We start from the raw sequence: 243,793 nt of genomic DNA, 5'->3' as shown, positions 1-243,793 counted from the left end.
CAGACTCCAGGTCTGCAGTTCTCCCAGGAGCCTGGCTCCCTTCCCAGCACTGGGACTGTGGCCTCCAGCCACAGGAGCCCCTGGGGGCCTGGCTCTCGGCCCGACTTTATGCTCTGGTGAAATGCGTTACACAAATTTTTATTAATAGCTCCAATAGTCTGCACTTACTGTGTGCCCTGCACAAAACTAAGCCCTACTTGTGTGGAGAATGGAAAAATGACCCTGCGAGGTGGCCCCGTGACCCCTACCCTAGATCAGGAGACACCCAATGCCTGGCTTGGCCTCACACTGAGTCTCAAGGCAGGCGGCCTAGCATCAGGCATCCTTGCTCAGTGCCTTGATTCTGCAGAAAGAGCACTGACCTGGGAGACTAAGCCTGGCTTCCGGCTCCTTGGTGACCTTGGGCCACCTTCCATCAGCAGAGATGAGACCGGCCCTGCCACCCCTAGGTCCTGGATAGGGAATATTAGATAGATGATGGAGAGATAGAGAGAGAGAGAGATGGATAGAGAGATGGACATTCATTATTTTGTGGGGGCTGACAAATCTAAAATTTATAGGGCGGGCCAGGAAGCTGAAATTTGATGCAGTTTGGGGGCAGAATGTCTTCTCTGACCTGGTTTTTGCTCTTAAGTCCTTCAACTGATTGGATGAGACCCACTCACCCACACACCTTGGGTAATCGTAAGTCAACAGTAAAACATGTTGATTTAACCATGGGTACAAAATACCTTTACAGCCACACTGGATTAGTGTTTGATCAAATGAGTGGGTACGATCGTCTGGTTAAATTGACACATGAGACTAATCATCACCCCACCCCAACACACATTCCAGAGCTAGGGAAACTAAATTTTGGGAATCTGAACAAGGACCCCAGATCCCAGCGATACAACTGGGAAGGTGGAAAATGTCCTCTTTGTCCCTAGACAGGTCTGAATGTGTACCCCATAATGTCTACCTCTTTACTGAGCAGGGATTTGAAGTCACTTTTACTTTTTCTTTCTACCTTTCTTACTGTCTAGTGTTTATTAACTTATACATGTGTAACTTTTTATAATTACAAAAACATTAAATGATTTTCACTTTGGAAAAAAATGACTTTTTTTCTGAGAATATGTCAGAGTAGGGGATAAAACATTTAAGAAAAACAAACCCAGCTGAGGTGCAGCTAAGGAGCAGAGTGCTCGCCTAGTGGGCGTGAGGCCCTGGGCAATCCCAGCACCACAAAAAAAAAAAAAAAAAAAAAAAAACAGAGCAAGAGCCTAGAACTCACCATCAGAAAGTTTAGAGTAAAAGCATAAATTGAGTCGGGTATGGTGGCACATGTCTATATCCCAGCAATTTGGGAGGCTGAGGCAGGAAGGAGTTCAAGTTCAAGGTTGACCTGGACAACTGAGAGAGACTGCTCTCCAAATAAATTAAAAATAGTGGTAGAGTGCTGGGTTCAATCTCTGATAACACACACATACACACACACACACGAGGAGAAGAAGATAGATTTAAATACTAATCCTGAAGTGTCCCTGGACTATATGATCCAATTAAGAGGTACATCTATAACCAAATGATCAGAAAGATTAAAAAGAAAAGGGTGGAAAAAGATATAGGATGCAAAAAACAACCAAAAGAAAATCGCTATAACTTTATCAATAGCAAACAAAATACTCCTGCCCTACCTTACTGGGCATTGAACCCTAGGCCTCACCCATGCCAGGGGAGTGTGCTACTGCTGAGTGATAGCCTCGGCCTTTTTAAAGTTTTTATTTTGAGCAGGTGTTGTTGTACGTGCGTGTATTCCCTTCAGAGGTTGAGGTAAGAGGATCAAAAGTTCAAGGCCAACCTCAGCAATTTAGTGAGGCCCTAAGCAATTTAGCAAGATAAAAAATAAAAAGGACTGGGATCTAGCCAGTGGTAAAGCATCCCTGGGTTCAATCCCCACCACCAAAAAAAAAAAAAAAAAAAAAAAAAATAATAATAATAATAATAATAAAAGTTAATAAAAAAATTTATTTTGATGATCAAATCTCACTACATTGCCCAGTTGGCCTTGAACTTGTGATCCTCCTGCCTCAGCCTCCTGAGTAGCTGGGATTACAGGGGTGTGCCACTGCACCTGACATGAAATAGATTTTAAGGTTAAAATGATTACTAGAAATAAAAATACGTTTCAGTGACAAGAGGTTTGATGTCAGGAAAATGAACAATTTCTAAATTATATGTACCTAAGTAACTTCAAAATATAAAATACGGGTTGAAATCCAGACCAAGTTCACAATAGTAATGGGAGATCATCACACATATTCCTCAGTAAGTAACGGAAAGACCAGGGAAAAGTTAGCAAGAATCTAGACCATGAAACAAGGGCCGGAAAACTGACCTCACGTGTCCACCAGGAACCCAGTAGCTCACACCTCCACAGCCTTCGTGAGGACAGCGCCACATTTAAAAAAGGTGATCTCACACCGAACCGCAGAGCAATGAACTGAAGTCAGAGTGTGGCGTGACCAGATTCACTCAATCTAGAAATAAATTTAAAAACCGAAAAGGCAACTAGGAAATTCCCACACATTTGGAAATTAAGAAACTTCAAGGACAAAATCATGACTCAAAAAGAAGCCAGTGTGGGGCTGGAGAGGCCTAGCATGTGTGAGGTCCTGGGCTTGATCCCTGGCAAGGCTAAAGGAAAGGAGGGAGAGAGGGAGGGAGAGAGGGAGGGAGGGAGGGAGGGAGGGAAGGAAAGGGAGGAAAGGAGGGAGGGAAGGAGGGAGGGAAGGAAGCAGCAGACGTGCAGGGCTCACTTGGGTCGGGGCCAGCAGCTGCTGGGCCCACCCCTCCTGGTCTGGGGGGACAAGGGAAGTGTGGCCCTCTCACCCCATTGTTCCTGAGTTGTTTTTTAAGCCAGAGCTTATGGAACACCAGTTGTGTGCCAGGCCTGTGCCCTGTCTTGTGACTCCTGACAAGGGACATCATGGGTCCCTAGCCACAGAGGAGACTTAGGAGCTCAAGTGACTCGCCCAAAGTCACCCAGCTGCAGAGTTGCCCCGGGCTGTTGGGTCCCTTGTTTTCATCACCTCTGAAGCTGGCATGACCGGTACCCCCATTTTTCAGATAAGGAAATCGAGGCTCATGGCACAAGGTCAACAAGTGGTGGGATTTGATCTGGGGACTTGAACCCAGATCCAGATGGCCTTAGACCATAACAGAGAGAACTCAGACCCAGGGCTGCTGCGGCTTGGACGGGACACACAGGAGGGGGGTGGGAAGTTGAGACTCTGCCTGAGCGTCTGGAACGGGAAGGATGTTCTAGAACGGGAAGACATGACCACAAAGGCCTTCTACGTCGCTGGACAGGACGGAAGGACAGTGCCTCAGACAGAATGAAGGACAGCCCCCCACTCCCTCCTCCCAGACACAGGCCCCAGGGCTGACAAGAGCCCGTTATCATGAGGTCTCAGGGGAGGGGCAGTGAGCGAGCCTCAGTTCCCCAGCGCCTGACGAAATGGCCACTGAAACCCTTGGGACCTGGGGGCAGGGGTGTGGCCAGAGTCAAGGGGGAGGGGAGGCTGCAGGGGAACCAGCAGCCAGCCTCTCAATTTCTCCACAAGGAAGCTGAGCCCAGACAAGGTCAGACACCAGCCCGGGGTCACACAGCCTGTCAGGTCCCTTCACTCCGGCAGCAAGGTGGAAGACGAGGTGGCACCTAGTGGGGCCAGTGCCAAGTTCCAGGCATGAGTTGGTGAACCCCAGAACCCACAAGTTGTCTGTAGTTAACCCTGCAGCTCCAAGTTCCAGGCAGCTCAGAACAGCCCTAGCCCAGAGGCCCAGCAAGGACTTAGTCACACAGCAAGCGGAGGCTGCAGTTGGTCCCCACGCTGCCAGGGCTGCTTTCATCTTCTGTCTTGAGCTGTTTTCTACCCCAGCCTTGCTCTCCCAACCCCCACCCACCAGTTGTCCCCTTGGAGAGCAATGCAGGGCCGCTCAGATTTCCATAGCGCAAGTGGGTGCCAGGTGTGGCCGGGACAGTTGGGCAGACAGGTGGACAGAGAGGTCTGGTGGCCTCAAGAGGCTCCAGCCAGGGATTGGACACTACAGCAGCTGCTTGGCACCTGCTCCAGGCTTTCGGAGGGGACCTGGCACCTGTGGAGGCCAGAGGTCCACATCTTGGCTCTGCCACAGAACTGGCTGGTGACCCTGGCTTCGAGCTGCTTCCTCCCCTGGCCCTCGACTCCCTGTCTGCAGGGACCAGCCTGATGTGTGACACAGGTGAAGAGCACAGCATGGTGCCTGGTGGCTCTGCCTTAGTGGGTGGGTGGCTGCTGCTTTACTACTACCACCTCAGCGGGGCCAGAGGAGGTCAGGAGGCCAGAGAACCTGAGCCAGGGGGCCTGGCAGCCAGCTGACCGTGCCGTCCACTTGCTCTTCTCTGCCAGCCAGAGCTGGTTCACGAAGCATCTGGCCTGTCCTCTGCCCCTGCCAGCTCCCTTCAGTGCTCGAGCCTCTTCCGGCATGTGGCAGTCATGAATGTGGTGACATTACAGTCACTCTGCCTGAAGCAGAGCCAGAGGCACCGCATTCCATCCCTGGGTGTCCTCCTCCCACCCTCACCCCCTCCCGGGACTCCAAGCCCCTTCTTGCACCCCCAGGGCTCCACGACAGCTACTTTGAGAACCACTGTCTGGGACGCAATCTAGGCCTCCCAGAGGCCGCCCCAGGCCTATGCTTCCTTGAATCTCCCCAGCCTGTAATTCTTGCTTTCCACAGGTGTCCCCTGGAGGTGGCTCAGTGCCCACCACACCCCATTCCTGGCTGCTCTAGAAACAGGCTCTGCAACTGTACCTCTGGGACCTTTATAAAGAGGTGCCTTCCAGAATCTTCTTTTCCCTGTTTTGCATCTGGCAAATACTTCTCAACTCAGAGGCCCAGAGCCCATTGACGCCTCCCAGAAGACCCCCAGAATGCCCAGAGAGGGTCTTCCCCTCCTTGGGCTCTCTCAGGCTGTCTCACCTATGGAGTTCAGGTGGCAGGTGAAACTCAGACAGGTCAAAGGGCAAGATTCAGCAAGTATGGGAGGGAGGGAAGCAGGGAGGGTAGAGGAGGGAGGGCTCAAGGAGGAGAAGGCACTGAGGGAGGACAGAAACTAAGAAGGAAGGCAAGGAGGAGCCTGGGATCTGGTAGCACCCCCTCCTCTCCTCCAGCTTACACGCCCTCCCCTCCCCTGCCCTGCCCTCCCTACCTGTCCTGAAGCCGAGCCCACCTCCCCAGGCTTTGGTGGGGAAGGGGATTCCAGGACCCCCCACCCTTCTCTCCCTCCTCCCTTTCCCTTTTTTTCAATGCTGGGCATTGAACCCAGGGGTGCTTTACCACTGAGCTACACCTCCAGCCCCTTTTTTATTTTTTATTTTGAGATAGAATCTGACTAAGTTGCCCGGACTGGCCTCAAACTTGTGATCCTCCTGCCTCAGCCTCCTGAGAACTGGGATTATAGGTAAATGACTCTGCACCAGGCCAGGAGCCCCATTTCAGAGCCCATGGAGGGTCACCAGCCCAAGGAGACGAGGGGACAAGGAGCAACAGTAATGAACCACCACGTATTATCCCAGAGCTCTTGTCTGGCAGTCCTCTGGGTAAAATGTCCAGTCTGAGCTACCCCAGATAGGATGGCAAGCAGAGCTGTGGCCAGGGCCCCCAGGTGCATTGCTGAGGGCGCTGGATCAGCCAGCCTGGGTGCTGCGAGCTGCACATCTCAGCTCCTCTGATTGGCTACCTTCCAAAGGTACAGCATGGTGCCTGCCAAACCCCAGGAGGTAGGGGGACAGCCACCAAGATGCTGGCCTTGGTCTGCCGTCTTCAGGCACCCAAGCCTGGGCCAGTCCTCACCTGCTCCAGTGGCACCTTGGTCTCCTTGCCTGACGTCTTCCAGGGCAGGGGTAGACAGATGGGAAAGGGGTGTCCAACTTCATCTGGACATGGGCTCAGAGGAGGCTGAGCCCAGCTGGGGTAGGGGTGGGTGTCTGGGAGGATCTTGGGCAGGTGTCCGGGACCTCGCCCTTTGGTTCCCTGCCAAGCTCGGGAGGAGCCCAGAGCTGGCCTGGCCTGGTGGGTACCAGTGGCACTCACACAGGCTCTGACTGGAGAGAGCCGCACGTGAGCTCGGCTCTGCTTCCTTCTCATGGCAAGGGTACGGCTCCCCATGGGGGAGTGAACTTCGCTTTCCTGGTCTGTGAAATGCAGGCAAACCTTCCTCAAGCGCATCATGGTGAAAGCCGAAGGAATGTGAAAGAGAAACCAAGGCAGTACCTAAGGATCCAGATAGGAGGATACGGATCAGCAGCCACCTCCTCCTCCTTCCATTTATGTGTTCATTCAAAAGCCTTCTCAAGACCTCTGGGCCTGGGCCGAGCACAGGGTAATCACAACCTGCAGTGAACGAGGTACGGCCTGAAGAACCCCAGCTTCGGACTCAGGCCTGGCACCCTTCCTGGCTCCACTGCCCGCTGATCACTGGTCCTGGGTAGATTGCTTCCCTCTCCAACCATCATCTTCCAGTCTGTGAAAAATGGGAATTGCAATTGCGCTCCCATTTTGAAGGCTGTGATCAGTCATCCCAAGCAGGCTCTCCCTCCCCCGCTCCCATTTTTTGGAGGGAGGGGAGTTTGGTTAATTTCTTTTGGAGGTAGGAGAGAACAGTGGGTTTGCCCACAGGCTGCAGTTTGAGGGGGACAGACAACGTGACCAGTCTTGATTGGTTGCTTGGACGAGTTATTGGTCACCTCTGATGACAGGTAGCCATTTCCTGCACACAGATGGTGCCGAGGCCCGGGGCCAGGAATGCTGCTAACTTTGTCTTGTTTAACTGGGTCCCGCCTCTCTTCTCAGAACCCCAGGAACCCAGCGTCACTACTTCCACTTTGCAGAGGATGATGGGGCTTTCAAGGGAAAAATCGTTAGGAGGACACCCCCCCAAACCCCTCACTGGCTGCTCCTTGGAAGAGTGAAGCTGGCCAGGGGCAGAGCAGCAGGATGCCTGTCATGCCAGCGGTTCAGGGGCTGAAGCAGGAGGTGTTCCAGGCTAGCTGGGCAACTCAGTGAGACCCCGTCTCAAAATAAAAAATATAAAGGGCTGGGGATGTGGCTCAGTGACAGAGCACCCCTGGGTTCAATACCCCCTCCCCCAAGATTAATTGATTGAAGACATAGGCTTGTGTGCTAAGAATAGCGGTATAGAAATGGGCCAGGGGCCAGGAGAGGGACAGGGAGGTCAGCTGGACACTTGGTGCTATGAGACCTGGGCCACCCCACCCCTCTGGGACAGCCTTGGTGGGGCTGAGCTCCAAGGGGAAGCTGGGTGAACCAAGATGCGACACTAAAGTCCTTGTAGGTGGAACACAGAGCTCACCTGACAAATAACAGGGCGAGGCGCCAGGAGAGCAGGATAACGTGTGATTGTCTCTGGGTCCCCAGAGGACTCTGCCATTGTCATGTCCAGAAACATTTAAGAATAAAAAACATTAAGTAAGCGGAACACCTAAGCGACCTCTCTGTCTGGCCTGTGGCCCTGCTGGCTGCGTGGCTGCCACCATACCTGGCCCCTTCACTCCATCCAAATCTGGGTCAGGCACCTGGAGGGTGGTGGCTCAAGGCTTCCACTGTGACCATTCCAGGGCCTCAGAGCATTTCTTTGCTTCTGTAAGAGTCATGGGAATGTGGGTGAGGCCCAAGGAGGCCTGTGGGGACAACCTCTGAACTCTGGAGCCCGAAGGGCCAGGCATTGGAGACAGTGGGTGATGGTCAGACCCTCTGAGCTTCTTAGGTTCCCTCTGGCATCCAGGTCATGTTGCTAACCAAACAGGAGTTTTTTGGCTGGAGAAATTGTGCCTCAAGAGAGCCAGAGTGTTGCTTGATGGTGTTGCATGCCTATAACCCCAGTGACTTGGGAGGCTGAGGCAGGAGGATCACAAGTTGGAGACTAGCCTCAGCAACTTAGCGAGGCCCTGTCTCAAAAAAAAGACTGGGAATCTCCAGTACCAAAAAGAAGAAAAAGAAGAGCCTGCGTGGAAGGTGTGAATCTATACCATGCCAAATGGCTCAGAGGCTGGAAGCTGGCAGAAAGACAGTTTCTTTATAGAAATGGCAAGACTAGCAATCATCGCCCTGTTAGGCAGTTTGGATGGTCAAAATGTCCATTGATGGGACAGATTGTTTAGTAGGTGACCTAAGAGTGCTCACAGAAGGAAGCAGTAGCCAAAAAAGTCAATGAGTGTCACTGCAAATTAAACCAAGCCACTTGTCCTTCCTTAAAAAATAGTGTGACCTATTATTAAATCTGGACATGCGGGAGTTTTCCTGCTGTCTCTGCAGCTCCTAGCTGGGCTCACATCACAGGGGTGCTCCCCTGCTAACTGTGCAGAGCTGAGGACATGCTCCCTGGGGGCCAGATGCACTGGACAGGCACAAACTGAACCCTGAGGACAACTCTCTGGAGCAGTGTGGGTCACCACTCTCAAGTCAGAGTTGAGGAAGAGGCACGCAGCAGGTGGGTAACTGGCCCAAGTTCACAACTGGCGGGTGATGGAGCCAGATTTGAACAAAGCTGTCTGTCCCCAGAGCACCCTGGCAAAGGCACACAGCTGGCTTTAGATAGACTTAGAGATCCCTGATTGACGGACAGCAGGGAGGAAGTGGCACAGAAGCCCAGATGTCCCAGGGCTGCCAATCAAGGTACACTGACCTCCCTAGCCAAGGATGGCCACGTGACCCCCTGTTGGGTCAATCACATGCTCTCCCAGAACGAACGTCTCAGCTTCCCCTGGGAAAGACAGTTTGGCTTCCTGCCCTTCCTGGCTTGACGGTGTTGCTGTCTTCCCATTTGCGATCCCCGGCCAGTCTCATAGTGCCATCCGCGGTTCAGACTGTCTGCAGTCAGAGCCTTGCTCGGGCTGCATCACCCTCTCCTACCTGGAGTGCTCCCTCCCCTGGGCCCACTGGCTAGTCCTTGATTCCGTGGGTATGGACAGGAGCAAAAGGAGTGTCACTGGAGGTCTGTAGTGATGATTCACGGGGCTCTATCCCGCAGATCATTTCCCCAATTTGGATTTTAAAATACAGAAGCTTGCTCATAAATTCACAGCTGCCACAGTAGCAGGATCAGCGCTCTGTGCAAAGGAAGTGGGACTCCTACAGTCCTAGATGGGCGAATGAGAGCCAGGAAGAGTCCCAGGCAGGAGGGAGAGCTGGCTGGACGCACTTCATGGGAAGAAGCCTCGCTGCGTTTGTGGTGACTAGTGCAGCTGCTGAAACCACATGCTTCTGGTCTTGCAGGCCACCTGACTAGAGACTGAACATCTAGGAACTGGAGGGGACAGTGCCTTTCCACTGGGCAGTTGTCAGTCCACATGAGGAATCATTTTGGTTCCCAAACGTCAGGAGGGGCACTGACACACTGGTGTGTTCTAATAGAGGTGGCCCAGGTCATGAGGAAGACAGAGACTTGAGAGCATTGATTACAGTTCAGGGGACCCTCGGGGAACCAGGATCCGTGCATGCAAATGACTGCAGGGTGGCCCAGAGAAGAGGCCCCAGAGACAAAGCACTGTACTCCAGCTTCTGGAATTTACAGAGTTGTTTTAGTCAACTAAGGGGGACAGCCTTCTGGTCCCAACTCAGTGACCTGGGTCCTCTGGGAGTACAGATGGGGGTGGGGCTGCCTCAAAGCCACCATTGTCAGCCCCTCGCCCGCCTGACTGTCTGGGGCCTAAAATAGAGCAGGAGCAACCATGGCGTGAGAAGTTTCTGGCAAAGAGGCTTGTGGGGAGGGGCTGAGTCACTGCTGGGAATCCTTGAGTGTGAGACTCCCAAAGCCCAGCTACCCACCCCTGCCTCAAGGATCCTGGAATCCATGGGGTGTCTTTGTTTCACTCTGTCATCCCACTGTGGCTGGGGCTGGTTGGGGGACAGCCTGGGTTCTGACCTCAGCTATGCTAGGTGACTGTCAAGTTCAGTCCTCTTGGGGACAGATGTACCAGGAGTCAGTGACCACAACACCTGCTTCCAGACCCTGAAATTCACGGCAGATGGTCCCGATAGAGACCCTGAAGTCAGACAGATGTGGGACAAATCCCAATCTCATGTCTACTGTCTGAGTGGTCCTGGGCAAGTCTTCCATTTCTTGGATCCTGTTTCCTCATCTGTAAATTTCTCTTCTTTCCACGTTTCTGGCCAAGCCGTCTAAGGCAGATCCCGCCAGCTCCTGGGCCCTTCCTCCACTGCCTCCATATCTGCAGCTGACACATTTTAGTGCTGTCCTGAGTGGTAATGGTGATGGTGACTAACCCCTTTTTTGATATGGGGGCACAGTACTGGAAATTGAACCCAGGGCGCTCTGCAACTGAGCTACATCCCAGCTCTGTTTGAGACAGAGTCTGGCTAAGTTTCCAGGCTGGTTTTGAACTTGAGATCCTCCTGCCTCAACCTCACAAGAAGCTGGGATTTGACCTCACTTTTTAATGCTCTGAACTTTTAACTCACTCACTCTGGCTTCCCACACCCTAGAAGGTGGTGATGGCTACTGTCCCCAGCCCTCTCCTGGTCTTTCTCAGTCTTTGTACCAGTCACTCCTGGACAAAAGGTTCTTGGCTCCAGAACCTGTCCTCTTGGGCACCAACTGTGCTTGGTTCAGCCTTGGGGTCCTGCCAGAGGGGGCTGATCTTCCCCGGTATGTAGATGGGAAATAGGCTCATTGCTACCCCAAGTCCTGTTAAAGAGATCGCAGGGCGCTTTTCAAACTGCACAACATTGAACAACCGCTCCGAGCCTGCGGGAGGGCTGGGCCTGGCCAGTGTGCAGGTCTGGCGCGCCCTCTAGCGGCCTCTCTGAGCAGTCTTGTCTCGCGTTCAGAGCAGCCCAATGCACGGGAGGCAACGGCCTGCGCGGGAAGTACCTCCTCCCAGCCGCCAGCGGTTCTGCCAGCTGCAGCCGCACCTTCCCCGAGTTGAGAGCTCTTTCCCTGTTTGAGACTCCCTGTGGCTTCCCAAAGACCCTACCGCGGCTGCGCGCCCCGCCCTTATTACCATGGAGACCTCTTGTACACAGTTTCCCCTTTCCCTCCTGCCAGTCCTAAGCGCGGTCCTGCGGGCGGGACCTGCGCCGGCCTAGGAGGGAGTCCTCCAAGGTCCGACGGTCGGGGGCTCATGAACAGCAGGGCTCCACTTTTCGTGGGGAAAGTGAAATTCTTTGGCCGGCATCGCGGGGAGGTGAGGCCCAGCGGGCTTTGCCCAGGCTTTAGGATCCTGGCTTGGGAGTCAAGTCCCTTGGTTCTGTGTAATGGGGGTTCAGGGTGTTCCAAGGGCTTCAGCTCCAGAATGGGCCTAGGTTCTAGACTCTGGTTCCAGAGAGGGCTTGAAACTCCTGCTGGCTCCAGTGTTCTTGGGCTTTGACTCTAAAATGAACTCAGCGATTCTGAACTTGCGATTCTCAGCTCCTCCGCTGTAATGGGCTCTTGCCTCTGCGGTTCTAAGGAAGGCTCCAGCTCCGGCTTCGGGCTCAGGTTACACGGTTCTGAGCTCTGGTTGTAGAGTGAGGGCTGAAGTCCAAACCACCACTGCGGGTCCCTGGGCAGTGTTTAGGGCGGCCCAGGGGGATGGGATCAGAAGTTAACGAGCAGGTGTCTCCCGCCCCAGAAATGGGACCACGTCTGTGCTCTAATTTCAGGTCAACTGCTCTGCCTTCTCTCCTGATGGCCAGACGCTGCTCACAGCCTCTGATGACGGCTGTGTGTATGGTTGGGAGACTAAGAGTGGGCAGCTGCTGTGGAGGCTGGGTGGCCACACAGGTGGGGTTCTGCAGTCTGGCTGGGGGACAGAGGCCCATAGGTCTGTGCTGGCGTTCTGCAGGGTCTAACTTAGTGACCTCCAACCCTGGGCATTGGAGCAAGACAGCCTGGGCAGAGCTGGAGCAGCTGGGCCAGGAGATAGATTTCTTGATAGCTGGGGCTTCCCACTCATAGACCTGAACACAGATATTACTTTTTTTTTTTTTTTTTTTAACCCCCCAGTACTGGGAATTGTACCCAGGGCCACTTGACCACTTAGCTACATTCCCAGTCGTTTTTATTTTTTTGAAACAGGGTCTAGCTAAGTTATTGAGGCTGGCTTTGAACTTGCAATCCTCCCTTAGCCTCCCAAGTAGCTGGGATTACAGGTGTGTACCACCACGCCTGACACTTATTAATCATTTTAAAAGGTAGAGTTCAGAGGTCTTAAGTCATTCACATTATGAAACTAATTTCTAGAATTCTTTTCGTTTTGCAAAAGAAAATGTACAACTCATCTCCCCACCCACAACCACTGTTCTACTTTCTATATGAATTTGGCTTCTCTAGGTATCAGTGGCGTTTGTCTTTTTGACTGGCTTCACTTAGCGTGTCCTCTAGGGTCATCCAAAGTGTACCTAGCACTTTTGGACTGTGATCTGGGTTGTCATGTCACCTGACCCAGTTCCTCCCCCTATAGAATGGGTATAAGTTGCTACCCTATAAGATCAGATGATGCAAAAAGACTAGCACCCAGTAAGGACCCAGTAGATTTAACTATTACAGAGACAAGGAAAAAAAAAACCAGGCAATTACAGAGCAGACTGATTAACAAAATGACTGGGGGAGGCCCAGGCTGGGGAGCTGAAAGGCGGTCTGGGAGTTAGGAGGCTTCAGGAAGGAGGTGCCTGCAGAGTACTGATTTTCCAGATGAACAAACTGGGGTCAGGTGTTCCAGGCAGAGCCTTGGCCAGGCCCAGGTTGGAAGCCCAAGCATTTCCAAGTGACTGGACTTTGGGTGAGGGGTGAGAGGCCACAAGACTGGGGCAGTGAGCAGGGGGTAGAGGGCAGCGCCCTACGCTCCCTGCCCCAGGCCCTGTGAAGTTCTGCCGCTTCTCTCCGGATGGCTGCCTCTTTGCCAGCTCCTCCTGTGACCGCACCATCCGCCTGTGGGACCTATCAAGAGCCAAGTGTCTGCGGGTGCTCAAGGGTGAGCAGGAGTGGGCCTGGGTTCCATGTGGCCAGGCCCAGGTCCCCTTGCAGGTCTTACTGTGTCCTGCGTCACTTCCCCTCCTTCTCTGCCCCTGGGCTGGTGCCTGCAGGTCACCAGCGGAGTGTGGAGACACTCAGCTTCAGTCCTGACTCAAGACAGCTGGCATCAGGTGGCTGGGATAAGCAGGTGATGCTCTGGGAGGTGCAGGTACGTGGAGGGGCAGGGGGAATGGCCAGACGTGGGTCAGAAGGGACCTCTTGTTCTGCTGGTCGCAGCCCTCTCCTGGCCTCCCTTTACAGACCCCTCGAGCCTCAAGGCCTTTGCAGGCGGTCCCCATGTCCAGCCTGCTGTCTGGACCCAGGGCGGTTCCCCAGGGGGTACTGTTATTACATTACCCAAGCTGCCACGCAGGGAGGGCCTGGGTCTGCCCGCTGCCTCTCAGCTCTCTCCTCAGTCAGGCCACAAGCTGCGCCACTTGGAGGGGCACCATGACTCTATTCAGAGCAGCGACTTCTCCCCCAGCGAAAACAGCCTGGTGAGTCTCACCTCTGCTGTCCCCCTGCCTCAGTGGCCCCAAGAGGGGAGGTTGGGGCTACTGTAGTCATGGTCACTGCTTACAGGCCACAGGTTCCTGGGACTCCACTGTGCGCATCTGGGACCTGCGGGTAGGGACCCCAGTTGTATTCCATCAGGAACTGGAGGGCCACAGTGGCAACATCAGCTGCCTGTGCTACTCACCATCTGGCCTCCTGGTAAGCTGGGCTGCCCTGGGTGACAGATTAGCCCTTGGCTGGATGTTAGACCCTTATAAAGGGCCATCTGGCAGCCCAGTGAGCATGCTGGCCCCATGCCCACTGGCTCAGAGCTCTCTCTAGGCATCTGGCTCCTGGGACAAGAACATCCACATCTGGAATCCCAACATCAGCAGCCTGATCGTTCAGCTCAAGGGCCATGTCACCTGGGTGAACAGCATAGCTTTCTCCCCGGATGAGGGGCAGCTGGCCAGCGCTAGCTACTCGGGCACGGTAACCCACCCAGCCCAACCCAGCCGCTCCCGACTCCTAGCTCATATGCCCCACTTCCCAGAATCTTCAGTACCCCATTTCCAGAAATGTCCACATGTCCATTTGCCCTACCTAATCACCAGCACTAAGGTCTGAGCCAGACTAGACTGCAGTGGCGTCGACATTTCTGACCTTGACAGTTTCAAGCATGACATGATGTAGGCAGTACCCCGCAGATACTGAGCTTCAGATCAAGATGGTACCTGGGACTCACTGGGAAGCTACTTCAAAAAATGCCACAGTAACCTAGTGAGGCTCCTGCTTCCTGATTCTTCTATTTCCAGATCAAAGTCTGGGACTACAAAACAGGAAAGTGCCTTGAGACCTTGAAGGTAAGACCTGTAGCCACAGGCCCCAGTGAGGGGTCCAGGAAGGACTTCAGGACCTGGAGCCTGGTGCTGTGCTTCTGGCAGGGAGTTCTGGATGTGGCCCACACCTGTGCCTACACCCCACAAGGCAGACTCTTGGTGTCTGGAACTGCTGTTTAGGCAAGATGCCAAGTCCAGTGCTTGTTCAAGTCACCCAGGACCCCTTGAATGTCACATCACTGATGATGGCTCTCATATTCCAACCCTCCCTGCTGAAGGTAGACAGCATAGGCCCAAAGTAACTAAGAGTGCCGATCAAACCCTGCAGCCAGGACTGCCAGCATCGCCAAGGCCGCTGACTTCCACGGGTGGCAGGGTACCACCAGACACCTGGCACTGCAGTCAGGGCCAGGCCAGGCCAGCCCCAAGCCACCTATCCAGTCTGGTCTGTGGAAATAGCACCAAGCACAAAGCAACAAAAGCCAGTTTTCTTGTTTTATTGTGCCGTGACACTCAGGCTTTGACCGCGTACTTGCGCAGAGGGTACAGCCGCTCTTTCCGCTGCTGCTTCTTTGTCTTTAGGTTCTCCTCGTGCTTGTTGAGCCGGCGGCGCATAGCTCGTGTCTTCTTGGGCCGCAGGTCCAGGGGTTTGTACTTCTTGCCCTGGGACACAGACAGCAAGGTCAACCGGAGCACAGCATTTTAGGGGCAACAGCAGGATGAAGGAAGACCTGAGGCGTCAGATTGGGTCTTGGAGAGGCCACTGGGAAGATGCTGGAGGTGGGAGGGCACTATGGGGACAGACAGGAATGTTGGTTTCCACTGTGGGGTTGTAGGCTGTTCACTCAGTATGAGGCTGCTAATGAGGGACTGAAGGCCAGCAGCTCACATGCTCACTCACAGCCCAAACTGAAGGCTGGTGGGGCTGTCCTCATTTTACATAAGGCTGTCAGAGACAAGGTTCCCAAGTAATACAGCCTCAGAGGAAGGTTCGGCCAAGATCTACCAACATAAGAGGCAAGCGCTGCCCCACCACTGCCCAGAGCTAAAAATGGCCAGCATGCTCACCCTTGGCTCCCATTCCTCCCCAGCCAAGGGTCCCAGACTAAGATGGTTCACTGGTTTCTTCTTTGTTTAGCAACTGCCCTGAGGACAAGGCCCAGTGTGAGCATAGCAAGGACTCAGAACTGGTCTCTGCTCAAGCTCTTATCCCAGTAGCAAAGACTGAACAGACAATAAGGCCTGCAGAGGAGGAGGAGGCAGAAGTTTCAGGAATGCTTTTTTTTAAAAGCAGCAATAGCCTCAAAGGTTAGCACAATGGCCATCAGTTGAAAGGGCAGGAAGCAGAACACATACAAAAGCCCTCAATGTCCCTCCCTGAGGGACCAGCCAGCCCATGGCGGGACTGGGCAGAGAACCAGAGAGAAGCTCTGGAGGGGACTCGAAGGTAGGGAAATCTTGTCCACCACTTCCTGCTCATCTGCTGGTACTGGTGTGGCACTTGTTCATCTCACGCTTATTACCTCCCCCCAGCTCTGTTGTCCAACACAGCAGCCACTAGCTACGTATGGTTGTTTACATGACACAGTTTTTCAGTCACCATGGCCACGAGAGGCCAGGGGTTTACTGTGTGGCACGGAAACATCATCATCATCATCATAGCGTTCCACAGTGCAGCCCTCACCCTGCCTTCCTGGACGGAGTGGTGGAGCCGAGCATCCTCAATGGATGGAGAGTTACAAGAGCAATTCCTCCCGGCCCCTGATGAAAACTTCAGACTCACTCCTAAGAATAAAAATGTCCCCTCACACAAAAGTGCACACACCCTGTCAGGAGGGTGACTGCCCCTGCATACCAGTGTCTTCTGGGAAGCTGGCCCAGTCACACCATACTATGCTTGCTTTTTGGTGAGCCAAAGCCCAACACTAACCTTGGTATTCATGTGAAGCCACTAGGTACGTTAATTAACCCCCCCATCAGATGATTTCAATTAAGGGAGATTATCCAGTATAATCTGGGCAGCTGATCCAGTCAATCAAAAGTCTTTAAAAAAGCAGGACTGAGGTGCCTTCCAAGAAATCCCACCAGGGACAGCAGTTTCCAGTGGTCATGAGTCCCAGTCATGTGAACCAATTCCAGACAGTAAATCAAATGTGTGAATTTAAGAGCCCCATGGCTTCTGCTGGAACCCAGATAATGCTACCTTTAAAGATAAGGCCACAAAAATGGTTGTTAACTTTGAGGCCAAGGGGCTGGCCACCTCTGGAAATTTGAGGAGCACTCACAGTCCTCTCTAAGACATAGTTTAGAAGCTAGGCCTGCCATTTCGCTGTTGATGACCCTGGGCAACTTGACCTCTCTAAACCTTGGGGTTTGGCAAGTAAGAATGGCAGGTGCCCGAAAACAACTAATATAAGCCCTGGTACTCCCTGCCTGGAGGCAGAGTTCAGTGGCACAGCATTTGCCTAACATGTCCAAGGCCCTGGGCTCTATCCTCAGTACTGCAAAAATAAAACCCTGTCAGGCAAGGTGGCTCATGCCTGTAACTTGGGGAGACTCAGGAGGCTCTTAGGAGGTGGGAGAGGGGGAGACAAACAAAAAAACCTAACCTCTGCCCTGAAAACTGCTGAAGTTGTCTTCAGCAAGAACCCCTACCTCCCACACCACTCTTTTCTTGATATCTGCAGTCGTGCTGGTAAGAAGATGAACCCTAGCTGCGTGTACAGCTACTGGGGAGGCTAAGGCAGGAGAATCATGAGTTTAAGGCCAGCCTGGACAACATAGATCCCATTTCACACACACAAAAAAGGTGAACGCAGACATAAACTGGGAGGCTCTAGAAAGCCCAAATATTCTCAGCCCCATAAACCCTAAAAGAACCTCTTCACAAAGCCCCCTGGCCAGTGGAGGACTGGAACTTTGCTTTCTGCTGCCAAGTCCCGAGGTCCCCCTCACCTTGTAGAATTTCCTGAGGTTTTCTTTCTGAGTCTGGTTAATGACGGTAAGAACACGGGCGATGGATTTGCGGACAACTCGGCTACAAAAGAGAAACATCAATAAAGGTGGGTATGACAAATAATACCCCTCAAGCATCTTGTTCAGGGCTAACAGTGTCATTGAGGGCACAGATAAAAGGGATTCTGGATGTGAGAATGTATAGGGCTATGGAGTAAAAGGCTAGTAAGTTCAGTGCCTTTTATATTTTTTGGTGCTGGGGATTGAACCCAGGGCCTTGTGCATACAAGGCAGACACTCGACCAATTGAGCTATATCCCCAGCCCCAAGTTCAGTGCTTCTGAGCTGGGAAATGTCAGTTGAGGCAAGACCCAAGGCAGCTTAATGAAGAGGTGAGGAGGATCAGAAGACTTTCAATCCCAGGCCAAAAATTTATGAAGGTTATGAAAACCTAATCCCCAATATGAATTAGCTGAGGGGAGAGGGAATCATGCCGTAAGTCAGGTAACCAGCATGATTTAAGGTCACTGGGCATGTGACATTCGGGAAGTAAATGCAAAGGGGATGGGGGCAGATCTAGGAGCAGGCTGGGGTGAACATGGTCTTGTGGCCCAGTTGCTTGTAACCAAGCCCTGAAACTCAGGAAACTGAGGCAGGAGGATTACAAGTTCCAGGCAGGCCTCAAAATGAAAATTTAAAAACGGCTGGGAATATATCTTGGGGAATAGATAGCACCAGGGTTCAATACCCAGTATAGCAAAAAACAAACATGGTCTCCAGTACTCAGCACACAACTGTTTCTGTGTTCCTCAACTCAATCAACCCAATCCCACCTGCCCAAGCAGAACTTTAGGAATAGAGGGGGCGGTACATTTCAAAAAGGAAGAAACCTTTGCAAGGGGAGCCGAATTACCCACCAGATGCAAAAATGCAATCTGCACCCAGGAAAATGACTCTAAACCCTGGTTCCGTTCACAAGTCTCCCTAATCCTTACCAAGGTTAACCAAGTAAGTTACAATTCAAGTAAAAAGTCCGAGGCAAGGGTGAAAAAAAAATGAAGTGCTGATGAGAGGTGGAAGGAGAGGTTTCAGTTAGGCTTTGGAGGCAACATTAAGATAACAGACCTTCAGGGACACCAATTCTTTCCCTAGCTACAAAAGCTGACCAAGGGCGCTCCAGACAAAAGGTCCACAGGATCAAAAGTAGTTAAGAGTAAACGCACAGCGGATCTCCCCCGCGCCCCAAGGATGCACCTAAACCCGGCAGTTCCTGAAGCTAACTTCCAATTCACAAATACCCTCAACGCGCATGTGCACCACAACGCCGGGTACTTACATCTTAGAGAGCTTAGACGCCGCACCGCCTGTCACTTTGGCGACGCGTAGTTGGGACAGCTCTACTTTCAGGTCGTCCAGCTGTTTCAGCAGTTCCTCTTTCTTCTTGCCGCGAAGGTCCCGAGCCTTAATCTTGGCCTGCGTGTGGGAAAGATCTGGGTCAGACACCCCACGAGCAGTCTCGCCTCCGCCACGGGCAGCCAGGATTAGCACCCACCCCCCAGGCTGCGACTAGGGCAGGGTACCGAGGCCAGGAGAGCTACCAGGCTGGGCCGCCAGCACATCGTGCAGAAGGAAACACGCAGGGACCTGCCGCGCGCGCCATCTCCCGGGTCGAGCCCGGCAGAGAAGACCGGAGTCGGGCTGCGGCGGCGTGCCGTCCTGCGCGGGGGCCCCCTAACCCCCGCCGGTAGATGAGATGCCGGTGCTCAGCCCGCGCCCCCAATCCTAGCCCCGGTAGTCCACAGCGACCAGATGGCGCCGGATTCTCTCGCTCTCACCATAGCTGCACGGTCCGCCGTTACCGGAGCCGAGGGAAAGAGGAAGAGGTGGAGCTGACCCCTGCAACTACTGCCGGGTGGCGGTGGGCGCGGCCAATGGCGTGGGGGCCAGGACTCCCTGGCCCCGCCCCTTCCTACCGGTGCGCAAGGGTACGTCCGGTCCCGCCCCGTCCGCAGAGCCCGCGCCGCATCGCAGGTGCGTTTCTCTTATCCCGCGTCCGGGTTATGTAGGTTGGCACGTGACCCTGAGCGGCAAAGTTGGGGAAATTGAGGCCTGGGATGGGCTGCAACTGACCACAGATGGCATAGTAGTAAGGACTTGAACTCATCCACTCGTTTATTTGTTCATTCGTTCGGGAAACCTTGTAGATCTCCCACTCTGTGGTGCTCAGCTAGCTGCTGGGGTCTGAAAAGTCAGCGTTTTCGAAGGTGAATTAACTCAGCCACTGTCTTGGAGGAATTTATGGTACAGGTGGGTGGGAGGGGCGGAGTCAGACAGCTGTCATCCAACTCTATAAACGTTCTGGCGGAGGCAGTGTGCTGCAGTGGAAATAGCATCCACAGACTTTTTTTAGTGAACCCGACCGGGTTTCAAATTCTTGCTGTGTTGCCAGGTACTAGTTGAAACTCTTGGCAAATCCCTTCTCCCTCTCGAGTTTGTTTTCTCATCTGTGAAATGTAGTGTTTACGAGGATTAGAGAAGATACTTGTAAAGCTCTCAGCACAAGACCTTATGCATAATAATCACTGGTATTAATGTTCCCAGTGGAACGAACATTTTAGTTGGACCCTGAAAATTGAACAGGAATTCACAAAGCAGGGAAGGGTTTTAAGCTTTCTAACTGGGCAGTTCCATTGCTGCCCCAATCAGCAGTCATTAATCAGTACTCTGGTGTCACTCCATTGCCATTAATAAAGATAGGCCACCTCTTAGAGTTCTAGTAAAGCCCCTTGTTAGTCGAGCATGGTGGCACTTGTAATCCCAGTGGCTAGTGAGGCTGAGGCAAGAGGATTGCAAGTTCCAGGCCAGACTCAGCAACTTAGCAAGGTCCTAAACATTTTAGTGAGACCCTGTCTCAAAACAAAAAAGGGCTGGGGATGTAGCTCAGTGGTAAAGTGCTTATGGGTTCAATCCCCAGTACCCCTCCCCAACCCTCTAAAAGAAAACTCTTGTTGTTCTCAGGTGTCACTTAATCCTGGGAGCCTTCTTCTACCCTCTTATGGGTAGCAACCTCTCCTTTTATCTCAGGCTCTTTGTACAATCCTCCTTGGACCTAAATATAGTTAAATGATGTGCTTATGTATCTATGTTCAGAGCCAACCTGGAGGTTCCCTGGGGGCAGAACCACTTGATTCAGTTTTTATGGTCTTTAGACCCATCACAATGTTTTTCACATGAATGAATTAATGAGCCTTGCCCAAGACCACAGTGAGACAGGCTTCCAGGAGATGGAAGGATATGGGGAAAAGGATAGACTAAGGGCAATCTTTAGCATGGATTAGATTGAGATGGAAGTCTAAACATTTTAGTGAGACCCTAAAGGTGTACCAGGGCTTTGCTGTCATAGTTCTGTTACAGTTAATGCTTGTTTAATCTGTTGAATGTGAAGTCATATGTGACTCCCTTGTTTCTTACATGCCACCAGCAAGTCTTGTTTACTCAACCTTCCAAATATACCTGATTTGTTTCTATCACCCTTATTGGTGCCTGCCTAGCCTGAGCTATCACTGCCTATCACCTGGACCGTTGGTGCAACCTCCTAAATCACCTCTGCTTTGACTTTCTCTCAGATGTGTTCCTAATTCAGCTGCTACAAAATCCCTTGTCAACTAAATCAGAAGTCAGATCATGTCACAGATATGCTTAGAGTTCCCAGGATTGTCCCATCAGAGTTATGACTGCATCCTTTCCCTTTATCAAAGAAATGGTCAAGCACCAAGTAGTATTTCCCCCTCAGTACTCAGTTATTACTGGTATAATATTATGGTATAATATGGACTTGTAAATCCTACCTCCCTGACAAGTGGAAGTCTATGACCACGAGCTAGAACATTATTTCATTCACTACTTTTTTTGGGGGGGCTGTTTCCTTACTCATAAAATAAGCATTTCTGGTTTTAAGATTTTTCTGACTAGGATGTTCTGGGGATATGAATTTTTTTTTTTTTTTTTTTTTTTACTGATTTTTGGACTATTGGAGTCAGGTATGAAGCTGAAGTACTGATGGGTTTTGATAGTTTCCAGAACCTGAGGCTTTATTCAGACTTACCAAGGTGGGAGTCTGTACCTTTAGCCTCAAGGTTAGGTTGCATCACAGCCTGGCAGGGTTTTTTTAAAAATCTGTAGATGGTTCAGTGCAGTGCAATGAAAATGGACTGGGAATGTATATCAGTGATGGCGTGCTTGCTTATCCCTCAGTATAGGGGTGGGAGTGGGGGAGTAGTCAGCTTGGCTGACAGGATAGCACAGACTGGGTGGCTTAAACAAAGCAATGTAAACAAGTCAAGTTTCATCTACTTTTAATAAAAGGTACTATCAGAGGAAAATGTAATGAAAATAGTTTTCACACTTTTATATGAAAAGGCTCGTGTTAGCCTAAGGCTAAGGTCAATTAACAGAACCCTTCAGGAACCTAATCATGGCACCCCAGTTGCCCTAGACATTGCCCTAATCTCCCCACCTTCCATCAGATTCAGGGAAGTCAGCTTCTTCAGATGCACCTCTCTGGTCAGAACTTCTCCACACCGGGAACCTAGCCCTTCGGGCGCCAGTATGGTGCTACAGAGTCATCCAACTCTCCTGGTTCCCACCCGCAGGGCCATGATGAATGCTACGTATCCAGGTTGGCAACATTCACGAGGTAAAAGCTGTCAGAGTCTTGACAGCCCCCTGGATACACTTTAAAGTCTCCCACTCCTTTGACAGTAGGGTCACTTTTATGTACAAGGCACTGGCAACCTCTGGTTCAGTGTGGTGGTGTTCAAGGATCCAAGGCTTAGGGACTTCCCCTCCTGTCACTCCCCAGGGCATAAGAACTCTTATCCCTCAGGCCTCAGCTTCAAGGTGCCTTCTTAAAGAAGGCTGCCCCGCGCTTAGTCCTCGCCTGTGGCCCCGCCGGCCCCCGCCTCCCTGGGCCAGGGTCTTCTTAGAGGCAGGGAGGCAGAGTTACGGCGCACATGATGCCAGGCCCGCGAAGGCACGGGGCGCTCGCTCCCCACACGGGAAGACAGGAGTACGCGTTCCGGATATCGGCCGCGGAGCCCACCTCACCAGCTCTCAGGCTGCCCCATCACGCCGGCGCGGCCACCCGGAGCTTCCGGTTCCGGCGCAGGACGGAAGTGGGCGGGCGGCGGCGTCTGCGCGCGGGGGAGGTGCCGGGCGGTCGCTTCCCGCCCCCGAGCCCGAGCCGGTGGCTAGCTGAGCTGAGCCGCGGTCGGGCCCGGAGTGGAGCCGGCTGAGCCAGGCTCCGAGCTCCCGTCATGGCCCGGAACACGCTGTCCTCGCGCTTTCGTCGGGTGGACATCGACGAGTTTGACGAGAACAAATTCGTGGACGAGCATGAGGAGGCGGCGGCGGCGGCAGGAGAGCCAGGCCCGGACCCTAGCGAGGTGGACGGTCTGCTGCGGCAATATCCTTCCCCGGCGCGGCGGCGGGCCTAAGCGCTCCCTTCCGGCGGGGCTCCGCTCCGGCCCCGCCTTCCCCCCTTCCTTGTCCCCGGCTCGGGCCCCTCGGGCCCGGCCTCCTCGCTCCCGGTGCCCGGCCCCCTCAGGCCAGCCTCAACTCCCTTGCGAGCCGGCTGCTCTCGGCCCACGTTCCTCACCCCCAGCGTCGCCGCCTCAGCAGCGCAGCCCTACGCGGCCCCTGGACCTTGGTGGGCAGGCTCCCTCGGCGGGTCCCCTTCCCTTTGCCGCCTCATCCTCAAGCCGCCCCTGCCTTGGGTGCCCCTATCTCCAACCCTCCTTGCAGGAACTGGGCCCTTTGACGGTGGCGGGAGGGGCCGAGGCGAGCATCTCTGAGTGTTTGAGAGGCCGGGTGGCCGCGGGCACTGTCCTGGGTCTTCCTACTCCTCTCTTGGGCCCGATTGCAGCACAGCATGAAAATAGGTGGGTGGGTGTCTGCGGGGAAGAAGGGACTAAGGGGGAAATGAAGGCTGCAGCCTTAGCCCAGCACTGAGGTCTGAGGATGTGCGCCTCTTACCCAAGAGCCGGCTTAATGTCACCCCTTTTCACTTGTTCTCATTTTTCTCCGAACACCTTGGGCTTTGGACCTTCACGATCTCAGCCAGACTCAACAAGTGAGTTGTGACTCCCCCAGGAGTCTTGTGCAGGAAGCGGTGCAAAAAACTAGTAGTTTAAAGCTAAGAAAAACCGTACGGTGTAAAGTGTAGTGTAAAAGTAGAGCCCTAAGATTAGAAATGACGGTTCTTGTGGCTACAGAAAAGAAGCATTTAGAACAGAAGATTAAAAATAGAGGTGATTGTCACAACCTGCCTGGTCCCTTAGCACAGGAAACTGACTTATTCTCACAGGAAGAATTTTTCTTTATTCAAATGGTGTTACAGGAAGTGTGTTCCCCTCCCCCACACTTGCCAGGGCAGGGTTGGAGGCTCCTGCTGTATATAAATCAGGTTCTGGGTGTTTAATCAGTTGACTCAGCTTGGAAAGTCAGGCCCACTGCTTTGGGGAGGAATTCTGCAGTGCTTCTCCATTATGCCTTTAAAGCAAAAACCTTCAGACTTTCTTTGGACAGGAATGTGTTTTCAAAGGTGGACATTCAAACTTGTATTTCCTGCCCCCTCCAGATTGCTCATTTTCCCTACTGGTGAAATGGGGTCATGAGGAGGGCCCCTTGGAGGGAAGGTTGGTTCTCTAGTCCTATGCAGGGCTTCCCTCATGAGCAGTCAGTCAGTGCTGAAAAGGCTCCAGGGTCAGGCCTTTGGTCCAGAACCCTCATTCCATAGGTGGAGAGACCAAGGCCAGGTCTAGCTGCTATCTTGTTCTTGTCACCACAGGGACTTGTTGAAGGTCATGTCTCTCTAAGCCCAGGGCTAGTCATTGTTGGATTCCTTAAGGCAGCTTAGAGGTCTAGACTTGCCACATGTAGTGGTTAGTAGTTTTTCCACTAATGGTAGTGCCAGAAACCATACTGTGGGAGAGTATATACTATTTGGAATCAGGAAAAAGGAGGTTAGCAGATGAGGAAAACTGAAATCTTGGCAAATGTGGGCCAAAGTGAGGAGGAAGGAACTAATATTTGAGTCCCTATCATGTGCCAAGTATTGCACTTGTATAATGGTCATTGAATTTAAACTATAGAGCCTCTGAAGAGTCTTAGGGGAACAGGGAGAGGGGTTGAGGTGGAGGCATTCACAGGGGGCCTGTTTTAGGGTAGTACTGGGGAGTGTGTGGAAAACATGTCATGGTGGGAGATTGTGATGAAGAAGTAGAAAGAACATGGACTGTGCATCAATACAGATCAGCTCTTTTGTGCTCTGTGTGACCTTGCATAGGTCACATACTTTCTCTAAACCTCAGCATCCTCTTCCGTTATACAAGACAGCCATGCTGGCCTGATCAGTTCCATGGGAGCATCATTGGGCACATAGCAGGTGTCCCAGACATAGTTTAGGACAGTGATAGAGCAGCAGCAAGGGATCATAGAAAGAGCTTAGGTTTGAGCCAGGCATGGTGGTGTGCACTTGTAATCCCAGCAACTCAGGAGGCTGAGGCAGGAGGATTTTGAGATTGAGGCCAACCTCAGGAACTTAGCAAGACCCTGTCTCAACAAATAAAAAGCGCTGGAGATGCAGCTCAATGGTAAAGGGCCCCTGGGTTCAGTCCCCAATATCACAAATAGAAAAAAGCCTGCATTTAAAGGCCAGCTGAACTACCTAACTTGTGACCTTGGGCAGGTTATTTTCCTTCTCAGAGCCTGTTTCATTTCCTTTTAAATGGGAATAATGGTTTTTGTCACAAAGAGTTTTTGGAATGAAAATATGAAAAGTACCTGACCCAGGTCCAAGACTTGTAGCAGTAGTACCTTTTCTCACTAAAGCAGTTCTGGTCCTTGGAGCAAGGGCTAAAGCAGGGTTTAAGTGGTCTTGCACTCTTCCCCAGCCCCCCAAGAAATTTGGCAATGTTTGGAGACATTTCGATTGTCACAATTTAAGGGTGTTACTGGAATCTAGTGGGTAGAAACCAGGGATGCTGAAATGCATCCTGTAATGCTTAAGATAGATGCCACATCAAACAATCATGTGGTCTATAAAGTCTGTAGTGCTATGGTTGAAAATTGTTTAGAAGAGACTGGGGGCTGGGTAGGTTCCCCCAGCTGCCATAGCCTGTTCTCTTAGAGGGCCTAAAGCCAGCAGGGTATGGAGGCCAGCTTCATAAATGATAATGCTATTGCAAGGATGTTCTCCGTAGTGGCTTCAGGGCCTCATGTGTCCATGGCTGCTGTGCTTCCTTGGCAGACTAGTGCTGCAGGGACTTAACTCTAAAGCAGTGACTTTTTGCCCTCATACACTAGTTGTATCATCCTTGCCCTTCCCCATCCATCTTGTAAATGAATGATTGCTCACTGTGCTGGGCTGAAATGAAGAGTGAGCTAGCCCATATGTCCTGTAAGCCTCTGGGACCTTGCCTATTGCTTTGAGGACACCATAGTAGAAAAGAGTAGCCGAGTATGGTAGTGCACACGTGTAATCCCAGCTACTCAGGAGGCTGAGGCAGGAGTGTCAACCTGGACAACTTAAAAGTCCCAAAATAGATGTAGTGCAGTGACAAAGTGCCCCCCCATTCAATTCCTAGTGTGTGTGGGGGGTGGTGGGAGCTATGTGGTAGAGGTTATCAGTGACTAGTATCAGGATTGGAACTTGTAGGCAGGTGAAAAGGAATTCCAAAGCTGACAAGTAAGGGGAATGAGCTGCTCCTCCAGTGTAGAAGGTGGATCAGAGTCAAGCAGGGAGATCGGGAGCCAGGACTGGTAGTGACTTGCCTGTGACATAGACCCATCTCCATGAAGATGGAGCCCACATCAGGGAAGCTGGGAATTAAGCCTTGCACCAGAGGCTCTCTCTGTTCATGTGTGGGTATCACTGCATGAACAGGAGTAAAGACCTGATTGGGCAGAGCTATTCCTCGTTCTATTTTTGAAGCTTTTTGGCTGCAGCCAAAAGTGTTTCACATGAGAAAATGAAAGTCGGCTGATGTAATTCAGTTTAAAATAGGTGTCGCCTTTGGGGACCTAACCCAGATTGTAATTTTCTTTTGTGTGCTGGGTATGGAGAATTCAGAAAAGAATGTGGTGCCAGGATTGCAACTAAGGTTTGGGGAGCAGGGGAATGGAAATCAGCTCATTTTGTTGGCACAAGTTTCTTGTAGAAGTTGGGAATTCATTGACCTAGGAAATAGGAGTTTTAGCACATTTTGATTCTTCAGTAGTTTAGTAGTCGCATCGGGCATGAGTTAGGCCTGCCTTCATTCTTTGAGAATGGCTTCCAGTTCATGTGCACTGTTGCCATGAGGACCCAGTAGGGCAGATATGGTGCTCAGCACTAAGCAGGTACAAGTAAGCTACCAGTCCAGGACAGCTGCTTTTAGTGGGAGGTGGAAGGAAGGGCCGAGGTGCCCTCCATCCTCCTTGTGGTTCAGAAAAAATACAGGGTGTAAATAGGCTATGCCCACCTGGAGGAGGCCAGCAGTGGATGGTGTGTGGAGTGGATTAGATCCCTTTTCACTCTGCTCTTGAGCTGTTTTTGAGTTTATTAGTAAAAGCATAGACATGCTTGAGCCTAGCCATCCTTAACTGGTGATGCACAGGGGACATGCTTCGGGCGTTCCATGCAGCTTTGCGGAACTCTCCAGTCAACACCAAGAATCAAGCTGTGAAGGTAAAGGAGGTTGTGCTGCCCCTCTGCTGGGTGTTGGAACCAGAGCTGCAGTTGTCTCTCTTGCTGGAGCATGAGCTCCCTGGGGTCTGGAAAGTTTCTGCTTCATTTGTGCATCAGTGACACTGGGCAGTGCTTCCACGGAAGCCTCCTGGCACTCCTCAGATGTTGAGGCTCCTCTGACATCAAAGCTGTCGGTGATTTTTTTTTTTTTTTTTTTTTTTTTTGTGGTGCCCAGCGCTTGTGTTTGCTAGGCACTACTGAGCTACACTCCCAGCCCCAAAGCTGTGAGTGTTTATAATAAAAGCTCCCCAAAGAAACATTCACTTTTCCCTAGGGCCTTATGGGGCTAGAAGTTAGCCCAGCCCTTGATGATTAACAAAACAGATAAATTAGCTTGCCAAGTGGGGCTTATCAGTGGTTATGCTTTTATAGCTACTGAATAGGATTTATCTGCATAAGGATTTTAAGTGCTTTTGAACTTCCTTTTAAAAACAGGTGAAAAGATACAGTTATACTGCTGTATCATGGAGGCTATCTAAAACTTGGTCCAGGGAGAGGGGCCTCCCTGCAGCTGGGATTCTGAACGTATCTTGATGTAACCTAGCAGCTGTACCTTTGCAGAGGTAGAGGGGAATGGCCCCTCTGCTTCTGGGTACATTCAGGGTGAGCTGCAGCCAAGTAAGCTGTGTTTAAAAAAAAAAAAAAAAAAAAGCCCACTGCTTTTCTATCTTGTGGATCTGAGGCCTTGCTGGTATTGTCAAAAATCTCCAAAATAAGTAGGATAACTTGGTGGCATAAGTGAGGGGTACATTGAAACTTAAAGCAATAAAAGAATTTTAGCTTACTTAATTTTTTAACTATTCAAGGTGAATTCGAAATTGGGCATTATTTCTGGAGGATTCTGCCCAGTTGATTTGGTGCTGTGGCTGTGGCTATGGCTATGGCTGAGCTGTGGCTCTGGACCTCACCCACTTTCTCTTTCCTCTGTAGGAACGAGCCCAGGGTGTGGTGCTGAAAGTGCTCACAAACTTTAAGAGCAGCGAAATTGAACAGGCTGTGCAGTCACTGGACAGAAATGGCATTGACTTGTTAATGAAGTACATTTATAAAGGGTTTGAGAAGCCCACAGAAAATAGCAGCGCAGTGTTACTCCAGTGGCATGAAAAGGTACGTGAACACATCGCCCCCTTCAGGCAGCCTGCTGACATATCTCAGCATTCAAATGAGTAGACCAATTTTTCCAAAATCGACCTAGGCTAGTCTGAGGGCCAATGAGAATGACAGGCCTAAACCTGGACTTACGATCATCTACCTGGTAGGTGTCTATTGTCTCTGGTAATCATAGTTGCTTTTGCTTTTTAGCTACAGATTTATGCCAGGCAGTCAGGGTGCCCTTGGTGCAGGACATGGGGGCAGGTGCCATGGCATGGTAAGGTAGGAGGGAGGCTTGCTGGTTGGGTGGGGCTTTGTGATACCTTCTTTGCATTGCTGGAGACAGCTGCTGAGGGAGTTGGGTGGAGGGATCTTAGAAATGCTCTGTGGGCTTGGGCACCTGCCTTGGCTTCACCTTCTCCAGACCAAAAGGGAACATGGACAGAAATCTTGATAGTCATTTAATCCACCTAAAGCAGAAAAAGCTGTGTCTGCCCTTTGCTTGTGGGGTAGGAACAAGGCCTTGTGTCAAGCCTGTCTTGTGCACTACCGTAGCCCTCCCTACCCCCACCTCCTACAGTGGGCATGCCTGTCATTAAAGAGGACCAGGCTGATGCACTGTCCTTCCTGAGAGGTCAGCATTGAGTTTTGAAAATGCTTCCCTTACTGGTGGTCAATCCCTTGTGCAGCCAGGGTGCTGGGTTGTGGCTGTGGCCTCTAGTCCTACTGGTGGTGTGCTGTGCCTATTCAGCCTCCCCTCTGCTTTGGCTCAGTAGGTGCAGGTGGCCTTGATGCTCAAGAGAGCGAGCGAGCCCTCTGTGTGGCATGGAAGCCAGGCCCGTTCATCTCTTTGAAATGACTTGGTGCTGGCCCTGGGGGGGGGGCGGGGGGGATATGCATTTTTGCATATGTGGCAGTGATGACAGTCTGGAAGTCATGAGCTTGTCCTGAGGGAAACTTGGGTTTTGCCATGTGCCTGTTGACTGTGTTCTCAAGCCAGTTCTGCTGCCTCAAAGCTGGCAGCTCCTGGGACCTTTGCCTGCAGACAAGCCTCCTTCCCTAGAACTTGTTCTCCACTGCAGGAATCCTTTGTCAGAGGGTCTGTGACACAGTGGGATTAGGTCCAGGAGTGCATGGTCCCATCTCCCCCTTGGTCAGGCAGGTCTCATTTGACATGCTTCCTTTTCCTGCCCCCACAGGCCTTAGCTGTAGGAGGACTAGGCTCCATTATAAGAGTTCTTACAGCAAGAAAGACTGTTTAAAAAAAAAAAAAAAAAAAAAAAAAAAAGACTCATGTTACCTTGAGAAGAATTTTGGATGCCCAGGCTGGTGAAGAAGGGATTGACAATGGACCATCTTCCTAGGAACTCCCAACTAAGTATTTCAGGACACATATCTGCTGAAATCAACTGAAATGTATTTTATTTTTGAGGTGGAGGGAGAAATCATCTTACTCTTTCCTAAATCCTTTGCAGGATCTGAGAGTCTGCCTTTGTCTACAAAGTGATGCAGAACTGACATCACTACAAAGTGATGCAGAACTGTCTACAGAATGGCTGGCCAGTGTTGGTCAGTGTGCAACTGCCTGTTTAAAATGGGGGAGGGATGATTTGGGCAGGTGCATATCCAAGGGCCGCGTGAAAGGGAGAGCTTCTGTTTTTGAAGTGGAAAAACCTGAGAGTTTGTACAGACATCCTATCTTCCCAGAGAAGGCGGACTCTCTTGGGTTCATTGTAAAGTGCCTGCTGCATCAATAAAGCTCTTGGCTTATTAGTATATCATTGCAGTGTGTTTCATGTATGTAAAAAAGTGTAATGAGTGAGAGTTCGATTGCTCTAGAAACTCCATGTGAATGGGGTGGGTGTGTGACCCTGTCTAGCCATCCCTGGGGAGCGAGCATGGAAGTCTGCAGGCCTCTTGTCACACAGCACTCCAGCAAACCTTGGCTGCAGAGCTGTTGGATGCTTCAGAGAGGTGTTTTGCTGAATAACTATTTATTGTTTCTTACTCATTTGATTTGTATGTAATTTTGGAGCTTATTTAACTTAATAAAGTGCCAGACATTTATTAATTGATCAAGGCTTTAAAAGTCTTCGGTTTGTGTGATTACACTGAGTCTTCTGAGCGTAGGCCTTGGCTGTGCCTTGTCACATCTCCTGATGCTGGGTCTGCTGTGTTCCAGGAATCTTATCGAATATAGACAAGTTTTCTTTAAAGAACTACCAGAAACAGGTAGCAATCAGCCAACAGACATGAAAGGAACAAAAATTTGTTCCATATAGCCACCAATGGTGAGCCTCTTCGAAGAACAAAGATGCTTTTCTCTGCTTCTCAGCGTGTGTAACTACAACTTGCATTCTGTTAAAGGACCCTTACTCATATGCCTGAAGCACTCCCAGGTCAGGCGGTCCTTGGATATAGACTTTGACCAAAGTGACAAAAGCCCCTGCTTCCCTGCAGCTCCTCTGCGGAGCCACGTGATGCTTAGAGGGAAGACTAGGTTGTCGGCACCATTAAATTCCATGTAATTATTCGCCCAAGCCCAGTGTGGGGAAGTTCTTTCTGAGAGACACCCTGTAGCCGCCCTTGAAATATTAAATATGACACAAGTGTTAGATTTAACAAGTCAAAGAAATGCCCAGCTATATCAAGTAAAACCCATTGTAGTTGTCTCTGGATTGAAGAGCTTTAATCCAAAAGTGTATTGCACCACAAATGAATTTTCTACAGCAGTTTTTAGATAATACAGTTCCTATTTACAACACTGGGAGTGTGATCAAGGTCTAATGCTCATATAAAGGGCTATATATACTGTATCACATAAAGTTTTATACAAGTAAAAGTGCATTAAATCACTTGGAATATTTACTCCACTCTTCCTCTTAAAGCTGAAGGAAATTCAACATGCAGGAGGAAAGCCTAGTCAGAGGGAGCTGTCTTAAGCTACTGGATGGGCCCCACAGCCACCCCTCAAATGGCCAGGGGAGTGGCATGGGCTTCCACAGAAGTGTAGTGGCCTCTGGTAAGCCGTGAACTGTCAGTCCCCATGGATTCTTTCTTGGAACAGGTGAAAACAGGAAATTCCACTTTGTAAAGAAGCTACCTCTTATTCATCGAAGTTATCAAACAGAAGGGACTCCAGTTTCATGTCCCTACTAGGTGGGAAGTAGCATTCTAAAGGGACAGACATCTGCAGGAAGGGCCTCATGAGGAGGTAGGTAATTGGAGAATGGTTCTTTTGCATGGGAGAGCCTGAGTTGGGCTAAGGTCTTGCTGTCCTGGCTTGGTACTTCACGGAAAGGAAGCAAACTCTGCAAATGCTTGTTTTTCTGTGAGATATATTTTATGAATGTGTGTGCGTACATATACACACTGACCTTAAGCATAATTGAGGAACAGCTTTATGTAGATATATAACAATAAATTTAGGAGCTCCAGTTACTAGTAGTTTTTTATTTACCAATGAAACTTTTATCAAACTATAAATCAGTAAATGGTTTCCTTTTAGAATCCATGTTGTGGCTTATCCAGAACAAGCATAATAATGCATACAAGTTTTTATCAGCTCCTGTCAGAGGCATGTGTGTGCTATCAAGTACTGCAGCCGTCTGGGGGCTGTTCTGATGCTATATATGAATGTAGTGTCATCTTAAATATGGAGGGCAGGGCGATGGGAGAGTGGCGCCACATACAAGGCAGATGGCTGCCAATGTTTTGGTCAAGGCTGAGGAAGAAGGGACAGCTGCTGCTTCGGTTGAATACAGTGACTATCCCTAAGTAGAAAAAGTGTGATCAGCATCTGCTCAGTGGTAGTATGACAGGATTTAGAGCAAAGCTGATGACATACCACTGCTGCTTCAGAGCAGAATCACAGAGGGACAGGAATCCCATTTATAGAAACATTTCCTCTTGATGATTTGATTTTCCTTTAAGAACAGCAGTTAAATGGATTTTATAATACAGAAGATATAATAGTGAAGAACTATTTAGCTATAAAAAATAGTTTAAAATGGTTTACCAGCAACCTATCCAAGATAAGTACATTCATTAAAAAGGCAATTGAGTGTATTTGGTACTATACTTAGAATTTCTTGATCTGACTGCTAGTTCTCTTAAATAAAATGGAGACGCTGTCAGAAAGTTGCATATTCTTCATTAGTCCACACTGGCCCCCAGGGTACTTTAAAGATGCACACATCTCAAGTTATACGTGGTGTGGGAAACAAGGTGAAATGATGTTTTCTCAAGAGGAAGGGTCAAAAGCCTCTTCTAACTTAACTGACCCAAAATATGCGAATAGAAGGGGACTTTTAAAAGCCACCCTCATGGAGTTGGCTTTTTGCGGCAGCAGCAGGTGGGTCTGGCCTGCTGGGCACGATTTCAAAGGGCCGTAATCTCTACACATCACCTGTACACAATGAGTCAGTTGCAGCCTGACATGCTGACCACTGCTTCAGCTTTGTGTGCTAATGTCAGAGGACTCAGGTGCAGACAGGTGCTGGCCAGGGCTAGGATATTAGCAGCACTGGAAGTCTGGGTAGTGCTGGGGCCCTCCCCATTGGGTGACCAGAATGACATAGTATCAGCTCCCTCCTGAAGTTCATGTCAGCCTTCAGGAAGGTGGGCCTTAAGTCTTGTAAACAATATTTAGACACTTGTACAAAATACTGCATTTACAGTGATTAAAAACCCACCCAGACTGGTGTGTCAGTGTTCTTTTCACAGAAAAAGTGTCAACCCATGGAGCTCCATCCTTGGGTGTTCCCTCTAGGACCATGGTATCCGAGGGTTTGAGATAGATGGCCGGATGCTGCCCTTGGGAGCTGGTTTGGAACCAAACCACGACATCTGCATTTGAAACAGAAAAGGCCCCTGAGATGAGAAGCAGGACTGGGCACAGAGGAAGCAGAAACAGCCCCCTCTCCTTCCCTGAGTCCCTGCTCCCACCCTCCAGCCATCCTGACTCTGGCTGTGAGCAAAGCAGTGGAGATGGTTCCAGTTACCAGTCTGCCAGGCTAAGAGCCCATTCTAAGTGTGGGAAAGAAACTTCGAGGTGATGAGAACAAAGTAATAGAATTGTAAGCAAGTTTTTCTTTTTTCTTCTTCTGACTCTGGGGATTGAACCCAGTGTGCTCTTCCACTGAGTTACATCCCCAGCCCTTTTTTAAAAATTTGAAACAGGATCTTGCTAAGTTGCCTCAACCTTGTGCTTCTCCTGCCTTATAGCTGGGATTACAGGTGTGCACCACCACACCCAGCTGCAGGTAATTTTTTGTTTCAGCATTTATGCAGGTGCTTTTGAAAAAAATAAAATTGTTGTTGTGTTAGGGGTCAAACCCAGGGGCCTTGCACATGCTAGGTAAGTACTCTACCATTGAGCTACACCCCCAGCCCAAAAAAATTTTTTTAAAAGTCTCGATTCTATGCCAAATGTGGTGCTGTCAATGAAGTGATGTCAATGAAAATGCTTTCCAAAATAGTCTGTTGGTCAAATGCAACACATTTGGGCACAAAGGAAGTTCTCAGTATTACCAGATCAAGTTCATCATCCAAAAGCAACTCAGCTGGTGATGCAACTGTGAATGGTTACCTGCTTCCAGGGGCTGGTCTCATTTGCCAGTGCTGGGACGACTGACTATACTGTTTGGCAGTGAAACAGCAGAATGGAACCCTACCTTATATTCCAGAGTTTCTTTGAGCATGTTCTCTTCCTCTTGCGAAAAGTTCAGCAACACTGACACAGCTTTTATAAGATGAAAAGCCTGAAACAAAACAAGTTTTGCTTGGGGTGGAGGCAGACAGTAAGGGGGCTAAGTGGGACAGCATTTCCTGTTTGCCTTGATCAGGAAGGACAAGTGGGTGAAGTTTGTGCTTTCTGAAGTATGACAGCAATGATGTGCTGTTTCCCCTCCCATCTCTCGCTCTGGAGACTGGAAGGATCAAGAAGAGAACACCTGCACTATTCTGCCCTTGGCAGGACTCAGGAATGCTGGGTAGATGCTGTTCCCAAGACTCGCCTTGGCATTCAAGTTAAGATTTGAAAGTGGAACTCATATCTCCCCTTACGAGCCAGTTTCCTCCATGGTCTCCCCCTTCTTACTGCTCCATCAGCAGGCCACTGCTGGTGGGAGAAATAGCCAAATATCCACATGGAACATGGGGGTGGGGGAGAGAAGGAAGAGGACTGGGCAGGAAGCCGTGAGCAGAGCTGGTCTCTACCCAAAAGGCAGCTTGGAAGCTCTTTACCTCGGATTCTCGGCAGGACATGAATTTTAAAACAACATGTTTAAGGTATTCGAAGTTGATCTCCCGAGCATCAGTAAGGTCAGCATTATTCGTGACGGAAGGGGCCATGTTTGGCACCTCAGAGCCTGGCTTTTCCCGGACTTCAAAAAGCTCACTGTCAGGTCTGATTTTCTGAAAAACCAATGGGAAAGGTGTTATATCGAACCCTCCAAGACAGGTGTGAAATCACAGGGGAGGTTCCCTGGCCCCGGCTGTGATCACCTGCTGTTCCTCTGCCTAACCTGACCCTTATAGGACAAAAGGGCCCCACCTGGAACAGAGACGCTGCTCTCATCTCCTGTTGGTCCAAGCACTTACCATATACATACTGTACCAATACCACCACATGGACTCCTAGCGCAAGCCCCACTTGCAGATGAGGACACAGGCACAGAGAAGGCAGGCATGTGCCCGAGAATGCTGTCCCACAAGCCCACACCTGACCTCCTGAGATCCCTTGGCAATCAACTTGGGAAGCACCAGCAGGCAGGCAGGGACGGGAGAAGAGGAGCTGAGCACCTGGGTGGGTACATGGCATGGGCACTCACCAGCTCCTTCTGCAGAGTCTTCTTGAGTTCCAGCATCCTCTGCTGCATCTGCTTTATGGTCTGAGATAAGTCCCACCCCACCAAAACCCAATCGTTAGAGGCACATTTGACCATTTTCAAGGTGTGAATGAAAACAACAGAAATGCATCTGCTTCGATCCCCTGAACCCCTGCCACAAGTCTCTGGCTCAAGAGGCCCTCCCCAGAGGCTCATGCTCAGTTGTCACGTGCACATACCCATTACCCCAAGGTTCTTTCCCTCCCATGCTGCCATTCTTCAGTCCCCTGCTTTCTCAGGATCCACAGTGGTCACCACGATGCCCTGTTCCTCAGCGCCAGTGCTGCCCAACTGCCTCTTGTAAGCTCAGTCCTCAGGGCTGCTTCCAGTGCCTGAGCATGAGGGTAGCACAGCTGGGAGCAGCTCTGCACAACGTTTTTTGTCCTCAGAATTCTATTTATGGGGACTGAGAATGTAGCTCAGTGGTAAAGGGCTTGCCTAGCTTGTAGGAGGCCTGGGGTTCAATTCCCAGCGCTGTGCCCCAACCCAAAAAAAAAGTCTATTATGTGCCCTGATCCCCAAGTAGGCTACTTGGGCCAGAATTTGTGGTGCTCATCAGCATTGCTCTCCTGAAATACTATAATAATTTGCAATGCTATTTTGAACAGTGTATAAGACCAGTTTTTCTACACCATCCACCACCACTGGGTTTTCTATCATTTATTTTAAATTAATTAGCATTATGAGCCTTGAATATAATTTATTACAGATTCCATTATTCACTGGAAATGCTAACCTGTATTTTCTCAATTAAAAATTTCATCATCAGCAGTACAGGAATTGTTTTTTCTTTTGCAGGGCTGAGATTTGAACCCAGGTCCTTGAACATGCTAGGGAGCACTCTACCACTCAGCTACACTCCAGGCCTTTTTATTTCTCATTTTGAGACAGGGTCTCACTAAGCTGCCCAGGCTGGCCTTGAACCTGCAATCCTGCCTCATCCTCCTAAATTACTAAATTGCAGGCTGTACTACCATGCCTGGCTGGGAAATTTTATTTTTTTTTTGTTCTGCAGTTAGGAAGTGAGCCCAAGGAAAAATTTTTATTGATTGATTGATTGATTTATATGCAGTGCTGAGCATCAAACCTGGTGCCTCACATATGCTAGGCAAGTGCTCTACCACTAAGCCACAACCCCAGCGCCAAGAAAAAAAAATTTTAAGTATTTTTTTGAAATATTTTTTAGTTGTGGATAGACCTTTATTTTTATTCATTTCTTTATACGCAGTGCTGAGAATCAAACCCAGTGCCTCACACATGCTAGGCAAGTGCTCTACCACTGAGTCACAACCCCAGCACCCCCAGGAAAAATTTTTAAATAAAAATTTCTCCAAAATCTCACAATTGTAACATATCAAAATGGAGGGTTTCTTGTGTACTTTTTTTTTTAAATATATGTATTTTTAGTTGTAGATGAACACAATACCTTTATTTATTTATTTATTTGTGGCACTGAGAATCGAACCCAGTGCCTCACACATGCTAGGCAGGTGCTCTGCCACTAAGCCCCAGCCCCAGCTCCCTCTTGTGTATTTCTAATTCATGTTTCTAAATCTTGCATTGAGTCACTAGAATTTTGAACACTTTCAATTTTATCAGTTTTCACAGCTTTCTACTTTTCCCAGTGGTAGCTTTTAATGGGACAATAACTCTAGGGGATGACCCCTATCTTACTATGTGGCTGGGTTTCTAGTTTTATTTTACTATTATTGTGTGTGTATGTTGCAGGGGACTGAACTCCGGACCTTGCATGTGCTCGGCAAGGGCTTTGCCATTAAACTCTAACCCCAGCCCCTGGGTTCCCATGTTTAAACAAGGCTGGAATAAGCTTTGTTTCTTCAAGAGGTGTTCCCACGGGTTCTCCTGGGATTGAGATTCTGGAGACTCATGGCAATGCCTCTAGCTCCTGGACTGTCATGCATTTTAAACCACGTGCAACACACCTGGATATATAAAATGGCACCACGTGGTTTCAATTTATATTCTTTTGACTGACCACGAGGCTGGACAGTTCCCCACAGAATACATTTGATATTTTATCTTATGTTACTTGGTTTCCTGCTCATTCACGAATTCCCCTAATAATTACTGAGTCCCTACTATGTGCCAGATTCTGTCATGGAGCTAGAGAAAAAAGTAATAAAAAAGACAAGGACTGGGGATGTGGATCAGTGGTAGAATGCTTGCCTAGCGTGTTCAAGACCCTGGCTTCACCCACAGCACCCCTCCCCTCCAAAAAAATTCTACCCTCAGAGGGAAGAGAGTCAGTAAGTAGTATTTATCAGAAGGTAATAAAAGACACAGAGAGAAGCAACAAGGTAAGGGGTTAGGGCATTCTAATGGTGAGATCTGTCAGGGTGGCAAGGCCTTGTTGGTCAAGTGACACCATAAACGAAGTGAGGATAATCAGGGCAAGAATCTCATAGGCAGAGGCTCCGGAAACACAAAGGCCCTGAGGTGAGAGGGTGCTTGACATATTCATAGAAAGGCAAGGCTGAGAGGAGGCGATGGGGCAGGAGGAGATAAAGAAAGCGGACAAGATCACATAGGGCTTTGTGGCTACTGCAAAAGCACTTAGAAATTCAGCACCACCTTCCAGAGAAGAGATTGTGGCAACCTGGAGTAGGGGACAGTGGTGCCAGTGACGAGAAGAAGTTTCTTTTGGTACAGTGTAAAGGGAGGGTCAAGGTTTGCTACTGGTCAGATGTCGGTGATAGAGAACCAGGGATAAGGGTGACTCCCAGGGCTTTGCCATTTACTGGGACGGGAAAGATGGCGGGACAAGCTGTGGAGCATGGGGAAGCTCAGGTTTGCTTCTGGATTTAGATGGGTTTGTTTTCAGTTTTAGATGCCTTTTAAACACTCGTGGGGAAACAGCAGACACATCCACGGGGCTGTCTTATGAAGGCAGGGATGTGGCTGAGGAATGTGACATCCCCGAGGGAGAGGGAGAGTGCAGTGCAGAGAGGCTGGGAGTGGGGAGGACACGGCCCCTCAAGGAGCTGAGAAGGGTGGCCATCAGAGGTGAGCTTCCAGGCAGAAATGTCTGCCAAGGCTATCAATTAGAAGAAAAATTAGGAACTGACTTCTGGATTCAGCAACATGGATGTCGCCGATGAGCTTGGCAAGAGCTCTTCCTCTGTGCAGGGCGGGGAAGGCCTGACTGGGCTGGCTGAGAACGGGAGTGGAAAAGCAGGTGGCAAGTGTGCTGGAGGAGGTGGAGAGGTCTGGCGGTACTGGGAAGGGTTGGGAGTCAGAGCACGCGAAGTCTAGTCACCGTGTGCTGTCAGTGGACAGAGGCACTGGAAGAAAAAGCGATGACGGCGCAAGAGAGGCGAGAACAGCATCTGGACGGTGCGGTGAGGAGGTGAGAGGAGTGGGCTGCAAGGGGAGCTGGCTGCCATGCAGCGAGGCAGGACTGGAGGTTGAAGAGAAGGTAGAGGTGAAGCTGAATTCAGTTCATCAGGTGCAAAACTAAACTCTACGCCAGGAACGTGAGCTGAGGCAGTAGAACTAGAGAGAACAGGACGACCACTTCCACAGGAGTCAGGATTGTGTGACCAGGGGACCGTGTGGGGCCGGAGGGAGGCTTGGCTTCTGGGATGCCGGCAACGTCCTGATTGTGTTCGGGTGTCTGTGTTTGCTGTGTGTTAGTTCACTGACCCACAAATTGTTTTGTACTTTTTCTCTCTCTTTTTTATTTGCACTGGGGATGGAACCCAGAGGTGCTCTACCACTGAGCCACATCCCCAGTCTGTTTTGGTTTTTATTTTGAGACAGGGTCATGCTAAGTTGCCAAAGTTGACCTCGAACCTGCGATCCTCCTGTCTCAGCCTCCTGAGGTCCTGGGATTACAGGCGTGCGCTACTGTTTCACACATTTTATATTTCACATGAAGAGACTGATGGGTGGAATGAACACCTTTCTCCTTGATAATATAGGACCTGCCCCCACAAAATTTAGGGGCAGAATTTCAGGCCAGAGCAACATCCAGCTAGTACACTAAGTTTACAGGGCACTTTAAATGTCAGGATGAAATGAGATCCTGAATTCACAGGTGCAGATGCAGGGTTGGGTGGGGTGGAATCGGGACATTTATTGAGCTTCCACCAAATACCAGTTTTGCAGGACTGTTAGCAAACACTTCCTCTTATCCACCTCAACTCCTCAGAGGCCAGGATCAGTGCTGTTTCCAGCTGTGGAGAGGAAGTGCAGACTGTCCACATGGCCCAGCTGGGGGTCAGCAGGACAGCTGGGCTGACTGCTATTCAGGCTCTGACGCTCAAGGGGCCTGGGGGATGTGGAAGGAAGATGGGCGGGAGTGAGAAGAGGACAAGCAGGGGAAAGACCTTCTGAGAGCCAGGTAAAATCTCCTGAGAGGAGCTGGGGCCCCGGCAAAACCCTTGAGAAGAGATGGAACTCAGGGTGAGGGCAGGACAGAGACACAGAGGCAAAGTGCCACCTCACCTTATTTTTCTCTATAAGCTGCTGCTCCAAGTCCTGCTTTTCCTTCTGGAGCCGCCCTAGATCCATGGCCCCAACCTCTCCATTTGGTGTTCCTTCTGCAGTTGGAAGCTGGCACACGGGATCCTGCATGGCTTCTGAGGTTACCTGTGGGTGGTTGGTGGTAGCAAGTGAGAGCAGGACAGGTAATGCTGAAGTCAAGCTGCAGGGGTGTGGGGAGGGGGGCCGTTCATTTCACAGGTGTGGCCTCCCGAGCTGCCAGGAGCCAGCGTTCAACACAGACCAATCCAGCACCTTTCAGAGGGACCTGCACACCCACAGGTGCCACACATGATGGCCTGCAGGGCACCACAGCACAGAACAAGTGCCCCGTGTCTTGCTGCAGCACACAGCTGTGACTTACACATGGCTCCTGGCCCTGCAGCCCTGGCAGCTCCTGCACTGTGGCCACCAGGACTTCCTCCGCTCTCTGGCTCCTCAGGGCCTCCAGCTCACTCTGCAGCTGGTGCATCTGCAGCATGGCAGAGGCATGACCTAGGGTGGCAGAGGGAGCATACAGCATGAGCCCAGGCCCTCCCTGCTATGAGACAGGGCCAGCTTGGGGCAGGGACACCAGGAGCCGGCAGGAATCCACTCCTCACCTTTCTCCAGCTGGAGAATCTCCTGTTCCTTCTGGAGAAGTTCTTCGGCCTTTTCTCGCAAACTCTGCTCCTTCTTGTCTACCGAGGCTGTCAGCTCAGTAGCCTTGGAGGGGGGAAACGTGTGAGAGGGATTGAAGGCAGTACCCACAGGACCCCCAAGTCCACTACCTAGAACCATCCCAAGGAAATTCTGCTTCTGTAGACATGTGCAAACACATTCTTCTGGGCAGGGGCCCTGCTCTAGAGTGATCTCTTGGCCCACAGCGGGACAACCAGAGATGCAGTTGTCCCAACCAGCTCTCCAACATGTGGTCATGACCCTGATTTCCCCTACAGTAGTGAGTGGGCATTTGATGTACGATGTGAACTTCATTCAGTCTAGAAGGTATGGTATCTTAAAATCCTTTTCAGAGGAGACTCAGACTCGGATCTGTCAGACTCGCTGAATGCTTCAAGCTGGTAAACAAGCAGGAATGGGGCCAGAGGCTGTGTCTCCAAAGGCTGGCTTTCCCACACTTCTGCGGGAAGCTCAGCCCACTTGTACGGAGTCTTCAGTGGACATGGGTAGTGGTGGGCCACCTCATAGAATTAAGAGTCCAATAAGATCCTGTCTGAGGACTTTCCTTCAGGTAATGCTGAGACAATTAATAGCTGACCACCAAAATCAGAAACGGGCAACCTATAGCATAAGAGTTTCTTTGTAGCAAGATCTCCCAGCTTCTTAGAGACCACAGGGCCTCCCACAGCCAACTGCAGTCCCTGAGACTGGTGTCCACACCCACCAAGGACACTGGGGCACTGCAGGGGAGGGCATCACCACTTGGGCCCAAAGCCAGGTGTCAGACAGGACCCACCTGTTGCTGGAGCTCTTCCCTTTGCTTCCGCACTTCCTCCAGGGCTTGAGCCATGGCCACGCTCACAATTTCTCTTTGGCTCCACTCTTCCTACAATTCAGAAACACACAGGAGACTGAGCCCTAAAACTGAGTTCGCATTTCCTTAGCTGCATGCTTCACAACAGAGGGAGCTCTGCTTTGAAGGGCTAGACCAACATTATTCCTGCTTCCCTGCGCCTTGCTGATGACCGTCTTGGTAGATAACCCAGTAACTCCTTCGGACACAGGCACTCTTCTGAGGGCTGGTCATCCACAAGCGCACCAGCCAGTCCCCAGGACAAGACTAGGCCCAACTTGAGGTGGTCTAATAAAATCAACACAGCACATGTGAATGGACTGGAACAATCTGGTTATAGAAACCATAATAAGCAGTTACTATTTTAATAAGGCAAAATGTCACTGACTCATCAAAATGACCCTATTTTATGAGAGAGAAAATGCAGGCTGAGAGGTTATGATTTGCCCATGGTCCTAGAGGGCGGGCTCTGGATGCCAGACCCTCCCCACCCAGAGCCCCTGCTGTCTTCTCAGCCTTTCTCAAAATACTGCGGGATCACCCCTGAGATAAACTCATCCATCTCCTCCCTGAGATTGAGGCCTGTGTTTGCCAATCAGCCCTCAGCTGCAAAACACGACTTCTCGGGGCCTGACCACTGGTCAGAGAGATGATCTGGAGAGAACGTGAGCTGGTCTGCCGTTTGTCTTCCCAGAGCCCCCTGACCCTTTCCCCATTTCCACCCTGAAATTCCACGTGACTCTGATAGGGCTATCCATAATGATAGTTAATTTTCTGGCACGTGATTCAGGCCTGGCCAATCACAGTATCTTGGTCCCTTGACCAAATAAACATCTGTGACTCTGTCACCCAAGATGAATGATCAGAGTCTCTTCTTCTATTGAGACTCTTCTTTATACGCTGAAGCTGAGTGGGAAAAGCCCTCCTGCCACTGTGGGTGCTCAGCTGGAATGTTCCAAGCTTGGAGCTGTTGTGGCAGTGTCCACCCCACTTGCAGGTTGCGCCTACATGATGGAAAAAAAAGCTTGAACGATGGCAGCAAGAGAAAGGAGCCCAAAGGAGCCCACGGACCCCAGTTCCAGTCTGACAGGTCTTTCTGGTTCTGTGAGCTACTCCTCCTAAGAAACCTCCCTGTGTCAGCCTCAGCCACTGACACGCTGGCCCCACCCTGGAGCTGTCAGTCAAGACCTGGTGCCTGAAGCTGGGACGACACCCTTTCAAAGTCAGGGTCCTTCCACTCTCTCCCACTTCTAAGCATGGGTCTAGGGAGTGGCCCTGTTGATACAGGGGAAGGAGCAAGAGGTTTCAGCTTGGTGGAGAGGGTAAGAAGGTCCTGGAAGGGAAGATGCTGTGCCTGCTCAGGAGCCTTTCCTGAGGAAGGTTAGAAGAGACAATGTTGACTGCGGATGTCGAGGAGGGCAGAGCAGAGGCATGTGTGAGAAGACGGGAGGGTCAAGCCAGGGCAGGAAGCAGAGACTCAGTCAGGGCACTGCCCTTGGCGCTTTTCATCCATGGCCACGCTGGGGCCTTAGGAATCCTTTTGAGGCCAGGGGTTACCATTGTCGATTTAAAAAAGGGAAAATGGATTTCCTCAAGAGTCAGCTAGTGAGGGACTAGGCTGGCATATAATGCTGAGTACACATGGCTCTAAAGTCTGTGCTGGTGTCACAGAGCCACATAAGGCCTTAGACTGTGGGATTCAAGGTTGATATCTGCAGCTCTGGTTTACTGCAGCAGAAAGCATGGCAGGCATCGTGCAGGAGCCATGAGGCACCCCACACGTGGGAGCCTCTGCATCTGGGGTGAGTTTGGTGGGGGCTCAGGAAACATCTGATCTGAAAAATTAAAATTATTCTAAATATATATATACACAAAATGCAGTGCTTTAAAATGCACGAAGCTGCTCGGCATGGTGGTGCCCACTTACAAGTGACTCAGGAGACTACGAGAGGAGGATCACAAGTTTGAGGCCAGCCTGGAAATTTAGTGTGATTGTCTCAAAAAAACAAACAACAAAAACAAAACAAAGCAAAAAACTCCCTCCTTCTCACTCTTTCTGTCTCTCTCTGTGGTAAAGTGCACCTGGTCAATCCCCAGTACCAGAAGAAGCAAAGACTGACAGAACTAAAGGGAGAAAGCAAAATCCACAGCACAGTTAAGATTTAGTATGCTCTCTTCACAAGGAGCGAGTAGGCAAAAACAAACGAGGAACTACGGAGACTCGAGTATATTATCAACCAACTTGACCTAATTAGCATCCACAGAATACATAAGGCAGTAGAATATATACCTTTTTAAACATGATGAAATATTTACTAAAATGGACCATAAACTGGGTTATAAAATAAGTCAGAAGCCAGGCATAGTGGTGTAAATTTGTAATTCCAGCCGCTCCAGAGACTGAGGAGGGAAGATCACAAGTTCAAAGACAGCAACTCAGCAAGGCTCTGAGCAACTCAGCAAGACCGTGTCTCCAAATAAAATATAAAAAGGGCTGGGGATGCAGTTCAGTGGTTAAACATCTCTGAAGTTAATCCCTGGTACCAAAACAACAACAAAAAACAAGTCAATAAATATCAAGGACTGGGGAGATAGCTCAGTTGGTAGAGGGCCTGTCTCTCAAGCACAAGGCCCTGGGTTCAATCCCCAGCACCACAAAAATAAAAAAATAAATATCAAAGGACTGAAATAATTCAGAGCACTATTTGACTAAAAGCCAAATACCCAGAAAGTTCCCCCAACATTCGCGAATTAGTAGCATGTTTAAACAGCCCACTCGAGCTGGTGTTCGCGTGACTGCCTCTCAGCACACACCTGCCCTTTTATCTTCTCCCTGGGATGCTGGGCCTGGGGCTCTGCGAACCGCCTTGCAGGTCCAGCTGATTCCGTATAATCTCTGCCAACAGGGGGAGCACCCGGGAGACTGGAGGGCAAAAGGTCCCGAAATAAAACTTGCCCTTCCTGCAGCTTCTGGGCTGAGTGAGGGTTAGCCCTGCAACAATTCCTCACCCAGACAGCAGCGATTTCTCCCAAAGCAGCAGCAGTTTTCCCAACACTTGCAGCTGAACCCCTTCAGGGCCTCACCCCAGCACACACAGCACCACCTGCACCACACCCCCTCCGAGCTCTGAGTGTCAGATGGGTGGGGCTCTGCCTCTTAGCTCTAAATTAATAATTCCAAAGTCTCCACGTCACTAAAGTTCCCTTAGTCCTGGGGTTGGAAGCTGATTTCTGCAGTTGCCACCTCTGTGACATCTCTGAAGTCTTTCAGCACTGACTGGGTTAAAAACTTCACATCTCACTCCTGTCTTCTAACTGGGCCATGAATGACACTGTGGGTCAGAATTTCCAGTTCTTCTAGTGTCAGGGTATTAAGTTTCCTGTAGCTGCTGAAATGAATTACCACAAACTTGATGGCTTAAAGATGACAAAGTTTATCATTTTACAGTTTTGGTGGTCAGAAATCTGAATGGAGCCCTGTGGGACTAAATCAAAGTGTCAGTAGAGCTGTGCTTCTAAGGAGACCCTGGGAAGTTTCATTTCCTTGAACCTTCCAGTGGCTAGAACTGCATTCTTTGGTCTGTGGCCCATTTTCCCATCTTCAAATCTCTATTTGCTTCCATTTCCTTTTGCCTTCTGTCTAAATTCTGCCTGTCTTGCCCCTATAAGGGCACTTGTAATTATTCAGGGCCCAAACAGATAATCCAGGATAAACTCCTGTCAAGATCCTCAACCACATCCACAGAGTTACCTTTGCTATATAAGGCAACTTTCAAAGGTGCTAGAGAATGGGATGTAGATATCTTTGGGGACCATTACTCTATCACAGTCAGTTTTGACAAGTTATATTTTTCTAGAATGTTACCATTTAAAATAAATTTTAAAATGTATTGGCATGAAGTATTTATTTCTTATCTTTTTGGTCTCAGGATATGTAGTAATGTTTTCTTTTTCATAACTGACATGGGCTATTTGTGCCACTGCCTTTTTTTTTCCTTGATTAGTCTCATCCAGAGTTTAAAAATTTTACTAAGTCTTCCAAGAAATCAACTTTGCCAGGCACAGTGGCACATGCCTGTAATCCCAGAGGCTCTGGAGGCTGACACAGGAAGGTTGGGAGTTCAAAGCCAGCCTCAGCAACTTAGCAAGGCCCTAAGCACCTCTGCAAGACTCTGTCTCTAAAAAAAAAAAAAATATTAAAAAGGGCTGGGGATGCGGCTCAGTGGTTAAGCACTCCCTGGGTTCAATCCCCAGTGCAAAAAAAAAAAAAAAAAAAAAAAAATCAGCTTCAAGATCCATTGCTCTTTATTACAAAGAGGGTCTCACTTCTCCTTTACTTCATTAATCTGTGCTCTTATATTTATCATTCCTCCCTTCTTTGAATTTTGTTTTTTAAATATCTTTTTTTTGTGTGTGTGTAATACTGGGGACTGAACCTAGCACATGTGCTCTACCACTGAGCTACACCCACAGCCCTTTAAAAATTTATTTATTTTTAATTAATTATTTTTTGATAGTGAGGGAGACTGATCCCAGGGTATCATGCTTGCTAGGCAGATGCTCTTATGCTGACCTATACTTCCAGCTCTCCAACCGTTTTTATTATTTTGAGACAGGGTCTTAGTAAGTTGTTAAGGCTGGCCTCATATTTCTGATCCTTCTACTTCAGTCTCCCAAGTACCTGGGATCACAGGTGTGCACAACTGACTTTAAGTGACTTCTTAGAATGGAAATGTGGTTCAATTCTCAGTCTTTCTTCCTGAATGATCCAAGTCAGACTAATATTTCCTTCTACATATTGCTTTATACTCCATTAGTTCTGATACATAGTATTCACATGATCTCAAATTTAGGTCTTTTTAATTTCTATTATGATTTTTTTCTATCACCCTGTGGGTGATTTGAAAGTGCATTTTTAAATTGGTTCTTTTTAGATACATGTGACAGTAGAATCTATTTTGATATATTCATACAATCATGGAATATATTTTATTCTAATTAGGATCCCGTCCTATGGATGTACACCATGGTGAGATTCACTGTATGTACCTAGGAAAGTTATGTCAGTTTCATTGCACTCTTTCCTATCCCCTCTCCTTTCCCTTCATTCTCCTTTGTCTAATCCACTTAACTTTCATCCCCTTTATTGTGGTTTAGCATCCACTTATCAGAGAAAATATTCATTTTGGGGGGTTGGTTTATTTCATTTAGCATGATAGTCTCCATATCCATCCATTTTCTGGCAAATGTCATAAAGTTATTCTTCTTTATGGCTGAGTAATATTCCATTTTATATATGTACCACATTTCTTTATCCATTCATCTGTTGATGGGCATCTAGGTTGGTTCCATACCTTAGCTACTGAGAATTGTGCTGTGTCACTGTAGTATGCTGATTTTAATTGACAAGTTGTTTAATTACATATGTTGTTTAACTCTATACTAAAACTTTCTGTTAACTTATTCTGTCAATTATAGAAATCTGTTAAAATATCCAAGATGGTAGATTTGTCTATTGACTTTTGGATTTCTGTTCATTTTTTGTGGGGCTGGGTACTGGGGACTGAACCCAGGGATGCTTCTCTACTGACCAACACCCCCAGCCTTTTTTTTTTTTTTTTTTTTTTTTTTAATTTTGAGACAGAATCAGGCTATCAGGCTAAATTGCTGAGAGCCTTTCTAAGTAGCAGGTCCAGCCTCCAAATTGTGATCCTCTTTCCTTAGCCTCTTGAGTCACTGGGATTACGGAATGTACCACTTGCCTAGTTTCCCAAACCTTTTATTTTCAATTCTTCTGTTTCCCTACTTCAGACATGACTCTGATAAATAGCAAATAGTTACATTAAAAATTGAAAATCTTTGTCTTTTAATTGTGGCATCTGGTTAAATACTGACATGTTTGGGTTTAAAATTACCATCTGAAGGCACTATTTGTCTCCTGTTTTATATTCATTTTTAACTCTTCATTTTCTATTCTGAATTTAAAAAAAATTTTTTCTTTTGTAAATCTGGAAGCTACATGCCTCTTTTTTTAAAAAAAAAAAAATTTAGTTGTAGATGGACACAATACCTTCGTTTTATTTATTCATTTTTATGTGGTACTAAGGATCAAACCCAGTGCCTCACATGTGCTAGGCAAGTGCTCTGCCACTGAGCTACAGCCCCAGCCCCAAAGGAGCATCTCTTCTTTTTTGTTTTCTTGCGGTGCTGGGGACTGAACCCAGGGCCTTGTGCTTGCAAGGCAACCACTCTACCATCTGAGCTACATCCCCAGTCCACTACATGCCCTTTTATTCCTTTTTTTAGTGATTAGCCTAGAGATTACAACATGTATCTCTGTCTTGCCAAAGTCTAGGCTTTCTTTTTTCTCGTTAGTGCAGAACCCAGGGCCTTCTGTGTGTTAAGTACCACTGAGCCACACACCCACACAAAATCCAGTCCTACTTGGTATTTTTGTGCTGTTCCCAGAAGATGTGAGTAGTTGAGAATACTGAATGCATTTATATTACCTGCCTTAAGTTATTTTTGTCTTACATTTTATTTTACATTAAATGTTTATCAAGATAAATAATTATTGCATTCCTTAAGCACAATGGACCCTCCAAGTGGGGGTCTTACATCCCTGTGAGGTTGAGTACCTGTGCTGCAAATGTCACACAAGAATATGGAGATTAAAGACCATGAAAAAAAATCATCATTTTTTTAAAAAGTCCATTTAGGTTTCTTCTTCATTCCCTCTTACCTCTTTACATCCTTTGTACTTCTATCTAGAATTTTCCTTCTTCTGAAAAATTCTCTTCTGTATTTCCTTTAGTGAAAGTCTGTTTGAGACTAATTCTTTGTTTTTGTTAGACCCAAACCATGTCCGGGTATGGATTTAAAATCTGGGCTGCTTGGATTTCTTCAGGGACTGTCTCTGGCTCTTCACTGACACACAATAAAACGTCCATGTCCTGTATGTCTCCTAGTTCTTTTGTGTGCCTCACTCTGGCTAGTTCGTTCTGCTCTCTACTCCATTTTGCTAATTCTCTCTTTAGTTCTAATCTGCTGTTGGACTCATTCAGTTTTTTAAACAGCTTTCCTGAAGGGTAACCGACCAAGGACAAGCTGCACTGCGTGGTGTGCAAGTGGACGAGTTGTGGGGCCACCACCATAGGAATAGCAAAAGAGCCACCGCCGTAAGAGCTCCCTTGTGCCCTTTGTAATTACTGCATTCATTTCAGTTATGTCTTTTTCAGCTCTAAAGTTTCATTTGATTCCTTTTCAAAATTGATATACTTTATTAGTTTCCAAATCTCTGCTGAAATTTGTAATTCTGTCTTATCTTCTTAAACATAATAAGCACAATAATATCTGAGCTGCTGTGAATCTGTTCTTTCTCTTCATGTTGTTTTATATTTCCTTTGGTCCTGTTCTACATACTCATTCCATGTCCTTTGGTTGTTAATCAAAAAATAAAAGTGTAACTGGGTGTGGTGCACACACTTGTAGTGCCTCAGGAGGTTGAGGCAGGAGCATCATGAGTTCAAAGCCAGTCTCAGCAACTGAGCGAGGCCCTAAGCAACTCACTAGGCCTTGTCTCTAAATAAAACATAAAAAGGGCTGGGATGTGGCTCAGTGGTTAAGCACCCTGGGTTCAATCCCTAGTACCAAAGGGGGAAACACTGTAATGACTTTCTACTTTATGTATCATTCTTGAACCTCTGCTGGTATTTCCACACTTGATAGCCAAAAGATGACCAGATATCTCCCAGACTCCTAGTGGTTCTTGGCCAGGCATGATACTGCCTCTCCAAGAGACAACTGGCAAAGTAGAGACCAAGATTCTCCTCAACAGCATGCACTGCACATTTGTAGCCCAGACTCCACCACAATCATCCGGCGCTGAGGTTGAGAAACCTTGAGCTACACACAAGCCTGGGAGTAGCCTCCAATTCCCTTTCCTCTCATCCCTTCATGGAAAGTCATAAAAGCTCCATATCAAATATACATCCTGAATCTGCACACTTTTTCCCAAAGCCACCACTAACATGTAGCCGTTGCAATGCTGGGAAGCCTCCGAAAAGCCCTTCTCCCTGTGCTTCCTTCCATGCCGCCCCCCGCCAACCTGGGCCAGGGAAGTCATTTTGAAACAAAACCCCTTATATCCCTTCTCTGCCTAAAACATACAGAGGCTGCCCACTGTACTTTCTTATCCCTGTGGCCTTCTCCCTCTCAGCCTCTGTGCTCCCCAGTGGCTCAGCTACAGCCACACTGGACTATTCTTGGAAAAGACCAAGTTTTCTTTCTGCCTCAGAACCTCTGTATTTGCTATTTCTTCTGTCTGGAACATTTCTTCTCCACATATCCACATTTCTGGCTTCTTCACACTAATCAGATCTTTGGCTCAAATGTCTCAGAAGCCTTCTTTGACCTGCACACTGAAAAGTGGCCTCGCCTCCCTCCTGTCTGTCCCTCACCCTGCCTTGTTTTCTTCATAACTGATCACTATTTGCAGTTGGTTTATTGTCTCTAGTTACAAGTTCCATGTAGGAGAAGTTCTGTCTTATCTGGTTCATTGCCAGATCTCTGCACCTAAAATGGTGCCTGGCACTTACTGGCACTCAAATGTTTGGTTAAGGAATGCATGAAACAATCTCTGACTCCAAGGTGCCTGCTGCCAATTGCTGACAATGCCTGGGCCACCCGTCAGATTACCAGTACTGAAAGCGCACGGGTCACTCAGCTATGAACATTCCCAGAGAACATCCCTTCCGACGGATATGCACCAAGCTGGGCAAGTATTCCAATGACCCATCATCCACAGGTGCAGGGAGAAGAGCCGGGGAAGCCTGGAGCATATATGACCAGGGATGTCAAGGGCATGAAGGAGGCAGGACCTGATTCATGCACCAGTGCACAGAAGGCAAGGGAAGCAGTCCAGTTGACAGTGTCTTCATTTCTGCACAAGGTCCCTGATACAAACAAGGTCTTCATGGACTTTTAAGACCTTGATTTACTTGTCTTACTAAAAAAACAAGTCCGAGAGGTGCTCTGACAGCATGGCATTCGGGTAACTGTTATAATGACACAGAGGAAGGAAGGACAGGGCCACCCTCATGGAGTGAAAGGTCAGATCAGCACGATCCCTAACTATGAAATTTGTTCAAATTACTTACACTTGGAACTTCAATGACATTAACTGCCAAATGAGCATATTTTTTTCTTTTTTCTTTTTTTTCCTGGTATTGGGAATTGAACACAACTCTTTTTGAATTGTATTTTAAGATGGTCTAACTTGCCAAGGATGGCCTTGAACTTGTGATTCTCCTGCCTCAGGCTCCCAAGTCACTGGGATTAAAGGTGTGTGCTACCACACCTGGTATGATTCTTAATATGGTCCTGGATCTCTGAGAGGACTCAAGGAGGTGAGGCTTTCTAGCAGCTGCCTATCTAAAGTTAGCTGCATGTTTCCACCGAAAGTATAGAACTTCTGTGATCACAGTACCTCCCCTGCCAGGTAAGTATCAAGGATAGGATTTTGGCTGATCTCTCCAAATACACATGTAAAAAAAGATACAAACACTTTTGTGAAACTGTAATTCAATTAGATAAATACCTTCAGCTTCTTTAGCTCAAACTGATGATGTTGTAAAGAACGTTCAAATTCATTTCTGCTTTCTTTAAGGGCTGCGTTTTCTTGTTCTAGCTCTCTCTGCAAATCAAGAACACATAAAAAGAAAAGATCAGCACCTCTGAAATGCCCTTTCTTTTGGTCACTGTAGGGATATGAGAGACAATAGGATGGGAGTAAGAAAGAGAAACACTGAAAAACTCTGGGGGCTGGGGTTTGGCTCAGTGGGAGAGCAGCTGCCTAGCATGCATGAGGTTCTGGGTTTCAACTCCAGCACTGCAAAAAAAAAAGAAAAAAGAAAAAATAATCCCCAGTACCACAAAAAAAGAAAAAGAAAAAAAATAAGCTGGATGTGGTGTGCATGCCTGTAATCCCAGCGGTTTGGGAGGCTGAGGCAAGAGGATGGCAAGTTCAAAGCCAGCCTCAGCAACTTAGCGAGGCCCTAAGCAATCTGGCAAGACCCTGTCTCAAAACAAAATGTACAAAGGGCTGGGGATGTGGCTCAGTGGATAAGCACCCCTGGGTTCAATCCCCACTACCAATAAAGAAAAAATTAAAAATAAATAAATAAAGTTCTCACAAGAAGGAATAACATGATTCTCAAAGCTGTGGGGCAGGGAGAGGGAGCAGAGAAAGGGAGAAGTCATTGGAGAGAAACAGTATCAGTTTCAGAAAGAACATGAAGAGGCTGAGGGGAATGGTCAGGAAGCACCAGGAAGTCCCTCTGGAACCCAAGGAGAAAGAAAATCCATCTATTTTGATTTCTGTAAAAAGTCGCCATTTCCCATGTTCTCATGAGCAGGTGCTGGTTGGAAAGGTCCCCGTGCTGTATGTGGCGGCTTCCAATCTGAGAGCGGCAGAGTTCCTGCTCCAGGCAGGCAGGGGCAGATGGGCTGTGCGGGCCCAGGGCTCCCGCTCAGCCTCCCACCATCCTCCACTCACCGTTCTGCACTCTGCCGCTGTCTGCTCGGCAGCCTGAGCCTGCTCCAGGGCGGCCACCTGGGCCTCCAGCCCTTGGGTGCGCTCCCTGCACTGTTGCTGCAGGGCGAGCGCCTGCTGCTGTGCGAGGCTGCTGTCCCGGTTTGCTGCCGCCTGCAGGGAACCAGAGTCCCTCAGTTAAGAGGAAAAAAATGTTTCTTTTGGGGGTATCCTCATTCTGGGTCTTGGTGGCCCAAAGATGGTACCCAACACAAACAGCTCCTCTTCCTAACCGCCTCCACCCAGGTGTTGCTGAGGAACCCCTGCAAGCTGTGCCTATGACGCCAGACCTGTCCTGTTCTGGGAGATGGCCTAGCGTGGGTCTTGTTTTTTTCTTGTTTCGCGCATGCTAGGCAAGCACTCCACTGAGCCACACCTCAGCCCCTGGTTCTGGGTTTGCTGCCACTGCTGTACCCTCATGGCGTGTGGGGAAGCTCTGGAAATTAGCCAGCTCCTGAAGCAGTCTTCCTTCACAGCTGCACAGTGTCCCTCTAGGCTGAGGCTTTTCTGGGGTGGCAGTAGAATACAGTGGTGAAGAACAGGGCTTTGCATAAGAGAGATGTGAGTCTTTCCACTTGCTCACTGTAAGCCCCTGGTCAGTGCCAAATCCTTCTGAACTGGCCTCTACAAAATGCAGATGACAGTGTGTGCCTCTTAGGTATGCTGCAAGGACTAAGTGAAATCCTGTGCAAAGTACTCAGCACAGTACTGGGATGTGGCAATCATGAAATCAGTTATGGCTGCTTTTTATTTATTTAATTTTATTTTTTTTGTGGCACTGAGGATTGAACCCAGGGCTTCAAAAATGCTTGGCAAGCAGTATACCACTGAGCTACATCCCCAGCCCTTTTTATTTTTAGACAGGGTCTTTCTAAGCTGCTGAAGTTGGCCTTGAACTTGTGATCCTCCTACCTTAGCTTCCTGAATTGCTGAGATGACAGGAGGGGACTCTGCACCTGGTTGCTGACCACTTTTTTTTTAAACTTTTTTTTTTAGTTGTTGATGGACCTTTACTTAGTCTATTTATGTGTGGCGCTGAGGCTCAAACCCAGTGCCTCACACACACTAGGCAAGCACTCTACCACTGAGCCACAACCCCAGCCCTAGCTGTGACAATACTTCTTTGCCCACCTTCTCCCTAGAGCCTCGACCAGTTCTCCACGCTTCTGAAGACAAGGTGAGATTGGACTCCTTGAAGAGCTACTGCCCCTAACTTCCCCAGAGTGGGGCAGGGCCTGAAGGTTGGCTATTGGTGGGAATCACCCAGTCAGTCCACATCTTCAGGTCACTGGGATCCTCCAGCAGCTTCTCTGTCCTTGACCTGCTCTGCCCGCATGCTCACGTCTAGTCCAATAACTATGTCCAAGGTCAGATCCAGACACTACGTCTGGGGCATCTGCACAGGATCAGTGGGAAAGCCCAAGACTTAGTGCCCAAGATGCACTCACGAGTTCCTGGATCTGCGCATCCTGTGCAGCCATGACATCCCTGCTCTGCCTGAGCTGCTCCTCAGAGGCTTGAAGGCTCCGTTCCAGTTCCTTCACCTAAGGAGAATAAAAGCATTCCTTCTGTTCACAGGAAGCTGAGCAGTTTTAACATACGGTTTTAAAATTCAAATTAGGCTGGGGAAATTAGGCAGTGGTACAGCATGTGCTTAGCAGGCGTAAGGCCCTGGCTTCCATCCCTAGCACCAAAACAGAACAAAACAAAAAAATTAGTGAACAGGTACATGACAAAAAAATGCAAACCGAGAAAAGAGATATCCAAAAGTTTACCATTATAAAATACTAGCATTTTAACATTGTCTCTTCTAGTCTTTTTTGTTTGAGATGGGATCTTGCTAAGTTGCCTAGGCTGAACCTATGACCCTCTTGCTTCAGCCTACAAGTAGCCATGATTACAGGTGTGCATCCGGGCACCTGGCAGTTGGGATTTTTGTTCTTTTGTGTGTGCTGGGGATGAAGCCCAGGGTCTCATGTGTGCTAGACCAATACTATGCTATGCTATGAGCTACCCCCCCAGGCCCTGAGAGGGACAGTTTTCAGCCTCAGATTCTTCACATACATCCACACTGAAGATTTCACTAAAATAATCCCATGAGACGGGGGTGACTATTTCCATGCTTAGACAACGGTAATGTTACTTGTCCAGGATTACAACTTTTAGTAGTGGTAGAGCCAGGATTAAAACCCAGCTTTTTCAATTCTTGGGTTCAGAAAATATATATTGAAATGGTACCCTCATAGTATGGATACAAACTCTATAAAGGTTCTAAGAGTTAAAAACTCAGTCAAGAAAATAAGACATCTAGTGGGAAAAATGTAAAATTTTAATCAAGAGTGCAAAATAATCTGAATAAATGGAATTTATATACATTCTCAGAAGGAAATCCTTAATATTATAAAAATGACAATTCTCCCACAGTCTACACATTTAATGTAACTCCACTAAAAATCCAGATTAAATTTTATGATCTCAAAACTTGAGAAATTTAAACTGAAAATTTCAAATTTTTGCAAATAGTTAAATCAACCTTCAAAGAAAAGAAGAAGATATCAGGTACCAAGATCTAGTACTGACAACACTACAGAAATAAACACATTGCAGAGTTTATATAACAGCAGATAGTCTGACCAAAGGAATACGCTGGAGAAGGCAGAGGCAAACCCATGTGCAAATGGAAACCTAGTATGTGCTAAGTCTAGCATGAGGATCAGTGTGGAAAGGATAGATTGTTCAGCAAATGATGTTGAGAAAGCTGGAGAAAAGTAAAGCCTGATTATTACTTAAAATCATACATATACACAGTTTGTACATGAATTAGAGATCTATTATATGAATAATAAAATTATAAAATTAGTAGAAAAAATACAGATGATCTCTGTGACTTAGAAACAAAAATGGATTTTTGGGGGGAGCGCTAGGCACTGAACCCAGGGACACTTTACCATTGAACCCTTTCTTCTTTTTTGAGACAGTGTCTTGCTAAGTTGCTTACAGTCTCACTAAGTTGCTGAGGCTGGCCTTGAACTTGCAATCCTCCTGCCTCAGACTTTGAGTTCCTAGCATTACAGGCATGCACCACCATACCCAGCAAGAATATATGTCTTAAATGGAACTTTGAAGCACATAGCAAAAAACACTGATGAGGCCTTTCTCTTTCTGCCATCTTGAAGCCTGTGGAGGCTGCTGGGAAAAGAATTCTAGAAGCCAAATATGTCTGGAAGCTATAAGCTGGGTCTTTGGAATCAAAAGGAGCACACAGCTCTTCTTAAAACTGAAGGTGTTTGGGCTGGGAATATAGCTCAGTTGGTAGAGTGCTTGCCTTGAATGCACAAGGCCCTGGGTTCAATTCCCAGCACCACCCCAAAAAAAAAAAAAAAAAATTGAAGGTGTTTATGCCAGAGATGGAACTGAATTCTACTTGGACAAGAGATGTGCTTATGTGTACAAAGCATAAAACAGAACAGTGACTCCTGGCAGTAAACCAAACAACACCAGAGTAATTTGGAGAAAGGGAACTTCAGACCTTGGAAACGGTGGCATGGTTTTGGTCAAACTCTAAAGGAACCTTCCTGCCAAGGCCACTAGACACAAAATCCATGTGACACTGTACCCCTCAAGGATCTAAACTGATTAAAATTAAGTAAAAATGGATTCATGCTCTTATTTTAAAAAGTTGATGAATTCAACTGTGTCAAACTTAAGAATTTCTGTTCAACAAAAGACACATGCCTAAAGTTAACAGATTAGTTCAGAACTGAAAACAACAAAATATTAGGAACTAGACTGTACAATGGAATCCTTCCAATGAAATAAAAGTCTGAAATACTCGAAGAAAAATAAGCACACAGTATGAATTGACAATACCAAAAGTAGAAACCCTAAGAGACCAGCAGTCATATAGTGATGGTCAAACTCATTAATAATGTTGGCAATGAAAATAAAGCAATGAACTATCACTTCACAACAAATAAACTGGCAAAAACTACAAGGCTGTGAAATGCCAATGCTGGAAAAGGCAGAAATGCAGATTAGAAACCTCGGGCTTGTTGGAGAAGGAAAGCCAGGTGCAGATCTTTGGGAACAATCTTGTCCTACTTAGTCACATTTTCTATCACCCTTAAAGAGATGGAACAGGTTAGTCATTGCAGTGTAATCTGTGCTGGCCAGAAGAGTGAGGCAGTCTGGATATCTATCATGTAACAGATAACTACACAGTAGAGTAGGTAAGAACAAGCAGCAGGCATGGACAGAAGACAGAGCAGATGAAGGTAACAGAGAAGACAAATCAATAGTTGTATCATTTACAGAGATTAAAAAAACATGGCCAGGCACAGTGGCGCACACCTATAATCCAAGCAACTCAGGAGACTGAAGGAGAAGGATTGCAAGTTCGAGGTCAGCTTCAGCAACTTAGCAAGACTCTGTTTCAAAATAAAAAAATTAAAAGGTCTGGGGATGTAGCTCAGTGGTAAAGCACCCCTCGATCAATCCCAGTACCAATAAGCAAAACAAATAAACCCGCACATGCACATGTAACAATGCTACCCAATTTAGGGCAACTGCACAATAAAAGGGTCTAAATTAACCACATTCAAGTGGTTTCAAGTGGTTTCCTATAGGAGGGAGGCCAATGGGAATAAAAAGGAATCAATAACCAAGAGAAAATTTTTTGTGGAGCAATGACGGTAATGTGGCAAGAGTAAAGAAAATAACCCTGTATAAGACCCAAAAAGTAAATGCTTGAAAGGGTAGAGCTGAACAGGGGATTCTTGGCCGCACCACATCAATCAGTTGGTTCCACCCACACACAGGGCACGCTGAGAGTAAGATCAGTACCCGAGTCTCCAGTACGTCAATGGCCTTGGCCTGACTACTTCTGGCTGCCAAAAGCTGCTGCCTGGTATCCTCCAAATTCTGTTCAGCAACAATTTTCTATAAGTTGAAAAACAAGCAAAAGAAAATAGTCATTTCTTAGAAGGCTGAGGCAGAAGGATCACAAATTTAAGGCTAGCCTGGGCAACTTAGCAAGACCCTGTCTCAAAATAAAATAATACGAAAAAGAAAATAGTCATTTCTCCACTGAGTAAGTATTTACTGATGCCTACAACATACCATGCTTTGTACCAGGTACAGGGATACATACCCACTGAAAACCCCAGCAATCTGAGATATAATTCACATATCATTTACAGTACCCACAGATAAATTTGGCACAGTTCTTTGTTCCTGAGGCTGGGGCAAATGACTAACAACAATAACAAAATTATACAGCAGAACGCAGTAAGTGTCTGCACAGAGGATACATGGCCGGGGAGATAAGGCTACAGGGTAAGTGGCAGTTCCTAACTGAAAGGCAGCCAGGGCAGGGAGCATCCAGGGCAGAGGGTGTCAACAGAGACAAGAGCTTGCTATGTTCAAGGAACTGCAACTCCTCACAAGTCAAGTGATAAAGGGTTTAGGTCAAGAATTGAGACTACAAAGTTGGGCAAGGGGCTGGTTAACAAGAGGGTTTTTAATGCTGCAAAAAGAAGTTTGAGCCAAGTGTAGAGGCACATGCCTGTAATCCCAGAGACTCGGGAGGATGAGGCCAGAGAACCGCAAGTTTCAGGCCAGGTTGAGCAACTTAGTGACACCCTGACTTAAAAAATAAAAAGGGCTGGGGATATAACTCAGTGGTGAAGTGCAACTGGGTTTAATCTCCAGTATTGGAAAAAAAAAGTTGAAACTTTATTCTGTACACAACATTTTTCAAAGTAGGGCCTTCCAAACCCTAGCATTAGATTTACCAGGGGTAGTTAGTTAAACTTGAGGCCTTATTTCGAGCCTACTGAAATGAGCATTTCTCAGGGTAGGGTCAGAGATACACACTTTAAGCAAACTCTCAAGTAACTCCTAGGCACTCTATAATAATGACGACTACAGAATAATTATTTTTACATTTTTTTTTTTTGCGGTACTGGGGATCGAACCCAGAGCCTTGTGCTTGCAAGGCAAGCACTCTACCGACTGAGCTATCTCCCCAGCCCCCAGAATAATTATTTTTTGTACTAGGTATTGAAGCCAGTATGCTTTACCACTGGGGCACATCCCCAGTCCAATTCACCTTTTGAGACAGGGTCTTGCTAAGTTACTTAGGGCCTTGCTAGACTGCTGAGTTTGGCCTAGAGCTTATGATCCTCCTGCCTCAGTTTCCCAAGTCAGTTGGACTATAGGCATGCACCACAGCACCCAGACACAAAAATGTTTATCATATTAATAAAGGACATGATACTGAGACCCTATTATGTTCCAATCATCAATCTAAGCACCTGACATGTTGTCACCTATCTAATCCTAACAATAATTCCGTGTTTGGTACAATAATAACTTTAATTTAACAGAAAAGGAAACAGACAAAGAGATTAAATTACTTGCTGTAAGTCACAAGCTAGGAAGTAGCAGAAGCAAGATATGAACACAGACATCTCATTCTAGAAATTCAGAACCCCAATATACTCACTGTAGACTGTTTAAGGGAATTGTGGAAGATGTTTAAGGGAGTGATATGGTCAGAAGTGCTGTTTAGGAAGGTCGGTTTGGCAGTAAGGTAGAAGACTGTGTCAGAGGGTGAAGGAGAGGCTGATGCTGGACAGCCAGTCTGGAGACGTCATGCACACTAGGCTAGCATTCTGGAAGCCCTGAAGTACAACAGTGGCAGGAGAGATGGAGTTATTCAGTTTTAATTGGAGACAGTAAATAAGGGTCTATTCTAGGCTGACCCCAAGGGCCTGACTTTAATGTCATGATGGGATCAATCACTGGGATACAAAGAGGAGCAGGGACAGAACACAGGCAGAGAATGACCTAAGACCTGAGGAGAAAGTTTATCTGCGATCACTGGGCAAAAGGCCAATCTATTCAACAGCCCCCTCAGCAGAGGTGCGTCCATTACCCAAGGTAATTTTTGCTCATGCCAAAGGAAGATGGTAATTATTATTTTCTTTGCCCAACAGAGAAGGAAGCAGGGTGAGGAAGGGAACAGGGCAGGAAGACAACTCAGCTCAAGTGGAGGTAAAAATCACTAGGTGACCAGGGGGCCATCTGCTCACATGTATCTCTGAACAAAGCTCTTCTCTTCCCTAAGAAGCACACAAGGGGGCAGAAGACTATGTTTTCTTTTTTTTTTTTTTTTTTTTATGATTCTAAGGATTGAATCCAGGGGTGTTCTACCACTAAGCTACAACCCCAGCCCTTTTGTTTTTTTATTTAGGGTCTGGCTAATTTGCAGCTGGCCTTGACCTTGCAATCCATCTGTCTCAGTCTCCTGAGTTGCTGGGCTGTTACAGGTGTTCACTACCAAACCTGGCCCCAAGGCTGTTTTGATGAAAGCAGGACAATCTAAAGTAGAAGAAGTGCCATGATACATGCCTGTAGGCCCAGACACTCAGGAGGCTAAGGCAGGAATAAAGCCTGACCACAGGAGTTTGGGGTCAGCGTAGGCAACAATGCAAGACCCCCATCTCAAAACAAAAACAAAACCCCACAAAGTTGAAGAGAACTCTCTTCTCACCAAGCTGCTTGCTGACCCTTTGACCCTCTGGCTCTGAAACTCTAGAATTTTTTTTTTTTTTGGTGCTGGGGGTTGAACCAGGGGCACTTTACCACTGAGCTACATCCCCAGCCCTTCTAATTTTTTATTTTGAAACAGTGTCTTGCTAAGTTTCCACAATGGTCTTGAACTTGCAATCCTCCTGCCTCAGCAGCCTGAGTCATTGGTATTAGAAGTGTGCACCACTGTGCGCGGCAAACTCTAGGGTCCACGGAACTCACCGTAGTCACAGTACCTTTCCAACATCTACCTGCAGGCATGGGGTGAAAATTACCTCTCTCAGAAGTTCCTGCACGTGTTCTTCTCCTGATAAGTTCTGTTCCAGTCTCTTCTCCAAGGATGCGACCTTCTCTTGCAAATGTGTGATGACTTTTTCCTTCTCCTGAGTTTCAGCAGTGACCTGTGGGAGAAAGCAGAGGTCATACTGGATCATAAGCCCTCCCCCTTCCTTTCTGTCCCCTCCTGGGCCATCACGTTTACCTGGAGGTCTGTTCTCAACTGCACCCTAGAAAAGCTCACAGTCAGAAAATCTGCCCTGACAATGGGACACAGGAGATGCCAGATTAGAACCCAGTGATCCAGTTCAGTCTCAGTTCAGCAAAAAGCAAGCACTCAACCAGATTTAAGCAACTGACTGCCTGAGAAGGAAAAAAGCCACTGTCTGTCTGGTAGAGGCCCCAGAGCTAATCCCACCCAAGAAGATCGCAGTCTGTTCTGCTTCTTGGGACCTACTGAACAATGCTTCTGGAAACAAATGACGGTATTTCCCTGGATTACAGCAGAGCTGCCCGGCTTGGCCCCAGATCAACAGTGCCCACTTCAGTCTGTCTCCTTAGCAACGATGGCAGTGGTGGTGGGAGATGGAATTAACTTGGTTCCTTTCACTAATACCAACTTATAATGTTGCTCAATGTCAGAACAGAGGATCTAGAAAGCTCTGAATATTCAGGTTCTCAGATCCCTAGTGATCCCCACGTCCACTGAGGATGCATGCTCTCCTCTCCCATGAAGGCAGCATGGTAGCTGTCTCTCCCCATGGAGTTCACTAGCTCACATTCACTCTGCTCACTCCAACCCTATGCTTCTGTTGCTCCATCTCAAGCAAGATATTCGTGTTCAGCTTGCAACCCAGTTAAACCCACCTCAGAATAAGATAAGAATAAGAATAAGAATAAGATGTAGTCATCTTTTGCCTAGGGTTCTGAGAAGCACCTGCTATTCTGAGTTGCTGCAGGGGTGAGAGTGGTGGTAGTGTGGAGGAGGCTAATAAATGATTCATGGTCTCACATTTCATTAAAGTTTTATCAGGAATAAATTCTTATCTGTTATCTTCTGGGGACAGAGGGCCTGACCCACAAGAGCATGGAGGCTGGTGGTGGAGACAGATAAGCATATGATTAGGTATATGATAATACAACCATGTTGCAACAGGAGGACACACAAGGTGCTGTATGGAAGAACCAGAGCAAGCCACCTGAACAGGCAAGTCCTTGTGGGAGGGTGTGGGAGAAGCACCAGCACTCTGGATAAAGGGCAGCAGTGGGCAAAGAGGTAACAAAGTTCACCATGACCACAATGCTGGTGAGGAAGGAAGAGCAGACAACAACCCCCAGGCCAGAAACTGGACAAGGCATATGCAAGCCAGAGAGTTTACAAAAGATGGTGGTAGCCGTTACCTATATGAAAAACTACAGTCAGGGCTGGGGTTGTAGTTCAGTGGTGGAACACTTGCTGAACATGTGGGAGACACTGGGTTTGATTCTCAGTACCACATAAAAATAAATAAAATAAAGGTCCATCAATAACTAAAATGAAAAAAACTACAGTCAAAAAGAATAAGACAGAAAACACAACAGAAAAATAGGCAAAAGCTTTGAGCCAACACTTCACAGAAGAGCATGAATAACCGATATACACATGAAAAGATGCTCAACCTCACCAGTAATGTGGAAGAAGCAAATTAAAATGATGGTGAGAGGGGCTGGCTCAGTGGTAGATCGCTTGCCTGGCATGTGTGAGGCCCTGGGTTTGGTACTCAGCACCACATGTAAATAAATAAAATTGAATGAAAGACCCATTGACAACTAAAAAAATATTAAAAAAAAATCATGGTGAGATCTCTCATGTTCACCAGATTGGCAAAAATTAAAGTTCTGACAACTTTACATGTTGACAAGGAAGCAGAGAAACTCCTGCTGCTGGTAGGAGTGTGTACATTATCATAATAACAATAGGAAAAACTGAACATTAGCTCATAAAGCTAAAAAGGCACACATTAACATGACCCATGCTTTTGAGTGTGTGTGTGTGTGTGTGATTATTGATTATGGTCTGACTGTAGGTACCAAAAAAGGTAAGGGTAATTCTGCTCATCATGGTATTTCCAACAACCAGAGTAGAGCCTAGAATACAGTAAGGCTCCATTAACATTTTCAGGAAGAAAATATTAAATGTAACCATCATGTGACCATAATCTGGACGTCCCTGAGCCTCGTTTTTCCAATTATAAAAGGGATGGATGGCTGTAACTGAAACTGAAGGGTCCCTGAGTCCCAGTGTTGCTTATCTATTATGCCCTTCCTCTACTGCCTCAAATAGAAGCTGGACCCTTCTGCCTTCTCTCTTCTCATTTCACATCCATCCTTTACGCTTTAGTTTCTCCAGGAATACACTTTAGACTCCCTAATTGTTTATCTTTTGCACTTAAAAAATCTAGTTCACTTTTTTGGGACTTGTGATTTTTCTTTTCTTGAGGGTATAGGAGGTTTGAGTTTTATAATGAAACTAAGTTTCTGAGAGACAATATATATGTCTAGATTTTAAGTTCATTAGGGCCCTTGTATCCTAGTTGCTCATTCATGGAAGATATATTTATTAAGTGCTTTCTGTTTTGAAGTAACAAAATGTAGTAGAACAAGCCTAAATTTCTGAGTAAATCTTCGGTTAGAGGGCTGGGATGTAGCTTAGCAGCAGAGCATTGCCTAGTGAGGTCTTGGGTTTTTTAACCTCCAGGAATGCAAAAAAAAGACATGGGTTAGAAGCCAACCTGATTACTTATTGTGTAACTCTGAACAAGGTATGTAACCTTATTTCCATTTAGGTATCTCTAAGTATGACAATACTTACTAGGAAGGGGTATACAGACTTCAGTTTACATAATTCTTACTAGGTACTATACTATGCTGTAAATCTCTCTTCATTTGAGAGAAGCATTTCTCAAGAGACGAGAAGAGGGTGTATGGTACCATCTGACAGAGGGTGTTCTGTCACAGGAGAAGGTTGGGCTGTCAATGACTGAAGGAAGCTGTTGGTACACAGAATCCAGAAGCCAGGAAAAACATTTGTTTCCAACGTAAGAAAAAACCATATGATACAAATTGTTCTGTACAAAATGCCAATAAGAAACATAACTGAGAAACATTATTTAACACTCAATGTTTTTCCTACTGTTCATCTTTATATTCTTGGAATTTAGCACAGGCCTACAGCAAGACAGCAATAAATGTATGTTAACCGAATGAAAAATCAAGTTGTTAAGATATCAAATTGGATTAGAACCAAGTCTGTCAAAGGTAAAACTCTAGTCTACATCAACCACAGCTGTTTTTTTGTCCATGTGGTACTTTAATTCATATAGTATGCGTTGAGAATTCCTGTCAGGACAATACTGTCTTCTTTCTCAGAAATTCTTATCCTGTTGGGTAGCCATTTCCATCTGAATGTGGCCTTACTAGAACAGGAAGTAGGGCAATGTGGTCTGCATGAGACACATATGTTTTAGCAGTTTCAGTCTCACATATGTTTCCCCAAGGGGGAAATTTCTGGTGGAATTAATTTCTAACCCCCATTTATGAACCTTAGGAATTAAAGTCCACTATTCATACTCACCTTTTGCAAATCAATGGAAAGCTGCTGAATGAATGCTTGGAGCTCTTGTTCCTTTTGTTCCAGGGCTGTGATCTTATTTTCTGCACCTGCGTTCGAAGCTGTCACATGATCTCTTCAGTGAAAGGAAGCAGACAATGAACAAATTTGGATATCTCATCTATGACACACTCTCCAAAGGAAAACTGCAGATGGTGCCTTATATATAAGGGCTGCAAATATTAGTAGCCACACAAAGGTTATCAATAGAAAAGCCTACTTGGCTCTCTCTGAAGCAGAAGCCCAAAGACCACCCAGGTTTCAGCAAGAAATCCTAATCTGGGGCTGGGGTTGTGGCTTAGAGGAAGAATGCTCACCTAGCATGTGTGAGGCACTGGGCTCAATTCTCAGCACCACAAATAATAAATAAAAAAATAAAGGTATTGTGTCCATCTACAACTAAAAAAAAAAAAAAAAAAAAAAAAAAAAATATATATATATATATATATATATATATATATATATATATATATATATATATAAACCTAATCTGTCTTTGCTTACTCATTAACTTTAAAATTAAAAGCATACTGTATTGCTCAGTAGGACTGGAATGGTTATGAGCCTAGACCCATGAAGGGGAGAGAGGGTTGGGATGGGATGGCATGGAAGGCCTGAGTCCTAGGCAGGAAAGGACAATCTAGAAGTGTTTGCCAGCACTTAGGTCAGAAAGTGTTGCAATGAGCAAGGAGGACAGGGGGTGGGCTACAGACAAAGTTACACCAACACCTCTTCCCAAGGGCCCCACAGACCAAGCAAGAACCTCTGCTCTTCCAGCGCTGAGTAGCGTCTCTGCAATTCTTCTAACTTCTGACTTAAGTCCGATGACATCTGATGGGAGGTCATCAACTCTTTCTGGGTCTGATGAAGTTCTCTGGATCGTGCCTCCAGTTCTTGCTCCATCTTTCCCAGGTTCTCTTCTTTTTTTAAAAGCTGATACAAACACATAAAGTCTCACTAAGCTACTGCTAAGAAATATACTTTAAAAAAATGAATACCTAAATTTTTATAACATTTCTGTGAAATTAGAAGGGGGCTGAGCTGATAGAGTGGACTTGCAGCTATTCAGGAGGCTGAGGCAAGAAGATCATGAGTTGGTGGCCAGACTCTCTTATTTAAAAATAAAAAAACAAAACAGAAGGTTTATCCCTAGAACATAAGAAACAAACAAATGAAAAAACAAACAAACAATAACAAAGCAAAACAAAGAAAGAAAAGAAGAAAAAGGAAATAGAACTTTCCCTTCTAAAAAAAAAATTCAAATGTGATAAACACTAAGAACTACTAGGGCCGAGCACAGTAATTCCAGTAATGCCTGTAATTCCAGAGGCTCGGGAGGCTGAGGCAGGAGGATTGCAAGTTTAAAGCCAGCTTTAGCAACTTAGTGAGGCTCTAAGCAATTTAGCAAGACCCTGACTCAAAATAAAAAATAAAAAGGGCTGGGGATATGGCTCAAGATTAAGCACCCCTGAGTTCAATCCCCAGTACCACAAAGAAACAATCCCCCAAACCTACTAGAGATTATCAGCAATCACAGTGATGATTAGCAAAGCCAACAGTAAATAATCAAGGTTTCTTGTTCAGGAGTGTTATTTAGTACTGAGCTTCTTAACAAAAGTGCATACCATGTGCTTTACTTTACTTAGTTCCTGTTGCTGGAAACCCTCTAATTCATCCATTTCATCTCTCTTTTGAAAAAGATTCAAACTCTGGTTCTTCACTTCCTGTAGCTGAGCTGTCAAAAACCTTTTCTCCTATTTGGAAGAAGACATCAACTTAGACAATGAAAACATTAGAAATCTGTATTACACAAGTAGAATTCGTAAGAAAGGCAAATCTAAAGGAAATCTCATGCCAATAGACAAAATCACAGGATTAACAGGAAGCATTACAGCAATATGACCAACATGGCATCACTTAGAGTCCTTCAGTTAAAAATAAACATTTTAAGTGATAATTGTGAATAAAGGGAATAAGAGCAACAATTACTTAAAACCTTGTTGTTAAGACAGCTTTGCAACTCCTGATACATATTTTACATGTTGAACTGGCTGAAAACCATGAATAACTGGAGTAAGACTAAATGTCCTAAAAAACTATAGAATTTAGCAAGTAAAAGAAAAAAAAGTAGGCAGGGCTGGTGTTGTGGTTCAGTGGTAGCGTGCTTATTTGGCATTGTGTGAGGCACTAGGTTCAATCCTCAGCACCACATAAAAATAAATAAGTAAAATAAAGGTATTGTGCCCATCTACAACTAAAAAAAAAAAAAATTAAAAAAATTAGATTTGATTGGGGTGAGCAGGGTACTATTTCCTAAATGCTAGCTTTCCTAAGTACTAGGGCTAACACTGCTGCTACAGTTTTTAATTTTGCTTTCTTGGGGTACCAGGGATTGAACTCAGGGGTGCTTATCACTGAGTCACATCCCAAGCCCTTTTTTATATTTTATTTAGAGACATGGTCTCACTGAATTACTTAGGGTCTCACTAAGTTGCTGAGGCTGGCTTTGAACTTGTGATCCTCCTGCCTCAGCCTCCTGAGTCACTGGGATTATAAGTGTGTGCCACTGCACCCAGTTACATTTTCTAATTCTTGATTGAAAAGAAATTTAGAGTCTCAAAGTAACACCTCTAAAAAGAGATGTTTCAAAGACCTACAAAGAAGTTCATTACTCTTTCATGGTCTAAAATATTTCCATAATCCCTCCTTTGAAAAAACAAATTAAGAGAAAATCCTCTTAGTGAACTAAGATTATATTTGGTTCAATCCTAAGTGGATCTCCTTTACCATAAATTTTAAAAGCTACACATTTCAATGGGAATTTCACTTGTCATACACTAAGGGTTAATTTTTAGGACATGTAAACCTGCTGGGTGTGGTGGTGCATGCCTGAAATCCTAGCAACTTGGTAGGCTGAGGCAGGACGATTGCCAAGTTCAAAGCCAACTTTAGCAATTTAGCAAGACCTTCAGCAACTAAGCACTACACTGTGGAGATGTAGCTCAGTGGTAAAGTGTCTCTGGGTTCAATCCCCAACATTAAAGAAAAAACTAAATAAAAAAGAAGGCTTTACCCTAACTCTTATACCTCTATATTTAAGACCATCATTAACAATGTTCTGGATTTATTTTCCTTTTCCCTTTTTTTTTTTTTTTTTTTTTTGGTATTAGGGATTGAACCTAGGAGCACTTAACCACTCAGTCCCATCCCCACCCCTTTTTAATGTTTTATTTAGAGACAGGGTCTCACTGAGTTGCTTAGGGCCTCACTAAATTGCTGAGCTTGGCTTTGAACTGGTGATCCTCCTGTCTCAGTCTCCCAAGCCACTGGGATTAACAGTGTGCACCACCACCACTCAGCTTGGATTTATTTTCAAGTAGAACTTTCTTTGGAACTTGACTTTTCTGTACTCTTTTCTTACAGAATGCACAAAGAAAATCCTGGCTTAACTTGGTGTTTTATGGAAAGAATGGAGTTATAATACAACTAATTTGTCTAATAAAATTGACAGTGAATATACTTTGGAACTGAATATATCATTCTAAAAAAAGAATTTTTCTACCATGAATAATAATTTAGGAGTACTCAATGAAAGCAAGGAATGAATTAGGTAACAGCATATAATTTGTGTTGAAAGTGTTGGTTGTTGATTATTATAAAATTGTTTTTCCAATTGTAGGATTGAAATTTCATCTTCATGTTTATGTCTGAGAGTCAGAAACACATTACTTAAGGCACCTAAACAGTGGTATATAAGTTATGATCCTAGAATTCTCAGTTTTCCTCATCTCTGTCTAGCTAAGAGGTTCTCTTCATTGTTCCATGCTGAGCCTTGAGAAATGTTCTCATTTCCCATATTCTATCAGGACAAGTTCCTAATGGATCAATCAGGGTCTCCACAGGAAATAGACTCAAATTAGGTATTTTGAGGATGGGTCAATAAAGGGATGTATTAAAGTATGGGCTGGACAAGAAAGTCCCAAAGAGATAACATGCTAGTAACAGTTGGGGCCAAATGGATGAAGAGGTCACAAGAAACCTAGAGAGAGAAATGATGTCCAAAGATCCAACTGAACCTGTGACTTTTGGCCAAAGGATGCAAGAAGCCCAAAGGGAGCATGTAAGGACAAAGCTGGGGAATAAACATTCTGACTGAATTACCATGCACGAGGGCTGAACCCACTCAGAGGTCAGAGGGTACACAGAGAAGGGAAGAGAGGCGTCCATCAGGAAGAATAAACCAAAGGCATCCTGCACACCCACCAGGACAGAGGAAGGCACGAACTGTTCAAGTCAGTGTCTAATCCCACAATGCCCTGTTCCAGGAGGTGGTAATGCAATCAGTACTGTATACTGGTTACTGGAGAAAACATTTTCCAAGCACCAGAGACAAAACCAACATGAATGAGACAAAAATAAAGATGAACTAACCTTTTCAAGCAGATCCATCTTTTCTGACCATTCCTAAAACAAAACAAAACAAAAAGGTAGTTTCCAGGGAAGAGTATCTGAAACACTAGAATTTTCAGAAATTAAAACATAATCCCCCATCACCCTGAAAGCAAGCAACCAACCAATGAACAATGAATTAAAAAATAAAAAACAAAAAAAAGGGAAAGAAACCAGGAAGAACTTGGTAATATTAAAAAAGTTAAGAGTCCTAAAGGAGAAGAAAATGACTTTATATAAAATTCTAGACACAAATATAAACCTGCAGATTTCTAAACAGGGCACCCACACAAAGCTGTATCTGCTGTTTTCATGCAGCTTTTAGCTTATTCCTGAGAGTTTTCCCATGGGTACTGTTATTGTTTCTTGCTTCCTGGGAGTGGGCAGCTGGAACCAGCTGAGTTGGTAACTCTGCAACTGATGTTTAGAAATGAATTTACTGAAAGTGGCAGGGAGGATTATCAGCAGTACCTGATAATTATTTTCCTTCTTATCTTGATTTAACTAACATGCTTTATGCCTTCTGTTATATGTCAAGGGAAAAGGAATGATACCCTTTATTTAATAACCATTTTTAAATGGGGGAAAATAATCACTGGTACAGAAGACTGTACTGTCTATAATCAGAATCTACCAATTTAAATTACTTCTTTATTTGTATACACTTGTACCATGGTTACCCACAGAGTATTGGTAATGATATTCTTTTTCTGAACAGAAAATGTTCTAGGAAACGAATCTATACATTAAAACAAGTATATCACTTCATCACTGTATCTATTGTAGATAAAATTAATTATACATTTTCTTAGACAAAATGTAATATAATAAATTGATCCTTTCTTAGTAAATTAGGATTATTATAAAACACTGATGTTTACCTCAAATTTAAATGACATTATCTTGAGCAAAATATACTTAATTGTTGAAATAACCAGTAACAGTATTATACTCTTCTCATCATTCATCAGGGAATTTTTAGTGGATTTTTCTGTTGCGATTAAGAAATTCTCTTATTTGGGCACAGTGGAGCACATCTACAATTCATCTACTCAGGAGACTGAGGCAGGAGGATCACAAGTTCAAGGTCAGCCTCAGCAACTTAGAGAGACTCTGTCTCAAAATAAAATAAAAATGGGCTGGGATGTAGCTCAGTAGTAGAGCACTTGCCTTACATGTGCTAGGCCCTGGATTTAATCCCCAGAACCCCCCAAAAAAGGTCCTCTTAAATAAAAGGTGAGTGTCTGGGGTCAAGGCTCTGAGACTATTGTACATATTTGGGGCTCATCACTAGCTTATAGACAAACCATTCTGTTTTCAAGTTTACAAAGCTACACAGACACAGAGAAAGATATATTCTCCCATTCTGGACACATTCCATGACTAAAACTATAAAGTTCTACTTTATAAGAAAAAGTCAAATGAAATCTTAAAGAACATACATATCATTTCTTTTCTCCTAGGTTATAAATATTTCCTACCAGATTTATGTCATGATTTTTGAAGTCATGGCACTAAGTGAAATCTTTCCACCAGTCTTGGGCAGGCCACATACAAAATACCTGGTCCTTTCTGGCTAATGCCAAAGCCAGTCCTTCTGCCATTTTGGCTCTGTTGGCTTGGAATGTCTCATTCTGCTCTTGAAATTTCCGCATGGAAGCTGTTAACAAAGAGGCTCTATTTGAGATATGGAAATACTTCAGAAATAAAATGACAAATAGCCCATGTGATTACTTTACAAATGTCACCAGACAAAAAAGGCCAAGGTCACATAAGTGGACTGTGAGACTGGGAAACCCTACTCCATCTCAACTCCCAGAAGAACCTTTGGCCTTAGAAACAGACCAGGGTTTGGTTTGCTTCTTTTGTCCCTTGTTGGTTTTGTTTTCTGTAATAGCGAAGTATACACACTTAGGAAGATGTCAAAGGTAACTTTTTAAATGGTACAATGACAAAACACTTTGGGTAGGTTGCCAGAAAAGAACAATATTGTTGCTAAGTGACAGCTGCTACCCCTTTATCAGAACTTTTTAAAAACAAAAACAAAATCCAAAGAAAAACAAAAAAAGAAATCTTTTATTTTTCTTAAAAAATTTTTTAGTGTATAATCAACAAACACTTGACTCTTTACTTCTATTGGCATTTTTTTTGGATAGTACCCAAAGGAGAATACAGAACTTAGGGTACATTAAAGAAAATATATATTTGGTTTCTGAGGAGTGATGAGAAACTCTCTCTGTTTCCTATCATGGCAGTAATGAAGCTATGGCCAGAAACCAACGGCCAGGACTAGATGTTACAAAAAACTAAGACCAGCCAAGAAATGGCTCAACTGGATAGGCACAAGATGATGCATACAACGACCCCTTCTTAAGAAGTGTGCCCGAAAGCAATGTAAATACAAGTTTATATTTAATAAATATCAGAAAAATGTCATATCAACTTGATTCAGAAGTACACTATTTATAAAATAAAGATATGAGCTCTGAGGAAGGACAAATTTTAAAATACACTGTTTCATTTAAAAAACTAGCCCTAAAAAGATTGAGAAAAGCAGGAAATGAATACGTACAATCCTGGTGCTTTTCTAATGCAATTTCAAGCTTCTCTTTTATCTTCTGCAAGTTTCGGACCTGTTCAGCATAGTCTTGGGTGAGGAGGGTGACGCACATACCAGGAATGGACAAACATCAGGAAAGGAAGTTAATTAAACAAAAAAAAAAATGAATGAAAATGATGATGATTTTCTCAACCTGAAAACCAGTCCTGTTAAGGAAAGCTAGGTAGATAGCCTCCCATTAACAATGAGCAACACAGGCGAACAGGTATAGTACAAACTGCCCATAGTATAAACAGTGAATGCCAACAGGTAGATTTGTTTAGTCTTGAAAATGAACACGAATTAGTCTGGGCCTGGTCATCAGAAATACCCTGCTATGAAAACCACATTATTATCCCATTACTTAGTTTCAAGTCTCAATGTTCACTTCTCCTTTTGGCTTTTGCATAGGACAGATCAAGGGAACTCACTTAAAGCTTGCTTATCACCCACACAACTCAGCAACAGTGGTTAGGGCAAAAGTAAGCACCCTGGCATGGTACTGTCTATGGTGAAGGCACTTAATTCTATAGACAAGTATATAGGAACAGAGTTCCCTATGTCATTCCAAAGGTGAAAGTCACAATTAATTATCTGGGTAGCCAAAGAAGACAGCATGGTATAGTGAAAAAGTAGACAGAAAAAAATCCCAATTCAAATCCCCCTTGGTTGGGGACCTTAGGCAAAGTATTGTTCCTAAATATTAGTTTCTTCAAGCATTAAATTATACTATTAATTGTACCTACTTCAAAGAAAGCATTAGATAATAAAGTATTTCATATGCCTTAAATGCTTGGCACACAGTGCTCAATAAAAGGTGGGTGTTACTATTTTTGTTATTTTCACACTTAATGTCATGGGTATTCACCTACCACACTTAATGTCATGGGTAGGTGAATACCCATGACATTAAATGGACTCAATAAATGTCACCTCTCTTTCCTGTTCCTTTACTAACATAAGTTAAGTCCACTCTGTCTTAGGGAAGGTACATTACATATTACTTTATCACTATCTTTTCAACAATAAACACATACAGGTTACTTCACCTCTGTTGCTGATATCATTTCTGAGCAGGAGTAATAAGAGAGTACCAATAGATTTTCAGGCAGACTGTAAGAGTATAGACTCTACCATTAAGCAAGTCTGGGTCTGGATTTCAGCTCTATCACTAAATGCTTGTATGACCTTGACCCTAAGTTTAATAAGGTTACACTGAGAACAAAATGATTAAGACCATTGTGAACTATGCTCATATATAATTTGGCGAATTTGGTCTTCTACTTTCACTCCAGTAAAATGGGCATAAGGTCAAGGGACAAAAAGAGACACAAAAGCCAAGGACCACTTTACAGGATGAAGCTGTCAAAATATATCCATGGGCAGAGACTAAAATGAGAGCTCACAATTCTATCACAAACATGTCCTGTGTAGGCAAAGAATGTATGGGAGCTGTGTAAGTTGTAAACTGCACATGAAGACACAATGAGCATCACAGCTTCTATAGAAGGAGCTTAAGTTAGAAATTCCATTGAAAAGTGGCCTCCAAACCCAGAACAACACTTACACAGGTGATATGAGCTATAGCACCAATCTGCTCTGGAACTGATGAATCCGACATTTGTTTGGTCTTTCCCTATAAACACTATCCACTGCCCGCCTCTACCTGAGAGTAAGCTATGCTAATGGGGGAAGATGGTCAAATCTATTTTATGTGTGCTTTTAATAACTTATATCCATGGCTAGAAACCTCAGGAGCAGAAAAACAAGTTTAAAATAAAACAGACTTTCAAATTTAGTCTTGAATTGACACTATTCAGTACACTAAAAAAAATAAGGGAAAAAAGGGGGTACAGATTGTTTCTTTCTGACTAAGAAATGAAAATATTATGTCAAAATAATTATAAAGTTTATCCTATAGGCTATTTTATAGGGAGAAAGGGTCAGGAAAGGTAAGTCTCCTGTTGTTGACTATTTATGACTTCTTAGACATACCAGAAAGTCTGGCCTCTAACTTCCGGATCTGCTCATTTCTTCTCAAAAGTTGGGATGAAAGATCTTCTCTGGAGCTGCTTCCATCAGAAGCCTGTTGGACAGGCAGAAAGAAGGAGAGATCATATTCACATGAGGGTTTTCAGCAGTGTGAGATGCAACAATACTTTTTTTGTGTGTGTGGTGCTGGGGATCAAATGTATCACTTCACACTTGATAAGTAAGCACTCTACTACGGAGTCACATTCTCAGTCCTAATAATTCTTATTTTAGTTAATTAACTATGATTGCTAAAAACTTTAATTAACTATGATTGCTAAAAAACTTCTTAACATAAGTGGCCCTAGCTTCTCTAGCTGAAAAGTGAAAGCAACACTATCTGCCCCTGTAACATGAAGGTGAGATGAGATGCAAAATAGTAAGTCATGTGTGTGCATGCTACTGGAATAAATGGGAGCAAATAAACCCACTGTGACCATATTACAGAAAGAACACAATACAAAAAAGAAATCACTTTAGAGCCAGGGGTGCAAGCTCAGTGGTAGAGTACTTGCCTAGCAAGCTTGCAGTCCCAGGTTTGATCCCCAGTACCACAAACAAACAAACAAACAAAAAAACAAGAAATCACTTTTATTTTCGAAAGGTTAAACTCCTAGGAAAAAAGGGGAGAGTTCTTCAACAAGGGATCAAAGTCGTGTCTTTGACTGAGTCTATGTTGATACTAATAAAGCTTCAGTATCCTCAGCTATGAAAAGAAAAAGGATGTCACCTCAGGTTCTACAACGCATCAAAGACTTTAGTATTCAATATACTGATATATTAATAAAACATCTATTTTCCCCAGAAATCCATATGATGATGATGATGATGATGATGATGATGATGATTTGCAGTGCTGGGGATTGACCTGGGGACTTGTGTATGCTAAGCAAGTGCTCTACCACTGAGCAAAAATGCCAGGCCCAGGTTATTCTAAAACTTGCAAGTACTATTACTTTGGGCATTATGTGCTATTGCTAATAAATAACTGACTTTAAAAATCTTTTTACTAAGCCAGGTGTGGAGGCACACACCTGTAATCCCAGTGGCTCAGGAGGCTGAGGCAGGAGGATTGAGAGTTGTTCAAAGCCAACCTCAGTAACTTAGTGAGACACTATCTTTAAATATTAAAAAGAACTGGCAATGTGGCTCAGTGGTTAAGCACCCTGGGTTCAATTCCTGGTACCAAAAAATAAATAAACGAATGAATGAATGAACAAATAAAATCTTTAATTGAATGAATGAATGAACAAATAAATAAATAAATAAAATCTTTTTACTAGCTGGGCATTGTGGCACAAGTCTGTAATCCCAGTGACTCAGGAGGTTGCGGCATGAGGATCCCAAGTTTGAGGCCAGCCTCAGCAACTCAGTGAGGTTTTAAGCAATTTAATAAGACCCTGTCTCAAAGTAAAAAAATAAAAAGGGCTGGGGGTGTAGCTCAGTGGTAAGGTGCCCCTGGGTTCAATCCCTAGTATATCCCATCCAAAAATCTTTTTACTTTTTAAAAATGTTTTTATTAGTACATTACAGTTTTACATAATACTGGGGTTCATTTTGACATAATCATATGTACATGGAATATAATTAGTCCCTAGTACTTCCCCTTCCCCTTCCTTCCTCCCTCCCTGTTCCACTTCCTCTCTACCGGTCTTCCTTCTACTTTAGTGCTGTGGTTTTTTAAATTTGTGTTTTATTGAGATACATAAAGGTGAAATTAATTGTGGTAGATTCATATGTTATATAGCACAATTTGGTCAATTTCATTCTGCAGTTCCTTCCTTTCCATCCCTCCCCTCAATCTCCTTCCTCTACTTATTTCCCTCCTATTTTCATGAAATCCCCCCCAACACACACACACACACAAACACACTTTCCCCCCTTATTTTGGTCTAGTCTTCACATATGAGAGAAAGCATTGACCCTTGAGTTTCTGAGTCTGGCTTATTTCATTCAGCATGATGTTCTCCAGTTCCATCCATCTACCAGCAAATGCCATTATTTCATTTTCCTTTATTATTAAAACTCCATTGTAGTGGGAACCCCACTTCATTGTGTGTATATATACCACATTTTCTTTATCCATTCATCTGTTGATGGGTACCTGGGCTGGTTCCATACTTTGGCTATTGTGAATTGTGCTGATGTGACTGTATATCTATAGTATACTGATTTTAGTTCTTTGGGATAAATGCCGAGGAGTGGGATGGCTAGGTCATAAGATGGTTGTATTCCTAATCTTTTTACTTTTTTTAAATAGTCATTTTACTTTTTATTATAAAAGTTTTCAAAATACAGAAAAGCTAGGAGAATGGTTTAATGAACATTCTCCATTTACTTAAACAATTGCCCATGTTTTCTCATATTCTTATTTACTAAACTAGTTAAAAAAAAACCCAACATTATGACATTTTATCCTAAATACTTTGCTAAATATTTCTAAAAAATGAGAACCTTTTCTTGATAGCCTTAATACCATTACCACACCTAATAAACTTAAAATACTATTCAGTCTTTAATCATGTTTTCCCATTTTATCCCCAAAATGTTTTGAAAGGTGGTTGAACAACTCACAATTCACTTTAAATATTTACCAGCCACTTGTTCATCTACTATTTACTGAGCACCAGTACTGAAGACTGGTAGGAGGAATCTCTAGAGTCAAAAGGCCAGGGTTAAAGGCCCAGCTTACCACTTAAAGCTGGAAGAACCCCAGCCAATTACTCAACTTCCCTATGTGTTTCTTTCCTGATTTGTAAACTATAATAGCAAATATGGCCTACCTTGCTGAGCTGAGAGAGGATTAAATAAACCAATACCTGACAAATCTGTAAAACAGAGCCTGGCAGACAGTCAGTTTTAAGTGAGTCATCGATTGCTAGTTGTTTTAGTCTGTTCAGGCTACTATAAGAAAATACTATAAAGTGGGCAGTTTATAAGCCACAGAAATTTATTGTTCATAGTTTAAGACACTGGGAAGTCCAAGGTAAAGGCTCTAGCAGGTTCGGAGTCTGGGGAGGGCCCACTTTCTGTTTCACAGATGGCACCATTTAGCTGTTCCCACCTGGTGGAAGGTGAAAGGCAGCACTCTAGGCCCTTTTTTTAAGGGTACTTATAAAAGTGAGAGCTTCCAATTAACAACCTAAGAACCTTTCAAAGTCCCCACTACCTCATACCATCACACTGTTAACCATGGAGGGACATAAACATTCAGACCATAAAATTAGCAGTGTAAGAAACTATTATGATTATTACTGCTAGCGAGACTTACTAGGTCTCAGCATCATGCCAAGCATTAGGAACAGTGGTGACACAGGCCCTCCTTAAGACAGCAGCAGCAGCAACTAACCGTGAAATGCTTACCAAGAGCCAGGTACTAGGCTAAGTGCTTTATACACTATGAAAAAAGAGTTAACAAGGCCTGAGGCTGCTATCATTAAAAATGTCTTCTTGTAAAGTTGGAGCTTTGTTGGCAACTGGGGATGTAGACTTTGGTAACATTCCCATAATTCCTGATAGGAGTAGATAATTGTGTCTAAACTATTTGTGCATAAACATAGTTTATGCCAGACACCTTTCCTTCTGGAGTCTGGAATTTTGGTACATATTAGGCAGATGTACACCACCAGCATCTAGTAAAAACCCTGGACAGCAGGTCTCCAATGAGCTTCCCTACCAGACATTTTACCACGTTGTCGTAAGTTACTGCAGGAGGAGTTAACCATATGCTATGTACTTCACAGCAGCTGGAGCTGTGCTGGGCTCCCAGCTCTGCCCCACAAACCTTCACCCTACGCTGATTGTGCTTTGTATCCTTTTACTGTAAGAAATTACACCACTAAGTTCTGAGTCTTCTACTGAATAATGGAACCTGGGTGATTATAGAACCACTGACATAAAAGTTTAATACAGACTGACACAGGTTATTTCCCCCCACTTTTTTTCTTTTCAGTGTCAGGGATTGAAGCCAGGGGCACTCTACCACCCAGCTATATCCCCGATCCCTTTTCTAAAAATTTTATTTTGAGATACAGTCTTGCCAAGTTGCTGAGACTGATCTCAAACTTGTGATTCTCCTGCCTCGGCATCCTGAGTCATAGGGACCTATCCTCATTTTACAGATGTGGAAAGTACAGAAAAGCGAAGGAACTTGCCCACGGTCACACAATTATGATATAGCAGGGAACCACATTCAGGTCTGACTCTATAACCTGGCCTGAGTTCCTAAGAGCTTCACTTCATTCCCTCCCATGAAGCTCCCAGTTTTAGTAACAGAGACCAACAAACAAAATGTCACTACTAATGTAGTATATCAGATGTGCCACCACAGAGGTAAGCAGAAGGTGAGGCACCAAACTCAGTCAGAAGGGTGAGGGGTTGGGGGTAAAAGGGGGCAGGGATGAGGGGGCTTCCATGAGTAATATGTGAGCTAAGTCTTGAAGGCTGCAGAGTCTGTCAGAGGAATGCAAGAGTGAAATGAGGAGTATAGGATATTCCAGGAAGAGTGAACAGCATAGGCAAACACTGGTAGGCAGGATGTAATATGGGCCATTCCAGGAAGTTCAACAGATTCAGTCTGGCTCCAGCATGGGGTGTAGGAAAGCTGCGTGAGATGAGGTTGGATTGGTTAGCTAGGAAAAAAAACATGGCAGTTTATCATTACACGGTAATATATGAATTGGTTCTTCATCCTGAAAATGAGGAAGCCACCCAGTTTTAATCATCAAGAGATGTGAACAGATCTGCTTTTAGAAAGATCACTTTAGGGAGAAACTGGAGGCAGGAGCCCATATAGGCTGCTACTTTCCCCCAAGAAAGAAAGTCAGCCTGAAATAAAGTGGCCATGTTGGTAAATGCACTTGAAGAGGCATAAAGTGGTGAAGTTTGACAGATATTTGGGAAATGGAAACCCAAATACTTGACTGATAGATACCAAGACATGAAAGGAGGAAAGAGTATAAAAAAAAATCCATGGTTGGTGAGTTGGTAGGATGGAGATGGAGTTACTGAATTCAATTTTGTTCATTTAGAATGTCAGATAACAAATGGAAGGTATCTATTTGGAGAAATAAATGCAGTTGGATATAAAGACCTGTAGACATGGAGTAAGGATCAGTATAGGTAGTTAAGTTCAAAAAGGTTACTCAAAAAGTCTCGAAGCACTCAGGTCAATATTTATGTCTGGAACACATTCTAGATGAGAGTCTTGATATAGTATGTCAGAGTATGAGGGGAAAGCAGATCCTTCTGCTATATTTTTCAGGGTACTAGAGAGGTATCTGAGTGGTAGAAGCACTGGCCTAGCAAGTGCAAGGCCCTGGGTTCAATCCCCAGCACTGTGAAACAAATAAAACCTATATCCTTTAGTCTGGCGATCCAATTTTTACTTATATTTGATGCTAAATACAGGGGCAATCTAGATCATTTAATCTTATTGCTCTACCACAATAACCTAATAGTTTCTGTCATGTAATCTGACCAGGGATTCAGGTAATAAAAGGAAGGAGAGGGAAGATTCATTTGAACATGGAAACAACTCAAATGTCTATCACTGGGAGAAGATAGAAATAAATTGTGGCCTATTCAAATGCTGTAATCTTATGAAGTAAATAGCAATCAAAATAAATGAACCACAGCTTCATGCCACACAGATACATTTTGGAAACATGTTGAGTTAAAGAAAAAGTAAGTCCAAGAAGACTATGGTATACCATCTTTATAAAGTTCAAAAATAAGCAGTATTAAATAATAAATTACAGGGCATGGTGGTGCATGCCTGCAATTCCAGTACTTGGGGGCTGAGGCAAGAGGATCACAAGTTTGAGACCAGCCTGGACACTTAGCAAGACTCTTGTCTTTTTTTTAAAAAAAAGGGGGGGGGGGTGGCGCTGGTGTTGTGGCTCAGTGGTAGAGCGCATGCCTAGCATGTGTGAGGCTCTGGGTTCGATTCTCAGCACCACATATAATTAAATGAAAAACATAAAGGTCTATCAACATCTAAAAAAATATTAAAAAAAAAAAGAAGGGGCTAGGGATGTAGCTTAGTGATAGAGCACCCCTGGGTTCTTTCTCCAGTACCATGCAAACACAAAATTGTTTATGAATACATATGTATCTGTTAAGATATTTTAATTAGCATGGGAATGATAAACAAAATTTAGTGGTTATGGGTGGGGGAGGAGAAGGAAATAGAGAGTAGCATATAAATGGCTTCAACAGTATTGATAATGTTCTATTTCTTTGGTGGGAGACAGATTTACTTGCTTTATACATCACATATACATTATGCTTTGTCCCTTTTTTGTGGTGCTGGGGATCAAATCTGCTTTATGCTTTATATGTATATTAAGTGGATCCTTTTATATATATCAAGCATTATACATTTTTTTTAATTTGTAGACAATATCTTTATTTTGTTTATTTGTTTTTATGTGGTGCTGAGGATCAAACCCAGTGCCTCACATGTGCTAGGCAAGTGTGCTACCACTGAGCTACAACCCCAGCCCCTATAAGATCTTTTTTAAAGTCATCTAACTTATGAGGATCCTGTCATATGCCAAACATATATTTTAATCCTTAAGTGTGACATTTCTCTAACATGTCAGCATCATTTTTTAAATCTTATCAAACCAAAGGTACTTTACAAACAACATGACATACTATTCATAAGTGCCATCTTTCCATAAATTTTCCCAATAAAATAGTGCATTCTGGCATAATTCACAGGCCTTATTAAAGCAATAGTGACAAAGTATATGAGCCTGCATAGAAAACAGGCTCAGACATTTGGAAAGACTGAAACGTAAAAGAAGATGCACAAACTATACAGACAGAAAAGCAATACAAGAGGACAATGTACAGAATATGGAAAGGGATTCACTGAAAAATAAGAAAAAAAAGCTACCTTAATATTAACACCCAAACACTAACAAAAAGGTATCTTAAGTAGAGAATTAGACATGCAGGTTCTTAAGCAGCTATAAACTATAAAGCATATAAATCATGTAATAAAAAAATATATGTTGGAAGGATTCACTGCAATATTATTTTTAAAATGTTTTAAAGTCAGGGGGCTGGGGATATAGCTCATTTGGTAGAGTGCTTGCTTCAAGCACAAGGCCCTAGGTTCAAACCCCAGCTCCAAAAAAAAAAATACATATGTTTTGAAGCTAGGCATGGTGGTGTATGCTCATAATCTCAATAACTGAGGAGGTTGAGGCAGGAGGATTGCAAGTTTGAGAGCAGCCTCAGCAACTTAGGGGGACACTCAGCAACACAGCAAGACCTTGTTTTGAAATAAAAATAAAAAGGCCTAGGGATCTACCTTACTGGTAAAGCACCCTGGGTTCAACTCCCAGTACCAAAAATAAATAAATAAATTTAAAAAATTAATACTGCACCAAATATTCAAAGCTAGAGAAGATACTTACAAAGTCATCTCCTGAGTCAGCTCCCATAGAGGCTACTGATTCCTTGCTCACTGACCGTGGGATCCTTGTAGCACCTCCTGGTCTCTGAGTGACAGCAGTCTCTTCTGCAATTTTCTTCTTCAGTTTTGCAAACATTTTTGCTGTATGGCTATCCAGTACAGATGACCAGTTCTTGAACTACCAATAATTTTCAGTAACCAGTGTTCAGACAAAGGAGCCTAAAAAGTTTCAGACATCCAAGCAAGCTGGATTTCAACTTAAATGTGGGTCAAAGGCATATGGCAACACAGTATCTACAAATCAGATGAAAGAGATAGCTCTAAGTCAAACACAGGAAAGATTTCACATCTGAGTTGTTAAGTTTCAGGTTTCAAAATTAAGTTTCATAACTTAAATGTATACTTAGTAGAACAAAATTACTAAACATTTAAAAATCACTTAGGCGCTTCTCATGCAGATAAGGCAATCCAATCTCAAAGAGGTGAAGTAACCTGCCAAAGGCTATGTGGCTAAGTGACAGGGCTGGTATTTGAACACAGAGCTCTGACTCACAAGTCTCAACTTTTTTTTTTTTTTTAATTATACCATGTTGGCAGTGGCCTATGACAGTTAGTAAAATTTCTCAGGTTAACATCGCAAAATCATAAATTAATGATTTTGAATTCTTGCCTCAATAAGCTTAACCAGTGTTTAGGGCTTTTTTCCCTTTTTAAGCTGATGGCACAAACATGTAACTCAATATGAGGAAAATTCTATGTAATATTAGGTAATATTCTAATGTTCCAGGATGGTTTGCAATCACCTGTTTCTAGAAAAAAATCATAACCTAGAAAAAATCAGGCAAGCCAGAAAACCATGTATCAGGTATGAGATAGTCTTTAACTTTTCCTGGAAATACTATGTGGTTTTCTTTCAGTTTGCTAAAACTACCTCAATGCACAATCCCCATGACACCCCTACTCCAGGGGATCTAACCCAGGGGCACTTTATCACTGAGCTACATCTCCAGCTCTTTTTAATTTTTATGTTGAGACAGGGTATCACTAAGTTGCTTGAACTTGAGATCCTCCCTTCTCAGTCTCCCCAGAGGCTGGGATTATAGGCATGGGCCCCCATGCCCAGCACAATCTCTTTTCTTCAAAGCATCTGACATGGTAGTTAACATGAGATTCAAAAATTTCCCATTTAAATTTCCCTTAATTGTGTATAAAATACTAACAATCAGGTTTCAGCCTTAACTTTCCATGTTTTTTTTTTTTTTTTTTTTTGAAGATATCTAAACTCTGCTCTAAGATCTTCAAATGACTTTTTACCACTTAGGATCAAGTCTGTAGAATTTCTTCAAAACCTTCACCTTAACCAATTAGAACAAATTAAAAAAAAAAATAGGTAAACCACTTACTCACCTGGCTTATCTACTAGATTTAAAACAGCCTGGAGGTCGATGCATTCTGTCCTGCATGAAGACAAACATAAAGTGGGTTGCATATTCCAAACGAGGACAAAAGTGGTGGGTGGAGATGGGGCAGGGGAGTAGAGGACCCAGGAGGAAGGATTAAGTGGGGAAGAAAACTTGTCACTACCTCACCTCTCAGTGGACTACCGTCCCTCACCTTGGTCCCTGTGAATTGTGATTTGCCTACGAGTTTCATTCACAGTTACAAAGGGCAGAATTGCTCACCGCAGTAGACCTATGCCTAAATTCACTGCAACTTGAATGAGATTAAGGTTTCCCGGGGCCGGCGTTTATTTCTCAGCTGACGTTGACACAAACACTGTTTACCTGGCCAGACCCTGGGCTTGATTCGCACTTAGTCAGTTTCTGAGCAAAAGGACGGCAGAGTTGAGTAAAAGACAGGTAGGTCTTTTACTCACGTCTAGAGGTACCTGCCAAGGCACTTGGATCCCACTCCCCAGTCTCCCTCCAGCCACGCCCTTGCTTGGACTGTCAAAGAAGGGAAGGAACCAACATCTCTCCCACTTGACAGCAGGGAAACTCGGCCCCAGGGAGGAGGACTGGCTCATCCTCGGTCGCGCAGGGAGGAATCACGGAACCCTGGGCTCCGGACTCCAGGCCCGCGCAGCCCGCCTCCGCTCCCACCCGGTCCCTTACAGCACCTGGCACCGCCCCCCGGTTTGGGTCCTGGGCAACCCCGTCCAGGCCGCTTTGGGGACACTGAGGCCACCGGAAGAACGGGGGCCTGCTCGCGTCCCCGGAACCCCTGCCCGCGCACCTGCCGCTCTTTGGGCAGCCGGCAGAGCCCCGCCTCCAGGGCCTCTCGTGAGCGCAGGCCCGAGTCACCAGCCCCCACCGCCGGCCGGTGAGCCAGGCAGCGACCCGGAACCGCACGTCCCCCAGCGCGCCGGAAGTGCTGCGTGGGGTTGGCCCGCCGCGCGCATGCGCCCGTGTGCGCCTCCGCGGCCACAGCTAGAAGCCGCAGCCGGCAGGTGGCCGGAACGGCTGGAGGGCACAGGCGGTGCACCGGCCCTCCCTCAGGCGCAGTGGCCACGTCAGCGAGACTCCAGACCGGCAGGTGTCGACCGGGTCGCTTAGGCCGGTGGCTGTTCCTTTTTATTTTCTTTAAATGGGTGGTGCGGAGCGGGCGAAGAGGGACACCTGTGCAATCGGTGCCCTGGGCCAGCGTGGGCCCTGCCGGACCGAACCCCGGGCTGTGGCCGCGCGGCTCGGCCAGGCGCCAATCTGCACTCGGGTCCTGCCGCGCGCGCTACGCAGCCTCCTGTCAAGTAGGCGGTCTGGAAAACCTGTGCCCGCTGAAACTGGAACTGCTCCTTGCGTATTGTGACTCGTTTTTCTTTAACTTTCGCGTCTGACGTCCTGTCATTATACGTTTTATATCACAACCCAGCACACACATGGTGTACAGCTGAAAGGTTTCAAGACCTTTCCTTAGTTGTGAATGCCCTCTGATATATTGCTTGTTATGTAAACACATGGCCGCGACAATTTTACTGCCCATCAGTGAGCCGCCTCTTTGTAACAGGACGAAAACCCAAAACGCAAAAACTGCCTTGTTGAAAGTCACTGTGAATTTATTACCCCAAGACAGGTCTCCAGATTCCTCAACGCCAAGTTAGAGGTTGCACATTGAAGAACTTTTTAGTTCCTGGCCCAGACTCAACACCAGTGCAAGGGTCAATCAGTTCCACCAGATAGATTAATTGATCGATGGACTGATTTTTGGAACAGGGGGTTGAACCCACTGAATTACTTCCCCAGCCCATTTTAAAAATTTATTTTGAGATAGGGTCTCACTAATTGCCTAAAGCCTCCTAAATTGCTGAGGCTGCCTTCCAACCTGCAATCCTGTCTCAGTGTCCCTGGTATTACAGGCATGTGCCACTGGCCTGGCTCCACCAGGTTTTTGTTTTGTTTTGTTTTTTAACAGTCTTGCCCTACTCGTGTCCCAGTTCTGACCACCTGAAACAGGCCAGAGAAAAATAAAAATCAGGATGCAGAAGATATCTACAAACTAGAATAAGGACGGAATCCACAACCCTAAGATAGTTCAAAGCATCTGAGTCATCATCTGAAGAAGCAACCGTAACAGTTTAGCACTTATGTAGTCACCAATTCTGAAGAAGTACCCAAAACTTTAAGCAAATAATGTTTATTTTTATATTGATGATACACTTAATATATACGTGGATTCAAGATACAAAATTCATTTACAAGAGTTCACACCTGATGAATGTAGTCACATTCCTAGAGAACATTTATCAATGCAAAAACTTCTTTAATACACTGACAACAAAAATCAAATATTCTGTAATTCTGTTATTTAATAAAACATCAAAACAACAATGTTTTACTTTCCATCTTCTAATATTTAAGTGCCCTCCAGGTGGTAGGCACTGTATGACAGGAAAAAAACATAGGAAAGCCTTGGGAATCTGTTCTGCAGAATCACAGTGTTTACTTTGAAAGTCATATAGTGTAGTGAAAGGCTTGCTATCTTTTGTGACAAATCACATCATACAGAGCCAAAAGTGATGAACTCAAGGAAATGAAATGTTTCAAGAACTCAATTTCTAAAATCTATTAAGTATTAACTGTAACCGACAAAGCAGAAAGAGGCTGCTGGAAATGAACAAAACAAAAAACATCCTTGTTTAAGAGAACATATGGCTTAAACAGTTTAGAAACACCAACAGACAAGACTTTAGAACACCACAAAGGTTTAAGTTAAAATTATATTGACAATATAATTTTCCCCTTAGTCATTGGTGAATAGCCCCTTCAAAATGTATTCTAATAACACACATAAAAACTAATGAATCCAAAGAAATTTGCTGTCTAACAGAGCTGAGTTGATGGATTTTGTTCTAGAGTATTAACCTACAATACCCAAATGTTAATACAAATGAACAAGACTATGTCTCAAGGATTACAGTGAATAGCTAGGTAGGCAACCAAATAGCTTGATTATTTGCACGATGGATTAGCAGCATTTGGATAAAGTTTGTTACATGAAAATTATTGTGCTTCAATCTCTTGAGGAGAGCTAGTAGATATAACTCTAATCCCTATAGTGTTACAATTCTATAACATTTCAGTTACAAGCACAATTTTTTAAAAAGTATTTCACACCACTAGAAAATCAAGTAAGTATATTATCCTTCAGATGTAATTTCTCTATGATTTAAACAAGTGCATTTCTGCCTAAAATTCAAAATGTAGACAGTAGGTTCACCATTGTTTTCTGTGAAAAAAGATCAACTTGTTTCACTCCTACTTGATTAAATTAACCTTTAGTGATGCTTTGAATAAAGAAAAAGGATACTTAATTTTACAATGGGAACTGCTCAGAGAAAATAATACAGTGGCCTGAAATTATAATAATCTTTACAGCAAACTAAACAAATTATAACTGCTTAATCTGGTTTAATGATTAATGCAAGTCCTATTTATACCAGTGCTACACAAATGAAGACACCCTAGTTGGACAAATTCCTTCACTAATAAACTCTACTATGAAAATGGAAGGACATTGTATCTGTGTTTCTTATTATCTAAGCTCCTTTTCTACCTCAACTGGAAGAATCCTGAAAGATATAAGACTCTTTGATAGTTGAACAACAAGGTTTATTAAAAATAAAAAGTTGGTAAGCTAGTGGTATGGTCTATTTGGCAAAAGGAATGCATCCAGACAACTATAAAAAGTCATGAAAATTGGGTGGGAGAAATAGCTCAGTTGGTAGAGTGCTTGCCTTGCAAGCACAAGGCCCAGGGTTCAAATCCCCAGCACCGCAAAAAAAAAAAAAAAAAAAAAAAAAAAAAAAAAGTCATGAAAATCAAGTTCTGAATTATATTACTGAACTACTAGAAGGTAACTTTAATGACATAATAAGAGTTTTAAAAAAACTATTCTTCAGGAAATATTAATAAAAATTCTTATTGCACTACAACACTTTAAGCAAAATTTTCCTGCAGCTTTCTAATGCATCATACAGGATATGATAGATTTATAAAACAAAAAAAATCAATAGCATGTGCAGGAAGGTGGGAATAAGATTTTGAAAAAAATAGTTGTTATTTCTCTGTGATTTAGAAATACTTGGGGATTATCATATAAATCATTTCAGATTTTACAATGGTTATTAATATTCATTTGATGTTAAAGAAAATTTATGATTCAATTTATGATGTAATGTTTATGCCTGCAATTTCAGTGACTTGGGAGGCTGAGGCAGGATCAAAATTTAAGGCCAGCCCCAGCAACTTAACAAGACTCTTGTTTCAAAATAAAGAGGACTCAGTGGTAAAGTGCCCTTGGGTTTAATCCACAGTACCAAAAAAAGTTTTACAGACTTCAATTTTGAATCAGGGACAAGTGGACATTCACAAATTTCAGATGAGAAAAGAATATTAGTGATATACATAACATGTAAATACCTTTCACTGCATGCCTGTAAGAAGGCTAACCATAATTTCTAATCTCACTGTGAAAGTGATATAATAACCCAGCCTATTAATGTTCACTCTATAAGCCTTCGAGAAAAGTAAAAATCTGAAACCTGAAATTACCCATGTCTCCATAAATAATATTATACCTAAAAAAGATGATTGTCTTAGGATATAGACTGGAATTGTCCACTAAAACAGGAAAAATACTCCCACTTTATAGTCTGTGCTAGGACCAAATTCAGGCTTGATTGAGTGAATCTGTAGTATATAATGTAATATACATTTATTCATTAAAAAACTATGAATCTACCTTCAAATGTTTTAAAAAAATCATACTGCCTAGAGTAGTCAGATAACTACTTTTAAAATAATTTTTAAAAACACAAAAGAAATAAAAATATTTTAAAATTAAGAAGTGATGCTTCAATCAATGATTAAGTGACAATGTTACATAAAAATGGAATTCTCAAGTCAGTATTACACTGAACCAAAAAAAGGGAAAATACTAACTTCAGCCTTTAGAAAACTTTTCATATTTACAGAATTTCAAAGAAAATATTTCTGTGGCACCAACAAATTAGTTATATTTAATTTAATACACTTATCTTTACCTAATTAAACACATTCCCTATATCTTCCTGATACCCTTCCTGTCAACACTATTCACACATCCATCATTTTCCCTTAAATACAAGGCATGTTTAAATAAGTCTTTATGTTCAAAACTCAGTGAAGCTGGGAAATAGTATGATATTATGTCTTGAAATTCTAATTTGAGGAAGGTGAACTGCTCATGTTTTTAAAGTAAAGGAGTTTCAGTGCCCACTGTACGTACAGAATGTCAATGTGTATGAGTGCAGAATGTGGAAAGGGCCTGGGTTTCTCAGCAGCTCTATTTACTCTACTGCAAAGTTACTGGTTTTACAACTGTTGGGGTCAGAAGTCCTATCTGCAATTTCAGTCTTACCTACTGCACTTTTTCGTTTTTATTGCTACTATTCTCATCAAATTAATGTCCACATTGAGCCCAAGACAGTTCCATGGATTTTAAGTAGCATATTATTTGCTCTGCTACTAGTCTCCAACTGCAAAAAAATTATTTGGTTACTAAAACAGCAAAATATTAGTGTTTATGGGCATTTTCTCTGATTTCTCAGAAATAATACATCATTACATTTTAATATTTAAGAAAAAGGCTATAATAATTGCATTTTAAATTTAATACTATAATTGAAAAGTTATGTTTAATTAAAAATACAATGAGGAGGCAAATGTAACACTTTGGGGGTGGTAAAATTGACTCCTGAACTAATTTCTACCTTTAAGATAATATAATGTTGGATTAGGTAGATATAATCTTCTGAAGAATGGGGAAAAACGTTGCTCTGCAAGTTGTAACTTATCATGCAAAAATAACCTCTACTTAATTTCCACAGTGAGTGTATTCAAGTGTATACTAAACATCTCTTCTATTCATTCATACAAATAAACATATCAGCTGAAGACAGGAGTAACCCAACATTGATCCTCTGCAATAGCTCACAGATTCACAAATTGGCACTGCACTTTCTTTCTATAATCTTATGGGCCCAACCCCATCATCCTTGGTAGAGATTTCAAAGGCCAGGTATTTATAGCATACCATGCACCTAATATTAAGAGCTCTACTTCATGTGTGAATATATGGTCAGACTGCAGAACACAAGTGGTCTCATGGAGACTCAGCAATACAACTGGAGGCATTTTATTCTTTGGAAGCATTTTCTCAGATGAGCATACTCATCTTTGAAATGAAATTCCAATAAGAAAAATCTATAGTTGGAAATGCCAAGACAGGACTAAATTAATCACAGCTGCTATAAATATACAGATTAATAACCTCCTGTTCCTCATTAAATCCTACCCCACCTAGGTTAGGCCTTCCTTAGCTAATGCCCCTTTTTCTGCCTCACAGAGACACATATAAAATGAAGCATATTAATTAAAAACAATCCAAAATTAAAATTTAGTATCAGGTATTGAAGTGACAAGGAGGAACACATTTCCACCACTTAAAGGACATTTTCCTACCTATTTGAAAATGTGATCAACGAAACTTTTTCCATAACCCCTAGATTAATTCCCAACAAACAGTTATAACTATTCAGTAATAATGATAAATATGGGTCAAGTAAATAAAGAACTAATACAGCTTAGGAACCTGCTGGTGTCTCACTTCACATGTGTTTTTTTAGGGTTATATCATTAATTATTATCAATTTAAGTGGAAGTTTGCAAATGATTTTAAAGCTAAGAATGTCCAGCTTTCTGTTAAGATCTTCATATCCTAATTTCAACTCCAAATGAGCCCATTTTATCCCAACACAAGCCCCTCAAAACAGAGGCTTGTGAATGAGATCCAACCACAACCTAATTTCAGCAGCATGAACAATGCCACTAGGATGTCCTCACAGAACTTAAATAAATTCAGCCCACAATGGGTATGGGTATATAATATACACATACTACATAATTGCATACCAATATATTTACAGATATGTACATGTATGTACAAAAAGTATACACAGGGATTGCATTTAGCATCACAAAAATATACACATGCCATAAAAATAAAATAAGAATTTCAAATAAATAAGGTCAAAAAAGAGACCTCAACGTAAATATTATTTTCCAAGTAAACACACAGGAACATAAACATCCAAAATATCACGAGGAGACTAAAAGCATTCATATCAAATCTTTTACTCACATGGGGTGGGCGAATGATTCTGAATTATTGGCAGTGGCCAAGTTTTCAGACCTTGGTACCTTACTATATTTCCAGTCCAGAATGTTCTCTGGAGATCAGGCTGATTACAAGTCTCCATGCATAACCGAGTACTTGATTTTTTCAACTGGATCCAAACCACTCCTCAGAGACAGAAAATTACTAAATCACAAAGGTCAGAGATTAATCTAGAAGAAGAATGCTAAAGAAAGCCCCATAATTGATATACAAATTTGATTTGTCACTTTTCCCTTTACTTTAATTGAGCACAATTACCAAGTAATTTGTGTCAGGGAATTCTATTGCACAAAGAAAATAAACAGCAATCCACAGATGCAGGGGGGGATCCAGATCCTATATCAGAAATGGATTGCACTTTGTTTCTACAACCTCAAAATGGGATAGTTTGGGAAAAATATAAAGAACACAATGAATTCTGTGCTTTGAGAGTTTTGAGAGCACCACTTTCTAGGAGGAAAATACATACATCCTGGATGAAATCAAAGATAAAATAGCTGATTTTTATAAATACTAAATAAAAATTTAGGCTAATTCACTGGTTTCAGTATCTGATACAGTTAAAAAAAAAAAAAAAAAGGTACCAAAACCTTTTGTGCCAAAATATAAATCTCTAATAATTTCTTTCTTGTTCATTATAGACAACAGTCTGAGCTATTGGGAAGTTGGGCTGAGACTAAGAGACAGCTAGCTCCATCATTATGAATAATCAGATAGCTTTTTGGATCTCAACTTTCTTTTCTGTAAAACAGTGAAGATGGTTGCTTTACCAACTTCAGAAATATAAAGAAGCTGGATGTGGTGGCACCTATAATCCCAGTGTCATAGGAGGCTGGGACAGGAGGATCACAAGTTCAAGGCCAGCTTCAGCAACTTAGTGAGGCCCTAAGCAACTTAGGGAGACCCTGTCTCAAAAACAAAAACAAAAACAAAACCAATAAACAAAAAGGTCTGGGGATATAGCTCAGTGGTAAAAGCATACCTGGATTTAAAAAAAAAAAAAAAAAAAGGAGAGAGGTAAGGAAAATTCCATTGTGCTTCATTTTGTTTTGTTTATTACTGACGGTTTGCAATTTTATGCTTTCTAATTTGTTAATGTGATTCTTAAGAGAGACTAAAGACTGTATCAGAATCTCCAGGGAGTTTGTGCAATTTGAAAGCAAGTTGTTTCCCATTGCTTTGTTCTGCTCTTAGTTCCAATATTTAAATTTTTATGACTTCTAAAATTAAATAAATAGGGTTTAAAATTTTTATAAAGATAGGTGATGAGCAAGTAAAACACAAAATTCATTGGCATTGTCATACTGAGCCCATTAAGTGATTGTACTTTTACATTTCTTCTTCCTTGATTAATACTGTAAAACATAGAAGCTAGGTACAGGGCACAAGAAGGGTTGTTAATCTCTCTCTGTGTATAAAACTTTCCTAATAAAAAGTAAAGACAGAAATATGAAGTGTTTGTACAGAGGTGACTTTCTCATATGATGCCTACCCCAGTTTCTCTTTTAAACACTGATTTTCTCTCAAAAAACAAACAAAAGATTTCCCTTCCCATGATCTTAATTTTCTTCATCCTACTTGTCACTTGCTAACATAAATTTCACTTAAGTTTTCGCCTGACCTCTCCTTGAGAATGTGAACATCGTAAAGAACAAGAATTTTGTTTCTCCAGGGCCCAGAAGAAAATGTGGAACATAGTGGCTGGATAATAAACAATTTTCATGAAGACATGAATGAAACAATAGCTTGAAATTTTCTATGACAGTTTTGCTCTCCTTGAAGATTCAAGATACCTTCAGAACAATTTAGATTTCTGCCTACCAGTAAGGAATTACACTACTATTAGGTGAAAAGGCCATGTCAGAATCTAAATCCCTGTTGTTCTTTCTAAGATGGACAAGTTTCTAATCATGACAGTTACTTTCTTTAAGACAGTCTCTCTCCAAACTGGTCTCTAAAACTGCTAACTGGAATCCAAACTTTTTTTCCTTGAATAGAGTCTCAGTAAACATGAAAAGAATGCTGTGTGTGCTAAAAACAGTATTTTCCCTGGTAGCAAGGGTAAGGACGTCAGTATTTTTGGAACCAAGAATCCAAATTGTAGAATCACAGAGCTGTGAAGGACCTTGGATCACCCCCTCCATTGTTCATGGGAGAGTGCGAAAAGAGACATGAGCACACTTGTCAAAGGGCATAATGCCAGTTACTGGGAAAGCTAGGATCAGAACTCAGAACTCCTGGTTCTCACACCAGTGTTCCTTAAGCTTATCAGGTGAGGATACAACTCAGGACAATGAATACTAATTATTTTAAACACTAGACAACCAGGAAAATGTGCGTTGATAGAAATGTAAGTGGTACAGAAGTTCAGGGGATTTGGAACATGAGGCCAGTGAACTAATGACAGTCCACTGAGTCTACTGCTATGGTTCAGGTGAACGCTGTTATGAAAAGAATTCTGTGACATTTATTAAGGTATTAGAACAAAAGGAAAGCAGTCTACCTGAAAATGAAAACCCACCAGCAAAAGAAATCTCATTCTAAGATAACTTTTCCAAAGTATTCTGAAATACTGCTTGAAAGAACAAAAAGAATAACAACTTTTTAAAAGGTAAACAAAGCACCCTAAAATCCCTAAACCCAAGAACAATCAGTTTAAGACTTTGGATGAAAAAAATCAGCAAAGTGGAACAGGTATGGGGATAACAGCCCAAATTATTTGCCAGAGATGAAAACCATGTTAAAAATATTACAGTAAAATTTCCCTAGGGACACAAGAAAGGGGTACTAAAACCAATCACCTCATTTCCTCTGGGATAGTCAGAAGTAGAATGTGAAACCACAGAAAATTACATAGAAGGCCTTTTCATTCACAAATTTCTGAATATAAATACTGCACAAAGGAGGAGGAAAAACTGTCATAGTTTGTGCTGGTAAAATTATGAGGGGATGAAAGGAATTAAACCACAAAAATTTTTAAATATACATTGAATCCCATTTCAAATGAGAAAAAAAACTTCTGCATGAATATAAAGCAATTAAATACAAGGAGTTTAAACAAATCTTATTTCCAAAATTTCAATGCAAAATCAATTTATAATTTAGTTTTTATAAACACCCAGTTACCCTCAACCAAAAATAATATTATCTCTGACTCTGAAGTTTCATATATGTGGACTATACAAGGAAATCAGAAGCTGTCACTGAGCCACATCCCCAGCCAGTCAGTATTTAAACATGATCTCATAAACTAAGTATTTAAATTTAAATACAGTTCCTACTGGAGACTTGTATTATGAAATCAACAACCTGATTTTTTGACTGAAATGTTAAAAGCTGTTTTCCCTTTCATTTCCAGCAAAGACTACAAAGAAATCAAAATATGCAAAAAAAAAAAAAAACCCTCTTAACAACAACAGTACTCAGATATTCCAAATAATATTATCTCAAGTGAAAGATACAGCTTTCAGAGGCAAATCAATCCTAAATCATTTCTGAAATTTTGACAGTATTTAAAAGAATTCAATGATTTTAAGAACTGTCTTGACATCATGCTTCAAAGAATCATGTATTTCCTACCTACACACTTGGAATGAAAAGAAATATTATGGAAGGACTCTTATCCTAATTTTTAGTAGTCCATGCTGGCCAGTCTCATCATTATGAATAATTATATGTTTTCCAAATCTGGACATTTAAGGTCCAGGTCCAGGAGTTGGATTTTTCTCATTATACAAAAATAAAACAATTTACTCTTCTCAGAGTGAGAACAGTGACTATTTGAGTAAGTATCCATACATCAAAACCAAAACATAAAAATTACAAGATTAATTGAGTTTTTAAAAGACTTGAAAGATTGCATTTTAAAACAGTTACCCTAAAAGTTTGAACACTTTGTTTTTAGTTTGCTTTTAAAATGGTGGTCCTAAATTAAAAAATAAAAACTAAGTAACACACTATGTGTTTGTCATCACATTAGAAAACTGCACCATTTAAAATCTGTGGAAAATGAAAAATTTGTTTCAACAGGATTGTTTTGTTTTAATAGTCATCTATGGTATTTTCAAAGAAGACATTTCGAACATCCAGAATGGATGCTAATTCCAAAATGTGCTTCTGGAGATGAGGATTCTCCACTGTTTCATCCCTTGGCAGTTGTGGATATGATTCTGGATAATTTCGTGTTTCCTGGTAGGCAAAGAAGAGAAAAGTCAAGCTTTTTATCTATTAGAAGAAAATTATATGCAACAGGGACATGGTATTAAGAAGTAACCTAATATTTTCCTCTTTCATATTGGTATGATTACTTCTAGAAATATGTTTGTTGAACATGTTGAATTATGAATATTTGACCATTTTGACTTCTAAAAATTATAAATTCATATGGTTCAACAATATATTAATTGGTTCTTCCACAAACATTTGCTGAGGGCTGGGTGCTAGGCACGATGCTCTATATTATTTGGAAACTGTCTTTCCTTCTTACTGAGGGGAAAATCTTAGTAGATAGAGAATTTCAAAGTTTTTGTTCAATAAATGAATAGATGCTGAGGAAATCAAAAGGTAAAAGATAAGAGAAGCACCCATGAAGTAAGCTTAATGGTCTTGGTAACTATAGAAGAGGGAGATGTCAAAAATAAGATTGAGAAATGGATGACATGAGAGAAGAGCTGGGAGCTACTGAGAGAAAAAGGGAGATACAGGAGGATACAATTTAGGTATAGTATAAAGCTTCAGGTTTTAAGTGTATTTTATTTGAGATAATAGGGCAATACAGATTAGAAATGCCCCATAACCAGAATGTAAAAAATTCAGGGCTGTATCTCAAAAGACAGATTTAATCTGATTTAAATGTTGATATACTCTTCATTAAAATAAATACTGAAGCAATGAAAATGGATGAGATTTTGCAGATACTAGAAAAGGGAATGAAAAAAGGAGTTAAGTAGATATATATGAAGGTAAAAATTGGGGGGTGGGGGAAGCAGGCAGAAAAGGAATAAAACTGAAAAAGCTTAACATAGGGAAATTTGACATGAAAGCAAAAAGACCATTTCAAGAATCAGGTAATTCTTGCTTGGAAATTCTTCTTCACTTGGTAATTCTACAGACTATATTCTTGCCACACATTTACAATTTCCTAAAGAAATAAATTACTACTTTTCCATGTATCTCACGTGATAGTTCACATATTCAAATGTCACTTCTCTCTCTCTGCTTATAGGATTCACTCATAACATAACAAAGATAAAATTATTTTACTACACAAATACCATGAAGAACAGAAAATTGTAATGCTTCAAAACTTTAAAAAGAAAAAAATCAAGTGCTGTAGGACAATAAGCTGAACAATTCTCTCAACTTGGAGCTGGATGATGTCTGAGTTTATTAAACATCTTTCATAGTACAGAATATTTCCTGATATATAAAGAGACCTCAAAAGAATGACACCTCTAAAGTAGAGTTGGCAGAAGGGAGGAGGGATGGGAATGGGAAAGACAGTAGAATGAATCGGACATCACTTTTTTATGTCCCTATATGAATACATGACCAGTATAACTCCACAACATGTACAACCACAAAAGTGGGATGTTGTGCTCCATGTATGTATGATATATCAAAATAAATTCTACTGTCATGTATAACTAAAAAGAACAAATAAAAAAATCTTAAAAAAGAAAAAAAAAGTATGATGCCTCTTAGGCCTAAATAAGTCTACTCTAAGTCCACCCCTAAAAACTTAAAAGTAGCTATAAAAGATGAAAGAGATTCGTAACTAAAATAATTCTTGCAAGAATAAAGTCCAACACTTTATTTATTTAGGTAGGTAGGTACTGGGCATTGAACCCAAGGGTGCCTAATAGCTGAGCCACATCCCCAGCCCTTTATTCAATGTTGTTTTTTTTTTTTTTGGTGGGGGGGGGTACCAGGGATTGAACTCCTGGCACTCATCCATTGAGCCACATCCACAGCCCTATTTTGTATTTTATTTTAGAGACAGGGTCTCACTGAGTTGCTTTTGAACCCTTGATCCTCCTGCCTCAGCGTCCCAAGCAGTTATCAGTGTTTTGAGACAGGGTCTCACTATGTTGCTTGGGGCCTTCCTAAGCAACTGGATAGTCTTGAACTTGTGATCCTCCTGCCTCATCCTCCTGAGTTACTGGGATTACAGGCAAGTACCACCACACCTGGCTTCTCCAACAATTTTTAAAGGAAGACAACAAAATCCAGAATTCAACATCATAAAATTCACAGTGTGTGATGGTGCTTGCCAGTAATCCTGGAGATAGGGAGGATTAAATGGGAACATGGCACATTCAAGGCCAGTGTCAGTAACTTAGCAAGATCCTATCTCAAAACAAAATATCAAAAAGGGTTAGGGGGGGCTGGGGAGATAGCTCAGTCGGTAGAGTGCTTGCCTTGCAAGCACAAGGCCCTGGGTTCAATCCCCAGCACCCAAAAAAAAAAAAAAAAAAAAAAAAAAAAAGGGTTAGGGATGTGGCTCAGCAATAAAGCTCCTCTGGGTAAATCCTCAGTACAAAAGATACATATAAAAAAATTAAAAAATGAAAAGGACTGGGGATATAGCTCAGGGGTAAAGTGTCCCTGCGTCAATTCCTAGTAACAAAAAAATGAATGAATGAACAAATAAAATTCACAATGTCTATTTTCTATGTTTTGTATATGTACAAATTTTGTAGATGTACAAAGAACCAGGAATACAAGACCTAAAACCTGTGGGAAAAACAATATAAGCAGACTTTTTTTTGGGGGGGCGGCGATGGGGGGTATGTACTGGAGGTATTATTGCACCTGGGCTGCTTAACCACTGAGCCGCATCCCGGCCCTGTTTATTTTTTGAGATAGGATCTTGATTAGATGCCGAGGGTCTCACTAAGTTGCTGAGGCTGGCTTCCAACTTGCAGTCCTCCTGCCTCAGTCTCCTGAGTCACTGAGATTACAGGTATGTGTCTCCATGCCTGGCTAGCTAACATCTGAAAAACCTCAATGAACAATGTTGTGTAGGTACAGGAATGCATAAAAAGAAACAGAACAAAATGACCTATCAAGTCAAGCAGAAGACTTGAGTACACTTGAACACAGAATAACACTTAGGAGAAGTTGCTCAACCTTGACAGTAATCCTGGAGATGAAAATTAAACCACAGTAACTTACTATTCTAGATACACCAGATTCACACAAAATGTAAAGGGTGAGTTCAACAAGGAAGATTCAGAGTAATAGCAACTTCTACACACTGCTAGTGTGTGTGAACAGGAACCCACTTTGGAAAATGCTAAATGTGCTTACATCCTCCAACTTTGCAATGCTGCCATTAGGTATATTCTACAGAGAACATTTTACATACGTGCACCAGGAAACTGACATGAGAATTTCATATCGGCATTATTTATATAATAATAACCTGGAAACAATCCACATATTCATTATCAGTAGAATAGATAAGTAATTTATGATATATAGTTAATAATGCCTCATATTGTGTAGCCAAAACAAATGAAAGAAAGCTGTAGTCATCAATATGGCTCAATCTCAAGAATACAACTGAAGGAAAAAAGGCAGTATGTTTCTATCAGTATCTTGTGCAGAAATACAAACATAAGCTGAGCACTGTGGTACACACTTCTAAAGCCCAGGTACTTGGGAGGCTAAGGCAGGAGGACCACAAATTCAAGCCAGCCTGGGCAGCTTAGCCAGATTCTGTATCAAAATATAAAATAAACAAGGGCTGAGGATATAGCTTAACAGTTGAGTGCCCCTGGGTTCAATCCTCAGTACTGTAAAAACAAAACAAAACACAAATACATGTGACAAAATTATAAAGCAAAGCAAATTGAATCATAAAATTCAGATGTCAATTGCATTTGCAAAGGAGATAGGATCAGAGGACCTAGAGAGGGCTTCAAAGTCAATGAAAATGTTCTTAAGTAGGAAGGCAGGTACTCAGATGTGTCTTGATATTATTAATCTTTATACTTTACATGTTCATTTCTAAACATTACTTTTGATCTATTTAGACTTTCTTTAATATAAGCAAAATATAATACATGATTCTTAAATAACTAAAATGGTAAAATTAGTGAAAATGGTAAATTAATATTCTTTGCCTACCCGAAAAATCTTGTGCATCCTCATGGTGGCTGAACAAAAGATAAATCTTGTGAGAAGTAAGCGAAGAAATTCATCTCCAAAAAACTGGAGAAATGCCTGATCTGCAAAGAGGACAAAGGTGACAGTAAAAGGAGGCTTATATAACAACTACATTTCAAAGGGGAAGAAACTTCAGGAAAGCCTTGACTTTCCTGCCTGGGACAAATACCTTTAAAAGTTCAAACAATTTAAAATAAGTAAGCATTTTAAGTCGTTACAGAACATTCTGTTATGTGTGCAGTTAGATTAGTAGGGTACCTATTGAACGTGAATGGGTCAGTAGCTGGGCAATATCACGGTTGATTTTTCGAAGATATTCTTGACATTTTTCCCATAGGCCTCTACGCATGCTTGACAATCCAGAGACAAACAGGAAGGCCATGAGAGGATTGTTCAAAAAGAGAGTGAAGAGGCTACCTCGTTGAGATTGATCTGCAATAACAAACATGTTATATATATAGACAGAAGTTTTGCAAAAGGTAAGACATACATCTGAGGAACATTTTAGTATACTGATAATATAAAAAATTAAAGCTATATCGTTAAAACATAATTCAACAAGGCAGATTCTGCAAGAATCTACAAAAACACACAACAAGCATGTTGTCTTCTGCTGAACAAACTTTTATTTTAGAGTCTAGAAAACAAATGTACATATTCCTTACTACTTTTTAACCCCAACTAACAAATTTAATCCAAATGTGGCCAAGATAATTTTTTTTTCGGGGTGGGGGATTAAACCCAGGGGCACTGAACCACCAAACCACATCCCCAGCCCTTTTTTATTTATTTATTTTTTTTAGTTATTGATGAACCTTTATTTATTCATATGTGGTGCTGAGATTGAACCCAGTGCCTTACACATGCTAGGCAAGCGCTCTTCCACTGAGCCACAACCCCAGCCCTTATTTTTTATTTTGAGAGTCTCCCTAAGTTGTTTAGGGTCTTGCTAAATTGTAGAGGCTGATCTTGAACTTGCAGTCCTCTTGCCTCACCCTCCCATGTCACTGGGATTACAGGTGTGCAACACCATGCCTGGCATGATAGATTATCCTGATGGGCTCTCCAAGATAGAATTCTTGGATAAGTACTACAGTTACCATTCATTTTCATTCTCCTTTGTTAGTTGTGCTTTCTCTGATTAGCCCTTAAATATCAACAGTCTCCTACTTTGGTCCTATATACTGCTGATCATACCAACTGCTGTTATTTTAGTCACCATTTATATGCCTACTGATTTGTAATTCTCTCCATGTGGCCCAGACTGACTTCCTTAGTTCTAGCACCATGGTGTCCTGTGGTATCTAGTGGACACTTAAAATGCGACTCCTCCAAGTTAAGATCCACTGAGACACACCAGATTTCAAAGTCAAGTCAAAGTACAAAAAGACGTATTATTTACACTCATTTCACCTGTTTTAGTTTAGTGTGTACCAGACATTTAAAATGAAATATGTAACTTTCTCTGTGTTTTATGGAACAGTGTTGCTCTAGTCTCCTTCGTTCAAACTGTCAGTGACATCTCAAACTCAACATGTCAGCAATTTTTAAGAAATAGATATTTTTAGATTTTTTAAAAATGTATTCTTTAGTTATAGGTGGACACAATATCTTTTTTTAGCTTTTATGTGGTGCTGAGGATTGAACCTGGGGCCTCGCGTGTGCTAAGCGAGGGTGCTACCACTGAGCCACAACCCCAGCCCAACATGCCAGCAATTTTAAGAAAACCCTTCCCCCTTTAGTTCGCCACAAATGTGCTTCTCCTCAAGTCTCATTATTCCTACTAGCGCTGAGCCAGAGACCTATAGTTTATTCCTCCTCCCTGTTCTTCCTTCATCTTACAACCACTTTATCACAGTATTGTTGGTTTGATGGGCATAGAGTCTGTTTTTTTTTTTTTTTTTTTTTTTTTTGTGGTGCTGGGGATTGAACCCAGGGCCTTGTGCTTGCAACTCTACCAACTAAGCTGCATCCCCAGCCCCGGGCTTAGAGTCTTTGATGCCAGCCACCCAGGCACTGCCCATGCCCTGGCCACCACCATCTCCCTATTCCCATCAGTGCTTCTCTCCAGTTCATCCTCTGGGGGCTGACTGAACGCTCTTACATGCTACTCCTCTGTATAAAATTTCTGTTGATGCCCATAGTCCTCCACTAAAATTACTTAACAAATTTTAAGAGATTTTTCATCTTCAGTTGCACGATCCCTAACTGTACCCTTCAGCTAGAAGAGCTCTCTCATCTCAGGATTACAGCACACTCTTGTTCAGTTACTCCCCATCCTCAGGTAATTCTGCGAGCCCTTGACGTCCACTTTAGACACCACCTGATCCCTCTGTCTCGCCCTCACATGCTGGTTAGGAGCTCCCTGCAGGCGTTCCTGTGCCGCCTCCTATGAAACACGTATAGCACTTAGGCACTTGCCTGTTAGGTTCTTGGCCTTCTAGACCATGGTTCTGTGGGAAACATGACTGTGTGTACCAGACCAGAGTCTACCCCCTAGAGCCTAACACGATGCCTGATAAATACATGTTGCATAACTGTGCTGAAAGAAGAAGCTAATCCTTGACTAATAAGGGCTGTAGGATTTAGATACTTGAAGTGCAGGAACCTCATCTGGCATTCCAATTACTTACCTATTTGCTAGTTTTGTGCCTACATGGAGGGAAATTCCCCTTTGCAGAGGTGAGGAGCAATAATGCCACTGGATAAATCCTAAATGATCGTCACATCAGAATTTTGAACTTGCCTATATAATTGAACAATTTATTTAATGTATCTGAGGTCTAATCTTTATAGTACAAGGACAAGGTCCTAAAGAAAAAGTATAAGGGACATTTATTACAACTAAGCATATTAATAATAATGATAGTACATACTGAATACCTAGCATTATTCTGTGAGGTAAGTACTACTATTATTTCCATTTGAAAGATAAGATTGCTGAGGGACAGAATGGCTGAGTAACTTCCCAAGGTCACACAGCAAGTAAGTGGCTAGGTGGGGATTCAAATTCAGTCTATGTTAAAGTCTGTGTTTTTTCTCTTCTACATAATAGAGTGTTTCAGATAAATAATCTTGGTATTAACCCCTTTGACCATGTAACTATTTTTTGTTTTGTTTTCATAGCACTGGGGATTGAACCCAGAGGCTCACAGATGCTAAGCAAGCATTCTACCGCTGAGCTACATCCCAAATCTTAAACATGTATTTTATTTATTTATTTGATTTTTTGGTGATGCTGGAGATCAAACCCAGGGCCTCTTGCATGCTATGCTAGGAAAGCACTCTCTACTGCTGAGCTACACCCACACATACACCCCTCCCCCTTTTTTCCCCCCAGTTTATCTTGAGATGGGGTCTTGCTAAGTTGCTGAGGCTGACCTTGAACTTACGATCCTCCTGTCTCAGACTCCTGAGTCACTGGGATTATAGTGTCACCACACCCAGCCCTGACCATGTAATTTGAACTAAAGTTACATCACCATAGGACAGAATGATAACAAAAAGCACAAGTAGCTGAAGGGGTTACATTCCTCCAGAAATAATAAGAAACAGGATAACAAAATCCTCAAAGCAGGAGAATTTTACCGTTGTTTGAAGGTAAGTTCTATCCCTTAGTAATCTGGCTTTTGGATACATGAACTTAGTATTTCTATATGTTTTTCCCTGTTAAACAGCAGAACTTACCTTAAAACAACGGTGAAAGTCTCCAGCTTCTCTCAGGCATTCAAATGCTGACCATCACTTCCTGTGTCAAACTATGTCAGCAGACAGGACTTCTGGCTGGGAAGTAGCAGTAAAATACCATCTCCCACAGAGAGACATCAGCACTATTCACAGTCAGGGAGATAGTGAGACAGTGACAAGTACTGCTGGAACAGCGTTCAGGTTGCTTAGAATTTCACCCACTAAATGACTGCCAGTTAGAATTAGGCCTTATGTGTTACCTATGAAATACAAATCAGTAAGGGCAAAAAGTCTGTCAGTTCTCAGCCACTGGAGAAAGGCCCAGCTGCTAACTTGTCTCTCTGGCAGACTTAGAAGAGGTTCTTTTATGTTAAAAAGTAATACGAGGTAAAAGTAGAGAAGAAAAGTAAACCCTTTAAAGTTATGCCATAAAGCTTCTCCTAACTCTGAGGCATAAGCTGAGAAGTTTCCTAGACCAGCAATCCTATGGTCTTAGAAGATGGCTAAAATATGTAATCAAAGATATGTATGGATATGAAAAGCAAATCAGAACACACACCTGTAAATCAAAATTACCGTTTATAAATCATGAGGTCCCCAACAGCAAGAGACCAACCACTTCTTTCTCAGGGAGGAATTATTTCAAGGTCTAACACATTAGGAAAGTCTGGTTGCTGGCAAGGTTTCTGGTTATATGTCAGATTGACACCTGCCACACTGAAACCATAAATTCACTTGTAATCATTGTGGGAGGGAAAAACAAAGATCAGTATTATTCAAATGCAGATACTATTCATTTGCAACCTACAGGTGTAACAGGCACTGAGCGAACATACCTTGTAAAGCTTTTGGGTATGCCGTAGGAGAAAGCAAGCAGACTAGTGGCTGTCCAAACAAGTTTGTGAAATTCTGTAATATATAAGAATTTAAAACTTTCATTAAAGCTTTGATCAACAGTGGTTACTCAGTAATTTCCCAAAGTACTCTGGTATGGATTTGGCCCTTTAACTCATGAACCATTGCAGAAACATCCGCACCCCTGCAGATGTGTCACTTCATATCTAAAGGCCATGCTGTACTTGCTGAAAGGGTCTTTTACTAAATGAACACTAATTTTTAAGTAAAGGCACACATATGATGGCAGCCCTGTTGGGGGAGGTCATCTGACTATCTACTAAGAAGCAGATAGTCACTGGGCAATATACAGCAGATATCCAAGGATGGATTTCCAAAATCTAGGTTCTGCCTTTCTGCATTGAAGGCTCCAAACTCTGAATTGCTGGTGTATGAGGCTACGGTCCATCTCTTGTTGCAGATCATAGTAACTGCTCATATAGGATACTCTTACAGTGGAATGCCAGTGTACTGACTTACAGTGAAAAGTGAGCTGGAAAACTAGAATATGCTTTGCATAATTAAGGATATTTTTTCCTTAAATGCCAATCTACATGGGAAGTAAAATCATACCCTGTTTGATAAAGGAACAAGAAAGACAAAATTTCTGGAGTAAACAGAATAAGAAATGGAAAAAAAAAAAAAAAAAAACTTGCAAACTTTAAAATGCTCCTACATGATAAAAATGAACACTTTAACAAATGGAAAGACAAACTATTTTTAGAGGCAAAACCATTCTAAAATGCATTATACTAATTTATTAAAATTTAAACCCATCTCAATAAAAATAGCCACATACTTTTTTCCCTGCAAGTGAAAAGGTAATTCCAAAGTTCATATGCAAAAATTAGATTAGTCAGGAAACTGAAAAAGAGAAGCAGAGGAGGAAAGTCTCCAAGTCTAAAGCATACCTTAAAGCCACATAACTAAAAATGTGTGGCACTAGTACAAAAGCATGCAGAAAACCAATAGAACAGAACCAATGTCCAAAATTAAACCCAAAACACTTAGGACTTCTGTGTCTATACTAGTAACAACTCAAAATGGCTGGAAAAAATTGGATGGCATCTTGAAAAAAAGCTGACTCAATACTTCATGCCACACACTAGGATAAATTCCAAATACATCCAAGATGTGAATGCAAAAAGTTAAACAATAAAAGTGGTGAAAGAAAATATGAATTATTTTGGTGACCTAGAAGACCTTCCTATTAAGACTGACAAAGTTACAGAAAAATTGTGCATAGGACAATGCAGCATCAACTAAAATCAAAAGCCAATCGATGAACTGAGGAAAAGATCTGAAACACATCATGAAGGACTAATCTTCATATAGAAAGACCTTCTCCAAATCCATAAGAAAAAAGTTCACTGACTCAATACAAAAATGAGTAGAAGGGCTGGGGATATAGCTCAGTTGGTAGAGTGTAAGCACAAGGCCCTGGGTTCAATCCCCAGCACTGCAAAAAAAAAAAAAAAAAAAAAAAAAAAAATGAGTAGAAGAAAACAGAATTTATAGAAAGAGGAATACGATTGGTGGAAATAGAAGACCTAAACTTTGCTGATAAAAAGAAAAATAAAATCAAAGCTATGCTAAAATATCATTTTGATTTGCCAGTTTAGCAAAATTTCCACAGTTTGAGAATATATTACAAGAATGCGGGGGAAAATACTCATGTTTAGATTGGTACAAACACTTTAGAAATTAGTAGTATCTATTAAAATCAAATATATAGGACAGGTACAGTGGTGCACACCTGTAATCCCAGCATCTTGGGAGGTTGAGACAGGAGAATTGCAAGTTGGAGGCCAGCCTCAGCAACTTAGTGAGACCCTCAGAAACTTGGTGAGATCCTGTCTCAAAGTAAAAAAACAAAAAGAACTGAGAATGTAGCTCAGTGGTAGAGTGCCCTGAGTTAAAGACCCAGAACCAAAACCATAAACAAAATGTTGACCATTATATTTTCACTTCCATAAATAACATTTGGTTCCTTTTTTATTTTTGGTACTGGGACTGAACCCAGGGGTGCTTTACTACTGAGCCACATCCCCAGCTCTTTTAGCTTTTTACTTTGAGACAGGGCCTCACCACGTTGCTTAGGGCCTCACCATGTTGCTTAGGATGGCTTTAAACTTGTGGTCCTCTTGCCTCAGCTTCCTGAGTCACTGCGAGCATAGGCGCACACCACCATTTGGTTTCTTTTTCCAAATATTCCTCAACACTTAAAAAGGTCTTTTGCAACTTTTAGTTTTCTGGGGATTGAACTGAGGAGTGCTCTACCAATGACCTACATCCCCAGCCCTTTTTAAATTTAATTTAATTTAACTTGGAGACAGGGTCTCACTAAATTGCCCAGGCTGGCCTTGAACTTTGGGTCCTCCTGCCTCAGCCTCCCAAGTAGCTGGGATTAGAGCCATGAGCCACTGTGCCCAGTTCCTATTCGAAATTTTTGATTTTTGTGACTTTGAGAATATAAAGCCAATACCAAAATATTAAACAAATAATTAAGATAATTTAGAAATATCTTATAATCAAAACAAAGGAGCATGCCTGTAATCCCAGCAACTTTGGAGGCTAAGCCTCTAAGCAACTTGATGAGAGCCTGTCTCTAACTAAAATAGGAAGAGGGTTGGGGAAGTGGCTCAGTGGTAGAGCACCCCTGGGGTTCAATCCCCAATACCCCAAAAAACTCAAAGGGAATAATCCGAATGACATTAAGGATCTCTCGGAGAAGATAGATTGACTAAGGCATTCTTCCACCCTGAGAAGACGGCTTTTGGATCCTTGACCATGCTGTTCATGTTCTTGAAATGGTGTTGAAATACACATCACTGTTATTTCCCCAGTTATCATCTCTAATTTTCTTGCTCATCAACCACTCTCTTCTTAAATACTATATACAGAACAGTTTCCACAGTAGGCCCAACTGCCTTCCTCTGAAAGGTCTGCTTACAAAGTTGACCTTTGGCTGGCTTCTGGGAACTGTTTGTTTTTGGGGTGCTGGGGAAGGGACCCAAGGCCTATCCTTTAAGCAAGCACTCTACCACTGAGCTACACCCCCTGTCTGTTTTTCTTTCTTTCTTTTAAATTTTGAGATGGGTCTAGTTAAGTTGCTGAGGCTGGCCTTGAACTTGTGATCCTCCTGCCTCAGCCTCCGGAGTTGCTGGGATTACAGGTGTGGGCCACCTCACCCGGCTTCTCTCTCCTGTTTTGTATCCTTTTTTACTAGTGTGAACAGCTATTATGGTTTTATTCTGAAAATTTCATGAAATTTTGATCAGAACTAAAATAAGGTTACAAATAATAGTAATAGCAAACGATCTTTTTCTTCCTTATTTTAATTAGGGATACTTTCGGTGTTCCTCAGTGTATGTACAAAGTTGATTAGTATACATCAACTTTTACCACCAGCTCTTTATCATCAGCTTGGTGTTTTAGTTAAGAATGGACACTAAATTTTATTAGGTTTTTACAAAATGACTAGAGATAAGGATGTTACATTCTTATTTATCCTACTGACATAGTTTACATTGATTTTCACATACTTAACCTTCAGACATGATTCAGATAATCTCTTTTCATATATTGTACTATTAATAAGCCTATTTGCTAGTTTATTTAAATACATCTACTCTATATTGATAAACTAATTTGTGGTAGGTTTTTTGGATGTGTGTGTATAGTTTTTGTCTAGAAATAGTGTCATTATCACAATAATTTCTACCATTTACTAAGTGCTACCTACGATTACTGCAGCTTTCCAGATCCTGACCTGTAGTTGTAACAACCCCAAGAGATCAGTGTTAGCAGTCTCTTCTACAGGGCAGGCAGCGGCTCAGAGCAGAGTGACCACATGCTGAAGTCCATGAGTGCCTGGTGACTTCACTGCTACACAATGAACGCTTGGTTCTGATCCTTTTCATCACCCTGTGTCTGACTGCAAAGGTTTACAAGTATTCAGTGGTATCCAAGCAGGGATGGAAGCCCTTCAGGTGGGGGGAAAGTAGATGACTTTGATAACTGTCCTCCATTCATGCTCAGTGATGGGTATTTTCAGATTTCCTTCATTGCTCATTTCTTTTCCCCCAGTAAATTATCTTGAGATATTAAAACGTATTAATGTACTACAGTCTATATAGTGTCCTTTATAAGATTTTTATTCAACAAACACTCATGGAACCAATGAGCCAGACACTGTTCTAGATACTAGAGATACAACAGTAAACAAAACAGAAGAAACCATCTTATTGGAGCTGACATTTTGATAAGTATCCAGGTGCAGACCCCCAGGGAATAAAATGAATAAGTTGCATAAAACCAAGATATGACAAGTGCAAACCAGGCACAGTGGCACACTCCTGTAATCCCAGCAACTTGCGAAGCTGAGGCAAGAAGATTCCAAGCTTGAGACCAGCCTCTGAAATTTAGCAGGAGCCTCACCAATTTAGCAAAACCCAGTCTCAAAATTAAAAATAAAATGTGGCTCAGTGGTAAAGCATCTCTAGTTTCAATCCCTAGTAACCAGCTCTTCCCCCAAGAGAGACAAGTGCTATGGGCACACAGCATGAATGGCCGAGGCTTCACAGTCGGGTTGTGGGTTCACTCCCACCTTGGTCACCAAACAGGCCTATATGTGATCCTGGGAAAAATTATGTAACCTTTCTGTGCCTTGATTTTCTTATCAGTGAAATGAGGATAATAAAGCAACATGTTGGTTGTGTGAGGACTAGTTGGGTACATACAAAGTGCTTAGAACAATGACCGTACCAGGAGTCACGATATAAATGTCAGCTGTTACAATTATTAAGTAAAAAAAATAGTAAGGCAGATGAGGAGTGTGGGGAAGGCACAGGGCTGGCAACAGGGTGATGAGGAAGACCTTCTAGGAAGCTGCATCTGCTCCATATCTGAATCGCCATGTGGGTGCCTCTGGCAGAGAACTCAAGGCAGCAGGAACAGAACACAGAGCCTGTGGAGCCAGTCTGCATAGAATACTGAGGACTGGGAAGGAGGTCAGTGTGGCTGTGGAGAACTGAGCAATCAGGAGACCAGCAAGGGAGAAGATCAGAGAAGTCTTGGGGAGAGAGGGAGTATGTGTGAGCACAAAAAGTAAGGCCTTCGTTCTGAGTGAGAGGAGACACCACTGCAAGTGTCAAGCAGAAGAGGGGTATACCTGACCCACAGGCATACTTGCAGTAGAATAAGGCAGGAGGGACAGCAGTTGGGAAGGTAATGCAACAGTTCAGGTGAGTGACAGTGGTGGAAGGGGTAGATGTGGAAGTGATGAAATTCTGGATATTTAGTCAGAGACAAAAGGGTTTTCCCAAATGGAAGTGGGATGGGAAGGAGTTCCATCTCAAGTTCTCATGAGAAAACCAGCATGAGAGCCGCTACTGAAATGGGGGACAATGGAGGCAGAACTGGTGTAGGAATTCTGTCCCGGGCATGGGCACCTTGCAAATTTCCAACTAGAGATGTAGAGTAGGTAGATGATATTTGACTCAAGCTCCCGAGAGAGTTCTGGCCTAAAGATAAAAAAATTTGGACGCAGCCAGCATAGATACAGTAATTAAAATAATGAAACTAGATAAAGAGAAGATGGTGGTGGGCTCGGTGTGTGGTGCAGTGGTAGAGAGCTTGCCTAGCATGCACAAAGACCTGGGTTCCATCCCCACCCAGAAATAAAAGTATCAGTGGGGTCAGCATATAGGGGATTGAACTCAGGGGCACTCAACCACTAAGCCACATCCCTAGCTCTATTTTATTTAGAGATAGGGTCTCACTGAGTTGCTCAGCACCTTGCTTTTGCTGAGGCTGGCTTTGAACTGAAGAACCTCCTGCCTCAGCCTCCTGAGCAGCTGGGATTACAGATGTGTACCACTGAGCCCAGGAGGTACCTTCATCTTAAGGCACTGTGAACTTCCTACAAACAATTCTAAGGACAATGAGAAAAGATAGTCAAAAACAATTGAGCATACAGGGACACAAAAAGAGCAAAGGGTATCTTACTTAAACAGCAAAATCAGATTTGAGGTGTAGGAATTACCATGTATAATAAACAATATTTACTAAGTTCAAATAAAGAATAAGATTAAAGATAGGAAACTATAAAAAGGGCAGGAATTGTTGAAAAGGAACCACAGAAAACTTTAGAAGTGAAAAATAACATACCAACATAAAACTCAATAAATGGATTTAATAGTGTTAGAGCTAAAGAGGGAATTTTTGAACTAAAACTAGATCAGAATTTATACAAATCTTAAACAAGAAAACCAAATGATGGAAAAAGCTTTAGAGTCTTGGAAAACATGATGTTAGTGTCTAATATGCATATTTAATCAGAATTCCAGTAAGAGACTGGAGAGAGGCTTGAGTAGTTTGTATCTGAATAGACAGTGCCTGAGGATTTCCCAGCAGTAATGAAAAACTCCAATCTAACAATTCACAAAAAGTCCAACAAACCCCAAAGGGTTAAACTAAACCTAGAAATATCACATTAACTGCAGGACCAGAAACACAGAGGTCCTTCAAAACAGCAAGAAAGAAACAGAATGAGAGTGAGCCTGGTAGACAGAGGGGCTCCTGAATACTGGATCTCTGGGAGCATCCGAACAGACTGCAGCAACCTGCAAGCACCAGTCAGATGTTCAGGACGAGGTTGTTCCAATAAATACACCTGTTCTGACAAACATGTTATATCATTTTGACCAGCAGAGATCCAGCTCTGTCATAAGTATTTAAATACTCAAAAGGATTCTATTCTTCCAAGGAAAAGGAAGTAGAACTAAAGAAATATTGCCCAGAATCACTGAGGGCCTTTTTTCTGTTAAACTCCACTACTACATATAAGGATAATCAATTGCCTGTTTTAACTCTAAGGGAAACCTGAGAGTCAAAATATGCTTGTCAAAATTGCTTGTTAAGCAGATCTTGGTATTTCAGTCACTCCCTTACTGTGATACAAGGCTCAGACTAGCATGAAGAGCACCTTTGCTCCTATGTACCAAGAGCAGGGAGGGGCCCTGGAATGAGAAAGACTGGTTCTGGAAGTGTTAGGCGAGATTCTTAACCTCTACACACAGTTTCCTCAAGTTTAACAGTGCTTTCACTTCAACACACACTTACTAAGAATCTTTAAGTGTGAGGCACTGGTGACACAAAGATAAATGTCTGTAAGCACACACGTACCCAAGCACATACCCACACTTCTAGGAAACCACAGCATATGCTTGTAGTCAGATCTTTACATTCCACACACAATAGCTGAGTTTTCTCTGGTAAATATGACCAGACCATAAAGAAAAACCTAATGATGCTAACACCAAAGATTACTAACCAACTAAATGATAAGTGCTGCTCACTCCCTCAGAGTACCAAGGTGCTAGCCTACACTCTTAAAACAAAATCAGACAATTGAAGATTATATTTTTGAGAAAAGTCTCCAATAAGAAAGATGGAGGCAAAATAAACAGAAACAACTGGATACTGAGAAGAATTTTAAAATGATCACTGACATTCTTAAAGGTACAAGAAGGTATTTTATTTTATTTTTTTTGGGTGCTGGGGATCGAACCTAGGGCCTTGTGCTTACAAGGCAAGCACTCTACCGACTGAGCTATCTCCCCAGCCCCACAAGAAGGTATTTTAATCATGATTAAAACACAAGATAATTATTTATGTGTGCTATATATGTGTACATGTGTGTATATGTAGCACACATATATATACACACATGCATGTGCTACATATACACATACACAAGTGTATGTAGCACATATACACACATGCACACATACAAATACACATATATAGCACACACATGTACATACATATATAGTATATATCTACATGCACACACATAGCACATGTACACACATACATATATATATGCCACACACACCCATACATTCTCAATACACAAATACATATATACACATACATTGGTTTTTCTGTGTCATACACATTGATTTCTATATCTTTATGAAAGGAAAATTTAGTAAACAAATGAAAAATCTTTTAAAAAGGATTAGAAGGTATAACAAAGGAATTTCCTAAAGAACAAAATATTACCAAACAGCAAAAATACAAAAAATAAAAAACAAGAAAATCAGAGTACTAGAAGATCCAATATATGAATAAAATTTCTCTGTATGTTTCATACTTCTCAAGAATATCAAAGGCTAGAAAATACTGCAGATGCAGACAGGAAATAATTTCCAACCTAACCAAAGCTGTGGTTCCAGTATGAGGTGAGCCCAAGACACATGCACACGTGCTCCGCCTCAAGTGTTTTCCCTCATGCTGACCTGCCTCAGGAAGACACAGATACTACAGGGCATGCCATCCCAAAATAAGGCAGTGAACCAAGAAAGAGGAACATGGGATACCAGAAGAGGGAATCCAAACAGAAGAGAAATGAAGAATGCTAAAACAAAGAAGAAAAGAGGTCGGGGAAGACTGCTGTGTGGTGTGTGTGGAGGGAGACCAGTGAGAGACGACGGGAGGCCATTCATTAGAACAGTGAAACTGAAGCTAGCTGACCCCTGCACAACCTGAAAGCAGATCCAGATGAAAAGCAAGGAGACTGGGGTTGAATTATTGATAAATGCAGAAAATATCAAGAAAGACAATTGTCTCAGAAAAAGTACAAAGTTTCATAGGAAAGGAAATGTAATCACAGTTTACTATGTTGCTTAGCTGTTCAAAGCATTTTACAGTCATTATAAGCAATAAATATTTAGCTAATCAAGACTATATAGATAGTTATTAAGATTATTATGTAAGCTGGGCACGGTGACACATGCCTATAATCCTAGTGACTTGGGAGGCTGAGGCAGGAGGATCTCAAGTTGAAATCCAGCTTCGGCAACTTAGTGAGGCCCTAAGCAACTCAGCGAGACTCCGACACTAATAAAATATATAATAAAGGGCTGGGGATGTGGCTCAGTGGTTAAGTGTCCCCTGGTTTAATCCCTGGTATCTAAATAAATGCATAAATAAGTAAATAAATTATTGTTTGAATAAAATGATGCAAAGGGCAGAAATGTGAGTTGAGGACAGGAAGAGCAAAGAGTTCAATTTCTTTCATAGTAGGAAATCAATACATAATTCCTAAAACTGAAGAATCAAGAGCTATCAGTATTAACAGAATACTTAGAAAAATGGTAGTTAAAGACCAAGATGTACATGGTGATCTCTGGGAAGAAACAAATAGGGGTAGAGCAAACGAGTAGGTGACTCCTGTTTTTAGCAACAAAACTGAAGGAAATTTCCACCATAATTCTTACTATGACAGCACAATGAAATTAGCCTTAACCAGGTGTGGTGGCATAGGTCTGCATTCCTGGTTACTAGGAGGCTGAGGCAGGAGGACTGCTTAAGCCCAGGAGTTAGAGGCCAGCCTAGGCAACACAGAGAAATCCTTTCTGACCCCTCATACACGCCCTGCCCCCCAAAAAAATGCTGATTGCTGAAGCCTGCCCCAGGAGAACTGAATCTGAATCACAAGATATGTGGCTTGGGTACAAATGGCTTTGAAAAGGGTTCTGAGTGTTTTTGATACATAGAAAGAATTGACAGAACTATAGTTTGAAACTATATACACGAGTTACTTTCATAAAAATTAAAAGTAATATTTAAATGAAGAAATACACCTGAAATATTTGTGTTTAAATGAAGAAACATTTAGCAAACACGTATGTCCATAAATATCCATATAAACAAAAACACATATAAAACAAAGTATGTACTCAAATAATAATACATCAGTCACGGAGTTCTCCTTTTTACATTAATAACTTCCAAAGTGGTTTTTAAGATTTCTTTATACAAGCTTTTGTGGGAAAAGTAAATATCAGGATAACTTCAGGTGTTCCCCCAGGGAACTGAAGATGTGAATGGGATGCTTTAGTGATACTCATGGTGAAAAAGTTCAGATTGGTCTGATTGGCCTAGGTGGACTCCCCACTTGGGTTCTGAAGATGGGCACACTCTGTTTTATTTAACCCTTTAGAGGAATGACACCACATGGGGCTTCAAAAACATCAAACACACCAAGTCCTTTCTATTCTTCTACAGTTGCCCTAGGCAGCACAATTTTGAAATCTAGAATGAAATCATGATGCATAATTAAGTAAAAACATTTTTAATTATGCACAATAATATTTTAAAAATCAGCAATCAACATTTTACATTCAAGATGTGCTCTGAAAATAGCAGGCACATACGACAAATGGCATTCATGAAGTCATAAAAGGTGGCATTCAATAATGTCCAATCAAATGGAGAGAAATCAGTAGGTTTCTAAATTATTCTAGATCATCTTAAACAATACAATTGGTGTATCAACAAATTCTGTCACATCATCAAAATGTAACAACTCATTCCTTTCAATTGACAAAGGCATAGGATGCTGCCTGTGAACCCTGGGAAGACACATATGACCCGGACTTCTGGTTTTTTGTTTTTTTTTTTTAAGTTTAAATGGGGCAGCCAATACACCTATTCCTTCAGCAGCCTGTCTCCCCTGCCTCTTACAACAAAATACACACTTAACAAAATGTGTAAATAACTGGCCTAAAAATCAAAAGTTATAACATTAAACTTGATAAAATGGGTACCAGGAAATGTGCTAAAAAATTTAGGGTGGGTTGGATGCTCATACTTCGGAGTTTACTTAAAAAAATGAAACTAAGGGGAATGAAGGGAGGGGAGGGAAAGTGGAAATAGGAAAGATAGTAGAAGGAATGGTACATTACTATCCTATGTGCATATACGATTTCATGAACGATGTAATTCTACATCATGTATCGCCAGAAGAACCAGAAGTTATACTCTGTATATGTATAATATGTCAAAATACACTCTATCATGTATAACTAATAAGAACAAATTAAAAAATATTAAAAAATAATGTACTTTGCCTGTTTGTTACAAGGAAAAAAAAAAAAACTAAACATGAAAACGAAATGGGAAACATTTACATGGGGCCAACTCCTGCTGCAGACATTTCCACTGCTCTGCTGACATTAGCCTACTAAGGCCTGCTTTTCCATCTAACTGCACGTAGGAACACCCACAACAGAAACAGCACAGGTGGCAGTCTCAGCACCCAGTTTATTTAAGAGCTTCTTTTTCACTAATAAAACATTCCAACATCATACAAAGTGCCCCATCTATTTCCTACCACTCCAACACTTGACATGATTCTGTTGGAGTAGAGGATTCAACATTTGACATGGTTATGTTGAAAGGAAAGATCATCCTCCCTCTTGGAGGCCATAGGCGAGGCATGTCTCCATGTGCAGTTTTTAATATTAATAATCAATATATCCTTAGATTCAGATTATAGAGAATACTGGGGAGATTTCATGGGTTGGGACACAAAAATAAAATACAATAATATTAATACTTGGATGAAATCATAAATAAGCAATAGATTTGCTCAAATTTGTAAGGAGCCTATGATTTCTTTTAGTATACAAATTCTCTAAAAGTTATATATAAGAGTGTATTCCTCTGAGTTTTGATGTGGTGTTTGGTCTTCATTGCTTTCTTAGTGTTTATGATTAAGTTTAAGGATATTTTTCCCACTTAATAAATAAATAGGTCAATCATAAGTACAATTTGTATTCTTCCTATATCTAGTTAGAGTTTTAGTCTGTCATTGAGTACATGAAACAGAATAAATATTAATTATTAGCTGACTCCTCTATTCTCTGTTAGTAATAACAAAAACATTCCACTTAACAGTAACTAACATTAGCGGTCTTGAAAGGGGTAACTTCTATAACAACTTAATGACGTATTCTTTCAGGGAAATTAAAACTAAACGAGCATGGTGCCCTCTACCTTGCTGGGAACTGTTTTTCTTTTTAAGCTATCCTACAGTAAAAACATGTTTCTTGAATAAGATCATTAATTATACTCTGGAAGAGTTTTTACTTAACATTTCCTTGTATTAACCATAAAAGATATAATCAATACCAAAGAAAAAACATACAAAAAGACTCTGTGAACAATAAAGATTCAGACTCAGCCTCAGAACACTTGGTGTCTCTGTGTGCTGTTTCTCCACCGTGCCGACGCCTCCCACCCACCTCAGACCCCCGACTGCTGCTAGGGCTGGACCCCAGCAACAAAGGACTCTAAAAAAATGCGTTTTCATTTCCCTATAAATTATCAAGGTCTGCATTCTTACATCCAACTTTAAAGTTTTTCATTGCTGGCATTCTTTTTATAATCATGAAAAAGCATCATTTCAATAGCAAAGTATTTTTTAAAAAAGAATATTTAAGTTATATCCCTGTCATTTACTTCGGTATTCAGGGTCATCATTCTTTAAACTGATTGCCAAAACTTTATCTAAAAAATTAAAGGTATGTAAAACAACATGTTAATGTTCAAAGACTATCACTGCATAACAAGAGACAGAAGTGTCAAACTACAGTGACTTGATGTGTAGAAGGGGAAAATGTTTGAAAATTAGAAAATAAAATTCACCCATATATCTCTACCTCTATAAAGAAAATTATTCTGGGTTATATAACAAAAATAAACCTCCCACCAGAGATCTTGGAAATCTTGATTTTTTTTTTCCTGCAGGAGGATTTATTATTTTCCACTGAGTGTCCATTCATGCGTTTTCTTCTTATTTCTATTCATAGCACCAGATCCTGACTAGCATGCACAACCTCAAAAGAAAAGAAACACTAAATACAAACTGTGTAAAATTAAGTAAAATAAAGCAAAACAAAAGGAAGGTGGTAGGAGTAGGTGCCCTTGGGCTGGTGCATAAGGTCCAATGTGCTCCCAGGGAACTCACCTTGTAGGCAACGCTGTTGGAGGAGTCCACGATGATAAACAGGGGCTTCCTCGTGAAAGGGTAGAGATCTCCAGGATGGAGGCTGGGGAAACGACAACAACAGTGAGAGGTTGTGCACTCAGGCCAGCCAAGTCTCAGAAATCAGCTACAGTTTGGTCGGCTCAAGCTCCTTTACATGAGAGCACTGAGAGAAAAAGGAAGGTGGATCAAGCAAAGGACAAAAAAATCTCTGTATTTCCCAGATAGGCAAGCTGGCTTTATTTGGGGGGGAAAAGTTCAGAAACAATTATTGAGAACATCTAAGTTAAGAAGAAGTCTATATGCTTAAAAATGACTAAACACACAGCATGAAAACCTCAGAACTCAACATATGGTTACTTGCCTCATAGATATCAATACTCCCTCTAAGAACATATTTTGAAAATAAGACAATAACACAATCAGAGTTGCATTTTAATGAGTCTTCAAAATATGTATCTAGGGTTTTCGGTACGTTTGTGAATAAGTCGGGGCAGGGGTTATGGCGATGGATCAGGGCCTCACACATGCAAGGCTCAATCACTGAGCCACGTCACCGCCCTTTTTATTTTATTTCACTTTGAGCCAGGGTCCCCCAGTCCCCAGACCGAGGAAACCACCTTTCTACTCTCTGTTTCTGAGTTTGACTTTAAAAAATTACAAAGAAGTGAAATCATACAGTATTTATCTTTCTGTGTTTGGCTTATTTCACTTTATGTCCTCCAGGTTCACAGGTGTTGTCACAAATGGCAGGATTTTCTTCTTTTTCATGGCTGAAAAATATTCCTCTGTGTGTGTATACATGTGTGTCAGCCACATTAGACACTTAGGTTGTTCCATATCTTGGAGACTGTAATAATGGATATTGTTACTAATGTTGCAATGAGTTGAGAGTGCAATTTCTTTGACACATTTCACTGAGGAGATATAATTTTATTTCCTTGGATCATGATAGTTCTATTTTTATTATTTTTTTGCAGTACTAGGGACTGAGCCCAGGGGTGCTCTAACACTGAGCAACATCCCCAGCCCGGATTTCTTTCCTTTTCCTTCTTTCCCCTTCCCCATCCCCCTCCCCTCCCCTCTCTCTCCCTCCCTCTTCCTTCCTTCCTTCTTTCTTCCCTCCCTCCCTTTCATCCTTCCTTCCTTCCTTCCTCCCTTCCTTCCCTCCCTCCCTCCATATTTATTTATTTATTTTGGTACCAGGGTTTGAACTCAGGGGCACTGGACCACTGAGCCACATTCCCAGCCTTATTTTGTATTTTATTTAGAGATGGGGTCTCACTGAGTTGCTTAGCTGTTCAATTTTGCTGAGGCTGGTTTTGAACCCACGGTGCTCCTGCCTCAGTCTCCTGAGTTGCTGGGATTACAGGCGTGTACCACTGCGCCCAGTCCTTTTTATTTTTATTATTTATTTATTTTTAAATTTTTTTTTTTAGTTGTAGATGGACACAATACCTTTATTTATTTTTATGTGGTGCTGAGGATCGAACCCAGTGCCTCACACATGCCAGGCAAACACTCTACCACTGAGCCACAACCCCAGCCCCAGCCCTTTTTATATTAAGACAGGGCCTCCTTAAGTTGACCAGGCTGGTCTCAAACTTATGGTTCTCCTGCCTCAACCTTCTGAGTAAATGGAAATACAAACACTCACCATTTTACCCAGCTTTTTCAATTTTTTTGAGAAATCTCCACATTATTTTCTGTAATAGCTGTACCAACTTACATTTTTACCAGCAGTCTACAAGGGCTCCCTGTTCTCCACACCATCACTAATACTTACCTCTTTTCTTTTTGGTAATAGCCATCCTTACAGGTAGTAAGTGATTTATTCTTATAGGTTTTAATTTGCATTCCCTGATGATTATTGCTGTTGAGAACATTTTCATTTATCCATTAACTTTACCTAATATGAATAATTCAAAACTAAGGTCAACAACAGCATCAATATGTGGCTGGGGGGAACTTTAATCTGAAACATCACCTGCCTGATCTCCCTTCCCTATTCTTCAATATGAACAGTTGACATTTTTACATCAGGTGTTACTAGGAATGGAATTTCAGACATGTTCATTTTTTTAATAATGATTGTTCTCTCTTAGCAATCATTTGATTTTAGAGAAATTCTAGAACTAATAATGGCCCAAGCAGTCAAGGTATTGTGCTTAGAAAGAGAGTCAACTTGGGGCTGGCGTTGTGGCTCAGTGGCAGCATGTGTGAGGGACCAGGTTCAATCCTCAGCACCATGTAAAAATAAATAAATAAGTAAAATGAAGTTATAAAAAAAAAAAATGTTGAGCTGGGATTGTGGCTCAGTGGTAGAGCACTTGCCTGGCACATGTGAGGCCCTGGGTTCGATCCTCAGCACCACATAAAAATAAAATAAAGGTATTGTATCCATCTACAACTAAGAAAATAAATATATATCTAAAGAAAATGTTCATATTGGGCTGGAGGAATAGTTCAGTAGCAGTGCTTGCCCAGCATGCAGGCGTCCCTGGACTCAATACCTCACACCAAAAAACAAAAAGGTTCATATTAATGTTAACAGGAATTAGGATCTGACACATTATTTAACTGATGTACATTTTACTGACTCCTACAACTGCAATTCAGTTTTGTTCACTGTTACACTAGCAATGCTTCAATAGTGCCTGTCATAGAGTAGATAACTCAATAAAATATTTGTTTAATTAACATCAGCCCCAAATTCTAATTTTCTAGGATAGAGACTGAAACATTGCTGGAATCCATATAAGTATTAGTAGTAGTAGTAAAGGGAATTTTTCCAGTACTAGAAAAAAGTGTCCATTTCACTTTAATATTTTTAAAGAGAGAGCCATAATTATAAGGAGATTACCAGAATACATACCAGTGCATTTCCTTATGGGACTGATTTCGTTTGTGGATAGCATCTCCATTTATAATATCCCGGTTACTATTAGTAAGTACACCTCCAAAATCATAAGGACCTATAAAAACAAAGGGAAGAATCCTAGACTTCAACTGGAGGGTGACACTGATCTGATGTTCAGATGCAAAAGTACTACATAAACCTCTCAGTGATACAACTTGACAATAATTACAAAGTGTTTCAATTATTTTTGACATTTTAATTTAATCCAATATTTAAATGATCTCAACACATTGCTTATTTTGACATTTTAAGAAATCATCTAGGGCTGGGGTTGTGGCTCAGTCGTAGAGCGCTTGCCTAGCACATGTGAGGCACTGGGTTCCATCCCTAGCACCACATAAAAAACTAAATAAACATCATCTAATTATTATTTCTTCATATAAAACATAATGAGAAACAAAACAAGAATATACTACATCCTATTAATTTAGGTAGTAAAAGGCATGAAGACCTGGGATGCTGAAATGACTTTTACATTTTAGGCAAAATCTAGCCAGGCATGGTGGCACATGCCTATAATCCCATATTCTTGGAAGACTGAGGCAGAGGGATTATAAGCCTGAGACCAGCCTCAGCAAATTCCTGAGACCCTGTCTCAAAATTAAAAATAAAAAGGTCAGGGAATGTATCTCAGTGGTAGAGCAACCTGGGTTAAATCCCAAGTACCACACACACACATACACACACACAAAAGAAAAAGAAGGAGAGAAGGAAGAGGAGGAAGAGGAGGAAGAGGAGGAAGAGGAGGAAGAGGAGGAAGAGGAGGAGGAGGAGGAGGAGGAGGAAGGAAAGAAATTCAAGCAAAATTTAAATCTCTGGTTTCAAAAAATTATTTTAAAAAAGAAAAGTTGTAGATTGATTTTTTTTTTTTTTTTTTTTTTTGTACTGGAAATTGAACTCAGGGACACTTACCAGTTACATTCCCAGTCCTTCTTACTTTTTATTTTGAGAAAGGGTCTCATTAAATTGCTAAGGCTGATCTCAAACTTGGAATCCTCCTGCCTCAGCCTGAGTCAATGCAGTTACAGGTGTGTGCCACCATGCCTGACTATAGACTAAAATCTTAATCTCTTAAAATAAATGTAATTTTAAATGAGTTAATTGTAACAGTTAGAGAAAAATTTTAATGGAATTGAGAATCTGATAAAAACTTCCTTTTTAAGAAATGTATTGCCAAATTTCAGTGGATGAAAAATCCGTTATCACTATTATATCAATCACTTCAGTTCTAGTTTTCCCACTGGTCATATAGATTAGCTAATTCTTGTCTAATGGAACAACAATTATGGGATGCATGGATAATTTCTCTCAAATAAACATTCTATGATTATCTATTGTGCTTTGAAAAAGTAAAATAAGAAATCAATACATCAAGTAGGAACCCAGAACACATGATTTAACAGTACAAGATATAAGACATGAAAAGTTACTTATAAGTAAAATTACTAACTTTATTATACAAAAGACCTAAAGTAGTTTAAAATTTTGCATCACTGCCAAACTTAAGTTTTGTATTTTATGGTTTTAAAACATCATATCAATGAAAAGATCATAGAGATTCGATCTGCTTTGTTTTCCTTTTAACATTTTAAGAGAATCTGTAGGTCATGCAAGGAAGATGGCAGGGACATGCACTTCATAAAGGAATGCAAACTTCAACAAACAGATGAGGAGGAAAATGTTAAGAAATTGTTTTTCCCCAAAGATTTAATTGACTTCTTTACATCCAGCTAATCATCTATTCTGACCAATTTCTGGATCATATATTTGGACAGTTTTTAGTCTTTGTTCTGAAACAGCATCCCAATATTCCACAGACTAAATCCATAAAAACAAAATAAAGGACTGAAAACGAAAGCATAACAAGGACTTGAACTTTCACAGTTACAAAAGTACACTGATTTCTACAAAGACTGTTAGCCGTAATGTAGCCACTGACAGACCCTGTAAAGTACTAAAGGCTCAGGAAAAAACAAATCACTCACGTTTAAGTCAGTGATTAGGCTTGATTATTCCATCACCCTTTTCCACTTTATTTTGATTTATTTTTTGGTGTTGGGGATTGAACCCAGATTTCTTAACCACTGAGTCACATTCCCAGCCCTTTTTATTTTGAGACAGGGTCTCACTAAGTCACTTAGGACCTCACTAAATTGCTGAGGCTGGCCTTAAACTTGTGATCCTCCTGTCTCAAGCCTCCTAAATTGCTGGGATTACAGGCGTGTGCCACCCATGCACAGCTACCCCTTTCTACTTTAAAACATCACAATCTACAATGCTTTTGGGCAAATTTGATAGTGAAGCATGCATTTAAATTAATTTTCTGATGATTTATGGAATTCAAGGTAAAATAATATTTCAGTAAATAACACAGACTAGGGTATCTGCAAGATTGCCAACTAAACAAATAGAACCATTTTCAAATCTGGAAGCCTCTTTAGAAAGTGTGAGATGGTCTGTGGGCTGTGGGCCATTGTCTTGTAGAAAAGAAAGAGAATTCAAGCCCTGCTCACAACAGGGAGCATTCCTTTATTGTACCTTCACTATCAGAACGACCTGTGGGGAAAACGCCAGTGGCTGACAGGTAAATCAGAAGCACACTATTGGCAGGCAGCTCCTGAAATTAAAGAAAATCACATATACAAAACAACAAACATGGAAAAGCAACACAGTTTTATTGGGCATTTTATGTTGTGGGGAAAACAAAAATGTACGTTAACATATCATCTTTTCCAAGGGAAAAGTCACTTGCTGGGTCTGACTTAGAACTACCTATAAGGCAAAGGTTTGTTATCAATCTATAATGTATAACTCTCGCCAAAAGCTATGAAGACATTCTCTGCATCAGAACCTTCACCACTTAGACAATGTTCTCTGAAAACCTGAAGTACAGAAGTAAAGATCTTTTTCTGATACTTGGGATGGAACCCAGGGGTGCTCTACCACTGAGCTACATACCCAGTCCTTTTTATTTATTAATTTGAGACACAGTCTTGCTAAGTTGCTGAGGCTGGCCTCCAACTTGTGATCCTCCTGTCTTAGCCTCCCAAGTCTCCAGGATTACAGGTGTGAACTGCACCTGGGCTGGAGAAGTAAAGATCTTCATCATAGGTCTATACCTCTCTACAGCTTTCTCTAGATTAACCTAGAAGCACACTACCATTTCTCATAATTTTTCAGATGATTAAAATGTTTCACAGAGTTGCCTGAATATATGACATGCTATGCAACCTACTCTTGGTTTTCAGTTCTGCACTAACTGCTAAGCCTAAAGTAGTTTAGCAATAAAACCTGAAGGCTGGAGAATGACAACTACTCAATGTTCTCATTAACTCATAGTCAGAAACATTCACAAGTCATAAGCAATTTTCATTCCAAAAATAGCTATGTTTAGGACTATTATTCTAAAGTTTTTCATTTTCACATCTTACCTAAACTCCTGACTCAAATATTCAGATAAGAGTGACTCTCAGATTCCCCTTAGGGCACACTTCCCCCACACAGGAAAAAGTGTTATATTAAATATACCTTAAAAGATGCTGCTAAGAATGTGTACAGCTGGCTGAAGGTCGGTTTGTAGAGCAGATACTTGTGGGGATTTTCTCGTCTGGTAGGCTTGTCAGCTGATTCCTGTATTTACACACAAAAAACAATACACACAAAAGCATATTTGACAGATGAATGATCAACGCCTACATTCCTTCTCCTCCCTATCAAACATCCTCTTATTTATGCTCAGTACAGTGATTCTCCTTGTCTTTTCAAGAGAGAGCTCTGCATTCACATTCGTGCATTGGAAGGTAACCAGGGGAAGAACAGGGAGGCAGCAAGAGTGTCACCTGCATTCCTGGCTTATTCATCTGGGAAGCTAAGTTCATGGGCTCTCTCTCCAGGGCTTGTAACATCCGAAACATGTCGACTGTTAGCTCACTGAACTTAACCTGCAAGTAAAACAGACCCAGGCATTAATGTAGCATGCAGCCCTTTTGGCTTTTTGCTTTTTTGTTTTGTTTTGTTTTCCTTTTTCAATACAGGGGATTGACCCAGGACTTACTTGGCAATGCACGACTGCTGAGGTATGCCCAACCTCAGCCCCTGTGGTCTTTAATTACGTTATTACTCTTGACTTTCATGTGCACTTAATGGCATTGAGTATTTGGGAATTTTCAAAAGACAGGAAGGGTAAAGAAGTATGCAGTGACACCCACGTGCTTATCTTCCAGATTCTCTCATTTGTGGTTGCTGTTGTTGGCTCATCTCTGCATCCCTCGGCTGAGTCATTCATTTCCTTAGGGTTTTTTTTTTTGGCCTCCCCCTCCCCCGCGCCCGCCCCTGCAGTAGTGCATGACACCCACGGTCTCACACATGATCACAGTAGTGCACAACAAGCTACAGCCCCTCCTTAGGTTTTGTTCAGTACTGGGATTCCAACCCAGGGGCACTCTACCACTGAACTACCTGATCAGCCCTTTTTATTTATTTATTTTTAATTTTGGGGGTGCCAGGGATTAAACTCAGGGGCACCTGGCCACTGAGCCAACCCCCCCCCCCGTTCTATTTTGTATTTTATTTAGAGACAGGTCTCACTGAATTGCTTAGCGCCTCACTTTTGCTGAGGCTGGCCTCAAACCTGGGATCCTCCGTCTCCACAGCCTCTGGGATTACAATCGTGTGCCACTGTGCCAGCCTCAGGTATTTTTAAAAATAACAAAAAAGTAGTTACAGAACTATACTCGGTCCTACAAAACATGCCGATTCTTAGCTAGGCTGAGATATACGTGGACTCACATTTAACAATATCTTCAGTATATTCTGGCACTATACAATACTTAAAACTGCATCCCTTTCCATTTTCAATAACACTTATACACAACTTCAGGTAGGAACATGTACCCATTTCTATGGAATCAAAGGAGAATTTTTTTAGTTAAGTCAAGAATCCATTTATGAAAAATATTCACTAGAGTTTCAAACTTTTAACTCATTTAACATATCTATCCATACACATGTCTATATCTACCTTTTTTTCCCTCTCAGTGCTGGGTATGGAACCCAGGGCCTTGTGCATGCTAAACAATGCTCCACCACTGAGTCACAGACCTCAGGCCCTCAATGAACATACTTTTAATCAGACTAAACAAATTTTTTAATTCTTCTCAAACCTACATAAAATAAAGTCACATAGATGAGCATTTCTGATCATGCTTAATATATCTACTTGAGTTTTCTGAAATGTGATAATACTGCCCTAAAGAGTTACATATTCACCACCTATTACCTCTGCACAAGAGAATGAAACAAGACCATTTAGATCAGGGCTTAGAGATTAAAAACTCTTGTCACCTGTTCTTTTTCTTTGTCTAAAAGGAGGCACAGAAGTAAGAGCACTTGCTCCAGAGTATGACTAACACTATCCACCATGTGACGGTACTAAGGAACAGACGCCATGCACAAGAGAGTTACAGATCCCCACATTAACCTGGCAACTGCTACCCTTCTTGAAACATATTATTTTCCTGCCAAATGAACACATTGCACTTCATAGTTCAAGCCTCTTGGTCCTTGTCTGAGACGTCACGCCAGGACTCACTTGAATTTCTCTATTTCCTGTTCCTCAAAGCTAGGAAAACTTCCTTCAGTTCTGTAGCTCCTTACTAGCTAGACCTTTAATTGTCCTCTACATCTACCTATCTACCCGCACACCAAGCCAGAACCCCAAATCATCTTTGACATCTATTCTTTCTGTCCTTCTGTATCCAACAGTCTTAGGACTGTGGAGTGAACCCAGGGGTACTTTACCACTAAGCCCCATTCTGAGCCCCCTTTTTACATTTTGAGATAGGGTCCTACAAAGTTTCTGAGGCTGGCCTTAAACTTGAGATCCTCCTGCCTCAGTCTCTGAGTTGCTGGGATTATAGGTCTGTGTCACAACACTCTACATATTTCTCGAAACCATTCTCCATTATCACCACCACCCCTTTAGTAAAGGATAGTATTATCATGTGCCAAGATCACTGCACAGGAGTCAATCAAAAATCAGCACGCAAGCAAAGACTCAAGACAATAAAACGGAATTAAGAAAGAAAAACAGGCAGTAGAACAGAACCATAGGTGATCTAGACAATGCAGTTAACAGAAAAACCTTTAAAGGAACTAATACAAAGGAAGGATAGACAGACACAGTGGCACATGCCTGTAATCTCAATTTGAGGGGCAGAAACAGGAACTACAGCCAGACCTGTCTCAAAAAAAAAAAAAAAAAAAAAAAAAAAAAAAAAAAAAAAAAAAAATCCCCAAACCAAAAAGAAAACAACAACAAAATGGGAGGTGGGTGGTCTGGGGATGTGCTTAGTGGCAGAGTGCCCCCGGGTTCAATCCCCATAACCACACCCCCCAAAAGAAGAAAATCTAAAATTAGACACAGTAGCACACAAATAAGAGAGCTTCGTTAGAAAATTAATATCTATACAGATAGAATGAAATGGAAAGCTATGGAACTAAGAAAGACCACATATGAAATTGAAACTGAGTAAAAGGCTTAACAGATCAGACACAAGAAAACTAGTGAAGTGGAAAAGAAAAAAAGTGAAGTTAAAATAATTAGAAAAGCAAAATTACAGAAAATATAGAAAAGAATGTAATAGCCATAGGTGTCACTGTGAAAGTGTCTACAGACATGCAACTGGAGTCCTAAAAGTAGAAGAGAAAAAGAATGGAAAGAGAAATGGTATTTGGAGACAAAAAAAAAATCTATCTTAAAATAGATGAAAGATATCAACCTATAGATTCTAGAAACTGTAAACTTCAAGCTGGTAAAAAAACAACAAAAAAACCAAACAAATGAAAACAAAACTGCATTTGCCACAGTAAAACTTCAAGAACCAAAGATAGTAAGAAAATCTTTAAAGAACATACAGGAAAGAAATATTTCCTTAAAATATGTGATGAATAATAAATCTAACAGATAATTTCTCAACAGAAATAAAACAAGAAGAAAATGGAATTAAATCTAGAAAATGCCAATGGAATCAAGCTCAAGTTATAGAGCTAACAAATTACAGGGCAATAAACATATTTTGGGAAAAATAAAAACTGAGAAAATTCATTCAAAGTACATGTGAAAACATATTTTGAAGAAAAAAATCAATCCCCAATGCAAACATGAAATTCAAGAAGGAATTAAAAACAAGAGAAAGAAGTCAAATGAGAACAAATACAAATAAATATCAAGTGTACAAAACAATATGAATAATTTCTTATATAATATGAAATAGAGAATTAAAATGTTAAACAAAATTAATGCAAATAGATCAATCAGGCTTCACCTAGTCAAGTTTTTTTTTTACATACACAATGTTTTATTTACTACCTCAACTTTTATCAAAAGTTATTAAACACTGCCAACAAGTAGGAAACTGACCAGTAATAAAGAAAATAATCAATCAATAGATGCAGACCTAGAAATCATGGAGAACTATTAGACAAGGCTGTTAAAGTAGGTATTTTTTGGGGGGAGAAGAGGATACCAGGGATTGAACTCAGGAGCACTCAAGCACTGAGTCACATCTCCAGCTCTATTTTGCATTTTATTTAGAGACAGGGTCTCACTGAGTTGCTTAGAGCCTCACTATTGCTGAGGCTGGGTTTGAACTCATGATCCTCCTGTCTCAGCCTCCCCAGTTGCTGGGATTGCAGGCATGTGCCACCACGCCTGGCAAAACAGGTATTTTAACTAAGCAGTTATTTAAAGCAAATATACATAATGAGACAGAAACAGTATTAAAAAAAAAAATGGAACCTCTAGATATGAAAACAAAATATCTGAAATAAACATGCTTTTGAATGAAAACATAATATCTGAAATAAACATGTTTTTGGATGGGATTAACAACACACTGAATACTGTGAAATGAAAAAGAAAATATCAGTGAACTAAAGTTAAAAGCAATAGAATCATTCCAAAAGAAGGACAGGAAAAACGCTTTAGGACTATAGGTATCACTTAGTAGTATTTACCCAGAATGTGTGTAAGGCCCTGGGTGTGAGCCCCAGTACCACAGAAAATAAAATGAAAATTAAATTAAATTTAAAAGCTTCATTGACTTAAGGAATAACATCAAAGTCTAACAATTTGAGCCACAGTCTCAAAAACAGAAAAGTGAGGCAGGGACAGAAAGTATTTGAGAAAATAGTACCTGAAAAAATTTCAAGTTTGAGGAAAATTATAAACACATATATCTAAGATAATAAACAAATCCAAAAAGGATAAACACACATACACACACACACACACACACACAATTAAAATCATAATCACACTGCTGAAAACAGTGATAATGCAGCCAAATGAAAAATAACACAGTAAAGGAGAATTTTTCAGAGTGCTGATCATAAATTATGCAAGTAAAAGATAATCAGGGGGCTGGGGTTTTGGTTCATGGCAGAGCACTTGCCTAGCATGGGTCAGGCACTGGGTTCAATTTAAAAAAAAAGAATAAAAAAATAAAAGTATTGTGCCCATCCATAACTAAAAAATTTTAAAATACAATTAAACGAAATCTTTAAACTGTTGAAAAGAAAAAAATGGCCCAGAATCTTGTATACAGTGAAAAACACTTTCAAAAATAAAAATGAAGTAAATGGGAAAAAACTTTAAAGCAAAACAAAAACAAAACAAAGCCAAGTGATTTCATTACTAGAATACCTGCATTATAAGAAATATTAAAGGAACCTTTGCAGAAGGAAGTAGTAACACATGGCAACTCAATTCTACACTAAAAATTGTAGGATGGATAGCACAAATAAGTTGGTAAATCTTAAACAGATTTCAATGTCATTTGTAATTTTTTTTTTTTTTTTTGGAGATGGTCTTGTGATGTTGCCCCAGACTGGTCTCAAACTGACAATACTCCTCCCTCAGCCTCCATAATGGCTGTGACTATAGATAGACATGTACCACCAAGCCTGGCTCATATGTAAATTCTATTTTTTCTATTCATTTTCATATTTTCAAAAGATAATTCGGGTTGGGTACAGTGGCACACGACTGTAATCCCAGCTACTCAGGAGTCTGAGGCAAGAGGATTACACATCTGTTAAGGCCAACATGGGCAATATAGCAAAACTCTGTCTGAATAAAATCAAAGAGTTAGGGAAGTAGCTCAGTGGTAGAGCACCGAGGCCCTGAGTTCAATCCCCAGTAATGAAAAAAGTAAATAAACTATTTTAGCTTTTAAAAAAAACTGGGATATACTGAGGTTCATAACATGAGTTTGAAGGTATGTCAACAAGAGCAAAAAGGATGGCTTGTACAGTGTACTGTTATAAGTCATGAAAGTCACAGGAAATTTAGGGAACATTTTGAACTGAAAGAAAACAAAAAATACAAATTATCAAAATCTGTGGAATGAAGTTCAAGTAATGTTTAAAGGGAATTTTATTTCTATTTTTATACTAGAGGAAAAAAAGTTTTAAGATCTACTATCCCAAGATCTATCTATTAGAAGAAAAAGAAAAAACAAATGAAACTCAAAGTTGGAGGAAGGAAACAATACAGACAAGAGCAGAAATCAACAAAAGAGAAAACCAAGAATAGAGAAACATCGATATTTCACTGACCACAGATATCAAGGCCCAATAGGATGCTACAATAATGAAGTTGGGCATGGTGGCATACTCCTGGAATCCCAGCATTTCAGGAGGTCGAGGATGAAGATTGCAAGTTCAAGGCCAGTCTCTGCAACTCAGGGAGGCCCTAAGCAACCTAGTAAGACCTTGACCAAAATAAAAAAATAAGAAGAGCTGGGGAAAGGGGCATAGCTCAGTGGTAATGTCCCTGAGTACGATTCCCAGTACCAAAAAAAAAAAACAATGCTGATAATTGATAATTAGTCAATAATTAGGTCAATGTTAAATTAACATAGAAGACAGACCAAAAGAACAGAATCAGATTCAAACATATTTGACACAGATTTATGATAAAAGTGACACTACAGTGTGGTTGGGAAAAGATGGTCTATTTAGAAAATGGTCTAAAGTCTACTGAGATCAACATGGAAATTTTTAACGATATTTTACACCAAAATAAAAACAACTTCCAGAGTGACCACAGATGTAAATGTAAAAGGTAAAGTAATAAAGTATTTTTTGTTTTGTTTTGTCTTTTGTATCACGGATTGAACCCAGGGGCACTTCCACTGAGCTACATCCGCAATCCTTATTTTTTATTTTTAGATGGGGTCTTGCTAAGTCGCTGAGGCTGGTCTTGAACTTGTGATCTTCCTGCCTCAGACTCCAAGTGTCTAGGATTACAGGAACATGCCACTGAGACCAGCTCATTAGGTTTTCATTTACATTTCCTTGATTAGTAAAATTTCCTTTGATTAAATTTTCTTTGAATAAAAAATGTGAGAAAAATACTGATCCTTCAGATAATATAACTAAACCAACGACATATGTTTCAAAATCTGCACATAATTTCAAAAATTTTAATTTAGAAATTGGAAAAACAATAGCTATAAAAATAAAAAATGGAAGAGTACTTACTAGAAAAATATGATAAGAAAAATGATAGGCACTATGGTAGTTTCTAAAATTAATGAGTTAATAACACATATGGAAAATTCATGGGCTGGGGTTGTGGCTCAGTGGTAGAGCACTTGCCTCACACATATGAGGCAATGACTTTGATTCTCAGCACCACATAAAAATAAAATAAAGGTATTGTGGCCACCTACAACTAAAAAATATTTAATAAAAGGAAAAATTCATGACGTTTTCAACACCTGATAGTTTTTAGTAAATTACATTTCTAGTACATTAAATCCTCATCATCATGCTATTGTTTTATCATGAAAAAAAATTCCCGGGCTGGGGAGATAGCTCAGTCGGTAGAGTGCTTGCCTTGCAAGCACAAGGCCCTGGGTTCAATCCCCAGCACCACAAAAAAAAAAAAAAAAAAAAAAAAAAAAAATCTCAAACTCACTTTTCATAAATGCACTCAAAAGCAACTCCTCTCTCACTTTTGCCTGATTGTGAATAAAGTATATATAACTCTTAGCTTAGAAAGTTGCAAAGAACAAAATAAAAGATACTCGTAATTCTGATATTGAGAGGTAGACATTTTAGATATTGGTAAATTTCTTGCTATTCCTTTTCCTGTGTATATATGTATATAGATTTTCTTTTTTTTTTTTTTTTTTCTTTTTATTGTAAACAAATGGGATACATGTTGTTTCTCTGTTTGTACATGGCGTAAAGGCATACCATTTGTGTAATCATAAATTTACATAGGGTAATGTTGTTTGATTCATTCTGCCATTTGTATATAGATTTTCTAACACATGAAATAATTTTATTTACATACTTCCATAGAAAATTTTTACTTAACATAAATATCTTCCTATGTTACTAAAAATTCATACTAAACCATTCAATTTCAGTAATATGTACACAACATTAGTCCTTTTTGTTTGTATTTCAAGACAAGATCCTGCTAAGTTTCCTCCAACTTGCCGGTGCATGCTAGGCAAACAACTCTACCAACTGAGTGGTATCTCTAGCCTTCCTCCAACTTCTGATCCTCCTGCCTCAGCCTCCCGAGTCGCCACACATGCACAATGAATAATTTAAATCATCATTTTCTCACTGATAGATATTAGGATATTTACAAGGAAAGAATTCTGTGATGATAAAAAAACTATTTTTAAAAAATTTTTTTAGTTGTCAATGGACCTTTATTTTACTTATTTATATGCAGTGCTGAGAATTATGCTAGGCAAGTGCTCCACCACAGAGTTACAATCCCAGCCCATTTAAAAAACAAAAAACAAACAAACAAAAAAACTATTTTTAAAGTGAATTTTAAGCATAATTCCTTCACAATTCTTTACCTGATTATTACAATTACCAATAATGAGTGCATCAGCCAGAGACAACTGTCCCACAATCATGCCCTGCTCCAGCAATGGGGCTCCTGTTTCAGCAAGGCGATTGGATGTGATAACAATGGTATTATCATCATTTAACACCATTACAGGGTCCGCCTAAAGAAAAAGGAAGAAGCTAATGGTGAGACAAAAATCACTATATTAATTTACTCCTTTTTCTTGACATACATATACAACAAAAACATACACCACATGGTCATTTCCTTATCCATAATTAATACAACCTTTCTTTCAATCACTGACCTCAATGAAAGCTGCTACTTCTTGAAGCACCAAGTTCCATTCCACTTGATCTTCAGTATTAAACCGGTGAGTATAATCCTCAATTTCATCTGACAATTCCTGATTTTAAATACCACGAAGAGAAGAGGTTACTTTAAAAAACAAACATAAAAATACATATCTATATTGTAACATTCTTGACAGAAAATGATATAGTTAAGGGGCATGGTTATTTTTAATACACAGTTCCAATAATAACTAAAAACAAAAACAGCATGGTTTTGCTTAAAAACTCAAAATAATACACAGAATGATACATATCAAATAAGATCTTTATAGAGACCCAATGCCTACTTAGCACTACATCAACAAAAATTTTTAATAGGAAAGTCTGAAAGGAAAAACTAAAAAATTTTAATGTTGAAAAATACTCCCTGATATTAGTTGGCTTTATATCATACTGTATTTGGGAAGGAATATTATTCGTAACTGGGGGTAGAGGAGGACAGAGGAAGATTATATAGGGTTATTTCTGATGGCTTTGTGAAAACTAGTAGGTCATGCTCGAAAACCAAATATTAAGAAATATAAAAGCACTATTAGTAGAGCAAGGTGAGTTTAGTATGCAGTAATCATACATGAATCCTTAAGATGGTTAGCTTTTAATCACCTGAGTGAATGGAGGACAGATGACATAGATAAAATAAAATTTCATTCACAATATTGCGGTAAAATTTTATGGATTTTTTTCAACCTAACCTTTCAATCACTTTCTCCTAAATAAAGTATTTCAAATTTGTTTACACTTCTCAACAATCCATTGATGGTCTGCAAAATGTAAAACATGCTGAAGGGACAAAAGGAATTAAGATAATTAATTATCTAGGAGTAGTATAAATATGTTTGAAATATGGAGAGAGTTGGGAAACTTTTTATCATTACCTTTGTCAGAGGTTAATTGTACTTTGAATGATGTAACTAGATATATCAAAATTAGTTTAGGGGTGGAGGTAGCTCAGTGGTAGAGTACATGTTTATCATGCCTTTAGCCCTGGGTTAGAGCTCCAATACCACACATATGTACAAATTAGGTTAATCTGCAGCACTGAGGTTGAACCAAGGGCCTCGTGCATGCTAGACAAGTGCTCTGGCATTGAACTATATCCTCAGAACTTTTTATTTTTTATTTTGAGGGTGCCACTAAGTTGCTGAGGTAGACCTTGAACTTGTGATCTTTGTGCCTCAGCCTCCCGAGAGCTAGGATTATAGGCATGCACCACTACACCCAGGATAAAATCTATTTTTAATAAAACTATCTGTATACAATTAGAGATTAGGATTTTTCTTATTTTAAAGAACGTTACCTTTACCAGATCCTTCACAACATCCATTTTGTTGAGAAGAAGACAAACTACTATGAATCTTGCATAGTATCGGAGTTTCTTGACTACTAACTCAGGTCTATGGCAGATAAATGGAAAAATCTCATTAGATGAAAACAGACTAAAAGGTTTTTAAAATTTTTAAACTTTCTGATGGTTTTTAAAACTCTGCCATTTTTTGGACAGTTATAATCATTTCTACATAGAACTACATGGCCTTTTTAACACAGTTCTTCATGATTAAGTCATCATTCGTATATATTTATTCACTCAACAAATATCTATTGAGAACTTAGGTGTATTAGGCACTTTGTCTTTTCTAAGACAGAAAAGTACTTCAAGTTCAGAGACATCAGATAGATACCTAAAACACAGTAAAGTAAACATGACAACAAAAGGAACAGAGTGCTACTGGAGCTCACAGGACTGGATCTTGGGTGAGAAAAGGCTTCCTGGAGAAAATAGTGAGTGTTTAAGACGACAAAGAAGAGCAGAGGACTACAGGAGGAAAAATATGAAGTGAAAGTAAGTCCAGGAAGATCAATCTTGGTCTTAAAGTCCCATTTTGTTGACATAAATCAATCCAGCTCCTCATGCTTACTGTTGGTATGACAAGCCTTTTCCAACACTTCTACTTTCCATTCTCTGTGACTTTTGATTAAGTGCATGTTTTGGATGAATCAGTATATAGTGAGGGCTTGCCTTTTTATCTCCTTCGGACAATTTCTGCCTTGTACCTGATGTACTCAAACCACTGACATGTGATGCTGTCACGGCTTTAGCTGGGTCTGTCAACCGCCTTGCAGATCATCTGCTCCCTCTTTGCCCCTCTGTTTTAGAGTTCCTCTATTATTCTTCATGGCTTTCCTTAATTAATAAAGCATTTTTTAGTATTCCATTTTATATCCTCTATTGGCTTCTTGCTCATACCTCTTCTTGGTTTTTATACTTTCAGAGGTTACTAGGAATAGCAATACGCACTAACTTACCAAGATTGTACCTGTTCACACCTGACACTTAACACGCAGGCATTCTCAATCCAAATGTGACATTTCCAACATCCACTTCCTTCTTTCCATCTCCCACATCACAAATACAATAAGCTTACAGACTAGAATTTCATATATTTTTGTCATTTTCCATAGTAAAAAAAAAAATTGACTCATGAGTACTTAAAAATGTGGCTACTCACCCCAGTAGGGTGGGGGGGAAGGAAAAAATAACAGAATGAATCAAACATCATTACCCTATATAAATGTACGATTATGCAAATGGTATGCCTTTACTCCATGTACAAACAGAAACAACATGTATCCCATTTGTTTACAATAAAAATAAATTAAAAAAAAAAAGAATCAGAAGCAGAGGGTGACGTGGTAAGAACAGACTAAAAGGCAGGCAAAATAATAAACTTATAAGATAACCCCTGAAAGGAGAAATAGTAAACAACGAACAACAACAAAAAGTAAACAATAAAAAGTAAACAATGCATTACCATATTTTGGAGGCAATAGATAAATAATAATGTTTTAGAATAATGGTGTGAGAAACAAACTTGCTTCAAAACAAGTAAATTTCTAACTTATGAAAAATAAAGAACAGAAGGAAAAATCCAATGCCATTATAGAAGAGAATATCCATAAAGTATGAAAAAGATTAAATATCCTGGCTCACTATATTTCTTATTTTCCAAGTAATGTGCCCAATAAACAAGCATACCATTGTAATTTTTTTAGAGCACTTAAATATGCAATCCTTAAGTTCATACATTAGGAAGAATAAAATGGGGGTGGGGGCTGTGGGGAGTGAGAGAAAGAATGAAGGAATTCTAGATTATGTAAAAGGAAATGAGAGGGAGGGGGGTATGAAAATGGTGGAATGAGACAGACATCATTACCCTGTGTACATGTATGATTACATGAATGGTATGAATCTACGTCGTGTACAACCATAGAAACAAAATGATGTACCCCATCTGTGTACAGTGAATCAAAATGCAGTCTGTAAAACATTAAAAAATAAAATTTAAAAAGTGGCTACTAACTGACAAATGCATTCATTTTTTTTTAAAGCTTTTTCTTATTTTTAATGGAATCACACCATGGCTGGAAAACATTTACTTGAAAATCTATTGAATCTTATTTTGTGGCAAATTTATGTCAATTCATATAGCTTGGAAATAACATACATTCCCTTATTGTTGCCTAGTTTTATGCACACAGAATAAGTCTTCGATTGTTACTCAAACTTTCTTATAATTTTTGTCTTAATATATAAATTATTAAATATGACATACCAAAATTTTCCACATACATTAGACCATTTACCAATTTCACAATTTTTGCTTTATTATACTGCTATGGTATTACGCATACACAAGTTTAGAATTTTTATATTTTCCTGGTTGTTCCTTTTGTCTTTATGGAATAAACATCCTTAATATTTTATGCATTAAATAAATATATAATTACACTAAAAGTTCTTTTTTTTTTAGGAAATATCTCATTTTTTCTTTTCTGTGCACCTAATGTTTTTGGACAATCTCTTATTAACAGTATTATGGGTTGGAGTTGTGATTCAGTGTACTTGTCTGTCACGTGTGATGCCCTGGGTTTGACCCTCAGCACCACTTGTAAATAAATAAATAAAATAAACGTCCATCAACAACTAAAAATATATACATATATTTTAAAAAACAGTATTATAGCTAAAAAAGGTAAACTGGTAATTTGTCATTTATCTGGGAAGTTCAGATCACTTTCACTTACTATGATTACCACTATATTTGAATTTGTGTTTATTTTATCATTTTGTGCTACACATTTTAGGTATTTTCTCCTTTCCTGCATGCTGGTATACAATGATATTGTAAAAGTCCCTTTTTTTCCTTCTACTTGTTCCAAAGTTACACATTCTTCTTATATTTTTAAAATTTTTTTCTTAAGATTTTAATAGCAAACTTTACTCACTCTATGCTTCTTCTAGACTATAAATGAATTTTATTAGAACAGGTTAATTCTATAATTTTTTTTTTTTTTTTTTTTTTGGTACTGGGGATTGAACTTACGGGCACTCAACCACTGAGCCATACTCCCAGCCACATTTTGTATTTTATTTAGAGACAGGGTCTCACTGAGTTGCTTAGGGCCTCATTTTTGCTGAGGCTGGTTTTGAACTCATGATCCTCCTGCCTCAGCCTCCTGAGCCACTGGGATTACAGGCGTGTGTCACCACACCTGGTCCATTTATTGAATATTGATTTTAGTTCTTGCAGCTTTAGGTGTCTTAATAAGGAAGTCAGTTCCTAAGCTGACATGGTGAAGATTTGGGCCTACTTTTTCTTCTAGTAGGTGCAGAGTCTCTGTTTTAGTATATAAGTCCTTGAACCACTTTGAGTTGTTTTGTGCAGGGTGAGAGATAGGGGTTTAATTTCATTTTGCTACATATGGATTTACAGTTTTCCCAGCACCATTTGTTGAAAAGGTTATCTTTTATCCAATGAATATTTTTGGCACCTTTGTTTAGTATGAGATAAGTGTATTTATGTGGGTTTGTCTGTGTCTTCTATTCTGTACCATTGGTCTACATGTCTGTTTTGGTGCCAGTACTCTGTTTTTATTACTATACTCTGTAGTATAGTTTAAGGTCTGGTATTGTGATGCCTCCTGCTTCACTTTTTTTGCTATGGTTATTCTGGGTCTCTCATTTTTCTAAATGAATTTCATGATTGTTTTTTCTTATGAAGAATGTCATTGGGATTTTAATAGGGATTGCATTAAATCTGTGTAACATTTTTGGTAGTATGGACATTTTGACAATATTAATTCTACCTATGCAAGAGCATGGGAGATCTTTCCATTTTCTAAGGTCTTCTATTTCTTTATTTAGTGTTCCATAGTTTTCACTGTAGAGGTCTTTTATTAGATTGAGTACCCAATGTTTTTTTTTTTTCTTAATCTATTGTGAATGGGGTAGTTTCCCTAATTTCCCTTTCAGTGGATTCATCACTGATGTACAGGAACACATTGATTTAGGGGTGTGAATTTTATATCCTGCCACTTTGCTGAATTCGCTTATTAGTTCTAGATGTTTTCTGGTAGAATTTTTTGGATCCTCTAAATATAGAATCATGTCATAGGCAAATGGTGATAGTTTGAGTTCTTCTTTTCCTATTTGTATTACTTTAATTTCTTTCTTTTAATTGCTCAGGCTAAAGATTCAAGATGATGTTGAATAAAAGTGGCGAAAGAGGGTATCCTTGTCTTATTCCAGTTCTTAGAGGGAATGCTTTCAATTTTCCTCCACTTAGAACGATGTTGGCTTTGGGTTTAGAATATACAACTTTTACAATGCTGGGTATGGTCCTACTATCCCTTAGTTTTCCTAGTGTTTTGAGCATGAAGGGGTGGTATATTTTGTCAAATGCTTTTTCTGTACCTACTGAGATGATCAGATCGATTCTTGTCTTTAAATCTATTGATGTGATGAATTACGTTCATTTATTTCAATATGTTGAACCAACCTTGCATCCCTGGAATGAATCCCACTTGATCATGGTACACTCCAGATACTGACTACTTAAATCTCTGCAGGCCATATATGGCATCTATAGTACATTATCCTTTTCATTTTTTATAATCTTTTAAAATGTAATAGCAATTCTAAGCTGTCAGGCAGCAGAAAAATCAGGCAAGCAGGCCTAGTTTGCTAATCTCTACATTAAATGATCATACAGAAGCAAATGGGTAACTCTATTCTGGAAGCCACTATGTTGAACTGCAGCAAAACACAGATTAGATTCATCAGTGCCATGCACTCATTTGTGTAAGAGGCCATTCCCATTATGCCTGACAACCAGAACCTGTTGGCTGACTACAGATGAGACCCTCACTGGAAAGGACCACATCAAGTCCTCTTCATCATCAATCCCACCACAAAAGTGCCAAAGCCTTCTACTTTAGATTCATGTTTCTCACTTTAAGAAAAGAAACTTCAATACTGTCACCACTAATGTTGAAATCATGTTGTTCTTAACTAACTCTGGACTCCAGCTTTGCCCAACCTGCCAGGCCCATGACTTATATGACATGGACTCTTTAACTTCACATTTACCTGGAAAAGTCTGTTCCTCCAGGTAGCTTCTTGCAACCTCTCTCCATAGTCTCCTGTGTGCTCGGCCACTTCCATATCTAACTCTGCCCAGGTGCAGACATGGCCATTTGCAACAGTCAGGGTTTGCAGCTTCCAGAATGAGTGACTATGTGTTAGTATCTCCCCTTCTAAGCAGGATGGCAAGAGAGTGGGACATTCTGCAAGCAACCCATGCTTAGTGACAGACCCTCACCTTGGTGAGTGCTGGAACACTGGCCTCCACATAATCCTTAGGTGCTGAGACAGTGCAGAAAGAACTTTCTGCTTTTGTGGAGGGAAGATTTTTTCCTTTTAAATGAATTGTAAAATTGTGGAATACCTTTATAGTGGATTTTATCTAGTGGTCACTGATCTTAGTTTTAGTTAGCAACTGTTGCTGACTACTACCTTAATTGGTATCCTTGCTCCTGTAAACTAAGAACAATCTTCCAAATGAAGAAAGCCCTTTCTAAGCACACAGAACAAAGTCAAGGTTTTACACACTGGATTATCCTTTGATTCTAATTTGTTGGTCCAAAGCAAGAAATTTTGTCATTCTGGTTCCAAATAGTTCTAGCTCTTCTAGATATGCACTGCTGTAGGAGGCAGCAAAGGAAAATAATTCAGATGTGGTATTTGCTACTACAGTAGAAAATGACTGCAATAAATCAAACTGTTGGGTTTTAAGCCAAGGGGCTCAAGGCCAATTTCCCTTCTGGCACATCAGAAAATGCAGAAAAGTGAATTACATAAGGTATTTTGCTATTGCTTAAAATAATTCTCTGCTTATATGTATTTTTAATTTTAATAAAATGCTACACAGCCCTTTTGCATATTTTAGAGGTACAATTTATCTTGCCAAGAATTAAGATAAATGGCACTGGGGATGTAGCTCAGTGGTACAGCTCTTGTCTCGCATGCATGAGTACAAAAAAATAAGATAATAACATGAACATAAAAAAAAAAGTGTTGGAGAAAATATACCTGTAGTGAAAACATGTAAAGCAAAGAATCATAAAACCTGAAAGAAATGTAACTGATGGAACTTCAATATGGGATGAAGTAAAGGGATGGAAAAAGATACCAGGAGACAAACTTAAGTCCTTATGTGAAACATCTAGTCTTTCTAGATGTTTAGAAGTACATGAAGTATGTTTAAAGTATAGGTAGTAAATAAAACATTTTGTAGATATCTTTTTGTTAAAATTCATAATGATATAACTATCTTTTGGACAGCTGTAAATGGAATGATCGAAATACTTCTCTGAGCCATGCATATTATGTTTGTGTTGGTTCAGGGAGGAAGAAGGAAAAGAATATGCAAAGGGCTTTATACCAATGTATTTTCTGTGCAGCAAGATTGACCACTGTCCCTTAAATAACAACAACAAAAAGACACTAGGAGAAAATGTAGAATTCACATCTATGCATCATACTGTATCAACCAAAGTCCCCTAGAGTGGTCCAAACAAAATAGACAAGGGAATTGAAGGGAATTTATCAGAGTGAGCTTTCCAAAAAACACTGCTGTTTACCTGGAAAGTTTAACAAGTTTAACAATAGTCAACCACAAAGTTGCCCTAGAAAAACATATCAAAACTGTTTTCTTCTATTGCTGAGACGATATAATCTTTTTACTATATAACCACTGTGAGTTCTTTTGTGGGAAGTAGATAGAACACACAGACCTTCTAAACCTGAACTTTCTCCTCCAACAATTCTTGGAAAGCTAGCAATAAAGACCCTCCAGATCCCTGATTTCATCTACCATTCCATTCTTGCCTAAACACTACAATTCACCTGTACCCCAAATATGTCCATACCCCACTAGAAGATAAACTTTTAAAAGGGAACTAATATGCCTTCTTTTTTCTCTTTCACCCAAGTACTTGCCACAGTGCCAGATACAAAATACTGCTCAATAGATTTCTATGGAACAGTGACTTCCATATGATTCTTTTTTAAACAGTGGAGCTACACAACTGTTAAAACAGTATCAGGTTTACAAAAGAAAACTCACATGGCATCAGAACTTTTTTTTTTTTTTTTGGTCTTACATAACAGTTGTCAACGGCCTTTGAAAATAGAAGAATTAAGATTACACAAGCTAAAAAGAACAAAGACTATTAGCTAAGCCTCACTTTGGAGTCGATTCTTTTCTATGAAATCAGTATGACTTCGATCTTCTGTAAAGAAATAAACCCCAACACTCCTTTGTGCTATGACTGCACTCTGGAATTGTGACATATATTATAATATTTATATTATGGCTTTTAGGTGACATATGCCCCTGTATACTTTAGAAGGCCTGCTACATAGTAGGTACTCAATAAAGCCTATTAAATGAATGAAAGTTATAAACAAATGTGTGCTTTTCTGTACAATTTCCACATAGACTTCAGACTCTGTCTTATCCTCATCTTTCTAAAAGCACAGTAGATACATACCTGTCTTCTTTATTGACTTGAGAATAATAAGATCTTTGTCTGATCGCAGAATAGAAGGAGAAAGCCTCATTCAGATAGCTGGTCTCAGATGTGCGTAAGCTATGAGAAAAAGAATATTAAATATGACTGAAAAATGAAGCTCCACACCATGATAAAGACTTGTTCCATATTACTTATTCTGCTACACAAAGGGATAGGAATGACTATCCAAAATTTGAATCATCCTTAAAATGTATAATAATAATAGTAATAATGGCCCCCACCCCCACTCCCAAGTCTTTTTGGATACCAATCAAAGTACACATCTTTCTCATTCTGTGAAGGGACCCTCCAAACAGCATTCTACCTGGTTATATCTGCTCCTAGGACCAGACCTTCCACGACATTCGCCAAATTCACTGTCACTTGAACTTTGACCTACTTTAGTGTTTTTCCTCACAAAACTCATAAAAGGACTAACCCACATTAATCTCCAGTGAATTCTACTGAGTTGTGTTCTATGTTTAGTATTTCTAGTTTTATGAGGAGATTTTAAGGCCATGTTCTAACCAAAAGAGTGATTTTAAGCATGGGCATTTTGGGTGATACATCAAAATGTAGGAAAATGAACTTTTCTGCCTTTTCAGTTGTAAATGGTCCAAGCCTTTTTTATTATCACTTCTTTCCGTGGCTCAAGGGTGGAACTATACAGATATCACTCCTCTACGGATATAATCCAAAGTGTCTTCATTTACCTCATGTAACCTTTCAAAATATCCTGTATGAATTTTTAAAAGCATCCTTCAAAAAAACCACTCATTCATAATATGTAAGTTATGCTTCTGCATAGTATCAAGACTTAGGAAAAGCTATAAGAACAATAAATTCATTTAGTACTAATCAAAACTTGAGAACAAAATACAACTTAAAAAAAAAAAATCAAGGCTAAATTTCTTTAAGTTTGACCAAATGAACTGTTAAACAGCAACAGCCCTTGAAGCAAGTACTATAATTTGGATTACGGAAGGTCATTTCATGATACTGTAATGATTGATCTGGTTTGAACCAGATTTCATTCATAACTCACTGTCTTCTCTCCTAGCAAGTGAGTAACTATGCAGACTCCTGCATGCTCTATTTTTATCACGGCAACACTTGATTCTCTCCATTAGCAATTCACTTACTAATAATGGTAGTATAGCTGCCCGATCTTAGAAGCGATTTCCCCTATTTGCCACCGCTTCAAGCCATACCGATTATCCAACACTTGTCTGTTTTATACAGGAGATAAGAAAATAGAAATAAGAATTATAAATATCAAATAACCAAATCTGTAAATTCAATAGAATAAAAACCATCAGAAAAGCTCATGAATTTCTCATGAGGTTTCAACATAATCATTCAACCAAAAAAGCATTTGTTAAATATCTATTTAAAGTAAGTTGAAATATAAAAGAAACTACTCTGAGCTATGTCCTTGAAAATTGGAAACAACAATCCCTCCCCAAATAGCTCTGGCCATTAGATTTTAGGATGAAACCATGGACCATCCCACCCACGTGAGAGTTAATCTAACATTCCAGATAACAACACTGTGTTTAGCAATCAGATAAAAACACTATATTTTAGCTAGGCACAGTGGTGCATGCCTATCAACTCAGGGATGCTGAGGAAGGAGAATCACAAGTTTGAGACCAGACTTGGCAATTTAGCTAGAACTTAGTGAGACCCTCTCTCAAAATTTTAAAGAATAAAATGAATAGGGCTGTGGGGGATGTAGCTCAACAGCTCTTTGGTGAATTATTGCTGGGTTAAATACCCAGTACAAAAACAACAACAAAACCCAAACCACTATTTTTAAAATCCTAAAAAAACAGGGAAAAACAGCACTTTGCTTTCATTTGACTCATGACAGTGAAATATATTATTTTAAAAGTACCAAGATAAAAAACATTGAGATAGTTAAAGGTCAAAACTGCGACAACTATAAAGCAGGCCTACACTTTCCCTTAACTATAAAATTCCTTTACCGATGCTGCTGCTGGAACTTCCAGAGTTTGGTGTAAACATCAAAAGTTCTTCCAAAATAGGACTGCCACTGCTTCTGTCCATATTGTGGCAAATCTCTGTAATAACAAAAAAGCATCTATTAACTTTAAGTCTCTTATGCTTTTTGGAAATTCTATCTTGTGATGGTACAAACTGGATAGATTTAAAGTACTTGAATTTAGGTTTTCTTTTTTAAAAGTTATAAATTTTAGAGCAAAAAATAGTTCTATGACAAAGGTCCAGGTGACTTTCTTCCCTAGCTACTCCACTACCCCTCCCAGCTCAGGCCCAGTGTCCTTCACAGGTACCTTTCCCAGGAGGATCTGGCACTCTCTTCCCTCTCCCTGGATTATCTTATTTATGCTCACACACATAGTGATAACTTCCAAATGTTTATCTTCAGCTAAGACCTCAGGAGCTTGAAAATGCTGCTTTAGAAGTGTTTTAGAAGTGGGTGTGCAGATAAATGGTTTCAGTTGTCAACTACACCATCCTCTTCTTATGAGAGAAATAAAATCCCTGTCCTTGGGCTTGGTGACTTACAGTACATGCCTTTGAGAGACAAACACTCCCTAAACACAAACTGAGCTTGGTCACATTAACCTGCTTTGGTCAGTGAAATACAATTGCAAATTATCTACATCACGTCTAAGGAAAAGATGAAGAAACAGTACATGATTCAACATTTTTACCTTACTCCTAGGACTGAATGCTCTTCACTCTGGAACACTGAAAGAGACACTTAATGGAGTCTCAGAACCACAGACATCATGTAGTTAACATGAGAGCTAGAAATAAATCTCTATTGTAGTAAGGTATAAAATTTGGGGGTTGTTATAGCAACCTTAGTTAGGGAAAGCTACTACAGAAACTAGAAGCAGGAGTAGGTTACTGCCATAAGTCATAACATGTGACACTGGCATTGGGCTGACAGTAACTGTTACCAAAAGTTGAAAAAACAAGAACCTATATAACAATGAGAATCTATATAATACGGTGGCAAAATTACATTTGCCTGCAGTTTACTCAAAGGCAGATAATGGGACTGAGGATCTTGTGGATTTAGATAAAGTCAGGAAATCGTATGGAACTAGCCCTGGGTGCTATCAGTTGCAATTAACAAAATACAAGGAAAATGAACTTGACAAATAACTGGCTGAGAGAAGTTGAAAAGGAAAAGAAAATCCACACATTCAAGAACTTTCAGGACTGAAAGATACAATTACTAATGTTCAAATATAAAAGACACAACTGATAAATGCTAGCCACAAATGCCCCTTAAGACAGCCTCACCTTCAGGGCAAAGGCCCTTCAGTTAAATTCTCTGACTAACAGCAGGTGACCCCCCCACATTCACATGTTGGGACAAGATAGATCAGGGAAAAGACTCCAAGGATTTGGCAGACTTGTAGAAGCCTCATAAGCTCAAGTACCTGCCATAAGGTCTAGAGACAGAAAGAAACGTGTCGATGGCTCTTTGCAGTACCAAATCCGCGGGTATTTGTCACCGCCTGCAGCAACAATTTGCGTGGGTCTTTATCGGTGGTGGACGGGAAACAAACTACTTTAACTATGTTTCTTTAGTGGGCTGCTTTCTCGCTTATTCGCTTATTCCCTGGGCTATAGAGGAAGAAAGGCTTTTCTTAGGGAGAGAGAGAGAGAGACTTTGCATAAGAAAGAATCTTTGAGGGGAGAGACACTGAGAGAAAGATAGAGAAAGAAAGGCTTCTATGCTTATCAGAGATCTATTTCTTCTTAGGCTTCTGCAGCTTCTTCTTAAAGGTACATCCTGCATCCTGTGAACTAAAGGTGCATGCTAGGAGTATGTGCTAAAGGTGCACTGCTTCTCTCTGCTTGCCGCTGCCCCTACTCGCTGCTTCTCTTTCTGCTTGTCGCTTTTCTCTGCCTGCTGCTGCTCCTTACTGTCGTGTGCCACCTTCCGCCTACAGCCCGCTTATATCTCCTCCAGGAGGCGGAGAGTAGGGCCACGCCTCTTATGCAAAGATTAGGCAAGAAGCTAGATGTCCAAGCAGGCACGATTAGGAGTGCTCGAGAACACATGCACATGCATTGTGTGCATGGATGATAAATCACCTGAGTGTGCTTATGTCAATTAACCTCCTCGCTGCCACAACCTCTGGCTGACTGCCAGGCAACATCCTGGCGCCGTGTGCATGGCACAGTCCTCAATAGACACGTCTCAGAAGCAGTATGCATAGTTATTGGTACGTGAAAGTAACTTGAATGAAACAGTCAACACATTGTTGTGCTGCTCAAAATCACGTGCTCCAAAATAGGGGCCATACCTGTTCACTGGTTGGAGCATATTTCTCATTCCAGTCTGAGTAGTCACCTCATTTTTATTGAAAAAAATTTAATGGGTACTTAACAAATGTATCAGTCTTTATTTTAGTGGTTAATTCTTTTTCATCCCCCCAAGCCCCAGTACTAGAGATTGAACCCAGGCCTCATGCATGGTAGGCAAATGATCTATTATTGAGCTAATTTCTCAGACCTTTTAAAAAATTTTTATTTTGATACAGATTCTCTTGAATTTGCCCAGGCTGGCCTCAAACTTGCAATCTTCCTGCTTCACCTCTCAAGTAGCTAGAATTATAGGAGTGCACCACTATGCCCAGCCCTCTTCTATCTTTTTAAATAAATCTATCTATACAATAGTATTGTCTTCTAAAAGAGGTAAAGGTTTAATTTTCAAATTTAACACTAATACAGACCAAACTGGGTTCTTTTTCTAAAGTTTTATACATATATGTATATATTTTTTAGTTGTTAATGAACCTTTATTTATTTATATGTGGTGCTAAGAATCGGACCCAGTGCCTCACACATGCCAGGCAAGTGCTCTACCACTGAGCCACAACCCCAGCCCCAAACTGGGTTTTAGATATGTGTAACAAATTATGTTTGAATGATTTTTTTAAAACACATATTCTTTTAGACTGATATGGCAGCTCTGAAATTGATGTCATCAATTGCTTGTATCTCAGATCTTTTTATTCAACTGCTTTCTTTCTATTTCTTCCTTATCATTTTGTTAGATACTATAGCTTTATAATAAGTATAGCATATTTCTCTTTTTTTCAGGAGTGCTTTAGCTATTCTTGGTTATTTGTATTTGCATATGAATGCAAATTTTAAAATCAGCTTAACAAATTCTACAAAAAAACTTAATGAATTCTAATGGGAACTGCATAGATCTAGAGGTCAATTTAGAGAACTGACATTTTTCATAATTTTGAGTATCAACAGTAATTCATTCCATTTATGTTGAAAATACTGTCATTTTTCAAATTTGATAACTTTTTCCATAAAGGTCTTATATTTGTTACTTTTGTGAAAGATACCACTGAATTGTATACATGCAAGTATATGGTATTTGACTAATACCTCAATAAAGCTGTTCTTCAAAAAAGTAAGATAATAAAAAAGCAAGGCATGATCTCTGCTCTCTCTCCAGAATCTATATAAAAAAAATAAAAAGAGGGAGACAATCAACAGATGAGAGATTTCAACAAATTTTTGGAAGAACAACATGAGATGAAGAAATAACATTGTTTTATGAAGAAATGTCAACATTATTATTGCCTGTCATTCAAAATCCTGGCAGGAAACAGATGAAGCACACAAATGAGTGACTGAGAAGAGTTCAATACGGGGGCCACAGAGGTGTGAACAGGAGATGGGAAACCACAGGAGTGCTGAGGTGCCCTCGGGCCAAGTTACCGCACCTGATGCCCACTGCAGCAGGGTAGGGACAGCCCTGTGATTCCTAGCATAGAGCAGAGAAAGCCGGCACCTAGGAAACACATAAGAGGAGCTAAAAAGAAGTTACAAAAAAAAGCAGAAGGAATTAAAGTGCTTCAAACAAGAATGCTAACTTAAGGTTTACATAAGAACCACTTGCTGCTAGGCACACATGCCTTGTAATCCCGGCATCTCAGAGAGGGGAGGCAGGAGAATCTCAAGTTCCAGGCCTGCCTGGGCAATTTAGCAAGACCCTATCTCAAAATAAAAAACAGAAAGGGCTGGGGGTATAGCTCAGTGAGAGAACATACCTGGGTTCAATCCCCAGTACTGCGAAAACAAAACAAAACAATTTATCCCCCCCATCTCCACCCCAAATGCCAACTACCTCAGCAGTTGTCCTCCTAGGCACAGGGAAAGGGAGAGGGGAGGGAAAGGACCAGAAGGAAGGAGGGGGAGAGAGGTTTTTCATTAGAGAAACTGGATAAGCTTCTCTTCTGGCATTGATTAGGGTGGGAGTGAACCCAGAATAGATTTAGCCTGTTTAGCATAAGGCAAATCTCTCCATCAAATACTGGGCCTAAGTAAATAGTGAGCTTGGTCAACTGTCTATCATGTCATTCTTCAATAAGAATCGGTTAGACATTGGAGGAAAGTTTGCAACATAACAAAACATAATTCAGAGAACAGGATAAAAAAACAAAATTAACAATTCAAATTAGTATTCTCAGAATTTATATGTTCATAAAAATAAGAACAAGATTAATGAGAGAAGGAACTCAGAACAAAGAAGTTGGAAATTTTTAAAATTATGATTACTGAAGGTCATCATAAGATAATGATGAAAAATACTAAAAAGCTAAAGGAAAAACAATGAAATGGAGAATAGAAAAGAGCAATAATAGAGTGACCACCCCCCCAAAAAAATTAGAGCAATAAACTAAAGGAAGCAATAGCTACAAATTAAGACATACCAAGTAGCAAACTAGATGAATAAAAAATGACCTATTTCATGAAATGCAGGGCAGGAAGAACAAATTACAGAATAGGACATAAGAATCAGACCAGCACCAGAGTTTTCATCAGAAATGCTGTATTAATGGGCTGGGGATGTAGTTCAGTTGGTAGAGTACTTGCCTCTCTCAAGCACAAGTCCCTGGGTTCAATTCCCAGCATTACCAAACAAAAAAGAAATGCTGTATTAAAACAATACCAAAAAAAAAAAAAAAAAAAAAAAAAAGGGAAAACTGCCTTCAAAGTTATTAATCATGTAAAAGGAATAATACTGAAATTTCCAGGCATGGAAGGACCCAGAAGAGCACCTCCACACACCCATTCTTGAGAAGAGGCCTGAGTGAGCTGGGCACGGTGGTGCACACCTGTTATCACAGCAACTCAGGAGGCTGAGACAGTAGGACCACAAGTTCGAGGCCAGTTCAGTAATTTAGTGAGACCCTATCTCAAAATTAAATATATATATATATTGAAAAGGACTGGGAAAGTAGCACAGTGGTAAAGTGTCCCTGGATTCAATCCTAGTACCTAAAAATTAAAAAGAGAGAAGTAGCCTGAGGATGTGTTCCACCAAAAGAGAACCAGGTATGGTGAGTACAGAATCTTGAAATAGTAGGTCCAACCCACAAGAACAGTGTTAGTAAAGACACGCAGTTTGTATGTACTACGTAATTTAATCCAAAAACTATTAAATTGCACAACTTTAAGTAACAAATAGGGTTAAAATGAGTGATGCATTTGAATTTGAATCTATGAATGAATGCCTTTGAGTCATATGTTGGAGTTACAGAGAAGAAAAGGTAATCATTGCTCAATTCCTGGCTCTGCAATGTAAAATATTTAGTCATATGTCAAAATGCTGTTTATTACTCATTTTCAACTTTTAGAATTCACATACAGAAAAAACACAAAATATTTAACTCAGATTATAAAATGGTAAGTATATTTTATGTTCCAGAAAATGAAACTGTAAAGTTATAACTGACAAAAATTAAGGATGGAAGAAGAGGAGAAAAGATGAAGAAAATAGCAGGAGTGATAACTTCCTCATCCCATTAAATGCGGAGCCAAAGGAATGCCATTGAGATGATATATGAGTTGAGGGAATGGCTTGCTGCTAACCATCTGTGTGACCCAAGCAAGCAAACTGTCAGAGGTCCCCGTCTGTAAAAGAGGAATACAAACCCAGTTCGGCTTACCTGGAATGCTTGAGGCTAACAGTGCTTCTGATTTTGGATTTTGGGATATTCATACATATGTAATGAGATATGTTGGAGATGGGACCCTAACCCAAATATCAAAGCCATTTAGGTTTCATAGACCTTTTTTTACACCTAGCCTAAAGGTAACTTGATATAACTTTTTATTTTTTTGAGATAGGGACTGACTATGCTTCCCTGGCTGCTCTTGAACCCCTGACCTCAAGAAATCCTTGAGTCAAGGCCAGTAGGGCTAGGGTATTAGATACTATTACTGCTGTTATTTATTTTTTTCTTCTTCCTCTTCTTTTGTGGTGCTGTGGATTGAACTCAGGGCTTTGTACTTGCAAGGCAAGCACTCTACCAACTGAGCCATATCCCCAGCCCAACAGCTGTTATTTCTATGGAAAATTCTAACCAGGGGAAAGAATAGTTTTTGGGCAAATGAGATCTTCATTTTATCATGCCAGATTGCCAACAGAAAATAGGCAAACTGGTAAACCAAGAAATAATGATAAAAACATATTAACCTGAGAAATGGAGATAAACACCAGGAAAAGTGAAATCAGAAGCAGTCAAAAATGTTTGCCTCTGAAAACCAGGACTCAAGGGGGGAAGGAGGTCAGAGTACTGCTATTGTTTGCATGAGCTCTTTATATTATTCCACTTTCTTTCATGTAGTGCTGGGGATTCCATTCAGGGTCTCCTGCATGCTAAGCATACACTCTAACATTGAGCTACATTCCAACTCTCACCTTTTTAAAAAAATATGCTTTTTTAAATTGTAGAATTATATTTTCATCCATTTTAGTACTTTAAAGACATAGTATAAAATTCAAAAGGCACAAAAGGTGTGTAGAAGGTTTTCCCCACTAGAAGTCCTCACTTATTTATTTACAAGTATGCATATGTTACTTTGAAAATGTTTTAAACAAATACATTTACACTAAGAAAAAAGTACAAGATGAAAAGAACAAACCATGACCTAATCAATTAAAATGTAGTATTTTAGCATGTTTCTTGTCAGACTGTTTTCTAGTCATACTTGTTTCACTGCTTTAAATAAATGGTGCTTCTATTTTGTTAGTTGTCTGTAACTATTAGTAATCTTTGCCTGAAGCAAAGGGTTTTAAAGATACATTTCTTGTACCCAATTTTGGGATTATTAAAATTAAAAATGACAAGTCAAAAAAATGCTAGCTTTTCAGGCCTCCTTGAGACCCCCATTAAACAGGATCCGTCTGTGCAGCTAGTTCAACCTGCTGTGTTTTGCTAGAAAGCCTCTATATGAAGAATTGGATGCAGTGTGTTTTGGCAGTTGCACATGGGTAGTTTACTAAGCCTATAATACCATCACATTGTAATTTATGATTTCCTTCTTAGTTTTTATTTCTTGACCAGCAGCTGTAAGTCTCCAAATATTTTTTTTCCTCCAAACCAGCATGTTTTTGAATATGTTCTCTTGATTTGTTTACTGAGATGTTTTTCAAATGATGCAAAACTTTGGGGGGTTTCATCTTTACATTTTCTATTCCAATTTTTCTGGTTTCTCCATAAAAAATTTTGACAATTCTTCAGGTGTATTTCATTCATTTTTTTACTCCAATTTTATTGTTTTTCTCCTTGGATACTGAAAGATCATCTTCAATTTTTCATAAACATCACTAATTTAATGTCTCTAAGTAGTATCAGTTCTACTCTTTGTCCTTGATGTGAATTTTAATCCTGATACTGTATTTTTGGTTTCCTAAAAGTCTTTCTTGCCTTTTTAATTTTAATTTTTGCTTTTGATGGTGCAGGGGATGGAACTCAAGGCCTTGGGCATGCTATGCAAGTGCTCTCCCACTGAACCACGATCTGCAGCATTTTATTGCAGAAGAGAAATTTACAGACTTTGCTTAGTTTCTATTGTAGATAATTTTCAGAGGTCTGAGCCTTGAAGAAGTTGTTTCATTCCCATGTGGGTATGAAAGGGTAAGGGGGTGTGACTCCGTTTTGGAATGAGCCCGTTTGGGGATCTGATTCCTCCTCGTAGGAGGTATCAGCACTCCATGCTGTGTTGGCTATATCATCTTCCCAGAGCATGTCTGTTGGGTGAGGGAGGAGGATAAATCAAATCCTTTCCTCAAATCTACACATGGACTGCAGCTCCTAGAACAATTAGTCCAGCAGGTTTGTATCAACTATCATCAGAGCAGCTGGATAAAGCTGAGAGCTTCACAGTTTAGCCCTCTGACACTCTGAACCAGAAAATTCTTTGTCTTTCCCAAAGAATTGTGCCTTATTCATGGGCTTTATAGCTCTCAGTATGTATAATGTTAACCATACTAATATTTCTTTCTGCTTTACTAATTTTTAAGAGTAGTAATCTATCTACCTCAAATACACAATACATAGAAGACCTAGGTGATGATTTTATGATTGAAGACTTTATCAGTTAACTTTTTTCCTTTTCTTTTTCTCTTTTTTTAAATGAGACAGGGTCTCACTATGTTGTCAAGGCTTCCCTTGAACATCTAGGCTCAAGTGATCTTCCTGCCCTACTTAGTGCCTTTTGAGTAGCTGGGACCACAGAAGTGTGCTTCACTGCTCAATACTTCAGCTCCTTTTTGCTGCATAATGAAACACTTCAATACTAAGCAGTTTAAACAGGGGGTGGTGGTGCATTCTTGTAATCACAGCAACTCCAGAGTGTGAGGCAGGAGGATAAGTTTGAGATCAGCTTCAGCAATTTAGCAAGATCCTCTCTCAAATAAAATTTTTAAAACAGGGCTGAGCAAGTAGCTCAGAGGCAAAGAACTCTTGGTTTTAATCCCAAGTACTATACAACAAAAAACAAACAAACAAAAAATATCATGAAGGCAAACAAACCCAAACAAAACAAACAACAACAACAAAAAAGCAGTGTAAAACAAAACCATTTATTAGCTAGTGATTTTGTGACTGGTGGTTTGAGTTAGGTTCAGGTGGACAGTTCTAGTGGTCTCAGCCAGACTTCACTCATGTAACTCAGACAGCTAGTAGTCAATGGCCTCCCTCAAAACTAGCATTGCCTCCTTGTTCAATCACGTGGGCTTCATCATCCAGCAGGCTAACTTGGTTTGGTAAGATAATATGCGGGCTGTTGCAAGTGTCTCAAAGAAGGACAAGCTCTAATGTGTGTTTTCTTTTAAGTCCTCGTTTCATATTTGCTACTGTCCCATCAGCCAAAGCAAATCCCGTAAGAAGCTCAGAGACAGTGTGGAAGGAGACTATTCACAGCTGTGTATCTAGGGAAGGCAACGGTTTTTGTTTTTGTTTTTGTTTTTCACAAACACTATCAGAGATTTTACGCTTCTTTCTACTTTTAAAAGTTGTAGTGATTAATATTTATTTTCTATATTGATGAAAAATTATCCAATTCTAGTAGTCACAGAACAATCATGACTTAAATTTATATAATTTACATAACCAATTTCATGCACTTCTAAAACTCTGACCGGATTTCTGACAGTTATGAATCATTTACCCCTCTATAAAAATGAAGACGGCTCTCATGTCTGCCCATCTGTAGCCATCTCTGGGCATAGTTCCACAGTGCTCCTCCTTGTGTAGACATCAGGCACCTGAAAGTGTTCACAGTAAGACTGCAGGCCAACGAACCCTGCCACCTGCAAGGTCAGCCACGGGGACTAGAGGACCCTCTGGTAGGAAGGCAGTCGAGGTAGACAACTTTCTTTCTTTTTGATTTTACTGTGCCTGCATTTACTCTTTCATCTCTTCCTTCAATGCCTGCATTTGCTCTTTCATCTCCTCATTTGCTTCCCTGATTGTTTTAATTATGTACATTCTGAACTCCCTTTCTGACATTTCTTCTGCTGTGCTGTCATTGGGTTTTATTGATATAGTATCTAGGTTTGTTCAGGACATTTTCTTCCCTTGTTTTCTCATATTGGTCAGATATCAGTGGGACTCTGAGATATTGCAGATTTCCTCTATTGGCTTATAGAGTCCCTGTAGATTTCCAGTATATCACCTCCCAGCCTTCAGTAGCCTGAAGTCTTGGAGGAACTTGATAATGCAGTGTTTCCGAAGAAAGTTGCCCCTATCCCACTACTGGTTCCAGGGCTTGGAGCTGGTTCTGTGTGGAAAAGCTCTCACTGGGCTGTCTGCTCCGAGAAGCTGGCCTTGGAAGGAGTCTGCCGCCGGAGGGAGCAGTGCTGCTTGGAGAAGTCTCTGGGTGCCCTGCCCTGATCCCAGAGGCTGCCTGCGGGCTGGAGCTCGCCGCTGGCTCCAGGACTTGGAGCTGGCTCTGTGCAGAAAGGGTCTCATTGGGCTACCTGCTCCGAGAAGCTGGCCGTGGAAGGAGCCGACCGCCGGAGGGAGCGCAGCTGCCTGGGGAAGACTTTAGCTGCCCTGCACTTCTCTGAGAAGCCGCCCCTGTCCGGGCCTGTCGCCCGGGTCGATCTTCAGCCGGTGGGGGAGACTCTCCCCGTGGCTCTATGTTAGTTCGGGTCTCTCAATGCCTCCTCTTGAATCCTGGGTTCTACAGCGACAGGAGATGCAGTCACCCTGTAGTCCGCCATCTTGGATCCCCAAATCATTCTTTTTTTTTTTTTTTTTTTTGCAGTGCTGGGGATTGAACCCAAGGCCTTGTGCTTATGAGGCAAGCACTCTACCAACTGAGCTATATCCCCAACCCCCCCAAATCATTCTTAATGGAGAAAAACTGAAACCATTCCCTTTAAAAACGGGAACAACACAGGGATGTCCTCTTTCTCCACTTCTTTTCAACATTGTCCTCGAGACTCTAGCCAGAGCAATTAGGCAGACTAAAGAAATTAAAGGGATACGAATAGGAAAAGAGGAACTTAAACTGTCACTGTTTGCCGATGACATGATTCTATATTTAGAGGATCCAAAAACTCCTCCAGAACACTTCTAGACCTCATCAATGAATTCAGCAAAATAGCAGGCTATAAAATCAACATGGATAAATCTAAAGCATTTTTTATACGCAAGCGAAGAAACAGCTGAAAGGGATATGAGGAAAACAACTCCATCTGCAATAGTTTCAAAAAATATATAATACTTGAGCATCAATCTAACCAGAGGTAAAATATCTCTACAATGAAAACTACAAAACATTGAAGTAAGAAAATGAGGAATACCTTAGAAGATGGAAAGATCTCCCATGTTCTTGGTTAGGCAGAATTAATATTGTCAAAATGGCCATACTACCAAAAGTACTATACAGATTCAATGCAATTCCAATTAAAATCCCAATGATGTACCTCATAGAAATAGAGCAAGCAATCATGAAATTCATCTGGAAGAATAAGAAACCCAGAATAGCTAAAAAAAATCCTTAGCAGGAAGAATGAAGCAGGGGGTATCGCAATACCAGATCTTCAACTCTACTACAAAGCAATAGTAACAAAAACGGCATGGTATTGGCACCAAAATAGACAGTTAGATCAATGGTACAGAATATAGGACAAGTACACAAACCCAAATAAATATAATTTTCTAATACTAGACAAAGGTGCCAAAAATATGCAATGGAGAAAAGATAGCCTATTCAACAAATGGTGCTCGGAAAACTGGAAATCCATATGCAACAGATTGAAACTAAACCCCTATCTCTCACCCTGCACCAAAATCAACTCACAATGGATCAAGGACCCCAAAATCAGACCAGAGACCTTGCATCTTTTTTTTTTTTTTTTTTTTTTTTGGGAAATCACATAAGGGAGTTTATTAAGTAAACAGAGCATCTCCCTGCAGGGTAAGAGAGAAAATGAGAGGAAAATAAAGGGAAAGAGAAAGGGCACACGCTAGAGAGAGTGGAAAGCAAGGATGAGGAAGAAAGTGAGTCGGGGAGAGAAAAGCAAGAGCGAGACCTTGCATCTTATAGAAGAAAAGGTAGGTCCAAATCTTCACCTTGTTGGCTTAGGATCAGACTTCCTTAACAGGACTCCCATAGCACAAGAAATAAAAGCAAGAATCAACAACTGGGATAGATTCAAACTAAAAAGCTTTCTCTTAGCAAAAGAAACTACCAGCAATGCAAAGAGAGAGCCTACAGAGTGGGAGAATATCTTTGCCTCTCATACTTCAGATAGAGCACTAATTTCCAGAATATATAAAGAACTCAAAAAACTCTACACGAAGAATACAAATAACCAAATCAACAAGTGGGCTAAGGATATGAACAGATGCTTAACAGAAGAAGATGTACAAGCAATCAACAAACATATGAAAAAATGTTCACCATCTTTCGTAATAAGAGAAATGCAAATCAAAACCACCCGAAGATTCCATCTCACCCCAATTAGAATGGCGATTATCAAGAATACAAGCAACAAGAGAGTTTCAAGATGGCGGACTAGAGGGTGGCTGCATTTCATGTTACTCCAGTACTCAACATTAAGATGAGGAGATACTGAGAGACTTGGGACCAACTCAAAGCCACCAGTAAACTCGCACACCTGGGATTATCGTAAAGGAGGCCACTCAGCACAACGCTTGGACTCGGAGCAACCACTGGGGCTCCGGGCGGCTGCCCAGAGGAAGAGCTGCACGGTGAGCTGTTTGGACTCAGAGCGACCGCTCCTGAACACCCGGGGGGGGGGGGGTGGGCGGCGGCTGCCCAGAGGAGGAGGAGGAGCATGGCGGGTTGCTTGGACTCGGAGTGACTGCACCAGGGCTACGGGCAGTTGTTGGGAGGAGGAGGTGCGCAGTGAGTTGCTTGGACTCCTAGCGACCACACCGGAACACTGGGTGGCTGCCCGGAGGAAGAGGCGTGCGGCGGGTCACTGGGACTCGGAGCTACTGTCCAGGGCTCCAGGTGGCTGCTCAGAGGAGGGGCCACATAGCCAGGCGATTAGGTGCAGAGCACGGTCCCAGTACCTAGGAGGCTTCTTGGTAGATGAGCCGCACAGAGACAAGCTGAGGGGCAGAGCAAAGGTTCCAGGACTGCAGGCAGATTCTCTGAGGAGGGGCAGCCTAAGGAGACTTGTCTGCGAAGGGTGAGGCTCCCAGGCCCAGGAGGTAGGTCCGGGTTCCTGGGAACGTTGCAGGCGGTAGTTGTGGATTGAGGGGAACCTCTAGGAGGGGAACTGACCAGTGAGACCTCCCTACTGGGTGATTCTTCCCTGCCGAGTGAGGTTTTCTCACAAGGACAGTAAAACCAGAGACACGGGCCCAAACAGGCCTTGCCTCAGCCCGCAGCCTAGTTCCCCTTTGGATGACCATTGGTCAACAAGTTGAGGCACTTCTGCCCACTAGCAGGGAATATACCCCACCTGAAGGCCACCACCCCTAGAGAGGCAGCTTCCTTCTGGAGCACAGCATTATCAACTTTCTCCAAGACTTCAAGCTACTGAAGGGTAAGAGGGGATACACTAGAAATCTTCAGGGACATTATAAATCAATAGAGGAAATCTGCAATATGTCAGCGGTCCACTGATACCTGAACAATATGAGAAAACGAGGGGAGAAAATGCCCCAAACAAATCTAGATGTTACATCAATAAAATCCAATGAGAGCACAGCAGAAGAAATGACAGGGAGTTCAGAATGTACATAATTAAAATGATCAGGGAAGCAAACGATGAGATGAAAGAGCAAATGCAGGCATTGAATGACGAGATGAAAGAACAAATGCTGGCACTGAATGATCGCACCAATCAACAGTTAAAAGAGCAAATACAGGAAGCAAAAGATCATTTCAATAAAGAGAGATATTGAAAAAAAGCAAACAAATCATTGAAATGAAGGAAACAATAAACCAAATTAAGAACTCCATAGAAAGCATAACCAATAGGATAGAACACCTGGAAGACAGAACCTCAGATATTGAAGACAAAATATTTAACCTTGAAAACAAAGTTGACCAAACAGAGAAGATAGTAAGAAAATTATGAACAGAATCTACAAGAACTATGGGATATCATGAAAAGGCCAAATTTAAGAATTATTGGGATTGAGGAAGGCTTAGAGAAACAAACCAAAGGAATGAACAATCTATTCAATGAAATAATATCAGAAAATTTCCAAATCTGAAGAATGAAATGGCAAAACCAAGTACAAGAGGCCTATAGGACTCCAAATATACAAAATTACAACAGACCCACACCAAGGCACATTATAATGAAAATACCTAACATACAAAATAAAGACAGAATTTTAAAGGCTGTGAGAGAAAAGAATCAAATTACATTCAGGGGGAAAACAATAAGAATATCAGCAGATTTTGCAATCCAGACCCTAAAAGCTAGAAGGGCCTGGAACAACATTTTTCAAGCCCTGAATGAAAATGCATGCCACCAAGAATCTTATACCCAGCAAAACCTACTTTCAGATTTGACGACAAAATAAGATCCTTCCATGATAAACAAAAGCTAAAGGAATTTACAAAAAGAAAGCCGGCATTACTGAACATTCTCAGCACAATATTCCATGAGGAAGAGATGAAAACAACAATGCAAATCAGCAACGGGAGGAACTAGCCTAAAGGAATAGCCAAATAAAGGAGAAACCAAATCATGTCAAAAAGCAAAAATGAGTCAAATGACTGGGAATACAAATCATATCTCAATAATAACCCTGAACGTTAATGGCCTGAACTCATCAATCAAAAGACATAGACTGGCAGATTGGATTAAAAAGAAAAATCCAACAATGTGTTGCCTGCAAGAGACTCACCTCATAGAAAGAGATACCCATAGACTAAAGGTGAAAGGATGGGGAAAAACATACCATGCACATGGACTCAGCAAAAAAGCTGGAGTATCCATCCTCATTTCAGATAATGTGGACTTCAAGCCAAAACTAGTCAGAAGGGAAGCATAAATCAGCAAGACATAACAATCGTAAATATCTATGCTCCCAATATTAGCTCATCCATGAACGTCAAACAAATCCTTCTTAATTCCAGAAATCAAATACACCACAACACAATAATACTAGGTGATTTTAACACACCTCTCTCACCACTGGATAGATCTTCCAAACAAAAATTGAATAAAGAAACCACAGATCTCAATAACACAATCAACAATTTAGACTTAATGGACATATATAGAATGTACCATTCAACAAAGAACGAATACACTTTCTTCTCAGCAGCACATGGATCCTTCTCTAAAATTGACCATATTTTATGACACAAAGCTACTGTAAGCAAATGCAAGAAGATAGAGATACTACCTTGTATTCTATCAGATCATAATAGATTGAAATTAGAAATAAATGACAGAATAAAAAACAGAAACTTCTCCAATACCTGGAGATTAAATAATACACTATTATATGATGAATGGATAATAAAAGACATCAGGAGGGAAATAAAAAAATCCTTAGAAGTAAACAAGAACAAACACACATCATATCAAAATCTCTGGGACACTATGAAAGCAGTACTTAGAGGAAAATTTATTTCATGGAGCGCTTTTAATAAAAGAAGTAGAAATCAACAAATAAACGACCTAACACTACAGCTCAAAGTCCTAGAAAAAGAGGAACAGACCAACACCAAAAGTAGTAGAAGACAGGAAATAGTTAAACTCAGAACTGAAATCAACAAAATTGAAAGAAAAGAAACAATACAAAAAATTAACAAAATAAATAGTTGGTTCTTCGAAAAAATAAACAAAATTGATAAACCTTTAGCCACACTAACAAAGAGAAGACGAGAGAAAACTCAAATTACTAAAATTCGGAATGAACAAGGAAATATCACAACAGACATGACTGAAATACAAAACATAATTAGAAGCTATTTTGAAAATCTATACTCCAACAAAATAGAAAATTTCGAAGACATCAACAGGTTTCTAGAGACATATGAATTGCCTAAGTTGAACGAGGAGGACATACACAATTTAAATAGACTAATTTCAAGTAAAAAAATAGAAGAAGTCATCAAAAGCCTACCAACAAAGAAAAGTTCAGGACCAGATGGGTTCTCAGCCGAGTTCTAAAAACCTTTAAACAAGAGCTCATTCCAATACTACTCAAAGTAATCCATAAAATAGAAGAGGAGGGAACTCTCCCAAATTCATTCTATGAAGCCAATATCACCCTGATACCTAAACCAGACAGAGACACATCGAGGAAAGAAAATTTCAGACCAATATCCCTAATGAACATCGATGCAAAAATTCTCAACAAAATTTTAGCAAATCACATAAAAAATATATTAAAAAATATATTAATAAATATATTTTAAAATAAATATATATTAAAATATATTAAAAATATATTAAAATTCACTCTTAGTGAATTCAGTAAAGTAGCAGGTTATAAGATCAATGCTCATAAATCCAATGCATTTTTATACATAAGTGATGAATCTTTAGAAAGAGAAGTTAGGAAAACTACCCCATTCACAATAGCATTGAAAACATAAAATACTTGGAAATCAATCTCACAAAACAGGTGAAAGACGTCTACACTGCACCATAATCAAGTGGGTTTTATCCCAGGGACGCAAGGTTGGTTCAATATCCGGAAATCAATAAATGTCATTCACCATATCAACAGACTTAAAGTTAAGAATCACATGATTATTTCGATAGATGCAGAAAAAGCATTTGATAAAATACAGCATCCCTTCATGCTCAAAACACTAGAAAAAATTGGGATAGTGGGAACATTCCTTAACATTGTAAAGTCCATCTATGCTAAGCCCATGGCCAATATCATTCTAAATGGTGAAAAACTGAAAGCATTCCCCTTAAAAACTTGAACAAGGCATGGATGCCCTCTTTCACCACTTCTATTCAACATCGTCCTTAAAACTCTAGCCAGAGCAATTAGACAGACCAAAGAAATTAAAGGGATACGAATTGGAAAAGAAGAACTCAAACTATCCCTGTTAGCTGATGACATGATTATATACTTAGAGGAACCTGGAAATTCCACCAGAAAACTTTTAGAACTCATAAGTGAATTCAGTAAAGTAGCAGGTTATAAGATGAATGCTCATAAATCCAATGCATTTTTATACATAAGTGATGAATCTTTAGAAAGAGAAGTTAGGAAAACTACCCCATTCACAATAGCATTGAAAAAATAAAATACTTGGGAATCAATCTCACAAAAGAGGTGAAAGAACTCTACAATGAGAACTACAGAACACTAAAGAAAGAAATTAAAGAAAACCTTAGAAGATGGAAAGATCTCCCATGTTCTTGGATAGGAAGAATTAATATTGTCAAAACGGCCATACTACCAAAAGTGCTATACAGATTCAATGCAATTCCACTTAAAATCCCAATGACGTACCTTACAGAAATAGAGCAAGCAATTATGAAATTGATCTGGAAGAATAAGAAACCCAGAATAGCGAAACAGCCCTCAGTAGAAAGAGCAAAGCAGGGGGTATCGCAATACCAGATCTTCAACTCTACTACAAAGCAATAGTAACAAAAACGGCATGGTATTGGTACCAAAATAGACAGTTAGGGCTGGGGAGATAGCTCAGTCAGTAGAGTGCTTGCCTTGCAAGCACAAGGCTCTGGGTTTGATCCCCAGCACCGCAAAAAAAAAAAAAAAAAAAGAGCAATTTCCAAAATAGCCAGTTAGATCAATGGTACAGAATAGAGGACATGGACACAAAACCAAATAAATACAATTTTCTCATACTAGACAAAGGTGTCAAAAATATGCAATGGAGAAAAGATAGCCTCTTCAACAAATGGTGCTGGGAAAACTGGAAAATCATATGCAACAGAATGAAATTAAACCCCTATCTCTCACCCTGCACAAAACTCAACTCAAAGTGGATCAAGGACCTCGGAATCAGACCAGAAACCCTGCAGATTATAGAACAAAAAGTAGGTCCAAATCTTCAACTTGTTGGCTTAGGATCAGACTTCCTTAACAGGACTCCCGTAGCACAAGAAATAAAAGCAAGAATCAACAACTGGGATAGATTCAAACTAAAAAGCTTTCTCTCAGCAAAGGAAACTATCAGTAATGTGAAGAGAGAGCCTACAGAGTGGGAGAATATCTTTGCCTCTCATACTTCAGATAGAGCGCTAATTTCCAGAATATATAAAGAACTCAAAAAACTCTACACGAAGAATACAAATAATCCAATCAACAAATGGGCTAAGGAAATGAACAGACACTTCACAGAAGAAGATGTACAAGCAATCAACAGATATATGAAAAAATTTTCAATATCTCTAGTAATAAGAGAAATGCAAATCAAAACCACCCTAAGATTCCATCTCACCCCAATTAGAATGGCGATTATCAAGAATACAAGCAACAACAGGTGTTGGAGAGGATGTGGGGAGAAAGGTACACTCTTACATTGCTGGTGGGGCTGCAAATTAGTGCAGCCACTCTGGAAAGCAGTGTGGAGACTCCTTAGAAAACTTGGAATGGAACCACCATTTGACCCAGCTATCCCACTCCTTGGCCTATACCCAAAGGACTTAAAATCAGCATATTACAGAGATACAGCCACATCAATGTTCATAGCTGATCAGTTCACAATAGCCAGATTGTGGAACCAACCTAGATGTCCTTCAATTGATGAATGGATAAAGAAAATGTGGTATATATATACAATGGAATATTACTCAGCCATAAAGAATGATAAAATTATGGCATTTGCAGGCAAATGGATGAAACTGGAGAATATCATGCTAAGTGAGATAAGCCAATGTCAAAAAACCAATGGACGAATGATATCGCTAATAAGTGGATGATGACACAGAATGGGGGGTGGGAGGGGTTAGTGTTAGGGTTAGAGTTAGGGTTAGGGAGGGGGGCAAGAATGGAGGAAGGAAGGACTGTATAGAGGGAAAAGAGGGGTGGGAGGGGTGGGGGGGAAGGGGAAAAAAATAACAGAATGAATCAAACAACATTACCCTATGTAAATTTATGATTACACAAATGGTATGCCTTTACGCCATGTACAAACAGAGAAACAACATGTATCCCATTTGTTTACAATAATAAAAAATAAAATAAAATAAAATAAAATAAAAAGAAAAAAAGAAATACAGGGTGTTAAATTACTTGTTCAAGATTCCAAAGCCAGCTGGGTGCCACTGTGCACACCTGTAATCCCAGCAATTGGGGAGGCTGAGACAGAAGGATCACAAATTCAAGGTCAGTTTTGACAATTTAGTAAGATCCTGTCTTAAAAAACAAAAAGGGGTAGGGACATAACTCACTGGTAAAGCTCCCCTGGGCTCAATCCCCAGTAGTGCACACACACATAGATCCCAAAGCCACCAAGTGCCAGAGTCAGAATGACTCCCCAGTTTATCCTGCTAACCCTTTTCTATTCCATCTCTTAAGAATGTATCAACTTACATGATTCTCACATGCACAAAAAAGTATGCTTTTAATACATTTAGTTACCAACTAAAATATGGTCACACAAACTAGTCACTGGAGTTAAGGTGATGCCTCTCTTTGGAAGGTTGCCAGTACCTACACTGACAGGGCACATCAGTAATTATCATTTATTTTGGTACTGGTGATTGACCCAGGGGTACGTGACCCACTGAGTCACATCCCCAGCTATTTTTTACTTTTTGTTTAGAGACAGGGTCTCACTAAGTTGCTAAGGGCCTCACTAAATTGCCTTGAACCTGTGATCCTCCTGCCTCAGCCTCCTAAATTGCTGGGATTACGGGCAAACATCACTACACCTGGCAGTAATTAATGTCATTAAATCAACCCTCTGCAGTTTAAATATGTTCATTGCAGCACTATTCACAAGAATCAAGAAATAGAATCAAACTGCATGTCCTGTAGCTGATAAACAGACAAAGAAAATGTGTTATATATTTAGTTCAATACTACTCATCCCCCCCAAAAAAGGACAACCTGTCATTTGTGACAATTTAGTGCACATTATGCTATGAGAAGTCAGGGAAAGAAAGACAAATATGCATGATCTCATTTATATGTGGGATCTAAAAACTTCAAACTCTAGAAGCAGAGTGGTGGTTGCCAGAGATTAAGTAGGCAGGGAGGTGAGAAAATGCTGGTCAAAGCAGTTTCAGTGTGAAAGGATGACTGAGTTCTAGAGAGCTAGTGTATAGCATGGTGACTGTAGTTAACAATAATAATGGATTATGGACATGAAAACTGGTTAAAAATGCAGATCTTAGGAGTTCTCAACACACACGCATATGTAATGATGATGATTATTAGTGGTGGTGAATATTATAATTAACTTGATTATGGCAATCATTTCACAATGTATATGCACATATATCAAAACATCATGTACACTGGAAATATAATTTGTATTTGTCAATTATCCTTCAATAAAGAAAAAAGAACATTAATATATGAAAATTAAAAAAAAAAAAGAAATTGGATGTTAGCATGCAAAGAAGGGAGAAAGAGACTCTGAAGGAACAAGTAAACAAAAGGAAAAGAGAGCAAGAAAAGTAAAGAAATAAAAACTTAATTTTTTTCAATAAGGAGAAAAAAGAAAATCTACAGTATAACAGTCATATAGTAATGAAACCTCCCAGTGTTCAGTAGCCTGATGCATGAGAGGTACCTGACAATGAGCTTCTAGTCTCCAGCAGGCATTTCAGGGTGGGATTTGCCTCACCTAAAGATCGGAGCTAAGGCTTCCAGGATTATCCAAGATGGCGCTCTGGCTTTGAAATGTGTTGGCAAATGGGGAGCTGCAGCTCAGAGTGTGGACGTGGTCAGCTGGAGGTCCTGGAGGTGGGATGCGGTTGGTCAGGCAGGGGCCCTGGAGGTCCGGTGTGTTTGGTGTGGTTGTGGAATCCTGGAGGCCGGGTGCAATCAGTCGGTCTGGGGTCCTAGTGATAGGGTGCAGTCAGTTGGTCTGGTGGTCCTGGCGGCAGGGAGCAGTCAGTTGATGTGAGGGCCCCAGAGGCAGGAAGTGATCGATCGGGCTGGGGGATCCTGGAGACGGGGCTCAGTCAGTCTGGCCAGGGGTCCTACGAAGCCTAGCTGTTATATCAAAATGGCAGCAGCCACGTGTAATCAAACCTGCAGGTACTGTAACAGTGAACTTCTGCAACAGCAGACAGCTGGTGCTCCACTGGCGGTCAGCAATCAGTTTGCTGACTGTTGTTGGACGATCGGGAGGCAAACCTCGTGCGTTGGGTAATGGATAGGTGTAAGGCAGGCGATTGACCGGCCAGAGGCAGGCAAATGGCAGATGGTAGGTGCCTGACAGTGAGCAATCTGCACTCAAAAAAGGCATCGATATGCTGGCAGACTGCAGGTCATATCACAGCAGACAAAAGGGGTAAATACCAGGGAATCGATAAGCAGTAAAAACTGCCTCACAAAGAAACAGATATCCTCCGCTTGAAACTGGAGTTACGGAGCGACAAGGAACGCAGCCTCCCTCTAGTCCACCATCTTGGATTTCCCCGTATGTATTTATGTAAATACATACACTGTGTTCCCCAGTCCCGGGCAAATATCTACATTTCTGTACCAGAGGTTAAGACAATGGATAAGAAAGCAAAAGTTTTCCTGTCTAAAATTTTCACACATACCAAGAATGGGCTAATAATTACATTTTAAATCCATTTCTATTATCCTTGTGATAAGCAAAAATTCAATTCAGATTATACAAATAGGTTAACTACAGCTATTAGTTTTCCCCATTTATTTCAAGTTTTCACGTCTCTGTGGATCTCTGGTGAGAGGCTGCTTTGGGAAGACCTAATAAGATGTTTCCACACAGAAGATGTGGCTAGGCTCTTTAGACTCCATGCAACTGCTGTTAGGAAGCTGTACTGTTATATAAAAGCACTTGTCAGCACCATCAACTGTTTGACAACTGACAATTATTGAGTGCCTCTTTAAAATATAAAGTCTTTTGACAAATTTTCAAAAAGAATTTGCCTGCAAGTTCCTTTGCGTTTCTTCAACTGACAAATGTAATAAACTCAGTAGTACATCCTGTCAAGGAGCACACAAAACCAGAGCCAGCATTTTTTTCATGACTGTGTATTTTCAGGTGTACAGCAGAGAGTAGAGGGGAAGGGACTTTTGTGTGAGGGCTAAAAAGTACACAGAGAGTGACTTAAAAGTCTCAAAGTTCCTATAGTTAATGTATTTTCCGATCGATAGCTATGACCAATGTTGCCAAAATTTTCTGTTTTCCTCAAAAGAATTCAGAATATCTACCTCTCCAGTCTAAAGAATCAGTTGTATAGAGAGCAGTTTCGTTTTGTTTCACAAAACAGGTTGATTTTTTTTTTTTAATTTCATGAAGGCTAAATCCTATGATCACCCTTTTCCTAATGAGACATACAGAAGCTAAATCACAAACTGCTTTAATATGATTAGAGTCTAAAATTAACTCAGGTACTTTATAAAGAGTTTTAGACAAAATTTTCTTCCTATTCAGAGCTTGACTCTGGTTTTAAATTCTGAATATATCATCTGGTCATTATGACTGTCAGTAGAGATAGGAAATTAATGGGCCATGAAATTAAATTAAATGGGGCTCTGTGAATTACCCCGTAAGTTAAATGACCTTGTATTATACATTTGCAAAGGCACCTCTGTTATAAATTGGCTGCACATATTCTTTTTCAAAGGTTTTAGGGGAAAGTGGAAGTATGGCAATAATCTCTTTAAATCCTCGGTGCTATCAACAGAAGTCAGGAGACTATGGCAGGAAGAAATGCTTAAAGCTGATTCTCAGACATGTTTCAAATATAGAGTTGAGATGTCAAAACTCAGAAAGTTTCTTCAAGTTTCTATAAATCCACTCTCTTTACTAGCCTGAACCAATGGTGCCTCCTGTACCTAGAATCCAAGCCCAGCAGACTCTTCCATCCTTCTTACAGTTCTCTGGGCTATGACACTGTTCACCACTTCCTCACCATTTTGCCACTCTTTTCTTTCTCTAATTGTGATCTATTCCATTGGCTTCTCTTGCCTTATTCTGGTCCTTAAAATGCTTGGTTTTCTCAAGGTAAGTATGTATTTATAGGTTTATGTACAAATATACATAAATGTACATACACACACATCCATATGGTAAATAACTTAGGAATTGTGGCCAGGAAGTTTTAAAGTTACGATTCAAATCCAAACCTTCCCTCATAATTCAATACTCTCGTCTTCTTCCAAGTACCGGGGATTGAACCCAGGGCCTTACACACTACAGGCAAGTGCTCTGCCACTGAGCTACATCCTCATTCATTCATTTTGAGACAGGGTCTCACTATGTTGCCTAGGTTTGCCTCAAACTTGTGATCCTCCTGCCTCAGCTTCCCAAGCAGCTAGGGTTACAGGTGTGCACCACCACACCTCCAGCTATTCTCTCTTTTCTACCAGATGAAACAATCACGTAGATTTTCTGTATCAGTACTTTTTTCTGGGATCTAGTTCTGCTCCCCAGGTTTTAGGATGCTGCTGACCTTCAAAGAGCTATGGTCAAAGACCAAGCAATGAGCTAACTTCTCAGAATCAAGGAGCACAGTGCCCACTCCCACACTGTTATTTACAGGGAGCACTACATGACAGGGACAGCTTGGCTCCAATCTGCTTATATGTTCATGTCTACACCAGATGAAACAGTATTTGAGACTGATAAAACCCAACTGAGCATTTCCTTGTTTGGCACCAGCACTTTTTTTTTTTTTTAACCCATTGGTATGCTTAGCTTTAAAATTCAGGAATAGGAATGGATTTATAAGTTTGAAAATGCCAAGGGGATGACAGACACAGGCTAAAAAGGTTGAATGTTTCTTACAGGGCAGGATACCTCAATGATGCCATTATATCAATTTCTGTGTTTATTTAAAAGCAAGCAAAGTTTTTTTGGAGTGGGGGGTTACTGGAGATTGAACCCAAGGATGCTTAAACACTGAACCACACCACCAGCCCTTTTTTAGATTTAATTTGGAGACAGGGTCTCACTGAGTTGCTTAGGGTCCTCACTAAATTGCTGAGGCTGGCTTTGAACTCCTGATGCTCTTGCTTCAGGCTCCCAAGCTGCTGGGATTACAGATGTGTGTCACCACACCCGGTAAGCAAAGCTTTTTTTGAATGAGGAAAAAGGTCCACTAGTGTTGGGTTCACGTAAAGGCAGGCACTCTGTTTATCTTCGTATCCTTCCCTACGCCCAGCCCAGAACCCAGAATGGCACTGGCACAGGAAAGGCACTAAGTACACTGCTCATTCCTAATAGTGGCTTTCAAAGTTGAGTAGCCTTGAATAACTGCTCCCCGTCTGAATTTCGATAAGCCACGTAATGTGAGGCTATGGAGTGGCATCTCCTCCTCCTATGAACCAGTTCCAAGGGAGGCATTACATTTAGACACAGAGCTACTAATAACTCTATTTTCAAATGGTATCATGCTCACAGAACAAGAGATTGACAATCCCTCCAGGTCCTCTGTGCTACGGACTGAACTCAGGGCTTCGCAAGTGCTCGACTACTGAATTATATCTCAAGCTCTTTACTCTTTGAGACTGGCTCTCACTACAGCATTGCCCAGGTTGACCTCAAACTTGGAATCCTCTTGTCTCACCCTCGAGTAACTGGGAATACAGGCATGTACCACCATTCCTGGCTAAATTCCTTGCTCCTTCTTGGGGTTTGGGGCCTCACTTATCTTGGCAAATTTCCATGACATTTTTGTAGGTGTGGTGAGACTGAAAGGAACGTCAGGGATGTGGATTCCTCTGAGGATCGAAGCAAGTCTGAGAAGTCAGGAAGTCATCGAGAATTGACCTGTGTTTGGGAGTCTTACTGCTACTTTGCAGAAAAACTAATGTTTAAGGCAGCACTTCCAAAATTATAATCCACAATATTAACATGGGGTATTACTTTATCTGTCAAAAGCTCTGATTTTCTCATCTGTAAAATCAAGGAAATATACACTAATGAAGTTGTTCAGAGAACATAATGAATTCTTCAGCATTCTTTACATAATTTTTTAAATTTTCTCTCTTAATAATTTTCCTGGAGGACCTTAAAAACTAACCACAAATACCAATCCCTGATCCAGCTTCCACCAGCAACTTAAAAGATAGCCTAGCTTTGTTTCTAGTCAGACCTGACAATTAAGATCTTAAAGGAACCAACTTATAAGATCATGTTATGTTGACCTTTGATAGCAAAAACTAAGTTGAGTCTGTTTTAGTATTCGATATTTTAGTGCAGTATTTAAAGAGCTGATTTTCTAGGGGCTGGGGAGATAGCTCAGTCGGTAGAGTGCTTGCCTTGTAAGCACAAGGCCCTGGGTTCGAACCCCAGCACCCCCCCCAAAAAAAAGAGCTGATTTTCTGGACTCTGGAGAAATAATGACAGAATAGTTCTGAATCAACTCAGATATCTTCCCAAAGCCGACAGAACAATTAGATAATAAATTTGAAAACCCACAGACAACATTTTCAGCAAAACTAAGTGTTATGGGCCAAACTGCTTATCCCCCAAATTCCCATGTTGAAGCTCTAATCCCAAGTACCTCAGAATATGACTGCATTTGGAGATGGGTCTTTTAAGAGATTAAGTTGAAATGAGGTCTATATTAGAGTAGGCTCTAATATAGGACAACTTGTGTTCTTCTAAGAAGAGATTAGAACTCAGAGAAATGCCAGGGGTTCACAAACACATGATGACTGATGGTTTAGTGAGGACACAGCAGGAAGGCAGCCATTTGCAAGCCAAAGAAGAAACTAAACCTCCCAACATCTTGCTCTTGAACTTCAACAACCAGAATTGTGATAAAATAAATTTCTATTGTTTAAGTGACCCAATCTGTGGTGTTTTGTGATGACACCTAGCAAATGAACATAGTAAATGCTAAGGTATCTGTCAAATCCCCAAATCCAGATGGGTGGGGACAAATTACCAACAGCCAAGAGAGACTTGCACACTCTCAGCATCTACACAGGAGGAAGCACAGGATGCAAATGGAGACATGTGATGAACCAGGGAAGAAGAGAACCCCAAAAGGGTCAACATGGATTCACCAGAAAGCAGAGTGGGCCACTTTGAGAGCAGAAGCTAACGCTGGGAAGAACCATGCCTGAGCCATGAGCTGTGCATGGCCACTAAGCACCAGAAATGTGGGCTGATCTGATATAAAACGCCTATGTGTGAAAACACTCACTTATTTCAAATACTTAGTATGAAAAAGAAAAGTATAACTTCTCTTTAAAAATTTTTCTACATTGATTACATGTTGAAATAAAACATTTTGACATTCTTTACCAAATAAAATGTTATTAAATTTAACTTGTTTCCTTTATCTTTTTGTGGTGCTAGGGATCGAACCCAGGTCCTCACACATTCCAGGCAAGCACTCTACCACTGAGCCACATCCCCAGCCCATGCTTCTTTTACATTTTTAACATGGTTAGAAAATTAGACATTGCCTTCATGGCTCACATTAAATTTCCATTAGCCAGTGTTTTTCCAGACCATGCAATGAGAGTACCTAATGCACTAGCAAGTCTAATTATTTTGAGTGGTAAGCCATATAAAATGAAAGCAGACATCACAAGTTTGTATAGGTAGTTTAGCATATAATCTCTGAAAAAAACGTTAGCCCGATTATAGAACTTGCCTCTGGGAGAATGTTAGTCTTCTCAAGAAGAAAGAGACGGAAGAGAGAAGGAAAGAAAAATACAGAAGAAAATAGCAGAGGAGGGGGGAAAAGGGAAGAAGAGAACATACTTCCAATTGCTCAGTTATCCTCTTATTTAGGAAAAGAGAATCCTAAAAATGGCTTCTAAAGAAGTGGTATGATGATTTCTTAATTTGAATATTAGAAGCATATTTAATATAAAATAATTTCTGTAATTACTTTTATCTAAGACCATTACATAAACAAAATCGTGTAGTCCTCTGCTTTTGTAAAGCACCACAAGTTAGAGATATCACTGGAAGGCGCAGCTGCAGTTCTCAAACACAGGTCTTGAGATGCTGCCTTACATAATCCTACCAAGTATTCTGTTCTGCTTTGACAGTCTTAATCACCATGGCAACCAGAACCCTGGAAGTACTTGGGTTTTTGATCATTTTCTGACAGTATTCAAATCTTTTCCTAACATTATTCTCACTTTATCACTACTATAACTACATGCAAACACTATTATAAGCAAAACACCATTCATTTTACTCATTTTGCTCTCTAGAGTATGTTTTCTTACACAACAAATGGAAAGAGGAGCTAATTTATTATGCATATATTATGAAAAGTTTTTTTTTTTTTTTTTTTTTTTTTGGATGCTGGGGATCGAACCCAGGTCCTTGTGCTTACAAGGCAAGCACTCTACCGACTGAGCTATCTCTCCAGCCCCGAAAAGGTATTTTTGATCAAGAAAAATGCTTCATTAAGAGTCACAGCTGGGAAAATGAAAGGCTCTGAGAACTCAGGTGAACAGCTCATATAAGGTAGAAAGATGCATTTCCAAGGTAAAAAGTGAAATTACTGTATCTCAAACAAGCCACTATACAGAAAATCTGAAGCTCTGTATGCATTGAACACACTTTTTGGCTCAGCTCGTATAGGTAAAAAGTGCAAGGGAGAGGGAATCAAGGGGGTTTCTGAGGCTGGCTAGTATTTTATCTCTTTAAGTGCAAGTCACATGGGGATGATCAAGTTGAAAAAACACTCTTATGTGCACTTTCCTGCAAACATTTTATACCCCAGTACTAACTTCAGCTGGTGATGTAGCTCAGTAGAACAGCATTTGCATAAGACTCTGGGTTCGATCCCCAGAACTGAAAAAAAAAAAAAAGTTTAATGCCCACTTCATGAACTGGAGAAAGAAAAAACAACACAAAGGTAAGTTAGCAAAAAGACATGCACTAGCAGTGAAAGGAATGTCCAGGAAAGGACCCAGTGTTAAAAGCTGACATCATTCCAGCTTGATTCCACTTCACCCCTTTTCCCAGGCTGACTAGTCCCAACCACCACCAACATGGTCCACACTCTGTATAAGCACCAAGATCCTGTTTTCTATTCAGGCTAACACAGCTATGGAAAGAGGGGACAACCAAAAAATCCTTCCCCTAGTTATTCCAAAGAGTTCTTGTCTATTGCAAAATAAATGCTTAAAACTATATGAAGGCTTAAAAGTAGGTGTTTAATTCACACAACTCAAAGATCTTGGCAAGGCAACATAGTGAATAGTTTGAGAACACTACAGATGCCTCCAATCGGCCACCAAGTGGAACCCCAAGGAAGACAGAGAGAACAGATAAAGACAGCTTATTCCAAGTACTTTCTAAACAAAGTCTAATACTGAACAAAGAAAATCACATTTACATAAACATGGAAAATAGACACATTCACACACAGTGGACACCGGGAGAAAACCAGCCTCTCAGGAGAAAGAGGCCAACCTGGGCACTAAGGGCAAATTATCCTACTAAGTTTTTATGGTATGTATAAAACTAAATTAATACAGAATTTTTGGAAGACAAGATTATGTAATACATACTATTTTTGCAAATTTGGTTTTTTTCCCATTTATTCATACCACATAGGCAACTTTTCATTTATATCTCTGCCAAAAGTTTGGAAAAATTCCATATTAAAAGATAGATGGGGGGACTTGGTAGAGTGATTGCCTCACAGCACCACCAAAAAGAGAGAGAGAGAGAGAGAGAGAGAGAGAGAGAGAGAGAGAGACAGACAGACACTTTGGGGTTGTAGCTCAGTGGTAGAGCACTTGTGTAGCATGTGTGAGGCACTGGGTTTGATCCTCAGCACCACATAAAAATGAATAAGTAAATTAATAAGTTATAAAAAATTGTTTTAAAAAAGGTAGTTGGAGACATGTAGGTATGCTATAATATAAAACTATTTTGAAAAAAGAACTGTCTAGAATGAATCAAACATAACTTTCCTGTGCTCATATATGAACACACGACCAGTGTTAACTCCACATCAAGTACAGCCACAGGATGGGAAGTTATACTTCACATAGGTAAGATATATCAAAACAGACGCTAGTGTATATCTAAAAAGAACAGATTTTTAAAATATTGTTTAAAAAAAAAGGAATTGTCTGATGTTATTAAAAGTGAAAAGAATACGGAAAAGTCAAAATGCTAAACTCTCAGTAAACTGCAGGCCTCTGCTGCCCAACAGGGAAGTCATGAGCCAATCCTGCTCCAAACCCAAAACACTCAGGAGAAGATGTGTATTTTACTCACCACAGACGGATATTTTTGTAGAGATAACTGAGGCTCATTTATATTAAGAGTGTCATTCACATAAAACACTGAAACTTAATCCCTGGTAGATTTTCTTACCTACTATTCCAGGTAAAAGATCAAAATTTATCATTATTAGTATCATCAAATTTTAAACAGCACTTTGGGAAGACACTGTTCTGTGTCTGGGAGGCAACCAATTTTTAGAAAGACACTGGTTTCAAGGTGATGATCTGTGACATCTGCAAATTACACATATATACTGACAGACTTTCTAACTTTTTAACTAAGATGTTAAATGTCAATTTCCAACACCCCCCCCCTTTTTTTTGTATACCAGGGATTGAACTCAGGGGCACTTGACCACTAAGCCACATCCCCAGCCCTATTTTGTATTTTATTTATAGACAGGGTCTCACTGAGTTGCTCAACACCTCACTTTTGCTGAGGCTGATTTTGAACTCTCCATCCTCCTGCCTCAGCCTCCCAAGTCGCTGGGATTATAGGTGTGCACCACTGTGCCTGGATTAAATGTCAACTTTAATGTTTCTTTACTGATTTATTTCAGAGAACAAGAGCCAAAAGGATTAATTCCCAATCAGATTAGTTTTAAACACTCAAGAATTAAATTGTAATCAATGTTCAATCACATTATTATACATTTCTCCACAACAAATAAGCAATCCTAAAGATTATCTTCTGTTATTTCTACAGGTACATTGTACTCTACAATTACTTGAAAAATAAATATAATCTGTCTTATAGTTAAAATGGCACTTAAAGAAAAGATCAGAATAAGAGCCCATTTGACCTGTGAAAATATATTTAAAAAACCAAAAGAACATTTCAAAAAGAAGGTGAAATACAAGTCAGTTTTAAATAACAGATGGCTTTGGTATTATACACTGCAGTCATGTGGCCAAAAAATAAAGATGTAACCGAAACTGACTCAAACTATGGATTGCTGTGTGCAAATGTGTCTGTCACTGTCACTGTTGAACACCATGCACCCACAGTAGACTACCTAGACTACCCACAGACCTAAACATAAGAGCTAAAACTACAGTCATAGTTGGTGGCACACAACTAATTCCACTAACACAGGAGGCGGATATAGGGGGATCTCCAGTGGAGACCAGCCTCAGCAACTTAGCAAGGCCCTAAGCAATTTAGCGAGACCCTATCTCAAAATAAAAAATAAAAAGGACTGGAGATGTGGCTCAGTGGTAAAGTGCCCCTGGGTTCAATCCCCAGTACAAGAAGAAGAGGAGGAAGAGGAAGAGGAGAAGAAAGAGGAAGAGGAGGAAGAAAAAGAAGAAATAATAATAATAATAATAATAATAATATAAATGGCTAACACACACATGAAAAGACTATTCAACATAGCTATTTTGGAAAAGCAAATTAAAACCACAAAGACACCACTGTAACTCAGTAAGATGTCTAATAAAAAATGAGTTGGTGGGGACCTGGAAACTGCTAACTCTCATACGTTGCTGGTGGTGTAGCCACTTTGGAAAACAGTTCGGCAGTTCCTCAAAAGGTTAGTTACCATAAGACCCAGAAATTCTACTCCTTGGTATATAGCAAAAAGAACTGAAAATCTGTATCCATGTAAAAACCTGTGCACAAATATTCATAGCACTATTATTTATAATAGTCAAAAAGTCTAAAACAACTCAAATGTCTTCCAAAGATGACTGAATAAACAAAATGTGGCAAATGCTTACCATGGAATATTAAATGGTAATCAAAAGAATGAATTACCAATACACACTATAACATAGATGGACTTCATAAGCATTAGGTTAAATTAAAGAAGCCAATAATAAAAGACCACATATGATATGATTCCTCTTACATGAAAGGGTCAATGTAAGTAAATCCATAAAGACAGTAGATTGATTCATGGTTGTCAGGGTTAGTGTTTGGGGGAATGGAGATTGACGGCTGACAAGTATTGGATTTCTTCTGGAGTTGAATAAAATGTTCTAAACTGACATGGTGGGGATGGCTGCGTAATTCTGTAAATACACTAAATTGTTTAATAGTAAATTTGGGGGAATTTTACTGTGTGTAAATTTAGTTCCATAAAGCTGAAGGAGAGGAAGAGAAGGAAGGGCGAGAGCTACATAATTACGTTCGGGCTTGAAGACTTTGAGAGCCGGTGGTGGTGCTGCTGGTCCAGCACACCTGCGATCCAAGTCACCTGGAAGGCTGAGGCAGGAGGATCACAAGCCCTCGTCCAGACCAGCAATTTAGTGAAACCCTAACTCAAATGTTTTAAAAATACAAAGGGCTGCAGATGTAGCTCAGGGATAAAGTAGCCCTGGGTTCAACCCCCAGCAAAACACACACACACACACACACACACACACACACACAACACATAGTGCCAAAAATTATGCAAGGAATTTCACACAAGTTTTTAAATGCATTCCTACCCTTTAAATCTACCACTCCTTTAACATTTTGCCTTAATTTCCACAGGCACACAGAGTTATACAGGAAATATGCTCAATCGATAGGCAAAATCAGGCTAGTAGTGAGTGAAAGGCTGCCTTGAGCTTTGTTTTTTGTAATTTCCTCATGAAGTATTTCAGAGAAGAAAGTTTTATCTGATTTTTCTGTACCCAATATAGAATGTGGTACATACTGGGTGCCAGAACAAAGTTGAATATATAAATATATCTGTACAATAAGGCAGGACAAAGAAAACAAATCAAGGTATGCAGACATAAAAGGTTCAAAACAGACTGGAACCAACCTAAATACCCTTCCAAATGAATGGATGAAGAAACTGTGCTATATATACACAATGGAATATTACTCAGCCCATAAAGGAGAATAAAATTATTGCATTTGCAGGTAAATGAACAGAGTTGGAAAATATGCTAAGTAAAATAATCCCAAAAAACTAAAGGCTGTATGTTTTCTCTGATAAGAGACTACTGATACATAGCGGGGGGAGAGGGTGGGGAAGGGAAGAATGGAGGAACGTTGGATTGTGTAGAGGAAAATGAAGGGAGGGGAGAAGAAGGGGGAGGAAAGATGGTGAAATGAGACAAACATCATTACCCTACATACGTGTATGATTACACGAATGGTGTGATTCTACATCATATACAACCAAAGAAATGAGAAGTTATACTCCTTTAGGGTACAATGAATCAAAATTCATTCTGCTGTCATGTATAACTAAATAGAACAAACAATTTTAAAAAAAAAGGTTCAAAATATTTAAGAAAACAAGAGAAAAAACCTAGGCCTACCAAGTTGAATTATAATGGTGAAAAACAATGTTCCTTAAAAAATAAATAAGCCTATAACACAAAAGAAAAGGTTGATCTCAGGAGCAAACTGTAGGAGGTAAGAATACTATCTTGGGAAGTCAAAATTAACAAAGTACCTACAGCATGCAAGACACTGGCTAATGTGCTAGAGAGACAGTGACAAACACTTCATTTTAATATAGGGGAGACATAATCAGCAAATACAACAATTTGAAGAAATGATGATCATTATGGAAAAAATTAAATGAATACAGGGAGAAGAAAATGCCTGAAAGGGTGGCTCAACAAGGTAGCTACAGAATAGCTATCTGACAATCACTTAAACACTGCCAGCACATTTCTAAACCTGGGGGTATATAATACAATTATAAAATTTAGGAGAAGCAGATTGCATTCTCACCCACAAATAAACTGTAAATTAAAATAATTCACTATTTTTAAAATCATTTATTCCTATATAAATGTTCAAAAAATAAAACCTGTTTGCACTTAGTATTTTAGCTAATGCATGGATCTGTTTTTGACTAAACTGAACTAGAAGTAAATGAATATTCTAAGAATCTAAGGACTGAACCATGGGCTAACAAACTTAAATAAAACAAAATGGTGGAAAATTATTTACCCATCATACACAAGAGTGCACAATCAAAAATGTTTTACAAAAGCACACATGGCATTAGCTGCCCGTCTTCTCACTGTCAAGAACACCCCATCATTACTTTGGTCAGATGTGTTATCCCCACAAAATAAAAGTGAAAGAAACAGCCAAGTAAACAAATATACAAAACTGCAACAAGAGATTCCACATTTAATATATAAATATACCTAAATTTCTAAGCTCCTTGGACCTCAATACTTTAATGCATAAAATTAGATTTAATTGGGTACGCAAGTTATGTATATAAAACCACAAACAAATAGCTCAAGTAAAGTTTTCTTCCTTTCCTATTGTCTTTTTACCTAAGATTAAGTAGTGTCGAAGGAAAAAAAAGTTAATATTACTCCTACTACAAGTATTTATTCATATTTTATCCATAACTTTCAGACACACAAACTAGCCAGAAAACAATGCAGAACTAGAGAAAAGTTTAAAGCATCAAGAATCCACTAACCTTAACCCGTTGAACAGCTGCTTGGATTTATCCAGAAGATAACAAAAATCTGTAACTGTTTTCCTCTCTCCCTGTGGGATGTCATCCTCGGCACCTCCAGAGGACATGATTTCTTTAAGAGCAAATTCAGTCCTGTAAGAAAACACATATTCATTTACCCTGTCGGTAAAAATAAAAACAGAAGCAAAACTTAGCTACACAATCTGATGGTATTTTTTTCCCAAGATAAATAAAGAATTATTCTAATTATATTCAAATCACCAAAATAATTTTATAAGATGGTGTTGGAAAATAGATAATCTTGTGTCACTGATGGGAACAAAAATTGGTAGCAATTTTTTATAATATTCTTAGTAAATATCATTTGAATACCTATTCTGTTCTAGGCACTCCTGTGTACAGTTAACAAATCTAAATTATTGATACTTTTTACCTATTTGTTCAATTGATCCAATCTGTAAATCCATTCTGGAAAATGACTACAAATGGAGACTATCTTATCCACATTTCATTATCACAACAAATTTTTTTTTTTTTTTCTGGCTGTATTGAGGATTGAATCCATGGGTGCTTTACTACTAAACTACCTCCCAGACCTTTTTTTATTTTTATTTTTAAAATTAAAAAAAAATTTTTTTTTGTAGTGCTGGTGATAGAACCCAGGGTCTAATGCATGCTAGGTAGACACTCTTAACACTGAGCCACACTCCCAGCCCATCCCCAGCCCATTTTATGTTTTATTTTGAGACGGGGTCTCACGAAGTTGCTGAGATTGGCTTAGAATTATTGATCCTCCTGCCTCAGCCTTCAAAATTGCAGGGATTACAGGTGTGCTCTACTGCATCCAGATTAATTTCGTTTTTGGGACAAGGTCTAAATTGCCAGGCTTAAACCTGCACTCTTCCTGCCTCAGTCTCCCAAGTCACTGTGATTATAGACATGTACCACCATGCCCAATTTACTACAACAATTGAAAACTGAAAACAACTTAAAGGCCCCCAAAAGGGAAACTGTTAATTCCTTTCCTTAACAATCATTACATGCTACTCTATCACTAACTCACATTTATATTCAAGAAAGTAGGGCAATAATGCAAGGATACTTCAGTATGAAAGTGACACAAAATCACCCTACATACACAGAGGCATATATTAAAACTGTTTTATTGAATCCATACTATCAATTATATTAACCAGTCATTAGTATAGTAAGCTATACTAAATTTAAAAAAGAAAACCTCATTTTTTTACAGACAGGAATTTCTTGGACAAAATAGGGAAATTTTGTCCCAGTGTAGGGTGAAAAAATAAGTAGAGGAGACAAGGGCCAGAAAGCAGAGCTACAAGTTAGGGTGTGGTACAGTTATTTTGGTGAATATTTTTCTCTCCAACGCTGTCCTGAACAGGCAATTATGGTTGCAAGGCAGGAAAACTGTCAGCAAGCCTAGCTGTCACAGAGCTTCAGGGTAACACAGGGTGGCACTGGAGCCAGCTGGTAGTGTCCTTTATAACACTGGAACAGCACTGGGTCTCTGAATGTGCAGGGGTCCCCTCTTCCCTCCACTTCTTTCCTCACTCCACAGACTGGAGGGAAACAGATGTTGAAAAGTGCAGCCTAGGAAGGGGGTTTACAAAATAACAGAAAGAACGCTGGCACTGAGTAGGTCTACTCCCCAACACACACCCAGCATCCCATTCATTTCCTAAACCCAGCAGGAAAGGCACCAACAAGGCGCCAATCAGGCTGCAGCTTTCCCTATTCCATCTCATAATCTTGCCAGCAAATGTCCCTAGGATACATGAGTTTGCAAGAGAGAAAAAAATTAAACATGTTTCGGCCAGGTGCTGTGGTAGAGACTATGGCAGGAGTTCTACCAGGTTCAGGTCAGCCTCAGCAACTTAGCAAGACTCTTGTCTCAAAATTTAAAAACGACAAGTTAAATATTAGGACTAGGAATGTAGCTCAGTGGTAAAAGCATTTGTTTAGCATGTAGCAGGACCTGGGTTCCATCCCCAGTACTGGGGGGGAAAATTGTCTAATAAGGGAGAATATTAGAAATAAAACAGGAAGAAACTCATGAGGCAAATAAAATACTAGGGATGAAAAATACAAACAATAAAATAATGAATTTAATGGATTGAAAAGCAGAAAGTACACAGTTGAACAAATTAATAAGCTAAAAATATCAGGTTTAAGGTACTCTGCCAAAAGATGTTAGAAAGAAATAAGAAACACTGAAGGAAAAATCAAGAGGTATAGAATAGAGTGATGAGGCTGAGGTAGGAAATCACAAGTTTAAGGCCAGTCTCGGCAACTTAGTGAGAACCTGTCTCAAAATGACTTTTTCTTTTTTTTCTAAGCCTGGGTATATAACAAGTTTTATATCCAGTTTTACCAGCTGATAGGGGTACGGCATCTCTGGGTTCAATCCTTGCAGGCGCACACACGCCCGCACTTGAGATAAGAGAACAGAGAAATGAGGGAAACTGGCCTCCACTTAATAGTATACATGGAAGGAAGGAAAAAACAAGGGGAGGTAAAGAAATATTTCCAGAAGCAATGACTAAATTTCCCAAAATTAGAGATAATACAAGACCAAAAACTGAAAGGCTCAAAGAATAAAAATAAAAATAGAAGAATGAATTCCAGAATTAGAAACATTGAAGTAATCTTAAGAAATCCAGAGGAATCCCCTCCCCTTCCTCAAAGATTCTCTCTGTATCTATTAGGTGTCTGTCTACGCAGGGGTAGCCTGCGTGGGAGTCAGAATTAAGCAATGGGAGGAGTTCACGCACTCAGAGGGCCAGTCTGCATGGGCTGCTAAAGCCTGAGCCAGGAGGGAGGGCATGCGGGAGGGTGGAGAGTGGGAAGGAGGAGGGGATCATGAGCAGCTGAGCGGGACACCGCCACACGGTACGGCTAAGAAGCAGCAACGGGAGGGGGACATCAATCAGACAAGCTAACAAGGACAATGGGACCCAGAGTTCTGGAGGAGAGAGACAAAACATGGAAACAGAAAAGGTTAGAAGAAACTATGGATTGCAATTAGAGGTATGGGTAAACTGATGGATTTCTAAATATACAGACATAAGTGTGCAGTGTGTGTGCGTGTGTGTAGTACACACACATGCACACTCCATAGCTCTGTGAGCCTTTCTACTGTAAGCACCGGGTAAGTGGCTACTTGCCCTCCCCAACAGTATGAATACATTGAGAACCTAACTCCTGCCTTCTAATTCTATTCTCCAATAAAACGTACCAAGGAGCTGGAGTAGTGGTGCATGTCTGTAATCCCAGCAGCTCTGGAGGTTGAGGAAGGAGGATCCTGAGTTCAAAGCCAGCATTGGCAATTTTTTTTTTTTTTTTTTTTTTTTGTACCCAGGATTGAACCCAGGAGCACTTCACCACTGAGTCACATCCCCAGCCTTTTTTATATTTTATTTAGAGACAGGGTCTCGCTGAGTTGCTTAGGGCCTCACTAAGTTGCTGAGGCTGGCTTTGAACTCACAATTCTCTTGCCTCAGCGCCCCCAGCTACTGAGATTATAGGCATGCATCACTGGGTCCAGCTAGCCCCAGCAATTTAGTGAGGCCCTAAGCAACTAACTCAGTGAGACCCTGTCTCTAAATAAAATAGAAAGAAGGGCTAGGAATATGGCTCAGGGGTTAAGTGTCCCTGAGTTCAATTTCCCAGTACCAAAAAAAAAAAAAAAAAAAAAAGAGTACCAAGGCTCCTTGCAGTATTGTAACTGGCTAATTACAGAAGTAGGGTAGGAAAGTACAAGATGATCTGGAGTATGTTATGCCAAAAAGAAAGAAAGTGCTCAAAAACTGATAGAGACATATCGAAAGGACTGAGGATCCAACCTGAAGATTCCACTGGCCAAAATGGAAGGATTTCATCATCAAAACAAATAAATCATAAGGCATTACCAATATGAATGAATGAATAAATCAATGGAAACTTTGACAATGAGATTATTTCAGAGTTCTTCCCCACAAAATACACATTAATTACAAAAGGGAAAAGTAACTTCGGGTAATAAAACCTGGCAGACATCGCCTTGATCAAGTGAGCAGAGTGAACATTGTTAGTAATCAAGCCAAGTCCAAGTCCTGTACAGTGAGATGTTCCTGTCAGACACATAACCTGAATCTACTCATCCTCATGAGACAAATCCAACCTGGAAGACACACTACAAAATAACCAATTTATAAATCTTCAAAATGTCAAAACTCCTCTCCAAACGAAGTTTAAGACCAGATAGAATGCCTGGCTCTGAACTGTTCCTTCTGCTATAAATAATGTTACTGAGACAACTGGTAAGGCTTGAAAGGGGTCTGAGGGCTAGATAAGAGTAATAAATCAATATTAATAAGAAAAATATTAAATCTCAGCAGTAAGGGACAAAATGCAAACCAAGTACAACAAAATCAGCACATTAAAAATACATTAGTTATAGCAGCTGAGTAACTGAAACCAGCATATTTGCTAGAGGCAGTGTAAATTAGTTCAAACCCAAGGGTTTCACTGAATGTATAAGGGCATTTGGAATAGTCATTCTATTAGACACAGCGATTACACTTTTGGAAATTTATCTTATGAAGATGTTAACTATCATTACTGATAAATTACTGTTAGTATAGGGAACTGATGAAGAATTGCTAGCTTGCTGGACAGTCCCAACTTAGCATATGTCATCCTTCTCTCCTTCCAGTCTTACCTACTACTTGAACTCAATTACTGTTCTCCAACTATAATGAAATATTGCAAGTCTGTGAACAAATCCTACTCTTTTACATTACTCCTTCTGCCTATTTTGTTCATCTGGCAAATTTATATCATAATTAAAGATATTATTCAAATGACATCTTTTCAGTAAACTTTCCTTCACAATGTAATCTCTTCCTGGCAATACGAAGTTCTTTGGTTTTTCCATAAGAAACCAAAACAACAATCATTTGTTCAAAAAAAAAAAGTGGGGGGGGGGCACCTGCCTGTAATCCCAGCTACTCATGAGGTTGAGGCAGGAGAACTGCAAGTTCAAGGCCAAGCAGAACAACACCTGAGACCTCATGTCAACAAGAGGAAAAAGTTATGGTGCATGCCTGTGATCCCAGCTACTTGGGAGGATGAGGTAGAAAGATCCCAAGTTTTGAGGCCAGCCTCAGCAACACTGTGAGAGACCCTGTCACAATATAAAATTTAAAAACAGCCAGGGCTGTACTCATTTATAGTGCCTGCCTAGCACGCGTGAGGCCCCACTACCACCACAAATGAAAAAGAAGGAAAGAAAGATAGATAGATATGGGATGCATCTCCAGCAAAGCTTCCCTAAAGGAAATAGTATCCTTTAAGCAAAAGGGAAAACAATAACAAATGAAAGTCTGAAGATACAGGAAGAAATATAAAGCAAGAGATAGAAAATGTATGAGTAAATCTTAATGAATACAGATAGTATGAAGCAACCAAAACGAATATTTATAGTATAAAACAAAAATAAGCCAGATGTGGTAGCACCCACCTATAATCCCAGCAACCTGGGGGGCTGAGGCAGAAGGATTGCAAGTTTAAGGGCAACCTCAGCAACTAAGCAAGGCACTAAGAAATTCAGGGAGACTGCTGTCTCAAAACTTTTTTTAAAAGATAGGGGGGTAGAGTGCTTGCCTAGCATGTGTGAGGCACTGGGTTTGATCCTGAGCACCACATAAAAATAAAATAAAGGTATCATGTACATCTGCAACAACAAAATAAAACAAACAAAACAAACAAACAAACAAACAAAAACCAGAATGAGGTGAGAGGGAGGCGCAAGCGTCCGCTAGGGAGCGAAGGGGTTCCCCAGCATCCCGAAGCTCCTCGGCGGAGGGTGGCAGTCCTGGGATGCGGGCGAGGCAGGGGCTGGCAGTCGTGGTGTCCTGGAAGCTAAAGTAGAACTCTGGAGAATCCCTTTGCAAATTATACGCGAGGGGAAGTACTCCGGGTGGGTGCCAACCACTTCTTGGCCCTCGTGGATGCCCTGGCAATAACGGGTCCGGCGGGGCTTCGGGGGTAGTGATGCCTCCCAAGTTTTGCTTTCAGCAGTAGCGCAGTCCCATAGGCAATTGGCGCTTCGCATGCACCCCTCATTATCCCAGCCCCACCCCGAGTCCTGTCCTCAACCACTCTCGTGACAGCCTGGCAAAGGAGCTCGGTGAACTGCAGCAGGATTCTGATCTGCAGCCTCCTCTTGCCCCGAGCTACCCAGGTCTTGGCAGTTGAAACTGGCTTAACTCCCAGTCTCTCCTTCATGGGCTTTGCTGGCACGTTCACCAACAAGCGAAAGGCTTACTCAGAGCATAGGATCATGGGGTACTCAATGCAGGAGATGTATGGAGTGGAGTCCAAGGTCCAGGAGTATCGCAAGTTTGTGCCCTGGTGTAATAAGTCTGGTAGTATCCAGTCGTAAGGGTCACCTTAAGGCCCAGTTGGAGGTTAGCTTTCCACCTGTCCTGGAACATTACACCTCTGCAGTTTCCCTGGTCAAACCTCACATGGTCAAGGCTGTTTGTAGATGCCAAGCTCTTCAACCACTTAGAGACTATTTGGCGATTCGCCCGGTATTCCTGCCTACCCCCGAACCTGCACTGTGGACTTTTCCATTTCCTTTGAATTTTGTTCTCTGCTGCACTCCCAGCTGGCCACCATGCTTTTTGATGAGGCTGTCAAACAGAATGCTGCTGCCTTCCAGCGACGGACAGTCACCAAGTGTGGTCCAAAAACAGCCAGGCTTGCTAACTGATTTTCCATGAGGTGCATCAGACTTGAGGCAAAAGATTGTTCCCTAGTCTCTCCTCTCCTCCCGCTTCCCACCCAATTTTCTTATTTATTTGGCTCTACTCCTGCTCCAGTCTGAGAGGAGTCTATTCATGACACTGTTCCTCTCAATTCCCCAGAAGTTAGGCTTTACACTGGAAATGTTGGGGGAAAGGCAGTGGGTATGAATATGGAAATGAGACATGCCTAGGAAAGGTCAGGTTTATCCTGAAAGCTCCATATGCCTGCAACCTTTTCACACTGAATTAGGATCAGGGCTATGTGGTTCTCTGGGCCCTGTCAGGAGATCATAGTATCTGACCAGGGGAAGACAGCGACTTCTTGAAGGTTTGGATAAATCAAGCTTTTCCTCTGGCACAGAGGTCCTGGGTGGTATGTGACTTTTGCCTGGCTTGAGATTCCTCAGGAGAAAAGGCAACCTGCCCCCAGCCTGAAATCCATATTGCCTCAGTTTTAAGAATATTTCCGTGCTGCCTTGTTAATAGAATGAGGAGCTGCATCACCATCTCGGCAATAGGACTGAGGAGAAAAAAAGCATTGAACAAGGCTGTCCTTGTACTCTTGGGTTGTACCATATTCCTCACTTGCCCTGAGTTTTTATAAAATTTCAATAAATTTTGAGTGTGAATTTGAAAAAAAAAAGGTATTGTGTTTATCAACAACAACAACAAAAGGAAATTTTTTAAAAGATGAGGTCTAGAAACCTTTTAAAAAATGTTTTTAAAATAAAAAATAAGGACTAGGGATATAGTTCAGTATTAAGTGCCCTGGGTTCAATACCAAGGAAGGAAGGAAGGAAGGAAGGGAGGGAGGGAGGGAGGGGAGAGAAAGCAATTAGTTAAATACAAAACATATATACAATAGCATCAACAAATCACTGATTCTTTGAAAGATTAAAAACCCTGCAAGATGAGCTAGGGTAGCTCAGTGGTGGAGCATGTGCTTGACATATTCAAAGTCCTTGGTTTGATTTCTTGCACTGGGGGGAAAAAAAAACAAAAAAACAACTCTGGAAAAATGAGTTAGAGAAAAACAGAATAAATAACCACTATCAAAAAAATGAAAAAGGGGCCAGCCTTGATGGCACATGCCTATAATCCCAGTGGCTGAGGAGGCTGAGGCAGGAGGATCACAAGTTCAAAGCCAGCCTCAGCAAAAGGGAGATACAAAAACACTCAGTGAGACCCTGTGTCTAAATAAAATATGAAAAAGGGTTAGGGATATGGCTCAGGGGTCAAGTGTCCCTGAGTTCAATCCCCAGTACCAAAAAAAAAAAAAAAAAGAAAGAAATGGGGAGAGAGAGAGAAAGGGATATTATTACAGAATAAAAAGATTGTAAGCAGAAATATTGTGCATAACTTTATGCCCATCGATTTGAACATTTAGGAAAATAAAGTGAGAGAAACACTTTTTACTTAACGTGGTGCAAAAAGAACTAGGAAATTTAAATAGTTCTCTATTAAAGAAATTGACAGCCTAACTGAAAACCTATCCATGACAAAAACTCCAGTCCCAAATGATTTCACCAGCAAATTATATAAAATATTTAAAGAAGAAAGAAAATACCAATCTTATACAAACTATTAAAGAACATGGAAGAAGGTACATTCCAACTCATTTTATGAGACCAACACAACTTTGACACCAATAGTTAACAAGTATATTATGAGAGAGTACAATTACAGGCCATTCCAACTAATGAAGACAGATGCAAATATACTAACCCAAATGTTCACAAGTCCAACTCAGCAATATATAAAAAGAACATGGCAAAACTGGGCTTATTTTAGGAATCTTGAGCTGATTTGGTATTTGAAAATCAATCACTGCAATCACTTACCACATGAGGAGAATGCAGGAGAAAAATCACACGACAGTTGCTCAACAGATGCAGAGCACGCATTTGATAAAATCTAACGGTGACTCACAAATAAGAAAAAACATTCAGGAAACTAGGAACAAAAAGGGAACTTCTTACATTCACAATGAACATGGATTTTAAAACTACAACAACAATCATGCTCTCTGGTAAAATGGTGATCCCTTTCCCCATGAGCTTGTGAATGCCTGCTATCACCAGCATCTCTGATACAGAACTGAAGAGAAAAGGAAAGAGCACAAAGACTAAAAAGAGACAGAAAGCTGTCAGAATCTGGATTCTGATACAAACATTTCCACAGAAATTTCAAAAGAATCTATGTAGAAATTATCAGAATTAACTACTGAGTTAAGAAAAATTACCGAATATAAGGTCAAAACAGAAAAATCAACTATATTTCTCTATCTTTAGGAACAAATTACTGGATAGCATAATGATGTTGAACAGATCCCCACTGGGTCATATGGAGGTCTTGATCAAGTATTATTCTCACTGTACCTCAAATTATGATTCATTCATTTGCTAGATATTAAGTATCTACAATATCCTACATAATGAAGACAGTTATGTAAAAAGAAATAAGGAATATCTTCATATATTGCTTTTTTCTTTGAAATATAATACATAATTAACATCTTAATTTTCCAATTGTATTATTTAATTAGTTACTATTTAAGTGAAAAAAAAAAAAAAAAAGAAGAAGAAGAAAAGAGCATTTAGTTGGGCCTGTAATCCCAGAGACTCAGAAGGCTGAGGCAGGAGGATCACAAGTTCAGCCTCAGCAACTTGATCCTGTCTCAAAATAAAACAGGTTGGGGGTATAGCCCAATGGGTAAAGTATCCCTGGGTTCAATACTCAGTATGGGGTCGGGGGTTAAGGGGCGGAGCATGGGAGACTGTCTTCAGACTTTGGGGTAAAGAGGAATTTCTTAAACAGGATACCAAAAGGATTCATCATGTAGGATAAGTGTACCACTTTAAAAATTAAGATTTTTGTCTATTAAAAGACATCCCTAAAAAAGCAAAAAGGCAAGTCATTGAGTAAAAGATTATATTTGCAATACAAGAATCTGACAAAGGACTTGTACCCAAAATTTATGAAAAACCCCTACAAATTGGTAAGAAAAAAAGCCAAACTTCCCTCCCTTCCCCAAATGGGCAAAAAGACTTGAATAGACGTTTTGCAAAGAAGGTAGCCAAATGATCAATAAAAACATGAAAGGGTAGAAGTTTCCATTAGTCATCAGAGAAATGCCAAATTAAAGTCCAAAAAAGATAGTGCTGCATATCTAATATATCTACCAGAATGCCTCAGATATTTAAGAACTGACAATCCCAAATGGTGGAAGAATGGGCAGCAACAGGAACTATTAGAAAACAATTTAGCAGTATCCACTAAAACAAATCCTGTGACTCAACTAGGAATATATTCACTGATATGCAACCTACGCACTACAGGAGACATGTACAAGGGTGTTCACAGAAGACAATTTTTAATTGTCAAAATCTGAAAGCAAGCCGAGCACGGTGGCACACGCCTATAATCCCAGTGGTGGGGAAGTGAGGCAGGAGCACCGCTAGTTCAAAGTCAGCCTCAGCAAGTTAGTGAGGCCCTAAGCAACTCAGCAAGACCCTGTCTCTAAATAAAATACATAAAGGGCTGGGATGTGGCTCAGTGGTTAAGCACCTGTGAGTTCAATACCCCATACCAAAAAAAAAAAAAAAAAAAACCCAAAAAACAAAAAAAATGAAAGCAACCAAATATCCATATGATAAAATGAATAAAATAGGTGAAATGCTATAATATAATATAATGAAAATTAAGACTAACAGCTACCTACAGTAATGCAGATTAAAATGTTGGGTGAAAAAGTAACACAAAAGAATACATTCTATATGATTTCAAGACAAAGTACATAAAAAAAAAGACAAAAACTATGGTACTTGGTAGATTCTTCAGAATAGTGTTTACCTTTAAAGAGGTGACAAGAAATAATTAAGAGGATGCTAGCAACATTGTATTTTTTTATTTTCTCCTCCCACTCCTTTTTTTTTTTTTTTTTTTGGTACCAAGGATTGAACCCAGGGGCACTTAACCACTGAGACACATCCCCAGCCTTTCTTATTTTATTTTGAGACTGGGTCTCACTAAGTTGCTTAGGGCCTAGCTAAACTGCTGAGGCTGGTCTCAAACTCCTGCTTCAGCCTCCTGAGCTGCTGGGATTACAGGTGTGTGCCACCACACCCAGCTTTCTTCTTTTTACTTTTTGAGACAGGGTCTCAATAATTGTTCAAGTTGGCCTCAAACCTGAGATCTTCCTGTCTCAGCATCCCTAGGCATCCAGCTGCAGTACTGTATTTCTTGCCCTAGAATTAACATTGTGAAAATTCATTGACTATATACTTATTATCTGCATACTTTTCTGAATGTTTTTGTGTATGTTTGTGTATGGAATTGAACCCAAGCACTGTGAAGCTAGACAAGCACTCTACCTAAGATACATTCCAGCCTTTTAAAATATTTGAGACAGGGTCTTACTAAATTGCTCAAACTTCTGGTCCTCCTGTATCAGTGTCCTACATAGCTGGGATTACAGACGTGCACCACCAAGTCTGGTTTTGGGTTGTTCTTTTTTTTTCTTCTTCTTCTTTTCTTCCTGTGTTATTCCCAAATAAAAAGACCTGGGGCTGGGATATGGCTTAGTGGTAGCACGCTCGCCTAGCATGCATGAGGCTCTGGGTTCAACACTCAGTACCACATAAAAATTTAAAAAACAAAGATATTGTGTCCACCTACAACTAAAAAAGAAAATTTTTTAAAAATATATAAAATAAAAAGATTTCAAAAAGAAAAAGGATTGAAGGAAAAAGAAGGAAGAAGGGAAGAAAAGCGCCAGACCCAGGTAGTTTCACAATTGAGTTTACCAACATGTTTAAAAACACATTAACAGTGAATACATTTCTTTCTTAATGATTGTTTTAACATGGCTAATGTAACCCTGATACCAAAATCAAACAAGGGTAATTTTGAAAAGCACAAGAACAGGTCAAAAACCTGTTCTTATATATTGTATACATATTGTATATAAGGGCTGTTTAGCCCTTATATCAGCTGTAATATTAATAGATCATCAATAATTGAAAATTTAACCTAAGGCACCAAATAATAAATGGTGAGGCCTGGGAGTTTAGCTCAGTGGTAGAGCACTTGCCTGGCACGTGCGAGGCCCTGGGTTCAACCCCTGGCACTACACTCACTCAATCACTAAGACTTATGAATAAAATTAAATCATGTGATAAAATACATATAAACAAAGTCAGTTCAGGTTGGGGAGATAGCTCAGCTGGTAGAGTGCTTGCCTCGCAAGCACAAGGCCCTGAGTTCGATCCCCAGTACGGCAAAAAAAAAAAACCAAAAAAAAAAAAACAAAGTCAGTTCAATAGATAGTTATGGGAAGCCCATGGATGAACATCACATGGGAAAGAGATCCCTAAAAAGACATGGTTGGGGGCTGAATTGCCTCTCCCAATAAGATATGTTGAAGTCCTCATCCCTGATTCCTATGAATGTGACTGATTTGAAAATAGGGTTTTGCAGATGTAGTTGAAGTATAAGGTAAGATGAGGAAATACTTTTCATCCAATGTGACTGCTGTCCTCATATGAAAAGAGACAGACAGACACACAGAGAGGAGAAAGTCATGTAAAAATACACGCAGAGAGAAGACAGTCATGAGAAGATGGGAGCCCAGATGAGTTACATACCTGGAAGCCAGAGAACACCAAGGACTGCTAGTAAATACCAGAAGCTCAGAGAAAGGCACAGATAGAGTCTCCTTCTGAGCCCTTAAGACGGAACCAGTTCTGCAACACCTTAATTTTGGACTCTGGCCTCCTAAACTATAAGAATATAAATTTCTCTTATTTTAACCTGCCCAAACTGTCATTTCTCATTTTAGCTTTAATTAGCATTTCTCTCCTGACTAATAAGGTTCAGTTTCCTTTTCTCTGTTATAGCAGGTCTAGGAAACTAATGCTTAGACATATAATATAAAGAGTCCTAACAAGATTACGAGATGGCAAAACAAGCAAAATGCCAGTAAGTGAGGACAACTGTTCTACGACCTGCTTTGTTAAACAGAAAATTTGGCAAATTATTGATCTGTCTGATTGACAATTTCTTTTTATGGGAAGTCTTTTAACAAAGCAACAAGAGAAACTGCTACTCTGGATCTAATTCTGAGCAAGAGGTTTGCAAGATGGAAGTTTAAAAGAAATCTGGAGAGAAAATGATACATCTGTATCCTCCTTTGTATTCCCTATATCATCAGAGAAGAAGCGAAGTCATGGCCATGGGAAGAGTCCTGGAGAGGAGAGAGAAGCCCGTGCATTTCTGTCCTAACTCTTTTTAGTAACTTCAGCTAACACTTCCAGTCAACCCACCAAAAGAAGCAATTTATACCTGTCCTGCCAACTTAGATAACTGTAATAAAGATTAAAAGGAGATTACTGGATGTGAAAGAAATTTGAAAACACTACCCAATGTTTATCCTATCATTATTATTCTGCAGTTAGTGATTTTTTAAAACAGGAAGGACTGTCCCTATGATTAGACTTAAAAAGAAAACAGGCTGACAAAAATATGTTAAGTACACGGGAAATTAAATAAAAATATAATGCAAAATTCATTCTGACAAACAAAAGAAGATATTTACAGAAAACAGAAGCTAAGAAAGAGATCATTTTCTGGCAGTCATCAGGAATACAGATGCTAGAAAATAAGGGCAAGAAGGTGGAGGGATCAGATATCATGAACAGACAGGGAAGATAAGTGGAGTATAAGGAGAACAAGGGAGGGAGAAAGGATAAGGGGAAGAAATACAGAATGAATCCAACAAAATCATGTTCTATGCATATGCAAATGTACCAAAGGGAATCTCACCTTGATGTATATGTAGAACGTCCCAGTCAAAAATAAATAAAAGAACAAAAGGAAGATCAGTGGAGTACAGGAGGGAGGTGCGGACTGAAATCAAATTTTTTGCATGTATGATTTTGTCAAAATGAACCCAACTACTATGTATAATTATAATTCTCTAATAAGAATAAAAATAATAATAAATGATGTAGAGGATGTGGAGAAAAAGTAACACTTTCACTCTGTTTGTGAGATTGTAAATTAGTACAACCACTATGGAAATCAGTATGGAGGCTCCTCAAAACATTAAGCATGGAGGGACTGGGCTGTCACTCAGTGGTACAGCGCTTGCCTAGCACATGTGAGGTGCTGGGTTGGATCCTCAGTACCACATAAAAATAAATAAATATTGTATACAACTACAACTAAAAAATATTTTTTAAAAAAGATTAAGCATGGAACTACCATGTAATCCAGTTATACCACTCCTTGGTATTTATTCTAAAGAATTAAAGTCATCATATTATAGGGATGTATGCATACCCATGTTTATAGCAGCACAATTCAAAACAGCCAAGCCTGAGTGTCCATCAACCAAAGTGGCCATCTACAGGTGAATAGATACAGAAAATGTAGTACATATACACACACATTATATACATACAATGAAGTTTTATTCAGTCGTAAAGAAAAATCAAATTATGCCATTTGCAGGAAAAAGGATGAAGCTTGAGACCATTATGTTAAGCAAAATAAACCAACTCAGAAGGTCAAAAGTTGTTATGTTTTCTCTCATATGTGGAAGTTAGAGAGGAAAAAGGAAAAGAAAGGTGTGGTGGTGGGTCTCATGAAGATTAGAGATCAGTAGTGGACCAGGGGAGGGAAAAGGGGAAGGAAAGGGAAATTCTGGGGAATGATATTGGTTAAATCATAGTGTTACACTGTGTGCATGTAGGAATACATAAGCAAACCTCATCATTATGTGCAACTATAATGCATCAGTTTTTAAAATATGGAAAAAGACACCCGCCCCCCACCAGAAAAGGAAAGAGGTCATTTTCTTATGAGTTTAGAATTTTAAGAGAAACGTAAAGAGATGGGATGGCCATATAATTACACATGAACAGAGTATCACACGTGTTTTCTCAGATGTAAAAATGTAATATTAGCAATATCTATTTAATAAAGCCATTGGACAATAAAATGAGCTAATGGATGCAAAATTGTACTAAAATTATAATGTACTCTTAAACTGTTATAAAATTGTCATGAATGTGCTCAAAAATAGAACATTAACTAAAAAATACCAAAAACAAGAAAAGGAGGGGTCATGGGTTTGCCATATTTGGTGTAAAAGGAACAAGAAGCTATGCTTGGTGCAGATGGTATTCCTATAATATGAACAAATGACAGAGCTCCAAAACCTGGTCCTTTTGAGTATGAAGCATCTTCGTGCATTAAGGAGAGCATAAAATTATCATGAATCATGTATAAATCATTTTCTAAAAACAAATTTTATGGCTTATTCCAAAAGTGTTATTAAATTAAATGTTAAAATAAGTAGAAAAGAAGTCCACAGTTACCAAACTTCTCACTGATTGATGTATAAAGAAACTGTGGCTCGGGTGTAGTTCAGACCATATAGGTAGACCATGTAGTTAACATGGGCAAAGTCTTAGGTTTGATCCCCAGCACACACAAAAAAAAAGTACAAGGAAACCACTAATACCATGAGGCCAAAAACAGTTTAAAAAGCCAAAGGAGTCAGGGCATGGTGCAAAAGTAAAGAACAGTCAGAAGGCCATTTATAATATATTGTCCAAGAGACTGTGAAGATACCATTCTGCCTACCAAATATGGAAAAGAGATGTGTCTATCTAACACACAAATATGCAGATTCCAGTACTAATTCCATGGAGACACAGTACAACTAACAGAAAGCTCTGCAGTGAAAGGAGCGGAAGGCAAGAAGAAAGAGGAAAGCACAGAGCCAAGCAAGGGCTGGTGAGAGCCGATTCTACTCCACTTACTGCATCCTGCATCCTCCCTATGCCTGTCCACCAGCACACACTAGGGTGACTAGTCTGTGCTGACTGAGGAAACAACTGTGATCAGCATGAGGAACAGATCCTCTATTGAAGGCAAATGAGTGTGCATGTATCTGCTGTACCCAGGACCAGTAAGGAAAACAAAAAGGGACAAGAGAAAAGGGACAGGAAAGAAGAGATTTTAATTAATGAGAAAAGATGTAGCTGTGTTAAAATTTTTTCTCTTGCCCAACTAAATGTAATAGGGATTAAATCATTCTGATGTACAAAAGTAACAATCAAGCCAAGAAAACAGGGTATGATGATTTAGAGCATACATGAAGGCATGCATAGAAGAAATGGAAAAACGCAGAAAACCACTTATGAAAATTTATTCCTATGACTTTTTTTACTTTTTTGGATCATGGTAAAATACAAATATAAAAATTTACCATCTTAATCATTTTTAAGTGTACAGTTCAATGATTTTATTAAATATATTCAAAATGCTATACAATCATCGCAAACATCAATATTTATAACTCTCTTCATCTTGTAAAACTGAAATTCTATACCCATGAAATAATGACTCCTCCTTCCCCCTCACACCAGTCCCTGGCAACCACCATTCCAGCTTCTGTCTCTATGCTTCTGACCTCATACCTCATATAACTAGAATCATGCGTATTTGTCTTTTTGTGACTTCCCTGTTTCACGGAGCATAATGTTCCCAGGGTTCCTCCATGCTACAGCACACATCAGAATACCCTTCCTTTTTAAGGTTGAATAACATGCCATTACATGGAAATAACATATTCTGTGTGTCCCTTTGTCTGTCAATGGACACTTAAGTTGCCTCCACATTTTAGTTGTTGTAAATAAAGCTGCTATGCACATAGGCTTACAAGTATCTCTTCAAGACCCTCTTCAATTCTTTGGGGTATGCGCCTAGAAGTGGAACGCTGGATCATATGGAAATTCTATTTTTAAACCTATCACACTGTTTTCTACCGCAGCTTTATCATTTCACATTCCCAAAATGATGCACAAAGAGTTTCAACTTTTCCACATCCTCACCAATGCTCATTTTCTGTTTGTTGCTTGTTTGTAATAATCATTTGAATGGGTGTGAGGTAGTCTCTCATTGTGGTTTTGATTTGCATTCCTATAATAAGTGACATGGAACATCTTTCATGTGCTTATTAGCCATATGCAGATCTTCTCTGGAGGAAAGTCTATCCTATTTTTATGTAGCAACAAGATACTTACATAATAGCATTTAAAGAATAACTAATTTGCAGGTCAGGATAGAAAATAATCCCAGCTACTTGAAAGGCTAAGGCAGGCCGATCACAAGTTTGAGGCCAAGACCCTGTCTCAAAATAAAAAATAAAATCAGTCACGGTTGCAAAGGCCTGTAATTCCAGTGACTTGGGAGGCAAGAGGTTTGCAAGTTAGAGGCCAGTCAAAGCAATTTAGCGAGGACCTAAGCAACTTAGAGAGATACTGTTTTAAAATAAAAAGTATATGGGCTGGGGCTGTGGTTCAGTGGTAGAGCACTTGCCTAGCATATATAAGGCACAGGGTTCAATTCTCAGCACTGCACATACATAAATAAAATAAAGATCCATCAACAAATAAAAATTTTTTAAAAATATATTAAAAATAAATAAAAAGCATAAAATAAAAAATAAAAAGGACTGGGGATGTAGTTCAGTGGTAGACTACCCCTGGGCTCAATCCCCTCCCGCCACACACACACAGAATAAGTATAATCTAAATCAAATGAAGGGGCTGAGGGTATAGCTCGTTGGTAGAGTGAAGGTCCTGGGTTCAATTCCCAGCACCAAAATAAATAAACAAATAAATAAATAAAATGTATAGGATTTAATTACTCTGAAAGTTTTTTCTTCCCAGATAAATGAAATAGGCTTGTATTCTGCAGATTGCAGTCCTCTCTTCCAAATATTTTCAATTTCCTTGACTTTTATAATACGCACTCTCATTCTTTCTTACTTTCAGAATACTTACTACTTCTTTCATTGGCAAAAAACAGAAAGAATGTCCTAAGAATTCCAGGCTTGAAGTTAGAAGCTGGTCCCTGCATTCACCAAAGCACATACTACAATATGCTCCATTATGATCTGATCAGAAAAAAAAAAACAAAAAATCTACAATCAAAACTATAATCAAGGGCTGGGGATGTGGCTCAGTTGGTAGAGTGACTGCCTCGCAAGCACAAGGCCCTGGGTTCAATCCCCAGCACCGCAAAAAAAAAGAAAAAAAAAAACTATAATCAAGATGGAAAGCTGAGATATAGTTAGGTAATTATCTAAAAGGAATAAAGATAAGCAGACACATGCAAGCTATATTTATGAAACTAAGGAGCCTAGATACACAAAATGGAAGAAAACATAAAAAATATGAATCCTAGAGACTATTATGAGAAAACGGGACCTCAAGTAGCCTACTGCTAACAAATCATTAAAACTGTTTCCAGCAGAGAATCCACGGAGGCTGTAGTCAAATATAAGTAACTCAATTTGTATGTGTGCGTGCGTGTGTGTATGATGAGTTCTCTCTATGTTGCCCAGGCAGCTCTCAATCTCCAGGGCTCGAGCAGTCCTCCTGCCTCAGTTCCTGGGAGCTGGGGTTACAGGTGTATGCCACCATGCTAGTTTTCATGTACCTCAATTTAAATAGCCAATGGGTTATCTAGCATGTTCAAGGTACTGTGTTTGATACTCCAACAACAAAACAAAAAAAAGTCATTTATTTTTTTTTTTTAATTTTTTTCAGCTGTAGATGGACAAAATACCTTTATTTTATTTATTCATTTTATGCGGTGGTGAGGATTGAACCCAGTGCCTCACACGTGTGAGGCAAGCAGTCTACCACTGAGCCACGATCCCAGCCCAGTCATTTACTTATAGCATGAAAATTCAGAGAGGAAACATGACATGCAGGCAAGAGCCTCAGTCAATCACCAAGCAAGAAGACATTTCTCCTATTCAGCATATAAAGAAGTACAGGCCGCAGAGACATTTCATTCTTAATTATAGACAAAAATAGCAGCAGCATCCATAGGCCTGTGTATATAATTTGACTAAAGAAGACATGAAAATAAATGGGAACAGGAAGGATAGTAGAGTAAAACAGATATTTTTACCTCCTGTACATGTGTGACTACATGACCAAAGTGATCCTACAATATGCACAATCAGGAAAATGAGCAATTACACTCTATTTATGTATGATTTATCAAAATGCATAAATGCATTCCACTGTCATGTACAACTAATCAGAACAAATTTTAAAAATTATTTTAAAAAAGAAAATATGAAAATAATTTGAGGCAGCCCCATATCAATATCTCAGCATGCAATGAGAGAAAATCATTAGTTATGAAAATGTTACCTTATACCCCATGTGTACTAAGTAGAAAAAACAACCTACTAAAAGATACTTATGATCTACACTGTGGCAATCTTGCTTTCTTAAATTATAAATTTTGTTTTGTCTGCATAAGCCAGGAGCAAAACACAATTTTTTAAAAAGAAAAGAAGAAACTCTTCCTCAAAGTGTTAGGGCATGGTGGCACATGCCTGTAATCCCAGGGACTCAAGAGGTTAAGATAGGAGGATCACAAGTTCGATGCCAGCCAGGACAACTTCATGAGATCTTGTCTCAAAATAAAATAAAGGGCTGGAACAGATATGCCCAATATGCACAGTCCTGGGATCAGTCCCCACTACCCCACCACCACACACAAAGAGTTTATAATGTGGGCTGGGGTTGTGGTTCAGTGGTAGAGCACTTGCCTAGCATTGGGTTTGATCCTCAGCACCACATATAAATAAATAAATAAAATAAAGGTATTGTGTCCATCTAAACTAAAAATTTTTTTTTTTTTTTTTTTTTTTTTTTTCAGTGCTGGGGATTGAACCCAAGGCCTTGTGCTTGCGAGGCAGGCACTCTACCAACTGAGCTGTATCCCCAGCCCCTAAAAATATTTTTTAAAAAGGAATTTATAATGTGAGATGATCACAACTTTCAATGTTCTTCTTTGCCTTGATATTGATTAAATTTCTTTTAATTTAGTAAGTTAAAATAAGATCAGGTGTGTACTGGATTTGAATCCTGAAGACATGAAGTTCCAATTGTATTTTAGAGATGGGAGTGTAGCTCAGTGATAGAGCACTTGCCTAGCATGTAGAAGGCCTGGGACTTGATCCCTGAACTTGATCCCCAACACACACACACACACACACACACACACACACACACGATTTTTTCCCCATTTTCCCCAAAGTCACACAGCTCACAATTACACCTAACTTCAGTTTCCTCATTTGTAAAGCAAGGATAATGAACACTTCTGTATCTTACCAGACTATGTATAAGTTCTATTCAAATGTAATCATTTTTTCTTATCAAGATGTCAAGTAGAAGAGTAAAAAAGCAAATGTAATTATATTGTACTAAAAGCAGACAATGTTTTCATTAGGCAAAAAGACCTTCTGGGTATCAATTGACTTTAAACTAAGAGGTCAGCTGCGGCAGAGTTCCGTTTGTTCCTGCAGCTACAGCACACCTAGCAGGTCAAAGTGTGCCACAAGGGTGATGATGACAACATAAAGCAAAACAGGTCTGCTGGCCTAGGATTTCTCACAGGTATCCAACCGTTTTCTCCAGATGAATGACCAAGCAGGTCTCACCCGACCGCCAAGCCTCTACACTGGGCAAACTTAAGGCCCATTCTTAGACAGGAAATAGAAACTTTCTAGCCAATTTATTCCCAAGTTTTCAATTCTGCAACTATTTCAATGTAACTGACACAGGCTCTTTAAATAGGTTGGATCATAATATAGCGTTTATACATATTATTTTATAATTATAGTCTTTCTACTATTTTTAATTACATTGTATGTTATATAATTTACACTAGATTTGTTTTACAGGTGTGCCACATCTGAGACAATGGGACAAAATGGGTTAAACTGGTTTAAGTGCCCACTTCCATAAAATTTTTCGGGCTCAGACCTGTCTGAAACCATTTGTTTTTCTCCACACTCTTAAGTGACTTTCTCAAGCAGCTTAGTTGCTTTATATCATGGTTATTTGTGCATATTCATTATACCTTTACTGAATGGGAAGTTATTTGAAAGTTAATAGCTTACTAGCTGTGTCAAATAATTTCTTCCTCAAAGTCCCTTATGAAAGTGCATTGAACATGGTTCCCAGACAATTTCAAAATAGGAACTGATCCAAGTCAGTGAAAAGTCTGTGTAGACCTGTGTAGACCTATGGCAGATACTGTTCTAGATGCTGGGAGGCTAGGTGTGAGTGAATTTGTTGTTGTTATTGTTACTGAGGATTGAACTGAGCTACATCTCCAGTCCTTTTTATTTTTTATTTGGACACAGGGTCTCACTAAGTTGCTGAGGCTGGCCTTGAACTTGCAATCTTCCTCAACCTCCCACGTGGCTGGGATTACAAGTACTCACCCTCGCACTGAGCATACGCATGAATTTAAGATACCAGAGACAACCAGAAGGAAGTAACTGAGACTTGAGAAACACTGGAAAAGAAAGACCATCTGAAAAAACAGATGTAGGAAAAGAAATATAATGCATTTCATTATTTTACATGGCATATCCAAATAGATTAAGACATGCTAGAAGAAAATCCAGAAAGTATTTATGGCAGGTAGTTTTTGTTTTGGCCTACGTAGCATTCATTCTCCTTTCTTTTTTTTTTAAGTATTTTTTTAGATGTTGATAGATCTTTATTTTATTCTTTTATTTATATGTGGTGCTGAGAATTGAACCCAGTGCCTCACACATGCCAGGCAAGCGCTCTACCACTGAGCCACAACTCCAGCCCTCATTCTCCTTTCTTGGTAAAATTAGTGAAATTAATTATCTTTTGTTATGTGCAATCTCATTAGAGAAAACTAACAATCTGAAAGAAAACAGAATGAGGTGGATAGGGAGAAAGAAAGTATTAGGAATTGGTAATTCTATGTGTGTGAAATGGATCAAACAAAGTCTGTATGTTTCAGAGACACATACTGAAATAGTGACAGATGAAATGATGTGATGTCTGGGATTTGCTTCAAAATACTCAATTAGGTGAGTGGGTGTGGATGTAGATGAAATAAAACTGACCAGAATTCATGATTCTTGAAGTTAGGTGATGAATACATGGGAGGTAATGATTCTATTTTATTTATTTCTGTATGTTTAAATTTTTTCATAAGAGAAAGTTTTTTTAGTATTCTATGGTCTCAGTTTGATTCTTCTATATTCTTCTATCTGTGTATTCATAGATATCTGGGATAATGTTTACCCACAGTTAAGGATGGATATTTCCATGTGGTAAGATTAAGAAGAACTTCATTACTTTCACCCTTGAACTTTCTACATTGTTTGAATTCAAAATAATAATTATGTATTGTTTTCTCAAAAATAAATATGGTGATATTTCTTAAACCACAAAACTGAAAGGTTAATACAGGGTAATTATGATTGGTAGAAATATATATGAATATATACATACACACACATATGTATACACACCTGTATATATATTTATACACATATATATACACACACATATACTTACACATGGGTACTGGGGATTGAACTCAGGGGTACTTAACCATTGACCTACATCCCCAACCCCTTTTATTTTTTATTTTGAGACAGGGCCTCAATAAGTGTTTAGGGCCTCACTAAGTTGCTGAAGGTAGCCTTGAATTTGCGTTCCTTCTGCCTCAGCCTCTCGAGTTGATTAGACATACACCATGCTGAACGATTATATTCTATTGGTACTTTCTATGTTAGTTTTAATTTTAAAACAAAATAACCAAGTATTTGTGTAAACGCTTTTACATAGGGCTTCCTTGAACTACTGACCTTTGGGGCTACATATCTTTGTTTTGGGGCGTTGCCTGGTGCATTGTAGGGTGTTGAGCAGCATGCCTGAATTCTACCAACTACATGCCTGTAGTACCACAACCACTCCATCTGTTGTGATAACTAAAAATGTCTCCTGATATGGCCAAATATGAGAGGCAAAATCACCACCAGCTAAGAAGCAATGCTCTAGCAAAGCACTCTTGAACCCTACAAAACATACATCTCCCAATCCTAAGGTAGATTTTGCATTTCTAATAATAATTTTCAACAGGATATCTTTCTTATTCTTATTTTGTTACTAACTCAAGTAAATAAGTCAATTTTGCTGCTGCAAATTTAATGATTCAATAAACATCATCCTGTCTCTGATACTTTTCTTTTATTCATTTGGAAAGCATGAAACTATAATCCTTAAGCTATATATAGTACTATAACCTTTGAGAACATGGGAGGAAAGCAGGAAAAGGTTATATAATTCAATCTTCCTAAAATGTACTAACTCAACCTTTGGTCAAATTAAACAACCAAAAAACATGCCCCAGAGTAGAATAACCCATGCTAAGATAAAAGTACAAAGAATCTTATAATTGTCATCTAGCTTCTTACCACTCAAAATGAGATCCACAGAACAGCAACAGCATCACCCCAGAGCACAACCGAAAGAAGAATCTCAGCCCCACCCCAAACCTACTAAATCATAACCTGCATTTTAACAAGTTCTCCAGATGATCTGTATGCATATTAAGTTTGAAAAGCATTGAATCTAGCTGTTTCTATACTAATTTGCTTGAAGCTGAAAGTTAGTGGGCTATATTCTTATAATATAGAGAATAAGTTTCTCCTACTTAGGAAGATGAAATAAAAACTGTATATTACAAAATAGCCACAGGTTATGAAACAAAGTAATTAAATCTACTTTCTTTCTCACCCCAAAAACCTATCTATAATCTTATGAAGCCAATTTCAAAAGTAAGACATACCTTGTTTAATTTTCCTTCTTTTGTGGTGTTGGGGATCAAACCCCTGTTCTCATGCATGCTAAGCAAGCACTCTACCACTGAGCCCCAGACCCCATATTGTTAAATTAAACTGAGAAATCCAAATATTCATTTATAATGGATCCCTCCAATTAATAATTAACTAACCATCCTGGTAAAAAGTAAAGCTTGTCCGAATAGCATAAATAAAAATTTCTAAACCTGAATGACCATCCTGCAGTGTATATATTTTTTTAAAGATATAGATTTCTGGAACTTAGTTATCATGCATATGATTCAAAAGGGTTGGAATTCTTTGCTGTTTTGTTTATTTGATTGATTGTGGTACTGGGGATTGAAAACAGGGGAATTCTACCACTAACCTACATGCCCAGCATTTTTTATGGAGACAGGGTCTCACTAAATTGCCCAGGCTGAACCCTTGCAATCCTCCTGCCCAAGCCTCCTGGGCAGATGGGATTACCAGGATGTATAACCTCAACATGCTGGAATTCTGTATTTTTTAAAAATTATCTTAGTTATTTCTGAGGATATATGACAGTCTTAAAAAGATTTTTAAAAAAATATAATATTCTTTCTTATTATTTTGAAGATAATGGATATACATTTAATTTATTTTAAAGAACCAATGTGTAAGTGACTACAAAATGAGTGCTGGGAAACAAAGTTGAGATGAAAGTAGATCATGTGTTGTACATATGTATGTATGTATGTATGTATGTATGTATTTAGAAATAGGTGCCAAGTTGGCCTCAAACCCCTGGGTTCCAGCAATCCTCCTGCCTCAACTTCCTGAGTAGCTAGAATTACAGGCACGGGCAACTGTGCCCGGCTCTATATCATGTATTCTTACTTATCCATACCTAGAAAAAAGAAAGTTGGTTAACATAGTCAGCAATCACGTGGTGGTCTTGAAACCAGTCATTTTTGAGTGTCTACATTCGAAGTCCATTCTAGAATGACTAAAACTAGCAACCTCCTTTGGCACAATAGTGTATACAACAGTAAAAGCTTAGAAATATTTATTTAATGAACAGATACAAACATTGCAGAATTTTATGAAATGTTAGATAAGCAACACTGTCCTGTGCAAGACAGCATTGATTTTATAAAGGTATCCAAGAAGGTCTGAGTTTCAAGAAAAGAGGCAAGTATAAGAGGAAAGAGGAAGAAGATGATGAACTGGAACAGTAAAAGGAGGAAAAATATGTTTTCTCTATACGAGAACTTTAGCAACAGCCTAGTGGGCCATCTTATACATCTGTCTGTTGCTTTTCCTTGCCACTGTCACTATGCTAATGATCTAAGTCAACATCATCTATTTTGGAATTTCTTGACTCATTCTCACATCTCCACTCTTGAACCTGAACTCCTATTACAATCTTAACATAGCAGTCAGAATGATCTTTTTAAAGGTCTCTGAGATAGAGCCAGGTGATTCAAATCCGAAAGAAAGGCTCAGAAATCATCTCTCTAACAGCTGTAATACCTGAACTCAGAAACAGTATCAAGCACCATGCACAGTGGCAATGCCTGTAGTCTCAGCAACTTGGGAGGCCGAGACTGGAGAATTTCGAGTTCAAGGTCAGCCCCGGCAACTCAAAAAAATAAAAATAAAAATAAAAAAGCCTGGGGATATGACTCAATGATAAATCGTCCCTGGGTTCAATCTCCAATTAAAAACAAGAAAGAAATGGTAGCAACAGCATCCCAACCAGACCTCTCCTCCAGCAGCATGACTGTGACAGCAATGCCAGATCTTTTGACTCCCTTGGTTTCTGCCTGTTTTCTGAACAAGATTAGACTTTCTATTGGTGCTATGAGGTACTTGACAACCTTCCAAAAAATCCCTTGTCTGCTTATGTTGGCCAGAATTAGGACCTGTAATTTTCATCCAAACATCCAAAAATTTTTCCTGGAAAAATGCTGCGCCTTTTTTTTCCCCAATGACCTGTCACTTACTACAGTTAGCCTTCCAAAATGCATATAATTAAAAACCTGAAATTCTAAATACCATTCACATCACCAACATCCTGAAAGCAGCTTTCAAAATGAATAGTTTTATTACCTGATTAAATCCAAACCTCTACCTTCTCTGTGCTTACACCTGAGCAGCTAAATATGGCTGAAGAAACACACTGTGGTCATGATGACTGGTCTCACTTTTGACTCTTGACCCAGAATGGACACTCCGCTCCATTCCCTAGCCCATTCACTCTCACTTTCTTAGAGCGCTATTTCCACTTTTAAACAGCTGACATCCTATCCCTATCCTCACTCTTTTAGCAGATGGCAGCTGTTCTACATGAATTGGGAAGCAGAGGCAATCAGTAAAGATCTTCCACACATACCCAGGCACCTGTGTTCTAATATACTACTCATTGTAAATTACAAAATAAATATATGGTATTATGCCAGTCTCCAGAATACCTGCCCCAGTCTCCAGCTATTCTGGAGGCTGGCGCAGGAGGATTACAAATTCAAGGTCAGCCTGTTTCAAAATAAAAAGGATTGGGATGTAGCTCAGTGTTTGCCTAGCATTTGCAAGGTCCTAGGTTCAATTCTCTGGGGGGGGGGGGGTAATTACTTCTGCACATGGCCACCAAAATGTCCCTTAAAGAATGAACTTGCTGGGAATGCAGATGGCCCCTGTCAGGATCACCTCTGCACAGCTGCCTTGCCCCAGGTCACATCCTTCCATGGTAGCCCATACAATGACCAGCAGAGACAGGGTTATAGGACCTCCCAGTTTCCCCTCACTTTCTTTCATGTCTTAACTAAAGATCAGAGACAGTTTGGGGTACTCCCTCATGAAACTCTGCTACTAACACATTTGGGGAGACTCAGCTGCAAGTTCATCAGAACAAAACACAAGGAGATAAACAGTCCAGCTCTTTCAGCTCAATGCAGGACCACTCCAGGGCTCCCTGTGGAGTGGCCAAGGCTACTGTTCAGAACCATGGCACAGTGCAGCTTCTCCTTTTGCTGAATCTTGCTTCTTTCCCTTCCTTTCCATGGCTGTTGAGCCTAAGAGCACTCCTTAACATTTTATACATCAAATTCTATCTGAAACTCTGCTTCCTGGAGACCTGAACCTGTGACACAGTTAAAATATACAGGCCTGCTGTTAAAACTAAGAAAGAAACCATATCGCTAAGAAAATGAACATCCCTACAATAGATAGTTCTACAATATGTGTTCTTCCCTAATTCGGAAACAGTTGCATAATGGTCTCCTATTTTTAACTGGACATAAGGCCAACCAGAATAAAAACTATTTTTCCTTGCATCCAAGTGTGGGTATGTAACTAAATTATGGCCAGTGGAATTTAAGCTGAAGTGAGATATGCAGATTCCCAAACTGGTCTTTTGAGAAATTAGTATGATCCTTCCCCCTTTCTTCTAATGGAAATATGGATATAATTTTGAGCATCCTGGACCACAAAGAAGTAGGCAATAACCAAGTGACAGCAGAGCAAAGACAGAAGAAGCCTGGATCTCTGTGGAGCCACCATACAGCCTTGGATGGCTTGAACTGGACAAGTACACAAGAAAAACTAAACCTTTATTTTGTTTAAATCCCTGCAACATGGGTGAACAGATACAATTACTATTGGGGACTCCTACTCACATATCCTGCCAACCCCCAGCTCTCTTTCCTAACATCCAGCACTTCAGTTCTTATAAAAGCACTATATTCCTCCTCCCCCAGATGGTCCTTAAGCAATGACTGATGAGCACTGGAATATAAAATCTCCATTTTCTTTTTCTTTCTCTTTCTCTGGGGTGTGTATGGGGATCAAACCCAGGGCCTCTCACATGCTTGGCAAGTAGTCTACCACTGAGTTACATTTCTAGCCCTTTTATTAATTTTACTTTGAGTCAGGGTCTCACTCAGTTGCCCAAACTGGCCTCCAAATTGAGATCCTCCTGCCTCAGGCTCCTGCTGCAATTACAGATGTGTGCCACCATGCCTGGCTTCTATCTTCTTTCTTTGGTTCCTGACAATGACCACTCTTAGATGTAAGCTTCAGGACTACCTAAAGGACGGAGTCCAAACTGTCCCCCTCGAGGCTTTGCTTGATATTATATCGTTGCTTGGCCTCCAGCCTCCTCCTCTCCTCCCAGTCTTACTTTCCAACTCCTTACCAGGATTCCCTGACACTCTTCTAGAAAGTTACTTTCCAGGAACCCTCATGTCAATTCTATGTCAGGGAAGCCAACCAGAGGCAGGTGGTTTCTATTTCATTCTCCAGGGCTCATCACCATCAACAACTGTACATACTCACAAACCTTTTTTAATTTGCATACCAAAAATAATTTTAAAATGTAAATTGTTGAATAAATTGCATGATATAAACTATGTAATTTGTCCTTTTCACTTAAAATGTCAGACCATATTCAATGACAACACACACAACACACACACCCTCATTATTTTTCAGGATGCACAACTACCTACAATTACAAATCTAAGTAAATATTTAAAACATTTTTGAGGGCTGGGGATGTAGTTCAGTGGTAGAGTGTTTACCCAGCATGAGGCAGGCCCTGAGTTTATTCCTCAGCACCACAAAAAAAAACAAGATAAAACAATTATTTGTTTAAAAAAACAACAAATATTTTTGGAAGAGAAAAGTTGAAGAGGAGTTTTAAAAAGAAAGGAAACTTCTTTGGTTCACTCTTCCAGTTCTGCTCATCAAGGAGAGAAGGAAGATTATATTACATGTGTGTGTCTAGTGACTTCTGGGAACACTAGAAAACAGCAATGCAGAATCTAAAGACAGGAGTTTAAAGGTCTGAAATATATCAATTTATATGTATATGTAATCTTCAATACATTAATGCTTAAATATATAACTCCTTATAGAGATACATAAGATTTGTGTCAAAGCCAGGTGGAGGCACACACTTGTAATCCTAGCAGCTTGGGAGGCTGAGGCAGGAGAATCACAAGTTCAAAGACAGCCTCAGCAAAAGCAAGGTGCTAAGCAACTCAGTGAGACCTTGTCTCTAAATAAAAAACAAAATAGGGCTGGGGATGTGGCTCAGTGGTCAAGTACCACAGAGTTCAATCCCTAGTTACCGCCCCCCAAAAAAATGATTTGTGTCAAAAATCAGGATGATGACTGGGTATAGTGGCACATTCTGTAATCCCAGTGACTATGAAGGCTGAGGCAGACGGGTCTCAAGTAACTGAAGCTACTTAGGAAGACCTTGTCTCAAAACAAAATAAAAGGTGCTGGGGGTCAGAGTAGTTGCCTAGCTTGTGAGAGGGCCTGGTGCAATCCCTGGTACTACCAAAAAAAAAAAAAAAAAAAAAAAGAAAGAAGAAAGAAAAAATCAGAATGCTCTTCCTCTGAGTCTTGTGATTTAAGGAGGCAGGCAGAAAAGAAAGAAGAATTACATATAAGTCTAATTTCAATTAGAACTATGGTGTTTCTAAGACATATTCTTTTATTATTGGTATATTCTGGATATTTCAGAAGGATATGTTGCCTAAACTATACCTACACTTCAAGGAAAGAGTGAAACTCTAGGAATTAAAATAATAGATATACAATATAAATTTCAATATTTCAATATCAAAAACATAAACTTGTGCACTGGAGTCATGGCTCAGTGGTAAAGCACTCGCCTGGCATGTGTGAGGCACCGGGTTCAATCTCAGCACCATATATAAATAAATAAAATAAAGTCCACTGACAACTAAAAAATATTTTTAAAAATAAAAAAGAAGAACATAAACTTACTTAGAATATAATTGAAACTATAATTTAAATGATTTCTTATTGGACAGTAAATCTGAATTTTAAGTGAAAAAAGTGACTGAATAAAGCAGCGTAACATGCCGGGCATAGTAGCACATGCCTATAATCCCAGCACCTTGGGAGGCTGAGGCAGGAGGACCACAAGTTCAAAGCCAGCCTCAGCAACTTAGTGAGGCCCTAAGCAACTTAGCAAGGCCCTGTCTTGAAATTAAAAAAAAAAAAAAAAAAAAAGATTGGGGATGTGGTTCTGTGGTTAAAGAGTCTCTAGGTTCAACCCCTGGTACCAAGAGGGGGAAAAAATGCAGTACAATATTGATTTTCCACAAAATGTCTATCTGGGGCACAAAATCAAAAAGAAGCCTTCAACAACGAGTGATAAGATTGTTTTAATCTCATTTTTAACTATACAATGTAACCCATTAAACCTTTCAGAGGGCCAACAACCTGTAATATAGTTTAAGAATGCTAAAATGAGACATGGAATCAAAGTGCAGACACACTGCTGGTAAACTCAGAAATGGGGGAGGTGAGATGTGGGCGAGAACGTCTGTGGTGGTGTTTTTCCTATTTGTGTACTGCAAAGGGAAGCCTCCAATCCAGTTATTAAACTTTCACTCTGTCTGAGGTAATAGCTGTTGTGCCAAAGGCAATTACACAGGCTAGAATGGAGACGAGAGGGGTTTGTTGCTGGCAGTTTAGCGGAAGTCAGATAATTCCTGGGTTTGTACAAATGTGCCCTTATCCCTTAATCAGCAAGTGCACCTACAACATCAAACATCAGAACTCTCCCTTCCTCTTTGTAGTTCTTCTCAATTAGCAAAATCACCTATTAAATAAATAAGTAAATAAAAAAGAAAACAAAGGAATGATTTCCTTTGATAAATGTGATAGACATTGTCTTTGATACAAATGTTTTAGTTTTTTGGTCCTAAGGATTGAACCCAGGGGGGCTTTACCATTAAACTACATCACTGGTCTGGGGTTGTGGCTCAGTGGTAGAACACTGGCCTAGCATGTGTGAGGCACTGGGTTCAATTCTCAGCACCACATAAAAATAAATAAATAAAAAATAAAGGTATTGTGTCCATCTAAAACTAAAGAAAAGGGGCTGGGGAGATAGCTCAGTCGGTAGAGTGCTTGCCTTGCAACCACAAGGCCCTGGGTTCAATCCCCAGCAACCAAAAAATAAAAAAAATAAAAATAAAGAAAAAATATGAAAAAAAAAAAAAAAACTACATCCCCAGTTCAATTTTTTTTTAAATATTTATTTAGTTGTAGGTGGAGACAACGACTTTATTTTATTATTTTATGTGGTGCTGAGGATCAAACCCAGTGTCCCGCACATGGTAGGCAGGCATTCTACCACAGAGCCACAACCCCAGGCCCCAGTCCTTTTTATTTATTTTGAGATAGGGTCTTGCTCAGTTGCCAAGGACCTCACTAAATTGCTGAGGCTGGCCTTGAACTTGCAATCCTCCTGCCTCAGCCTCCCAAGGTGCTGGGATTATAGGCGTGCATCACCATACCCAGCTGAGATCATTTTTAAAAAACAGATTTACTTGTAGGGGATTGAGCTGAAAAGCAGAGAAGTGACTGCAGTTCCTTGAGGTTTATTTTTGATACTGTAAGCTATGTTCTTAACATCCTTTAAAAATACATATCCATTGGCGCATGCCTGTAATCCCCACACTCAGAAGACTGAGGCAGGAGGATCTCAAGTTCAAAAATCCAGCCTCAGCAAAAACAAGGTGCTAAGCAACTCAGTGAGACCCTGTCTCTAAATAAAATACAAAATAGGGTCAGAGATGTAGCTCGGTGGTCAAGTGCCCCTGAGTTCAATCCCTGGTACTCCTCCCAAAAAAAAACTATTCATATATGGAAAAAATAGAAAAATATACATATATATGCAGATACTCCTCCAAATTAAACCAATCACAATGCAATTCCTACAGAATTGCTTTATGAAAGGAATAACTATTTTTCAAACAATAACAAACATGCCATTTACTTCATAAGAATTATCAATGAAATCTTGGCTTAGATTCTGTGTGGACTTGAACATTCCAAATTTGGGATGAGTAATAAACACGGGGCAATTATGTGCCTGTTGGTAAGGTGTATTCAACTCTATGAATCTGACTACTTTATATACTTCATATAAATGGAATCATATATAACATTTGTCATTTTGGGTCTGGCTTATTTCACTTAGTGTAATGTATTCAAGGTTTATCTGTGTTATAGCATGTGTCAGAATTTCATTACTTTTTACCACTGAACAATATTCAATCGTAAGTGTGTATGTATCTTGTGTATCCACTCATCTAGCAATGGTCATTTGGGCTTTTCCAACTTTTAGCTACTGAGAACAATACTGCTATGAACATTGTTAAACATATCTGCTTGAATCCTGCTTTCATTTGCTTTGGATATATACCCAGAAGTTGAATTGACTGATGACACGATAATTCTGTTTAATTTTTTGAGGAACTACCATATTCTACCGTAAGATTTTAAAGCACAAAGATCAATGTATTCTATAGATCTGTGAAAAGTAGCTCTGGTATCCTGTGTTGACTATTCACGTGGCCTAGAGTTACTTTCAAATTGCAACTTATAATACATACTTAGGTCAAAAGTGACCTAGGATGCCACACTCGGAAAAGAAAAATTAGTCATCATTTATTGACTTTTTGTTGTCATTGTTTTGTTTAGATACTGGGGATTGAACCCATGGGTGCTCTACCTTTAAGCTACATCCCTATCCCTTTTGTTTTTGAGAGAGGGTCTTGCTAAGTTGATGAAAATGGCCTCAAACTTGCAATTCTCCTGCCTCAGCCTCCTGAGTCACTGGGATTACAAGCATGTGCCAACATGATGAGCCATTAACTGTTAATTACATCCCAGATTTGGAGCTAAGATCTTTACAAAGATTCTTAGATTGAATCCTGCAGGCAAACCTATACGGTTCCTACTAGTTTCATTTCACAGATGAACAGATAAGGCAGAGAAATTGCAAGATATACTGAAGATTATAAAGCAAATCAGTGTTAGCGTTAGAACTTACATTCAGATCTAAGTCAGTCTCTGCTTTATCCTTATTCATTCTTTCAACAATCATTTATTGAAGGACTACTGCATGCCAGGCAGTATTCAGGTTTTCAACTGTCCATCAGATCCTGTTGCTCCTTTCTTCCCTCTGCATACAGAGGTGACCCAGCAATGAACAAAACTCATATAAAAAAGTCTTGGCCTAGCAGAATTTACCTCTAGTCAGGGGAGACAGTACAAATGCATAAGTAAATTACATAGCCTGCTAGAAGGTAATAAGTGGTCTGGAGAAAAAGAAAGCAAATAAGGGAGGTAAGAAGGCTGCAACTAGAAACAGGCTAGGTCACAGAAAAGACAAGCACAAACCTACAGAAGGTGAAAGAATAGGCCATGATGGAAACATGGTAGATTATTTTAGGCAGAGAGCAGAGCGAGTGCACAGGACCCGAGTCAGCCTTCGTGGTGTGTCTGAGCAACAGCTGGAACATCAAGTGTGAGTGAAGTGGAACCAGCCACAGACTGAGGCAGAGTGGATGAGGTCAGAGGGGCACTAGAGGAGCCAGCTTGTATGCAGCTACATGGGCCATGAAAGGACTTCAGCTCCCGTGCAGAGGGAAGAGGGGGCAACATGATCTGAAGGATGGTTGAAAAGGATCCTGTTGGATACAGTGCTGGGAGGACAGAAGCAGGGAGCCAGGCTGGGTGCTACTCTAACCACCCAGGAACCGTTGACGGTAGCAGAGGGAGAGTGGGAAATGGCCAAACTATGAATATTTGATAGAGATAGATAAGAGATTTACTAATGGGCTGCATGTAGAGGATAAGAAAAAGTAAAGAATGATGCCAAGGCCTCAAGCCTGAGCCACGGAAAGATGCAACAGTCACTCTTGGGATGCACAGAGGACTGCAGGGACTGTCAGAAGTCCCACTTTGAATCTGTGAAGTCTGAGACACTACTGGGCATCTGTGTACTCTAGAGTACAAGGGAAGGGCATGGGCTAGTCATAAAATTGGGAGCTGCCAGCCTATGGTAAGTATTGCCTCCTAATAATTATCTTTAAAAATACCATATGCTCAACTGTAAACAAAATTATGTCACAAATAAATCTGATAAAAGTTGAATTTAAAACCATAATTCAGTTCAACAAAACGTGCCAGGCCTTGTACTCCAAACTAGAAGTACAAAGATGAATAGCGAGAAGCAGCTGGCAGAGGGACGAAGGTGCACCCACTCCTCAATACTTTCCTCAAGGCAGCCACCTTAACAGAAGAGGGCGGGCAGTCAGCTGGACAGCTGAGGCTTTCTCCTGAGCAACTTCAGACTAATCCCTAACGGTAACTTTCAAAGAGGAAGTATATCGGGGAAAAAAAATATATATATATCACTGTCAAAAAAAAGTTAATGAAAAAAATAAAAGTTAAAAACAACAGTAAAAAAAAAAAAAGAGGAAGTATATCGCGCTGTTATTCAAACTACTGGGCTTTTGCTTAAAAGTAACCTAGTCTAGGGCAAGGGTTTCAATCACACACTCCCTAACATCTGGGACACAGCCATTCTTTGAAGCGGGAAGCAGTCCTGTGCTCTGTTGTACAGTTAGCAGCACCCCTGACCTCTGCACCCTAGATGCTAGTAGTATACCCGCACCATGTGACAATTCTAGACACTAAATGTCCCCTGGAGAACAAAACTGTCCCCAGTTGAGAACCATTGGTATAATGTTACAATATGTGTTTTTATAGGAAACGAACAATATTCTCTAGTGTGTGTATGGCACTGGGGTTTGAGGGATTGAACTCAGGGGTACTCCACTCCTGAGCTACACCACCAGCCCTTTTTAAATGTTATTTTGAGACAGGGCCTTATCACATTGCCAAGGTAGACCCTGAACTTCCAATTCTCCTGTCTCAGCCTCCAAAATCACTGGACTACTGGCAAGTGCCATGGTGCCTAGCCAAAATCCTTTCTTTATAAGTTGATTTTTACTTATTTAGCAAAAAATGATCTATTCAATCTATTCTAATTATTTCAATAAGTTCATTATCTACTTCTCTATTTAAATAGAGGCCATTAGACATGAATTTCCTCATTTTGCCCTCCAGTCTCAAATTGACATATTTTCCTCATTCCTTCTCTTCTGCAAAAGAACAGCTGGTTCTCTCAGCCCCCACCTGTGCCTTGGAGGCTATTCCTGCCTGCCTCTTACCATGACCTGCCCATCGCTTACTCTCTGTCAAGGATTAATTTCTCCCTTGGGCTCCAAACATGCTAATTTTTTCCTTTCCTAAACAAAACAAATTCAAATACTTCCTCTTCTGCTTTAAGTTATTTTTCCTTCTCTATATATCTGCTATGGTTTGAATGAGTCCTCCAAACAGTATGTGCTGGAAATATAGTCCCCACTGCAAAAACATGGGGAGGCAGAGCCTATTGAGAGGTGTTTAGGTCATGAGGGTTCCTCCAGCCTCATGAATGGAATAATGTAAACTATAAAAAGGTTTGAGGCTGAGAGTGCATGTGTGTATATTAGGTAGGGATGCTTATTCCTCTCCTCTCCCTCCAGCCCCCTCTCTCTCTCCTGCCCTTCTGCCTTCTGCCATGGAATGATATAGCAAGAAGGTCCTTGCAAGATGCCAGCACCTTAAGCTTGGCCTTCACCATCTCCAAAACTGTGAACCAAAAAATTTCTCTTCGTTATGTATTACCCAGTCTCAGGGATTATTACGGCAGAACCAAATGGACTAAGAAGGCAACAACCAAACTTTCGCAAGGATCCAGTCAACATTCATGGCCTCCATTTTTCCTCATGTCTACCTCTCTACCTGATAAAATCTAGGTCTACAGACTTTTCTTCTCTCTCAAAAATCAAATCCCCTACCTTCCCTTTTCAATAGTTTCTGGATCCTTCCACTATGTGGCATTGCCTTTTAAAGAAACTAAAGAAACCACATGAGACCTGGTAAGCAATTATTCCTTGAATTCCATAATATTAACCTCTAAGTTCTCTCTTCCCCTCACGGATGGCTCTCTCTCAGTTTGTTTTCCTGTTTCTTCTGCTTTCACTGAATATAAGTAGTTCTTTGGGGATGACTTTTAGTCCTCTAAAAGTCATGATTTCCATGACTCCAAATACTCCTAGGAATTCCTTGTTTATCTCTAAAATCATACTACATTGTGAGCTCCAAATTAAGATTTCTCTCTCTTTTTTTTTTTTGTACTGGAGATTGAACTCAGAGACACTTTACCTGTGAGCTACATTCCCAGCCCTTTTTATTTTGAGACAGGATCTCAGTGAGTTGCTTAGGGCCTCACTAAGTTGCTGAGGCTGTCCTTGAACTCACAATCCTTCTGCCTCAGTCTCCCAAGTTGGTGGAATTATAGACATGCCTACCATACCTGGCATTTGGCAGATTTTTTAATTAAAGGAGCCAAAAATGATATCAATGCCGCCAAAAATGCCTTGAATAGGACTGGGGACATAGCTCAGTTGGTAGAGTACTTGCTTTGCAAGCACAAGGCCCTGGATTCAAACCCCAGCACCGCAAAAAAAAAAAAAAAAAAAAAAAAAAAAAAAAAAAAGGCTTGAATATGTGAGGCACTGAAGAAGCTTTTTAAAATTTTATAAATATTAACTCACTTAATTTACTCCTTAATGACCCTATGAAGTAGGCCTTACTAGCCTAACCATTGAAATGAAGTTACAGTCTCGGACAGGTTAAGTAACTTTCTTACATAAATTATAAATCTAGAATTGAAGCTACATTTGATTTTAAAACCAATTATTTTCTTAATCAAGTAACATCATATCTTTTTTAATATATATTTTTAGTTGTAGATGGACATGCTACCTTTATTTTATCTATTTATTTATTTTATGTGGTGCTTAGGATGGAACCCAGTGCCTCGCACATGACAAGCAAGTCCTCTACCACTGAGCCACAATCCTAGCCTATGACATCATATCTTACCTTTTCAATTTCTCCTCAAAATTCAGTTCTCTTAGGAGTTTCGTAATTTCGCAAATTGAAAGGACAATTTAAGGTCAGTATTGTAAATTGTACACTCTTGGCCTCTGTATTAAAGAAAAAATATTTTCCTAAGAACCCTAGGGCTGGGTGGAAGCCAGGGTTACATACTTCATCTCTAAGCCTGCAGGGAGAATTCTATCTAACCTATTCCAGACAGATGGGTATCTTCTATTTTTAATGCTATCTAGGAAAGGAGAGTCTTGCCTACTAAATTTAGATTCTGAGCCAAAGGAAGGAAGCACATCTAATTTTATTCTTCGTATAGCTACACCTTCATATATAGTTGGCAAGATGCATCCTAACAGGATTATTACAAGCAGAAATTACACTTAAAAACTACACACCAAAAATAAAGCCAGTCACTAGAAAGTGATTCAACTGCACTCAAGTTGACAAGAGAACAAAATCATTCTAATTCAAAGCACATGGGGGGGCTGTAGAGTGCTTGCCTTGTAAGCACAAGGCCCTGGGTTCAATCCCCAGCACCCAAAACAAACAAACAAAAAAGCACATGGGGCTCACATCACAATAATTCTTCCTACTGTATTAAAACCCATCTCCCCAGAAGTAACTGGAAAAATGACAAAACAGTATCCAGTATGACACATACCTGTCACGTGGCTATAACTAGATTTTATAAGTAAAAGCCACATTTACTGGAGCAGAGGCATAAGTGCATCCTAACTCAGTGATACTTTAAAGGCTACGGTTTTGCTTTTACCATTACCTTTTGTTAGCTCTTGGCTTTAGAATCATATACACTTCATAATCCCCCAACACATTCTGGTCTAATTCTGCCTGTCAGATCATCTTTGCTGGATCATCTTTGCCTCAACACACTGAAGGAAAATACAAAATCCACAAATGTTCAAAATGAAGAGATTTCTGAGAGCAAGTTGAACTGGCAGGGTGGGGAACTCTTTGCACTATTAAAGCATAAAACTAAACTCACTTTAAGATAATTTTCTTCAAGAAGCTACTGGCTAGTTCTGATACAGAAGATTAGCTGGCCCTAAGTCAAACACCTTGCAAGTTTAATCACTTGAGCTTGCATTTTTCCAAGTTAGGAGGGTATTAGTATTACTTCAAATAACATAAACCCCTGGTCAAATCAAGTTCATCATTTTTCTAATGATAAGAAGAAATTACAAAGTGAATAATCACATAAGTACAAACAAATATATCTTTTGACCTCTAGTAGTGCATTAAAATCTGGCACAGAGTAACAATATATGAAAATTGATAAAGTTAGGGTAATGTTTATATATTACAATAGTATTAGTACATTTCAAAAACCTGAGTCATAGCTCAACCATCTTTTAAAACAAATATTCATCAGAAGTAACATATAAAATGTAAGATGAAAATATTGATGTGACTCAATCAGACAAAATCACCAAAATACTTTTATGAAAGTAATCCACGTTGCCGGGCATGGTGGTGTGTGCCTGTAATCCCAGCAGCTGGGGAGCCCGAGACAGGAGGATCACAAGTTCAAAGCCAGCCTCAGCAACTTAGCAAAGCCCTAAGCGACTTAGCGAGACCCTATCTCAAAATAAAAAATAAAAAGGGCTGGGGATATGGCTCAGTGGTAAAGCACCCCTGAGTTCAATCTCTACTTCTTTCCCAAAAGAGAGCATCTAATTCTAAGTACAATATTGAGGTAGGATATATGTGGCCAAAAGAGTTCTTTCTGCTGTTTGTTTAGTGAATGATTTGACAATAAATTGGAATTAAAGGGACAAAGTTTTATTTTGTAATATTCTAACATTATAATCATTCGCCTAAATGAAATCCTTCTATAAATATAAAATATACATAGTAGTCCCCCTTTATCTACAGGTGATAGGTTCTGAGACCCAGTAGAGGTCTTGAACTGAAGACTGAGTGTCAAACTGTAAATAATTTCCTGCATTGCTTAATGATGGGGGTGTATTCTGAGAAACATGTCACTCGTTGATTTCATTGGGACAGTATCCTTATAGAAACTTAGGAAGCTTGAAGGTCACTAGGTGATATAATCTTATATGACCACCATCACATATGTAGTCTGTCATTTACAAAAATGCTATGTGGTGCATATATGTACTGTTTTTTTTCTATACATACACACAATAAAGTTTAATTTATAAATTAGACACAATAAGATTAACAATAATAACTAATCATAAAATAGAACAATTACAACAATATACTGTAATAAGATTTCCAGCATCCCTATCCTTGCCCTTTGGTGTCATTACTAAGTAAAATAAGGGTTACTTTAACACAAGCATTGAGATACTGTGACATTCAATCTAGTAAGCAAGATGGCCACTAAGTGACTGATGGACAGGTGGTACACACAGCACTGATACACTGGACGAAGACATGATTTATGCCCTGGGCTGGACACAGGACTATGCAAGATTTTATCACACTACTCAGAACAGCAAGGAATTTAAAACTTACAAATTGTTTATATCTGGAATTTTCCCTTCAATATTTTCAGGCTATAGTTGAAACTATAGTTTCAGGTAACCGAAACTACAGAAAGGGAAACCATGGATAAGAAGGGAATATGGTATTTCGAACCAACAAGTGTTTTCAAATTTTAAACTAAAATGGCCCGCCTGCCCCAATAATCTAAACAACAAAAACGTTACGCCATACAATGACAACTTTATAATGCCGGGTTTAACCTGTAACTGCTGGAGCATCAGTAATTATTTTCCCAGATGCTTCTCAGTCATCATCTGATATACAGGTAGTAAACTGCTATATGATTCCAATTCATATTTTGTCACAAAACAACCTTTTATTACTCATTTAAGTAAGCTACCCATAACACTAAGGTTTATCGATAATAGCTTAATTAAGACGTGATTCGTATAACATAAAGCTCTGTAAAGTATATAACTTAATGGTTTTTACTGAACTTCAAGGGACACTCAGGGCAGAAGATGGGGGAGTGTGTCACTAATGTAGAAGCAGTCTAGCAGGTTTAATAATTTAACAGTAACCTCTAAGTTCTGAGAACCTAAAGCCATTCTTAATTTATTTAAAATGTCAACACTGTTTGTTTCCTGAATAATACTGGCGTACAAAGGGGTTTGACAGTTTTTAACCTCCACTGGGGGTACATGGATGCATCAACTTTCAGAAGTCAGTGGGTGGTGAGAAAATCAAGGCTATTATACACCACTGAAATTTTAAGTAACTCACAACTGAAATAAAGATTAAGGACAGGCTCTATTTTCCTAAGTGCTAAATCCATTCCTATTCCCTCAGGACGCTGAGCAAATCATCTGTACTTTAACAGCACCTAGTCTCATTTCTCTTCCCCAAAAAATAAAAGAATTCAAATAGATGTTCTCTAAAAGGCCTTCAGGCTCAAAGTCCTGAAATTCTGTATAGCGTTTCTGAACACACAGCATACAGAAATGGGACATGCTGGATTTCAGAAATAAAAAGAGAACCGCAGATGCTCTGGCATAATTGCTTATACGTGTTTTCTATACCTCCATTTTGACATACAACAGGAAATTACTTAAATACTATATTTTATCCCAAGAACTTAAAGTCCCTTTCCTCATAAATTTCCAAACCTTAATTTCAAAGGATAAACACTGTCTGGAAAAAGATATTTTAAAAGTCAATATTTAGCCAATATGCTCTTAGAAAATTTGTGAAATTTTAGTTCAAATTACATAAGTGTACGTAACTGCCGATTCAACATAAAAGCATGATAAAAAAAAAAAGCATTGGAAGATACATTTCCAATAGATTTGCACAACCAGTAAAATTATTTTAGCATTGTATGTTTACCTCTGTCTGACATCCTCAGGAATCTAGTTTGACAGCTCCTCTGCACAATTTCTACTATGAGACTTCTCTGTCCCTCTCATTGCATGTGAACTGTTGCTCGGTAATATTGCCTTTGGCAACAAACCACCTACATACTTCACAGAAACAGACCTTCAATTGAACCCTCACTGCTCAGACCCACATTCTTCCCTAACATGTGAATTTTAAACTAAGTTTTGAATAACAAGATATGGTACTGAAATGTTAACATATTCATTAAAATTTACAGAACGAAGGATTCAATTCAAGTTACAATCTCTCATAAATAGAAGAAATGGTTTTCGTAAATCATATTCTATCTGAACTTGAGTTGTTTTTCTTTCACTTGCTCTAGAATTATGGGGAGATATCGATTATACTGTTTTTACAAAATAAAAATAAAATTAAATACAATCTAAAAAAAGAAATAATATAAATGGTATTTCCAAAATCTAAGAACCATACTTTCAATTCACTAGTCCCACCTTAATATTTGGGGGGGAAGGGAGTAGGTACTAGGGATTGAACCATTGAATTATAGCCCTTTTAGCTTATTTATCTATTTCATTTTGAGAAAGGGTGTTACTAAGTTGCTAAGGGCCTCATTACTTGCTAAGGCTGGCTTTGAACTTGCAATCCTCCTGTCTCAGCCTCCCAAATTGCTGGGATTACAGGTGCGCACTATTATGTCTACCTTAGTCTCACCTTATTCAATACACACGCTAACATGTCTTTCCCTAATCAATAGTAACCAAGGCTAAAGAAGCAAAATGTACATTTTAAGTACTGACAAAGCCCAAATGCACTGATACAACTACTTAAGTCAAAGTTCCTCCTTATAAAGCCTCAATATAATCCCACATATGTTCTAACTTAATTCAAGTATCTATTTAGCTCTAGGCTTCAGATGATACAAAGTTTTACCAGACATAGAATCTTCCTACTAGTTTATGTTCTAGTGGAGAGGATGAAGAATATACAAATTTAAATATACATACTTGGCATGACACAGTTGTAAATGGTACATTCTGGAGAGGTTTGTTCATTATACAGTGTATGACCTTGAACAGGTCATTTTTCTTCCTAAAAAAAGCACAGCTGACAAAAACTGAAACAAAAGCAAATGGAAAATCTGAATATCCTATATCTATTAAACAGCTTTCCAAATAAAACAGAGAATGTGTCTAATCATTTAAGGAAGAAAAAAATCAGTGTTAGGGAAACTTTTCTACAGAAAAAGAAAGAACACTTCCCAATCTGTTTTATAAGCTTTGATGATCTTGTATGAGAATAATCTTGAAGTCAAACCCTGAATAGGGGCCATAATGACATGAACATATACACAAAAATTTTCATATGTATATTAGCAAATTAAATACAGCAACCTATATGAAAGGATCATGACTCAAGCAATTAGGGTTTATTCCAGAAATGCAAGATTAGTTTAATATTAGGAAAAAAAAATTACTGAATGTAATTCAACACATTAGCAAAAAGGAAAAGGAGGAATAAAATCATAATCCTCTCATCAGACACAAAAAAGCCATCTGATAAAATTAAATACTCATTCAGGAATTTAAATAAAAGATCTAAGGACTTCCACTTCAGGCCAAGATGTAGTAACAGGGACCAGATTTACCCTACCTCAAACAGCTAAAGGAAAGCAGATGAAGTAGACTAAACGGTTTTCAAGACACTGGACTCAGACTCTCTGGGGACAAAACCCAAAAACGATTGCCTGGTTCATTGCCTTAGAGTTCTTTCAGGGTGTGGCACAGGCAGGGGAACAAGGCAGAGGCCAAAGGATGACCTGAGTTGAAGAGAGGGAACTCAAAGTCCAAGGCAGCTAAGGATCACAGGCAGAGTATCACAAAGGAGAAAGCTGCAGAGAGAGAAAATGCTGGAGAGTTGCGCAGAGTTCAAGTATTCTGTTAAGTACTGACTAGCTCATGTACACTACCAAAGGCAGAAGAAAGAACAGCCTATTTCGATTGAACAGAGTCTGAAGCTCACACAGAACCAGTAACAATGTCTGTTCCCACCAGCCAGACTTGGGAAACCTTGTAGTTTCAGGTAAAGTTAATTAAGAAGGGTCTTGCCAGAGAGTACAAAATGATAAGCCCTAGTGATGACAGCCCTCAGTGCTGCTCTGGTTCCACCTAACAAAGTTTAAAAGTATGACCTGAAAGGATCAAAACATTTCCAAACGATTTAACTCCCAGGGAAAAAAAATCTCAAGATTAACAGGAAAGAAAAAAAAGGTACCCAGTACTTCTACAATGTGTGGCATCTAAGCAAAGATTAACAGGCATACTAAGAAGTCAGGAAATATGAGAGAAAACCTGTCAAAACAACTGAGAAGCCAGGTTTGGAGGTACACACCTGTAATCTCAGCTACTTAGGAGGCTGAAGACAGGACGATTTGAGGTTGAAGCTAACCTCAGTAACTTCGTGAGACCTATCTCAAAAGAATTGACATTAGGGCTGGGGTTGTGGCTCAGTGGTAGAGTGCTCGCCTAGCCTGTGTTTGGCAGTGGGTTCAATCCTCAGCACCACATAAAAATAAATAAAATAAACATATTGTGTTCATCTATGATTTCAAAAAAAGTAACCAAATAATTATAGGAGTTAACAACTTTTTTCTGTAACAGGCATATAAAAAGTATTTTAGATTTTATGAGCCATCGAGTCAATGCAGCTGAGTGCTACTATGCTCATGCCTGTGATCCCAGCAGCTCAAAAAGCTGAGACAGGAGGATCACAAGTTCAAGGTCAGCTTTAATAACTTAGTGAGACCTTAAGCAACCTAGCAAGACCCTGTCTCAAAATGAAAAATAAAAAGGGCTGGGGATATTGCTCACTGGTTAAGTGCCCTGGATTCAGTTCCTGGTACCAAAACCGAACAACAACAAAAACTACTCAATGCTGGGCAGGTCCTGAACAGGCTTGTCACTTGACAAATAGGCTATGTAAATAACAATAAACATATACAATGGTGGATGACTTCATTCATCATCAAAATAATGCAAATCAAAATCACATTGTGACCCAAGCATGGTGGCTCACATCTGTAATCCCAGTGACTCAGGAGGCTGAGGCAGGAAGATCACCAGTTCAAAGCCAGCATCAGCAACTTAGCAAGACTCTAAGCAACTCAGTGAGACCCTGTCTCAAAATAAAACATAAAAATGGGCTGAGGATGTGGTTCAGTGGTTAAGCACCTCTGGGTCCAATTCCCAGTACAAAAAAAAAACACACACATTGTGCCCCAATAACAACAAGCACACCCAACACCCAGATCTTGGCTTCTCATACCATTCTCTAGTAACAGGAACCAGGGATCTTTGGAGAAATGTCTGAATCCAGGACTGAAGCAAGAAATATACCAGATGATCCTTTAGTATCTTGTAGTGCCAGAAAGTAAGTTAGTACTTAAAACAAAATCAACCTACAATAGTTGCTGCATGCCAAAGGGACACAGCAGCTAACTGAAAGGCTTCTTGGATGGTCAAAGCTGGAGCTATTAGAGCAACAAAATAAATAAAGCAGTTCTGGATTATAACCCAAAGTATAAAATAAACATCCATGAGTCAAATACATGATTAAATATGAAGAATCAAAATTAATTTCTGCAGATACTTTGCCTTCAAGGAAGTGGAATACAGCTGTCAATGTGGAGTATACATAGTGACTTCTTCCAGGTTCAAAAGGAAGAGACTGACAACCCTATCTCATCGTGTCATCCAGGTTAACATCAACTGTCATAAGTCATGTACAGAGCAGGTACCTTTGACATGATGTGATGAGAATGGTACTTTACCTCTGTGGTCCTTCTCCCCAAAAATCCATAACCCCAGTCTAATCATGAGAAAAACACCAGACAAATTCCATCTGAGAAACATTCTACAAAATACTCCTCAAAACTAAGAAGGGTCTGAGAAACTGTCACTGTCAAGAGAAACTTGAAGAACTATGATGACTAGATGTAATGCAGTATCCTGGGTGGAAAAGCAAAAGGATATTAGACAAGAGTTTTTTTTGTAGTTGTAGAAGTACAGCATGCCTTTATTTTGTTTACTTTTATGTGGTGCTAAGGATTGAACCTAGTACCTCACACATGCTAGGCAAGCACTCTGCCACTGAGCTACAGCACCAGCCCTGGACAAAAAATTTTTAAAAAGTGGAATAAAGTATAAATTTTTGTTAAAAAGTTTTATAAGAACATAAAATCATATTTTTCTGATATCTTGTGTTATATGTGGTAAATTCAGAAAGTATAAAGGAATAAATAATGATTATCAAAAATTCTATTCCCTGAAGGTAATCACAATTCCAAGGTCACAGTTTCCATACTGTGTGCTCTGGCACCTCATGGCACCACATCAAATTGACAGTCATATTGCCAAATATTTTTAAATTTCAAGGGAAATACAGTGACATCTGTCGGATAATATACAAAGTACAGGTAGTTCAGTTTTTACATTAACTCTATATTCTTTTTACTAATGTCTTATCTTGGCAAAGCTTATTTTTCATGACTACTAATTAAAAAACAAACAAACAAACAAACAAATAAAAAAAAAAAAACGCTGGGTGTGATGGTACATGCCTATAATCCCAGGGTCTCAGCAGGCTGAGGTAGGAGGATAGCAAGTTCAAGTTCAGTCTCAGCAACAGAACAAGACCCTGTCTCAAAATAAATTAAGCTGGGCACAGTGGCACACATCTGTAATCCCAGCAGCTCGGGAGGCTGAGGCAGAAGGATTTCAGGTTCAAAGTCAGACTTGGCAACAGCAAGGTGCTAAGCAACTCAGTGAGACCCTGTCTCTAAATAAAACACAAAATGTGGGCTAGGGATGTGGCTCAGTGGTTAAGTGCCCGAGTTCAATCCCCAGTACCAAAAAAAAAAAAAAAATTAAAAAATTAAAAATGGATTGGGGATGTAGCTTAGTTGTAAAGTGCCCCCAGGTTCAATCCTCAGTACAAAAAATAAATATATGTTTATCTCATGACAATCACATAGCACAAGAAATCAGGTGAACCCAATATGATTCCAAGATAGAAAGTATACAGTACTTAACACACATACCATTATTAATTGTGGTTATTGAAGAATTAAATCATTTTTTCACAAAACCACAGGGATACTGTACACCTACTATAATAGTTAAAATTTTAAAATACCAAGTGCTGGCTACAGAAACTGGAACCTTTAAGAGAAGCAGCTAAAAGGAAGGTTTACATTCTGTTGGTACCAACACTTTTAGAAAATGACTGTCAAAATTTAGTTGACAATGTTCATTTTGTATGATCCAGAAACTCTTTAGATAGATACCCTAAAGAAACTCTTGCATATGTTTATCAGTATGTTTTTTTAATACGTTTTTTATGACTTTTATTTATTTTTTTATGTGGTGCTAAGGATCAAACCCAGAGCCTTACACAGAATAGGCAAGTACTCTACCACTGAGCCACAACCCAGCCCCACCTATGGACTTTTAAAATGTTCCTGATTGCATTGTTGGTGTTTTAGAAACAAATCAATTACCCACATAGAAGAATGGACAAATTGTAACACACTCATGTAAACTGAGTACCATAACAGTGAAAATAAATGAAACATATTTATGTGCACCAAAATGAATGAATCTTGAACTGCTAATAATGAATGAATAAAGAAAACCAAAGAATGTATATAAAGCTTAACAAATTTAAAACCAAAAAATATATTTATAATTAAATCCATAATCAATTATTTCTAATATATTTACAATTATGTCCACATGTAAAGTCACCCTCAAAATTTTTTTTTTTTTTTTTTTTTTTTGTACTGGGGATTAACTCAGGATGGTGCACCACCACGCCTGGCCCTTTAATTTAATTTTTTTTGTGGGAGTGGGTGAATGAACTGGGAATTGAACCCAGGGGTACTTTACCACTGAGCTACATTCCCAGCCCTTCTTATTTTTTATTTTGAGACAGGATCTCACTAAGTTGCTGAGGCTGGCCTTGAACAGATCCTCCTGCCTCAGTCTCCTGAGCCACTGGGATTACAGACATGTGCCACTGCACCTGGCATCATCATCTTTTTAAAATTCTTTCTCTGGTCCTGGGATGGAACCCACAGTCTGGAGCTTGCTAGGGGCACACTCTACCACCAAGCTACACCTCAGTATGCCACCCCCTCCCCCGACTTTTTTTCTTTCTTCTTTTTTTTTTTTGGTGAGATAAGGTCTTGCTTAATTGCCCAGACTTGCCTCAAACTCTTGGATCCTCCTGCCTCAGTCTTCCAGGTGGCTGGCACTATACCTGTGCACCACCATGTCCTACTGTAAAATCATTTTTTTAAAGGCAAGGTAATGAAAATAATGGTAAATGCTACAGAAAAGAACATCAAAACTTCCAAGATATTGAAATGTATTATTTTTTAAATTGACCAATGGGAACAAAGAGGTTTATTATTATTCTTTAAACTATACATGTCATGCATACTTTCTGTATATTAGATTTCATTTAAAATAATTACAAATACATATCATCCACTCAACAAAATACTTGTTGAATATCTACTGTGTTCTACATATTTTCTGTGCTTTAGAAACAAACATCCCTGCCCTCTAGCAGAGGGAGAGAAAGCAAAACTCAGACTGAATGATTGGGGGGAAAAATACAGACGCACATACGCTTTTCTTTCTTTTTTTAAAATTTATTATTTATTTGTGTGTGTGTGTGTGTGTGTGTGTGTGATTGGGTAGCAGAAATACTAGGATTGAACCCAGGGCACTGTGTTTTGAGACAGGGTCGCACTAAGTTGTCCAGGCCAGCTTCAAACTTGGGATCCTCCTGCCTCAGTCTCCCAAGTCATTGGGATTACAAGCACGCAATGTGGTGTCTGACTTCTTTATTATTTAAAAAATAAAATACAGAACAGAGAAAAGAGTATCAAGAGTATGAGACAGATTATAATGACAAATACTTTAAATGTTTAATTAAATATTTATTACAAATAAAATTTATTACAAAAGCAGATTTGTTTAAAAAAAAAACTAGGAAAAGTCTAAGAAATGAAACCAATAACAATATATTAAAACTAAAAACTAAATGATGGCAACAAGTAATGATTTCCAGTACCACTGCCTAATCTATCAGTAAATCCCTGATACTAACACTATAAAGAGGTCTAAAAACAAGTACCAGCTCACCCCACCCTGGTTTAGAAATCTCTCCATTACCTCCTTCCTAATCTTTTCTCCCAAAGAGTCATTCTGGTCTTCACTTCTTCATTGAATCTTTAAGCCTGGAGAAATCTAAAACACACCTATTTTAATTCCTCAGTCCCTTCAGCCTCCCTAGCATCCCTCTGTGCCAAAGTTCTTGGGAGTTGTTCACTCTGGGGGTGTAATTCATTTCAGATTGCACCCTTTCTGCTGATACTCCTTCCCCCTCCCTAGTCTGAAAATAATAACGCCCACACTAGTAGTAGCTGCAGTAGTAGTGGTGACTATAAGTAGAAAGGAAGAGTCAACATCTTGTGGGAGGAACCATCTAAACACTTTACACTCACAGATCATCTATGAAGTGGATACCATTTCTCCAGAAGAAGCTGATTTACAAAGAGGATATTGCCTTACAAGGTTACACACTTGGTCTGAATCAATCCAAAGTCACTGCTTATTATTAAGATACAATAACCGTCTACATTAGAACACAAGAATAGAGTTAGCAGGACACAGGTATTATTGTCTAATTTTTACTTTGTTTAGTAAAAAAAAAAATTCACAGTATAATAAATATGTAAAATGCAAATCAATGAAGTAATAATAATCAGTAAGGGAAGAAATCAGGTTCAGTGGTACACAACTGTAATCCTAGCAACACAGGAGTCTGTGGAAAGAGAATCACAAATTCAAGGTCAGCTTGGGCAACTTGGTGAGATCTTATTTTAAAATAAAAAATAAAAAGGAGGACTGCATATATAGCTCAGTCGGTAGAGTGCTTGCCTCACAAGCACAAGGCCCTGGGTTCAATCCTCAGCACCACAAAAAATAAAAAAAATAAAATAATAAAAAGGGCTGGGGATATAGTTCAGTGGCAGAGTGCTCCTGGGTTCAATCCTCAGTATCAAAATAAATAAGCAAATAAAATAAGAGGACACCAAATCCATTTTTCCTCTCAGATAAGTAACAATGTTCCTGAAGGTAGAAACACATCTTGTTTTTAGGGTTGAAAGCCTAATATATAGAGTGATCTCAACAATCTGGCAAAACAGAATACCAATCCAATTATCTACTGCTATACAACTCAGTCTTTTACCATGCTCATGAGTCTGCACCATGGATAGGATTTGGCAGGGACACTGCATCTCTGCTCTACAAGGCACCCCCAGGGCACTTTCATGGTGATATGGAGGAGTGGGATCTGATTTTAGGACAGTTCATGCATGTGCCTGGCAAGCAGAAGCTGGATGTCAGCTGGGAGCTTCACGGGGCTGAAGGCCAGAAGCTTTCAGTCTCTCCCACCTAGGCCTCTCATGACTGTTTGGGTTCCTCACACCACAGCATGCTAGATGGTTCCAGAAGTAAATGCACCAAGAGAAAAAGACAGAAGGTACATAGCATTTTTATGACTTAGCCCCCAAATCACACAGCAGTACTGGAGTCACCAACATGTCATTGGTGGAAGTAGTTACAAAAGCCTGAGAGATGGGGACTTGGTCTTTATGAGACGGGGAGCAGTGGCAAAGTCACACTGTCAGTAAAACATGTAGACTGAAAGACACTGCTGTAGACATCCTTGGGAAATACAACCTGTCATACCAATGGAATGACTATACATCAGAATATACCAAAGCTGATGTTTTGCTAACAGTGTTTATTGGTTTTTATTAAGTATTCTTTTCCTATAAAAAAGCAAAGGGCAAAGAAACTGAAGACAATAATCTGGAGTTTCTCCTCCCCTTTGACTAAACAAATTCAATTGCTTATTAGTAACTATCTTCACAGTCGAACTATAGAGAAAAAGAGGATAAAAGATGTGTAGGTATTTCCCAGGATGAAAGTAATAAGGCTGGGCAGGATAGAGCACTCAATGATTTGGGGAGGCTGAGGCCAGAGGATCATCGAGTTCAAGGTCAGCCTTGGCAAGATGGGGAGACTCTGTCTCAAAATTAAAAAATTAAAAAGGACTGGAAATACAGGTCAGGAGAGTGCCCTTGTGTTCAGTTCCCAATACCACAAAACAAATGAACAAAAATAAATAAAAGAGTAATAAAATAAGGAAAATACATAAACTCCCACTAAAAATTAAACATTTGAGTTGGAAGAACCTTTTGACACCACTTAGTTCTAGTCACTACCAGAAAACAGATGTTCTCATTTAACTTTCAATGAAGGTCAGGAAACCCTCTTATCTTTAATAAAATTCTAAAACGAGCAAATTATTATTTGCTCATTTGAGTCTCTGTTGTTACTAATGGCAAAAACCCTTTAAAATGAAATAGTGTCAAATTTCCTTAAGGTAAAGGAAAAGCTAAGGCACCTGCATCCTATTTCAAAGAAGGGTTTATAGGCAGAGAGACAACAGGTAACAGATTACATAAAGGATGTTGGGATACATGAACCAAACCCCTAGGGCATGCAGACAAGCACAGGAGTGACAAGCACCCTGCCAGCTCTGGGGATTTCACCAGCACCGGTGCTTCCTGCTCTGTAAACCAGTTCTTACACAGACTCAAGCTTGAAGCTGTAGTCCTCTTTCTACATACTAGAGCAAAGAATGGCTCCAGAGAGCATTTAGTCCAGTGGTTTCCAATGTTTTCAAGAGCAAGGACCTGTTTTCAAAAGTGAAAATTCTGTGCACATCTATATGACAACTATTGTTCACTGAGAAAAATCAATAAGGACATGCATTCTCAAGAACATCTACTAAATGTAATAAGTATTTTATCACAAGAGTTTTTACATACAATAGTATAAACACAAAACATTTGATTTGGATAAACTTCTTCGTAAGTACTGAACACATGGCAATTATTGTTAAACATGTTGTAACTGTTGATTTGAATTGTCAACTTGATTGTATTAAGAGATGCAGAAGATTAAGAAGCTCCTGGGTGTGTCAATGAGGGTGTGTCTAAGAACGATGGGCATGCGGGGATAGCCAAGTGAAGTGGAGACCCTCCCTAAGCGTGGGAAGCACCATCCAATAGGATGGTGGCTTGGATGGAATAAAAGCTGGAAGAACAAGGAAGCAGCAGTAGATGCAAGCTTGATTCTTCTTGGACAGGTTTTTGATTGCTGCTGTGATTGCCTGAAGACATCAGACTCTTGCTCCTTCACTCTCCCAAAGCAAACTCTGTCAGTGACTCTCCAGGGAGCTTTCAGAAACCTTTGAACTGGGGGAGAATCGTTGATCCCTCTTGTTCTGAGGCATCAAAATCTTGGACTGCACAGTTACTGGCTCCTCCAGCTCTTCAGCCTATAGATGGTCATCGTGGACTTTCCAGCTTCTGGTCATGTAAGCCAATCTAATAAATCTCCATTTTATAAACGTATCTGTTGATTCTCTTCCTCTAGAGAACCCTGACTAATATACAAACTATACTTGAAAAGACTGTAATGGAATTTTTTTTTTTTTTTTTTTTTTTTTTTTACAGTACTGGGGATTGAACCCAAGAGGCCTCAGCCTCCCAAATCACTGGAATTACAGGTGTGCATCACCATGCCCAACTATGATGGGAACTTCTAAGGACTTTGTTTTCAATGTTACCCTAGGACTTTACCTACTGTGCATGTGCCTGGACTCAAAAACTAATTTCTTGCAATATTGATCCTATACTTCTTTTACAAATTATTAATATCACCACGCATGGTGGCACATGCCTGTAATCCCAACTATTTGGGAAGCTGAGGCAGGAGGATCACAAAAATTCTGAGTCAACCTAGGGAACTTAGCAAGACCATGGTTCAAAATAAAAAATAAAAAGAGCTGGAGATGTAGCTCAGTGGTAGAGGGCTTGCCGACCAGGCACAAGGCTCTGGGTGTGATCCCCAATATCATGAAACACATAAATAAATAAAGCTATTTCCCCTTCTTTTAAACTTATATCTTATTCATTTAGTACTGGTTTTAGACAATATGGATGTATATTCAGCCATATTGAATATACATAAAAAGAAACTCAGCCAAGCATGGTAGCACTTATCTCCCAGAGTGGGAGGCTTAGGCAGGAGGATCACAGGTTCTAAGCCTAGACAACTTGGCAAGACAGTTTCAAAATAAAAAAATAAAACAGGCTAGGGATAAAACTTGGAAGCTGAGCACCTCTAGGGTAAATCCCAAGTACTGCCAAAAACAAAAACAAAAAAAACCCAAGAAACCCTTTTTTTGTTTACTTGAGTGTTTTTTTGTTGTTTCTTTTTTTTTTGTGGGGGGGGGTAGAGTGGTGCTGGGGACTGAGCTCACACATGCTACCTACTACTGCGCTACATCCCCAACCCTACAGATAACAATTTTATTATTACCAACCACCAGTTACATCAATAAACTGCTTATCTGATGCCAAGGAGACAAGCTAATTGAAATTATTCTAAATCTAAAATCTTTGTTTTTGGTAACTTTTTAAAAAATTCCATATACTACAGTTTGGAAATTCCAAACTACAGTTTGGGAATCATCACAATATAATAATATTAAGGACCTGACTGCTATTTTGTAGGCTTTTGGGAAACCATGTATAAGCACTTTCAACATGGACCTCTATCTGGAGACCTAAGACACTACCCGTAACAGTGTGGCACTAGGATCTGGACTGTCCCCTAAGGCCCAGGTAAAAGGACAGCTCCCCAACCTGGCCTGGGAGGCAGAGGGAACTTCAGGAGATAGGGCACAGCAGGAGGTCTTCAGGTCATTAGGGGCACGCCTTTTAATGTGCTTATGGGACCCCGGTTCTTCCTCTTTCTTTTGCTACCTGGCCATGAGGGGAGTAGCTTTGCTCTGCCCTGTATTTCCACCACGATGTCCCACGAAGCCCAAGAGCATCAGGGTCAACCAATCGTGGACTGAGCCAAAATCACTCTATTTGTGGGGCTAGGGATGTGGCTCAGTGGTAGAGCATTTACCTGGCATGTGTGAAGCTCTGGGTTCAATCCCTACCACAATAAATAAACCTTTTCCTTTTTTTTTTTTTTTTTTTGGTACTGGGGATTAAACCCAGGTTGCTGCCCACTGAGTAACATTACCAGCCCTTCTTTTACGTTTTATTTGGAGACAGGGTCTCGCTAAGTCCTTAGGGCCTCACTAAATTGCTGGTGCTGGCCTCGAACTCGTGATCCTCCTGCCTTAGCCTCCTGAGTTGCTGGGACTACAAGCCTGAGCCATCACACCTGGTCGTTTTCCCTGTTTGTAAGTTGATTACCTCAGGTATCTGTTATAGTGATGGAAAGTAACTTAACACAGGCACATGCGCTTTCAAAGCCTGTGGAATATATCAAGAGAGAGTTTAGGGGGAAAGAAACCCAATAAGAATGCCGAAAGTGGTGTCTTGCCTTAGAGTAAAATGTTTCCAAAACAGCTGCCAAGTTCGTGAAAATCTGTGTCCCTCTCCTTTGCTTAGCTTGTGGTGAAGATGGTCACATCAGAAGAGATCCCACAGCTAGTAACATGGAAGCACTGACAAGTTTGGGAGCACTTTGGAAACCTGGGATCAAAGAGAGAGCAAGACCATAAAAGAATAGGCTTATTGCTAGGTGTGGCAGTGCATACCTATAATCCCAGCAGCTCAGGTGGCTGAGGCAGGAGGATCACAAGTTTAAGGTCAGCATCGGCAATTTAGTAAGACCCTGTCTCAAAACAAAAACAAAAGAAGGACTGGGGACGTAGCTCAGTAGTAAAATGCTGTGGCAGTAACAACAACAACAACAATAACAACAACAAAGCTAGGTTCTGTATTAGTCAGGGTTCTCCAGAGAAACAGATCCAAAGAGATTCATTATAAGAAATTGGTTAATGTAATTAAGAGGCTCAGAAGTCCCAAGATCAGTAGTTGTAGGTGTTGTTCTAGAGCAAGTCTGAAGGCCTGAGGACCAAGAGAGCCAATGGAGTAAGATCTAGTTCAAGAGCCAAAGATTTGGTTTGAGCCCAAAGTCAGGAAAAGACCAATGACCCAGCTCCAGGAGTCAGGTCGGAGGAGTTCTGTCTTATTTAGCCCTTTTGCTCTGGTCAGGTCTTCGAATAATTAAGTAAGTCTCATACACATGAAGGAGGTCAATCTGCTTTACTCAACCTTCTAATTTAAATGTGAGCATCATCCACCAATACACCTAGAACAATGTTTGAACAAATATCTGGGTACCCCGTGGCCCAGTCAAGTTGACACATGAAATTTATCATCATAGTTTTCTTGACTTTACAAGTCTGACTTGACTTATTTCATAACTACTCCTAGACTGTCAAGAGGATGATGAGAGTTTAAAACCTGGTGACAAACCCAGGTAAGGGACCACCTCCCAATCTGAGGCAGGAGAGCAGGGAGGGCAATGACTGTGAAGCCAAGAGTGAACGGCTCATTGCTCAGTTTTAGGACAGGCAGCATCACTGCCTGAAACTGAACTGCCCCTCAGGGCCTGGAACCAAAAGATGCCTGTTTCCAAAACACAGGCAAGCTCTTGCACTCACCCTCTTGCACATACATGCATGCGCTCACTCTCTCTGTGCCCAGGAGAGGCCTACTCAGAATGAGAGAAAACTTGGCACTGAGTCCCTTAGGTACAGTGCTTACAGAAAGGAGACTCTCCAAGGAAACTCACAGGCTCACATAACCCAGCCTCTGAAGCCAGGACAATGAGTCAAGCTTGCGGCCAGAACTACTGGCATCTCAAAGCTCAACCAGAGGAAGGGGATCCCCTTCCAGGCTCACTCGTGTGAGCCACTTGCAGGCTGCCGGCAGACTGCAGATCTGCCTCCACGCTCACTCTTGTGGCTGCTGGCAGGCCTCACTTCCCCACCACATGGCCCTCCCCATGGCCTGCCTGGTTTCCCCCTCTCCAGAGCTGCTTCACATAATGGCAGCAGGCCTTCCCCAGAGCAAGTGAAGAGAGAGAAAAGAGAGCAAGTGAAGAGAGAGACAAAGAGAAGGGGTAGGGGAGCCCAAGGTGGAAACCAGTCTTTTTGATACCCCACACTGGGAAGTGTGCCTCATCACTCTGCTGCATTCTGTTCTCTGGAAGTACATCACCGAGTCAGCCCACATTCAAGGGCAGCAGAACTAAGCTCCATCTTTTAAAGAAAGCAAAATCAAAGAATTTGTGTATGGATCTTTTAAAAAATCACCACAGGGACCCAAAGAATTCAGGAGGGGGAGAAAGGTCACTCTATTAAGGCATCAGAAGGTGTTTTACTCTGTATTCCCCAGTCCCCAAGAGGAGTCCTCCTATTTGCTTCCTCAAGGGAGGTTTGTTTGTTTTCTGAGAATGTGAACTCCTTGAGGAGCGTGCTGAAGAGAGACGGTGGAAGGAAGAGTGTCTTTGAGGGGAGAAGGGTAGAAACAAGAAGAAAAAGCAAGTAATTTATCTGGAAAGGGAAGAAAATCTTAGGGACCTTTCAAAGAGGGGGCCTGCAACCTCATTTCCCAGCAGGGCTATAGATACATGGCGAGTCCTTCCAGGGACATGGTGTACCAAGGAAAGCTGAAACCCAGATACCAGAATCCCACAGGAACTCAAACCTGAGGTTGGCCACGACCATTATAGACACCAGACTACAAAGACTCACATCTTCTGAGACAATATACTTACTAGACACAGCCAAATGGACTGAACACTCATCTTCTACCCTTCTCCTGGCACCTCCTAAGCCTCTCAGATTCGTCTATAACCCTAAGGAGAAGTGGGTGCCCATTATTAATCACTGAGACTGAATTTCTCATCAGTTTGCTGGAATTGGGGAGTAGGAGGGAACAGGATTGGATTTAATTTTACTTAAAGGAAATAAAATACTGTAACATTTCCGGATTACATGATTTTCTAAACTAAGATTCCTGCTTGCTATGTGGTCAATTAATGTACTAAACTAGGGATACCTTTTACAAACAAGGAATCTTGGTGGTTTCAAAGTAAGTTCCAACAAGCTGCTCCATCAAAACATTAAGATTTTTGCCAGGTGTGATGGCACACACCTGCAATCCCAGTGACTCAGGAGGCTGAAGCAGGAGAATCACAAGAGCACATGCAAAGCAGGCCATGGGGTCAATCTCCAGCACCAAAAAAAATAAATAAATAATAAAAAATTTTTAAAATCTAAGTTAACAAGGAAAACATTTTTCTAGAAAGTACGCCAGCTAATAATGAAGGAATGAAAGAATTAGATGATACTCATCTGCAATGCCTAAAGAAATAAGTCTAGACACTGGATACTATGGATTCCTAATATGAGAAAAGAAAAGAGCCTCAATGAAGGTACACACCACTCCTATGATATATTCTTTCCAGAAAAAAAGAAAATTTAAATCTGGATTTCATCAAGTCTCTAGAACTAGCTCTAACTACCAGTTTACAAGACACAAAGAGAAAAACATGCTAAAGGATCCCCTGGGGATAAGGTCTACTAGATTCAAACTAGAAAAAATGGTCAGTGCTTGCCAAGTGGTCAGGGGGACAGAAGAGAAATTTGGGGATTGATGGCACTACTCTATACTATGATTACAGTTGTACTTATGCATCTGCATTTGTTGAAATTTATAGGTCTACAATGCTAACATAGTTGAATTTACCATGTGTAAAAATTATAATTCAACTTTTTTTTTTTGGGGGGGGTACCAGGGATTGAACTCAGGGTCATTCAACTACTAAGCCACATCCCCAACTCTATTTTGTATTTTATTTAGAGACAGGGTCTCACTGAGTTGCTTAGCACCTTGCTTTTGCTGAGGCTGGTTTTGAACTCGAGATCCTCCTGTCTCAACCTCCAGAGCAGCTGCAATTACAGGCGTGTGCCACTGCGCCTGGGCATACTTCAACTTTTTAAAAAATTAAAAATGCAGACTGCAGGACACTCTTAATAACAAACATGCTTTCTTCAATGAACTAACAGCACAGAGAAAAAGAGGAGTGGGAAATCTGTAGATTAAAAAGGATTGCAAGTGTTTTGCTCTACCACTGTGGGTCACTGGTAGAGCAGAACACTTGCCTAGCAAGCATGAGGCCCTAGGTTCAACCCCTAGTAAATAAAAAAGAAAAAAAGACTTAAGATTTAATCCACTAACTTTAAATTACCAACATTATCTGGATCCTGTTTGAACAAAAATATTTTTTTAAAAATGACTGGCCAGGGGCTGGAGTTGTAGCTCAGTGGTAAAGCATTTACCTAGCACATGTGAAGCACTGGGTTCGATCCTCAGCACCAGATAAAAATAAATAAATAAAATAAAGATATTGTGTCCATCTACAACTAAAAAAATATTTTTAAAAAAATGACTGGCCAACTATGGAAACCTGAACACTGATGAGATATTTGATTATATTAAGAGAATATTAGTAATTAAGTTATTGTTAATGGGTTATGTGTTCCAAAAGAGTTCTTTTCAAGTCAGGCATGATGGCACACATCTGTAATTCCAGCAACTCAAGAGGTTGAAGCAGGAGGATCAAAAGTTAGAGCAAGACCCTGTCTCAAAATAAAAAATAAAAGAGACTAGGGGTCTGGGGTTGTAGCTCAGTGGTAGATCACTTACCTAGCATGTGTAAGGCATTGGGTTCGATCCTCAGCACCACATAAAAATAAATGAATAAAATAAAGATATTGTGTCCATCTATAACTAAAACAGAATATGTGTGTATAAAAATAAAAATATATATAAAGAAATATATACATAAAAAGGGGGAACTAGGGATGTAGTTCAGCAGTACAGCTCCTCTAGGTTAAAAAACAGTACCAACAAAAAAATAAGTAAATAAAAGATTTCTTACCTTTAAACAATACATACTAAAATCTTTACAGATGAATAAGGTAATGTATGGAATATGCTTCAGGTAGAGTAAGGAGTGTAAAGATGAAAGAGGAGTAAGTCCCCAATTATTACAGTTGAGTGAAGAACGATTCAGGTTCATGCAGTTAGTATTCCAACTCTACTTAAAATGTACACCCACACTTGCAAAAAATAGAAGTGAAGCCTTAGAGGCTTGCTTAACCTTCTTCTGGCTATTCCTGGCACTTCACCCTCCAGGGGTGAATGAACACCTCTGAAATCACTCCTTGACTTTTCTAGGTTTCATTCTTAAACATTGCCATGAAAATTCTACACTCTGACCATGCTATCTTGGCTCCTGCAGAACCTGCTTTCAAAGAATTGAATCTGGCACTGTGCCCTCAGTTTTCACTAACACATGCTACAAGAAACAGCTCCACCAAAACCACTGCATTGGCTGCAGGGATGTTGCTGAGGCACACTCTAGCACAAAGAAGTTCTGTAAACAGAGGAGAGTCCTGTGTTTCAGTGTAGTTCAAAAACGTTTTCCCAATTTTCCATGCAAGTACCTCCAGAATCTTGGTTTCCTAACAGAGCACAGAGATCTATCGCCTAGGGATAAATACTACCCATCTTGCCCTGTGCTCAATCCCCAGCACCAAGACCCTGCAGCAGACAGACAATACTGCAGAGAAAGAGAAAACACAAGAGACAAAGCAGTTTGTTCTATTTCCACAGTGTTATTTTTGTTTTGGTACAGAAGAAAATTGAACACAGGCACTCTGCCACTGAACTATATCCCCGGCTCTTTTTTATTTTTTATTTTGAGATAGGATCTCATTAAGTTGCTTAGGGTCTCACTAAATATACTGAGGCTAGCCTCGAATTTGCGATCCTCCTTCCTCAGCCTCCTGAGTTTCTGGGATTACAGGCTATGCAACCATGCCCATCTATTTCCACACTGTGTTACCATAACATTATGTTTCTCTGCATTTCACTCAACATGCCCTCCCCAGGTTATCTGGTTCGCTTTCATGGCTTGGATCACCAAGTGTTTGCTAAGGACTTCTGATCTCTTTTCTAGGCAAAAGACTGGTGTTTTTACCTGACTGGTTAGAGATGGTTCACTGACACACACTTGAGATAGCCCAAATAAATTCATACTCACCCTCCCCAACTTGTTCTTGCTCTACATCTGCTGCCTCAATAGAAAGCATTCCCATTCAACCTACTCTTCAAGCTAAAATTGCCTCAATATACTGTGAAGAAAATTAAAAGGTGAGCTATAGAAGGGAGAAAATACCTGTAAAATATATACCTGATTTAAAAAGTTGTTTCCAGAATACACAGAGAATACTTTTGACCACCAATGAAGACAAATAAAACTGATAAAACATGGGCAAAAGACTGCAATGTTTCACATAAGTTATATGAATGGAAAATTAGCCCAAGCAAAGATACTGAACATAATTATTCATCAGGGAAAAGGAAATTTAAACCACAATGATATGTACCACTATACACTCACAGAATGGCAAATAACAGTGACAGTATCAAGGGTCCAAAACTTATCAAACTGTACACTTTAAAAATGTGCAGCTTATTATATGCCAATTATTCTGTAATAAAGCTGTTTAAAAAGAAAAAATAACAATATCAAGTACTGGTGAGAACACCAGAGAAAGGAACTCTCACACATTGCTGGTGGGAATATAACTTTGGAAAACAGTTTAGCAACTACTGAAAAGTTAAACATATATTTACCAAAAGACCTAACAAGTTCACTCCTAAGCATTCACTCAAAAGAAATGAAAACCCGTATCTCAAAAGACCCAATGTTCCCAACAGTTGCTGTCATACTAACCAAATGCTGGAAATAAGCCCAACGGCAATCAACTGGTAAATGGATAAAGAACTGGTGATAAAAATCACACCATGGGATGTTCTTCTTCAACAATAAAAAAGAATTAACTATATTACACACAGTAACAAGGATGACTTGCAAAAACATTAAGAAGGTAATGTTCCAAGGGTAAGAAGCTAGACACAAAAGATTACTGCATGTTGCTACTCAGATGAAATTCTAGAGAAGGTTGACTTTCATCACACACACACACACACACACACACACACACACACACACACAAAGTCAGTGCTTGCCAGAGCCACGACTATGAAGGAACATGAGGAAATCTGGAGGTGGAAAGGGAAGCAATGGCAACGTTCTACATCATGACTGCCATGGTTACACAACTGTACACACTGGTCAAACTCACTAAACTGTGCACTTAAAATGGGGAACTGAGGGCTGGGGATATAGCTCAGTTGGTAGAGTGTCTGCCTCGCATGCAGAAGGCCCTGGGTTTGATCCCCAGCACAAAAACAATAACAAAAAAAAGTGGGGAACTTTATCATATGTAAATACCTCAGTAAAGCTAATTGTTTCAAAGAATGGAAGAAAAAGCAAAATAAAAATATTTAAGTTGGATGGGCTCAGTGGTTCATGCCTGTAATCCCAGTAGCTCTGGAGGCTGAGACAGGAGGATCACGAGTTCAAAACCAACCTCAGCAAAAACAAGGTGCTAAGCAATTCAGTGAGACCCTGTCTCTAAATAAAATACAAAATAGGGCTGGGGATGTGGCTCAGTGGCCAAATGCCCAAGTTCAATCCCCAGTACCCACCCCCCAAAAAATTTTTAAGTGAATGATGGTCACAGTCATGGCTTACTGAGTCTCTCCACTTGGCACACATTAGTTCACTGAACTATCCAAATAAGAATGGTTGAGTACCTACTATGTGTGGAAGCTGGGGATATTGGAGTACATAGAACAGACAAAACTCTGCACTCAGAGCGTATATTTAGAGAATAATAATCTAGGGCTGGGGATATGGCTCAGTTGGTAGAGTGCTTGCCTTGCATGCACAAGGCCCTGGGTTTAATCACCAGCAACATCAAAAAAAAAAAAAAAATACTGAGAATAATAATCTACCAGAGATACTATGATTACCTTCATTTTGCTGAAAAACAAACAGGTTCAGAGGTGTAATACTTTGTTCAAGAGCCCAAAGTTAGTATTTGGAAGCACTGAGATTCAGACTCTAGTTCAGGATCGCTCAGTTTTAGGGTCACTGACATTTTGAGCTGGGTAATTCTTGGCCTAGGAGGCTGTCCTGTGCACTGCAGGCTCTTTAGCAGCATTCTTCTACCCTCAAGAGGCCCCCAAATTTCTCTATTTGCCAAACATCCCTTAAGAGGCAAAAGCTCCCTTAGCTGGGAACCACTGTTTAGTTGACACACCTCTTCAAACACCTTTCTTCAAATGCCCCTGGTTCAGATGTCCAGTGCAGCTCACCCAGGAGTCATTAGTCAGGCTTTTGTCTCCAACATTTCAACACTATCACCAAAATTAACCTTTTAAATCTTCAGATCTAGATTAATATTTGTTGATACTGCCCTCACTACCAGTTATGCAGAATTACTACAAACCCTTTATAAACACTGTATAAACTTTGGTATATAAACAAAGTCATTACACTGTCTCATATTTCAGTGTCTGTTTTCCCCACTAATAAATGAGTTGCCACCCAGCAAGGGCCATATCTCACTCATGTACATCTACTGTCCCAGATGTTTGTGTGTAGTGGGGTGGTACTGGGGGTTGAATCCAGGGTCTCAAAAGTGCTAGGCAAGTGCTCTACCACTGAGCTATATCCCCAACTCTTTTAAAATTTTTTTTGAGGCAGAGTCTTGCTAAATTGCCCAAGCTGGCCTCAAGAGATGCTTCTCCTTCAACCTCCTAAGCAGCTGAGATTATAGATGTGTGCCACTAAGCCTGACACAGATGTTTCTTCAAGAAATTACACATACCATCAAAATACTTGAATCCTTTTGATTTTAAATATATAACCAAAAAGGAAAACAAGAAAGAAAATAAAGGTCAGGTGTGTACTAGTGCATGCCTGTAATCCCAGCCACTTGGGGGGCTAAGGCAGGAGGACCTCAAATTCAAGAAGAATGAACCCAGGCCCTTGTGCATCAGATAAGCTTTAATCAACAAATGGATCTGTTTCAAAGAGAATATGAAAGAATTCTCTAATTCATAATACAAACACTACCAGCAGACTACGTTAAACTCTTCAGAAATTTAAAATACCACACAGAAGCTATGTGTTCCTAACCTTAATACTCCTGTTGGTCTAGTCAGGAGCATTCAATACTATGACATGATTTTGGACCACCAAAGCCCCATCCCACACTAATTCCTCCTGCCACAAATGCATATATTGGTTCAACAGTTTTTTTGTTGTTTTTGTTTGGTACTGGGGATTGAACCCAAGGGTAATTTACCACAGAGGCACATTCCCAGCCCTTTTTATTTTAGTTTTTGAGACAGGGTCTCACTAAACTGCTGAGGGCCTCACTCTGTTGCTGAACCTGGTCTTTAACTTGTGATCTTTATATCTTAACCTCCAGTGCTGCTGGGATTACAGGCATGTGCCACCACACCAGCTGGGTCACTAGTTTTACTGAGTTAAGTACAAAGAATGTGTGTGTGTGTGTGTGTGTGCTGTTGTCGTTTTTGTTACCGGGACTGAGCCCAGGGGTGCTCTACCTTTGAGCTACATCTCAGGCACTTTTCAAAATTTTTATTTTATTTCTTGGCACCAGAATTGAACCCAGGGGCACTCAACCACTGAGCCACATTCCCAGTCCTTTTTGGTATTTTGTTTAGACAGGGTCTTATTGAGTTGCTTAGGGCCTCGCTAAATTGCTGTGCTAGCTTTGAACTCACAATTCTCCTACCTCAGACTCCTAAGCCACTGGGATCATAGGCATGTGCCACTGCATCGGCCTATTTTTTAAAAATTTTGAGACAGGTTCCCACTGAAGAGACCAGTCTCAAACTTATGATCCTCCAGCCTCAGCCTCAACCTCCCAAGTCACTGGGATTACTGGCACAGGCAGGGCACAGTTAAGAATGTGTGTTTTCTACTAGGTACAAAACAGTACTAGGTACAAAGATGAACCAAGACAAGGAAATGAAAGTTTCAAGGAGAGCTGGGGGAAGTGGCTCAGTGGTACCACGCTTGCCTGGCTTGCAGGAGGCCCAGCAAAAAAAAAAAAAAAACAATTTTTTTTCAAGGAAATAATAATAGGGCATGGAATGCCTTTGCAGACTGTTCACAGGCATACCCTAACTAGGACTGAGAAGCATTCTGAGAAGCAATCTTTAAAATTTCAGTGGCAGAGCACTTGCCTAGCATGCACAAGGCCCTGGGTTTGATCCCCAGCATGACAAAAAAAAAAAAAGTGTGTGTGTGTGCGTGTGCACATGCATATGTATACATACGTACATATATCATTGGGACTGTTTCCCCACAAAACTACAGTGTCCCCAGTATGAAGACCAGTAAGAGGAATGTGTCTCAGGTTTAAAAGGCAAAAAAGAAAAAAAAAAAAATTTGTGCTTTTGAATACATATTTGATTTTTATAGACACCATGAATCTGGAAATTGGACTTTATTTACTTCCTCCCTTTGCTCCAGGAAACTCAGAGGTGGATGTGGAATCTACTTTTAGTAACTATATAGTACTTTCTGATATGTATACTAATTTTGCCTCTGCTTTAATTTTATTCTTCTCTCATTTCCTCTTTGCTGTAATTTATTTGTAAACCTCCAGAATGTACAGATTTTGAAGAGATGAGAAATAAAAGGTATTTGAAATTGAGTGTGGTGATATACAGCTATAGTCCCAGCTACTAAGGAGGCTGAGACAGGAGTACTGCATTTGAGGCCAGTCTGGGCAACTTAGGAAGATCCTGTCTTAAAACAAAAATGGGGTACAGAGTGCTTGCCTAGCATGATAAAGCCCTGGGTCCAATCCCCAGTACTGGAAAAAGAGAGAGAGAAAGAAAAAGAGAGAGGAAATTGTATTTGAAAGGTGCTTTTTTTAGATGGGAATCTTGCTGTGATGGCCAGGCTGGCCTGGAATTTGAAATCCTTCTGAGTAGCTGGGATTATAGATGTGAGCCATGGTGTTCGGCTTTATTGTTGCTTTTTAACCCCAAATTTACTGTGTACACATACAAAATGCCCTGGGTTCAATCCCCAGCACCACACACAAAAAATTAAGTAATTTTTAAAAATAATGTACCATGTACATAGAAATGTGTTCTAGGCACTTTACAATCCTAGAACAATTGAACCATTATTATTTCCACTATATAGATGAGGAACCTGAGAATCAGAGTGTTTGTAACTTACATATAATTACAACTTGTACCTGACAGAGGTGGATCCAAATTCATGGGTAATGGCAAACCCATTAGAAGTATCTGTACATACAGGATACCACTGGAGGAAATTAGAGCAGAGGGAGGAAAAGGACAGGATGGGGAGAGTCCTCACTGAGGAAATGATGGTGAGCTAAGTTCTAAAGAGCTTGTCAAAGAGCAAGGAGAAACGATTCCAAAAAGAAATCATGTACAAATACCCAAAGCAGAGAGAACATAAGTTCTGGAAAAGGCAAACAGAACCTACATCCAGCAATTCATTCATCCATCTTAAAGAGTTCATCAGAAAGTAAAAGTATTTTAAGAGTAGAGAATTAATATGTTCACTACCGAGAATTTCTATGGCCTCAGTACTAATCTGTGGCTGGAAAGGTAGGTGGAAATAAAATAAAGACTGTCCTTTACTCTAATTAGGCTAAAATTATGTGCAGTACTTTACTATAATTAGGCTAAAATTAGTCTGAATTATGTTCAATAGCAATAGGGAACCACAGAAAACACCCAACTATGAGAATTACACGATTGACTTACACAGAATGGTGAATAAGTTACAGATTGGAAAGCAGGGAAAGCAGATAGGAAGCTACCGGTGATGGGGTTAAACCAGGACTGTCCAGAAGAAATACAATGCAAACCATATGTGTAATTTTTCTTTATTTTCTAGTGGCTGCCATGAGAAAAAAAGAAATAAGTGGAAATGATTTCACTGATGTATTACAATTCATTGAACTCGATATACCAAACATTACTTCTCCATGTAAGTATTCAAATTTGGACTAAGAAATTTTACTTTTTTTTTTTGGTACAAACTTGAAATCTAGTGTATATTTATATTTATCTCATTTTAGACACTAAATTTTCTTTCTTTCCTTCCTGCACCCAACTCCACCCTATACTGGGGATTGAACCCAACATCTCACATGTGCTAGGAAGTGTTCTGCCACTGAGTTGTATCTCCATTCCTTTTTATTTTGAGACACAGTCTTACTAAACAGCCCACACTGGCCTTGAACATTCAATCTTCCTGTCTCAGCCTCCCCAGTAGCCAGAATCAGAAGTGTGTACCACTGTGCCTGGCTCAGACACTAAATTTTCACCGGAAATATTTGATCATTATTTAGTCTTCATAAAATTTACAGATGATAGGGTAGCTTCACATACCCAAGGAGGCTCAAGACATACTTAAAACAATTTCCAATAAGTGGTCAGTCTATAAATTTAAATTAATTACAATTAAATTAAAAATTCAGTTCCTCAGACATGCAATTCACATTTCGAGGGCTCAGTAGCTGCATGTGACTATCATATTGGCCTAACAAGTAGCAAAAGTACTTTGGCTACTGGTACTTCTACTATCAGTATTTCATATCTAACTAATGTCGAAGATTTCTGAGCAATATCTTGACAGGTATTAATTATGAAAACAGTCCTGGTCACACTGTCGCTATTGTAGCTTACTTTCTCTAATCCAACATATTGAAAAAAAGGAATCTCCTAATGACTCCACAGAATTGCTGTGTGGTACCTGCCACACTGAATGCACTCAAAAATATCTGTGGAATGAATATTCTCCATTACTCAAGGAATAATTCACTTGTTTGTGGCCTACTTATGCTCTTTGTTACCTTCTATTTTCCTAAGGTTCAACCATTTTAGTTTATTCTGTTTTCTATATATGATAAAAAAGAAATCAATAATGAAATGTATTTGTAAATGTGTATTAGAGGCATTACAGTATAATGGTTAAGAGCTTAAGCTCTGCAATCAGACTGCCTGGATTCAAATCTTTGTTCCATCATTTATTAGACAAATGTGCGATCTTGTGTATATACTTGGCCTCTTTGTGACTTAATTCCTTATTCTGCAAATGACGACAGTACCTATGTACTATCTTGAGTCTCCTCATGGATTACAGGCAATAACACACATAAAGCACTTGCACATAGTACTGGCACACGGCAGCTGTGTGCTTTCAAACAGAGATGGTAGAGAAGTTGAAATTATGACTAAAGAAAAAAACTAGGATTTCTCAATTTTTTCATGTTTCCCACATTCTCTTCAATTAAAAAAAAAAAAAAAAAGTAAGAGGTAGTAATTTGAAGTCCTCAAAAAGAAAACCCTGCATGTAGTTATATTCACTAAAAAAAGAGCTAAATAAGAAACTTCATCTCCTGCCCATGTACAATTATGCAGTATGGCACAGGTGCAATCAGGCAGATAGAAAAACACGAACACGAAGCAAAAGAGGAAGGCGTTTATTGGCCTTACCTGCTTTTCCGTTTTCGAGGTGGTTTCTCCACTGTGCCAGTCAGTCTACAGACCAAACAAACGAGATGGTAACTAAAAGTTAACATACAAGAACACATCGCCAGGCTCCACTGTGCCAGTCAATAACTAAATGACCACCCTCTGGGACCACAGGCTCGCCATGCCCACACCTGACCTTACAAACACCTGACGCCTCGTTTCCTCTATTCACCAACACCAAGCAAACCTGGGACTCACCGTTCTCCAAGGACCCCCTCAGCCGAAACCCTGCTCTCCGCCTCCGGATCCCTCAGCCCATCCTCGGACCGCATTCGTCAGAGTCCAGCTCCCTAAAACCACCCACCTCCACCTACCTACTCATTGTCTGCCTCGCCAACCCCGCAAGCCCCCTCCCAGCCTTCCCTTCCCATGCCCACCCCCTCCCGGCCCTGCTCGGCCCCTCCGAGCCCCGCCCCTCCAGGCCGGGCGCCCCCAGCATTCCACGGCCCCTCCGCGGGGCGCGCGCCCTGCCCCTCCGGCCCAGCGCCCCCAGCCTCAGCCCTCGGCGCCCCCTCCCCCTCACGTCGCTCTCACCCGCCTGCAGCAAGCGACCGCCCCGGTCCCTAGGCGCCCCCAGACGTCCCCAGCCTGCACCCCCGCCTCTCCAGCCTCGGCGCCCCGAAAGCTCGGCGGCCCCAGCCGCTGCCCCTGGGCCCACTCCCTCGCCCCCGCCCCAGCCCCGAGCCCGGCCTGCACCCAGCCCCCGCCCCACCTGGGGGCCAGGCGACTCCGCGGCTGCTGGGGCTGCCGGGCTCCTCTGACCATCCGGCTCCTGCTCCGCCGCGGGAGCTGCTCCGGCGGCCGCAGGGCTCGCTCGGGAAGCTGAGGCGGCGGAGGCTGGAGTAGGCGGAGAGGCGGGAGGAGGGCCTCGCGCCTCTGCCAGGCTTGCCGCGGGGCCCGCCTCCTCCGCGCATCTCCTCGGCTCCCATTGGCTGCATCCGTAGTGTGGCCGAAAGCCTGGCCTCTGATTGGCCGCTCGGGCCGTCAAATCCCGCGCTGCCCACCCAGAGGTTTGGTTGAGACTGCAGGTGGCGGCGGAGGTGCCTTAGAGACTGCTAGCAGAGCCAGAGGAGACCGAAGCGCCACCGTGCGCCGGAACGTGGGAACCGCATCTCCGGCACCAGACACCTGCCCGCAGGTTCTCTTGGCTCCGCGTCTGACGCCCAGACACCTGCGGGCACCTACCACCTCCCACCGCTCCAGAGCCTAAAGTCAGGCACTGTAATTTCTCCAAACACCTCTGGCAGGTACCGCACAAATGCAGCTCTCCCAAATGAACTTCCTTTTGAACCACCTCGGATGCAGTCCCTGTCTACATCTTGCGGAAATGTCTCAGCTCAGTCTATGCTTCATAGAGGATCTAGTCACAAAATGTTAAGAATCCACCAAAACACAGCATGATGTGGCTGCTCAGTTCTCTTCAGAAAAGATCACAAGCTTGGGTGCAGGCTCTTAAGAAAGGACGGAATTATTTTTTTTAATTACCGTCAAAAAAAATCAACCCTGCAAACGGAACCAATGCCCTAACTAGAAGGAATGTGTTCCATTTGAAAGGCCTAAACAGACCTGATTCCCGAGTGTGTACTAGCCATTCTGTGATACGGTACATGATTAAGTTCTACACCAATTAACCAATTTTAAAATAAATTTTACTGCATTTTTTCACCTATGCATGCAAAACTACCCTATGTAAGCCCAACAAATCTCTTCTGACAAGACCATCCTTGAAAATGAGGCATAACTCACTAATATAAAATTCTTCCTTCAAGGTAAGACTCTTCTACATCTCTATTCCAGTGTACAGTTTGTGCATCTTATCTGTTTGGAGTTGAGAAGAGGCATAAAACTTTCTCTTAAGCCACTTTCATTTTATTCATGCATCAGTAAGGTGACAGCCTATAGCACCAGGATACACCGAAGAGTGGTGGACAAATTTCTCATTGATCTTCATAAATGGCAAAAATCAAGACACTAGTTTTTCACCAAACCAAATGTATTTGGTATAAATGACTGTTCTTAATTTTTGGATCCTCAATGTTAAAACAGCCTTTCTTTTATGAATAGTGATGGTAAACTGTAGTGGTTATTTTTTATTTATTTATTTTTTTTAATTTTTTGTGGTGCTGAGGATTGAACCCAGGGCCTGGAATGCTAGACAAGTACTCTACATCTGAGCTACCTACACCCCCAGCCCTCTTGGGGAATTTTAAAAATGGATTTGACTAGGAAAAAAATGTTATTAAACCCCTAACGTTCCCTCATGTCTTATGTAATTCTAAAGTCACAGAACTACAAATCACCTCAATCCTGTTCCACCCATATTAGAAATCCAGAAAGGTGGCCAGGCATGGTGGTACACACCTGTAATCCCAGTGACTCTGGAGGCTGAAGCACGAGAATACCAAGTTTGAGGCCAGCCTCAGCAATTCAGTGAGACCCTGTCTCAAAATAAAAATAAAAAGGGCTGGGAATTTGGCCCAGTGAATTCAATCCCTAGTACCAAAAAACAAAAATTAAGTCCAGAAAAGGTGTAATAACTCCAAAATAGTCAGTCAAGAGGAAAAGTAAAAGGAGTTCTGATGAGGATCATCAACTAACTCACTAGGGAAATAATATTGAAATATCACTATTCTGGTTTCTTATAGAAAGTGACTATAATCCTATGCCTACTTTTCCAAGTCTTTCATGATTTGCTAGTCCTCTCTGATACACAGAGACAGGGTCAACAGAACCACAACTATTCTTACACCTTCCCAAGTACCCTCAAGTCTTATCTTCATGTTGTGTTCAAGTTCTGATAATCTCTACTTCAATCTTTTATGTCAGAAAACATGTATATCCCATCATTCCAGTCAACATTCCACACTTCTTTTTAAATATTCCTCCAATCACTCCATCCTATAGCAAACATTTCCTTCTCCAAATTGGTTTTATTTACAAAGCTCTGCTGTTAGCCATTGTTTCATCTCTTCCAAACCACATGATTTTGGGCAAGGTGTGATTCCACAATAAACTGGCATCTTAGGGCCAGGTTCTGAGCCCAAGGGGACTTTACCACTGATCTACATCCCATCCTTTTAAAATTTGAGACAGGGTCTCACTAAATTGCTGAGGCTTGGCCTTGAACTTTTTTTGTTGTTGTTGTTGTTGTTGTGCTGGGGATTGAACCCGGGGCCTTATGCTTGCAAGGCAAGCACTCTACCAACTGAGCTATATCCCCAGTCAGCCTTGAACCTTCGATCCTCCTGCCTTAGCCTCCTGAGCGTGCCACTATGCCCAGCTGTTTTTTTTTTTTGTTGTTGTTGTTGTTGTTGTTGTTTTAATAGGAGCGCACCACTATGCCCAGCTACTGTGTTTTTTTTTTTTTTTTTTTTTTTTGCGGTGCTAGGGATCAAACTCAGGGCCTTGTGCTTGAGAGGTAAGCACTCTACTGACTGAGCTATCTCCCCAGCCCTACTGTGGTATTTTTTATACTGAGATCAACCTTGTATTGTACTCTCTTATTTTAGACACAGAAATTTAAGATTCAGAGAATCCAACTTGCTCAGGGTCACACAGCTACAAAAACCATACTGCTTAAAATAGAAGGCTTAAGATGTATTCTGGTGTGCTCTATAGGCATTCAAGTTCCAGCTCCCCTGTGCAACCTTCGACAAGTTTCCTGTCCTCTCTAAGCCTGTATCCTTGTCTGAGAAAAACATAAGAGAGAGGTAACACAGTCACAGACTATGGTAAGGGTACCACAAAATAGGGCATCTACAACGTTTAGCTAAGTGTGCTCAATACAGGTGTCTCTTATACCCATTCCCATTTATACAGAAAATCAGAGTGCTGAGAACCATAGTGGGTACCCAGGAATTTATACTATGTAAGAAACACTTTTGTTGAAATGAACAAATCTGCTATAAAATTTTCATGCATTTTTGAATCAAGAAAACATTTCAATGACCTAAACCAACATAAGCTTACTCTCATGCAGGGAAGAAAGGCACACATTCATCAACTGATTAACAAAGAAACATAAAATGAACAAATGGGGTATAAGGAACCAACCTTCCTCAAGCATCTAGTAGTGTGTTTGGCATGATGCTAGGGGAATTTCCAAATGTTTCTTTTTGGTTCTTTTTTACTCCTGTATATTTCATTAATATTACTGTATTCTGCAAACACACAATTGAAAGAGTTGTGATGATCTCACGAAGCATGGTTCTGGGTACTGCATCCAGGCTGTAACAAAAATATGCTTCTATGAAATAGAACACAGTCCAGAGCCAATTGCAGAACAATGATTTCACTTTTGTTGATCAGTCAAGCAACCAGGTGAAAGAAT

General features: G+C 40.8%; 5 protein-coding genes, 1 non-coding gene and 1 pseudogene across 19 annotated transcripts; 4 read left to right on the top strand and 3 right to left on the bottom strand.

Annotated features, from left to right (window-relative positions):
• The first annotated feature begins 11,101 nt into the window (after nucleotides 1–11,101).
• Wdr38 (WD repeat domain 38) lies at nucleotides 11,102–15,103 on the top strand. 3 transcript variants are annotated; one of them, XM_047525834.1, is made up of 9 exons: nucleotides 11,102–11,252; nucleotides 11,710–11,770; nucleotides 12,903–13,019; nucleotides 13,132–13,229; nucleotides 13,477–13,557; nucleotides 13,643–13,774; nucleotides 13,898–14,047; nucleotides 14,371–14,418; nucleotides 14,500–15,103. In XM_047525834.1, the coding sequence occupies exons 1-9, from the start codon at nucleotides 11,190–11,192 to the stop codon at nucleotides 14,572–14,574; spliced, it is 825 nt and encodes a 274-aa protein (XP_047381790.1). In that variant the 5' UTR covers nucleotides 11,102–11,189; the 3' UTR covers nucleotides 14,575–15,103. The 3 variants fall into 3 exon arrangements, with proteins under 3 accessions (XP_047381790.1, XP_047381789.1, XP_047381788.1); XM_047525833.1 differs by having other exon boundaries at nucleotides 11,710–11,830; nucleotides 13,132–13,208; XM_047525832.1 differs by having other exon boundaries at nucleotides 11,710–11,830; nucleotides 14,500–15,101.
• Nucleotides 14,876–19,334, bottom strand: Rpl35 (ribosomal protein L35). The gene is made up of 4 exons (XM_047525837.1): nucleotides 19,185–19,334; nucleotides 18,686–18,822; nucleotides 17,350–17,431; nucleotides 14,876–15,057 (listed from the first exon to the last, which is right to left on the bottom strand). The coding sequence occupies exons 1-4, from the start codon at nucleotides 19,185–19,187 to the stop codon at nucleotides 14,908–14,910; spliced, it is 372 nt and encodes a 123-aa protein (XP_047381793.1). The 5' UTR covers nucleotides 19,188–19,334; the 3' UTR covers nucleotides 14,876–14,907.
• A 3,186-nt stretch (nucleotides 19,335–22,520) lies between these two features.
• Arpc5l (actin related protein 2/3 complex subunit 5 like) lies at nucleotides 22,521–30,004 on the top strand. Of its 2 annotated transcripts, none has more exons than XM_047525835.1 (4): nucleotides 22,521–22,813; nucleotides 27,004–27,076; nucleotides 28,067–28,243; nucleotides 28,332–28,509. In XM_047525835.1, exons 1-4 carry the CDS (start codon nucleotides 22,665–22,667, stop codon nucleotides 28,413–28,415), a joined length of 483 nt encoding a protein of 160 aa, XP_047381791.1. In that variant the 5' UTR covers nucleotides 22,521–22,664; the 3' UTR covers nucleotides 28,416–28,509. The 2 variants fall into 2 exon arrangements, with proteins under 2 accessions (XP_047381791.1, XP_047381792.1); XM_047525836.1 differs by lacking the exon at nucleotides 28,332–28,509 and adding an exon at nucleotides 29,428–30,004 and having other exon boundaries at nucleotides 22,529–22,813.
• Nucleotides 30,005–30,786: 782 nt separating this feature from the next.
• On the bottom strand, nucleotides 30,787–82,119 carry Golga1 (golgin A1). 8 transcript variants are annotated; one of them, XM_047525828.1, is made up of 23 exons: nucleotides 81,987–82,119; nucleotides 81,159–81,208; nucleotides 79,753–79,970; nucleotides 72,287–72,377; nucleotides 70,265–70,339; nucleotides 69,255–69,352; nucleotides 67,675–67,707; nucleotides 64,869–64,997; nucleotides 64,007–64,176; nucleotides 63,208–63,319; nucleotides 59,594–59,719; nucleotides 56,568–56,663; nucleotides 53,174–53,269; nucleotides 51,690–51,839; nucleotides 50,733–50,828; nucleotides 41,078–41,167; nucleotides 40,224–40,326; nucleotides 39,986–40,116; nucleotides 39,586–39,729; nucleotides 35,062–35,121; nucleotides 34,475–34,645; nucleotides 33,904–33,990; nucleotides 30,788–33,076 (listed from the first exon to the last, which is right to left on the bottom strand). In XM_047525828.1, the coding sequence occupies exons 3-23, from the start codon at nucleotides 79,885–79,887 to the stop codon at nucleotides 32,996–32,998; spliced, it is 2,274 nt and encodes a 757-aa protein (XP_047381784.1). In that variant the 5' UTR covers nucleotides 79,888–79,970; nucleotides 81,159–81,208; nucleotides 81,987–82,119; the 3' UTR covers nucleotides 30,788–32,995. The 8 variants fall into 8 exon arrangements, with proteins under 8 accessions (XP_047381786.1, XP_047381784.1, XP_047381785.1 ...); XM_047525829.1 differs by having other exon boundaries at nucleotides 81,871–82,002; XM_047525824.1 differs by having other exon boundaries at nucleotides 30,789–33,076; nucleotides 79,753–80,045.
• On the top strand, nucleotides 55,020–55,094 carry Trnas-uga (transfer RNA serine (anticodon UGA)). The gene has a single exon. It is a non-coding gene; the product is annotated as a tRNA-Ser (tRNA).
• A 9,755-nt stretch (nucleotides 82,120–91,874) lies between the features above and the next one.
• On the bottom strand, nucleotides 91,875–240,314 carry Scai (suppressor of cancer cell invasion). Of its 4 annotated transcripts, XM_047525628.1 has the most exons (18): nucleotides 240,176–240,314; nucleotides 239,425–239,469; nucleotides 173,667–173,798; nucleotides 140,116–140,211; nucleotides 139,270–139,356; nucleotides 138,107–138,205; nucleotides 130,512–130,608; nucleotides 129,169–129,267; nucleotides 128,869–129,021; nucleotides 120,817–120,918; nucleotides 120,506–120,607; nucleotides 119,516–119,594; nucleotides 116,933–117,032; nucleotides 114,040–114,121; nucleotides 101,159–101,231; nucleotides 96,894–97,067; nucleotides 96,597–96,697; nucleotides 91,875–92,651 (listed from the first exon to the last, which is right to left on the bottom strand). In XM_047525628.1, the coding sequence occupies exons 1-18, from the start codon at nucleotides 240,226–240,228 to the stop codon at nucleotides 92,505–92,507; spliced, it is 1,821 nt and encodes a 606-aa protein (XP_047381584.1). In that variant the 5' UTR covers nucleotides 240,229–240,314; the 3' UTR covers nucleotides 91,875–92,504. The 4 variants fall into 4 exon arrangements, 3 of the variants coding, with proteins under 3 accessions (XP_047381584.1, XP_047381585.1, XP_047381586.1); XM_047525629.1 differs by lacking the exon at nucleotides 173,667–173,798; XR_007105045.1 differs by lacking the exons at nucleotides 91,875–92,651; nucleotides 96,597–96,697 and adding an exon at nucleotides 100,323–100,465 and having other exon boundaries at nucleotides 96,942–97,067.
• LOC124964749 (coenzyme Q-binding protein COQ10 homolog A, mitochondrial-like) lies at nucleotides 179,459–180,473 on the top strand (annotated as a pseudogene).
• Nucleotides 240,315–243,793: the final 3,479 nt, after the last annotated feature.

The sequence above is a fragment of the Sciurus carolinensis genome, chromosome 14 (genome assembly GCF_902686445.1).
Source record: "Sciurus carolinensis chromosome 14, mSciCar1.2, whole genome shotgun sequence".
Classification (NCBI taxonomy): Eukaryota; Metazoa; Chordata; class Mammalia; order Rodentia; family Sciuridae; genus Sciurus; species Sciurus carolinensis.
The sequence above is the reverse complement of the archived record's forward strand: the minus strand, read 5'-3'. Positions and strand labels throughout refer to the sequence as shown.

Excerpts from the sequence above, each read along its gene's own strand:
- Golga1 (XM_047525828.1), bottom strand. The coding sequence starts at position 79,887 with ATGTTTGCAAAACTGAAGAAGAAAATTGCAGAAGAGACTGCTGTCACT. Across the intron at positions 70,340-72,286 it reads GTTAGAGGCCAGACTTTCTG|ACTATGCTGAACAGGTCCGA; the intron begins GTATGTCTAAGA and ends TCCTCACCCAAG. Across the intron at positions 51,840-53,173 it reads ATGCGCAGATCCAGGAACTC|GCGGCAGCAAACCGGGACAG; the intron begins GTGAGTGCATCT and ends GGTTCCCTGCAG.
- Scai (XM_047525628.1), bottom strand. The coding sequence starts at position 240,228 with ATGGTCAGAGGAGCCCGGCAGCCCCAGCAGCCGCGGAGTCGCCTGGCC. Across the intron at positions 140,212-173,666 it reads CAGCTGTTCAACGGGTTAAG|AGATTTGCCACAATATGGAC; the intron begins GTTAGTGGATTC and ends TTGTTATTACAG. Across the intron at positions 129,268-130,511 it reads TTGTGAAGGATCTGGTAAAG|GAATTGTCAGATGAAATTGA; the intron begins GTAACGTTCTTT and ends ATTTAAAATCAG.
- Wdr38 (XM_047525832.1), top strand. The coding sequence starts at position 11,190 with ATGAACAGCAGGGCTCCACTTTTCGTGGGGAAAGTGAAATTCTTTGGC. Across the intron at positions 11,831-12,902 it reads GAGGCTGGGTGGCCACACAG|GCCCTGTGAAGTTCTGCCGC; the intron begins GTGGGGTTCTGC and ends TCCCTGCCCCAG. Across the intron at positions 14,419-14,499 it reads AGTGCCTTGAGACCTTGAAG|GGAGTTCTGGATGTGGCCCA; the intron begins GTAAGACCTGTA and ends TGCTTCTGGCAG.
- Rpl35 (XM_047525837.1), bottom strand. Across the intron at positions 17,432-18,685 it reads GCGTCTAAGCTCTCTAAGAT|CCGAGTTGTCCGCAAATCCA; the intron begins GTAAGTACCCGG and ends TCTCTTTTGTAG. Across the intron at positions 15,058-17,349 it reads ACCTCAGGAAATTCTACAAG|GGCAAGAAGTACAAACCCCT; the intron begins GTGAGGGGGACC and ends TCTGTGTCCCAG.
- Arpc5l (XM_047525835.1), top strand. The coding sequence starts at position 22,665 with ATGGCCCGGAACACGCTGTCCTCGCGCTTTCGTCGGGTGGACATCGAC. Across the intron at positions 22,814-27,003 it reads GTGGACGGTCTGCTGCGGCA|AGGGGACATGCTTCGGGCGT; the intron begins ATATCCTTCCCC and ends CTGGTGATGCAC. Across the intron at positions 28,244-28,331 it reads TACTCCAGTGGCATGAAAAG|GCTAGTCTGAGGGCCAATGA; the intron begins GTACGTGAACAC and ends AAATCGACCTAG.